Source organism: Heterodontus francisci, chromosome 4 (genome assembly GCF_036365525.1).
Source record: "Heterodontus francisci isolate sHetFra1 chromosome 4, sHetFra1.hap1, whole genome shotgun sequence".
Lineage (NCBI taxonomy): Eukaryota > Metazoa > Chordata > Chondrichthyes > Heterodontiformes > Heterodontidae > Heterodontus > Heterodontus francisci.
In genome coordinates, this window is record NC_090374.1 from 136,476,124 (window position 1) to 136,720,529 (window position 244,406).

General features: G+C 42.0%; 1 protein-coding gene across 6 annotated transcripts; it reads left to right on the plus strand.

Annotated features, from left to right (window-relative positions):
• The first annotated feature begins 18,076 nt into the window (after positions 1 to 18,076).
• Positions 18,077 to 229,439, plus strand: smarca2 (SWI/SNF related, matrix associated, actin dependent regulator of chromatin, subfamily a, member 2). Of its 6 annotated transcripts, none has more exons than XM_068030208.1 (36): positions 18,077 to 18,273; positions 24,882 to 24,944; positions 25,381 to 25,642; positions 51,308 to 51,437; positions 59,579 to 59,908; positions 70,869 to 70,961; positions 72,912 to 73,158; positions 74,267 to 74,393; positions 77,234 to 77,407; positions 80,060 to 80,233; positions 84,066 to 84,236; positions 85,544 to 85,597; positions 86,857 to 86,987; positions 90,440 to 90,497; positions 97,174 to 97,277; positions 100,094 to 100,241; positions 105,677 to 105,840; positions 113,759 to 113,825; positions 115,011 to 115,121; positions 115,518 to 115,760; positions 117,218 to 117,331; positions 123,477 to 123,584; positions 136,488 to 136,574; positions 137,864 to 137,910; positions 139,678 to 139,844; positions 154,885 to 155,048; positions 156,754 to 156,981; positions 159,879 to 159,917; positions 164,796 to 164,873; positions 166,015 to 166,233; positions 169,411 to 169,628; positions 181,573 to 181,678; positions 195,692 to 195,793; positions 200,348 to 200,474; positions 217,878 to 218,023; positions 228,064 to 229,439. In XM_068030208.1, exons 3-36 carry the CDS (start codon positions 25,415 to 25,417, stop codon positions 228,097 to 228,099), a joined length of 4,740 nt encoding a protein of 1,579 aa, XP_067886309.1. In that variant the 5' UTR covers positions 18,077 to 18,273; positions 24,882 to 24,944; positions 25,381 to 25,414; the 3' UTR covers positions 228,100 to 229,439. The 6 variants fall into 6 exon arrangements, with proteins under 6 accessions (XP_067886309.1, XP_067886308.1, XP_067886306.1 ...); XM_068030207.1 differs by having other exon boundaries at positions 24,882 to 24,925; XM_068030206.1 differs by lacking the exon at positions 18,077 to 18,273 and adding an exon at positions 18,405 to 18,894.
• The last annotated feature ends 14,967 nt before the right edge of the window (positions 229,440 to 244,406 follow it).

Below are 244,406 nucleotides of genomic sequence, written 5' to 3' on the forward strand. Positions count from 1 at the left end.
GATGGTTAGGGGGAGGACTCCTAGTTAAAGAAGTGAGCACGGAGGCGAAGACAATGGAATAAGAGCTCAATGTCAGGCCAAGCACAAAATTCATTGAGGTGAGGGTGTAAGGGGATAAAACTGAGTCCTTTGTTAAGTGCAGATCGTTCAGCATCAGAGATGGCAAGGTCAGAGGATATTTTGAATACACGGCAAGGGGTCAGATTTGGAGAAGGGATGGGGTCAGAGGGAGGTGAAGGGGAAGAAGGATCTGGAGGGGCGTTGAGACCCATGAGCTGCTGGAGCTTGCGTTCCTTAACACCTGAAAGGAAGAGAAAAATTTCTTGTTGATGTGTTGGATAAGACGAAGGATGAAATGAAACTGTGGAGCAGAACAGCTTTGAGATAAGGTGAGTCGGTGCTTCTGGAGAGAGAGGTCAAGTGTGTACATGTGGCGACACATGGCACTGAGCGTGGATCTCAGGATGCGGCGAGAACAGCAATCCGAGGAACATTGTATTTCTCGGAGATACCTGCAATCCTGGGTGGATTCAAAACATGAAGGATGGAACGTCAGTTGGAATATAGATGGAATTTAATACAGACAAGTGTGAGCTGATGCATGTTTGCAGAAGGGACAGGGTGAGGCAATGTAGACTTAATGGTGCAATTCTAAAGATTGTGCAGGAACAGAGGGACTGGGGGTGCATGTGCATCTATCTTTGAAGCTGAGAGAGTGGTTAGCAAAGCATATGTGATCTTGGGCTTCATAAATAGAGGTATTCAGTACAAATGCAGGGAAGTTATGCTAAACCTTTATAAAGCTCTGATTAAGCCACGACTATAGTATTGTATCCAGTTCTGGTCACCACACTTTAGGAAAGATGTAAGGGTCCTTGAGAGGGTGCAGAGGAGATTTACCAGAATGGCTCCAGGGATGAGGGATTTTAGTTAAAAGGTTAGGTTGGAAAAGTTGGGGTTATTCTCCCTGGAGCAGAGGAGATTGGGGGGAGATTTGATAGAGATGTACAAGATTATGACAGGCTGAGATAAGTTAGACAAGGAAAAACTGTTCCCAGTAAGTAATGGCACAAGGACTAGGGGACACAGATTAAAGGTTTTGGGCAAGAGGTGCGGGGGGGATGTGAGGAAAAACTTTTTTACACAGAGTGGTAATGACCTGGAACTCATGGCCCATGAAGGTAGTGGAAGCAGAGACAATCAATGATTTTCAAAAGGAAATTGGATGAAAGAAGTAAACTTGCAGGGGAGTGGGACTGAGAGGATTGCTCTGCGGCGAGCCGGCATGGACTCAATGGACCGAATGGCCTCCTTCTATGCTGTAAATGACTCTATATATTACTGTACAATAAAGACAAGAGCTGAACATCTCAGAAAGTTCATTTGAAGAAATTTTTTAGCAGATTACTTCCTTGTGGACCAACACTAAATTAAAAAATCTGTAACTGTGATTCTTCGTAACCATCAACTCATCTTTTGATAACAACGGGAGGTAGTAACCTGGGATTGATTGTCTGTAACTAAGCTGTTTCTGACAGCTTCAAGTCTTGCACTTCAACTGAGCTTATTTGTTCTAACAGCCATCAATCCTGCTCCACAGCTGACAGGCTCGCATTCTGCCCTCCAACCAATTTGGATTTGACAGCCTCTAGTCCCATCTTCCAACTGATTGAATTAGTTGATATTGATGACCCCCAACCAGTGAAAAAGCTCATTTTTCTTGTGAAATGCTAACAAGCTGACACATGGTTTGAAACCTGACTGTCAGCTACCGACAGTAATAGTTGGCATGTGTGATTCCAGCAGGTAGGTAGGTACCTCTTGCAAATAGCATTGCAAAGAACATTTGTGTAATTTGGCATATTGAAGTAAGATTGTCCACTGAAGCAGCACAAAAATTGCAAACACATTTTAATGGTAACATATTTAAGGGTTTTAGTTTTTGTTCGAAGTGTGACATATCAGCAGTATGTATTCCCAGTACACATATTGGCTGGAGTTTAAGAAGCCCTCAACATCGTGATCCATGGCGGGGGGTGGGGGGGGGATCCTGAAGACAGCTCCAGATAAGGCTCGCCACGGACCTCAACACCATCGCCGTTGGGTGACGGAACCACAATTAAAATACTCAAATCAATAAAATTAATTAATTTAAATAAACTCACCTGTCATCTTGAGGGTCCGCCGCGATCTTGGATGTGGCGGCAGACCTTCAGATTACCGTCCGGGAAAACGAGGCGCCACACTGGTGGGGATGGGGGAGGTGGTAAGTTTGTCAGTGCGGGACGGGGGGTGGCGGTGGGAAATGAGGTCAAATACACGTAATGGGTGTAGGGCATGGTGGGGAGGGTTGAACCTTAAACTTTGTGCAGTTTGGGGGAAGGGAAGGTCAGATGTTAAAGGTAAATGTTTTTAGGGGGGGGAAGGGAAAATAATGTAATCATTATTGGGGGTGTGGGAAAGAGGTGTTGGAACTTTATTTATTTAATTTTGGGGAGGGTTCACTTTAAGAATTTAAATATCCCAGCAAAGCTGGCTGTCTTTTAAAAACGGCATCAGCGCCACCTGATTGGGGGAGGGGGTGCTGGTCTTCCCCGGCTATTTAAATGAGCCGCCGTGCTTGAGATTGCGGTGGCTCTTTGGTGTGTGGCCCGCACAGGCAGGCTGCCATTTTTTGAGCTCGCTGCCAAGATTGGCGGCGGGCTCATAAAATCCAGCCCTATAGGATGATGAACAGTGCCAATTGATACAGGTTTTAACAAATCTATGAATCTGAATCAGTGATAATTTGCAGGACAGTCAGACAAGTAATCAAAAGAAATTATAAATTGAGAAGTTAGCTAAGAAAAGTTGCTACTAAAGACCCCAATTTTTCATTGTTAACTAACTTTATTGAAGATGAAATAGAATTAGAAAATGCTGGATATGCTCAGCAGGCCAAGCAGCCCTTCTGGACAGGGGAAGGTAGGGTTAATGTCTCAGTATTAAAGGTCTACATTCAGATGCTGAATAACCTGCTGAATTTTTCCAGTATTTTATATTGAGTGATATTGAGTCTATAGCACAGAAATGCGCCATTCAGTCCAACTGGTCTATACTGCATTCATGCTCCACACGAGCATAATTCTACTGTTCTTCATCGAACCCTATCAGCACACCGACCTATTCCTTTCTCCCTCATTTGCTTATCCAGCTTCCGGTTAAATGCATCTATGCTTTCCATCTCAACTACTTCTTGTGGTCGTGAGTTCCGTATTCTTACCATTCTTTGGATAAAGAACGTTCTTCTGAATGTCCTACTGGATTATTAGTGACTATTCTATATCTATGATGTCTAGGATGGAATCTTATGAGTGTCGCGGCATTCGCGACAGTGGGACCAGAAGTTGTTGTAACTTCCGCTCCCGCCGCAAATCCTGTTTCCCACATGATTTTATATTTAAATTAGTCATGTGGCGACAGGCATGGCGAACACGTGGGATCATGCGGCGGGGGCGGCCTTTCATTGGTAGAACCCGCCCTCACTGCCCCAAGCATCATGATCGCCACAGATATAAAACATGCTGTGCTTGCAGCCTCAAGGATCAGCAGCTTTCCTTTCATGTAAGCATCTTCATACTAACCTAAATTGAAGCTTTTACCTAAATCAAAATGTTTTTGCCTCCCTTATTTTGTGAAAGTCACCACCAACTGCACATCATTTATTTTCAGCCAAAGTGAATGACATGGCAGCAGCAGGCAGCGCCCCGCCCCACGGTTCAGTGATGCCTCCCTGCAGATTCTCCTCCAGGCCGTCAGGGAAAAGTGGGAGGTTCTCTTCCCTGCAGATGGAGTCAGAAGACCCTCCCACCTCAATTGGGCGGCCTGGATGGAGGTAGCAGAGGAGGTCTTGAACCATGGGGTCACTCGTAGAGCATGGGTGCAGTGCCCCAAGCGAATCAATGACTTGCTCAGATCAGCAAGGGTAAGTGGTCTTGGCAAAGCTGCTCCATTGTCTTTTTCCATGGCTCTGTGTCTTTGAGGCAGAGGGTACACAAGAAATGCAGTGGAATGCGTGAGCAGCCCTGGTGCAATTCACAAAATGATGAAGATTGGCGTTGTTTATGTGATTGGATGTGTCGTGCAAATGCCAGTGCAGAATGAGTAATGTTGATGCATGTATGCAATGGTTGTGAGGCATCATTTGCCATGTCATTAAATCTGCACTGTCTTTTGTAAGATAAACGAAGCCACAACCAGCGTGAGCATGCTAAGGTGGGGGAGAAGGGTCCCTGACATCAGGCTGCTGACCAAAACTGAGGAGGAGACTTCAGAGATCGTGAGAGAGGAGGGAGGCAGGGAGAGCGGAGATGGCGAGGCAGGAGCCACAAGGCGTAAGGATGAAATGTCATCACTGCTCTTGCAGCTGTATGTGGAAACTGAAGGAAATTGTATAAACTCATGTGAAGCACATGCCTTAAAGTGCTTCTGTTTGTGTCTCCACTACAGGTGGCCGCACTCGAGGAGCAGAACACCACATGGCCCAAGAATCCTCCTCTGGGGAGGAAGCAGAAGCCATTGCCCCAGAGGGTGCAACGTCAGCTGCCTCTTCTTCCACTTCTGCCAGTGCAGATACATCCACACAGTCCATGGAGGGGGGTGGTTTAAGATTAGAATCTGGGTCATAAGCTGGTGTGCACAACACAGACATGTCCCAGCAGCTGAGGGAGAATGTGCCAGCCAGGTCTCCTGACAATTGGAGGACTGCTGAGGACCAGACCTCTCCTCAGCCCCAAGCTCATGATGATCCTCTGTTTATTGCTACAAGAAGTCTGCTGGATGTGCAGCAAAGCCATGTGGAAACTGTCAGAGGTGCCTGAGGCATGCGTGGCTTTGCGTGTGCCATGAAGGAGTCCATGCAAGCCATGACGTCTACCATGTCCCAGGTATTTGAGCGTATGGCTTCCTCAGTCGAGAGACTGGCAAGCTCGTGGTGAGTCTGGTTGAGCACTCGAGCCATATGTGATCTGACCTGCACTCCATCCCTGCAGCAGAGTCTAAGCGAGAGGGGGACGAGGAACCTGAACCTTCCTCCGGGTGCTCCTTCCTCAGGGATTCAGGCAGGTGACATCATGCACACAGATGGAGGAGGAGCATGTACCAGCTGTCCCAGGCCTTCCTCTCAGGACACCCCCCGGAAAGCAGCATCTCAGCCTTGCTCTCGACATTGACCCCCTTACCTCCAGCAGACGATCACACGGGGGATACTCAAGCATCATTGTTGGAGACCCCCAGTAGGATGGAGCCATCAAGGCCCTGTTCATCCAGAAGATGGCTGCCATGGTCATCCATAGCAACAGGGCAGTGCATTGAGCAGACTGCCTCCACCTCAGCTGCTAATGCAGTGTAGCCTGTAGACATGGTTGGAGAAAAAGGAAATTGAAAGAGTTTTGAGCATGAAGGTGAAACAGGTGGTGTACAAATTGTCACAATTGCGAAGATGTATTAAAACATTTTTATTTCATGCAAAATTTGATCCACTCTTGGTAATGTTTTGTTTGGTTACAGATGGATACTATTACGACCAGGTGAGAAAGGGGTCTTGGGATTCACTCTCAGCCTTTGCCTGGTTTATCCGTAACAGGGTTTAATTTTTTTTAAATCACCATGTTTTTAGCTCCCCCTCAGTGAATCCTTGTTCACTGCTTTCCAATTGCAAGGCAAAGAAATCAAATCAGACAAGTTTTCTTAGATTTAAACAAGAAAGGTTGAAGTTTATTAATCTTAAGCTCTAATTCGGTTAACAACTACGAATAGGCGACGCGACCATGCTACCATGCATACGCGATAAACACACACGCCGATAGAGACAGAAAAAGTAGAAAGAATAAAGGGAAAAGTTTGAGGCAATAGCTGGTAGTTATTTACACACCTTTGAGTTCAATTTGGAGTCTTTGGTTGCCGGTAAGTCTTGCTGTTTGTTGGGACCCATTGCACGCTTTAACTTGTTTCGATGTAGGAGTCTCCTCTCTCTTGAGGTTTAAGCGACTTCAGTGGGTCCAGAGGTTTATGAGAAAGCAGGAGAGAGGCTCTCTTGTTCCATGTTCAGTTGCACTCTGCAGTCTGTGTCTTCAAACTGTCCTGTGTCTAGTTCAAAAAGCCTGGACCAGCCAGTTAGTCATGTGACCAGCTGACTTAACCACTCCTGTGTTTGTGGATTCCAAAGCTCTCGGTGGGGGTGGGGGTGAGGGGTGGTGTAGTGCTGTCTCTGACCCTGACAAGATGTGGATCACCATTGCCCAGCCCTATCTCTGTTAATTGAATCAGTGAGCAATTATTTTGTCTCTCCAAGCACCGTCTCTTAGTATGCAAATGTCCTTCAGTCAAATATCTGGTGATCTCTTTAAACAAGTCATCTCTTCACTCCAGCAACAGTTTAAAATTAATGTTCATATAATGAAATTAATATGCCTCATTCTTGGCAGGTGGAGGTCTTCATGACAATACAAAGAAGTTTTTTGGAGGCCTATATTTGCAATGCATCTCAGGAAATGTTCAGTCTCCATATCTCACTGGAATTTGAGCCTTCACTCTTCAATGATGGCTGTTTTCCTATTGATGATTAATAACTTTTTCCAATACTGTCATGCCTTACTTTTGTTTTCTATGGTCATAACTTAACGCTGCTTGCAATGATGTGTAATCGCATTCATCGTAGCCCACAGATGATTTCAAATGCCAATCACAGGAAAGTGCAGCAATGCTTTGTTAAGATTTCAGAGATGAATAAAACCTCATGCAAAAGGGAATTCCTGTGGGGAATTATTATGTTTCCCCTCCCAACATTCCTCGATGATGTGGCTTATTGTTGACTGAAAGTGCATAAATTAGATTCTCCCTGATGTCTCTTGCTTGTCTCTCCATGGCCCTCATATCAATGATGGCATCATTGTCATTGTTGTCCTCCTCCTCATCCTCTTCATAGTCATCCTCTTCTGCGGAGTACTGGTGTTCCTCCTGTTCCTCCGCCTGCTGAATGTTGCCATGTCTAATTGCAAGGTTGTGCAAGGCACAGCAGACAATGATTATTCATGACACTCTCTGTGGCAGATACTGAAGAGCACCTCCAGACCAGTCAAAGCAACAAAATCACATTTTCAGCATGCCCATGGTGTGTTCAATGATGGCTCTGGTGGATGCATGAGCAACATTGTACCTGTCTTCAGTAGCACTTTGGGGAATAAAGTACTGCTGTCATCAAGCATGTACAAAGTGGGTAACCTTTGCCATCTGTCCACTTTTGCTGGTTCCTCGAAAACTGCTGGCAGGTGGGAGTTCCTCAAAATGTAAGGAGTCATGACAGCTCCCTGGGAAATGTGTGCAAACATGCATGATTCTTCTCCTTTGGTGGCAGTGCAGTTGTACGTTTATGGAGTGGAAGCCTTTGCAATTGTCAAAGACAGCAGGCTGGTTCCAGAGAGCTCTAATGGCCACTCTAGGAAAGCCAGCGATGGCGCCGAAGGCTGCAGATCTTGCTGCCTGTCTGTCCTCGGCTGCAGGTAATTAGATTAAATCATTGGCACATCGAAAAAGGGCATTGGTTACCTCTTTGATGCATCTGTGGGTCGTAGACTGCAAGATGCCACATATGTCGCCCGTGGACCCCTGCAAGGAGCCGCTGAAGAAAATATTGAGTGCAGCAGTCACCTTGAGGGCAACTGGCATGGGATTTCCATCGAAGCCGAGTGGCTGCAGGATCCTACAAATTTCTGTGACCATTTCATGCGACATCCTTAGGCACCTCTGACATTGCTTCTCTGACATCTACAGGTAATTTCTCCTTGTCCTGAGGATGTGATGACATGCCAGTGCCCGTCTTCAATAAGGCCATTCCTCGATGTTATCATTTGGAGCATCTTCACCTTCCTGTTTTGCCTGTTGCTGGCGCTCAGGCATGATGAGTTGAGGGAAAAGTGCCTTCCTTAGTCTCTCCTTTGTTCTTTTTCCCATGGTACTGGATAAATTGGGTGTATGAGACCCATGTCGCTATGGCTTTTCTAAACAATAAATAAGCAGAGTGTGGCGATTCAGCCTTCTGTTGCTAGTGAACTGAAACATTGAGGCAATGAACAGCTCCCTTATATTTGCCTTCAAATTGCAACCAGGTGGAAGACACACCCATGATTTTTTGCCTCCTCCCACTCTCCTTACAATCCTTGGGTGTCCACATGGTTACCATTATCGTTGGAGAAAATGGTACGCATGAAATTCAGGGCAAGTCTTCCCACCTTCCAACCTCCTCTTTCAACCTTCCAGCTTGAACCCATCACCCTTGACCCACCTAATGTTACCATTACCCTTCCCTCTGTTACCACTGAGCTTCCCCCCATTACTGTACACAGTGTAATCATCAATGCATTCATGCCATCCCTCCTCCCATTCCAACTCCCGTTACTATCGACATGCCGACTCTTATCCTTGAACCTCCTCGCATCGAACTGACCATTGTTGCCGAGTCCCATTCTCCTCCATATGAAGCTGTTGAACACCTATCCATTAGTCTTGACCTTCGCCCCTACAGAATTCATTTGCCCCCATTTGACTGTGATCATTCCCTCTGTTAGCCAGTACCCTCATTTGCCCCTCAGATCCCTGACTTCGACAGCACTCATTCCTCCCTTTAGGCCCTTGCCAAATATCTTCACACAGTATTGATCCAATCCATCCACCACCCCCGCAGCCGACGTAATGCATCTTCACCATCAACATCAACCATTCAACAACCTGAACACAGTAACATTCGCGCCACACAAGCGCTGGGCAATGACCATCTCCAACAAGAGAGAATCTAACCATCTCCCCTTGACATTCAACAGCATTACCATCGCTGAATCCCCCACTATCAACATCCTGGGGGTCACCATTGACCAGAAACTGAACTGGACCAGCCACATAAATACCATGGCTAAAAGAGCAGGTCAGAGGCTGGGAATTCTGCAGCGAGTAACTCACCTGCTATCTCCCCAAAGCCTGTCCACCATCTACAAGGCACAAGTCAGGTGTGTGATGGAATACTCTCCACTTGCCTGGATGTGTGCAACTCCAACAACACTCAAGAAGCTTGACACCATCCAGGACAAAGCAGCCCGCTTGATTGGCACCCCATCCACCACCTTCAACATTCACTCCCTCCACCACCGACGCACAGTGGCAGCAGTGTTTTCCATCTACAAAATGCACTGCAGCAATGCACCAAGGCTCCTTCGACAGCACCTTCCAAATCCACGACCTCTACCGCCAAGAAGGACATCGGCAGCAGATGCATGGGAACACCACCACCTGCAAGTTCCCCTCCAAGCCACACATCCTGACTTGAAACAATATCGCCATTCCTTAACTGTCGCTGGGTCAAAATCCTGGAACTCCCTTTCTAACAGACACTGGGTGTATCTACACCCTGAGGACTGCAGCGGTTCAAGAAAGCAGCTCACCACCACCTTCCCAAAGGCAATTAGGGATGGGCAATAAATGCTGGCCTAGCCAGCGATGCTCACATCCCCCATGAATAAAAAAAGAACTCCACCCTCCCCTGCTCCTCCATACACCTGATCATCCCTACCCTTCCTTCCCCAACTACCCTCCCCTGCTCCTCCCTGTAGCCCCTGCCCATGCAGTTGCCGCCATCCCATGAGATGATTCACCTCTGCTGGTGCCGAGCCTAGAGGCAAACATCCATTCCAATGCTGGCGTGGAGGTAAACATCCATTGCAATGCTGGCATTAGTTTAGTGGCTGAGTTAAAGTGAGAAGAGCACAGTCCTGAGACTCAACTGCACAAATCCGACTGTTGCGCGCCACATCGAAATATTCATGAACCGGGTGGCATGGGAATATCACTCACTGTTCACTTAATCTGGCAGGTAGGACTAAATTGTAACTATGCAGAGGGTAAGGAGTATTCATGTTATTTAAATGAAAGCAAACTTGCAATCTGCCACCTTCTGGGGCTATCCCAGAATGCCACAAACCCGCCGACGACTTAATTCCTTTAAAATATCCTGCCATTGGGAATCTGAAAAAACACCTCCCGTCTAATTATATCAGCTTGCCCATCCCCAAATCCACTGCGGTAGACAGCATAAAATTGCTCCCTCATAAGTGGAAAAATGTAGTCCACTTCTACCCTAACAAACTTTGATCAGGTCACCCCACAGCCTTCTCTTTTTTTTAGAGAAAAGGGCTCCAAGCTGTTCAGTCTTTTCTGATGAGTATATCCTCTCAGTTCTAGTATCATCTGTGTGAATCTTTTTTTGACCTTCACCAATGCCATATCTTTTTCCATAATATGAACAATAGATTTTCAGAACTGCGGTATTTTACTTTGTTTTATTATAAATAAACATTTTCTTTATTGAATTTGAGGAAGTTGGCATGCCTGTTTTCCCATTACTGAGCCACACTTTTTTTTTTGCTCGAGCCTTCCCCTTGCTTTAAAAAAACTTATTAGCAGCGTGTGGCACAGGGAAACTCAGCAAAGAGCGATTTAACTCTTCGTCAGCATTGGTGGAATGCTCTTTATTTAGAACTTAATATCATGCATCTTATCTATGGTTGCCAGCCTGCTAGGATTGTCCTTTATTCTTGGACCCCTCCTTTTTCTCATCTAAATGCTGCCCCTCAGCCACATCACCTGAAAACACATCAGTTTCCAAATGTACACTGATAACACCCAGCTCTACCTCACCACCACCTTGCTCAACCAATCCACGGTCAATAAATTGTCAGACTGTTTATCCAACTCCAGTACTATATGAGCAGAAATTTCATCCAGTTAAATACTGGAAAGACTGAAGCCATTGTTCCCACCACAAACTCCATTCCCTTGACACCGATTCCATCCGTCTCCCTGGCAACTGTCTGAGGCTGAACCAGACTGTTCACCACCTCAGTGTCAGATTCGACCCCAAGGTGAGCTATCAACCACATATCCGTGTCATCACTAAGACTGCCTATTTCCACCCCTGTAACATAGCCCGTTTCCACCCCTGCCTCAGCTTTTCCACTGCTGAAATCCTCATCCATGTCTTTGTTACTTCCAGTCTTGCCTATTCTAATGCACCCCTGGCTGGTCTCCTCCTTCCTACCCTCCTTTAGTCCACAGGCTGCTTGATTGGTATCCCATCCACCACACTAAACATTCACTCTCTCCAGCACCGGTTCAGAGGGGCTGCAGTACCATCTACAAGATGCACTGCAGCAACTTGCTGAGACTCCTTCAACAGCACCTTCCAAATCGGCAACCTCTACCACCCAGAAGGTCAAGGACAGCAAACCTTTGGAAACACCACCACCTGCGAGTTCCCTCCAAGTCACATACTATTCTGACTTGGAAATAGATCACTGTTCCTTCATTGTCGCTGGGTCAAAATTCTGGAACTACCTCCCTGATAGCACTGTGGATGTACTATCAGCACATGTACTGCAGCGGTTCAAGAAGACAGCTCACCACTACTTTCTCAAGGGCAGTTAGGGATGGGCAATAAACTCTGGCCTTTCCAGTGATGGCCACGTCCCATGACTGAGTAACAAAAGATAAAACCTCCAGCAGTATTAAATGCAAATTATTGTTGATGGTGTCAAACCAGAGTGGGCAACCCTAATTTCATCAAGCCAATTCCTTCTGCAGACCATATACCTTCTACCCTATTCATAGAAGCCTAGCTTCATACAGCACAGAAGGAGGCCATTCAGCTCATTATGACTGTGCCAACGCTTTGAAAGAACTACCAATTAGTCCCAACCCCTGCTCTTTCCCCATAGACCCTTTAATATTGAACCTGCTTTCGGGCACTGCATTGTGGATTTTGTCCTATTTAGTCTCCTAAAGCTCGATATAAATATTCTCTGATTCCCAAAAGGCATCAAGTGAAATTTAAAATACTAATGCATCTCAGGCTTGCCAACTCTGGTTGGCTGTCTTCCTGGAGTTTTCATCACATAACCTCCCACCTTAAAAAACTCCACCCCTCAATCCCACCATTGGTCTCCTAATACATCTTCATTGTGGCATGCCACTGTCCTACCCCAATTGTAAAGCCAACAGTCTTTACAAACAGACTATTCATAGGATGAACATAGGCATAGGTGTAGGCCTGTTCTGCCATTCTATATTTTAACTCCATCGAACTCGACTTGGTTTCGTAACCCATAATACCCTTACCTTCATCACCTGATTGTTTGACTAATAGTTAAGAATCAGCCAATCTTCAATATTTTTATTACTAAGTATTCATAGATAATGCCCCCATGATTTTTCGCCAGGATTGCTCGCAGCAGTGTCCTGGAGATTAATCTCCAATGTTTGGAGACTCCAGGACAATCCTGGAGTATTGGATACCTTAATCCACCACACAGCTGAATCTTAGACAGCTTCCCTCCATATTTTTAGTGTCATTGGCTTGAGTCCAAATATTGACCCAGGCAAAATCATTATCTGAAACTTCATGACCCAAAGACAGCCATCTCTTGATCTGCTCCTATGCTCACAATTAGAAACCTGGTGAAGTTCTCGGCATAGCGGCTGTCAAGATAAGTGCTGGTCTGCTGGATGCAAAATTAACAGTCATTTGGATAAATCTGGATTCATTAAGGAACGCCAGTGTGGATTTGTTAAGACCAAGTTGGGATTAACCAACTTGATAGAGCATTTTTGATGAGTTAAGAGAGGGTTGATGAGGGTAATGTGTTTGATGTGGTGTACATGGACTTCCAAATGGCATTTGATAAAGTTTCACAAAAAAGGGGTGTCAGTAAAGCTAAAGGCCATGGAATAAAAGGTATAGTGGTAGCATGAATACAAAGTTGGCTGAGTGACAGGAAATAGAGAGGATGGTGAACGGTTGTTTTTTGGAATGGAAGAAGGTATATAGCGGGGTCCCCAGGGATCAGTTTTGGGACCCCTGCTTTTCTTTACCTATATTAATGACATAGACTTGGGTGTGCAGGGCACAATTTCAAAATTTGCGGATGATTTTTAAAAAATTCATTCATGGGATGTGGGCATCGCTGGCCAGGCCAGCATTTATTGCCCATCCCTAATTGCCGTTGAGAAGGTGGTGGTGAGCTGCCTTCTTGAACCGCTGCAGTCCATTTGAGGTAGGTATACCCACAGTGCTGTTAGGAAGGGAGTTCCAGGATTTTGACCCAGTAACAGTGAAGGAACGGCGATATAGTTCCAAGCTAGGATGGTGTGTGACTTGGAGGGGAACTTGCAGATGGTGGTGTTCCCATGCATTTGCTGCCCTTGTCCTTCTAGTTGGTAGAGGTCGCGGGTTTGGAAGGTGCTGTCTAAGGAGCCTTGGTGCGTTGCTGCAGTGCATCTTGTAGATGGTACACACTGCTGCCACTGTGCGTCGGTGGTGGAGGGAGTGAATATTTGTAGATGGGGTGCCAATCAAGCGGGATCCTTTATCCTGGATGGTGTCGAGCTTCTTGAGTGTTGTGGGAGCTGCACCCATCCAGGCAAGTGGAGAGTATTCCATCACACTCCAGACTTGTGCCTTGTAGATGGTGGACAGGCTTTGGGGAGTCAGGAGGTGAGTTACCTGCCTCAGGATTCCTAGCCTCTGACCTGCTCTTGTAGCCACGGTATTTATATGGCTACTCCAGTTCAGTTTCTGGTCAGTGGTTGCCCCTAGGATGTTGATAGTGGGGGATTCAGCGATGGTAATGCCATTGAATGTCAAGGGGAGATGGTTAGATTCTCTCTTGTCGGAGATGGTCATTACCTGGCACTTGTGTGGCGCGAATGTTACTTGACACTTATCAGCCCAAGCCTGGATATTGTCCAGGTCTTGCTGCATTTCTACACGGACCGCTTCATTATCTGAGGAGTCACGAATGGTGCTGAACATTGTGCAATCATCAGCGAACATCCCCACTTCTGACCTTATGATTGAAGGAAGGTCATTGATGAAGCAGCTGAAGATGGTTGGGCCTAGGACACTACCCTGAGGAACTCCTGCAGTGATGTCCTGGAGCTCAGATGATTGACCTCCAACAACCACAACCATCTTCCTTTGCGCTAGGTATGACTCCAGCCAGCGGAGGGTTTTCCCCCTGATTCCCATTGACCTCAGTTTTGCTAGGGCTCCTTGATGCCACACTCGGTCAAATGCTGCCATGATGTCAAGGGCAGTCACTCTCACCTCACCTCTTGAGTTCAGCTCTTTTGTGCATGTTTGAACCAAGGCTGTAATGAGGTCAGCAGCTGAGTGGCCCTGGCGGAACCCAAACTGAGCGTCACTGAGCAGGTTATTGCTAAGCAAGTGCCGCTTGATGGCACTGTTGATGACACCTTCCATCACTTTACTGATGATTGAGAGTAGGCTGATGGGGCGGTAATTGGCCGGGTTGGACTTGTCCTGCTTTTTGTGTACAGGCCATACCTGGGCAATTTTCCACATTGCAGGGTAGATGCCAGTGTTGTAGCTGTACTGGAACAGCTTGACTAGGGGCGCGGCAAGTTCTGGAGCACAGGCCTTCAGTACTATTGTCGGAATATCGTCAGGGCCCATAGCTTTTGCAGTATCCAGTGCCTTCAGTCGTTTCTTGATATCACGCGGAGTGAATTGAATTGGCTGAAGTTTGGCATCTGTGATGCTGGGGACTTCAGGAGGAGGCCGAGATGGATCATCAACTCGGCACTTCTGGCTGAAGGCTGTTGCAAATGCCTCAACCTTATCTTTCGCACTGATGTGCTGGGCTCCCCCATCATTGAGGATGGGGATATTTGTGGAGCCACCTCCTCCAGTTAGGTGTTTAATTGTCCACCACCATTCACGGCTGGATGTGGCAGAACTGCAGAGCTTAGATCTGATCCATTGGTTATGGGATCGCTTAGCTCTGTCTATCGCATGCTGCTTATGCAGTTTGACACGCAGATAGTCCTGTGTTGTAGCTTCACCAGGTTGACACCTCATTTTGAGATATGCCTGGTGCTGCTCCTGGCATGCCCTCCTGCACTCTTCATTGAACCAGGGTTGGTCTCCCGGCTTGATGGTAATGGCAGAGTGGGGGATATGCCGGGCCATGAGGTTACAGATTGTGAATGAGTCAAATTCTGCTGTTGTTGATGGTCCACAGCGCCTCATGGATGCCCAGTTTTGCATTGCTAGATTTGTTCGAAATCTATCCCATTTAGCACGGTGATAGTGCCACACAACACGATGGAGGGTATCCTCAATATGAAGGTGGGACTTCGTCTCCACAAGGACTGTGCGGTGGTCACTCCTACCAATACTGTCATGGACAGATGCAACTGCGGCAGGCAGATTGGTGAGGGCGAGGTCAAGTATGTTTTTCACTCTTGTTGGTTCCCTCAATACCTATTGCAGACCCAGACTAGCAGCTATGTCCTTTAGGACTCGGCCAGCTGTGGTGCTACTGAGCCACTCTTGGTGATGGACATTCTGCGCCCTTGCCACCCTCATTGCTTCGTCCAAGTGATGTTCAACATGGAGGAGTACTGATTCATCAGCTGAGGGAGGGCGGTAGGTGGTAATCAGCAGGAGGTTTCCTTGCCCACGTTTGACCTGATGCCATGAAACTTCATGGAGTCTGGAGTCGATGTTGAGGACTCCCAGTGCAACTTCCTCCTGACTGTATACCACTGTGCTGTCATGTCTATTGGGTCTATCCTGCCGGTGGGACAGGACATACCCGGGGATTGGGATGGCGCTGTCTGGGACATTGTTTGTAAGGTATGATTCCGTGAGTATGACTATGTCACACTGCTTCTTGACCAATCTGTGGCACAGCTCTGCTAACTTTGGCACAAGCCCCCAGATGTTAGTGAGGAGGACTTTGCAGGGTTGACAGGGCTGGGTTTGCCGTTGTCGCTTCCGGTGCCAAGGTCGATGCCGGGTGGTCCGTCCGGTTTCATTCTTCATTGACGGTAGCGGTTAGATACAACTGAGTGGCTTGCTAGGCCATTTCAGAGGGCATTTAAGAGTCAACCGTAGGCCAGACCAGGTAAGGACAGCAGATTTCCTTCCCTAAAGGACATTAGTGAACCAGATGGGTTTTTACAACAATCGACAATGGTTTCATGGCCATCATTAGATTAATTTTTAATTCCAGATTTTATTAATTGAATTCAAATTCCACCTTCTGCTGTGGTGGGATTCAAACCCATGTCTCCAGAGCAATCCCCTGGGTCTCTGGGTTACTAGTCCAGTGACAATACCACTACGCGACCACCTCCCCAAGTGGCAGATAAAATTTAATGCAGAGAAGTGTGAAGTGATACATTTTGGGAGAAAGAACGAGGAAAGCAATACAAGATAAAGGATACAATACTAAAGAAGGTGCAGGTACAGAGGGACCTGGGAGTTTATATGCGCAAATCGTTGAAGGTGGCAGAGCAAGTTGAGACAGCGGTTAATAAGGGATATCAGATCCTGGGCTTTATAAATAGAGGCATAGAATACAAAAGCAAGGAAGTTATCCAGAGCAATACAAGATAAAGGATACAATTCTAAAGAAGGTGCAGGTATAGAGGGACCTGGGAGTATATACGCGCAAATCGTTGAAGGTGGCAGTGCAAGTTGAGAAAGTGATTAATAAGGGATATGGGATCCTGGGCTTTATAAATAGAGGCATAGAATACAAAAGCAAGGAAGTTATGGCAAACCTTTCTAAAACACTGGTCTGGCCTCAACTGGAGTATTGCATAGAACATAGAACATTACAGCGCAGTACAGGCCCTTCGGCCCTCGATGTTGCGCCGACCTGTGAAACCATCTGACCTACACTATTCCATTTTCATCCATATGTCTATCCAATGACCACTTAAATGCCCTTAAAGTTGGCGAGTCTACTACTGTTGCAGGCAGGGCGTTCCACGCCCCGACTATTCTCTGAGTAAAGAAACTAACTCTGACATCTGTCCTATATCTATCACCCCTCAACTTAAAGCTATGTCCCCTCGTGTTTGCCATCACCATCCGAGGAAAAAGACTCTCACTATCCACCCTATCTAACCCTCTGATTATCTTATATGTCTCTATTAAGTCACCTCTCCTCCTCCTTCTCTCTAACGAAAACAACCTCAAGTCCCTCAGCCTTTCCTCGTAAGACCTTCCCTCCATACCAGGCAACATCCTAGTAAATCTCCTCTGTTGTGTCCAATTCTGGGCACAGCACTTTAGGAAGGATGCGAAGGCATTAAAGAGGGTGCAGAAAAGATTTACAAGAATGGTTCCAGGGATGAAGGACTTCAGCTGCATGTAGAGAAGGGAGAAGCTGGGGTTGTTCTCCTTAGAGAAAAGGTCGAGTGGAGATTTCGTAGAGGTGTTCAAGATCATGAGGGGTCTGGATAGAGTATATAGGGAGAAACTGTTCCCATTGGCATTAGTATTGAGAACCAGAAGATGACAATTTAAGGTGAATGGCAAAAGAACCAAAGGCAACATGAGGGAAAACTTTTTTTCCCGCAGAGAATGGTTAGGATCTGAATGCATTGCCTAAGAGTGTGGTGGACGCAGATTCAATCATGGCTTTCAAAAGGGTATTGGATAATTATCTGAATAGAAAAACTTTGCAGGTCTACGGGGTAAAGGTGAGGGAGTGGGACTAGGTGCGTAGATCTTGCAGACAGCTGGCACAGACACGATGGACGCATGGTCTCCTTCTGTGCTGTAACTGATTTCGATCCATTAAGATAGAAGCCAGCTTCCCTCTGCATTTGCAACTCACCCCAGTCCCCCAACCATTTTGAACAGTGCACAATCTCTATGTAGTTATTTAATACACTATTCCTCATATTGCAGAGGTAGAAATGCAAAACATTAAGTTGGAAGCAAGGAGAAAAATAACAGGGCTGAAGAAGAGGGTACAGGAGAAAATAGATCTTTTTAATATATGATTTATTTTACATACAAAACTTGTGGTATTTTCTAAACAAATACAGGATTTGTGGGGTTTGATAAAATGATGGGTGTTGTAAGTACAGTATCCAATGAACTTGGAGTATAGAGGCGGGATTTCCTGCCAAGCTAGTTGTTGGCGAGTTGGAGAAAATAGCGAAATTAAAGTCGGAAGAGGATTGAAGGAAAGGGGAAGTTGATGCCTGTCACTTCACCAATGAGAACAACTCTTTGCCACTCAATTAAAAAAAACTCCTCAAAAAGGTTACAATATATATAAAAATAATAAAGATATAAGTAAAAGCGCCCCCAACTGTTTTCACAAATTCCGATGCCCTGGAGTAAGTCAGTGATTGCGATATTGAAGGGTAAGATTTCCATGTTAGATATAGTTTAATTTTGTTGCTGTAGTTTTTTAAGCTGAAACTGTTGTAGTTTTAACCTTTATGCACTTTCGGGGTGGACAAGTTTTTTTTGGTGGGGTGGATAGTGGTTTATGAAGCTGGGGAGTTATTAACTTGGCGGCTCAGCTCTGCAAAAGGGGCCGCGGCTCGGAGCCGGAGCTCGGGGTTGGGGCCGCGGCTCGGAGCCGGAGCTCGGGACTGGGGCCGCGGCTCGGAGCCGGAGCTCGGGGTTGGGGCCGCGGCTCGGAGCCGGAGCTCGGGACTGGGGCCGCGGCTCGGAGCCGGAGCTCGGGACTGGGGCCGCGGCTCGGAGCCGGAGCTCGGGACTGGGGCCGCGGCTCGGAGCCGGAGCTCGGGGTTGGGGCCGCGGCTCGGAGCTCGGATTTGGCCCGGGAGGGAACGAGCGAGAGGCGGCCCCGTGGCTTGAACGAGGCCTGGGTTTACTGAGTTCCCGGTTTCTGCCGCTACCCGCTCCGCCCCACTCAGTCGCTTCTCTCGGATTTATTTCCGCCTCCTGACGCGTGGTCGGGTTCCCGGTCCTCGGCCTCCCGCCCGAGCCGTAGCTCGGATTGATTAATGCCGCAGGTTTGTTGAGCCGGTCCTAGGCCCTAGTCCGGGGTGTTTATTAATCTTTAGCCGGAGGGCACTCGCTGAGATATTTTTTTTCCTCTGCGGGCGGCTCCGTCTTTAGGCGCCCAAACCCCGTGAGGAAATGTTCCCGCGGCGGCTCCTCTGCCGCCGGCTCGGCCGCTGTTCACCCTCCTCAGTGTCTGAGAGGAGGCCCGGCCCGAGCTCTAGGCCCAGTCGCTCCTCAGCAGCGCGGATTGTATTGGATTTAATATTATTAACCTGGTCCGGTCTCCGCGATCCCGCCGCCTTTTGTTGCTGCTATTTGAGGCCTGGATGTGGGTGACTTTGCCCCCGAGTCAGGAGTTTGAACTAGGCCGGGTGTCGGGAGCACCCTCCCTGGATCAGGGCTGCTCTTGGTGACTGTCTGGGTCATTAATGCAGCTTTTGTCCCATTCCCCCAATCCCTCCTCCTTTTGGAGATTATTTGTTTGTGTTCATTTATTTATTTTTTATTGGTTTGCTTTGAAGGGAACTTTGATTCTGATTCTAAAAGGCTTATAAACCTCCTACAAGAGATCAGTAGCATTATTTCTGGCGGTGGCGATCTATCTTTTGCGTACGAAAAATTGAATCTGGGGGAAAGTCGTTGTAAAGTTCTGTGGAACATGTTGCAGTATGTCGTATAACATTTTGCTGCAAGATAGACTAAATGCAATGTGGGGATGTAGCAGGAATTGCGTTGAATAACTTCACCTTGCATCGCTCATTTTATTACCACTTCAGCTGCACTGCCCTCCTTTTTACAGTTACATATGCTTACTCCATATTTGTGTTAAAATGGGTTTCAAAAATGTATTTATATTGACACTAATATCAATGCTATATACAATAAAAATCTGACAGTCAGCTTAGTCATAAATTACTGGACTCTATTTTCGTGGCTTATACCTCTTACTGGTTGTGTTTGGTTACAGTTTTCTATTCTACTGATCAGTGGTGAAAAAGAACAGTAATCCCATCTGTTAAATAATACAGATATGTACTTGATTGGGTTTTTTTTCGTGTTAGTTTCTTAACACTTAATTGGAATCAATTTTTTCGAATGAAATATTCTGCAGTGCTCTAGCTTAGTAACTTAACCTAGCATTAATTTTTCTCCGGATTTTTATTGTTATTTGGCTTGCTTTCCTGTCGGGCAGGAGTGTTGATGCTTTTTGTCCTGGTGGGCCACTTATGTGTATGCCAGGGAGTCACAGGGACTGAATATAAAGTTTGGTTCCACGTTCCCATTAATTTGCATATATGGCGGCACAGTAGTGCAGTGGTTAGCACTGCAGCCTCACAGCTCCAGTGACCCGGGTTCAATTCTGGGTACTGCCTGTGTGGAGTTTGCAAGTTCTCCCTGTGTCTGCGTGGGTTTTCTCCGGGTGCTCTGGTTTCCTCCCACAAGCCAAAAGACTTGCAGGTTAGTAGGTAAATTGGCCATTATAAATTGCCCCTAGTATAGGTAGGTGGTAGGGAAATATAGGGACAGATGGGAATGTGGTAGGAATATGGGATTAGTGTCGGATTAGTATAAATGGGTGGTTGATGGTCGGCGCAGACTCGGTGGGCCAAAGGGCCTGTTTCAGTGCTGTATCTCTAAAAATGTCAAATTGCTGATGCAAACAGATCTTGCCCTTCTGATTTAGGACGTTGCTGCCAGCAAGGCAACATTGTTAAGAATAGCATTTTCAAAACTTCCAGTCCCACAAAATAAAAATGGCAAAAACCAGAATTTTGGTAATTTAAATACTTATTCAATTGAGCATGGGCTTTATCGGCCAGAATGTTAGGCTTAGGAACCGGAGGTACTGTACCATTTGATTAAAAAATGTTAGTTTTATTATGTGCAGAGTCTGCTGTTCAGTACTGAGGGTTGAATCTGGTATATCTCAGCTGGCAGGTTTTTGCAATTGGGTCTGATCTGCCATTATTAGTATGTGGCTGTAACCTTCATTTTCAGTAACTGTTATTAATGGAGAGTGGGACTCGTGTGAAATTATGCCACACCCCTTGTCATAAAATGGTTATTATTCCTGAAAAGCATGTTGTAGAGAAAGTCTTCCATACATAAAGTTGTGCAGCATATGCAGTGCAGAAACTAGGTGACAAATCTATGGGCTAACTGGCAGAACTCAATGGTGCCTTTAAGATTTTTTTTAACTCTTGTGCTTTGATGTCTTGTTGGAAACTTATATAAAACAAGTGCAAGAAGCTTGCTGTACTCACAAAGGGATCTATAATGTGCATTACTGTTTGCCGATTGGTCTAACAAGTTTTATTGTAGCCATAACAATGCAATATTATCTTCACATTTTAAAAGCGATTTGATTGAAATAATAGCACAAATACAAGCTGGAGTCTGTTCTGGGATTTTCTGTTCCAGTTATGTCAAAAGTTTGGGAATAACCAAAATACTTAAGACCGTGGTAAAAAGTGGTTCAAACTTGGGTTATTGTAGTTAACATATCCTGCTGTTGAGGACAATTAAAACAATCAGCTATAGCAGCTTTTTAATCTAGGTGGCAAATAATTAAATGCTGTATCCAGAAAACCAAACATAAAGGCAGTTGAACAGTGCTCATGTGTGTGTGGGGTTTTTCTTCAAATCCTTTGGAATTTCTATGGTAATTTGCTATCTGATGGCTGCATTCTAGTGCTCAATATGAAGAGTCTAAAAGCTCCAGTAATATGTATATTGTAATTCCAAATTTAGCTTCAATTTAAAAAAAAAAAAAATCACACAACGTATTCATATTCTAACTCTGATTTACTCTGCACACATATGCTTGGGCTAGCTGGGGCCTGCATCTAGGCTTTGCTAACATTCCTTGCTGAGGAAATCTGGAAAACTGTTGTCTGTGCTAGCAATAACATTAATATAATTTACACTAATTGCTTTATACTAGCAATGGAGCAGATGTGAAACCTGGCTTCCTTCTCTTGTTACTAATGCCTGGCTGGGTCCTTGGCATCCTACTGACCCTCCTAACCAAGGGCACAAATGCCTTTGCTCCATTGCTCAGCTCTATGGGAGTGCCCACACTTGGTTCCACTCTTGCCTATCTGATCTTAGTTGGAAGGTCTATTGCAATGGCTTCTCTTTCCACACCTGTGTAGCTACCTCTAAAGTGCTCCCAGGATTCATCCTTGATCCTCTCTTTTTATATGTGTTCTCTTGAAAATTATCTATAGCTAAAAGGTCAGCTTCCACATGTACATTTATGACCTCACCACCAACTTTAACAGTCCTTTCAACTACCTGTGTTAGGTTGCTTGTCTAATGTCTAGTTTTGGGTGAGTCTTCATTCCTTCCAACTGGAACAGTGGGGAAAAATAAAGACAGTGCCTTCTGCTTCCTCACCACTTCATTCCCCTTTTTTACCACTGTCTCGCATTGAGCCAGACTGCCTCTGCTTCCTGTTCAACCCCATGCCAGTTCTATCACAGAGATTGCCAACGTTGGTCTCTTAACATTGCCTGCCTTTGTCCCTACCTTAGCTCACCTGCCACTGAAGCCTTCCTACATGTCTTTGTCAGCTCCAGTATTGATTACTCCAGTGTTCTCCTTGCAGGTCTCCCAATCCACACGCTCCATAAACTCAAGTTCTTTAAAAGCTCTGTTGCATGTATCCTATCCGGCTTTCCCTTCACTGAGCCTTGCTGACCTATGTTGGCTCAGGTCTCAATGATTCAAATGTGAAAGGCTTGTCCGTGTGTTCATTGACACTCGTACCTATTGTCACAAAGTCCGCTAGCTGTGTAGATCCTGCTCTCTGGAATTCTCCCCTTCTACCTCTCCCTCTTTTAAGACCCTTCTGAAAATCTACTTTTTCAACCAAGTTTTTGTCACTTCTGCTTATCTTTCTTTTGGCATGGCACAGTTTTCTGCATGCCTCTGTGGAACTTTTCCTAAATTAAAGATCCTGCATAAATGTAAATTCTTGCAGTTGTTTTGCACTGCAGTGTTAATGTTCACAATAATGTAGTACTTACTACCAAAAGTTTGCTTGTTACTAGTATATTCAAGATGTGCAGCATTTGAAGCACTTACTCTTGAGTGTTAATATTGGCTTTGTGGTAGTACATTTGCTTCAGTCAGAAGATCATGGGTTCAAACCCCATTCAGGATTTGAACACATAATCTAGCTTGGCATTTTAGTGCAGTACTGAGGGAATGCAATGCTGGCATTTTATGGATGAGATGTTAAACTGATGCCCTGTCTACCTGCTCAGATGAATTGCAGTGGTACTAGAGCAAGAGGGTTCTCCCAATGTCCTGGCCAACATTTATCCCTCAACCAACACTACCAAAAACAGATTAGTTGATCATTCGTTTCACCCGTTCAGGCTTTGGATGCAAATTGGTTGTATTTATCAATGAAACAAACTGTGTTTACAAATCAGTGAAATTCATAGGCAGTAAAGCACTATGGAATTATTTTAGGATGTGGAAGGCACTCTATAAATGCCATGTTCTTTATTCTGCATCAAAAGTAGAAAATGAAGTGGAAGTTTGTGAAAGCCCAATTTTTAAGAAAGTGGAAATTAAAGGCTTCCTTCATTAGCAAAAACCTAATGAAGTATTTTTCTTCGATAAATCGCTGATGAATTCTGATGTGCCTGAATCTACATTGCCTGGAATATCCTAAGATAGGTAGTAATGACAGTTGCTTTGAACAGTTGTGGCTATGGGTTTGGGGCACACCAGTGACTGTCACTCAAACCCAGAAACTACTGTACATGCACAATTTCTCAATGGAGCAGCTGGTAGTGCAGGGAGTTGGTGGGGTGGGGGTTAGGGAACCCTGAGGGAGAAAAGTAAACTAGCACATCAGTTTCTTGCACTGCAGGAAGTCAGTGGAGAAACAGTGAATTAGAAGATTCAAGCAATTTGTTTTACCTGCACCTTGATGCACCTGGTGCTTCTTAGGTTTACTTTAATTTCTTACATTCTGTTTGCTCTTCTTTGGAAGAGTAAGAGTGGCTGATGAGTAAAAAAGAACGCAATGTCAAATTGAGCCATTTTAAACTTGACGTTTGGTGACAACAGCAAATAACCTGGGTCATGCTCAGCGCAAGTTGATCTCATAAGGTTTATAGATGATATACCTAAACCTTGAGAACTAGGCAACTGTGCATGTTGATTTGTCAGTTCATGTTTATCGAAGTTAATTAGGAATGCCTAAGCTATTTTCTTTAATAGTCCTTTATGTCATGGAAAAGAATGCTTCATTCCTCTTGTCATGGTTTTTGATGAGTGTGAAATTAGACTGTGAATTGTTAAAGTTTGCACTGGAGGCCTGCTACTGTTTTTTTTTCCCTCTATTTTTCTCTCTTGCCTCTGTCCCCCTCCTTCTTGAAGGTCAGGAATTCAACTGAAAGTCAAGACATTTGCTGATTGGCAGCTGTTAGTTTCAGGCCTTGAATAAAATGACTGAATAGAAACCACCAGATACTTCCAGGGTGCATTTTCTCTGTTCGGTTTAATAGAGATTTTGCGAAATAATTGACACTTATTAACTGTTATCTGCAGACTGGAGCCATCAAAAATGATGCAACCTCTCTCTAACAATCCAGTTGTCAGGCTGCTGTAATGAAGATGTTGTTTTGATTCCATATTCATATTATAGACAATATTACGTACTGTAGTACTGTAAAGAATGTTAAAAACTGCATCAGTCCTTGCCTTCATTCTGCTGATTCCTTTTCTTTTTGTTTATTGGTTGTCCTCTTTCTGTGGAACACAGTTAATCAAATTTACAGTACAGCAATTTTTTTGTGTAGCATCAATAAGTAAGGGCCTTGGGGCTCTGGCAGTAATCAGGAATACAGTAGATAAAGATATTTTCTGGATCTGCTTCAGAGCTTGCCATAGAAAAGCAGTTTCTAAAATGACAGCCCCGATGTCTTATGTATATAGTGTTTTGCCAGTGTCGGTGTCTTATTTTGTTTTTCAGAAATCTGAAATTATGGGCAGTCTAGCATGAAAGCACAGATGTTGGTATGCATAATTGCATAATGTATGTAAACTGCTGTGTTGTCTTCTATACTCTGCAGTTTGTGTGCGAATTTATGAAAATCTCAATGACTAAAAATAACAGCACAAGGGGAGAAAAAGTCATAATTGAATATTACACCATGTAAGAAAATGGGCACATTAGGCTAACGTAATCTAATAGTGTTGCTGCAAAGTAGCAGGTGTAACATTGCTTTTGTCACCATCTATTTTCACATTATGATTTTTTCTGACTAACCTAGCAAATTATTTCACTACCTTCCTGTTCTTTTGCATGCAAGTGTGTGAGCATATTTCCTCTTAATTGGGAAGATGCAATGAAATGTCTTCTTTCAAAATATTGTTTGCTGTTATGAGTTTAGGGACAGAAGAACATTGTTCAGTTAAATACATTTCTTCTTACTTTGAGTTTATGTTCCAATGTTTGTTCTTTTTGATAGAATTTCTTCAAGATAACGAGCAAAACTGGCATAGATGTCGACTCCTACAGATCCCTCTGGTGGGATGCCTCACCCTGGACCATCTCCAGGACCAGGTCCATCTCCTGGACCTATTCTAGGCCCGAGCCCAGGACCAGGACCTTCACCAGGTTCAGTACATAGTATGATGGGTCCCAGTCCAGGACCATCAAACGTAACCCATTCGATAGCACCCCAGGGTCCGAGTGAGTACCAGCAGGATAGCATGCATCAGATGCACAAGGTAATGATGTATGAAGAAAATTGAAAATATTACTTAATGAAATATGTACTAAAGCACATAGTACATGAATAGGCAATGCAATTCTGATGAGGGATTGTACCTGATATGTAAACCTAGCTTTTCTTTTTATCGACTCACAGACCTGTGTATTTCCAGAATTCTGTGTTCTTATTTCTGATTTCCAGCATTTGCTGCTTGTTTTCATCTTTTTAGGTTTGAATTTTGTTGTGGTTGTCTGGGCAGACCAGAACACAGCAAGGCAGGGTATACTGTTACATACTGTGTTAGTATTCTGTGAGTACACTTGAAGTAAAATAAATTATCTTTCATGTAAGGGCCTGGAGCTTCTACTAGGTTGGGCTAGTTTTTTCAGTGCAATTCACCTGAAATCAGTCAAACCACAACAAACAACGTTAATTTGTATTTGAAATTTGATTGAACACAAATCAAGTTTCTGTGAACTATTGCTCTAGTTTAAAAAAAAACTATACGGACGCCTAAATTATGGAAGGAAAATCGGTATAGGGAAGTTTGCCACGATAAACTCTCAGATAATGACAGCAAAATGCAAAAATATTAACTTATTTATCCTCTGTATTTACTAGGAAGACTAACATGGTGGACATAACATTGGAAGAAGCGATCAAAAAAATTATATAAAGATATTTAAGTTAGAAAGGAGGGAGACAATTGATGAACTAATCAAACTTGAGAGGGGATAAAACTCCTGGTCGGATTGATTGCATTCACGCTTTTAAAAATACATTAGGGAAGAGGTGATTAAAGCACTATCACACATATATAACAATTCATTTGGAAAAGGAATAGTGCCAGAGGACTGGTGGACAACAAATGTCATTTCTCCATTTAAGAAGAGAGATAGAACAAGTTTAGAGAACTAATTGACCAATTACCTTAATTTTGGTGGTAGAAAAGATAATACTCAAAGATGTAATAGAAAAATATCCAGAAACTGAAAACATAATCACCATGTATTTCATAACTCTCAACAAAGATGTATTCCATTGAGAAAGAAAATCTTTACAAGGAGGAACCATCTGTGAGTAACTAAGGAAGTTAAGGATGTATCAAATTGAAAGAAAAGGTTTACAATGCTGCGAAGATTAGCGGTAAGCCAGAAGATTGGGAAAATTTTAGAAACCAGCAAAGGATGACTTAATAAAAAAGGAAGAAATTAGAATATTAGATTAAACTAGCAAGAAATATAAAAACAAAGAGCTTCTACAAATATATAAAAAGGAAAAGAGTAGCTAAAATAAATGTTGGTCTCTTGGAGGATGAGACTAGGGAATTAATAATGGGAAACAAGGAGATGGCAGAGACTTTGAACAAGTATTTTGTGTCTGTCTTCACAGAAAAAGATACAAAAGGCATCCCAAGAATAGTTGAAAATCAAGGGTGAAAAGGGAGGGAGGAACTATCACTATAGGAAACGTACCAGGAAAACTAATGGAACTGAAGGTTGACAAGTCCCCTTGACCTGATGGCCTGCCTCCAAGGGTCTTAAAAGAAGTGACTGCAGAGATAGTGAATCCTCCAAAATTCCCTAGATTCAGGAAAGGTCCCTGCAGATTGGAAAACCACAAATGTAACGTCCCTATTCTAAAATGGAAGGGAGGCAGAAAGCAAAAAACTATAGTGTTACGATCTCAGTGAGACTGTTGGTGTTAAAATACCAGATATGAACCCCCAGACCAATTTAAAGAGTTACGTGACAAGATTTCACATTTTAAGACCTTTATTACAACTAAACTGAAAGAAATCCCCATTAACTAAATAGTACTTTGTAAGTAGCTGATACCCAAAATTATATAGAAAGGTATTTTCTTTAAAGACTTAAATCCTTACACCACACTTATACATTACAGTCTTCTTTGGTGAAATCTTTGTGGTTAAAAAGTCCAAACTCCTCCCAGTTGCAATGGGTTGGATTTCCCAAACCTTTCTCCAAGTCAGTGTCTTCTTTGCTCACTTCTCTGAGCACTTTTGACCTGGACGTCTGTGAATAAGACAATCCCCAGTGATCCTGTTGATCTTTTACTTCTCTGCAAACTTTAACTTTCAAAACGGGTTCAAGTCTTCGCAGCCTTTCGCTGTATTAGCTTTTCTTGAGAGCAGGTGTTCCACCCCTCTCTTTCGCGCTCTCTCGCTCTCCCTCCCACCCCCCTCCCCCCAATGAGGCTGGTTGTCTTCCTCAGAATTGCTGATTGCTTGTTTACAATGCAAAAGTCCGGAAGGGTGAAACCCATTAAAATAAAAGCAAAATACTGCGGATGCTGGAAATCTGAAATAAAAACAAGAAATGCTGGAACCACTCAGCAGGTTTGGCAGCATCTGTGAAAAGAGAAGCAGAGTTAACGTTTCGGGTCAGTGACCCTTCTTTGGGTCCGAAGAAGGGTCACTGACCCGAAACGTTAACTCTGCTTCTCTTTTCACAGATGCTGCCAAACCTGCTGAGTGGTTCCAGCATTTCTTGTTTTTATTATAGGGTGAAACCCATTGTTCTTCAGATGTTATATCCCTGCAGTTGCTGTTTCTCAAAAGTCTTTCATCTGTGTTTTCTGTTGTCCTGGTAACAAAGATTTCTGTTTTGTTTTTAAGCAGAATGTATATGAGGTCATCTGACTTTTCTGACTCCCCATAAGATCATAAGAACTAGGAGCAGGAGTAGGCCGTCCGGCCCCTCGAGCCTGCTCCGCCATTCAATAAGATCATGGCTGATCTTTTCGTGGATTCAGATCCACTTACCCGCGCTCCCACAGTATCCCTTAATTCCTTTATTGTTCAAAAAGATATCTACCTTGGCTTTAAAAACGTTTACTGAAGAAGCGTCAACTACTTCACTGGGCAAGGAATTCCATAGATTAACAACCCTCTGGGTGAAGAAGTTCCTTCTTAATTCAGTCCTAAATCTGCTCCCTCTAATCTTGAGGCTATGCCCTCTTGTCCTAGCTTCACCTGCCAGTGGAAACATCCTCTCTACTTGTATCTTATCTATTCCCTTCATGATTTTATATGTTTCTATAAGATCCCCCCTCATTCTTCTGAACTCCAATGAATATAATCCCAATCTACTCAGTCTCTCCTCATAAGCCAACCCCCTCAACTCCGAAATCAACCTAGTGAACCTCCTCTGCACCCCCTCCAGTGCCAGTACATCCTTTCTCAAGTAAGGAGACCAAAACTGCACACAGTACTCCAGGTGCGGCCTCACCAGTACCTTATACAGCTGCAACATAACCTCTCTGCTTTTAAAGTCAATCCCTTCAGCAATGAAGGACAAAATTCCATTTGCCTTCCTAATTACTTGCTGTACCTGCAGACCAACCTTCTGCGATTCATGCACAAGGACACCCAGGTCCCTCTGCATAGCAGCATGCTGCAACTTTTTACCATTCAAGTAATAATCCTTTTTCCTGTTACTCCTACCGAAATGAATGACTTCACATTTATTAACATTGTATTCCATCTGCCAGACCTTTGCCCATTCACTCAATGTATCTATGTTCCTCTGCAAAGTTTCACAGTCATCTGCACACTTTGCTCTGCCACTCATCTTAGTGTCATCTGCAAACTTTGACACCCTACACGTGGTCCCCAACTCCAAATCATCTATATAAATTGTAAATAATTGCGGTCCCAACACCGATCCCTGAGGCACACACTAGTGACTGATTGCCAACCAGAATAGCACTCATTTATCCCCATTCTCTGCTTCCTGTTAGTCAACCAATCCTCTATCCATGCTAATACTTTACCCCTAACGCCATGCATCCTTATCTTATGCAGCAGCCTCTTGTGCGGCACCTTGTCGAAGGCCTTTTGGAAATCCAGGTACACCACATCCACTGGGTCCCCATTGTCCACCTTGCTCATAATGTCATCATAGAATTCCAAAAGATTTGTCAAGCATGACCTGCCCTTCATGAACCCATGCTGCGTCTGCCCAACGGGACAATTTCTATCGAGATGCCCTGCTATTTCTTCCTTGATAATAGACTCAAGCATCTTCCCCACTACAGAGGTTAAGCTAACTGGTCTATAATTCCCTGTCTTTTGTCTACCTCCCATCTTAAACTTTTAAAAATCACAGATTTAAAAACATTGCGTTCCAAAGCCCAGTGTTCATAATACCTTCGCGCTAAAGATAGAAAAATCATTACTATCCTGGAGTTCTGGATGGAGCCAGGACTCCATCTTAAATTGTTTAAAAATCAATTTTTTAAAACATAATCATGTTATGAAGTCCAGCGTTCATTACAATAGGCCAGTTACCCTTGCGTGTCTCATTGAGAAAATACTGGAATCCATTATTAAAGAAGTAGTAGGACATTTAGAAAATCATGATGCAATCAAGCAGAGTCAGCATGGTTTTATGAAAGGGAAATGGTGTTTGACAAATTTATTAGAGTCCTTTGAGGATGTTACAAGCAGGGTGGATAAAGGGGAACCAGTAGATGAAGTGTTTTGGATTTCCAAAAGGCATTCGCTAAGATGCCACATAAAAGGTTACTGCACAAGGTAAGAGATAATGGTGTTGGCGGTAATATATTCGTATGGATAGAGGATTGGCTATCGAACAGAAAACAGAGTCAGGATAAATGGGTCATTTTCAGGTTGGCGAACCGTAACTAGTGAGGTGCCACAGGGATCATTCCTGGGACTTCAACTATTTACAATCTATATTAATGACTTGGATCAAGGGACAGAGTGTATTGTAGTCAAATTTTCTGATGATGCAAAGATAGGTAGGCAGGTAAGTTGTAAGTAGGACACAGTCTGTGAAGGGATATAGATAGGTTAAGTGAGTGGACAAAAATTTAGCAGATTGAGTATAACGTGAGAAAATGTGAGGTTATCTACTTTGTTAGGAAGAATAGAAAAGCAGAATATTATTTAAATGGAGAGAACTGCAGAATGCTGTGGTATAGAGGGATCTGGGTGTCCTTGTACATGAATTACAAAAGGTTAGCATGCAGGTACAGGAAGTAATTAAGAAGGCAAATGGAATGTTGGCATTTATTGCAAAAGGGATGAAGTATAAAAGTAGGGAATACATTTTTTGCTTTTATAGAAGTAGGGAAGTCTTGCTACAAATGTACAGGGCGTTGGTGAGACTACACCTGGAATGCGTACAGTTTTGGTCTCCTTATTTATGGAGGGATGTACTTGCATTGGAGGCAGTTCAGAGAAGGTGCAGTAGGCTGATTCCTAGGATGAAGGGCTTGCCTTTGGAGGAAAGGTTGAGCATGGTGGGCCTATACTCATTGGAGTTTAGAAGAATGAGAGGTGATCTTATTGAAACATAGAAGATTCTGAGGGGGCTTGATAGGGTAATTGCTGAGAGAATGTTTTCCCTTTTGGAGGAATCTAGAACTAGTTTCAGAATAAGGGTTCTCCCATTTAAGATGAAAAGAGGAGGAATTTCTTCTCTGAGGGTCGTTAATCTTTGGAAATCTCTTCCCCAGAGAGCAGTGGAGGCTGGGTCATTGAATATATTCAAGGCTGAGTTAGACAGATTTTTGATCTACAAGGGAGTTAAGGGTATGGGGAAAGGCAGGAAAGTTTTGTTGTCATTAGTACTGTAAAATCCAGGCCAAAAAATCAATTTTTTAAGAAATAAAGTAAAGAAAACACGGGCATTTATTTCTAGAGGGATAGAATTGAATAGCAGAGAAGTTAGTTAAATTTGTATAGAGTCTTGTGCTGTAACAGTTCTGGTTTCCATACTATTAAAATGATATAGCTGGAGTACTGTGGACTGTTTTGGTCACCACACTAGGAAGGATGTGATTGCGCTGGAGAGGGTGCAGAGGAGATTCACCAGGATGTTATGAAGGCAAGAAATGCTGGAAATACTCAGCAGGTCTGGCAGCATCTGTGGAGTGAGAAGTAGAGTTAACGTTTCAGGTCAGTGACCCTTCTTCAGAACTGAAGAAGGGTCACTGATCTGAAAGTTAACTCTGCATCTCTCTCCACGGATGCTGCCAGACCTGCTGAGTATTTCCAGCATTTCTTGTTTTTATTTCAGATTTCCAGCATCCGCAGTATTTTGCTTTTATTCACCAGGATGTTGCCTGGGCTGGAGCATTTCAGCTATGAAGAGACTGGATAGGCTAGGGTTGCTTTCCTTAGAGCAGAGATGGCTGAGGGGGGACATGATTGAGGTATACAAAATTATGAGGGGCATTGATAGGTTAGATAGGAAGAAACTTAACCAGGCGGCATAGATTTAAGGTAAGGGGCAGGAGGTTTAGAGGGGATTTGAGGAAAAAAATTTTCACCCAGAGGGTGGTTGGAATCTGGAACACACTATCTGAAGGGGTGGTAGAGGCAGGAACCCTCACCACATTTAAGAAGTATTTAGATGTGCACTTGAAACGCCATAGCATACAAGGCTACGGGCCAAGTGCTGGAAAATGGCATTAGAATAGATAGGTGCTTGATGGCCAGCACAGACACGAGGGGCCAAAGGGCCTGTTTCTGTGCTGTATAACTCTATGACTCTGTATAGAGGCACTGGTAAAGTAGAACAAAGATTTACTAGAATGATACCACAGCTAAGGGGCTATATCTTTGAGGAATGATTGAACAGGTCTGGGTCTCTTCTCCAGAGGAGAGAAGACTGAGGGGTGACCAGTTAGAGATAAAGATTTGATAGGTAGATGTAGAGATGATGTTTCCACTACGAGGGACCATAAATATAAGTCACTAAAAAATCCAACCTGGAATTCAGGAGAAACTTATTTACCCAGAGAATGATGAGAATGTGGAATTCCCTACCACAAGGACTAGTTGAGACGACTAGCATAGATGCATTTAAGGGAAGCTAGATGAGCACATGAGGGAGAAAGATAAGTTGATGGGTTAAATGAAGAAGGTAGGAGGGCTGTTGTGTGGATCATAAACACTGGCATAAACTTGTTGGGCCAAATATCCTGTTTCTATGCTGTAAATACTATGTAATTGCACTGGAAGCTGGTCTGACCACAAAACTGGCCATTCCCCCAGATCCAATTAATAACTGTCGTGTAATTCGCTAATTGCGCCCATTTGCAACCTTTTGAGGAGGCTCTTAAAATTATTTTTAGGTGCAAGAACATTACGAGGCACCTTTTTAAAAACCTTTATTAAGAGACAGACTACTGTTCACTAATGAAACTTGTAAATGTTTCTTGTTATGAAGGCTAGACCTCGTAACATGATTATGTCTTAAAGATTGTGATTTTTAAAAGTTTAAGATGGAGTCCAGAAGGTCGGCTGACCTCACCTCCAATCTGTGAAAGGTTACTAGGACAACAGAGAGAACAGATCAAAGACTCTTCTGAAGAACAGAGACTACAGCACTAACACCTGAAAAACAATGAGTTTCACCTTCCCAGACTTTTGGATCATAAAACAAGGAGTCTGCATTGAGGGCATGCAAACCAACCAGGCAGGTGTTAACATCTGGGGACAATGGAAAGGCTGAGTAGCTTTGTGAAACTCAGACTACTGGTCTCTCCATTTTGGAGCAAAACAATAAACTGTGAATTCTAAGTCCATATAAATTTAATGAACTTTCTGGAGAAGAATAGGCTGTAAGGAAGGAACCATCAGGTTGTGGCCTCAAACCGGCTGTAAGAAGAGAATCCATTGGGGTGTGGCCTCAGGGCAAGCTGTGAGAGAAGACACACATGCAGTGGCAGCTGGAGAGGGAAAGAGAGTGAACGCCTGCTCTCTGAAGGTATACAGCGAAAGGTTGTGGGGATTTGAACCTGTTTTGAGAGTTGAAGCTTGCAGAGGAGTAACGGGCCCACAGGATCACTGAAATCACATTATCCACGGATGTCCAGGTTGGAAGTGCTCGGAGAAGGAAGCGAAGAAAATATTGATTTTTTGAAAGGTCTGGGAGATCCAACCCATTGCAACTGGGAGGGGTTTGGGACTTTTAACCACAAAGGGTTTCGTCATCAATAAGAACTGTAACATACAAGTGTGTTGTGAGATCTTGGCAAGTGTTGAACAAATAAAGAAAATCCCTTTGTTTGTAATTTGGAATATCAGCTACTTACAAAGTATTTTAGTTAATTGGGGATTTCTTTTGGTTATAATAAATAAATTAAAACGTGAAATCTTGTGTAATTCGTGAAATTGATCTGAGGGCTCACATCTCATTTTCCACATTAATGATATCTGAGGTTGTAACATTCTGTCAAGTGTTCTTAAAAATCATTTTCAGTTGCTTAAAATCAGCTTGATTACAGAAGGTGAACTAGACATCCTGGTTAATAATGCTTTTTTTTGGTGATTTTTAAACCCACTTCCAGCTGTCTTAATAAAATTGCACCAGGTTACTGTTAAATATATCAAGGAATATTGTTTAATGCAAAAAAAATTGCCTTCTAAAACACTGCCTTATATGCGCTGGTTCATTGGCAGGTTTAATATTTGGTGATATGCAAATAAGTTTGAGTGGAAAATTACTTGAAAACTAGCGCAATTTTGCACCTGGATTTCTGATTGTGCCAAAAGCAGGAACTCTACCTCATTGTCTGTAGAAATACGTGGGGGAGGCAGTTGTGAGCGGTACTAGTGCAATGAAAATGATCTAAGGGAGGATGTAGAAAGTGGGTAATGCAGCAGCTTGAGCCAGTACTTTTGCCATTTTATACAAGACCTTGTTCTGAACCACGCTATTTTTTTGTTCCAGTCACAAACAGGAGGCATTGTGTACAAGGAAACATTTGAGGGTTTTTTTGGTTAAGTTTCTTTTACATACGCGCTTCTATATACTCTAATTTTTATAGTCTGGTTTTTACTTTAGAGAAGTTCTGCAGTGGTTCTCAGCAGTAGCCTACTGGGTAAAAGCCAGTGCAGCAGTTAGGCATACACATCAGAAGGTTTGTGTTAAGGTCCCTGATTTCAATCTGGGCAGCTGTTGTGCTGCAATTAGCACCTGGGTTATGGAAGCAGCAAATCTGGCAGTGTCCTCATTATTGATCATCTAGTGACCACTGCTGGAAGGTGTATGTGTTTAATTTGCAGGGGGAGAAATGTTGAGCTTAGCTTTCATGCCCTCCAAAAACCACCTCATAGTCACTGTCAAGTATTTATGAAGAATAGTGACTTTGGGGTAAAACTGGATAGTTTTTAGTACAATTGAATTTGTATCCCTGTGAGAATCTGGCCTCTTGTGGGTTGGGGGTATTGTTTTCCAGTTTTTTTTAAAAACTAAATTGTATTTGCTTTGCAGAAAATTTATCAATGCTGCAACTCAGTCTAGTTTTTTTTTTGCTTGAATCAACTTTAGCCAATTGATGATAATACCTCCTGAATATTATTTCATTGCTTAATGAAAGTGAAGTCTAAAGGCTGTTCCAGGTTCTCCAAAATACCCATTTATGGCAATCAAATCCTCTGTCTTTTTGGCTCAGCGGTAGCACTTTCTCTTTTTGATCAGATGGTCATGTGCTCACTGAAGAGCTTGGGATAATTACCTAGGATTACACTCCGGTGTAGTATTTAGGAAGTCCTTCATTGTCAGAGATTACGTCTTTCGGATGCGATGCTAAACCATGTCTCCATCTGCCTGTTTTAGTTGGATGTAAAAGATCCCGTGGAACTATATGAAGGAGAGCTTTCCTGGTCAATATTTATCCCTCAGCCAACTCCACCAAAAGAGATTAAATGGCCATCTATGTCATTCCTGTTTGTGGTAGTTTGCTATGTGTAAATTGGCTGCTGTGTTTGCCTACAGAATAGTGAATTCATGTAAAAAAAAAATTAATTGGTTGTAAAGTCCTTCGGAATGCTCTCAGAACATAAAAGTGCTATATAAGTCCATGTGCTTTCTTGAGTTCTCAAACAAAGATGGTTTTCCTAAATGGAAAGTCCTCAAAGGTTATTCTCTCATGTTGGCTTGGCTCAGCTCGGTTGGTTGCACTTTTGCCTCTGAGTCACAAGGTTGTGATTTCAAGCACTACGATGGACTTTATTTAATCTAGGCTGTTACTGCAATGAAATACTATGGAGTGCTGCATTGATGGAAGGTTCAATCTTTTGGATGAATTGCTAAAAGTGCGTACTCAAGTGAGCATAAAAGATTCCATGATGCCAGTTGAAGAGCAGTATGGGACTTCTCTTGGGTGCCCTGGTTACCAGTCTTGCTTCAACTGACCATTGATTTATTCCCTGTTTTGCAGAAATTGACTCCCACGTTTGCCTATGTAACAAGTGATTGCACATTAAAGAGTATTTCATTTGTTGTGTATTGCTTTGGGAAATGATCAGATACAATAATTAGTAGCTCTTTTAAGCATGACTCTACCTTTATTTATAAAGGTATTCCACTTCAGGTAGAAAGAGCAGTGTGTAAGGAATGATTTTTTTTTTTACAGGGCATGCAAAACCTTCATCAGCTCCAGTCACTGGATTGCTCACATGGGGACACTACACAAGATTTCAGAAAGAGTACACAATATTTTGGAAAGACAGACAGAATGGCAAAGGAGGAGGGGGAGCCCTGACAGTAAAGGATGACATAAGGACATTAGTGAGAAAGGATCTGGCCTCAGAAGATCAAGAAGTAGGATCAGAATGGGTCAAATTAGGAATAGCAAGAAACAGTATACACTGGTGGGAGTAGTTTATAGGCCCCCCAAGCAGTACTTATACAATTGGAACGAACATTAAACAAGCAATTATTGGAACTTGTAACAAAGGCAATGTAATAACTGTGGGGCCTTTAATCATCTTATAGACTGGGACAATAAAATTGGCAAGAGTGGTCTAGAAGATAAGTTCGTTGAATGTTTTCGGGACAGTTTCTTGGAGCAGTACATGTGGAATTGACTAAGGTTAAAGCTATCTTAGATCTAGTATTGTTACTGAAGCAGAGTTAATTAGTAATGTCATAGTCTTAAGATCCACTGCGAAATAATAATCGGAATGCCATTGAATTCCATGTTAAGTTTGAAAGTGACATGCTAAAATCACGAACAGAAATCTTAAAGCCAATTGTGTAGGTATGAGGGGAGAACTGGCTAGGTAAATAGATTAAAAGATATGGCAGTAAATGAACAGTGGGAAACCTTTAAAGGAGGAATTCACAATGTTCGACAAAAATACATTCCATTGCAAGACAAAATCTCAGCGAGAAATACCCATCCGTGACTCGCTGAGGAAGTTAAGGATAGTTTTAGATTAAGAGGCTTACAAGTTGCAAAAAAAAAAGCAAATGTGAGAGTTGGGAGTGTTTTAGAAACCAGCAAAGGGCCACCAAAGAGTGGATTAATAAACGGAATAAAAGGAGAGTAAACTAAACTATAAGAAGGTATATAACAAGGAAGAGAGTAGCTAAAGTAAACATTGGTCCTTTAGAAGCAGAGACAGGAGAAATTATCATGGGGAATGAGCAAATGGCAGAGGCATTGAACAAATATTTTATGTCTGTCTTCAGAGTAGAAGTCGCAAGTTTCATACCAGAAATAGACTGTAACCTAGGGGCTCAAAAGAGTGAGGAAATTAATATCAGGAGAAAAGTTATTGGAGAAACTTAAGGGACTAAAACCTGGGACCTGATGGCCTATACCCTAGGTTTCTAAAAGAGATAGTTGCAGAGATACTGAATGCGCTAGCTATGATTTTCCAAAATTCCTTGGAATCGGGAACAGTCCCATCACATTGGAAGTTGGCAAATGTTACACCATTGGTTTTCAAGAAAGGAGGGAGAGAGAAAACTACCGGCCAGTTAGCCTAACATCAGTCATTGGAAAAATGCTGGAATCTATTATTAAGGAAGCCTTAACAATGCACTTAGAAAAGTACAGTAGGATTAGAGCAAGTCAACATGCTTTTACTAAAGGGAAATCCTGTTTAACAAATTTATTAGAGTTTTTTGAGGATGTAACTAGTAGGGTAGATAAAGGGGAACCAGTAGATGTAGTATGCTTGGATGTGGAAAAGGCATTTGATAACGTGCCACACAAAAGGTTAATAGGAAAGATAAGGGCTCATTGAGTCATATTAGCATGGATAGAGGAGTGGTTAGCGGGCAGGAAGCAACGGGTCGGCATAAACGGGGCATTTTCAAGTTGGCAAGCAGTGAATAGTGGAGTGCTGCAAAGATCAATGCTGGGGTCTCTGCTATTTACAATCTATATCAATGACTTGGATGAAGAGACAGAGAGTAATGCTGATGATACAAAGGCAGGTGGAAAGGTAAGCTGCGGGGAGGACACAGGCTGCAAAGAGATATAGACAGGTTAAGTGAGTGGGCGACAAGATGGCAAATGGAGTATAATGTAGGAAAGTGTGAAGTTATTTACGTTGGCCGTAAGAATAGAAAAACATTTTTTAAAAGGTGTGAAACTTGTAAGTATTGATGTTCAGAGAGACTTGGGTGTGCTTGTACAAGGAATGCAGAAAGTTAGCATGCAGGTACAGTAAACAATTAGGGAGGCAAATAGCATGTTGCCCTTTTATTGCAAGGAGATTGGAGTATAGGAATAAAGTCGTCTTGCTACAGTTGTACAAAGTTTTGGTGAGGCCTCATCTGGAATACTGCATTCAACTTTGGTCTCCATGTTTAAGAAAGGATCTACTTGCATTGGAGGCAGTACAGCGAAGGTTCACTAAATTGCTCCCTGGAATGAGGGATTTGTCTATGATGAGAGGCTGAGTAAATTGGGCCTATATTCTCTGGAGTTTAAAAGAATGAGAGGCGATCTCATTGAAACAAGATACAAGATTCTGAAGGGGCTGAATAGGGTAGACGTTGAGAGATTATTTCTGCTGGTTGGGAAAACTAAAACACGGGGGCGCAGTCTCAGGATAAGGGGCCAATCATTTAGGACTGAGGTGAGAGAAATTAATTCACTCAAAGGATTGTGAATCTTTGGAATTCTCTACCCCAGAGGGTTGTGGATGTTCACCATTGAATACATTTAAGGCTGGGATAGACAGATTTTTGGTGTCTTGGAATCAAAGGATATGGCAAGTGGGTGGGAAAGTAGAACTGAAGCTTAAGATCAGCCACAATCATATTGAATGATGGAGCAGGCTCGATGGGCCATATGGTCTACTTCTGCTCCTGTTTCTTGTGTTCTGAACATTTGCATGCCCCTGACCCTAACTAGAAAAGAAAGTGACCTGAGTTATCAGTGTTCCCAATGATGATACAGGCGTTGATTTTTGTGCCATTTAGAGTTGGGGGCGATATAACCGCCAGCATGCTGATTCTACAATTCTGTAGTGCAGTTTATGCAACTCTTGCCATGAACAGAATCAACAGGAATTGGCTTTGCTGAGCAAACTATATTGTTAAATAAAAGTTGCATAAATGTGGAGATAAATCATCTAAGTGCGTTTTCCACAGAACATACTTATATGGATTTAAGTCTGTTTGATAAGCTAGGTAATATGTCTCAACATAATGTGGGTTTTGTGAAGGTTGCAATGCAAAAGCCATTTCCTTGACACCAATTGCGGGACCGATATCAGTAACTTCTTGTCACAGTTTCTCTAGATTGCTCCACTCAATGAAACTAATGATCCATGAAGAGATCTCAAACTCTAGAAGAGGCATAAATAAAAACAAAGTGCTGAAAACACTCAGCAGGTCATGCAGCATCTGTGGAGAGAGAAGCAGAGTTAACGTTTCAGGTCTCTGATCTTTCATCAGAGCTAGAAGAGGCATATCCCTCTAAAGAGCAGGAAAACAGTTAACCTCAATACTCCTACAATAAACACTAAACAGTTCCTGTATTTTGGCCAAATTGGGGCTTTGTCTCTGACTGTAGCAAGGATCAGTTCTTGATTTATCCCATACATTTTGTGTTTTCATATACTCAGGTTTTTAAAAATTCATTCATGAGATGTGGGTATTGCCGGTAAGGCCAGCATTTATTGTCCATCCTAAATTGCCCTTATCAAGGTAGCGGTGACCTGCCTTCTTCAACTGCTACAGTCCATATTGGGTAGGGAATTCCGATGAAAGAACAGTGATTATATTTCCAAGTCCGCATGATGTGCGACTTGGAGGGGAACTTACAGGTGATGGTGTTCCCACGTGCCTGCTGCCCTTCTTCTAGAAGAAGGTGATATAGGTTGCATGTTTGGGAAGGGCTGTTGAAGATACCTTAGTGAGTTGCTGCACTGCAACTTGTAGGTGGTACACACTGCAGCCATAGTGTGCCACTGCTGGGGAGAGTGAATATTTAATGGATGGGGTGCCAATCAAGTGGGCTGCTTTCCCTTTGGTAATGGTAGAGTAAGAGATATGCTGGGCCATGAGGTTATAGACTGTGGGTGGAATACAGTTCTGCTGATGGCACAGTGCCTCATGGATGCCAGTTTTGAGCTGCTAGATCTGTTCTGAATCTATCTCATTTAGTATGGTAGTAGTGCCGCACAGCACAATGGAGAGTGTCCTCAGTGTAAAGACAGGACTTTGTTTCCAAAAGAGCTATGCGGCGGTCACTCCTGCCAATAATATCATGCATAGGTACATCGTCAACAGGTAGATTTGTGAGAATGAGATCAAGTAGGTTTTTCCCCTTGTGTTAGTTCTCTCCCCACCTGCTGCAGGCCCAGTCTGGCAGTTGTGCCCTTCAGGGCTTAATGGCACTACTGAGCCTCTCTTGGCGATAGATGTTGAAGTCCCCCACCCAGAGTACATTCTGTGCCCTTGATCCCCTCAGTGCTTCTTCCAAGTGGTATTCAACATGGAGGAATGCTGATTCATTAGCTGAGAGTACATTGGGGTCCAGAGTCAAATGTTGAGAACTCGCAGGGCCACACGCTCCCATTGTATGCAACTGTTTCACAACCTCTGTGGGTCTTTTCTGCTGGTGGGGTGGTGCTAGAGGAGTCTGGGATATTGGCTGAAATGTATGAATCTGAGTACAACTATGTCGGGATGTTGCTTGGCTAGTCTGCAACAGCTCTCCCAATTTGGGCTGGGTGTGCCTTTGTTTTGTTTGGTGCCTTGGTTGATTTTATTCTTCAGCTTTTTCTTAGCAGTTTGATACAATTGAGTGACTTGCCAGACCATTTCAGAGAGCAGTTAAGAGTCAACCACATAGGTGTAGGTCTGGAGTCACGTATAGGCCAGACTGAAAAAGGACGGCAGATGTCATTCCCTAAAGGGCATCAGTGCATCAGATTGGTTTTTATGATAGTCTGGTAGTTTCATGGTCACCAGCTGCTGTGGTGGGATTTGAACTTGTGTCTAACTCATTACAGCAGCAAAATACTGCAGATGCTGGTTAAAGGTCATCAATCTGAAACGTTAACTCTGTTTATCTCTCTCCATAGATGCTGCATGACCTGCTGAGCATTTGCAGTATTTGTTGTTTTTATCCCTAAATCATTCATTCAGGCTTCTGGGTTACTAGTTCAATAACATAACCATTAAATTGTTTGGTTCGCCACAAATTGAATTTAATGAACACCTTTCAGGCAATTACCTCCTTTTGTCCTCCACAACAGAAAATATTTTAAATTTGATCTCGAGCGTTAAATTACACCTTTGATCAGTTTAGGCTGGCCGTGCCTAAAGGAAAGGGTTAACTGGAAGATTTTGGTGTTGTCAGTTTATTGAAATATGCAATTCTACTTCAACCATAAGATGTTCTGCATTTGCTCAGTTTTTGGAAAACTTGTGAAAATTCTTCAGTTACTGTGCTTCATTTGAGATGGACCATATAATAGCATTTGTTTTTAAGGTCCTTCTTTCAAAGTGCATTTTCTTAAAGCTGCATTATAGATTTAGATACATTTGTCTTTCAAAATAGAATAAAGTTGAGGAGCAATGATGGTATGGAAGTGAACTTGAAAATTAATATTGTGTATGAATTTTAAACTGTGAGCAAGGAGTTGGATTTCATATTTCTTTTGATATGACGAGCAATTTTTTTGTTCTTTTTCTTAGTTACACAATTGCCCTGACAGCACAACCATTGTATTGCATTAAAAACTAGTATTGATGATCCTTCTGACAAGCATACGGCTATTTTCCCACCTTTTTAAAGATGAAATGGGTGGTCTGGCTACATTTATTTCTATATCAATTCAGCTTATATCTTGGGTCAATTGAAAGCTGCAAAATTGTTTTTTTTTGTGGAAGACGTACCATGCTTTCTGAATAATAATTCTCGAGTATTCTTGAAAGAGCTTCTACTTAGCTTCTGAAGCAAAGAATTTTAAAGTTGCACAACCCTCAGAAAAAATTCTCCTCATCTCTGTCCTAGAAGGGCAACCTCTAATTTTAAAACCGCGCAACCTAGTTCTGGACTCACCCACAAGAGGCAACATCCTTTCCACATTTACCTTGTTAAGACCGTTCAGGATCTTATATTCTTCAATAAAGTCTCCCCTCACTCTTCTAAACTCCAGTGAAAACGAGCCCAGTCTGTCCAACCTTTCCTTATAAGACAACCCACTCATTCCAGGTATCAATCTAGTAAACCTCCTCTGAACCGCCTCCAACGCATTTATATCCTCCTTTTAAATAAGGAGACTAAAACTGCACATAGTATTCGAGATGTGGTCTCACCAATGCCCTGTATAAGTGAAGCATAAAACCCTTACTTTTGTTTTCAGTTCGTCTCGTAATAATAGATAGCATTCCATTAGCCTTCTTTATTACTTGTTGTACCTGCATATTAACTTTTTATGACTCATGCACTAGAACACCTAGATCCCTCTGCATCTCTGACTTCTGCAGTCGTTCTCCGTTTTAAGTATTACTCTGCTTTTCTTCCTGCCAAAGTGAACAACTTCACATTTTCCCAGATTATACTCCATCTGCCAGATTTTTGCCCTCTCACTCAACTTATCTATATCTGTCTGCAACCTCCTTATGTGCTCTTCACAACATACTTTCCTACCTGTCTTTGTGTCATCTGAAAATTTAGCTACCATGCCATCGCTCCCCACATCTAAGTAATTGATATAAATTGTAAAAAGTTGAGGCCCCAGCGCTGACCCCTGCGGGACTCCACTCGTCGCATCCTGCCAATCAGAAAAGGACCCATTTATGCATCCTCTCTGTTTTCTGCCAGCCAGCCAATCTTCTATCCATGCTAATATGTTACCCCCTACACCGTGAGCTCCTACTTTGCGCAATAACCTTTTTATGTGGCACCTTGTCAGATGCCTTCTGGAAATCCAAATACAGTACGTCAACGGGCTCCCCTTTATCCATAGCGCATGTTACTCCTTCAAAGAGCTCCACTAAATTGGTTAAACACGATTTCCCTTTCACAAAACCATGCTGACTATTCCTGATTACCTTGAGTTTTTCTAAGTGCCCTGCTATCGCCCCCTTTAATGATCGATTCGAACACCTTCCCCACGACAGACGTCAAGCTAACTGGCCTTTCGTTACCTGTTTTCTCTTTTTACTCTGCCCCCCCGCCTTCTTGAATAGAGGGGTTATATTTGCTACTTTGAGGTTTGATGGAACCTTTCCAGAATCCAGCGAACTTTGAAAAATTAACACCAATGCATCTGTTGCCTCATTAGCCACCTCTTTTAAGACCCTGGGATGAAGCCCATCAGGACCCAAGGGCTTTTCAGTCTGCACTTCCATCAGTTTGCTCAGTACCGTTTTCCTGGTGATTTGTAATATCACCAAGTTCCTCTCTTCCTTCCACCTCCTGATTTACAGCTATTACTGGAAGGTTTTTTGTATCCCTTTATAGTGAATACAGAAGCAAAATATTTGTTTGTTTCATCCACCATTTCCTTATTGTCTACTATTAACTCCCCATTCTCACTGTAGAGGACTTTAGGACTCACTTTACTTACTCTTTTCCTTTTTAAATACCAGTAGAAACTCTTGCTATCAGTTTTTTTTACATTTCTAGCTAGCTTCCTCTCACTCTAATTTCTTTTTCCTGATTAACCTTCTAGTTATTCTCTACTGCTCTTTATATTCTGACCAATCATCTGACCTGCCACTCATCTTTGTGCACTTTCTTTATTTTTCTTTAACCATTGGGTTTGTGTGTGGGTGGGAGGGGTGTTATTTAACAAGGGAATTTCATATTTCAATTTGTGATGATGCTTTGCTTCTTTACTGGATAAGTCTTGTTTTATAATAAACTGATAATTTTGCTGTTTATTGGTGTATTTTATTCTGGGATAAAGAGAAGAGTCTATGATTGACCATATCGGTAACTGGACAAACTTTTAAATATATTTGAGTTTTTTGAGGAAGTGACAAAGATGATTGATGAAGGAAGGGCAGTGGATGTTATCCATATGGACTTCAGTAAAGCCTTTGACAAGGTCCCTCATGGCAGACTGGTACAAAAGGTGAAGTCACACGGGATCAGAGGTGAGCTGGCAAGATGGATACAGAACTGGCTCGGTCATAGAAGACAGAGGGTAGCAGTGGAAGGGTGCTTTTCTGAATGGAGGGATGTGACTAGTAGTGTTCCACAGGGATCAGCACTGGGACCTTTGCTCTTTGTAGCGTATATAAATGATTTGGAGGAAAATGTAGCTGGTCTGATTAGTAAGTTTGCGGACGACACAAAGGTTGGTAGAGTTGCGGATAGTGGTGAGGATTGTCAGAGGATACAGCAGGATATAGATCGGTTGGAGACTTGGGCGGAGAAATGGCAGATGGAGTTTAATCCGGACAAATGTGAGGTAATGCATTTTGGAAGGTCTAATGCAGGTGGGAAGTATACAGTAAATGGCAGAACCCTTAGGAGTATTGACAGGCAGAGAGATCTGGGCGTACAGGTCCACAGGTCACTGAAAGTGGCAACGCAGGTGGATAAGGTAGTCAAGAAGGCATATGGCATGCTTGCCTTCATTGGTCGGGGCATAGAGTATAAAAATTGGCAAGTCTTGCTGCAGCTGTACAGAACTTTAGTTAGGCCACACTTAGAATATTGCGTGCTATTCTGGTCGCCACACTACCAGAAGGACGTGGAGGCTTTGGAGAGGGTACAGAAGAGGTTTACCAGGATGTTGCCTGGTCTGGAGGGAATTAGCTATGAGGAGAGGTTGGATAAACACGGATTGTTTTCACTGGAACGACGGAGGTGGAGGGGTGGCATGATAGAGTTTTACAAAGTTATGAGCGACATGGACAGAGTAGATAGTCAGAAGCTTTTTCCCAGGGTGGAAGAGTCAGTTACTAGGGGACATAGATTTAAGGTGAGAGGGGCAAAGTTTAGAGGGGATGTGCGAGGCACGTTCTTTACACAGAGGGTGGTGAGTGCCTGGAACTTGCTGCTGGGGGAGGTGGTGGAAGCAGGTACGATAATGACGTTTAAGAGGCATCTTGACAAATACATGAATAGGATGCGAATAGAGGGATATGGTCCCCGGAAGTGCAGAAGGTTTTAGTTTAGGCAGGCATCAAGATCGGCGCAGGCTTGGAGGGCCGAATGGCCTGTTCCTGTGCTGTACTGTTCTTTGTTCTTCTTATATGTTGTGACCTGTGGAGAAGTGGAGTTAGAAAAAAAACAGTGCACTCCTCCTGCCTTGGTTGTAACAATATTGACTATGTCTGATCATACTATGATTTTCTAAGCACTTTGCTAAGATTTGTTAATAGATTCCAGCATTTTCCTGACTACTGATGTCATGCTAACTGGCCTGTAGATCCCTGTTTTCTCTCTCCTTTCTTTGTTGAATAGTGCTTTTAAATTTGCTAACTTTCAATCTTGCTGTTTAGAATCTAGGGAATTTTGGAAAATCATAACCAGTGCATCTACTATCCTGCAGCTACCTCTTTTAGAACCTTAGGACATAGGCCATCAAATTCTGGGGATTTGTTTGCTTTTCGTCCCCTAAATTTGTCCAATAAGTTTTCCCTGCTGATGTTACCTTAAGTTCCTCACTCTTATTAGCCCCTTGGTTACCCTCTATTTCTGTTGTGTAACTTGTGTCTGCTGCTGTGAAGACAGACACAAAATATTTGTTCAACGTCTCTGCCATTTCCTTGTTCCAGAATCATAGAATTGTTACAGTGCAGAAGGAGGCCATTCGGCCTATCATGTCCGCACTAGCTCTCTGAAAGAGAAATTCCCTCAGTTCCACTCCCCTGCCTTTTCCGCGTAACCCTGCACATTCTTCCTTTTCATATAACTGTCTGATTCCCTTTTGAATGCTTCAATTGAACCTGCCTCCAGCACGTTCTCAGGCTGCATTCCAGGTCTTAACCACTTGTGTGAAAATGTTTTTACTCCTGTCACTCTTGCTTCTGTTACCAAATACTTTAAATCTGTGCCCTCTCCTTTTCCATCCTTTCACAAGTGGGAATAGTTTCTCTCCATCTACTCTGTCCAGGCCCCCATGATTTTGAATACCTCTATCAAATCACCTCTCGGCCTTCTCGTCTCCAAGGAAAACAGTCCTTACTTCTCCAATTTATCTTCATAACTGAAATTCCTCAGCCCTGGAACCATTCTCGTGAATCTTTTATGTACTGTCTCCAATGCCGTCATGTCTTTCCTAAAGTGCGGCGCCTAGAACTGGACACAATACTCCAGCTGAGGCCGAACTAATGTCTTATACAAGTTCAACATAACTTCCTTGCTCCTGTACTCTATGCCCCTATTAAAAAAAGCCCAGGACACTCTATGCTTTATTGACTGCTCTCTCAACCTGTCCTGCCACCTTCAATGACTTATGCACATATACACCCAGGTCCCTCTGCTCCTGCATCCCCTTTAGAATTGTACCCTTTATTCTATATTGTCTCTTCATGTTCTTCCTACCAAAATGAATCACTTCACATTTCTCTGCATTGAACTTCATCTTCCACCTGTCTGCCCATTCCACCAACTTGTCTATTCCTTTTGAAGTTCTACACTATCCTCCTCACAGTTCACAATGCTTCCAAGTTTTGTATCCTCTGTAAACTTTGAAATTGTGCCCTGTATACCAAGGTCATTAATATATATCAGGAAAAGCAAGGGTCCCAACACTGATCGCTGGGGAACTCCACTACAAACCTTCCTCCAGCCTATGATAATTTCTCCTGTCTCTGCCTGTAAGGGACCAACGTTTATTTTAGCTACTCTCTTCCTTTTTATATATTTGTAAATGCTCTTAGACTTTGTTTTTGTATTCCTGGCTAGCTCACTCTCATTCTATTTTATTCCCTTTTTATCAACTTTTTGGTGGCCCTTTGCTGTTTTCTAAAACACTCCCAATCCTCAGGCTTACTACTATTTTTTGCAACATTAAATCCAATTCTATCATTAAGTTTCCTAGTAAGTCACAAGGGTCTTGCTGAGTTTTTGTTTTTTAAATGGAATGTATTTTTGGTGAACATTTTGAATTGTTTGTTTCTTTATTTCCCACTATTTTATTTGCCACCATACCTTTGAGTCTATTTACCCAATAAACCTTGGCCAACTCTCCCATCATACCTATGTACTTGACTTTGTTTAAGTTCAAGATTCTCTTTTGGGACTGGCGTATGTTGCTTTCAAACTTAATATGGAATTCAATTGTATTATCACTTTTTTACCCAGCGGATCTGAGATTTATAATTAACCAACTTCATCGCACAATACTAGATCTAAAATAGCTTTATCCCTAGTTGGTTCCCTAAGTATCACAAAAGCATTCTATAAATTCATCTTCCAGACTACCTTTGTCAGTTTGATTTGTCTAATCTATATGAAGCTTTAATTCCCCCACAATTATTAAGTTGCCTTTGTTGCAAGTTCCAGTTAAGTCTTAATGCTTTGTCCAATGGTGTAACTACCGTTGGGGCGGCCTATAAACTACCCTCACCAGCGTTTCTGACTTTTTATTCCTAATCTGCTTCCATACTGATACCACTTCCTGAACCTCTGAGCCAAGATGCTTTCTCACTACTGTCTTTATGCTATCCTTTACTATGACAGCTGCTCCTCCTCCTTTTCCATTCTGCCTGTCTTTTCAATATGTTGAGTACCCTAGAATATTTATTTCCCAAACTTGGTCACCTTGTAACCATGTCTGTCTGATGACAATTAGATCTAAACCATTTATCTCTATTTGTGCTGCTAGTTCATCTGTCTTATTGTGACTGCTTTGCATACTCTGATAAAGAGCCCTAAATTTTATTTTTTTGCTACTATTGTTTGCATGGACTTTATTTGCTGATGCACTATTACCATTAAACTTTCTGTCCCCCTCTGCTTGTCTTTACTCAAATTGCTACCCTGCTGTATTGCCTTGACTTTTTTTTGTCCTCCGATTTCTAAATCTCCCTTCGCTTGAACGACCCACTCCCCACCCCTTAGTTTAAAGCCCTATCCACAGCCCTAGTTATACGATTCACCAGGACACTGAACCCAGCCTGGTTTAAGTGGATCCCATCCCAATGGGAGAGCACCCTCTTTCCCCAGTGCTCCATAAATTGAAACCCATTCTTCCCACACCAGTTTTTGAGCCAGGTGTTTAATTCTCTAATCTGCTTGCCCCTGTGCCAGTTGGTGCATGGATAAGTTACAATCTAGAGATTTATTACATTTTTGAGGTTCTGTATTTTTAATTTGGACCCTAACTCCTCAATCCCTCTCAGCAGAACACTATTTCTAGCTCTACCAATATCAGTTTCTACATTTTGTAATGCCTTTAACACACTCTGAAGATCCCAAAGCACTTCAAAACCAATGACTTTGTTTGAAGTGTAGTCTGTGTTGTCATAAACATCAGTGAGAAGAAGACAAGTTAATCTATTTTCATGGTTTTGATTGAAGAATAAATGTTGGCCAGGGCATCGAGAGAACTCCTTTTGCTCTTGTTCAAATAGTGCCATGGAATCTTTTGCATGGATAGGCCATGGGTTTAACATCTTATTTGAAAAATGGCACCTCCAACAATGAAGTACTCCTTCAGTACTGCACTTAAGTATCAAATGTGGATTAGGTGCTTTAGTCCCAGGAATGGGGCTGGAACCTACAACTTTTGACTTGGAGATGTTAGTCAGACAAAGCTGGCACTCAAAGGTCATAGACACATAGAGTCATTAATGGCATGGAAGGAGACCATTTAGCCCATTTAGTCTATGCCAGCTCTCTGTGGAGCAATCCAGTCAGTCCCATTCTCCCACTCGATCCCCATACCCCTGCAAGTTTATTTTCTTCAAGTGCCTGCCCAATTTCTTTTTGAAATTATTTGTTTCCACCACCCTGGTGGCCAAGGTCATTACCACTCGCTGTGTAAAAAAAAAAAGCTGTTCCTCACATCCCCCTGTATCTCTTGCTCAAAACCTTTAATCTGTGTCCCCTAGTCCTTGTACCATCAGTTAATGGGAATAGTTTTTCCTTGTCCAACTTATCTAAACCTGACGTAATCTTGTATACTTCTATCAAATCTCTCCTCAATCACCTTTGCTCCAGGGAGAACAACCCCAACTTTTTCAACCTAATCTTGCAACTGAAATCTCCCCTCCTTGGAACCATTCTGGTAAATTTCTTCTGCACCCTCTCAAGGACTCTCGCGTATTTCCTAAAGTGTGGTGACCGGAACTGGACGCAATACTCTAGTTGGGGCCTAACCAGAGCTTTATAAAGGTTTAGCATAGCTTCCCTGCTTTTGTAATCTATGCCTCTATTTATGAAGCCCAAAATCCCATAGATTTGCTAACCACTCTCTCAATATCTCCTGCCACCTTCAAAGATCGATGCACATGCACCCCCAGGTCCCTTTGGTCCCGCACACTCTTTAGAACTGTGCCATTAGTCTATTACCTCACCCTATCCTTTCTTCAGAATACATCACCTCACACTTGTCTGTATTAAATTCCATCTGCCATTTGTCTAACCATTCTGCTAACCTATCTATGTCCTGTTGCAGGCGGCTGATATCATCCTCACTGTTTGCCATTGCTTCAAGTTTGGTATCATTGTCAAATCTTGAAATTCTACTCTGTATTCTAAGATCCAGGTCATTTTTATATATATATATATATATATATATATATATATATATAATCAAAAAAAATCAGTGGTCCGAGCACTGACTATTGGGGAACACCACTGTCTGCCGTCCTCCAGTCTGAAAAACAATCATCTATCGCGCCTTGCTGTTTTCATAGAGTCATAGGGTTATACAGCACAGAAACAGGCCCTTCGGCCCCTCGTGTCTGTGCCGGCCATCAAGCACCTATCTATTCCAATGCCATTTTCCAGCACTTGGCCCGCAGCCTTGTAAGCGATGGCGTTTCAAGTGCACATCTAAATACTTCTTAAATGTGGTGAGGGTTCCTGCCTCTACCACCCCTTCAGATAGTGTGTTCCAGATTCCAACCACCCTCTGGGTGAAAATTTTTTTCCTCAAATCCCCTCTAAACCTCCTGCCCCTTACCTTAAATCTATGCCGCCTGGTTAAGTTTCTTCCTATCTAACCTATCAATGCCCCTCATAATTTTGTATACCTCAATCATGTCCCCCCTCAGCCATCTCTGCTCTAAGGAAAGCAACCCTAGCCTATCCAGTCTCTTCATAGCTGAAATGCTCCAGCCCAGGCAACATCCTGGTGAATAAAAGCAAAATACTGCGGATGCTGGAAATCTGAAATAAAAACAAGAAATGCTGGAAATACTCAGCAGGTCTGGCAGCATCCGTGGAGAGAGATGCAGAGCCAACCTTCAGATCAGTGAAGAAGGGTCACTGACCCGAAACGTCAACTCTACCTCTCACTCCACAGACGCCGCCAGACCTGCCGAGCACCTCCAGCATTTCTTGCCTTCATAACATCCTGGTGAATCTCCTCTGCACCCTCTCCAGCGCAATCACATCCTTCCTAGTGTGGTGACCAAAACAGTCCACAGTACTCCAGCTATATCATTTTAATAGTATGGAAACCAGAACTGTTACAGCACAAGACTCTATACAAATTTAACTAACTTCTCTGCTATTCAATTCTATCCCTCTAGAAATAAATGCCCGTGTTTTCTTTACTTTATTTCTTAAAAAATTGATTTTTTGGCCTGGATTTTACAGTACTAATGACAACAAAACTTTCCTGCCTTTCCCCATACCCTTAACTCCCTTGTAGATCAAAAATCTGTCTAACTCAGCCTTGAATATATTCAATGACCCAGCCTCCACTGCTCTCTGGGGAAGAGATTTCCAAAGATTAACGACCCTCAGAGAAGAAATTCCTCCTCTTTTCATCTTAAATGGGAGAACCCTTATTCTGAAACTAGTTCTAGATTCCTCCAAAAGGGAAAACATTCTCTCAGCAATTACCCTATCAAGCCCCCTCAGAATCTTCTATGTTTCAATAAGATCACCTCTCATTCTTCTAAACTCCAATGAGTATAGGCCCACCATGCTCAACCTTTCTCCTAGGCATCCTTAAGCCAATTTTTTCTCCGATTGGACCCTGACCCTTCTGTCCCATGAGCCTCAATTTTGTTGTAGTACTTTATCAAATGCTTTCTTAATAGTTTATGAACAGTACCCAAGTGTGGCCCTTGCATTTCTGGAAAACTACCATTTGTACAATTATCTGTAATTTGAAGAATCTAAATCATTTACAGAGCATGTTGTTGAAATATTGTTGAATGTTGAAAATCCATGTTTTTTCTTGAAACTGTGCTGCTCAAAAGAATTCCCACAGCTTAATGGTAAAAGTTATTTCTCAAGCAAATGCTAAATGTGTATTCATTTTGTTTATTTTCTTCCTCAGCCTATAGATGCAATGCATGACAAGGGGATGGCTGACGAAATGCATTATGGTCAGATGAAAAGTATGGGAATGAGGGCTGCTCATGCTGGAATGGGGCCACCACAGAGTCCTATGGATCAGCATTCTCAAGGTATGCTTGATACATGTTTGTGTTAATCTGAAGTTGTTTTTCCTTTCAATATTTTCAGTTTCTTTTACTAACCTTTCATTTTCAGTTCTTTTTTCTAATTGACAATTGTTACTTGCTTTAATGCTGCAATGGATAACTATTGGCAATTGATGTTTGGTTCCTTAACCAATCTATAATAAAGTTGTGTATTCGGGACACACTTCCTGGCAGCTTACTAGTAGTATTATAATATTTTTTGCTGTCACACTTTGTTGATTGGCTCAGAATAGGATGGCAGCAAATTAGAGCTGATGCGGTAGGAGCCGTGTGAATCAAAAGCAAGGCAAGCAGCTAGGTAGCTGCAACTGAGAAACAACAAAGGACAAATTCAACCAACCAGTCCTAAATGAGCATTCAGGCGAATGTACCAGTTACCCAAACTAATCATCCAAAATTTCAAATATATTTTTGTCTGCCATTTTACCCCTCTAGTAACTGACATTAGGTTTTGCATAGAATAAAAAATATTTTAAAAACTCTCAATAACTGAAATTTACCCACTGAATTGTCTTTTATATTTGTTATGTCCTTCGTTAGAGTTTTTAGTTGAAGGCTTCAGCATTGCCCAGAATCCTGGACGTGATATTTTTGCCTTGCATTTTTTAAACTGACTCCAGACTCTGGTCTGTATGTGTGTACAAGTTTGTAGGATTCATTAGTAGTGTTTAATGAAATTATTTGAAGAAGATTTGGAGGATATATTTCAAAAGCTTTATTCAAGTAAAATTTATATTGTGTAAAGGCAAAGCCTCACTTAATATATGACTGGTTTATTACACACAGCACCTTTTTACGTTTGTATTATAAACAGTTCATTTTTCTCAGTCAAATTGTGTATGTCCATAATATTTTAGTTTGAATGTTTTTTGAAAAGGATTTGAATGCAAACTGATGAATTTGAGTAAGTTTTCAATTAAATTTAAATAAAAGCTATCAATGTTTTTACTTCTGTCAAGGCCCCAAGCTGCCAGATGCCATAATTTCCTCATCATTCTAATTTGAATTATCTTCTAAGAAATGAATTGAATTTTGCGATCTTCTCGAGCACACAGCCTCTGATTATACTCAGCTGTGTTCTATTGGTAGTTAGGAACTGTTAAGCATTCTAATTAATGACAGTTGTGTGTGAGAGAAAGATGAGATAGACTGAAATGAGCCAAAGTGCACATTCTGTGCTCCATAATTCTGCCAAATGCTTGGTTTTCCTCCTTAACAATGATGCCAGACTCCCTGTCCCAGCCTCAGTTCTGTCAAATCCCAAAATTGCCCAAGTATGGCTAGCTACTTCCAGCTGGTACATCTTGCATAACCATCTTTCTGTGGATCCTCAGCTTTAAAAATTAAATATGCAGCGGTAAAGAAATATGTCACTCATTGAGTTTTCACTGAATAATGGACAAAATTGCAGAATTCAATCCCTAAAGCTATGACAAAAAAATCCCAGAAAACCATATACTGAAACTTGATTAATTCAGTCACCATAACTTGGTCTTAATATTATGCTGCAAATGGCATAAATACCCCAATTATTGCAAAACTGCATATCCACCAATTTGCTGTGAGAAGTGCCTTTTGGAGATCTGCTGTTCTAGCCTTAACTTGGGTTAATTTGTTTTCAAATTGTAATTAAAGTATCTTATTCTAATTGTCACTGTCAACAGCCACCTATTTTTTTTTGGGCCTGTTTACAATATGGTGTAAGATCCATCCCAATTATATTTCTGGATAAAATGGTTCTGCGCTCTTGGTTTTCTGTTTCTCACTTTTCCTTTCCTCCTCTCCCCACTGCCAAACAAAGGAATGAGGTTGGTATCAGAATTTGCAGTGATTTCGTCTTCTAAAGCTAGGATACCACATCCCCCCCTCCCCGCCCAGTGTCGTCTTTTCTTCAGTGAGGGCAAGAAGACTATGTGAGGGTTAGGTGTGTGTCAGGCACAAATTGAAGGCAGGATATTTACAGATCTATAGATTCCTCAGTGGTGTTTATAAACTAATAATGCCAGCCGTGGCTTATTTTCTGTAAACCATTCTCTTGGATATCTTTTTGTTTTACACAGTGACTGGTTGGAGTCAGAAAATCTTTTAAATTATTTTTAAACTAGTTTTCTTTCCCCACTGATTTTAGGCAGCCACGGTGAGAGGCTGTGACCTGCCATGCATAATAAGTAGGACTAGTAATTTGTTATGGTGTGATCTTCAATGATGTATCCTGTGATTTTGCACAATCTGCTATAATGTGTAATTTCCAGTCCTGCTCTCCCCCCGCCCCCCCCCACCATCCTGCCTTGCAACTGTAGATTGAAATTCTACTTTTCTCTCTTTTCCCCCTACTCCATTTTTACTTTATCCCATTGGTGAAATCTTTTTTTAAAATTGGGATGTATAGTGTTTGTTTAAACTGCCTTTAAGTTCTCATTTGATAACTGCTTAGAGATATTTCTGAGAACTGTGATGAGGTGCCGAATAAATGCAGTTCTTTTTCCTTAGCTATGGATGTAATTTAAATTGTAAAATTGTATTGATTAGAATTAATTAACAAAATATAAGCTGTGATTTAAAAAGAAGTGTTGGTAAAAGAAATTCTAAATATATTTTTGTCAAAATAAGGTGTATAATTATTGTGGCTATGTGCCAGATAAAAAAATAATCCCCCAAAAGACTATTAATAAAGGAGGAATAGTATGATTCCATAATGTACTTGCAGCCCCTCCCAGAACTTAACTCGAACCCTAATTTTAATTTAACGTGCTTGACGGACTGAGTGCATTTAAGTTGGACGCCTGATGTAGAAAACATACGAATTAGGAGCAGGAGTAGGCCAATCAGCCCCTCGAGCCTGCTCTGCCATTCAATAAGATCATGGCTGATCTGATTGTAACCTCAAGTCCACAATCCCACCTACCCCCGATAACCTTTCATGCTCTTGCTTTTCAAGAATCTATCTACCTCTGTCTTAAAAATATTCAAAGGCTGTGCTTCCACTGCCTTTTGAGGAAGAGTTCCAAAGACTCATGACCCTCTGAGAGAAATAAATTCTCCTCATCTCAGTCTTAAATGGGCGACCCCTTATTTTTATATAATGACCCCTAGTTCTAGATTCTCCCACAAGAGGAAACATACTTTCCACATTCACCCTGTCAGGATCCCTCAGGATCTTGTATGTTTCAATCAAGTCGCCTCTTATTCGTCTAAACTCTAACGGAAACAAGCCTAGCCTGTCCAACCTTTCTTCATAAGGCAACCCACCCATTCCAGGTATTTGTCTAGTAAACCTTCTCTAGGCTGCTTCCAATGCATTTTCATCCTTCCTTAAATAAGGAGACCAATACTGTACATAGTATTCCAGATGTGGTCTCACCAATGCCCTGTATAACCGAAGCATAACCTCCCTACTTTTATATTCCGTTCCCCTTGCAATAAATGCTAACGTTCTATTAGCTTTCCTAATTACGCGCTGTATCTGCATACAAATTTTCTGCAATTCATGTACTAGGACACCCAGATCCTTCTGCATCTTAGATCACTGCAATCTCTCAACCATTTAGATAATGTGCTTTTTTATTCTTGCCAAAATGGACAGTTTCACATTTTCCCACATGATGCTCCATTTGCCAGATTTTTGCCTACTCACTTAACCTATCTATATCCCTTTGGAGTCTCCTTATGTCCTCTTCACAACTTATTTTCCTACCCATCTTTGTGTCATCAGTAAATTCAGTCCCTTCATCCAAGTCGTTTATATAAATTGTAGAAAGTTCAGGCCCCAGCACTGATCCCTGCGGCACACCACTTGTTGCATCTTGCCACCCAGAAAATGACCCATTTATGCCTACTCTCTGTTTCTTGTTAGCCAATCTTCTGTCAATGCCAATATGTTACTCCCCTACACCATGAGCTTTTATTTTCCACAATAACCTTTGATGTAGCACCTTATCAAATGCCTTCTGGAAATCTAAGTACAGTACATCCACCGGTTCCCCTTTATCCACAGCACATGTTACTTCTTCAGAGAACTCCAATAAATTGGTTAAACATGATTTCCCTTTCACATAAGCATGTTGAATCTGCCTGATTACCTTGAATTTTTCTAACTGCACAGCTATAACGTCTTTAATTACAGCTTCTAACATTTTCCGTTAAGACAGATGTTAAGCTAACTGGCTTGTAGTTTCCTGCTTTCTGTCTCCCTCCCTTTTTGAATAAAGGAGTTACATTGGCTATTTTCCAATTTAGTAGAACCTTCCCTGAATCTAGGGAATTTTGGAAAATTAAAACCAATGAATCAACTATCTCACTCGCCACTTCTTTTAGGACCCTAGGATGAAGTCCATCAGGACCTGGGAACTTATTCAGCACACGGCTCCCAACAATTTGCTCAGTACCACTTCCCTGATGATTGTAATTTTCCTGACTTCCTCCCTCCCTTCCATTTCCTGATTTCCAGCTATTTCTGGGATGTTACTTGTATCCTCTATAGTGAAGACCGATGCAAAATATCTGTTCAATTCCTCTGCCATCTCCTTATTTTCCCTTATTAATTCCCCAGACTCACTTTCTATAGGACCCATGCTCACTTTGTTAACTGTTTTTAAAATATCTATTAAAATTCTTACAATCTGTTTTTATATTTCTAGCTAGCCTGCTCTCATACTCTAATTTTTCCCTCCTTATCACTCTTTTAGTCATTCTTTGCTTTTTTTAAATATTCTGTCCAATCTTCTGACCTTCCACCCATCTTTGCGCAATTATATGCTTTTTCTTTAAGTTTTATAGGATCTTTAACTTTTTTAGTTAACAATGGATGGTGAGTCCTCCCTTTGGAATTTTTATTTCACATTGGAATGTATCTATTCTGTGTTCTCTGAAATATTCCCTTAAATGTCTGCCACTACATCTCTATTGACCTATCCCTTAACCTACTTTGCCAGCTCACCATAGAAAAATTACAGCACATCAAGAGTCCAGTCATCCCATCGTGCCTTTAGCTTTAACTAGCTGTGCTTTTATGCCATCATAATTGCCCTTATTTAAGTTTAAAATACTAGTCTTAGACCCACTCTTCTCTCCCTCAAACTGAATGTAAAATTCACTCATGATCGCTGCTACCTAGGGGCGACTTCACTATGAGGTCACTAATTAATCCTGTCTCGTTGCACAATACCAGGTCTAGTATAGCCTGCTCTCTGGCTCCAGAACATGCTGTTCTAAGAAACGATCCCAAAAACATTCTATGAACTCCTCATCTAGGCTACCTTCCCCATCTGATTTTTCCAGTCTATATGTAGATTGAAATCCCCCATGATTATCGCCGTACCTTTCTAACAAGCTTCCATTATTTTTTTCCTTTATACCCCAACCTACCGTGTGGCTACTGTTAGGGGACCTGTACACCACTACCACAAGTGACTTCTTGCTTTTATCATTTCTCATTTCTACACAAACCTCTTCTACATACTGGTTTCTTGAACTAAGGTCATTCCTCTCTAATGTGCTAACACCATCATTCATTAACAGAGCCACCCCTCCACCTTTTTCTAGATTCCTGTCCTTCCTAAATGTCATGTACCCTTCAATATTCAGGTCCCAGTCTGTCATCCTGCAGCCATGTCTCTGTAATGGCTATCAGATTGTACTTATTTATTTCTATTTGCGCTATCAGTTCATCTATTTTGTTTCGAATGCTGCCTGCATTCAGATACAATGCTTTTAATTTTGTCGTTTTATTATTTTTGTAACCTCTGCTGATTTACTCTTGACCCTTCCTGTCATGGTCTGTTTAGGATTTCCCATATTAATACCTTTGTCTCTTGCCTTGTCTCTACTCTTTGACTTACCACATCTTCCCAAATTTGATCCCTTGCCCCCACTATTTAGTTTAAAACCCTCTCTACTTTCCCAGTTACACAGTTAACTAGAACACTGGTCCCAGCACGAATCAAGTGAAGACCGTCCCAATGGTACAGGCCCCACTTTCCCCAGTGCTGGTGCCAGTGCCCCACGAACTGGAACCCACTTCTACCACACCAATCTTTGAGCCACGCATTGATTTTCCTAATCTTATTTGTCCTATGCTAATTTGCACGTGGCTCAGGTAATAATCCAGAGATTATTACCTTTTGAAGTTCTGCTTATTAATTTGGTGCCTAGCTCCTCATACAGACTATGCAGAACCCCCTTCCTTGTCCTGCCTATGACCTTGGTACCTACATACCATGACGACTGTAAGTTCCTCTCCAGTCCTGAGCAGATGTCCTGAATCCTGGCACCGGGCAGGAAACCCAGCTGTCTGGACTCTCACTCTTTGCTGCAGAGAACAGTGTCAATCCCCCTAACTATACTTTCCCAACTACCACTACTTTTCCTTTTTGCTCCCCCCACTTGAAAGGCTTCCTGTATCATGGTCAGTCTGCTCATCCACCCTGCAGACCTCGCTTTCGTCCACACAGGTTGCAAGCACCTGAGACTTGTTGGACAGTTGCAAAGGCATAGGCTCATCCACTACTGTCTGCTTGGTCCATTTACCTGCCTCACTCAAGGTCATACCCTCTTGTCCCTCACTGGAACATTTTTTTTGTTGTTCTACATGATGTACTTTAACTGTCTGACCATCTGAGATAGGTTCAGTTATTTGAGGGCTAACTTGGGACGGTCTTGTCAGCTCATCTTCAATGTAACAAATTTGATACAGCTGCCAACGTGATTCCTTATCCATTCCATAATGTATCCCTAAAAGCGTGCACTTAACACAATTCAGTAATATACCATAAAAACCCTCAGACATGCTCATTTAACTTCTCCACTTACTCTTCCTTTCTACTCCCTTACCCCAGCTCTCTCCAAAATCAGCAGCCTTGGCCACATTATGGACAGCACCATTTCTGCTCTTGTTCTCCAGGGCCCAGCTAAATTTGAACTTGAAACCTTAAGGCTCATTGTGAAAATGGATGTTGAGCAGACTAAAGGCAAATGTGCTGACCATTCATTCTCTCCTAATTCCATCTCCCCATTTCCCCCCGCCCGCCCCCACCACCCCACCCAAAGGGGCTTCCAGCCTCTCTGCAGTCTCCCAAGGCTTCAATTCCACAGCTCTCCCCTTGGTGCCCACTCCACTGTTACTTGCTCCCTTACTACTTCAGCTTTGTAATTTTGATTCTGATGCCCACAGTTCTGGTCCCATTTATGAGGATTGTTTGAAGAAACTGACATAACTTTAGTTTTAGAGATACAGCACTGAAACAGGCCCTTCGGCCCACCGAGTCTGTGCCGACCATCAACCACCCATTTATACTAATCCTACACTAATCCCATATTCCTACCACATCCCCACCTGTCCCTATATTTCCCTACCACCTACCTATACTAGGGGCAATTTATAATGGCCAATTTACCTACCAACCTGCAAGTCTTTTTTGGCTGTGGGAGGAAACCGGAGCACCCGGAGAAAGCCCACGCAGACACAGGGAGAACTTGCAAACTCCACACAGGCAGTACCCAGAATTGAACCCGGGTCGCTGGAGCTGTGAGGCTGCGGTGCTAACCACTGCGCCACTGAGCTGCCAACTGACTGCTGTAATCACAGAAATACCAGAAGCAAGTGGCAGCAAGCAATTAAATAGGGAAGAGGAAATCTGATAAAAACAGGTGGAAAGAGTAACCCAGACGTAGGAGCAGATTAACAGGAAAGTTAAAGACACAATTAGATTGTAATGGAGAAATGCAAAGAAAAACACAAAAGGAGACAACAACACAGTTCTAGGTGCCTCAAAATCCTCTTGACAAGGCCTGCAAGACTGGTTCCTAAATATTCTGTCCAAAAATTACAAAATGGTTTACAAGTAGAAAGAGTTAGATCTTGGCTTTCCCAAAGTCCACCTCTTATGCTCTAATCTCTGGTGAGTAATTGAATCCTTTGAGATAACTACAAGATCTTGATCAGAAACTGGTGATTTCAGTTATTATGGAATGCATGCAGAACAGTACACTCCAAGCCTTGCTACCCTTGAACAATATGCTTCTAGTGTAACCTGAAGATAATAGTTCAATAATTTTGTCTCCATCTTTGCATTTAGAATCTGATTACAAATTATATTTTGTCTATGCAGGTTATCTGTCCCCTCATCCATCTCCAATGAGTGTCCCAGAGCACGTTCCCAGTCCAATGTCAGCAGGTGGCCCTACTCCTCCTCAGATTCCACCAGCCCAGGTTGCACCAATGTTGCAAGGAGATCCTCAGGTCATGGGTCAGCAGAACAGAGGTCCTTCACCTTTCAATCCAGTTCAGCTTCACCAGTTAAGGGCGCAAATTCTGGCTTATAAAATGCTTGCTAGAGGACAACCGTTACCAGATAACCTGCAGCTTGCTGTTCAGGGAAAGCGGTCACTACCCAGTATGCAACAGCAAGTAGCCCCCATTGCCTACAACAGACCACCCAGTAAGTATGCATTTTGTTATTGCTTTCATATGGGGAAAAATGCTTGATTCTAAATGTATTATCAGATTATTGAGAGCTAAAGCAGTTTTGAATTAGTTTAATTTCAGCATTCAAGCAGTAAAATTGTTTATGAATTGAGTGCTGTTTGCTAGCATTAGGGAAACATTTTGCACTTATCTGCCTTAAAATGTAAAAGTTGAAATTTTGAGTTCCGATGTAATTGAGTTATTCAGGCATTTGATGTTTGGATAGCTACATCATTACCAAGGGAGCTGTTGGAAGCAGTTAGTATTGATTCATTCAAATGCAAATCGGATAGATTTCGTACAAAAATAAAAATTTTGGGATGCAGTATATGAAAAATTTGAGACATGATGCAAGTGTTGCATGCATGGCAGGAAAAAGCTGAGTTTGGGTCTATGATTCCTAAAGTTCGCCACCACTGGAGATTTTATTGTGTCATGTCATTGTATTATGCAATCAAGATGGTTGAATACGAACCAGATGGGCCTTGGGCTTTTCTTGTCTAACAATCCCTATGTTCTTATTAGTTTCAGCTCTCATAATAGGGATAGGTGCAGGTAACGTTTTTATTAAAATAGCTCAGAAGAAAGAGGGGGAGAGAGAGAAAGAAAGGCAAAAGGTAAAATAAGATGGCGAACGGAGAAACAAGTGAAAATAAGGAGAAAGTTGGGGGGGGGGGATGGTGGCGGAGGCTCACAAACTCACAGCAGGGTTGAGTTTCAATACTTAACTTGTAGGGAGCTATGTTGCCTTCCCTTTCATCTGAGCAGGATTCGCTCACAAGGTATAGCTTAAAAATTGGGTCAGGTTTCCTGCCCTTCACTTGACCAGTCTTAGACTTCCTTCTCTGCAGGGAAAGAAAGCCCTTTTCCTCCACCAGAACTCACATTTGCTTGGTGTGGAAGGAGGATTGCAAGAGGTTCTCCTTACATATACTTGCCACCCATTTGTTTTTGTGGATGGCTACGAGGAGGGTGGGGGTTGCTGCTGGGCAGTGCACCGACAAATACCTTTTCCTTCACTAGACCCCAGAGTTGCTTTGAAGGAACTTCCAGCAAATTCTAATTCCAATGACAGCTGCAGGAAGTAATATTTGTTCTGAGAATTCAAAATGATTTCTAATTCAATGCGATCCTGGACATTCTGTTGAAGCGATGGGGAATGAGCAGTATTAGCTCTCCAATGGCAGATGTCTGCTCTTGGCAGCAGTAAGGTGCCGGGGGTGGGTGGGGGGGAGAGGTGCAGTACAGGGGAGGTGGTGTTAGCTGGATATCAGTGGGGGATATGTGGCTTCCATTTGTTGGATTTCACAGAATATCACATGGTCTCAGGTTCCGTTCAGCTTCAATCTCATTGCTACTTACATTTCCTGTTTGCATTTTTCAGTTTCAAGTTGCTACTTCAGTGTGTGCTGGATTTTCAAAGACTGTTTAATGTAATTCACTCAAAACCTGTATACTTAATTTCAACTTTATTTTACAAAAACCACTACCTAATTCAAAACAATTATTGATTGCACTATCTTCTGCTCTATTTAATGGATATAAGTCAGAATCAACATATGGATTACTCAAGATTCCATTTCGGGCTGCTACTTAACATTTGATTAAGTTCCACTTTTCAATTTGTCATGTAATGAACCATCCACGTACTGGTGTAAAACCATTGGAATTATGAGACCACTCTGAATTCTAAAATGTAAAACAGATGCAGCTTGGAAGACTGTTGTTTCTGTATTGCTGTGGCTATGGAAGGGTCACATGCAAAATGTACCTGATTAGGTTAAATAGTGTTAAATTGCTATCTTTTTTTGATATTGCTTAAACCGTTGGAACATTTTAGAGTTTTAAGGGCGGCACAGTGGTGCAGTGGTTAGCACCGCAGCCTCACAGCTCCAGCGACCCGGGTTCAATTCTGGGTACTGCCTGTGTGGAGTTTGCAAGTTCTCCCTGTGTCTGCGTGGGTTTTCTCCGGGTGCTCCGGTTTCCTCCCACAAGCCAAAAGACTTGCAGGTTGATAGGTAAATTGACCATTATAAATTGTCACTAGTGTAGGTAGGTGGTAGTGAAATATAGGGACTGGTGGGAATGTGGGATTAGTGTAGGATTAGTGTAAATGGGTGGTTGATGTTCGGCACAGACTCGGTGGGCTGAAGGGCCTGTTTCAGTGCTGTATCTCTAATCTAATCTAATCTAAAGTGTAACCTTTTGTTCATCCATCTTGGAAGATTAAGGCCCGCAATGCTGCAAATTGTGCACATTTCATTTAAATGAAGAGTTAGAGAGCTTGATTGAATTCACCTAATTTAGTTCTTAATTCCGCAGAACTGAATTTGTCCAAGGGAAAAAAAACTTTGCTTTTTATCAAAGTTTGATGGATCTAACACATTGTAATACACTAAGTAGCTCAAAGCTGTCAAGGTCAAAGAGTTCAGAAACTTGGATGTCATTCTATTACATGTAGAATGACTGCCCTTTTGCTGCAAATATTGGCCTCCTATAAAATGTTCATATTATGTGTGGTTTATTTCTTACTAATTGCATATGAAATACTACAAGTACCAATTATCTGAAATTGATATTTTTAAAAATTTGCTCATGGGATGTGGGTGTCGCTGGCTAAGCCAGCATTTATTGCCCATCCCTAATTGCCCTTGAGAAGGTGGTGGTGAGATGCCTTCTTGAACTGTTGCAGCCCTTGGGGTGTAGGTACACCAACAGTGCTGTTAGGAAGGGAGTTCCAGAATATTGACCCAGCGACAGTGAAGGAATGGCAATATAGTTCCAAGTCAGGATGGTGTGTGGCTTGGAGGGGAACTTGCAGGTGGTGGTGTTCCCATGCATCTGCTGCACTTGTTCTTCTAGATGGTAAAGGTTGCAGGTTTGGAAGGTGCTGTCAAAGGGGCCTTGGTGAGTTGCTGCAGTGCATCTTGTAGATGGTTCACACTGCTGCCACTGTGCGTTGGTGGTGGAGGGAATGAATGTTGAAGGTGATGAATGGGGTGCCAATCAAGCGGGCTGCTTTGTCCTGGATGGTGTCGAGCTTCTTGAGTGTTGTTGGAGCTGCACCCATCCAGGCAAGTGGAGAGTATTCCATCACTCTCCTGACTTGTGCCTTGTAGATGGCGGACAGGCACTGGGGAGATAGCAGGTGAGTTACTCGCCTCAGGAATCCTAGCCTCTGACCTGCTATTGTAGCTATGATATTTACGTGGCTGGTCCAGTTAATTTTCTGGTCAATGGTAACCCCCCGGATGTTGACAGTGGATTCGGCGGTGGTAATGCCATTGAACATCAAGGCGTGATGGTTAGATTCTCTCTTGTTTGAGATGTTCATTGCCTGGCACTTCTGTGGCACAAATGTTACTCACCACTTATCAGCCCAAGCCTGGATGGTGATCAGATTAAAGCCTGGTTCGGGTATAAAATTTAAAACCCGACCGGGGCCTGACCCGACAACAGCCAACCCAAGCCTGATTCCTTTAATTTTTTTAAATGCCCAAACCCGACACATGTACAGATGCCAGTTGTTGTACCTGTGTTCAATTAACATCATAAAGCTTTAAAAAAAAAACAACAAACACTGATTTCAAACAGGCGAAGGCGCTGCAACCCTGTGTACTCGCAGGGAAAAAAAGTATCCACTTCAGGAAATCAGCAATGTAATAAACAAGCTGCTGAACTGTATCAAGTTCCGATGTTATTAACAAAAGAAAATCTCCGCGGAGAACTCAGGTGGGAAGTTTAATCTCCCTATTTCCAGACAATTTTAAATCCTTGGGCCAAGTATAGATTAAAGCAAGAGCTCAGTTGATGTTTCTGTACTTAACTGCAGTATCTGGTATCTTCCCCTGGCTTTACAGTTTCTCCTGGACTTGATAGAATTCAGAGTGTAAGGGGTTGGGTTAATTTCATTCGGGGCTTTATGTTGGAACTTGTAGCTGTTTCTTTCCCCTCCTTTGCCCCCCACTCTTCTCAACTCTGATTTCTGTTTGTCCTGATCTCTGTCCACGTCCGACCCGATCCGAGCCCCAATTTTGGAACTGGGAGACCCCCGACCCAACCCCGACACATGTCGTCTGGTTCGGGTCGGGTAGCCATGCTCGAGTCCAGATCTTGCTGCATCTGGACATGGGCTGCTTCAGTATCTGAGGAGATTGGGACGAAGAGTATTTTCACTTTTTATATTCAAGCATACAAGTATGTCTCGATTGATTTTTGCTGTGGCAATATTGTTAAAATTGAATTGTTTAATTTTCATTGTTTGCAGTGAATATTGAAATCTTTAGCATCTAAAATAAATTCAAAAATAGCTGCAGCTTTCCTCTTGCATCTGATCCAGATTATGGCACTTCTAGAACTTAGCAGGGACAACATGGCATTAGCAACCAGTATTTTATATCACTTACTTGCCTTAAAATGCAGGAGTTAAACTGAGTTGGCTAATCAAACTATTTCAATAAAAGCAAAAAGCAAAAGCAGAGTTCTGGTGAAGGGCCACTGACCTGAAACGTTAACTCTGCTTTTCTCTCCACAGATGCTGCCAGACCTGCTGAGTATTTCCAGCATTTCTTGTTTTTACAAACTATTTGAATAGTTTGATGTTTGGATAACTTAGGTATATTGTATTGAGTGTGGTTATCAGTCAGCACTAAAAGATGGTTAATCTATTCACAGGCTCCCTTTCCTTTGTTTTCAAGCATTGTCTCCATTCAGTTTTCTGGACTAAAACTTTGTGGTTAAGGGCAGTTGTGCTATGGCTATAATGCATTGTAAGGGTCTATTTCATGTTATATGGTGGAACTATTCAGTAAAGTATTACTCGATTAGCGTGTTTTTGAAAAAGCATTTTAGCTTTTATAGAATTGGGGTCTTGATGCATTCAACATTCAAAGTGGATAGCACCAATTCTTGCAGCTGTTTAAAGTATTTTTGTTTCTGCAATTGCTTACAGCCATGATTTCTTGGGAAGGGACACCAAAATGTTGCAAACCTGCAAACACTAATAACAAGATAGAAACTAAATTCAGTTTATTTAATCTTGGATACTGATAGAAGTACTTACTATAAGAAGGCCCACAGATACTGGTAAACTATACATTTGAAGATATTGCCAAGAATCTTTGCACCATTGTGGACCCTGTGAAAGTAAATTTCCTGAGATGGATGAACAATTGCAGGTAATTTTAAGGATAAATTTCTGACTCTTTTTCCTCCATGCCTTAGATAAAATCAAACTAAGTAATTAAGGTACCAGTTCCACAATAAATTTGATCTGAATTTGTGAGCAATTTATCCAGCAACACACATTAATTGACTTTTCTTAATTTATTTTCTACTTTTGTTCATCAATATACTACACATGACCTTTTTCTCCAATTTTAATTTTTTTAACAATTGCATTCCACCAAGAAAAATATCTGCATGCATTCTACAAAATGCAGACACCACGGCAATCCGTCACGCAAATCAGTACCAACTTGCAAAAAAAAACACAACACAAAAATTCATAATCCAACCTTGGCTCCAACACCTTCCATTCTTAAGCAATGTGAACCCTGTCAGATCTCTGAACATCCCAACTCCAGATACATTTCCTGGCAAATAACTGATTAATATTTATTTACAATTCTTGAGCTCTGAAGGTTTTTTTTTAAGCAGAAGAATTCCAAGGACCCACTTTGTAGCTATTTTTTCCTCTTTCCTTCACCATATATCCCTAAAAATTTGTGTACTAAAGTTCGTTAGTGTACCATTTTAACAGGGAGCTCCCAGGAGGGACCATATGCTGATCATCTGCTGTCTGCATAGGCAGGATTTTATGACTATAATCCCCATGAATATCTGCCACAAAGCTACTGTCGACCTAACTCCCACTTTTTTTTTTGTAGGCTATTTTCTCCAGCAACATGTAAATGCCACAGGAAATGTCTTTTTGGGTGATGTGAATTTTGCAAAAACTTGTAGGAGTGAAACAAAGGAAGAGATGATGGGAGAAGTAGTAGGCGGAGGAATTGGTGTGGAACGACCAAACTTCTGCCTTTAATTTTGGCAGTGCGGCAACCAGGGAACATCAAAAGAAGGGACAGGGACAGACAATCTTGCGTTGAGGAGATGGAGTGGAGAAGGGCAGATAAACTCATTTGGGAAATGAAGTACTGACATGATCTGTTGGGAAGGGATATATAGAAGAGAATGTTCCTTTTTGAGCAGGGGTGAGAAAAGAGGAATAGAAATCCTGGTTAGAGTTTAGGATATGTTTGGAAGTGGACCACGTTCAGATGGTGATAGCTTAAATGGGGCAGTGTAGTGAGAAAAGAAAGACTGACTCGCTCACTCACACTCACTCTAGGAAAGCAAAGAGAAGCCCAATGCAAGGGAGGCACATCTCTGGCACTGCAGGAGGTAGCATGAATGGTTGCTGATGGGACTTAGCAGCTCCACATTACAAAACACTGCATCATATATAATATTCTGAAGCTGCACTCCATGTACACTGGATTTGTCTTGTAAACATCAGTCTACTACTATGTAATTAAAAGCATATGGTGCACATGTTTCAGGTGAGTCAAATCCTAATTGTCTAAATTAACTAAGGTTATTGAATCTTAGCTGAACCTTGGATGTATGTTTCCCTGAGGCAACCTGCTGTGTCTCTTTGTGTGTGTGTGTTTTTGGCTACTTGCCAGCACTTTCATTAAGTGTTGTGTTTTTTTTATTTGAAAGTGCTAATAACCATTATTTTTAGATGAAATAAAGTTTCTACCTTTTCATATCAGATATCGATCCAAATTCTAAATCCGGATTTCACAGTATTCTAGTGGCTTAATCAGAAACCTAAAATGTCGTCCTCAAAGAGCTGTATGGCAGTAAGCAGCATTTTCATGTAAAGGCCTGCTCAGGTCAGGAAAAAAAAACCCAACCCGAACCCGACAGAACCACATTGAACCTGAGCCCGACCCGGCCCGAGTCCCTCCATTTTTTTCCCGAACCTGACCGGTCACCAGAATGTTCACTTTACCTACCTTCCGACTCCGAATCTGCAAGAAGCTGCAGCGTGATGGCGTCATAGAGACGTTCACCTGCTCACTGCGCAGACTCAAGTTTCACTCCTTGACCTCTCGGACTCCTAGCTCAGGTAGACATTTCAACTTTTGACACTTATTAAACTCAACTTGCCAGCAGACCCGAGCCCGAAAGCCGGACCCGGAAGAGTGACGCAGCCTGTCTGGTTCGGGTCGAGTAGCGGCCTTTATTTTCATGTGTACTTTATTAATATTGTATGCACATTTGAAAATTGAATTTGCTGCCTTAATTTTTCCTTTACATCCATTTTACCAAAGTGTGTACATGCCTTTCTGAATATGGATATGTGCAATTAAAAATGACATAAAAATACATTTAAATATAATCTTATCTGCCAGCAAGTATGCTTTTGATTTGAGTGCTACAGTTAGTGATGACTATATAGCAGTGATGACAAATATTGATGTGTTTAATTAGATGTGTTTAAACATGCATATTTAAGCTAAGATCAAATATTTTTGATTTAGCTTTTTAGAATTATGAACATGAGATTTATCTAGACATAATTATCACTTTCACGTCTCCATTGAAAGCATGTAATATACCTACATAGTTATGTTTAACTTAAACCTTTAAGTGAGCACCAATGTGAATTAGGTATGGAAATTTCAAGCATAGAAATGGATTATGGCTTGACATTATTATGTTTAAAAGCAAAACTATGACAAAAATGTTTTTAAATTCTGTAGAGTCAAAAGAAACTTGCCAAGTTACATGCTGAATAAGAAATATTAATACTTGATGCAAAGGCCATAAAACTTGTGCTTGAATCATTTGAAAATTAGATATGCTTTACAGTTGTGAATGCTTTCCATGTGTTTACTGTTCCATAGACATATGTTTTACATGTTCTATTTTCTTCCACCTTTTTGTAATTCTTTGGAGTTAGTGTTTTACCCTAAATCATTTGGTCCTAGGTTTGTGACTGAACTCAATTCACACTTGTCTGTTGTCCCTTTTGGTTTTGCTTAAGTTTCCACTCAAACTCATTTGCTATTGCTGAATGTACAATCTTCTATGAACCAGTGCAATCTCAGTGCTTTAGAGCGCAATTTAAAAAAAGTTACATCAAAAAATTCTTTGATATATTTGCAGTTTTATTAATACAGCTGAAAATGGGCTTGTCACAAAAAGTAAGCATTTTTAATCAGTGTCTAGTCTAGCACCTATGAGTAACCAGATTTTAAATAATTGGGAATTGATATAAAAAAAACTATACAGAAACATTTATTAGTTACATTGTACAATTGTCAGTTTGAGTAATTAAAAATTAAGGCTTTTAAAAGGTGCATATTGATATCCTTGTGCCAAAAAAGGCACAGTTAGTAAAAACTTGTGATGGTGATTAATTCAGTCAGTGAGCAGGGACAGGTTCTTAACTTTTGCACTAGCTTAAAAAAACAAACTTAACTTGCACTTAAAATATCTTTGTTTTTTGTGCCAATTCTGGGTGAATTGCCCTAAAAAAAAAACAGCGCAAACTAGTGGAAACTCCAGGTCCATATATCTTTTCACTAGCTGTCCCTCCACTTACTACTGATCATAAGGAAGGCCAGATATGTCTAAGGGGTTATATGGATCCAGGCCAATCAGTGACGAATGAAACTAGACGCAGAGCATTTTCTTCTTCTTCAGTTTATTCTGAGTGCAGCATTACACATCTCTGCCTTCTGTTCACTCAGCCTTTGTGTCCAACAGGCTCTCTTTTTATATTCACTTCATATCCTTAATTGAACAATGCCCTTCAACTGTTTACTTTTAACATAATTAACCATTTACCTTAAACAACATAATTAAACATTAACGTATAGGAAATGTCCACAAGTGTAAAGCATGCTTAATTCTCAAGCATAAGTTTTGTGACCTTTGCACCAAACCTTTTTAGGTTTGTAACTTGTAATTAACTTAGGCATGTAACTTGAAAAGCTTTTTATTCTACATAATTATTGCATCAAGGAAGGGTTTTTAATGCTTTGTAATTATAATGCACCTTGCATTAAAGTGGAAAGCCTCAACCATGAAGTTATGTAATGGTAAATGAGAGATTGCTCTGTTGATTCTATGACCATAACTACAGCTTATGGTCATTTAATGTTTCCAGCAATTTGTTACCAATGTTAGACCAAGCATATTCTTGTTAGGGTTCATATTGCCTCTGCTTTTATTGCCTGGTTTTGGTGTGGGTGATTTGTGAAAGGAGCCTGGGAAATTTAAGTTCTTCATTTGACAATTAAATTGTACCTAGGATTTGAAATTGTTCTGATAAAATATCAAACTATTTTAACCCAAGAGCCTTCTTACATAAACTATCATAAAATTATTATTGTACTGGGCCTTGAGTTGTTGCAGTACAGCATAAACCTGTACATACTGGTGTTAATCCTTAGCTTACCTACATGCTAAACAAGATACAGTGAGAAAGATCTACAGGTTTTTTTAATAGAACTTTTGCCAAAGTTGCTCTGTTGTTGGCAGTTCTATAATGCACAGAGGTAATTTATCTGTGACTCAATGTTTTATTGAATGGAACTATTAGCTCTTTAGGCAAAAAAAAAAAGCTTTCTGTTTAGAAGTAAGATTGGGTAACTTTCTTGAGAAACAAAACCTTTGGTTAACCAATCATGAAGCAGAGATGCTGAATGGTGGTAGAATGTGTCTATAATTTCTTGGCAACGGAAGAATGATGAGAAAAGTTGGAACTTGTACTTGTGTTACTGGCCAATAGTTGAAGGGTTTCTCTTGATGCCATCTGCAAGATAGCACTCATAAGCACTTAATGAGATCTTGAAGCTCAAGTTAGCCTGAACACTAATCTTGTCATTGTTCCAAACCAGTTTCAGGCTAACTTGGTATACAGCTGTTGGTTTATATGCAAGGTGAATGAATAAGGACATATACTATTCATCTACCATAGTCATGAACTTTGTTCATTGGAAGAAGTTAACAGTCCACTGTAAAGCTACCAACCAAACTACTCTTTCATTCTCTCTTAACAGAGCCTCTTGGAACTATTAGGATTATTTTTGCATTGAGGTGTCAGCCTTGGCTCACAAGCCTCCGAGTTAAATGTTTCCCGTTCTGAACTCTACTCTAGAATTTGAGCACATAATCTAGGCTGAATGCTGTGCAGTACTGATGGAGTATTGAATTGTCAAAGGTGTTGTCTTTCACATAAGATGTTAAATTGAAGCTCTCCCCTTCCTGTTGAATGTAAAAAAAACATTAGAATGTCACACTCAAAGAGTAGGGCAGTTCTTCTGGTATCCTGATCAACATTTACCCCTCAACGAACATCACCAAATAAAAAAGATTAACTGTTTATCTTAATGTTTTTTGTGGGATCTAGCTGTGTGCAAATTGGGTGCTGCATTTTGATTTAAAAATCAGTAGTCATTATGCTTCATTTCGTTGGCAGTAAGCTGCTTTGGAATGTTGGTCATGAAGGCTGCTATATAAATGCAAATTTTTTGTTTTAATCTCAAGTTGCTGGTTAATGAACTAAGGGGCCTTCTATATGGTGAAACAGGGCAGGTAGTAAAACATCATCTGATCAAAATGACTGCAGTAAATATGAAATTCTTAAAAGCACAATGATACTTTTAATTGCTGGAGTGACTCCCTCCCCCCTCACCTGCCCTAACACTAATCGGCTTATGAAGAAAGGACATACCTATGATGGGTAATCTAAAATTTAGCAATTTATCCAACAGCAATATTTTTATGAATATTGACAGTGAAACTTCTGTTTTAATTGCCATGGAAATGGTTATGTTTTAAAATGTGTTTACTTCATATTTTACTCCTCCAGTAATGGAATAAGACTTGTTCAATATACATTTCTTAATTTTTAGGTATGGGTATGCATTCAATGGCTGGCCAGGCTGTAGGACCTTCACAAATAATGTCAGGACATGTTCCTAATGTTCCCAAGCCTTGGACAGAAGGTAAGTAAATCTGCCAGACTAATTAATATTTTCATAATACATATCTTTAGGAAGACTGCTATATTGATATATTTAACTATTAAAAATTAACCATTATTTCTTAAACTTATCTGTTGGTTGGTGTCCCATGCATCTCTGCAATTATTGGCTTTAGCAATAAATTGCTATTGGAAAGAAACTGTCATGTCATTAAGATGCAATCAAAGTACAATGCTTATGGATATCCATACTAAATAAATGCATGTGATTGGTTGTATGCTATATTTTAGCTGAAAATAAGTTTTAATTTTATTTTAATTGTATTGAAATAACTAAAGAAATTCTGGCTTGTACCTGTTTCATAGATTAGAATAGATCATAATACATTTCATATTGTTATGACCGAGGTGGGAGGATTGCACTGTCTTTTCTAATCCCACTTCTCCACAGGTCACTATATATATATTTTTTTTATTTTTTTTTTTAAATGTTTACCCAGTTACCAATTCAGTCAATCATAGACTCTACTCTTTATCCCAGAATAAAATACACTAACCAGGTTTTTTTGAATAAACAACATAATTATCAGTATATTATAAAACAAGACTTATCCAGTAACAAAGCAAAGCGTTACCACACAGATTGAAATATGAATGTTCCCTTTTATAATACCCCACACACAAACTCAAACACACACTGAAAAATATAAAGAAATTCTCTCAGCAGAGTTCTGTTACAAAAAAAGACAAAAAAGAATACTTTGGCCAAATACTTGCTAATTATTGAAGAAAAAAGAGAAGATATGGAAGGATGTCAGTTGTCCCTTTTGGCCTGATGTCCAGGTATACGCTGATGGGTCACTGGGATCTTTTCAGAAGCAGTTAGTTCTAGAGATGTCGAGAAATACTCTAGTAGGCTTTGCAGGAGAAATGGGCATCATGGGCTTCCACTATCACACTTTGGTTTTGCAGGGTTTTTCAAAGACAGGAGGAAAGAGGAGCTGACACACTGGACCTTTCAGGGTCTCTTAGAGAGGTGCAGGAAAGATAAGCTGGGTGTTTTTTTTCCTTGGCAGGCTGATTTTCAGCTGCTTTTCAAACACTGTCCACACTCCAAGTGAACCAAAATCTCTGAAGCGAAACCCCATATAGCAGGTCAGAACCTCCTGACCACTATAAATCCTAGCATGTCACTTTTCTGTAAACATTTTCCCCAGGTCACCAAAGGGTTCTGTTTATTTATCATAAGGCATGTGACATCCAGTAAAGGTTGTTTTCAAACACAACATCTCATAGTGTCCTTTCAATGAACTGTCAACAACAAAACAAAGTCCAGCATCTATGAAATCTTCAGCCTTCTAAAATCGAATCCATTTTCACTTTAAGTATGAGACCTCAAAAAAATTAATAAAAAATGGAAGCACTTTCATAATATGCATTGATTTAGTCATGCCAAACCAAGATGCATCCAACTGCTTCTGCTCCCTTCTTACCCCTCTCCATTAGCCATGATGTGCACCTTATATGAACAAAATTGATCTGATAAAATTGCTCAATTTACTGAAAGCAAATCAATCATGGTATATTGTAAAATGCAATGAAGAAAAGTGGAAGCCTGTGATACTGAGTTTCTTGCTGTCCCTGATATCACTTTACATTAATGCTGGCCTAGGTTGGGATAATTTGATATTTTAGTCCACTGATCATTCCTACTTCCAGTAGTATAAAGCATTAAGTAATATAAGAAGGAACTTTCTCCTAATTCTTTGTCCATGCCACCGTCTATTTTCTTTGCGCCTCTACCAGAAGAACCAGTTGAGACAAAGTTTACATGTCTTTTTTTAAGCTGTACAATTTTAATATAAAGCCAACAATTCGTTGTAGTTAATATGGATATTTGATTTTACTATCACATTGTATTTTAAGTAGGATAATCTAATAAACCTTTTTTCATTTACCTTTACTTTTTCAGGTCAAGTTAATGAAATGGGCATTCCTAATACCCCTCAAAAAATGCCTACACAAGCTACTTGTGGAAGACCTTCTCCTGCACCAGCTGTTCAAACGACTCCATCTGGCCCTGGGGCCTCACTGTCGCAACAGCCTGCTGTCCAGCCTTCACCTACCATTCAACTCCATCAGAAACAAAACCGTATAACACCCATCCAGAAACCACAGGGGTTGGATCCTGTTGAAATTCTTCAAGAGCGTGAGTACAGGTGAGTTGAATTATTAATACTAGGATCACTGAGCTGTGATGCCTGGTGAACAGCAATCTGTTCTAAGATTATCTGGTTTAGGTACATGAATCAGCTCTTTTGCAGACTTTTTACTCTTTTTATTTACTTTGAATAGACTTTGAGATTTAGTTTTTCTAACTGTTCAGTGCCCTTCATTAGCAGTTTTGTATTTGCTTTTTTTTTTAAGTTGAATGCCACTGACCTCCCGTGACATACTAGTTTGAAGAAATTCATCAGTGTGAAGAAGCTAAATGAGGTTAATACACACTGTTGAAATAACCAGATTTCCAAAACATTTTGGGTTGCATGAATAGCTCTATTGATTATTCAGCTTTCATAATGTTGATTTCTTTAATGCTTCCTAAGTCAGTTTCTCTTAAACTGTTCTTGCCAGTCATGGCTAAAACAAATTTCAAAAGTCAAAATTCAGCAATTTTTAAGAAGTGTTAATTAATTGTGGCACATCCATGCTAAGGTAAAGGTTTACAAGACTGGTACCAGAGCTGAGAGATTACAGCTTTTGGGAAGGATTGAAGGTTGAACTTTTTTTTTCTTTAGAAAAGAGATTTAGAGGTGACCTGATAGAGATCTTGAAAATTATGGATGTGTTGGACAGCATAGAAGTGGAGAGAATATTTTTGCTTGTGGGAGAATCCAAAACTATGGGCCATAAACACAAAATAATAATAAAATCAACAGGAGACATTTCTTTATTCAGGGAGTAGTTAGAATGCGGAACTCACTACCACAGAAAGTAGTTGAGGCAAATAGCTTAGATGCTTTCAGATGTAAACTAGACAAGTAATGAGGGAAAAGGGAATTGAAAGGTTGAGATAAGGTAGATGGAGTTGGAGACTCATGTGGAGGATAAACACCAACACACCTTATTGGGTTGAGTGACCTGTTTATGTGCTGCATAGTCTATCTAATTGATTTAGATAAATAAAATGATATAGAAATCACATGCATCATATTTGTGAATATACTTTTTGAAACATCCAATTATCATTAAGCTATATACTGCTTGAACCCGAATCTCTGCTGCTAGCTTATTTGTACAATTAATCTTAATTTTCTTTTCACAAAGACTTCAAGCTCGAATTGCTCATCGTATTCAAGAGCTTGAAAACTTGCCTGGTTCTTTGCCACCGGATTTGCGCAATAAAGCTACTGTTGAGTTAAAAGCTCTTCGACTACTCAACTTCCAACGACAGGTTTGTATTCATAGAATCATGGAATGATTGATGCAACACAGGAGACTGTTTGCCCAATCATGCCTGTTCTTGCTGTTTGAAAGAGCTATACAATTTGTCCCATTTCCCTGCCCTTCCTCCATAGCCCTGCAAATTTTTCTCCTTCAACTGTTTATCTAGTTCCTTTTTGAAAGGTACTATTGAATCTACTTCCACCAACCTTTCAGGCAGTGCATTCCAGATCATCATAACTTGCTGCATTAAAAAAAAACTCCCTATTTTCCCTCTTTTTAACCAATTAAATCTATGTCCTCTAGTTACTGACCATTCTGCCACTGGAAACTGTTTCTTCGTGTTCATTCTTAACAAACCCTGTCATGATTTTGAACGCCTTTATTAAATCTTCCCTTAGCCTCTCTGCTGGAAGGGGATCAACTGCAGATTCTTTAGTTTTTCCACAAAACTGAACTATTGCATCTGTGTTACCATTCTAAAATCTCTTCACCCTCTCCAAGGCCTTGGCATCCTTCCTGATATGTAGTGCCCAGAACTGGACGCAATACTAGAGCTAAGGCCTAATCAGTGATTTATAAATGTTTCCTTGCTTTTGTACTCTATGCTGCTGTTTGTAAAGCCATTTTTGACAGCCTTCTCAACTTGTACCGCCTTCAAGATTTGTGTGCATATACCCCAGAGGTGTGTCTTCCTGCACACTTGCTAAAATTGTAGCAATAAATTATTTTATTGAGAAATAGGACATTCGTCTTGATTTCACAAGTCTTTTATTAGCTATAAGATTTGCTGTAAGTGATTTACTATAAGTTAGCATTCGGCTAACTTCTACTGAACTATTGCAGCACAGTCTACTCATTGTGAACTTTTACAGTACAATGCCAGCATACCTCAGGGACACTACTAAACTGGGTTAGCATGCCTCAGACCTTGCAAAACTGCTGCAGTACGACTCAGATACACCAATAACTTTAATTTCCAATACAGATTAAGCATGTCATAAGCCTCAACTGTACAGCTATGTTGCAGGCCTGGTTAAATAGGACATACATTTTTTTCTGTAACTTCCAAATGCTGAACCATTTAATTTTCAACCCCATTTATAGTTTGAAACCCATAGGCTTCCATGGTTGTACAATGGTAGTATGTTTTAGTTTTAGTTTTAGAGATACAGCACTGAAACAGGCCCTTCGGCCCACCGAGTCTGTGCCGACCATCAACCACCCATTTATACTAATCCTACACTAATCCCATATTTCTACCACATCCCCACCTGTTCCTATATATTTCCCTACCACCTACCTATACTAGGGGCAATTTATAATGGCCAATTAACCTATCAACCTGCAAGTCTTTGGCGTGTGGGAGGAAACCGGAGCACCCGGAGGAAACCCACGCAGACACAGGGAGAACTTGCAAACTCCGCACAGGCAGTACCCAGAATCGAACCCGGGTCCCTGGAGCTGTGAGGCTGCGGTGCTAACCACTGCGCCGCCCTATATAATTTGCATACTTGTTCATTAGAGTGTCAGCTGTGGTTTAGTTGGTAGCACTCTTTCCTCTGAGGTTCAGGTCTCACTCCAGGGCTTGAACACAAAAATTAAGGCCGAAGCTCCAGTGAAGTACTGAGAGAGTGCGGCACTGTCAGAGGTGCCATCTTTGAGATGAGACATTAAACTGAAGCCCCATCCGCCTGCTTGGGTGGATGTAAAAGATCCCATGACACTATCTTGAAGAGCAGGGGAGCCATCCCTGGTGTCCTGGTCAATATTTATCCCTCAATCAACATCACAAAAGAACAGATTACCTGATCATTGTCACATTGCTGTTTGTGGGAGTTTGCTGTGTGCAAATTGGCTGTTGTGTTTCCTATATTGCAACGGTGACAACACTTCAAAAGTACTTTATTGGCTCTAAAGTACTTTGAGAAATCCAGCAGTCGTGAAAAGCGCTATACGAATGCAAGCCTTTTTTCCTTATTATAATCTGCAAATGTATAAAACTGTCATTTTATATGTCCTAGCTAACATCCAGCTAGAACCGCGGAAGTTGTAAAACTAACTAGGGCCAGAATTCTTCGATGGGCAGGCAAGCCCGCCTCGCTGGGCCTGGGGATCCAGATGGGATTTTATGTTCCCCAGGCCCTAAATTGGACTTGGGCAGGACTTCCACCTCCTTGATGCAGGAGGTCCCGCCTAATGGAGCCGCTGGCCAATCAGCGGGCCGGCAGATCTTAGTCCCAGCAGCGCCACCGGGAGCGGTGGCCACTGCTGGGATGCACCCAACTATTGCAATGAAGATGAAGGATGGCCCCAGAATTAAGGTAGGTTTTTAGGGCCTCGCCAGGGACAATTGGTCGGGCACCAGTGAGGCAAGGGGGGGTCGGTTAGGCGGGCAGGGAGAGTGTTGTGCATTGGGGCTTCGGGGGCGGCCCTCCGTGGGGCACAGGGTGCCTGATCTGGAGGCCCCCAACTCCCCAGCCCGCAAGAAGGCTGCCTGGTTTTACCAGGCGGGCTTTTTGAGGCTTAGCTGCCTGCCAGCAAAGGGTAAAATATCCATGGCGGTGGGAGGAGGCCCTTAAGTGGCCAATTAATTGGCCACTTAAGGGCCTTGATTGACCTGGGGCAGGTGGGCCATTTCTCGGCGTCCCGCCTCATGTAAAATTGTAGCGGGGACAGGAGGGGGGTCAGGAACGGCTCTCCCCCGCCCGCCCCACCTCCCACTCAATTTTACGCCCTCCCCCCACTTCCCCTGCCACCAGCCCACTCAAGTAATCTCTTATTTTTGTAACACACTGTATTAAAAAAAAAGTTGAAATAATAATTGATTTTTCTAAAATACCACAATAGCTGAGGCAAGAGGTGGTTGCCTGTATGCGCCGTGATACAACTCTGGAGACGGCACTCAATGTGAAGGCCTACAAACGTAGTAAACGGCAGTCGTTGAGAGAGGCTCGCATCACAGAAAAACTAGAAAAGCAACAGAAGATCGAACAAGAGCGTAAGCGCAGGCAGAAACATCAGGTATGCTTGTAGCCTTTCTTGAAGTTATTATTGAGCCAACTGTAAGGGATAAGTAGAGGAAAAATAGTCTCAGTCTGCTATTCAGATACATTTTTGTAAAAACACAAAAGCTGCTGAATATCTCTCCTCTGTGATCTGTAGCACCAGACTTGCAATTTAAAAAAAAATGCAATCATGCTAGTCCTAGCTGCTGTAGTTTATAAAAAAGTGAAAATTGAACTGATATCTCTGGCTCATTATGGCACTGGCCGACAAACTGAGTGTACGACAAAGATTATAGTAGTACTACTTAATATGTGCCTGCTTTGGGACATATTTATACTTTGGGTATTTACAGATTGATAGAATTCAGATAACTGGGGCCAAGTTAAATGCAGTTGTACGATGTGTACATTGTACATCAAAAAATGTCAAAACATATCTTTAATACCTCCACCTTAAAATAATCGCATAAATGCATAACTTACCTTCTGCAGTTCACTGGAATAAATTCTCCATTTTACTGCTGAATGTTCTTGCAGCACAAATGAAATAGTACTTTTTTTCCCTCTTAATGCTAGTTGTTTTTTTTTTGCAGCAATCTTCACTAATCGCGACAGATTTTTTTACACTTGCTAATTGAAAATGATTACAGGGCAGAAATGAAGTAACTCACAGAATGAAGTAAATGTTTTATAACAGCTGGGTTACCAAATCAAAAAGTGTTAAAATACCTATGAAATTTGTAGGAATGTATGTAGAAGATTCGTACAAAGAAATTCTTAAACTATGGCAGCCTTAAATTACCTATAGAAATTGGGGAAAAAATTTGATTTGTATAATTGAGAACTTGTGCTATAGCATAATTGTTGGGTTTGATCAGTGGTAGCATTCTTACCTCTGAGTCAGAAGGATGTGGGTTCAGTTTCACTTCTGGACTTGTAGGCTGACACTTTACTTAAATACTGGGGCACTATACATCGTGTCTTTCGAATATGACATTAAAATCAGATTTTGCCTTCCTGTTAAGGTGGACATTAAGCATCCCTTGGAACGATTGGAAGAGCGGGGGAGTTCTAACTAATATTCTTTTCTCATCCAACACCAATGTTCCCTCTGGATTTTCTTTCAATTGAGTTGTTCTTGGACAGCTTAACACTTTAGAAGTCACTGAACTTTCATGAAGCTGAGAGCCGCCTATTTAATTTCAGTGTGTGGTCCAGTCCAAATTGCTACTTGGCCACGCACCTTAGAGGGAACATTGCTGTCTCCTTCCACTTCTCCCATTCTCCCTCTCCTTTAAAGTGCCATACAAGCTTCACCTCTCGCTGGTCACAACCAACCTCTCCTCTAACAGGTCACATTATACTTCTACTCACACATGCCCCATTCCCCATCTGTTCTCACTGGTCCCATTCTCTCGCTCTTCATATGGTTTTTGTTTTGCCTCCTCTCCTCTCGCAGCCCCCTTTTCCCACCCCCTCTTTCGCGTTCCACACCTAAACTGTTAGCTCTTCTTTCTTGACACTGGAGCTCACGCTTTCGGGAAATTAGGTGAAATGCAAAAGGAGCAGGAAGGGTGCACACAGTTTAAAAGTCTGGGCTTGGATCATAAACAGCCATTCATCTCGCCAAACAGTAAAGTATACTCACATAATCTGTTCTCTCAGCCATTATCCATTAACCCAGACAGCTTCAATTAATCTGCAGTTTCCAGGCTGGTATATGTGGCTCAGTCAGTGCTCAAAGTAGCTATTCATTGGCCATGCTCCATATACATGATGATCAAAAACCTAATCTGCATCATAAAATTGCCTGTCAGAAAGTATTAGGTGATCATTAAGACTAAATCCTTTGATCAACTTCATCTCAGATTGTGTGTTTATCTGCCCATTGGGGGGCTTGTGACCTGTAGTTGCCTTGGGCCATTCTGGGCAGTTCAGCTCCACACCATATCCTGGGGCATTGAGAGCTGCTGAATGGGGAGCACTTCTGAGTTTCATTCTAATCCAGTGCTGGCAACCAGATGTGCTACGGGCCCATCACTTTCATCTGACTTAGCCCCTCCCCTCACAGGCTGACCAGCTACTGGAGAATTTCTTGGCGCCTCTCCCACTCCCACAACCATTGACTGATAAATCTGGAGCCTTCTAAAGCTCAGTCTGTTCCAGGACTCCTCGCCACCTACCCTTCTCCCTGCTTGCTGCTCACTTCTGGACACTCTTCCTCCCCACCCCCGCCCCTCCAACTCAAACTTCCTGATCCTCCAATCACAGATTCATTCTTTCCTACACTGTCATCTCCTCCAACCACAGCTGCACTTTTCCCCCATTCTCTTCAGCTACTTGCACTTTTGTAGTTGGGGTTTGATGATCAGCCCAGTCCCCACCGCTCGAGCTAGCTGTTGTGAGCAGCCTGTTTGTTTCAATGTGCAGTACATCCCAGATTACTGCGCAGCTGTACACCTGCACACCTTAGAGGAACATTGTCCAACACCATAAAACAATGGAGGTCATTCTTCTCATTTGCTGCTGGTAGGACCTAGCTATTTGCCTCTTTAACAAAGTGACTGCACTTCAAAAGTAATTTATATTGGAGGATATGGAGACACGATGCTTCAATGCTCTTTAAAGACGCAATACTCTTTCTTCACATGATATATATGTGTTTTAGGAATATCTCAACAGCATACTGCAGCATGCGAAAGACTTCAAGGAGTATCACCGTTCAGTTACTGGAAAAATTCAGAAGCTTTCCAGAGCAATTGGTACGTGGCATGCCAACACGGAGCGTGAGCAGAAGAAAGAAACTGAGAGGATTGAGAAAGAAAGAATGAGGAGGCTAATGGTAATGTCATTGTTTTGGTTGTTCTTGTATTATTCTGTTGTAGAGGGTTCTATCTAATAAATTACATCTAAGGGAGTAGAAGTCTTGTGTGAAATGAGCATGCTTCATGTTGAAAATGTCCTGGTAGTACCAACTCCAAAGTTACCAAAGGAACCACTATTTTGTAGATTGCAGTTGGTTTGTGTGGTGCTACATTTCTGAACTAACAGTATTTGGAAATTGAAAAAGCTTATTTCCTAACGAGTGTTTGCTTTGCGCTATAAACAGTCAAAATCCTGTTACATGCTGACTTCTCAAACATACAAAAGGCTAATCCCAAAGTACATCGGTTTGCAGTCACTAATGAAAACTGTTATCTGCTTTTTTTTTTACTTATTATTTAGCTCTAAGAATGCAATGCTTAACACATATTAGTACACTTCCAATTGTTAACAGATCTGTCCATGTAAGAGTTATTAGGTTATGGACACAGTAGTTTTCAAAAGGGGTACTATTGGTTAAATAATGTGCTTATTACAATGGATGGGCAACAATTCTTTGATGCATTTTTTTTGAAGTGGTCATTTACCAGTCTTCTCATGACCTTTGTAAAAGTAGAGAATTGAACTACTAACTAAAACTTGTGCCTGTAAGATGTGCACTTACAGGCAATTGTATATTTATTTAGTTTGGATCCTTGGAGATCAGTGTCTGTGAACTAACTTGCTGTCTTTATGCTGCTTAATTTGGTTTTCTTGTCCCATTGTAGATTCTTAAATCCAGGTTCTTTTTTTCATTTTGTTTGGTCTATGGTTCTGCCATCAGTTATGGGAGTTGGATTTAATGCCTGTTACAAGAGCCAGCTCTCTCTCTCTCAGCTCTGGAGTCAAAATTTAAAAAGCATCCATGGCTGCAATTTAAAATATTGTACTTGTAGTACCTGGTTTATATAAAATGATGGGTAACTGGGCAATGCCTGCTTTGTAACTGATTTGTAGATACTTTCATTACTACCCTGTAATGGCATTCAGTAGCTATAATTGACATCTTCTGGGCTTGCAACGTTTACACTTCAATTTCTAATGTAAGTTGTAAACAAAGTTGCAATCGTGAACCACAGATTTACTCCTGGATTTTTTTTTTACCCCCTTGCAATCATCTCATATTGCTGATAACTTTTTTCTTTCTGTATATCAAATCTTTAACATACTGGTTCAGTTTCTTTGGTCATTTGATTGTGTGCAAAAAGTATTTAGGTATAATTAATACAAGCCCTTACTGATTTTTGTATTTTATAATTTCTATTTAAAAAGCAGCAAAAGCAAGCCCTCATTAGTGCATAGATCATATTCCTGGATTGTAAGAACTTGAAATGGTATGGACTGAAATAGTTTCTAATCAAATTTTATTTATCTTCAGAAAAATGAGGAAAAGTTTTTTTAGGAAGAAGTGTAATGCAACCTCACTTATGAATGTGATTACGCTCGAAGCTACCTAGTTTTCTATTCATTTCTGCAAAAGTAACAGCGTAGACAAGGATAATGCAGTATACGTAATGTGTTGGTAATTTTCTCAAGGCCTTCGATAAGGAACCACATAGTAGACTAATGACAGGTCAGAACATGTGGCATCAGGAGGTAAGTAGCAGAATGGATAGCAAGCTATTACAAATACGGCAGTCCTCTCAAAGGCAGAGCCCCCAAGTGTGTTGGCACTAATCAAACAGAGGCAGCTTTGATGGATCGGACACGTCCGTAGGATGGAAGATGGTCGCATACCCAAGGACCTTTTGTATGGTGAGGTAGGCGGGGCCAGGTGACCAGTGGGGCGCCCAAAGCTCCGCTTCAGGGATGCTTACAAGCGTGACATGAAGGCCCTAAATGTCAACTATCACAGCTGGGCGTCACTATCTGATGAAAAAGAGAAATAATGACACTTCCTGTGGACTGGAGTACACTACCACGACAGCCAGTTGCTACAGCAGCTTGGCAATAGGTGCCAACAACAACTCTCTGTGTCACTTGGCAGCTTCACGTGCAGCACTTGTGGCAGAACCTGCCTCTCAAGGATTGGCCTTCACATCCATCAAGAAAAGTGCACCACGAAAAGACACTCCACCTAATTGGATTGTTTGCTGAATGTCCATCATCTTTCGTAGATGGAAGGATGACAACCAACCTTGGATAGTGAGCTGACTACAAAACAGTGTAGGGATTATAGGTAGGTACTCAGACTGCCAAAAGATGGGAAGTGGTGTTCACAAAGATCGATGCTGGGACCACCATTTGCAATTTATGTCAATGATTTGGACTTTGGAATTGGAATTTCAAAATTTGCAGGTGACACCAAATTAACCAAGTTAATACAGAGAAAGACTGCGACAAAATACAGGAAGACTTTAACAAACTTGCAGAATGGGTTTTTAAATGTCAAATAAACATCAATACAGATTAGGGTGAGATGATACATTTTGGTAAGAAGAATAAGGAGTCCACACACACTTTGGAAAGTAAGTGTCTAAATGGGGGAGCAGCGGCATCTGGAGGCAGAGATACACAAATCTCATAGGATCGACGCATGTTAACAAGACTTTAAAAAAGTAAACAAAGCACTGGAGTTCATTTCCAGAGGGATAGAATTGAAAAGCAGTGAATTTATGACCTTGGTTAGAGTACTCTGAGCAGTTCTGGTCTCCATAATTAGTAAAAAGGATATAGAGGCACAGGCAAAGGTTAAAAAATTTTTTTAAATTCTTTTCATGGGATGTGGGTGTCGCTGGCAAGGCCAGCATTTGCTGCCCATCTCTAATTGCCCTTGACAACTGAGTGGCTTTCTAGGCTATTTCAGCAGGCAGTTAAGAGTCCACCACATTGCTGTGGGTCTGGAGTCACATGTAGGCCCTTACAATGTAGTTTTAATTTTTAAAGGTGCAGTCATTGGGAAGTCCTATTAGCAATGAATAAAGATGTTGAGATCCTTCCCCAACCCCCCCACAATGGTCATTTAAGTGGCACTTCTTCTCAAAAAAATAATTAGTTCCCTTCCCAAATTTTCTCCCCAAACCTTTGAACATTTGGCTTCTAACCCCTTCCCAACATCCCCACATCCAATAAAAAGTGTTTTCCCTGCTTCTCCACCCCTCCCACCCTGACAATTTCATTACTCCCCCTCCCATCAGGTTCTCGCCTGTATGGAGCACGAACGGCAGCCGTAATATCGGAGTAGGACGGCCGCCGCCTGCAGGTAGATGATTTGGTGTTTCATTAGGCCTTATTTTAAAACGGAGATGAAGGGCCGTCTGCCTGGCAGAGGGGGAGGGGGGGCCGCACCAAGATCCCGCCACCGCCAGTAATATGTGGCGGGCCTTTCTCGACGTCGCGGGTCGAGGCGGGCCTCCCCCCGCAGCATTTTACCAGCCCCCACACTGCGACCCGCAGCATCAAGGGGCCAGTAAAATTCAGCCCTATGAGTGGGTTTGATAGGGTAGCAATAGAGAAGATATTTCCACTGGCAGGGAGAGACCAAAGCTAAGGGCCATAAGTATAAGATATTCACCAAGAGATTCAGTAGGTTATTCAGGAGACACTTCTTTACCCTGAGGGTGGTTAGAATGTGGAACTCCGAGTAGTTGAGGCATTTAGTATAGATGCATTTAAAGGGAAGCAAGATAGTACATGAGGATGAAACGAAAGGAAGGATATGTTGATGGGGTTAGATGAAGAAGGGTGGGAGGAGGTTTGTTTGGAGCATAAACATTTTTATGGACCTGTTGAACTGAATGTCCTTTTTCTGTGCTGTACATACCATGTGAACTTTGTAAGTGAATATCTTGATTTTAACTTTCTGAGAGCAGGCAGAAGATGAAGAAGGCTATCGTAAATTAATTGATCAGAAAAAGGATAAACGTCTGGCATACCTGCTTCAGCAAACGGATGAATATGTTGCAAGTCTTACTAAACTGGTCTATGAGCATAAAGCTGCTCAGGCTGCTAAAGAAAAGAAGAAAAAGAAGAAGAAAAAGAAGGTTTGTATTTCCTATTTAACATTAATACACATATGCAGTGTCCAGGGACAATTTTGTTCTGGCCTGTTCTACTCAGTCATCTAAACTAAGGTATAAAATTGATCTAGTCCCTGTTTTTATCTCTGGTTTTGGGCAGAAATGGCTAGAAAATGATTCTCTAGGTATCTGGAAAGTGTATCTACTGCAGTTTGAATTTTTTTCTGTAATGATCAATATTCCTTATTTTCCATTTCCATTTTCACTCTTTCCTTACAATCTCTGGTTCTGAATTATTTCACCTTTCAGTCTGTTTTCTCCCTTTCCTCTCTCTGCTTACCTGAAGGCAAACACTCAATGAAATTAATTTCACAGGGAGTTGTTAGCCTTCTAATACCTTACCAACAAGATACATTCTTCATGCAAGCTCAGACAGCATGTGTTGGTAGCCGATTTGACTGGTGTGATGGAGGAATAATATACTACTGCAGCTAGGCCCATTCCTCGGGTCTTTCAAGGACAAGTATATTTGTGTTTTTATCTCTGACCTGGTCCTCCATGTAAGAACAACCATGACTTAGTAGTAGCACTCTAGGCTGGCACTCCACTGAAGAAATGCTGTCTTTAGGATAAGTTGTTAAATCATGGCCTCGTCAGTCCTCTCAAGTGCATGTAAAAGATCCCATGGCACTATTTCAAGAAGAGCAGGGGAGTTCTCCTTGGTGTGACCAATATTTATTGCTTAACCAATATCAATAAAACAGATTATCTGGTCATTAATTGCTGTGGTAGCTCACTGTACGCAATTTGGCAGCCACATTTCCTACAATACAACAGTGGCTACACTTCAAAAGTACTTCATTAGCTGTAAAGTGCTTTGGGCGTTCACACGTCATTATAACTGCAAGTTCTTTCTCTGTCCTTTCTGTCTCTATTCTGTCTTTTCAAAATTGTTTTTGTGTTATCTCACTGTTGCTCTTTCTCTTGACACCACCTCCACTAACTATAACTTTACCAAACAGTTTCAAATACTACACAAAAGTACACTCATTCTCCATACTTCATAAGTTGGGCTGTGGCTTTTATTTTACTGTCATACTTAGAATTTGGTAACGGATGACAGCAAGTAACTTGTTAATCATACATTTCCAATTTGGTGTACTAATTGACTTGCAGAAAATATTATAATAATCATGTTTGGCTTGGTTCCCATCTGTTTCCATTGAGTTAAATGTTATGGTGTCCTTGTTAAAATTATAGTTTAAAAAGCTGCCTCTCTTAATAACATTTTTATCCTGAATAATAATTTTTATCCTTTTCAAAACCAACAGAAAACTGAGGAACCTGTAGAAGGAGCAAGTTCTAGCCTTGCTCCTGATGGAGAGGTAAGTTGTTTTCAGTCACTGCTTGCAGACTTTTTTTGAGAATCAGATTTTGTGTCCTACAATGTAAGGGATATTAATATGGCTATGGAGTTTATTGTTAAAAGCATGGGTCAATTTTTATTTTTGACTGCCAATGCCAGTTCATGACTTGAGAGGAAATGCAAGTGGTTACCCATGCCATTGGCTACTTACCATCAACGAGAGTTTCCTAGATCAGAGCTGGCATGAGCGAGAAGCTCCTGGCTGAAATATGCAAGAGCATTTTAAAATGAATTCACATAACGAAATGCATTATGATATCACTCCATGTCATTTTTGGGGGGATCCACAAAGCAGATGTTTGCTAGTCTCCTCCCCCCAATATGGCAATCTCTTTTGTTTGGAGGATCTGTCAAAAAATAGCCAGCAACTTTCTTCAACATCATAGTCAATTTTTTCTTAGCTTTTGCATACAGGGATGGAGGCTATTTGGCTGCTATTACTGACAGCAGCCAATAGGCCAAACAAATTGCGGGATTTGTGCTGTGAAAGACCTGTAGTAGCATCCAATATCCTCCCTTGATTTTGGAGCAAGAGGTGATTTTAAAACAATTGCCCAACCTACTGCCTGCACAGCATATTTAAAATTACTAAAGCCAGAAATACTGGTTCAATTATCATAAATGGGGTAATGACCTAACCTGTGCTAGGTAAAGAGGAGAGAGGAAAATTGGGACCCCAATGTCAGTTTTGAGCACATTGAGATCAGGTTAGATGCACATTTACATTCCCTGTACTATACCATAGGAAGATGCATTATAGTCCAACCTCAGAAGAGCTTTTCTTACTGCACCATTTAAAAGATGTTCTATGGCAGCTATTCTATTAATGAAATTGCCAATTTTTGACATTTGTGCTGTTCCACCGCCCAAAATCATTTCCTATAGGACTTCACAGTCAGCACACTGAGCAGGATACTTCCATTGCACCAACTTGGGTTGGATTTGAACCTGGGAAAGACTGCTTTGCAGATTTTTTTAAAGTTTCATTTGTTTTTAAGTATTAATTTATTGTGTGAAATGTTATGCATTTCTTTGACCAGACAGGGTGTTGTACACTTAATCCATACATACATTTTAGCTTTCCCACCACTCTCCCTAAAGAAATGGCCAGAAATTTATTGAAAATTATTTCTATTGATAATGTCTTCAACTAGTGTGGTCTTTTTATCTAAGCTGTAAATTTGTATTTACAAAGGAAAACTTTTATGTTTGTTTAAGCTTTTGGATGAAAGCAGCCAGATGAGTGATTTGCCAGTCAAAGTTATTCATGTTGAAACTGGGAAAGTTCTTCAGGGACCTGATGCACCAAAAGCTGTCCAACTGGATACATGGTTAGAAATGAATCCTGGGTAAGTAAATCATGTTTGCATTTGGTGTACCAGTAGTAAAAGGTAGTCCTGTGATTTGAGAGTTATGTATATTCCTGTCTGACATGCTATTCTGACAAAGTTGGAAATAAAAGTGAATAGGTAAATTCAAGTCCTCCAAGCTTGGTCTGCTAAGACACCATTGCTTATTCACTACTAAGATCTAGCTCTGTCACCAAGGTGGGTAGTGCTATGCTGTTCACAGTAGCATTTGCCTTGAAACTCCAGAATCCATCGTTCTGAAGCTGTGTGACTCCTCCCTGCTGCTGGCACTTCTTGCAACCTAGAAACTTGCTGAGACTCTGCACCAGCAGTAGGCTAAAGGGGTGGGAGAGAGAATAAAGGAAGAAGATATACCCATCTTTTTTCAAATAATCACTGGGACACCTATTTGGAACCTTCCCTTCCCTGAACCTATCACCATTCTGTGCTCTCTCCATTCTGATAATCCCCATCAATGGTATTTTTTTCTTGGAACACCTTTGATTCTGCTAGTCCTTTCACACCCAACAATGCACCCCTCATGGACCCATATCTTTCACTGCCATTGCTATGCTGCCACACCCAATGTCTGCCTCTCCACTTTTTATTTATTTTTATTTTATTTTAATTAGAGATACAGCACTGAAACAGGCCCTTCGGCCCACCGAGTCTGTGCCGACCAACAACCACCCATTTATACTAACCCTACAGTAATCCCATATTCCCATCACCTCCCTACACGAGGGGCAATTTACAACAGCCAATTTACCTATCACCTGCAAGTCTTTGGATGTGGGAGGAAACCGGAGCACCCGGCGAAAACCCACGCAGACACGGAGAACTTGCAAACTCCGCACAGGCAGTCCCCAGAATCGAATCCGGGTCCCTGGAGCTGTGAGGCTGCGGTGCTAACCACTGCGCCACTGTGCCGCGCCACTTCTGCCAAAAGCACTGTTCTCTTCCAGTGAGCATAGTCTGTGTACCTTATCCCAAAGTTCAAGCTCTCTTACATATATTCCCATCCTCTTTTGTGCTGCCATTACAAATATGCCCCTATCTTATTTCTACAAGGCCCTGGTAGCCTTTCCGTCAGATTCAGGTGCCTCCTTTTAAATGTGTCTAACCATCAGAAATGCCCCACGCCTTTCTGGTTCTCTCTGACCATTGAATTTCCCCACAGCCCATAACAGGAATGTAAAAGGCAGTTAATATTTATAAAATCCTATATGAAAGATTAGTTTGTTTAAAAAAAAAAGTGAGCCGGTTTTGAGATTTAAAAAAAAAATCTCATGGAGGTGCTCAGTGAGTGCTTTGCCTCTGTTGTCACAGAAAGGTAGGAACCAGAGAGTGCAAAAAGAGGAGACAAAACAATTAGCTAACTATAGATGAAGAATTAGCACTGAAGAAGTTGTCGGAACTCTGGAAAAGACCCTGATCCCAAGCATCCTACAATGCTGCAAAATGTCAGGGAGAAAATAGCAGATGTTTTGACCACAATCTTTTTTTATTATCCTTGGATATGAAAGTTGGGCTAGAGGACTGGAAGATTGCTAATATACTATCCCTATTTAAGAAGGTATAAAATGGCTAACTATGGCCTATTCAGCCTAACATTGATATGGGGTAAGCTTCTAAAAGAAATAATAGAGGATGAAATTAGTACTCACTTAGGACAGAATGAGTTAATTTAAGACAGCTAGCATGGATATGTGAAAGACTTATCATCCGTTACAAATTTAAAATCTTTCTGATAGTGAAGTGTATTGATGAAGGAAAAACAGTAGTGGCGGTGTTTCTGGATTTATAAGTGGCATTTGATAAGATGCTGCAAAAGAGGTTTGATGGAGTTTAAGGGAGAGAGTATTAACGGGGACATTGTAGGGTGGGTATAAAGTTGGTTAAATGACTGGCAACAGTAAACTGGCTAATGTTTTTTTAAGTTTTTAAATAGTGGTGTCCTCCAAGGTTAGAGCAAGGATGATTCCTTTTTATATATAAATAATTTGGACTCGCGTATGCGGGCATAATATGTAATTTGCTTCCTTTTTAAAAAAAGATATTGTTGAGATAGCAATAATTGCATAGTTAAGCTGCCTATTAATAATGATCAAAGGTGCTTATTTACAGTTTAAATGCAAATATGCACATAATCTTGAAATCGGAGTGTGAAAGCTCTCACAATCTAATAAAAACACTTTCACATATTCAACCTCTACAAATCCGTGGCCTTATTACTATATTTGCACTTTACTTAACTTTCATTTGTAAAGCAGTTTTAACATAGAAAAACTTTCTATGGCACTTTAAAAAGGCAAAAAAAGAAAGGAACAGGTGCCAAGACATTATAGGAAGGTTAGGAGAAGTGACCATGAGCTTCATCAAATATCTTTTTAGAAAGGCATTCAAGGCTGGGCAGGATGATGGGAGTGATATGAGAGTTTGGCTGTGGAGTTAAGAATGATGCCAAGGCAGCTAAGCTCTGCTATTTAAAATGGAGTGAGATGAGGACAAATCAACAGGAAGGATGCAGGAGCTGGTTTAAAGCAGAGGTGGTTGCAGCGATTGGGTGGATGAGACCTTGGAGAGCTTTGAGGATTTAAATTCAGCCCATAGGGGATGGGGTGCCAATGCAAGTCAGCAAGTGGGGCTTAAAGTAGGCCAAGATACAGGTGGCAAAATTTATAAATCCTCGAATTTACCACAAGCAATGCTGTAGGACAACTAGTTATTGATAAGATTTGCATCTAGCACATAGCTGTTGCACTTTGATAGAAATGCAGAACAAATTTTTTCCCCTAAAATTTTGAGTGTTTTACAAAAGGTTCCTCTGATCAGCAGCCAGAAATTTGCAAGCAGTTACGATTGCCTTCTGAACTCTTTTACATACAGCTGCAATTACCTAGGTTTGACTCTTTCAGATTACTGCTCTAAAGGGGATACTTGAACAGTGGCTTCATATGGGTAGATCAGGCCAAGTCAGCAGCTGAGCAAAGCACTATGCTGAAACCCAGCATTACCCAGGAGATCTGCTAGTTCGTAAATTTCCAAATTCATTGAGTAAACAGAAATGCAAGTCAGATAAATTGTTTGAACTGTTTATCTGATGCTATGAATCACAAGAACTACAAAAATGACAATAACTCATAATAGAAACCTAAATAGATGCTTATAGTGTTTATGCTACAGGTTTGCTAATTTATTGAAGTCTATTCTGGAAAAGAAATTGCATTTAATTTAGCAAACGTGGCAGCTCCCTCCTTTCAATTATAAAAATAAAACCAATGAAAAGCAATTTTCTTGCTTTGCAATGAGAACCAAAATATGTTTGTTCAGATTATCCATAATTCATCATTTTTATAAGCTTATTAATGATTTTGCAAAAGATGTATCATTTTTAAATCTTTTAATTGTGATAATATTAACCTCCTGGCTTTTTTAAAACCTCCTTTTAGGTATGAAGTAGCTCCACGATCAGACAGTGAGGAGAGTGGATCAGAGTATGAAGAGGAGGTATGTACTTTCTTTCAATTTTGTGGTATGTTAGAGCTTTTTACTTCTATTTGGCAGTTCTTGCCCTTCTCTGTGAATGGCATAAACTTCCTGATGCACCGTTGCTTTCCAGTATTTCTTTCAAATGACCATTATCCCTTTGAGAGTCTCGGTAGTCAGTGTCAATAGACCATTTGACCTAGGAGGACGTGACTAAGCCTGATCTGTCCTCAAATGACATCTGCAAGCATGAACGGACAGCGGGGGTCACTATGCAGTGGTCAAGAATGGGAATCCTTTCCCCTCCTAGTCAGGACTGCTGCCTTGTCTGACATCAGCTTACTCAATGGGCTGGGCTCAGCTTTTTATTGTAAGCCCTTTGTTGGTGGGACCTGCTAGTGTTATTTTTGCAGTTGTTCAGATTATAGTTTTAAGCTTTGCAAATTGGATGCAAACTAATTTGATAAGGTTTTTGACAATACACTGTTTATCTGGTTTGTTTTTATTTGTTTCGACCATCACCTGTGGAGATAGACTCATAATGTGTATTTGTTTCTTGATGCCTTTGGAATTCCCCATGCTTCACCCTTCACTGTTGCTGGGTCAAAATCCTGGAACTCCGTCCGTAACAGCACTGTGCATGGACCCCCTGTGGCCGTTTCCCTCAACAACAGGTATACCGTTTTGGATACTGTTGGGGGAGACGACTTACCAGGGGTAGGCAGTGGGAATCAGGTCTCTGGCGCAGAGTCTGTCCCTGTTGCTCAGAAGGGAAGGGGTAAGAGGAGCAGAGCATTAGTCATTGGGGACTCCATAGTTAGGGGAACAGATAGGAGGTTTTGTGGGAACGAGAGAGACTCACGGTTGGTGTGTTGCCTCCCAGGTGCCAGGGTACGTGATGTCTCGGATCGTGTTTTTGGGATCCTCAAGGGGGAGGGGGAGCAGCCCCAAGTCGTGGTACACATAGGCACCAACGACATAGGTAGGAAGACAGATGGGGATTTAAGGCAGAAATTCAGGGAGCTAGGGTGGAAGCTTAGAGTGAGAACGAACAGAGTTGTTATCTCTGGGTTGTTGCCCGTGCCACGTGCTAGCGAAGTGAGGAATAGGGAGAGAGAGGAGTTGAACACGTGCCTGCAGGGATGGTGTAGGAGGGAGGGTTTTGGTTTCCTGGATAATTGGGGCTCTTTCTGGGGTAGGTGGGACCTCGACAAACAGGATGGTCTTCACCTGAACCAGAGGGGTACCAATATCCTGGGGGGGAGATTTGCTAGTGCTCTTCAGGGGGGTTTAAACTAATTCAGCAGGGGGATGGGAACCTAAATTGTAGTTCCAGTGTGCAGGATGTTGAGAGTAGTGAGGTCAGGGATAAGGTTATAAGGACACAAGAGGGCACTGGCCAGCAAGAACTTGGTTTAAAATGTGTCTACTTCAACGCCAGGAGCATCCGGAATAAGGTGGGTGAGCTTGCAGCATGGGTTGGTACCTGGGATCTCGATGTTGTGGCCATTTCAGAGACATGGGTAGAGCAGGGACAGGAATGGATGTTGCGGGTTCCGGGATTTAGATGTTTCACTAAGAACAGAGAAGATGGTAAAAGAGGGGGGGGGTGTGGCATTGTTAATCAAGGAAAGTATTACAGCGGCAGAAAGGACGTTTGAGGACTCGTCTACTGAGGTAGTCTGGGCCGAGGTTAGAAACAGGAGAGGAGAGGTCACCCTGTTGGGAGTTTTCTATAGACCTCCAAATAATTCCAGAGATGTAGAGGAAAGGATAGCAATGATGATTCTTGACAGGAGCGAGAGTAACAGGATGGTGGTTATGGGGGACTTTAACTTTCCAAATATTGACTGGAAATACTATAGTTCGAGTACTTTAGATGGGTCTGTTTTTGTCCAGTGTGTGCAGGAGGGTTTTCTGACACAGTATGTAGACAGGCCAACCAGGGGCGATGCCACATTGGATTTGGTACTGGGTAATGAACCCGGCCAGGTGTTAGATTTAGAAGTTGGTGAGCACTTTGGTGATGGTGATCACAATTCGGTTAGGTTTACCTTAGCGATGGGCAGGGACAGGCATATACAGCAGGGCAAGAATTATAGCTGGGGGAAAGGAAATTATGATGCGATTAGGCAAGATTTATGATGCGATTAGGCAAGATTTAGGATGCGTAGGATGGGGAAGGAAACTGCAGGGGATGGGCACAATCGAAATGTGGAGCTTATTCAAGGAGCAGCTACTGCGTGTCCTTGATAAGTATGTACCTGTCAGGCAGGGAGGAAGTTGTCGAGCGAGGGAGCTGTGGTTTACTAAAGAAGTTGAAGCGCTTGTCAAGAGGAAGAAGAAGGCTTATGTTAGGATGAGACGTGAAGGCTCAGTTAGGGCGCTTGAGAGTTACAAGCTAGCCAGGAAGGATCTAAAGGGAGAGATAAGAAGAGCAAGGAGAGGACACGAGAAGTCATTGGCGGATAGGATCAAAGAAAACCCTAAGGCTTTCTATAGGTATATCAGGAATAAAAGAATGACTAGAGATAGGTTAGGGCCAATCAAGGATAGTAGTGGGAAGTTGTGTGTGGAATCGGAGGAGATAGGGGAAGTGTTAAATGAATATTTTTCGTCAGTATTTACAGTGGAGAAAGAAAATGTTGTCGAGGAGAATACTGAGATACAGACTACTAGGCTAGATGGGATTGAGGTTCACAAGGAGGAGGTGTTAGCAATTTTGGAAAGTGTGAAAATAGATAAGTCCCCTGGGCCAGATGGGATTTATCCTAGGATTCTCTGGGAAGCCAGGGAGGAGATTGCAGAGCCTTTGTCCTTGATTTTTATGTCGTCATTGTCGACAGGAATAGTGCCGGAAGACTGGAGGATAGCAAATGTTGTCCCCTTGTTCAAGAAGGGGAGTAGAGACAGCCCTGGTAATTATAGACCTGTGAGCCTTCCTTCGGTTGTGGGTAAAATGTTGGAAAAGGTTATAAGAGATAGGATTTATAATCATCTTGAAAAGAATAAGTTCATTAGAGATAGTCAGCACGGTTTTGTGAAGGGTAGGTCGTGCCTCACAAACCTTATTGAGTTTTTTGACAAGGTGACCAAACAGGTGGATGAGGGTAAAGCCGTGGATGTGGTCTATATGGATTTCAGTAAGGCGTTTGATAAAGTTCCCCACGGTAGGCTATTGCAGAAAATACAGAAGTATGGGATTGAAGGTGAATTAGTGCTTTGGATCAGAAATTGGCTAGCTGAAAGAAGACAGAGGGTGGTGGTTGATGGTAAATGTTCATCCTGGAGTATAGTTACTAGTGGTGTACCGCAAGGATCTGTTTTGGGGCCACTGCTGTTTGTCATTTTTATAAATGACCTGGATGAGGGTGTAGAAGGGTGGGTTAGTAAATTTGCGGATGACACGAAGGTCGGTGGAGTTGTGGATAGTGCCGAAGGATGTTGTAGGTTACAGAGGGACATAGATAGGCTGCAGAGCTGGGCTGAGAGATGGCAAATGGAGTTTAATGCGGAAAAGTGTGAGGTGATTCACTTTAGAAGGAGTAACAGGATTGCAGAATACTGAGCTAATGGGAAGATTCTTGGTAGTGTAGATGAGCAGAGAGATCTTGGTGTCCAGGTACATAAATCCCTGAAAGTTGCCACCCAGGTTAATAGAGCTGTTAAGAAGGCATATGGTGTGTTAGCTTTTATTTGTAGGGGGATCGAGTTTAGGAGCCACGAGGTCATGCTGCAGCTGTACAGAACTCTGGTGTGGCCGCACCTGGAGTATTGCGTGCAGTTCTGGTCACCGCATTATAGGAAGGATGTGGAAGCTTTGGAAAAGGTGCAGAGGAGATCTACTAGGATGTTGCCTGGTATGGAGGGAAGGTCTTACGAGGAAAGGCTGAGGGACTTGAGGTTGTTTTCGTTAGGGAGAAGAGGTGACTTAATAGAGACATATAAGATAATCAGAGGGTTGGACAGGGTGGATAGTGAGAGCCTTTTTCCTCGGATGGTGATGGCAAACACGAGGGGACATAGCTTTAAGTTGAGGGGTGATAGATATAGGACAGATGTCAGAGGTAGTTTCTTTACACAGAGAGTAGTAGGGGCGTGGAACGCCCTGCCTGCAACAGTAGTAGACTCGCCAACTTTAAGGGCATTTAAGTGGTCATTGGATAGACATATGGATGAAAATGGAATAGTGTAGGTCAGATGGTTTCACAGGTCGGCGCAACATCGAGGGCTGAAGGGCCTGTACTGCGCTGTTATGTTCTATGTGGTTCAAGAAGGTGGCTCACCATCACTTTCTCAGGGCAATTAGGGATAGGCAATAAATGCTGGCCTTGCCAGCAATGCTCACATCTTATCAATGAAGTTAAAAAAAGCCAATGGTTTGCATTGGTCAGCGTGTTCAATTGTGTGTTTAAAAGTTCTATTCTGGATGTTAATGCAATTGTTTCATTTAAAAAAAAATCCAAAATCTGTTCATTCTTTTCAAAAAAAATAGTAACAGCACGCCATAGAAAGCCCGCTTAGTACTTCTCCAAGGCCTCTTGAGAAAGTTCGCAGCTGATGATGCCTATTACCAAGGATTTATTTTCTGACTGTTTGCCAACTTTATTGAGATTGAGCATGCTGGAAGTAACTGTGTGGGTTGAAGATGGTTCAAGACAGTGATTTTATTGAAGAACTTTGAAATAATCACCTCAAGGTTTTCAATGCAATTTAAATTGAGCAGCAGTTACTCTGACTTGTATGTTAAAGCTGACTGTACATAGGACTTTACTGGATGAAAAAACACTGCTGTGAGCTTTCCTTTCTAATATTTTTATTTACTGGCCCAGAGTTTTGCTGGTTTCTTTGGCACAATTCACCTGAAATTGGAGTAACCAATGTAAAGGATTGCAAAAATTTTAGCACTAATTATGTCCAGTACAAATCGAGTTTCTGTTATCTTTTGAGCTAGTTTTAAAAAAATTGTGCTAAATGCTGGCTTCACCCATAAAACTGGTCACTCGCCCTGGAAGAAATAATCACCATTGCGCGTTTCTGCTAATTGCACTCATTTGCTGGACTTTGAGGAAGCTGTAAAAAATAAAGTCAGGTTACGTACCGGTGGTGGATTGACACTGATTAAAATTGGTTATTTTGTTTTAAACCCTTTTTCACCTGTTTTAATCAAACTATACTAAGTTACCACTCTTAAATAAAACTAGGAATATTTTTTTTAAAGCAACATCTAAAAATAAACAAATATGTTTTAAAATGTGCCCAATTACACTAGCTCATGGCAGAATTTGTGTTTGTTGTACATTGAGTTTGAGGAGAAACTCAAATAAAACTTCATAAAATAAGCACTATTTTGGGCAACCAGATTGCTCATTGTGCCCAAGGTGAGAGCAGGAATTTCTGGATAGGGCATTGTGGGTATGAACATCTATCGTGTCACGTCATATTCCATTGGAGCTCTACTGTGCTTCCTTTTTATAAAATCGCACAAGCTATTAGATATGCCCTGCTCCTTTGTGTTCAAGAGTTTATTGTCAAAGACACATAAAGGCTTCCAGCTAACCATTTGGTGACTCATATCAATGGGATGTGACTCTTCAATATGCCCTTCCTATTTTCTTCTGAAAACTCTTCATTAAATTTATTATCTTGAATTGTTGTGCTTGTTCACGTCAATTCAAACCGATCTCTATTGGATAAAAGTTTGGGGAGTGAGTTTTTGGAAACCTGTGGCAACTTGCATTGGTCTAGATTGATCTGTCTTGGTTCATTGCCAGTTTTTCCAGACTTTACAAAATCTCAGCACCTAAAAGGCATGTTAAATTTTTTCCCCCCCTCATTCCCCTTCATGGTTAACAATCACATTTGGAATTTTGCAAAGATATTGATGAGGAATATTGCATTAATAACTATTTGAATCTCCACTAATGGTACAGAAAACAGATCAACACTATGTATTCAAAAAGGAAGCAGTCCTTTACATTAAAGGGAAGTAGAAATCTGAAACTCTTATCCCAAATGGTTGTGGATCCTTAGTTAATTGAAACTTTCAAGAGTTAGGATTGATAGATTTTTGGTTGATAAGGGTATCAAGGGATATGGAGCAAAGCCAGGTAAATGGGGTTGTAATATAGATAAGCCATAATTTCATTGAATGGTGAACGGGCCTAAGGGCTGAATGGTCTGTTGCTGGTAAAACATGAGCCTGTGGTGTGCTGTATGGAAGAACAGTCTGGATTGATTGGCATTTTTCATAGTTCCCCAGAATGGCTTGCATGAGATCAGGAATTTCTGGATAGGACTTTGTGGGTGTGAACATCTATCGTATCATGTCATATTGCATTGGAGCTCCACTGTGCTTCCTTTTAGTAAAATTGAACAAGCTATTAAATTAGGTATGCCCTGCTCGTTTGTGTTTGAGTTTATTGTCAAAGACACATAAAGGCTTCCAGGTGACCATTTGGTGGCTCATATCTATGGTTTCTCACCTTGGGCGCAATCAGAAATCCGGTTGCCCAGAATAGTGCTGGTTTTATGAAGTTTTATTTGAGTTTCTCCTCAAACTCAATGCACATGTTCTTATTATTTGTTTCATCCCAGTGCTTGTGCACTGAAGCAAAACAATTATAGAAGTTCTATTTGCTATGTCTCCATGTATTCTATGGTCTGAATATAAGGTTTGTTGGGTTTTTGTTTTCAGGAGGAAGATGAAGATGCTCCAGTTGCACCTGATAGTGAAGAAAAGAAGATTATTGTTCCTAACATCGAAGATGTATCTGACTTTTTTGCCAAACAGATAATTGAGTATGTATTCAAACTTGTTCCTGGTTTACAACCTTAATTTATAATGAATTGCTAGAGGGAGACTTGCATTTCATGCAGTGTTCAAACAGTCAGCAAAGTCAGACATATTATTCATTCAAAAAAATTCAACTGCATTTCCTGTCCATCGTGTCGCATTTTCTTACAAATAAGATCCTAAATAGATTTTCCATCACACTTACAACCATTAGCTCAAATTTGATATGATTACAACTGAATTATAGAAAGTTTATGCCACGATAGAAGAACTGAAGTAGAAGAAAACATTTAAAATAGCAAGCACTCACCAGGAGTGAAAATTGCCAATCGCAAATTTAAAAAAAACTACAGATCCAAGATAGACAGTTAATAACTCCAAAATTGGTAAGAGAGCCATTCTTCAAATATGCTTTTCATCTACAGAAGACAATCTGTGTAAACTGTAAGCACCATCAAGTGGTAGAAGTGAGAAGCTGCAAGTGTGACTAAGAGTAGCGATGCCAAATAAAAATACCTCCTGCAACATCTGTGATACACGAAGGAAAATTTGTTTTGTCCTAACTTTGTGCGCGTAAGTCCCTCAGCATTTGAAAGAGTTAAATTTTTCAAGATGAGACCCTTTGTCAGATTATTTTGGTCTCTGCTCCAAGAGCTATATGTATTCTCTTTCTGAGATGCATGAAGAGCTGTGTATTTTCAGCATCTGCCTTTTTTTTAAGCATTTCTAGCATTCACTGTTTGTATATAATATATAGGGTATTATTTTGCTGATTCACTGGAGGGGAGTACAAGATGCTCTTGTTGGTTAGAATCAATTTATCAAGACATCCAAAATAATATTCAGTCAACAGCACTTGCTCACTTAATTATCATACAACCAGACACAGTATATATGCAAAGTGATTTATATGGCAATACTGAAAAAGGAGAATAATTATATGGATGTGTACTGCCAGTAGAAGTTAATTCTGCCTTTTTACCCCATCTTAAAAAGGAATACTCAAAGGTCTGAAGCTAAATAAAAGCCACATTTTAAAATCCTCTTTTATGATTGTTGTTGGGGAGTTGTTTTGTTAGGAAACTTGAGCATTCAAGGCTAGTAGGACCAGATTGATCCAGAAATGTATAAATTGGGACAAATTCATAATAAATTAGTAACTTACTAGGTTTCTGCCCCTGCCACAGCACCAGAATAGTCCTAACAAAAGTCAGAAATTACATCCTCTAACAGTGCATTATCCTTCCTCGACCTTTCTTCAGCTGTTGAAACTTTCGATCACACCATCCTCCATTCTCCACCTGGGATTACCCTTACTTGGTTCCACTCACCTATCCAATCATAGCCAGAATATGAGCAGCAATGGCTTCTGTTCCCACCGCCACTGTTACCTCGAATCTCCTAACGATCTATTCTTACTCTTCTTCCATTTACCTTCCTTCTCTTGGTATCATCATGTTTGCTGATGACACCCAGCTCCTTCTCACTATTTTTTTCAACTGTTCCACCATATCTCTGTTAGACTTGTGCAGTATTCAGTTGTGGGTGAGCTGCCATTTCCATCAGTTAAACATTGATCAGACCAATGACATCATTTTTGGTTCCTGGCACAAACTCCATAGCCTTGCCATTGATTCCATCCCCTCTCAACCACTGTCAGGCTGACGCAGACTATTCGTAATCTTACTATTCTTTCTGATCCCAGGCTGAGTTTCTGACCCCATCTCTTTATCACAAAGACTGCCTCTTCCCTTGTCTCAGCGCTTTTGCCACGCACACCTTTATCCATGCATTTGTCACCGCCAGACTTAACTATTCAAATACTTTCCTGCTCACCTCTCATCCACCACCCTGTGTAAACTCATCTCATCAAGAACTCTGCTGCACATATATTATCTTGTATCAGGTTCTACTCATCTGTCACTCCTGTCTTTGCAGACCCATATTGGTTCCCAGTTCCCCAAAAACTACAATTGAAAGTTCTCAATCTTGTGTTTAAATTCCTGCATGGCCCCTCTTAAACTTTTCTTTGACTATGGCCATAGGTACCTTAGATCCCTCCCTTGGGTGAACCTCTGGTGGCCATGTCCTCAATCACCAGGGCCTCTTGCACTGGAATACCTTTCCTGTACACCTCTGCACCTCAAACTTCTCCTCCCCTAAGATCCACCTTAAAACCTATTTCTTTAACCAAGTTTTTGGTCTCCCCTCCTTGTATTTCTTCCTTTGGCTTGACATCCATTTTGTCACATTCGGTCCCATGAAACATTTTAGAATGTTTTTCAATGTTAACTGCTTTATAAATGCAAGATCTTATTCTGTAGCTCCACTACTAATTTTTGCACAATTTGATATACTTTGAAAGGATACCCCTAGAGTAGGTGTTGAGAGAGGTCAGTACAGGCTCAGTAGCAGGAACTGCTGGCTGAGGAAGTCTCAACCGGCAGCTATCATTTGTGACAACTGGCAGGGATACCCACCCCCACCCCCCATTACTGAGCTGCTGCATTTCCTTGGTTCTACCAGTGTAAAGGCAGGCGATGAGTCAACTGCTGCAGCTTTTTGGAGACTGTTTCTTTTAATGGGTAGTAAGAAAATGACATGGGAATAAAATACAATTGGAACCACCAACAAAAATGTATAATTATATTTTGCTCTGATCAGGATTATGTAAATGTGGCATTTGCTCTATTTCACTTGTGGAAGAACACTGGTTCTGGATTTCCCCATTAATAGGATAATCTGTCTTGTTAAGGATTTTTTTTTGCTTTAATGGTCAGGAATGATTGTTATCACTGTCCCTTCTTCATATTAATTTTAGATGTGCTAGACAAGATGTTGATGATGAATACAGCATGCGAGCAGGAATGAAAGGTTCCCAGTCATATTATGCTGTGGCACATGCCGTCACAGAGAGGGTAGAGAAACAATCAACTTTGCTGATCAATGGATCACTAAAGCAGTACCAGGTAAACACAGATGAAAGTACTCATTATGTATGAATAATTCCAGCATGTAATTGTGGTGGAGGTTTTTGATCTCCCAATCTCAATGAATCTTTTTTTTTCACCAAAATTAAATGTGCATTACCTTGGTAAATGAAGCCAGCTAAATAAAAAGGATGGAGCTCAGCAGCAAATATTCTGTTATTCACTAGAAATTGATGATTTGAGTAAGGGAATGATGCCCCCCCCCCCCCCCCTCATGCTTGAATAACCTGTCAGCACTCATTGTTTAGGCCAACATGCCAACAATAACCATTTGAGCAATACATAAGTGAAATGTACAAGAATATGACGGGCTTAGATAAGTTCGACAAAGAAAAACTGTTCCCATTAACTGATGATACAAGGACTAGGGGACACAGATTTAAGGTTTTGGGCAATAAATACGGGGGAGTGTATACAGAGGGAGGATACAGGAAGCGTATCCATCTGCAGCTACTGGCTACCTGCATTATGGAGCTGGAGCTGCGGGTGGATTCACTGTGGAGCATCCGCAATGCTGAGGACGTCGTGGATAACACGTTTAGCGAGGTGGTCACACTGCAGGTAATATCTGCACAGGCAGAAAAGGGATGGGTGTCCACCAGGTGGAGTAGTGCAGGAGTCCCCTGTGGCCATCTCCCTCTCTAACAGATATACCGCTTTGGATACTGTTCGGGGGAATGGCCTCCCAGGGGAAAGCAGCAACAGCCAAGTTCGTGGCACCACGGATGGCACTGCTGCACAGAAGGGGAGGATAAAGACTGGGAGAGCCGTAGTGATAGAAGATTCAATTGTAAGGGGAACAGACAGGCGTTTCTGTGGCCGCAAACAAGACTCCAGGATGGTATGTTGCCTCCCTGGTGTTAGGGTCAAGGATGTCTCGGAACAGCTGCAGGGCATTCTGAAGGGGGAGGGTGAACAGCCAGTGGTCGTGGTACATCTCGGTACGAACAACATAGGTAGAAAAGGGGTTAGGCCCTGCAAGATGAATTTAAGGAGTTGGGAGCAAAATTAAAAAACAGGACCACAAAGGTAGTAATCTCGGGATTACTTCTTGTGCCACGTGTTGATGAGTATAGGAACAGGAGAATAGACCAGATGAATGTGCGGCTAGAGAAATGGTGCAGGAGGGAGGGATTTAGATTCCTGGGATATCGGGACCGGTTCTGGGGAAGGTGGGACCTGTATAAGCAGGACTGGTTGGACCCAGGCAGCAACAGAACCGATGTCCTCGCAGGGGCATTTGCTAGTACTGTTGGGGAGGATTTAAACTAGGATGGGAACCTGAGCAAGGAGACTGAGGAAGAGGAAACAAAGATAGAAACGAAAGACAGGAAACAAAAAGGCAAAAGTGGAAGGCATAGAAATCAAGGGCAAGAAACAAATAAGGCCATAATGCGAAATAATGCTAAGATGACTAAGAATGTTAAAAAGACAAGCCTAAAGGCATTGTGTCTCATTGTGCAGGGTATTCGCAATAAGGTAGGTGAATTAACTGCGCAAATAGATGTAAATGGATGTGATATAATTGCGATTACGGAGACATGGCTGCAGGGTGACCAAGGATGGGAACTGAACATCCAAGGGTATTCAATATTTAGGAAGGACAGGCAAAAAGGGAAAGGAGGTGGAGTAGCATTGTTAATAAAAGAAGAAATCAATACAATAATGAGGAAGGATATTAGCTCAGAGAATCCTGATGGGGAATCTGTATGGGTGGAGCTAAGAAACACCAAGGGGCAGAAAACATTGGTGGGGGTTGTATATAGACCCCAAACAGCAGTGGTGATGTAGAGGATGGCATCAAACAGGAACTTAGAGACGCATACAGTAAAGGTGCAACTGTAATTATGGGTGACATTAATCTACATATAGATTAGGCAAATCAAATTAGCAATAATACTGTAGAGGAGGAATTCCTGGAGTGCGTACGTGATGGTTTTTTTTGACCAATACGTTGAGGAACCAACTAGAGAACAGGACATCGTAGACTGGGTATTGTGTGATGAGAAAGGATTAGTTAACAATCTTGTGCTGGGTCCCTTGGGAAAGAGCGACTATAACATGCTAGAATTCTTCATTAAGGTGGAGAGTGTGAGAGTTGATTCCGAGACTAGGGTCCTGATTTTAAATAAAGGAAACTATGAAGGTATGAGGCGCGAGTTGGCTATGATCAATTGGGGAACGTTACTTAAAGGGTTGACAGTGGGTAGGCAATGGTTAGCATTTAAAGAGCGCATGGGTGAATTACAGTTGTTCATTCCTGTCTGGTGCAAAAATAACACAGAAAGGGTGGCTCAATCGCGGCTTACAAAAGAAATTAGGGATAATATTAGCTCCAAGGAGGAGAAATATAAAATGGCCAGACAAGCAGCAAACCTGAGAATTGGGAGCAGTTTAGAATTCAGCAAAGGAGGACAAAGGGATTGTTTAAGAAGGGGAAAATAGAGTATGAGAGTAAGCTGGCAGAAAACATAAAAACTGACTGTAAAAGCTTCTATAGATATGTGAAGAGAAAAAGATTAGTGAAGACAAATGTGGGTCCCTTACAGTCAGAAACGGGGGAATTTATAATGGGGAACAAAGAAATGGCAGGCCAAATAAATACATACTTTGGTCTGTCTTCACAAAGGAGCTCACAAATTACCTCCCAGACATGTTGGGGAACACAGGGTCTGGTGAGAAGGAGGAACTGTATGAAATCAGTATTAGTAGAGAAATGGTGTTAGGGAAATTGATAGGAGTGAAGGCCGATAAATCCCCAGAGCCTGATAATCTCCATCCCAGAGTACTTAAGGAAGTGGCCCCAGAAATAGTAGATGCAATGCTGGTCATTTTTCAAACTTCTATAGACTCTGGAACAGTTCCAACAGATTGGAGGGTAGCTAATGTAACCCCACTATTTAAAAAAGGAGGTCGAGAGAAAACAGGGAATTATAGACAGTTAGCCTGACATCAGTAGTGAGGAAAATGCTAGAGTTCATTATAAAAGATGTAATAGCAGAGCACTTGGAAAACAGTGACAGGATCGGACAAAGTCAACATGGATTTACGAAAGGGAAATCATGCTTGACAATTCTACTGGAATTTTTTGAGGGTGTAACTAGTAGAATAGATAAGGGAGAACCAGTGGATGTGGTGTATTTGGACTTTCAGAAGGCTTTCGGTAAGGTCCCACATAAGAGATTAGCGTGCAAAATTAAAGCACATGGGATTGGGGGTAAGGTACTGACACGGATAGAGAACTGGTTGGCAGACAGGAAACAAAGAGTAGGAATAAACGGGTCTTTTCCCGAGATCCAGGCAGTAACTAGTGGGGTACCGCAGGGATCAGTGCTAGGACCCCAGCTATTCACAATATATATTAATGATATAGATGAGGGAATTAAATGTAATATATTCAAGTTTGCAGATGAGACAAAGTTGGATGGGAGTGTGAGCTGTGAGGAGGATGCAGAGAAGCTCCAGTGTGATTTGGACAGGTTGAGTGAGTGGGCAAATACATGGCAGATGCAGTATAATGTGGATAAATGTGAGGTTATCCACTTTGGTGGCAAAAGCAGAAAGGCAGATTATTATCGGCGATAGATTGGGAAAAGGGAAGGTGCAACGAGACCTAGGTGTCCTTGTGCACCAGTCACTGAAAGTAAGCATGCAGGTGTAGCAGGCAGTTAAGAAGGCAAATGGTATGTTGGCCTTCATAGCGAGAGGATCCAAGTACAGGAGCAAGGATGTCTTGCTGCAGTTATACAAGGCCTTGGTGAGACCACATCTGAAGTATTATGTGCAGTTTTGGTCTCCTTATCTGAGGGAGGATGTTCTTGCTATGGAGGGAGTGCAGCGAAGGTTCACCAGACTGATTCCTGGGATGGCAGGACTGACGTATGAGGAGAGATTGGGTCGATTAGACTTGTATTTGCTAGAGTTTAGAAGAATGAGAGGGGATCTCGTAGAAACCTACAAAATTCTAACAGGACTGGGCAGACTATATGCAGGAAGGATGTTCCCGATGGCAGGGGAGTCCAGGACCAGGGGTCACAATCTAAGGATAAGGGGTAAGCCATTTAGGACTGAGATGAGGAGGGATTTCTTCACCCAGAGAGTGGTGAACCTGTGGAATTCTCTACCACGGAAAGCTGTTGAGGCCAAATCATTAAATATATTCAAGAAAGAGTTAGATACAGTTCTTGGGGCCAATGGGATCAAGGGATATGGGGAGAAAGCAGGAACAGGTTACTGAGTTTGGATGATCAGCCATGATCATATTGAATGGTGGAGCAGGCTCGAAGGGCCGAATGGTCCTATTTTTCGAAGTTTCTATGTATGAGCAAGAACTTTTTTTACGCAGTGAGAGATAATGAGAGATGGAGCCCATGAGGGTAGTGGAGACAGAGACAATCAATGATTTCTAAAGGAAATTGGATGGGCACTTGAAGGAAATAAACTTGCAGGGCTATGGACATCAAATGAGGGTGTGGGACTAGCTGGATTGATCCTTGAAGAGCCAGCATGGACTTGATGGGATGAATAGCCTCTTGCTATGCTGTAAATAGCTCTATGACTCTAGATGTCAGCATTGTCAGGAAGGTGAAAATTGAGGACGCGCCATCAGCAGTACAGTGGTACTATTTACTCCAGTAATGTGCACATCTCCTTTTTTGCTTCCAGTAAATAAACAAGATCTACAAAGCTACAAAGCAGTATTCTAATTAACCAACTTGAAGTGATTTCATAGATTTCTGGATCCAATTAAAGTTTTTGGAATACAAATTCTGAAATAATGTTTTGAACATTTATAGCATAATGGTTAAGAATGTAAAACCCATCCATTTTGACTAGATTTGCCCATGCTAAACTTAACGTCTGTCCCTTATTCAAGTGAAAGTGGAATTGCAGTACCTATTGTCTTTATATCTTGATTCAGCTTATTATGGATTGACTTTGCAATGGTCCCAAAAGTCTACAGCTCTGAAATGTCATGCAGATATTTGTTGAAAGAGGCGATGGACTGCAACCCCCAGGGGTTTGGAGGGAGAAAAGCTCCAAAGAGTTAATTGTTTGCACTTCAGTCAGTTGGTGGGGATAGGGTTAGGTATGGTAAAGGAAACTTCATCCCATTTCATCTGCTTTTTTAAAATTTGTTTTAAAATAAATTCTCAAATTACTGATGCTGGAGAAGCAACGTGCAGTTTTGCAAAAAAAAGAATCTGGTAGTTGTAAATCTCTCATACCAATCTATATATGCTTGGGCAAGATCCATGCACTGTTCATCACAAGACACTTTTAAACAGTTACAGACATGTGTTGAAGTATAATGTATCTGCTTAAATGTTAACTTATAATTTTTCCAAAAAGAAAATCTGGTTGTACCCCAAGAGCTATGTAGTAAATAAGCTTTCTTTTACTGCAACCTATAGCTTCAAGGGCTAGAGTGGCTGGTTTCTCTTTACAATAACAATCTGAATGGAATTCTGGCTGACGAGATGGGACTTGGAAAGACGATCCAGACTATTGGACTCATTACTTACCTGATGGAACACAAGAGACTCAACGGACCCTACCTCATTATTGTACCCCTCTCGTAAGTCTGTTAAAATCTTTGTGCTCCAGACCTTTTATTTTGGTGCAGGTGTGAGATGATTACTACTTTTGATCAATTTGTCAGGAGTATGCTTGAGTATTATGGGAAATGACCTACTTTTCAGCTACTTTTCCTCTTTCCAGTGAAACTGCAGACTTTCTCCTGCCTGGGAAAAATGGGTCACCAGAACAATGCATAGTACCCTAACTGTGACAAAACCATTGCCCTTTACCAAGTTATCATCTCTTTACTTATTGTCCTGGGTTATAATAGCCAAAATGTGATTTGGCTTTTTTATCATTTTATATTGCATGTATATTGAAAGAGGCGACAGACTGCAGCCCCCAGGGCTTTGCAGGGAGAAAAGCTCAAAAGTGTTATTGTTTTTAAGTCAGTTTGTGGTGGGGACAGGGTGGTGGGTAAAGGAAACTTCATCCCATTTCATCCACCTTTTAAATTTGCTTCAAAACAAATTAAATTCTCGATATCTGAGAAGCAAACTGCAGTTTTGCAGTCATGTTGGTTGTTAAGGCCCACAAAGAACCTCTCATGCCATCCATGTGCTGTTTTTATGCATTTTTTAATATTACAACAAAGGCTATGGAGCCTGACAGCATTCCGACTATAGTGCTGAAGTGTGCTCCAGAACTGGCCACGCCACTAGACAAGCTGTTCCAACATAGCGACAACACCAGCATCGACCCGACAATGTGGAAAATTGCCCGTGTGTGCCCTGTCCATAAAAGTCAGGTTAAATTCAGTCTGACCAATTACTGCCTCATCAGTCAACTCTCAATCAGCAAAGTGATAGATATATTCAACAGTGCTATCAAGTGGCACTCACTCAACTTTAACCTGATCACCGATGTTCTGTTTGAGACTTGCCAGGGCCACTCCTCTCTAAACCTCCTCACAGCCTTGGTCCAAACATGGACAAAAGAGCTGAATTCCAGAGGTGAAGTGAGTGTGACTACCCTTGACATCCATTCAGTATTTGACTGAGTATGGCATCAAGGAGCCTTAGTAAAATTAAAGTCAATGGGAATCAGGAGGAAAACTCTCCACTGGTTGGTGTCATATCTAGCACAAAGAAAGATGGCTGTGGTTAAGAGGCCAATTATCTCAGCCCCAGGATATCACTGCAGGAGTTCCTCAGGGTAGTGTCCGAAGCCCAACCATCTTCAGTTGCTTCATCAATGACCTTCCCTCCAACATAAGACCAGAAGTGGGGATGTTCGCTGTTGATCACAATTCCTCAGATACTGAAGCAGTCTGTGTCCGCATGCAGCAAGTCCTAGATGACTTTCAAGCTTGGGCTGGTAAATGGCAAGTATCAGTCGTGCCAGGCAATGACTATCTCCAAAAAGAAAGAATCTAAGCATCTCCCCTTGACATTCAATGGCATTACCTTTGCTGAATCCCCCACTATCAGCATCCTGGGGGTTACCATTGACCAGAAACTGAACTGGACCAGCCATATAAGGGGTACAGTGGCTACAAGTACAGGTCAGAGGCTGGGAATTCTGCAACAAGCAACTCATCACCTGACTCGCCAGAACCTGTCCACCATGTACAAGGCACAAGTCAGTAGTGTGATGGAATGCTCTGCACGTGCCTGGACGGGTGCAGTTCAACACCATCCAGGACACCCTATCTCCCACCTTGAACATTCCCTACACCACTGGTGCAGAGTGGCGGCAGTGTGTACCATATACAAGATGCCCTGCAGCAATCGCCATGGCTCCTTCGATAGCACCTTCCAAACCCGTGACCTCGACCACCATGAACAAGTGCAGCAAATGCATGGGAACACCCCTACCTCCAAGTTCTCCTCCAAGTCACACACCATCCTTACTTGGAAATATATTGCCACTTCTTCATTGTCACTGGGTCAAAATTGTACTGTACTTGGAGTGTTTGTGGTGTTATTTTTTTTGATGCAACATAAAACTTGGGGACCAGTCTGCCTGTTTTGATGGTTTGAATTTTTTTTTTAAGTTGCATAATGTAGTGCCTTTCATGTCTACTGAGCATCCAAAAGTGTTTTACAGCCAGTGAAATACTTTGAAATGTTGTCACTTTTGTAATGAAAGACCTCATGGCACTTTTTCAAGACAAGAGCACCATTCTTGTGGTGTCCTGGCCAACATTCATCCCCACCAAATGTGACCAGAAAACAGATTAATTGGCCTTCATTTTATTTGCATTAGTGCAACCACAGTCATGTGCAAATTTGTGGCTGTGTTTATCTACATACCTGGTTGCATGCCAGGAAATAATTACTTGGATGTGAATGGCTTTGGTGCATATTGACAGGTGGAACTAACCTCAATGAATATCTATTTGCCAGAGCTAGTTGCTTCTCTAATCAGGCTGTTTCACTACAGCCAACGCACTGGTATGTACCCAAAAATGCAGAACATTGCTCAGATATGTCCTAGCCACAAAATCCAGGATCAATCTAATGGGGACAATTACTGCCCTGTCAACCTCCTTCCAATCATCATTAAAGTGGTGGATGGAGTCATCAGTACTGCCATGAGGCAATGTCTATCCACGAGTAATCTCTCTTTGTGCTCAGTTTGGTTCGATCAGAACCACTCTTATCGTAACTTTGATCCAAACATGATGCCTGGACCTTCCCTCTGATCAGGTGAGAGGTGGGGTTGTTTACTCATAATTCTGCCCTGTTCAGCTTCATTCACTATTCCTCTGGTAATTAAGCAGTTCATGCCAGCCTACATCCAAGCATAATATTTAGGCTTGGACTGACAAATGACAGGGAACATTTTTGCCACAAAGGCATCAGGTAATGTCCATCTCAAACCAGAAAAAGCCCAGCCATCTCCCCATGACCTTTAGCCACCACCAATCTGCCACGGAACATCTCGGGGGGGGGGGGGTCACATTAACTGAAATGGACCACTCTTATTGACACTTGCTGCAAGAGCAGATTCAGAATGTATAGGAGTTGGCATCCTTTCATCTACAAAAGATGACTGACGCACAGCAAACAGTCCATTTAGGTTGGGTGTCTTCTTTTGGTGCCTCTTTGTTGATGGCTGTGAAGGCCAATCCTTGAGAGGCAGGTTCTGCCACAAGTGCTGCACATGAAGCTGCCAAGTGACACTGTGAGTTGTTTTAGACATTGGCATCTGTTGCCAAGCTGCAGTAGCAACTGGTCATCATGGTAGTGCACTGCAGTCTCCAGGATGTGTTGCCATTTCCCTCTTTCGCCAGCTAGTGACTCCCAGGTATGATAGTTGACATTTAGGGCTTTCATGTCATGCTTGCAAGCATCCTTGAAGCAGAGCTTTGGGTGCCCCACTGGTCGTGTACCCCGGCTACCTCACCATACAAAAGGTCCTTGGTTATGCAATGACTTACATCCTGTGGATGTGTCTGATCCACCGAAGCCTTCTCTGTTTGATTAGTGCCAACACACTTGCGAGCTCTGAGAGGACTGCCACATTTGTGATTTTTGTCCTGTCAGGATGAACCCGTAATGCGCTGCATACAGCGAAGACAGACATTATTGGGGAGGCAGGGGCGTAGTAGTAATGTCACTGGACTAGTAACCAGAGGCCTTGTCTAATGCTCTGGGGACATGGATTCGAATCCCACCATGGCAGATGGTGAAATTTGAATTCAATTAATAAATCTGAAATTAAAAAGCTAGTCTTATGGTGACCATGAAACCATTGTCGATTGTTGTAAAAACCCATCCGGTTCACTAATGTCCTTTAGGGAAGGAAATCTGCTGTCCTTAACTGGTCTGGCCTACTTGCGACTCCAGATCCACAGCAATGTGGTTGACTCTTAAATGCCCTCTGAAATGACCTCAATTGTATCAAACCGCTACAAAGTCCAATAAAATGAATTAAACCAGACAGACCACCTGGCATCGATCTAGGCGCTGGAAATGATAATGGCAAACACAGTCCTGTCGACCCTGCAAAGTCCTCCTTGCTAACATCTGCCTGCTGCAGTGTTCCAGTGAACATCAATGCAAGCTCGAGGAGCAGCACCTGATCTTTTGATTAGGCACTCTACTGCCTCGTGGACTCAACATTGAGTTCAACAATTTCAGAGTACGACCGGCCTTTTTTTATATTTTATGATTTTTTTAAATTATTTTTTTCACCATGTGCCTTTTTTTAAATGTGGACAGAGTCGCTCATTACTCTGCCATTAACACTTTCTGGACTGATGCTTTGTCTTTCACCACAAGCATTAACATGCTCTTTGCCTTTGTCCCATGACAGCTTTGTTATTGAATCTCTCCTGCCCTCTGCCCTATCACACCTTCCCTTTTTGTTCTCTTTCCCCACCAAACTGCACCCCCCTTCACTTGCATAAAACCTAATTCTTTTCTAACCTTTGCCAGTTCTGATGAAAAGTCACAGACCTGAAACGTTAACTCTGCTTCTCTCTCCACAGATGCTGCTTGACCTGCTGAGTATTTCCAGCACTTTCAGTTTTTATTTAACATCTGGGGGCTTGTGCCAAAATTGGGAGAGCTGTTCTATAGACTAGTCAAGCAACAGCCTGACATAGTCACACTTATGGAATCATACCTTACAGATATCCCTGGGTATGTCCTATCCCACTGGCAGGACAGACCCACCAGAGATGGCAGCACAGTGGTATACAGTCGGGAGGGAGTTGCCCTGGGAGCCCACAACATTGACTCTGGACCTCATGAAGTCTTATGGCATCAGGTCAAACGTGGGCAAGAAAATCTCCTGCTAATTACCACCTACCCCCTCCGCTAATGAATCAGTGCTTCTTCATGTTGAATACCAATTGGAAGACGCACAAAGGGTTTCAAGGGCACAGAATGTACTCTGGGTGGGAACTTCAAAGTCCATCACCAAGAGTGACTAGGTAGCACCGCTACTGACTGAACTGGACGAGTCGTAAAGGACATAGCTGCTAGACTGGGTCTGTGGCAGGTCGTGAGGGAACCAACAAGAGGGAAAAATCTATTTGACCTCGTCCTCACCAATCTACCTGCTGCAGGTGCATCTGTCCATGACAGTATTGGTAGGAGTGACCACTGCACAGTCCTTGCGGAGGCAAAGTCCCGTCTTCACATTGAGGGTATCCACGATCGTGTTGTGTGTGGCACTACCACTGTGCTAAATGGGATAGATTTTGAACAGATCTAGCAACACAAAACCGGGCATCCATGAAGTGCCCTTGACATCAGAGCAGCATTTGACCGAGTATGGCATCAAGGAGCCCTAGCAAAACTGAAGACAATGGGAATCGGGGAGGAAAACTCACTACTGGTTGGAGTCATGCCTCGCACAAAGGAAGATGGTTGTGGTTGTTGGAGGACAATCATCTCAGTCCCAAGACATCACTGCAAGAGTTCCTCAGGGTAGTGTCCTAGGCCGAACCATCTTCAGCTGCTTCATCAATGACATTCCCTCCATCATAAGGTCAGAATTGGGGGATGTCCACTGATGCTTGCACAATGTTCAGCACCATTCGCAACTCCTCCATACTGAAGCAGCCCGTGTCCAAGTGCAGCAAGGCTTGGACTGATAAGTGGCAAGTAACATTTACGCCACACAAGTGCCAGGCAGTGACCATCTCAAACAAGGGAGAATCAAACCATCATTCCTCGATGCTCAATGGCATTACCATCGCACAATCCCTAACTGTCAACACCCTTGGGGTTGCCACTGATCAGAAACTGAACTGGACCAGCCACATAAATACTGTGGCTACAAGAGCAGGTCAGAGGCTAGGAATCCTGCAGCGAGTAACTCACCTGCAGTCTCCCCAATGCCTGTCCACCATCTACAAGGCACAAGTCAGTATTGTTGTGGAATACTGTCCACTAGCCTAGATGGGTGCAGCTCCAGAAATATTCGAGAAGCTCGATACCATCCAGGATAAAGCAGCCTGCTTGATTGCCACCCCATCCACCACCTTCAACATCCACTCCCTTCACCATTCACGACCGATGCACTGCAACATCTCCTTCGACAGCACCTTCCAAACCTGTGACCTCCACTACCTAGAGGGACAAGGGCAGCAGATACATGGGAACACCACCAGCTGCAAGTTCCCCTCCAAGCCACACACCACCCTGACTTGCAACTATATTGCCGTTCCTTCACTGTCACTGTCAAAATCTTGTAACTCCCTTCCTAACAGCACTGTGGGTGTACCTACATCCTAAGGATTGCAGCAGTTCAAGAAAGCAGCTCAGCACCACCTTCTCAAGTGCAATTATGGATGGGCAATAAATGCTGGCCTAGTCAGCAATGCCCAAATCCCATGAGCAAATTAAAAAAAAAATTATTGAGCATCTTTTCTTGGTAGCTGTAAGTCACCATGTTTCACAACCATACAGTAAGGAGCTGAGAACACAGGCCTTATGAAGCATCAGCTTGTTCCTAAAGGTCAGCTTAGTGTTTTCCCATGCGCGTTTTGCAAGTCGGCCAGGGGTGATAGCTGCTTTCTCTATGTAGCAAGGGACAGATTGTCACTGTGGATCCAAGGTAGCAGAGTTTGCTAACCACTTCCAATGGGTTATTATTTAGTGTAAGCAGGGGCAGAGATGCAACACCTTGTCCCATGACCACTGTTTTCTTGATGCTTATAGTCAAGGAGAACAAGTTACAGGCACGGGAGGGACAGTCCATGAGTCATTGTAGCTAAGTTTCCTTGTGAGCAACTAGCACAGCATCATCAATGTAGATGAGTTCTCTGATCAGGATGTGATGCGTTTTTGTCTTTGCTTTCAGCCTTAATAGACTGTAGAGCTTGCCATCTGACCTAGTGTACAAGTAGACTCCTTCCATATATTGCACTTTAAATAAAGGATATTAGACTATTTTACATAAAATTACGTCAAAAATTGTCACCCTGAAAACTAACTCTAGATTTTGATGTAAAATTACTGTTTCTGAATACTTTGAAAATAGTCATGCCATGGATTACACGAAGAATGGAGATACAGCAAATTATTTGAAATTTAAAGCTGAATAGTTCCTACTGCTCATTCGTAGAAATGTCTAATTTAATGACAAACATTCTACTAATTTCTTAAATGGTAGAAGCTGTATATTTTGAAATAATTTCTTTAAAAACAATTTAAGGATGCTGTTTCTGACCCATGTGCAAATAAATCTTCAAAACAAATCTTGGGAAGCTTTTTAAAAAAAATCTTGAATAGATACGTTTTATAATAAGAACTCTAGAGCCCTATCTCTATGAAGGTGCACCCCACTTTCTTGGCTCATAGTTGCACAGTTCTTTTCCCAAAATTGATACATGAAACATGCCTTGCATGCTGTACCTAACAATTTGATGTATAGCCTTGTTGACTTGTCCCTAAAGTATTGCTATTAGCAGACGTATTTAGCTTATTGCTTTTTTGACTTGCAGCTGTCTTGTATTATTAAGCACACAGCTGTGTTTTCAACTTGGATTTCATTATACATATGTATGCTCGCTTGCCACTTAACAAAAAGATCTTGAATATTTTGCAAACAGTTTTCATTGGAAACTGGTCAGTTTAAAACATAAAGGTTACGAGCCAATTCAAACTAATTGCTCAGCATAAAGCTGAAGTCTCTTACATTTTATCAGTCCAACTTCCCGTTTTTACGCTCGTAAGTCAAACCTGACTGTTGCACTTAATGTCTGGTTCACAATTTGGTGATGTTCCTAATCACATTAGGAACTGAATACACAATCAAATGGTGTTGTCCATGTTACTTTGCAACATCTAAATCCTTGAAGTGCTAGAAGAACGGCAAATCCATTGACGGTATGACTTTTCTGATGAGATGTGATTTAAAGCTTGTTACTAATTTGAACTTTCTGTAATATTTAGAAATTGAATAACACTGTTTAGGAAGTTGTAATGAGTTCGACATTTTCCCCTCCCTTTTAGAACTTTATCCAACTGGGTATATGAATTTGATAAGTGGGCCCCATCTGTTGTGAAGATTTCTTACAAGGTTAGTATTGTTTGTCTTTGGTATAGAAAAAGTACTGTGATTTTCCTGTTGCTTGCAGTTCACTATTTGAGTTTTATAGTATTCATTTTCTTCTAAGTAATTAGTTCTGTAGTAAGATGTTTTGCATTTTCAGATGACTATTAAATGCTCCTTTCCAGACCCAAATAAAAATGAGCTAATTGGAGAGAAGAAAAAGAAAAATGAAGAGCTGCATGGCAATGCGCAATTTATTTTGATTTTAAGAGCATGAATTTTGAACACTAGTATTGTTTCAAGTTATCAATCAGTCTGCAATAACACAAGGATGGGATGTCATTTTAGGCAACAGTGAATGAATGACTCTTGCTTGCATATGATTGGGCTAGGTATACCATATGATTTGTGTTAAAAGTAATATGTAAAGTATTGTTTCTGTGATTGGTAACAAGTATTTTTTCACTAAATTAACTTGCGTATTTATCGCTAATTTGGCATTCAGTCATAGTATATACATTGCATAATTTTTGGCATTTTCGCATTCCTTTTTAAAGAGAAAAAAGTGTCTTTGTTTAGACAAACCACAGGCTTTAGAATAGAAGTAAATAGTATGAAGAATGAAAGAGAAACTATGCATGAACGCTCCTTGCATATAGTGCTACATATTAGCTAATTCTATTCGGCTACCTTTACAACTGCAGCTGCTTGTAAATTATTTTTTGCACTTCACATTTCTCTTAGAACTTTTCAATTATTGGGCAGTCCTATTTGTCAAGATTTTTATTTAATTTTAATTAAAATCTTAGCTCGAATTCACATTTGTTGAGCAATGCAATCATTTGAGTACTGGCATATTTAAAACTAATTATTATGCGTTAGTTTTTTTACATTTTGCAGTGAACAGGTTGAGCACTGGCATGGCACTGGGAAGAAACCCTACTGATAAATGTGGACTGCACTACAATGAGTAAATGTAAAGGAACAGTATAACTGAAAAGTTTTATCTAAAACTTTTATAAACATAGTTTTTTTTTCTAAAGAAACCAATTAGTGCAAGGTAACTTGGTATTCCTGCAGCTGGAAATATATTTTGTATTTTTGCACTAACTGCGCAGCTTCTGTATGATATACATTTGATATTTGATGGTAGAAAAAACTGGTAAATACCTGTTTGTGTGTTATGGTAATATAACTCTCATTGTGTCTAAGGGTACACCAGCTCTCCGCCGGTCATTTATTCCGCAGCTGCGCAGTGGAAAATTCAATGTTCTTTTAACCACATACGAATATATTATTAAGGACAAGCATGTGCTTGCTAAGGTAAGACCAATTTCTACATATTTGACAAACTTTATCACCAGTAGACAAATGGTAGGGTATCTTGAGCTCTCTTTGGGTCAGTATGGTAGTGATTGCCAGATTATGGGAAATTAACCTTAATTCTAAATTTTTATCAACTTTATAGAATTGTATGCATCAATGACTGGGAAATTCAATTAAAAATGAAGAATAAGGATTCCTAACAAAATTTATAACTTTGTTTAATTATTTGATGATTTGTCTGTAAGCAGAAAAATAACTAGATTAAAAATTTCCCTGTGAGTGCTGAAAGTGCATTAATTTGTTCTACTGTTTCTAGTTCTTTTCTAGTGTGTTCTCGGTAGCATAATTCACCCTTTTGTAGAATTTATGTGACACATTCCCTCTATTTTTCAGCTTCGATGGAAATATATGATTGTAGATGAAGGTCATCGTATGAAGAATCACCATTGTAAACTGACCCAGGTGTTGAACACTCACTATGTAGCACCTCGTCGGGTCCTTTTGACTGGAACTCCACTGCAGAACAAACTTCCTGAACTTTGGGCTCTTCTCAACTTTCTTTTGCCTACTATCTTCAAAAGCTGCAGCACATTTGAACAGTGGTTTAATGCTCCATTTGCCATGACTGGAGAAAGGGTAACGATCAAGCCACTAGTGTTTTGTAGTTGCACTTAAAGTTTTAAAATATAGCTTTAAGAAACATAAACATCCAAAAAGATTCAGTTGAATTATATTGCATGCATATAATCTATATTTACAAATTCTGAAAAAAAAGCACAACTGTGAAGTGGTGTGATTTTGCTTTGCATTGGAATATTGCTGTATAATTCTAGAGGTATATAGAGCCATTTTTATATGTATATTTTATATTTGCCAGTTCTGATGAAAGGTCACAGACCTGAAACGTTAACTCTGCTCTCTCCACAGATGCGGCCAGACCTGTTGAGTATTTCTAGCATTTCTTGTTTTTATTTCAGATTTCCAGCATCTGCAGTATTTTGCTTTTATTCTAGAACCATTTTTTGCTGTTTTGAAGTCAATCACTACAGTGATAACACTTCTACTCTACTTCAATTTCTGAAGTGAAAAGTAGCAGAGGGGGTGGGGTACAGTAAAGATTGGCCTAATGAACTTACTCAAGTGCTCTTCACACTGTCTTCAGTTTAATCAACTATTTGAATAAGTACATGACTGCCATGGTTGTGGGATTATAAATGAAGAATTTTAATAAAATCACAAAAAAGGCAGTAATTTTATTGTGGAAAAAATAGGGAACTCTCCACCAGAATGATCTGAGTCGTGAAGTTCTTTCAAGCAGTGGATGGATACAGTCAGAATTTGTCAGGTCTTTTAACAAACACTTTCTTTTCTTGCTTTCTCTAAAAGTGCTGAATCTTGGTTGAATATGATTTCTACAGATGTTGGCAGCCTTCTGGTACCTCACTCAACTAGCCATTTAAGAGTCCAGTTAGCGTTGGGGTATTTGACTGGGGAAACAAAGCTAAATCTGATCCTGTTTCATCCAGTATCTACAGTGGGGATAACCATTGAACATAGGAAACTTTTTTTTAAGTTATGTACTTGCTCTTTCTGCACCCAAGGCTAGGGTGCTAATACTAATTGTAATATCCCAGCTAAGATCAGCTAAATGAGCAAAGACCAGGGATCAAACTTGAAACCTTCTGGTCTGTGTTCTTAATGCACTTTGAAGTGTATTTATCCAAACTAAAATTCAAGTATGAGTGCAAGATATATTTTGATAACTTTCACGCACACATACATTTTCTTCATGAAGGGAATGCTCTATTAATAGTAAAAAAACTTCTGTTTACAAAAATAAGAAACTTGGGAATCTAGGCAATTGTTTCTTTCTTCCCTCCCACTCTGAATTTTTTTTTATAATTTAATGCAACAGAGTACTTAATTTTATGGTGCCCATTCAACTGGGTGATGTGTATATTTTTTAACTTTTTATTCCCAGATGGAATAAGCTAACGTGTGCTTTTTAAAACTTTGTTTTAAATTAAACTTAACTATTCTCTGTAAGGAGGACAAGTAACCCAAATCTGTCTCCTTGATTGATTATTTTACAGGTAGACCTAAATGAGGAGGAAACAATCCTGATCATTCGCCGTCTTCACAAAGTGCTGCGTCCCTTCCTTCTGAGAAGGCTGAAAAAAGAAGTGGAATCCCAGTTACCAGAAAAGGTTATAACGTTTTCTGTAAAAGATTGGAGAAATCCAGACTTGGTCATTTATAAGTAAACCTTTCACATCTGGATTTAACCCGGAAAGAAAGCTTTTATGATGAAGCTTCTACAATGTTGCTGACATGAGTTTTGTTTTTACCACAGTCATGTTAATTTGTCCTTGCAGACTGCTGCCCCATCTTCAATCTCCTTTTCTTCCAAAGTTAACCATGTCCCTTCCCAAATACTGCTAATCTTTCTCGCAACTCCACATTTGAACACAGGAACAGGAGTAGGCCATTCAGTCCTTGAACCTATTCCATTAGATCATGGCTGATCTGTATTGCAACTCCATCTACCCATCTTGGTTCCTTAACTCTTAATGCCCTTGCCTACCAAAAATCTTATCAATCTCTCTTTGGAAATTTTCAATTTGCTTAGCCACAAAAGCTTTTTGGGCAAGAGAGTTCCAGACTTCCATTACCTTTTTAGTGAAGAAGTACTTTCTAACATCATCCCTGAATGGCCAAGTTCTGATTTTAAGGTTATGCCCCCTTGTTCTTGACTCCCCACCAAAGGAAATAGTTTCTCTCCATCTGCCCTGTCAAATCTTTTAATCATCTTAACAACCTCAAGTTTAATCTGTGTAACCTGTCCTCATAATTTTAGCCTTTTTGTCCTGGCATCATTTTAGTAAGTCTGCTCTGTACCCCTTCGAAGGCTAGTCTATCCTTTCTGAGAGTGGTACCCAAATCTGAATGCAGTACTCCAGATGGCATCCAACTAGAGCTCTGTTGAGTTGTAATATAATTTCCACCCTTTTGTATTGCAGCCCTCCCTGCCACAGCACTGAAACAGGCCTCATCAAATTCACAAATGGCATCCTCCTGTGAATCATACGTTGTCCCTCTTCCTAAAACTTTTTCCAGCCTTTCACATGGTTGGCCACACCATCCTTGTCCAATGCCTCTGTTCCATTGTCAAGCTCAGTGGGACTGTCCTTGCTTGGTTCTGTTCTTTATCCAATTGTAGTCAGAGCATCTCCAGCAATGGTTTCTCTTTCCACCCCATACCATTATCTCTGGAGTCCCAGGAGGATTTATTTTGACTCCCTCCTTCTTCCTTATCTAATTCTGCACCTTGGCAACAATATCCAAAGACATTGGGTCAAGTTGCCCACATACGCTGACAGCACTCAGCTGCACCTCCCTGCTGCCTCTATTGTTAGACCAGACTATTTCTCCGATATCCAGTCATGGATGAGCCAGTTTAGTTTAGTTTAGAGATACAGCACTGAAACAGGCCCTTCGGCCCACCGAGTCTGTGCCGACCATCAACCACCCATTTATACTAATCCTACATTAATCCCATATTCCTACCACATCCCCACCTGTCCCTATATTTCCCTACCACCTACCTATACTAGGGGCAATTTATAATGGCCAATTAACCTATCAACCTGCAAGTCTTTGGCATGTGGGAGGAAACCGGAGCACCCGGAGGAAACCCACACATACACAGTTAAATGTTGGAAGGACCAAACCCAACAATCCCTGCCTCCCCCATGAATTACCTATCCTCGCCACTGATTGCATGTTCCTCCCCGTGCCTCTGGTTGAACCAGACTCTTTGCAGCTTCGATGTCCTATTTGACCTTGTGCTGTGCTTCTGACCCCATTTCCTCTCTATTATGAAGACTGCCTATTTGCACCTCCTCACGTTGCCCATCTCTGCCCCCTCTCTCTGCTGCCGAAACTCTAATCTTTGTCATCTCCAGGCTTACTTGTTCAAGTGCTCTTCTTGCTAGCCTCCCATCCTCTGCCACACCGAACCTCCCCCACCCCGACAAAAAAAACTTCAACTCATTCAAATCTATGCAGCCTGTATCCATTCCCTCTACAAGCCTCGCTCATCTGTTACCCCTGTTCTTAATAACTAACATTGTCTCATGTTTCCCTATTGCGTCAAACTTAAAACGCATGCTTTCATTTAAATCCCTTCATGGCACCACCCCATGATCTGCAACCTCCTCTAGACTTACAACCCTCTGAAAACACTACGTTCCTCCAACTCTGATCTATTAGAAACATAGAAAATAGGAGCAGGAGTAGGCTATTCGGCCCTTTGGGTCTGCTCCGCCATTCAAAAAGATCATGGCTGATCGTCTAATTCAGTACCCTGTTCTCGCTTTTTCCCCAAATCCCGTGATCCCTTTGGCATTAAGAAATGTATCTTATCTCCTTCATGAATATATTTAATGATTTGGCCTCCACTGCCTTCTGCGGTAGAGAATTCCACAGGTTCACCACCCTCTGAGTGAAGAAAATTCTCCTCATCTCGGTTCTAAATGGCATACGCCGTTTCCTGAGACTGTGACCCCTGGTTCTGGACTCCCCAGCCATTGGGAACAACCTCCCTGCATCTAGCTTGTCTAGACCTGTTAGAATTTTATAGGTTTCTTTGAGATCCCCTCTCATTCTTCTAAACTCGAGTGAATCTAGGCCTAGTCGACCCAATCTCTCCTGACGCGTCAATCCTGCCATCCCAGGAATCAGCCAAGTAAATCTTTGCACTCCCTCCATGGCAAGAACATCCTTCCTCAGATAAGGAGACCAAAACTGCACACAATACTCCAGATGTGGTCTCACCAAGGCCCTGGAAGACATCCTTGCTCCTGTACTCAAATCCTCTTGCAATGAAGGCCAACATACTTTTCGCCTTCCTAATTGCTTGCTGCATCTGAATGCTCGCTGTCAGCGACTGGTGTACAAGGACATCCAGGTCTCGTTGCACCTCCCCCTTTCCCATCTATCACCATTCAGTTGATAATATGCCTTTCTGTTTTTACAACCAAAGTGGATAACCTCACATTTATCCACGTTGTTGTTCATCTGCCATGCATTTGCCCACTCACCCAACTTGTCCAAATCACATTGGAGCCTCTTTGCATCCTCCCCACAGCTCGCATTCCCCCCCAGCTTTGTGTCATCTGCAAACTTGGAAATGTTGCATTTAGTTCCCTCATCCAATCATTAATATATATTGTGAATAGCTGGGGCCCAAGACTGATCCCTGCGGTACCCCACTAGTCACTGCCAGCCACCCAGAAAAAGACCCGTTTACTCCTACTGTTTTCTGTTTGTCAACCAATTCTCAATCCATGCCAGTATATTACCCCCAATCCCATGTGCTTTAATTTTGCACACTAACCTCTTATGTGGGACCTTATCAAAAGCCTTCTGAAAATCCAAATGGTTCTCCCTTATCTGTTCTACTAGTTACATCCTCAAAAAACTCCAGTAGATTTGTTAAGTATGATTTTTCTTTCATAAACCCATGCTGACTTTTTCCAGTCCCACTTATGCTTTCCAGGTGTTCTGCTATCACATCCTTTATAATAGACTCTATCATTTTCCCCACTACCGATGTAAGGCTAACTGGTCTGCAGTTCCCTGTTTTTTTCCTCCCTCCTTTTTTAAATAGTGGGGTTACATTTGCCACCCTATTGTGCATCCCCCATTAGCAATTGTGATTTCACTGTTTAGGCCCTGTGCTCTGTTATTTTCTCACACATTTTGCCTATCAAAGCATTTTAAGACTCCTTAAAACCCACTACTTTGACCAAGTTTTTTTCACTATGCCTAATATCTCTTTTCGCTCAGCATCGTTTTTTGTCTGATTATTTGAGTCTGATTCCAGAGACGAGCGCAAAATCTAGGCCAACATGTCGGTGGAGTACTAAGGGAGTGCTGCACTGTAAGAAGGTGGTGCAGTGGTTAGCACCGCAGCCTCACAGCTCCAGCGACCTGAGTTCAGTTCTGGGTACTGCCTGCGCGGAGTTTGCATGTTCTCCCTGTGACCGCGTGGGTTTCCACCGGGTGCTCCGGTTTCCTCCCACAGCCAAAGACTTGCAGGTTGATAGGTAAATTGGCCATTGTAAATTGCCCCTAGTGTAGGTAGGTGGTAGGAGGATTGTGGGGATGTGGTGGGGAATATGGGATTAATGTAGGATTAGCATAAATGGGTGGTTGTTGGTCGGCACAGACTCGGTGGGCCGAAGGGCCTGTTTCAGTGCTGTATCTCTCTATTACACCTCTGTGAAGCACCTTGTGACTTTTTTCCTATGTTAAACATCCTGTGTAAGTGTGAGTTGTTATTGACTTCCGAATTATACTGCTACACCTAAAAGCACTTTGCATCGCCAAAAAAGTGCCAAATGGGATTTGTACCACATGGAATCTGAGATGCTGTTCCATTCAGGATGTGAAAGTAATCTGCACAAGGCTGAATCTTCTGTTCGGGCAGCGGGCGAAGAGAACGGTGGCACATCGCAGAGCTGCCGCAATCTTCCGTGCGGCAGCTCATTTAAATAGCTGCCCCCCCCCCCCCCCCCAAACCCCCCCGATCACATGGAGAGGGCTGGCTGTCCATCCCTGGCTTTGAGCCCTAATGGTAAATATAAGTATTTAAAGCACAAGTAAATAAAGATAAAGACAGACATTTCTTGTGCCCCTCTCCCACTCCCCCAGAACAATTTAATTAATTATTTGCCCTCTTTCTCCCTCCCCCACCAAAACACTTAACTTGTCCACCTGATTTCCCCCCCCCTCCCCCCCAACCCTGCAAAACGGCATGAACTTTAAACTATAACCCTACCCACCATTCCCTACACCAATGATGTCACTTTGACCCCCTGCATTGAGAAACTTACCTCCTCCCCTGTCCCCATCAGTGTGGCGCCTCGTTTCCCTGAACGGGGATCTGAAGGTTCTGGAGTGTCGGCTAGCAGGCCGAAGATCAGAGTGGGAACTCAGGCAGCAACGTATCATTAATGCATTGATTTTAATTTATTTAAATATTCAAATGGGGGTCTCGCCGTCGAGCGGCGGAGGGGGTCGCCACAAGGCCCCGTCGCGCCTAGTAATATCAGGCTGGGCCCTCCCAGTATCAGGGTGCCTGGCAGCTCTGTCTCGGAGGCATCTTCAGCCCTGCTCCACCCCCACCACCAAGGGCACAGACGCCTGGAGAAAAATTAAATCCAGCCCATAGTCTTTGTGATACTTTCTTTAAAGAGAGGAAGTTTTAGAAAGCATTATCGTAGAAACCACTGACGACTCAACAAAGTTCCTGGAGTGCCGATTTAACTGTAATAAAAATGTTCCTCATGGTGTTTTAGATCCTTTGGTTTTTGCTCCTTCTGCTGCACTGTGTTCTGAGTAGGGTATTGCATTCATAGAATAAAAAGTAGATTTAAACTGAAATGCAGAAATTGTGGACAGATTGCTCTTAACACCAGAAATATGCATTCCTATACCACATTCTTGCTTGTTAAATCTCGAATGCTGTGTTTAATGCAATAACATCTGGAACATAACTCAGGAAAATGATTTGTCATTTTTAAATTTTTGCACCCATTACCGCCATCCCAACGAATCAACTGGTTTCTGATTGACCACCATATTACTGACACTCCTGTTCCCAAGAAGGAAACTCGGCATTAGTCTGTCCAATACCTGGCCAGTGAAGCCTAACTAGATCAAGTTTAAATATTAACTGCTGTCATTCACTATGTTATTAACCAGCTACGGAGTATTGGATATTGTGTTTAAATGTTCACATCTGCACCAGCTGCTCTGATTTTTCTGGATTTTTTTTTGTTTTTGTCATGTCTATTCACTTGCCTTAATTACAAACAACTGAAATATGGACCAGCATTCCAGTTTTTTTAAACACTTCATGCATTACAAAGATGTACAATCCCTTAGCTTGTAGGAGGAATAGAGGAGGAGCAGTTCTTTCGCACAGCGCTGCTTCTAGTTGATTATCCGGGGGCAGGCAGCGCCACGGTCCTCTACATGCACGGCCTGCCCGGCTTTCTTCGTTGACATTATTGAAGAATGTTGCACAGGCTGCTACCTGCATGGCCCCCAGGGAGTCTACGTAGCATTGCAAGAAGTGGTGCTATGTGAACGAATTTCTCCCCCAGAGACTTAATTCATAAAAATGGTCTAACTAGAGTTTAGATTTACCTCTCACCTGCTAGCTCCAATGTTTCTCGTTAAATGAAAGCTCTGTGCATTTATTATGAGTATTTTTCAGCTGTTGTAGACCTTTTTTGTTTCATATTGTTTTCATGTAACGACAAATTAAATTTTGATTTTCAGGTTGAGTACGTCATCAAATGTGACATGTCTTCACTACAGAAGGTTCTATACCGTCACATGCAAGCTAAGGGAATTCTTCTAACAGATGGTTCTGAGAAAGACAAAAAGGTAGGGACTTAATGTTTTTAGCAGGTCATCGTTTACGTCTTGGATTATGTTCAGTATCATGTTTAAACTTACACTTCTGAGACATTTAAAGTTGTATATAATGCAAAGACATATATATCTTACATATTATGCCCGTGCCAGCTGTTTGAAAGAGCTATCCAGTTAGTCCCACTCTACTGCTCTTTCCCCATAGCCGTGTAAATGTTTCTTTTTCAAATATTTATTCAACTTGTTTTTGAAATTTATTATTGATTTTACTTCCATCATCTTGGAAGCTTCAGGTAGTGCATTCTAGAACAACAACAACTTGTATTTATATAGTGATTTCAACACAGAAAAACCTCCCAAAGCGCTGTGCAGGAGCCTTATCAAGCAAAATTTGGTATCAAGCCACAAAAGGACATATTGGGGCCATGGCCAAATGTTTGGCCAAAGAGGTAGGTTTTAAGGTCTTCAAGGAAGAAAGGGAGGCGGAGAGGTTTCAGGAGGGAATTCCAGACATTAACGCCCAGGCAGTTGAGGCATGGCTGCCAATAGTGGAGTATTTAAAACTGGGGAGACTCGAGTGTGGGTATCTCAGAGGGTTGCAGGGCTGGAGGAGATTACAGAGCTTGGTAAGGGCAAGGACATAAAGAGCTTTGAAAACGAGGATGAGAAGTTTAAAATCGAGGCGTTGCTTAACTGGCAGTGAGCACAAGGGTGATTAGTGAACAGGACTTTTGGTGCAAGTTGGGACTTGGGCAACAGAGTTTTGGATGACCTCATGTTTACAGAACATGGGAAACTGGCCAGGAGTGCATAAGAACAGTCAAGTCTAGAGGTAACAAAGGCATGGATGAGGGTTTCAGTAGCAGATGACCATCAATGTTAGAGGTGGGAATAGGCAGTCATAGAAATGGGGTATGAGTGTCACTGGCAAGGCTAGCATTAATTGCTCACCCCTAATTACCCTTAAGGTGGTGGTGAGCCATCTTCTTGAACCGCTGCAGTCCATGTAGTGTAGGTAAAGCCACCATGCTGCTTAGTAGGGAGTTCCAGGATTTTCAGCCCTCAATGATGAATGAATGACGATATATTTCCAGTTAAGGATGGCGTGTGACTTGTAGGGGAACTTTTAGGCGGTGTTCCCATGTGCCTGCTGCCCTTGCTCTTCCAAGTGGTAGAAGTCACAGATTTGGAAGATGCCGTCAAAGAGGTCTTGGCAGATGCTGAAGTGCATCTTATAGATAGCACACACTGCAGCCACAGTGTGTAGTAGTGGAAGGGTGAATGTTTTAAGTGGTAAATGGGGTGCCAATCAAGCAGGCTGCTTTGTCCTGTATGGTGTCGAGCTTCTTAAGTGTTTTTGGAGCTGCACTCATCCAGGCAAATGGAGAGTATTCCATCACGCTCCTGACTTGTGCTGTGTAAATGGTAGAAAGGCTTTGGTTTGGAGAGTCGGGAGACTACCCAGCCTCTGACCTCCTCTTTTAGCTACAATATTTATGGGGCTAGTTCTGTTGAGTTTCTGGTCAGTGGTGACTCCCAGAATATTGATGGTGGGGGATTCAGCGATGCTAATACCATTGGAATGTCGAGGGAGGTGGTTAGACACACTCTTGTTGGAGATAGCCATTACCTGGAACTTACGTGATGCAAATGTTACTTGCCACTTGTCAGCCTAAGCCTAAATGTTGTCCAGGTCTTGCTGCATGCATGCACAGACTGCTTCAGCATCTGAGGAGTTGCTAACATTATTGAACATTGTGCGGTTATCAGTGAAGGAGGGAAGATCATTGATGAAGCTGTTGGGATACTGCCCTGAGGAACTCCTGCAGCCATGACCCAGGACTGAGATAATTGGTCTCCAACAACCACAACCATCTTCTTTTGTGCTAGGTATGACTCCAACCAGTGGAGAGTTTTGCCCCGAATCCCATTGACCCAATTTTACAAAGGCTCCTTGATGCCACACTTGGTCAAATTCTACCTTGATGTCGAAGGCAGTCACTTTCACCTCACCTCTGGAATTATGGAGCTTTTTTTCCATGTGTGGTCCAAGGCTGTACTGAGGTCTAGAACCACGTGGTCCTTGCAGGAACCAAACAGCATCGGTGAGGTTGTTGCTGAGTAAGTGCCTCTTGATAGCACTGTTGATTACACCTTCCATCACTTTCTTGATGATTGAGAGTAGACTAATGGGGCTGTAATTGGCCAGGCTGGATTGATCCTGCTTTTTATGGACAGGACATACCTGGGCACTTTTTCATTGAGAGTAAATGTCACTGCTAGGGGCAAGGCTCGTTCTTGAGAACAGACCTTCAGTACTACAGCTGGGATGTTTCATGGACGTTATCGAATTAGCTGAGGATGGCAGAGGCCTCAGGAGGAAGCTGAAATGGATCATCCATTGGCACTTCTCATTGAAGATGTTTGCAAATGCTTCAGTCTTGTCTTTTGCACTCAGGTGCTGGGCTCTACCATCACTAAAAATGGGGATATTCATGGAACCTCCTCTTTCTGTTAGTTGTTTAATTGTCCGTCACCATTCAAGACTGGATGTGGCAGGACTGCAGAGCTTTAATCTTAGCTCTTTCTTCTGTTTTAGCATGCATGTAATTATGTGTTGGAGCTTCAACAGGTTGGCACCTCTTTTTAGGTACCCCTGCTGCTGTTCCTGGCACGTTCTTCTTTACTCCTCAGTGAACCAAGGTTGATCCCCTGGCTTGATGGTAATGGTAGAGTGAGGGAAATCATAGAATGGTTACAACAACTGCCTAGTCCCAGTCCCCTGTATTTTCCCCGTAGTAGCCCTGAAAATGTTTTTTGTTCAAATTATTATCCAGTTCTCTTTTGAAGGCCATGATTGAATCTGCTTCCACCACACACTCGGGTAGTTCATTCCAGATACAAACCACTCTCTGTCTAAAAGAAGTTTTTCCTCTTTTTGCTGTTGCTTCTTTTGCCAATCACCTTAAATCAGTATCCTCTGGTTCTGGATCCTTCCGCTAATGGGAACTGTTTCTCCCTATCTACTGTCTCCAGACCCCTCATGATTTTGAACACTTCAATCAAACCTCCTCTTAATCTTCTCTTCAAGGAGAACATCCCCAGTTTCTCCAATCTACCCATGTAACTGAAGTTCCTCATCCCTGGAACCACTCTTGTGAATTTTTTCTGTACCCTCTCTAATGACTTAACAATATTCTGAAAGTGTGGTGCCCAGAATTGGAGACAATACTCTAATTGAGGCCAAACCAGTGTTTTATACAGGTTTATCATAACTTTGTTGTTTTTGTATTCTGTTCCCCTATTTATAAAGCCCAGGATCCCATATGCTTTATTAACTGAAAAAACATTTCAGATTTCCAGCATCTGCAGTATTTTGCTTTTGCTTTATTAACTGCTTTCTCAACCTGCCCTGAAACCTTCAGTGATTCGTGCACATATACTCCGAGTTCCCTCTGCTCCTACACCCACTTGTACCCTTGAATTTATGTTGCTTCTCCTCATTCTTACGACCAAAATGAATCTCTTTGCTGCATTAGATTTCATCTGCTACGTGTCCGCATATTCCACCAGCCTATGTCCTCTTGAAGTTATCACTATCCTCCATTACAGTTCACAATACTTCAAAGTTTTGTATCATCTTCAAATTTTGAAGTTGTGCCCTGTACACCCAAGTCTAGATCATTTAATATATATCAAGAAAAGCAGTGGTCCCAACACTGATCCCTGGGGAACCCCACTATATACCTTCCTAAAGTCCAAAAAAAACCAACCGTTCACAACTACACTGTTTCCTGTCACTCAGCCAACTTCTTATCCATGCTGCTAATGTCCCGTTTATTTCATGGGCTCTAACTTTGCTGACAAGCCTGTTTATGTGGCACTTTATCAAATGCCTTTTGGAAGTCCATGTACACCACATCAACTGCATTACTCTCATCAACCATCAACAAAAAAAAACTCACGCAAGTTAGTTAAACACAATTTGCCCTTAACAAATCCGTGCTGGCTTTCCTGAATTGATCCACATTTCTCCAAGTGACTATTTATTTATTTTGTCCCGAATTATCATCTCAAAGCTTTCCCACCATCAAGGTTAAACTGACTGGTCTGTAGTTGCTGGGATTGTCCTTGCTCTTTTTTGAGCAGTTCTCTGATCCTCTGGCACCACAGCTGTATCTAAGGAGGATTGGAAGATTATAGCCAGTAGCTTTGCAGTTTCTACCCTTACTTCCCTAAATATCCTTGGATGCATCCTTCCTGGTCCTGGTGACTTATCACCTTTTAAGTACAACTAGCCTATCTAATACCCCCTGCTTATCAATTTTTTTTAGCACATCCATTGCCTTAACTACCTCCCCTTTCACCATGACTAAAGCAGCATCTTCCTTGGTAAAGACAGATGCAAAGTACTCATTTAGTACCTCAGCTATGTCCTCTCCCTCAATGCTTCAATCCCCTTTTAAGTCCTTAATCAGCCCTATTCCTCCTTTTACCATGCTTTTACTATTTCACAGAGTCACAGAGTTGTTGCAGCGCAGAAGGCGGCCATTCTGGCCATCGTCTCTGCACTGGCTCTTCGAATGAGCAATTCACCTAGAGCCACTCCCCTGCCTTCTTCCCCATAACCCTGCACATTCTTCCTTTTCGTATAAGTCTAATTCCCTTTTGAATGCTTCAATGGAACCTGCCTCCACCACACTCTCAGGCAGTGCATTCCAGACCTTAACCACTCGCTGCGTGGAAAAGTTCTTCCTCATGACGCTTTTGTTTCTTTTTCTGTGCCCTCTCGTTTTCGATCCTTCCACGAGTGGGAACAATTTCTCTTTATCTACTCTGTCCAGACCCCCTCATGATTTTAAATACCTCTACCAAATCTCCTCTCCGCCTTCTCTTCTCCAAGGAAAACAGTCCTAACTTCTCCAGTCTATTTCATAACTGAATTTCCTAATCCCTGGAACCATTCACATGAGTCTTTTCTGCAACTCTCTAACGCCTTCGCAATCTTTCTAAAGTGCAGCACACAGAAATGGGCGCAATACTCCAGCTGAGGCCGAACTAGTGTCTTATACAAGTTCAGTATAACCTCCTTGCTCTTGTACTCTATGCCCCTCTTAATAAAGCCCAGGATACTGTATGCTTTATTAACTGCTCTCTCAACCTGTTTTGCCACCATCACTGACTTATGCACGTATACAGCCAGGTCCTTCTGCTCCTGCACCCACTTTAGAATTGTACCCTTTATTTTATATTGTCTCTCCATGTTCTTCCTACTAAAATGTATCCCTTCACATTTCTCTACATTGAACTTCATCTGCCATCTCTCCACCCATTCCACCAACTTGTCTATATCCTTTTTGAAGTTCAACACTATCCTCGTCACAGTTCACAATGCTTCCAAGTTCCATATCATCCGCAAACTTTGAAACTGTGCCCTGTACACCAAGGTCGAGGTCATTAATATTATATCAGGAAAAGCAAGGGTCCCAACACTGACCCCTGGGAAACTCCACAACAAACATTCCTCCAGCCTGAAAAAGTCCATTAACCACTACTTTGTTTTCTGTCAGTCAGCCAATTTCATATCCATGTTGCTACTGTCCCGTTTATTCCTTGAGCAATAACTTTACTCACAAGTCTGTTGTGTAGCACTGTATCAGATGCCTTTTGAAATTCCATGAACACCACATCAACAGCATTGCCCTCATCAACCCTCTCTGTTACCTCTTCAAAAAAAACTCCGGCAAGTTAGTTAAACATAATTTTCCTTTAAATCCATGCTGGCTTTCTTTAATTAGCCCGCATTTGTCCATGTGACAATTTTTCCCCGAATTAATCTTTCTAGAAGTTTCCCACTACCGCAGTTAAACTGATTGGCCTGTATTTGTTGGACTTATCTTTACACACTTTTTTTGGTCAAGGGTGTAACAGTTTGCAATTCTCCAGTCTCAGTTCCCTCTGCATCCTTGGATGCATCTCATCCGGTCCTGGTGCCTTATCTACTTTAAATACAGACAGCCTATCCAACACCTCCTTTATCAATTTTAAACCTTTCTAGTGTCTGAATTGCCGCCTTTTTCGCCATTGCCTGGGTTGCACTTTCTTGTTTGGTAAAAACCGATGCGAAGCATTCAGTTAATATCTCAGCTATGCCCTCTGCCTCCATGCGCAAATCCCCTTGTTTGTTCCTAATCGGCCCCACTCCTCCTTTTTGCCATCCTTTTACTATTTATATGTCTATAGAAAACTTTGGGATTCCCTTTTATGTAAGCTGCCAGTCTCTGTTCATACTCTCTCTTTGCTTCTCTTATTTGTTTTTTCACTTCCCCTCTGAATCTTCTATATTCAGCCTGGTTCTCAATAGTGGTATATACTAGCATCTACTGCCATCTGTCATAAGCACATTTTTTCTTCTTTATCTTAATCTCTATCTCTTTTGTCATCCAGGGAACTCTGGATTTGTTTACCCTACCTTTCGCCTTCGAGGGAGCATACCTTGACTATGCCCAAACTATCTCCTCTTTGAAGGTAGCCCATTGCTCAGCTACTCTTTTTCCTGCCAACCTTTGACTCCAATTTATTCATCCCAGATCCATTCTTAGACCACTGAAGTTGGCTTTCCCTCAGTTAATTATTCTTACTCTGGATTGTTCTTTGTCCTTTTCCATAGTCAATTTAAACCTTATGATACAATGATCACTGTCCCCTAAATGTTCTCCAATTGACACTTGATCCACTTGGCCCACCTCATTCCCAAGAACCAGGTCTAACAGTGCCTCCTTTCTTGTTGGACTAGAAACATACTACCGTAGAAAATTTTCCTGAACACACTGTAGGAGCTCTTGCCCCTCACTGACCTTTACACTATACTATCCCAGTCTATATTAAGATAATTAAAATCCCCCATTATAACTATCCTATTAATTTTTTACCTCTTTGTAATTTCCTTGCAAATTTGTTCCTCTGCATCCTTCCCACTAGTTGGTGGCCTAGAGACAACATCAAGCAATGTAACCGCACCTTTTTTGTTCCTTAGCTCTAGCCAAATAAATTCTGTCCTCGTCCCGTCTGGGTCATCCTTTTTCTCCAGCACTGCAATGCTGTCCTTAATCAATAACGCCACCCCTCCCGCTCTTTTTCTTTTCCTATCTTTCCTGAACAACTTGTATCCAGGAATATTTAATACCCGGTCTTGCCCTTCTTTGAGCCAGGTCTCTGTTATAGTCACATCATATTTCTGCATGTCAATCTGCACCTGTAACTCACCAATCTTATTAACACTCCATGCATTCATATATAAACAGCACTCTGCATTCACATACATGCACATTAACCCTGATTTAGACTTTATTAATTTCTCCTTTTACTCTAACCCCACCTAATAACTTCTTATTCTCTACTGTCTCTACTCTAGTGCTATCTATCTCTGCCAGTATTCTGTGCACCTTGGTATTCCTGTCTGATATTTCCTTCTTGTTCCCACACCCCTGCCAAGTTAGTTTAAATCCTCCCCAATAGCACTAACAAACTGCACCGCAAGGAAATTTGTCACAGCTCTGTTCAGGTGCAACCCATTTGCCTGTATAGGTCCCACCTTCTCATGAACTGGTCGCAGTGTCCCAGGAATCTAAAGCCTTCCCTCCTGTACCATCTTTCCAGTCACACATTCATCTGCACTATCCTCCTATTTCTATACACACTTGTGTGTGGTACTGGGAGTAATCTGGAGATTACTACTTTTGAGGTCCTGCCTGCTAATTTCTTACCTAGCTCACTAAACTCTTGCTACAGGACCACATCCCTCTTCCTACCTACATCTTTGGTACCAATGTGGATCATGACTGCTGGCTGTTCACTGTTTCTCTCCCCCCCCCCCCCCCCCCCCCCCCCCTCCCCCAGGGGACGTGCGGGGGCTCTGCAGCCGTTCAGTAGCATCCTTGACCCTGGCACCAGGGAGGCAGTACACCATCCTGGATTCAGGTCTGTGGCCACAGAAATGCCTGTCTGTTCCCCTGACTGTTGAATCTTATCACTATTGCTCTTCCAGTATTCTTTGTGTCCCCCTGTGCAACTGAGCCAGCTGTAGTGCCATGGCCCTGGATCTGGCTGCACTCCCCAGATGAACCATCACTTTCTTCAGTATTCAAAATTGAATACTGGTTGGAGAGTGAGACGCAATTAAGGGTGTCCTACGCTACCTTCCTGTTTCTTCTTGACTGTCTGGCAGTCACCCAATCCCTCTCTCCTGGCACTCTTAAGCTACTGGGTGAGCAGATATACGAACATGCTATCCACGAAGCAGTTATCCTCAAGGATGCACCGCAGTGACGCTAGCTGCTGCTCAAGTTCCCAATCCGAAGCTTCTACAACTGACGACACTTCCTGTATATATGGTTATCTAGGATACGAGAAGCATCCTGGAGTTCTCACCTAGCACAGAACGTGCAGTCTAGAGGTTGAAGCAGCCCTGCCATTCCTTTATTTATTGGTTAATAACCATGTTACTGCTAATAAACCCTTACCAATACTAATAAATCTTACTACAATTAATAAACCCTACTAATACTTTATACATCGTATCAGCAATAATAAACCTTGCCTTAAAAGACAAGGAACACCAATTTATTTCCTATTTTAGATAAGATAACTAGGAAATACTCATCAGCCAATCATCTTCTGCTTCCCTGTGATCTCGATCTCTATCTCTCTCTCTCTCTCTCTCTCTCTCTCTCTCTCTCTCTCTCTTAGCTGTGAGTCTCTTCTCATACTCTCTCTTTGCTTTTCATTTGTTTCTTCACTTCCCTTCTGAACCTTCTATATTCAGCCTGGTTCTCAATTATATTATCCACCTGCCATCTGTCTTATGCACCCTTTTGCTTCATCTTATGCTCTATCTTTTTCGTCATCCAGGGAGCTCTGGATCTGTTTGCCCCACCTTTTCCCTCTTGTGTGAATGTACCTTAACGGTACCCGAGCTATCTTCTCTTTAAAAGCAGCCCATTGTTCTATTACAGTTTTGCCTTCCAATCTTTGATTCCAATTTACTTGGGCCGGATCTGTTCTCACTCCATTGAAGTTGGATCTCCCCCAATTGATTATTTTAACTGTGGATTGTTCCTTGTCCTTTTCCATATCTAACCTAAACTTTATGATGCTATGGACACTGTCCCCTAACTGTTCCCCTACTGTCACTTGATTCACTTGACCCACCTCATTCCCCAGAACCAGATCCAGCAATGTCTCCTTCATCGTTGTACTGGAAATATACAGATGTAGAAAATTTTCCTGAACACACTCTAGAAATTCTTGCCCCTCTCTGCCTTTTACACTATTACGATCCAAGTCTCTATTAGGATAATTAAAGTCCCACATTATAATTACTCTATAGTTCTTGCACGTCTCTGTAATTTCCTTGTAAATTTGTCCCCCTATATCCTTCCCACTAGTTGGTGGCCTATAGAATACCCCCAGCAATGTTGTTACTTATCTCTAACCAAATAGATTCTGTCCTTGACCCCGCTAGGGCATCCTCTCTCTCCAGCACTGTAATGTTCACCTTAATCAATACAGCTACCTCTCCTCCTTTCTTTCTTTCCCTATCTTTCCCGAACTCCTTGTATCCAGGAATATTTAGTACCCAATCCTGCCCTTTTTTGAGCCAGGTCTCCGTTATCACCACGGTATCATTTTCACATGGCTATCTGCGCCTGCAGCCACACTCCTATGAATGCACAGTAAACCTAATATGCCAGGCCATGAGGGTACAGATTGTGATGGAATACAATTCTGCTGCTGGCCCACAGTGCCCAGTTTTCAGCTGCTGGTTCTGTTCTGAATCTTCCCCTATTTAGCACAGTGGTAGTACCACCCAATATGATGGAGGGTGTCCTCAATGTGAAGATGGAATTTCGTCACCACAAGGACTGTGCAGTAGTCACTCTTACAAGACAGTCATGGATAGATACATCTGCAGTAGCTACATTGGTGAGGACAAAGTCAAATAGGGTTTTCCTTCGGATTCGTTCTTATCACCTACCGCAGGCCCAGTCTGGGAGATATGTCTGTCAGAACTTCATCAGCTCTGTCTGTAGTGATGCTACCAATGGACGTTGAAGTCCTCCAGCCAGAGTACATTCTGTGCCCTTGCTCTCATGCTTCCTTCCAAGCATGAAAGAGTACTAATTCATCAGATGAGCGATGGCGATGGATGGTAATGAGCAGGAGGTTTGTTTGCCTATGTTTGACTTGATGCCATGAGATTTCATGGGGTCGGGAAGTAATGTTGAGGACTCCCCAGGGCCACTCTTTCCTGACTGTATACTACTGTGCCGCCACCTCTGGTGAGTCTGCCAGTGGAACAGGATATATCCAGCGATGGTGATGGAGGAGTCTGGGACCTTGGCTGAAAGGTTATGATTCTGTGAATATAATTGTGAGGTTGTTGCTTGACTAGTCTGTGTGACATCTCCCAATTTTGGCGCAAGTTCCCAGATGTTAGCCAGGAGGACTTTGCAGGGTCAGCTGGCTGGATGTATCTTTGTCATGTCTGGTGCCTAAGTGGATATCGGATGGTCCATCTGGTTTTATTTTCATTCAACCTTTTCATAGTGATTTAATACAACTAAGTGGCTTGCCAGACCATTTCAGAGGGCAGTTAAAAGTAGAACCAGCTGCTTGGGTGGGATTTGAACCCCTGTTTCTGGATCATTAGTCCAGGCCTCTGGATTATTAGTCCAGTAACATAACCACTGTGGTCCTGTACCTATATGGTACTGTGTGTACTTGCATGACAGCAGTCTGAGCTTCCACTGCAGCACCCAGATATTGGGTTGCTTCTACTTATGTTGCAATGGAAGCTGAGACATTGGCCATCAGATGGAGTTGGCCAACACTTCCAAACTGGAAAAGATGGGCTCCAAACTCTGCACAAGGCCTTGTGAAAAGTTGGTGCCAGACTCCTCCATGCTCCTTGACATGCACTCAAGTGTCTGGCAGTCCTATTAATGCGCCAAACATTTCATTGTACGTACCCGTCAGCCACCTTCAGTAGCCTGCCCCGTAGTAGTGCTCATCTGAGTCCTCTGCAGTAGGACTCCTGTATGACCTCGTCATTTGACAAGCTGGCACCTGCACTTCCCTTGTCCCCTTCCCTGGCTGCACGCCACTTATGCCTCTTGACAACCACATGCAGATCCCACCTCTAAGCTCTCCTCTAATTTGCATGCACAGTCAGAATCTGAGCTGGTGGCTGTGGGCGTAAGATCAAGTGATGGTGTTTCTTCATCGTCACTGTCTAGCTCTTCCTGTTGCTCTTTCACCACTGCCTAACCAGGTGGCAGCTCTGGGTATCGGAAAAGAAAAGGGCACAAGGGTAGGTTATGGTGAGGGGACGGGACGGAAAGTAAGAGGTCCATACTCATACCATCTGCAGCTCGAAAATCAGAAGAGATTATGGGATATGGGGAAATGGGATGTGAGCTGGAGAATTAGTTATGAGAATGTCGCCATCTTGTATGATTTCAGCTCCATTGCTGACCATGGCCTCGGCAGTGGACACTCCAGTGATGTTAGACACTGTCGTCTTCTTCGGGGTAAGGACATGCAGGTGTGCCTGCCCCCAGCCAGCTAGCACCTGCTGCCTCCGGTTGTCCGCTGCCTTTTCCTGCAAACAAGAGGGAAGTGTGCCAGTGAGTGTGGTGCAATGTGTTTGAGTAATGCTGCGGTCATGGTTGAATAGCTGACAATGTATGTAAGTTATGAGTGTGGAGGTTGCAGCAGTGCTAAGTGTGTGAGGGTAAGGTAAAGCTATGAATGTTATGTCTGAGTCTTGATTGATAGAGATTGTTGGTAGTTGAGTGAAGGCGTGCTACGTTGAGCAGTGTCTGAGACTAGTGGTGCAGTTGGTGAGATATGGCATTTGAAGATGCATTCACTGACCTTGACCACACGTGTGAGGTCATTGAACTTCTTGCGGCACTGCATCTAGGCTCTCAGGGCTTGACTGTTGGCATTGGCAGCAACGGCTGTTTGCTCCCACTGTCTTCTGAGAGTTTGTCTGGAGGGCCTTATCGCCCCCAGTGGATAGAACATATCGCTCTCCTCAATCAAGGACTCCAGTGCAGTATTGGAAAATCATTGGATCTGCTCTCTCCCACGTTGTGCCATTATGGAGTGTTTCCCACGTCAGAATTAGTTGCAAAATGATTTCCAGCACCTGCTGCAGTCACAGCGCACCTCTCCCTTAAGGGATGCAGGCTGACTTTAAGTAGTGCTAGCCTCTCTCGATTTTGAGCCTCTTGCTGAAATGTGTAGCTGCTCAATAGAGTGGTTAGCGCTGGGTGCATGCTGCAATCGCCTTACTTAGCAGGCAGCATGAAGTTGAATGCTGCCTGCATCGGAAGCAGGGGGCTTAGGTTAACCTTGCATTGCAATTCCTGTGCCCATTTTTGGGGGCTATCGAATTTAGCTGCCATTAGTATGAGAGATGGATGGATTCTGTTTCAATCCATATGCTTCAATTTCCACATTTCTTCTAACATAAATATTTGGACAAAGCAATTAAAATGTGTGAATAGTCACTTGATCAGCTGAGTTAATATTGCAAATTGGTTCACACTCTTCTACTATGTGGTTAAAGTAGCAAACCTGATAACTTGTTAGTTTCTTTACATGTATATTTGCTGTGATGCTCTCCGTGTACCTCTAGTGCACTATTGAGGGTTGTCCCACAATGCACTAACTCCTCCTGCAGGGACAAGGTCATGTAGCCACTTTTCAAACTCAGGGCTGAGAGTTGATCCTTACACAAATCAAATACTGTAATCTTTTAATACTCATGTATGTTCATTGGTCATGTGGGAGTGATCCCTATATGTCATCTTGTTTATGTTTAAAATTCCTTCTGTTTCTCTCCAGGGTAAAGGTGGCGCTAAAACCCTCATGAATACCATAATGCAGCTCAGAAAAATTTGCAACCATCCTTTTATGTTTCAGCACATAGAGGTAAGTTCCCAATACCACCTAACCAGAAATACAAAGTTATTCATTTTCTACAAACTAACACTAAAGCTTCCAATAAGTTGGGCTTAAATATTATTGCTGGAACCCACAGTAGATGGCAGAAAAGATAAATGTAGCTTAGACTCAATTGACTTGGAAGATTTGGAGGCTGTTATAGAATCATAGAATGATACAGCACAGAAAGATGCCATTCGGCCTATTATGCCTATGCTTCCTCTTTGGTAGAGGTATCCAATTAGTCCCAGACTCCTGCTTATTCCCCATAACCCTGTATTTTTTCCCTTCATGTACTAATTGAATTCTCTTGAATATAACTATTGAATCTGCTTCCACCACCCTTTCAGGCAGTACATTTCAGAACACAACAACTCACTATGTAAAAAATAAAAGGTTTCCTCATGTTACCTCTGATTCTTTTGCCAATAACCTTAAATCTATGTCCTCTGGCTACCACCAGCCCTTCTTCCACTGGTAATTTCTCCTTAGTTATTCTATCAAAACTATTCATGACGATTTATCTTTGTAAACCTTAATTGTAACACATTACTATTTTATATTGAGTTTATTTTCAGAACAGATCATAGATCAACTTAGCATTAGCAGCGTTAAGTTTTCTTTCAGTGATCTTTCCAAGATCTTAAATAGGCCATCCAAGTCTATTCTGTGTATAGAGCAAGGCTTGAAAACAACATGTATTGTATTTAGACAAGCTGTTTATTTATTTCACTAACTTTGTGCATGTCCCTTCCTGTCATCAGTTAAACAGTAAAGTGCATTTGTTTTTACAAAGTGATTATTGACAACGCAACCAGCCGCTGACGTCATCAGACTGCGCCAATCAGCGCGCATGCGCAGATTGGCTCCTACTCTCTGCGCATGCGCTGCATTCGGCTTTGCCAGGACTGGTTGGTGCATGCACAGATGACGTTATCACATAACGTGGGGAGGGGCTGGGGGGAACAGGGAGAGAGCGGGGGTGGGGGAAGCGTGGAGAGTGCAGCCAAAGACCTTGGTGGTGCTTTTTGGAAATGTTTTGATGTGCCAGACTAATGAAAGAACAATGCCACCCCCCACCCCCACCCCGCCAGCTCCCCCTAATATTGTATAACACTTATATGCTGCTTCCTTTTGTCCTAATAATTTCTTTCACTCCTTTCTAAGTGATTGAATATTTTGTAATTATTTTTAGGTTTAATGTTCTTCATCTATTTAAAAAAAAGTCCTTAATCATTGCACATAACTGCAGTGACAATTTTGCCTTCCTTTTACAGGAATCTTTTGCTGAACACTTGGGTTATAATGGAGGGCTAATCACTGGGTAAGTGGTACAACTTGCCTTCCTTTTACAGATTTTGAAAGCTGTGAGTTAACTCCAAATTTTGAGTTAAATTCAAGGTGGCATTGATGCTTTTGTGTATAACAGGTGGGCCAGTTTTGGGTTGTTTGTACTGCATGTACAAACTTCAATGAATTTTACCATTGAGCTAAAAAGTATGTGGCGAATATCTTCTCCTTCATCATCCATATTACTATCATTATATCATTTGATGGGGAGAGAAAAAGTACAAGGCTGCTCATTTTTACTGTGTTCCTTTTTTTCTATGGGTGGTGGAGGAAAACTAAGAATACTTAAAAGGAAACAGCATTTTAACAATTCAATTGAAGCATTCAAAAGGGAATTACAGTTATATGAAAAGGAAGAATGTGCAGGGTTTTGGGGAGAAGGCAGGGGAATGGAATTGAAGGGATTGCTCTTTTGGAGAGCCAGTGTGGACACGATGGGCCAAATGGCCTCCTTCTGCACTGTAACGATTCCGTGAAAAGTTTTCTCAGCACCTGTTTTTCTAAAAATTTTAACTATTCATTTTTTAATTGTGTGGATGACCATCAAATCCCATAATCTTTTGTTTGAAGTAAGGGAGTGGATCACTTTTAGGTAAAGTTGGGAGTAATGCATTTGCTTATATCAGAATTTGACTTTGCACCTTTTATTGCATCATGTAATAATTAGGGAAGACTGGTTTCAATATTAAAATTTCCTTAATTGTATAGTATTATGCCTTGTCATTTTGCAGTAAAAGCAAGATGAATCACCAGTGTTTTTTTTTTCATTCATGGGATGTGGGCATCGCTGGCCAGGCAGCATTTATTACCAATCCCTAATTGCCCTTGAGAAGGTGGTGGTGAGCTGCCTTCTTGAACCGCTGCAGTCCATGTGGGGTAGGTATACCCACAGTGCTGTTAGGAAGGGAGTTCCAGGATTTTGACCCAGCGACAGTGAAGGAATGGCGATATAGTTCCAAGTCAGGATGGTGTGTGACTTGGAGGGGAACTTGCAGATGGTGGTGTTCCCATGCATTTCCTGCTCTTGTCCTTCTAGTTGGTAGAGGTCACAGGTTTGGAAGGTGCTGTCTAAGGAGCCTTGGTGCGTTGCTGCACTGCATGTTGTAGATGGTACACACTGCTGCCACTGTGTGTCGGTTGTGAAGGGAGTGAATGTTTGTGGATGGGGTGCCAATCAAGCGGGCTACTTTGTCCTGGATGGTGTCGAGCTACTTGAGCTGCACCCATCCAGGCAAGTGGAGAGTATTCCATCACACTCCTGACTTGTGCCTTGTAGATGGTGGACAGGCTTTGGGGAGTCAGGAGATGAGTTACTCGCCTCAGGATTCCTAGCCTCTCACTTGCTCTTGTAGCCACGGTATTTATATGGCTACTCCAGTTCAGTTTCTGGTCAATGGTAGCCCCTAGGATTTTGTTAGTGGGGGATTCAGCAATGGTAATGCCATTGAATGTCAAGGGGAGAGTCCAGTGTCTATGGTAACTTATAGTTGATGTCATTTTCTTGAAATATGTTCAGTAGAATATGTTGCAATAATTGAGAAAAATGGTTTGAGATTTATTATCCTATTTATTATAGCTCATTGTTTTACGTCATAACAAAATTTGGTACCGCTGCCCATCCTGTTTGACATAATATGTCTTAATTCTGATTAAATGTTGGATAAATAAATGTTTGAAGCAATAGCATTTGTTTAACCATGCAACATTTTAATATGCTGATGCTTCCATTATTTCCATTTAGTCCTGATCTATATCGAGCTTCAGGAAAATTTGAATTATTGGACCGTATTTTGCCAAAATTAAAAGTTTCTAATCACCGAGTACTGCTGTTCTGCCAGATGACCTCACTGATGACCATTATGGAAGACTATTTTGCATTCAGAAGTTTTCCATACTTGCGACTTGATGGTATGTTCCAATCATACAGGAACTTGGCTGCAATCTCAATTACACTAATAGAGCCTTGCTATTACAATTAAAGCCATTATGAGCTGATTTATGTGCAAGTGTACGGAGAGCAAATCCAGTAGGAACTGGTAGACAATGGGTATGATGCAGTTCAGTTTGCATTTAATGAAAATTATTAATTTTGTAGCTGGGTGAAATTACACATTTAGTGCTTGGTGGCATCAGATTTATAAATTGGGCATCATTATTTTTAAACCTATAAAATTCTAACAGGACTAGACAGGCTAGATGCAGGGAGGATGTTCCCGATGGCAGGGGAGTCCAGAATCAGGAGTCACAGTCTCAGGATATGGGGTATGTCATTCAGAACTGAGATGAGGAGAAATTTCTTCACTCAGAGGGTGGTGAACCTGTGGAATTCTCTACCGCAGAAGGCAGTGGAGTCCAAATCATAAAATATATTCAAGAAGGAGATAGATATATTAATGCCAAAGGGATCGAGGGATATGGGGAGAAAGCGGGAACAGGGGAATTAGCGGGAATTAAGACGATCCGTCATCTTTTTTGAATGGCGGAGCAGGCCCAAAGGGCCAAGTGGCCTACTCCTGCTCCTATTTTCTATGTTAATTTAAAACCAAATTTTCCCATATGCTGCTAGAACTCTGAGTTCATTGTTGGGCTGCGTTTTCATTCGTTAATGAATGATGGTTTTTAATCTAACATTTTTCACCAAGTGTAAAGTATTTCCTAAACTGGGATGCCTGTAGAAATTGTACTGACTGATCATCTGTTTCATATTTTTGATCAAATGATGAGGCATTCTTTCAAAATTCTGGTTGTCCAATAGAAATACATACTGGAAAACTAATTCAATATTTCAGTGTGTGTTGAATGTTCTCCAACTAGTTCTTGAGCCAGAATCCACAGGACAAACTCACTATTGGTTATAAATTGATTACCTACTGACCTTACGTATTCATTTGGACATTCATGTTGTTATACTTCAGAAAGCTTTGTTGTTGAAAGATTATGCTGGAGCCAATCTTTACTCAGTCTTGCATTTTATTTTACAAAGTAAAATGATTATAGATGGGATTTTATGCTCCCCCCCCCCCCATCCCCCACCAACCTGAGGCGGGGTGTGGGGGGACACAGTATTGTGACGGGTGGCTGGAGGATGGCGGAGGGCCCATCGCCAAATGATCTTCCCGGGCATAGGCCAATGACTGCCTTCCCGCCCAGAGGCCAATTGAGGCCCGTAGGTGGCCTATTAACAATCAATTAAAGGCCTCTTCCCACTGCTGCTAGGATCTTAACGGGGGGGGGGCCTCTGCCATGCGGGGAGGTCGCCTTGTAACAAGGGATGGGGGTCCCCCCCCCCCGGGATTCACAACCACCCCTTCGCTGGGGCCTTCCAGACTGACCCCGATGACCCCACCTCACCTACCTCTTCTCCGGTGTTCCAATGCTGGGCCTGGGTCCGAGGCCTCTGCAGTACTGGTAGTGCCCATAGCTCCAGTTGGCATTGCTGAGTTGCCAGCCCTCTGATTTGGCTGGCAGCTCATGGAGGCAGGATCCCTGTCTTTAAAGGGACAGGGATCCCGGCTCATGATTCTTTGATTTAAAAAGACAGGAGGATCGCTCCGGGGAGGGGAGAGGGGGTGCGAAAAGGCGGACACGGGATCCCCCCCGCCATTTTCGGCCTGGTGCTGGGAGCCCCGCCTCCTACACAAAATCCAGACTTACAAACATGTAGCTCCTCATTCAAACCTTCAGCAGTCTCAGTAATCTTCTCCTAATATGTGCTCAAGTAAGAGCCTAATTAACATCCTCCACCTACATATTATTAAACAATTGATATACAATTAACAGATTCCCTTCTTTCACTTAGACTTTAATTTAGAGTTTAACATGCACAAACAACATTTCAAAATAAATTCCATATTCTGTGCAAAGCATTACATTGCGAGTTGCTCTTCCTCTAGGACCCCTAATAATTTCTTTGTACTAGCTTTTCTTTTTGTAAGAGAGAGCTTTTCTGTTTGAAAAACAGTCAGATAGCTGATGATCTACCCATTTAAGTTTGGAGATTTCCTTTCTTTCCACCATTTGTTTCAATGCAGCAAGGTCAATTCGTAGTCTTTTCTCAGTCACGATTTTTGTAGAGTGTACATTATCCCACTAGGAGCATACGAAATAGGAGTCAGAGTAGGCCATTCGGCCCCTCGAGCCTGCTCCGCCATTCAACCAGATCATGGCTGATCTTCTACCTCAATGCCATATTCTCACACTATCCCCATTTCCCTTGATATCTTTAATATCTAGTATTATTAATAACGATTATCTACATAACATTCAATGGATATCCTATCTTCAGTATGCCCCTCGTACAGAATTAAATTCTATCTGCCACCTGTCCGCCCACTCCGCTAGCCTATCTATGTTCTGTTGCAGGCGGTTCATATCCTTGCTGTTTGCCACACCTCCAAATTTGGTGTCATCAGCAAATTTTTACTCTGCATTCCAAGATCCAAGTCATTTATGTATGTCAAAAAAAGCAGTGGTCCCAGCACTGACCCTTGGCGAACATCACTGTCTACCATCCTCCAGTCTGAAAAGCAACCATTTACCAAGACTTGCTGTTTTCTGTCCATAAGTCAATTTTTTTATCTAGTTGGACACTGAAGGCAGTTTGGGATTTCACCCATAGACCAATTGATAGGAACTATACCCTCCAACCATCTGAAGTGAATTCATTGCATGTACTGTCCATGCCAGGGCAGTTGTCAACTTGCACTCTGGTTGGTCAGCTAAGATTTTATGCAGCCTTTCATCAATAACTGTGTGATTCCTTTCACAGAGCCCATTGCTGAAAGGACTTTCAGCTGTAGTATTCATGACCATAAGTTCATATTTTCACACATATCTCTGAACTAGTCATTGGCAAATTCCCCTCCATTATTAGTCAGAAACTTGAGTGGGTGGCCCAAGTCCTGTCCTTATCTATTTCTGTGATTTTATCAATAATCACCTTTTTATCCTTGCTATGTATTGTAGAAAGACTGAATCTGGTTGCCAGTTCTATAAAATGTAGAATGAAAATATTTCTGTCTTTGTCCCATACCTTTAAATCCATGGCAACTACCTTGTTAAAGTCATGTGCCAATGGAAGGCTTGCAATAGGACATGACGGCGTCCTGCGATGCTTTTTACAAATTTCACACTTTTTACGAATCTCTGCTATTATCCCCGTATACTCTTCTTCAGTCACACCTGCATCCTTCAGCAGTGTTTTTAATCTTTTGAGAAGAAGGGTGAGCAAATTGGCTGTGTAACTTTAGGTCAATTTGCTTTTTTTCTGTCTGATTCTTACCACCTGATGCCATTAATACTTCTCTAACACTCTGACTAGAAACATCAGGTTTTGTTAAGGGGATACAATAATGCCCTGACTGGCTAAACTGCAAATTCACTGACTTTCCAAAAACAATTGCCTTATTGTGCTCCACATCAAGTTTCATTTGTGCCTTTTTCACAATTTTACTCAACAGTAAAAGTATCTCACCAGAGACTACATCATACTGATAAAGTGGCTTACTCCAGCTACTTTACATGAAATTACAACTCACTTTAATGACTTCAGTGTGTTGTCATCACCAAACCTAAAGCAAGTAGTACTTTTATACTCCTTAACCTTGCGGCAATCCTCATTACTGAGTGAATCCAAACAACATTTTAACCCCAATCTGCTCCACCTACTGTCAATGTGCGAGCACTATCTAACACAGTACAGTTGAATGAATCTGCAACAAACACATTCATCACAAGACTAAAACTTATTGTGAATAGTACAATTCATTCAGATTCATCATTATCTTGCTCTTTTTCCTCAGAATTCTTTGTGTCATGTGTTGTTTTGAGGACCCTGCCTCTCTGCTTTGGGCAGTCCATTGCATAATGATACTTTGAGTCACACCAGTAGCACCTATTAATTGTTCCTTGGGCCTTCCTGGGATTCATTCACCTATTATTGCTCTTGCAATTCTGTCTTCTGTTATAAATAGCCAGACCTGCTAAAGGTGCTTTCATCCTCATTCCTTCTGTCTTTAACTTTTCCATTGTACTGGTGCCTACATCCAGTATCTGGTCCATTTCGAAATCCAGCAATCATTAACGCCACATTCTTTTTGTTGCTGCAGAATATGCCATTTGTTCTACCAAGGCTGCAGGAAATGATTGTTCCCCCAGAATTTTTTTTAATGCAGCAGACATCTGATCCAACAGGGAGTGTTTCCAAGAACCGAAGCCCAGTTAGAACCAGGAGCCTGTCCATATGTGACACCCTAACACAATCTAGCAATTTAAATGCTTGCAATGAATCAGGGGTCTCTAAATTAAATTTCCTCAGTCTTCTGTACAGTCTGTTAAAAGTCCTTGGTCTATTCCTCCATTGAATAACCATCTGTATTCTGAAATCTATCAAAGTCTGGCCATGTCTCATAGGCATTTAATTGATTAGCTTTCTTGTAAATCTCACCCAAGAATTGTAACAGAAGATCCAAACTTTCATCAGTATCCGACTGACGAGCATCCAGTTCACAAAATACTTCACTTCTGATTTTACTTTTGGTAGGAAGTGATGATGCCAAGGCCATACCTTGTTTCTTCTCTGGTAGGGACGTAACCCGTGCCCAGATATCCACTCCATTCTTCCACTGGTCATATGGTTCAGACTCGGAGAACATCAGAGGGTGATCATACTCTGACAATTTGCACTTGCTTTCTGCCGTTTTCCACAATAGCCACTCGGATTTTAGTTTTCAATGTGAATTTTTTTCTTGGTTTCCAACCTTCAGCTTTTGGCAACCATCCTTTGCTACCATTTTATAGTCCAGAAAGCTTCTTATTGAAGGATTATGCTGGAGCCAATCTTTACTCAGTCTTGCGTTTATTTTACAAAGAATAAAGATTACAAACATGTAGCTGCTCACTTAAACCTTCACCAATTTCACTGTCTCCGTACAGTACTGAAGTAAGACCCCAAGTAACACCCTCCACCTGCATATAATTAAACAATTGATATACAATTAGTGCATGTTTCCAGTGTGATGCATTGGCACATCACTTTGTAAAACCACAGAGGGCACAGTTTACCCATATGATTTTCCACATAATGAGTTTTTCTCCCCATTGTTGGACAAATCACCAGAGGTACAAAACAAGTTTGATGCCTAACCAGTAGTTTGCTGGTTTGAGGAAACCATAGAAGAGGAGCAAATTGATTCCGTTTTAATTAGGGAGCAGAGCAGAAAAAATCTTAGTGATTTTCCTATAAACTTGCATGATTATCTTTTAACGATATTCCAAAGCTTAAAAAATGAACTTGCTGTTTATTCCCTTTGCTTAAAACTGTTGAATTACTTAAAAATGTCACTAAATTTCATGAGCAGTTTCCATCCTGTTGCTGGATTGGGTCAAATAAATCTAAAGATGTTTCTAGTTCAAATAAATGAGATGAGATTAGTGTAAGTATAGTTATAATGCATTGTACTTTGTTCTAATGTGTAAACTAAACCACAACCACTTTCGTGTAGCTGATTATCTGATTCCAGTGTTCATCGGGCCAGTACCTTTTTGTGTTAGTTAGGTCTACTAATATGGTATTTAATTACACTGAGAATGTTCAGTTGTACAAAGCATTCTCAAAATGGGCTATAATTTTCCATTTAAATTATCTCCGGTGAAAATTTGTTCCTAATCCAAATCTAGCACTTCAATAAAACTTCCCACTCCCTGCCACTGCATAGCTTTCTTTATTTGTGTGTGCATTGATGGGTGCACTGAGCATAGTCAGTTGAATATAAAGGTGGCTGGGAAAATAACAGCGTATTTAATGTTCATGTCGTTATTAGTGTGTTTTTTTTAAAAAAACAACACAGTATAAGCAACAAATTGAATGTATTACAGGTGCAAATTCAACTTGGAGGGTATGACATGGTAGCCGTTACTGCGACATGGCTGCAAGACGGTCAGGACAGGGAACTAAACACATCAGGTTATGAGGTCTGCAGGAAAGATGGGAAAATGGGAGAAGGGGATGAGTAGTCTTAGTGATTAAGGATGAAATCACTTCAGTGACAAGAGAGGATAGAATGAGAGGTAAGCAGGCAGTGGAGACTCTGGGTAGAGTTAAGAAATGGAAAAGGATTTAAGACAAGTGGGAGTTGGTGTATAGGCTCCCTGAAACGAGCTGTCAAGTGGTAGATTGTATAAATGCAGAGATTAGACAAGCATGTAGCAAAAGCAGAGTGGTTTTAATGGGGAGGTGCGTTAACTTTAATTTAGATTGGGATAAGCAGACTAGTCAGAAAGGTGAATTACTTGAGTGTGTCTGGGATAATTTTCTGCAATAATGGGTGGAATTTTATCTGCCAGCGGTGGGGCGGGGGGCAGACTCGGGTGTGCACTGTGGGGGTTAAAACCCTGAAAACGGACGCCATGTGGGGTACCCGACGTTCCCGCTACCCCACATTTAATGAGCTGCGTTTGCAAGCGAGCGGGAACTCCCTTAAAAGTGTCAGATATTTACATATGTTAAATACTAATTAAATAACAAATTAACCCTCTATACTGGCTTTAACAGCCAGCACACGGATTTGCTGAGCTGTATGGATCTCTCTAGGATGTACAAGGCGAGAGCACAGCAGGAAGTCACTGAGCATTGAAACTGGCATGCTAGAAAGCATTTAAACAGAAAAACTGAACAACTGCAGCCATGCCTATGGGAAAGGCTTGTACTCTAAGCACGAGTATTGAGAGTGTGATTTCCCTGATTTACAGGACTGAAACAACTTTTTGGAAGTTATTTGACTTGTCTTACGCCTTACTTAATTTGATGTAAACTTATTTGCTCTCCGCCTTCGCTGCAGAATGGGAACAGCTTATGCAGCCATTATATCGACCTCTGAAGAGGAACAGGAGGACCAGCAACGCCATCACAAGTAGCAGCAGGACCAGTGACACCAACAGCAGCTGCCTTCTCTGTGGCTACATGCTGCTCCACAGGACAGAAAGGAAGGATGCAGAGCGGCAGCTTGAAGGAGGTGATACCTCCCCCAAACAGAATGTACAGGCAGAGGCTCCGCTTCCTCGATGTGATTGAGCAATAGTGCCTCAGGAGGCTTAGGCTCTTGTGGCAACTTGTTGCTGACTTTTACAGCCTCTTGGAACAAGACCTCCTTCCAAGAGGGCCAGGTGAGCATGTGCTGTCAGTGGCCTTCAAGGTCACCACAGCCCTGAATCTCTTCGCCTCCGGCTCCTTTTCAGGCATAAACTGGGGATATCAGAATCTCTCAATCTGCAGCCCACAAGTCCATTTCCCAATTAACAGATGCCATGTTTGCAAAAACTGCCTAATATGTGCACCTTGACACTGATGAGGCCAGTCAGACACAGAGAGCTCTTGCCTTTGCTGCAGTGGCTGGATTTCCACATGTTCAGGGGATCATAGACTGCAGCCTTGTGGCAATCAAAGCACCATCAGATAACCCTGGAGTGTTCAACAACCAGAAGGGATTCCACTCACTCAATGTGTAGATCATTTGTGATCGCCTTAAGTTCATCATGCATGTGTGCATAAGATTTCCTGGAAGCTTCCGTGACTTTGCATCCTGCGCCAGTCAAGTATTTGCAGATTGAGCAGGTGGCTTCATGGAAATAAGGGCTACCCTCTGAGGACCTGCTTGATGACGCTTGTCAGGAGTACTGCCAATAATGCCAAGGGGAGGTACAACAGGAGCCACATCATTGAGCAAGCCATTGGATTGCTGATAATTAGATTCAGATGCCTTGACAGATTTGGGGGGTGCCCTTCACTATGCACCAGCACGGGTCTCCAGAATGATGATGGTCTACTGTGCCTTGTGCAACATGGTGCTGTGCGAGAGAGAGGAAGCTGCAGACCACTCATTGTGATTTGACGAGGAGGAGTGATTTGACAAGGAGGAAGAGGAGCTGGAGGAAGAGAAATATAATGTGGGCAGGATTAGCTGCAGCTGTACATCTGGCTTCTAGAGAAGTCTATACTGGCCTCGTAGAGGCATGGTTCAAATAATGAATAAGCCTAAATCCATATACAACTAGCCCTGAAGGCTATGCTCACCCCTGCCCCTTGCACAAAACATTCCCACAGTCATAAATTGCTCCATCGCAAGTGCACAGTCTACTCATTCTTCACTCTGGGTGTGCCATTCTGGTGAAGCCTTTTGTCCATTGGGGAATCAATGCAACAATGAAGAGGGCAAGGCATATAAAAAAAAAAATCCTAATTTGCTGTTTTACAAATTAAACAACATTTACATAGTTACATGCACCCAAGGCAATCTCTTCCTTGAAAATTGATAATGGTGATATTGTAATTGGAAATGAGAAAATGTTGGACATGTTGAATAATTACTTTGCTTAAGTATTTACAGTAGAGGACATCCCAAGGAAACTAACAGAGAATTGGGACTCAGCAAAATTAACATAAGCAAAATAACAGTAATGAAGAAAATGACACCAAAGAGTGATAAATTCCCAGGACCAGATGGTTTCCTTCTCAGGGTTTTAAAGGGAACTGGGTGAGAACATGTTCCAAATTCTCTTGATTTGGGAACCATTCCTTTACAGTGGAAAATGATGCATGCCATCAGTGTATTGTGCCAAACAGGTGACTGTGAATACAACTAGATTCTCCACCTCAGCTGCCTACTTCTATGGGGAAGGAAATTGCTATATTAATAAGCCTGGGCTTTTTGGGCATCTCCTCGTGGCCATTTTCGGAGCTTCACCGAAACAGCAAAAACACTTTTCTGTCTAGGTAAATCAGTCTTTGGTGTGGATTAGCAGCTATTATGTCCGATAATAAAAAGTACACTTATCATACTTTGTATGTGTAGGTTTGACATATAGATTACAGAAAGATTGCAGAATATAGATATGGTGCCACAGAGCTACAAGTATGCATTCCGTGAACTAATAGTTCTTGTTTTGCTATTAATTTTGAGCTGTAATTCATATATTTCTCATTATTTATGGACCTTACATTTCCCATTAATATTTATTCTGGTATCAAGTTCACATTCTCTATCATAACCTATCCAATTTCTAACATTCCTGATATCTTTACTAACTTAATAGCTTTGTATTACAATACCTGAGGGGGAGATTCAGCACAATTTTGGTAATTGAACACATCTTCAGTACACTAGTTTACACTTCATATCTGAGCAGTCGTTAATATTTTTCACTACTTTAGGCATAAGCTTCAGTATGAACTATACATTTTAGCATTAGAAGATTAAGTAGGTTTGACTGTGAATAAGCCTGGAGTTATTTTACTGGGATTCACCTAGGAACTATGCACTACCCCTAGAGGGTGGTGAATCTTTGGAATTCTCTACCCCCAGAGGGCTGTGGAAGCTCAATCATTGAGCATGTTCAAGATAGAAATTGATACATAACTGGATATTAAAGGTGATCTGTATACTTCAGTTCTATACAGTATACATAGACACTCTAGAAAGGGGATAACATGCTGTAATTGGAGTGAACTTTAAGTCACTGATACCAAGTTGATCTGGACCTACGCACATTGCACAGTGAAGGTTCATACAATATCCCTCGAATGTGGACCAAATCCCTCTACCCCCTTAGAATCTATAGGCTATCATGAAAGAATATTGCTTTGGCATCCACATGGTTAGTGACAATGAAGAGATTTTCATCAAAATCCAAATCCAATCTGTCCTGAAAACTGATGTATTAGATACATCAGAGGGCAGCACAGTGGCGCAGTGGTTAGCACCACAGCCTCACAGCTCCAGCGACCCAGGTTCAATTCTGGGTACTGCCTGTGTGGAGTTTGCAAGTTCTTCCTGTGTCTGCGTGGGTTTCCTCCGGGTGCTCCGGTTTCCTCCCACATGCCAAAGACTTGCAGGTTGATAGGTAAATTGGCCATTATAAATTGCCCCTAGTATAGGTAGGTGGTAGGGAAATATAGGGACAGGTGGGGATGTGGTAGGAATATGGGATTAGTGTAGGATTAGTATAAATGGGTGGTTGATGGTCGGCACAGACTCGGTGGGCTGAAGGGCCTGTTTCAGTGCTGTATCTCTAAATCTAAATCAAATCAAATCATACATAAAATCTATCTGATAACTAATGGAAGTGAAGGTGCAGACACAATAGTACAATTGGGGCTTTGGTTACAAGTGGGAACAAAATATATGAATAACATGAGGACTAATGTCCTCGTAAATACCACTAGACTGTCTTAAAGGTCATTCAATAGCAAGACTTTCTTTTGACAAGAAGTCAGTTACTCCGTGTTTCCAAATTCTTGTCAGTAGTTACCTAAAAACCAAGGAGACCAGCATAACTTTCTAGTTACAACTTCATTATTGGGTGAACATTATCCTTTTCTATACGATCAACCTACAGGGTATCCATTTGAATTTTCATTTAAACGTAAACATTTTTTATTCATTCATGGGATGTGGGTGTCGCTGGCCAGGCCAGCATTTATTGCCCATCCCTAATTGCCCTGGAGAAGGTGGTGGTGAGCTGCCTTCTTGAACTGCTGCAGTCCATGTTGGGTAGGTACACCCAAAGTGCTGTTAGGAAGTGAGTTCCAGGATTTTGTAAACATACCACAATGCAAACATACCACAATACTTAATGACCTGATAAGGAAATTGGCTGAGTTGCAGGAGATAAAGAGTAGGTATAAATGGGCAGGTTAAAAGAAAGACATACTTGCGTTTATATAGTGCCTTTCAGGACATCCCAAAATACTTTATAACCGATGAAGTACTTTTGAAGTGTAGTCACTGTTGTAATGCAGGAAACACAGCAGCTAATTTACACACTACAAGCTCTCAAACAGCAATATGATAATGACCAGATAATCTGTTTTTGTGATGTTTATTGAGGGATAAATATTGACTAGGACACCGGGGATAACTCCCCGGTGCCATGGGATTTTAACATCTACCTGAGAGGACAAATGGGGCCTCGGTTTAATGTCTCATCCGAAAGATGGCACTTCTGACAGTGCAGTACTCCTCCTTTTGTGCTCAAGTCTCTGGAGTGGTGTCTTCATTCAGTGGGTGGTGAATCTTTGGAATTCTCTACCCCAGAGGGCTGTGGAAGCTCAATTACCGAGCATGTTCAAGACAGAAATCAATAGATATCTGGATATTAATGACATCAAGGGATATGGGGATAGTGTGGGAAAGTGGTGTTGAGGTAGATGATCAGCGTGATCTAATTGAATGATGGATCAGGCTCGACGGGCTGAATGGCCTACTTCTGCTGCTATGTTACTATGTGGAACTTGGCATTCTAATCAGCAGGATGTGACTAGTGGTCTGGAAGGATCTGTGTTGGGGCCTCAACTATTCACCGTATTTATTAATAACTTAGATGATGGAATAGAAAGCTACCTTTCTAATCTTTGCCAATGACCGAAAGATAGGCAACATTGTAAGCAGTGTAGATGGAAGCATAAAATTACTAAGGGAGATTAATAGACTAAGCGAATGGACAAAATTGTGGCAGATGAATTTCAAAGTAGGCAATTGTGAGGTCATCCATTTTGGACCTAAAAAAAAAAAGTGTACTTTCTAAACAAGCTAGAAAAAAAAATTGGGGTCCAGGTACATAGATACAGAAAGTAATCAATGGAATGCTAGCCATTATGTCTAGAGGTCTAGAATAGAAGTGGGTAGAAGTTATACTACAGCTGTACAATGCCCTGGTTAGATCACAGCTGGAATATTGTGAGCAGTTCTGGGCACCATGCCTTGAGAAGAATATATTGGCCTTTGAGGGAGTGCACCGTGGATTTACTAAAGTAATACCGGTTCTCCAATGGTTAAATTACGAGGAGAGATCGCAAAAATTAGGGTTGTATTGCTGGAATTTAGCACATAAGGAGTGATTTGTTCAAAGTTTTCAAGATGTTACAGGGAACGGATAGGGTAGATAGAGAGAAGTTATTTCTGCTGGTTGGGGGGTTGAGGACAAGGGGACATAGTTTAACAAATAGACCCAGGCCTTTCATAGAGTCACAGGGCCGGATTTTCAAAGCAGGTTGGGAACCTGACTCCCTATGCTGTGTTGCTCTTGTGCTGCGATCTTTTTGTATTAATGCCCCAGTTGGGTAGGAGGCAAGCTCAGCGGCCTGTTAGAGGCACAGCACGCCTACAGGAGGCAGGAGCTGCCTGCCTAATTCCAGCGGCAAAGGCAGGTGAAAGCCATGTTGGGGGCTACTGCTGCCTTACTGAGGAGAGCAGGCAGCTCATGTAAGGGCTAGGGTGATGACGATGGCAGAAGGTGGCCATGGACGCCAAGTAGAGGTACAACACTGAACCTGGCACTAGGTGCCCCTAAAATTTCATCTCTACACACATGGAAACCAGCTTGCTTTTGCTTTGCAGTGACCCTGACAGCTGTGCACTAAGGTGCGCCAGACTGATCAGGTTCATTAAAATCAGATTTAAAAATTGCCTTCCCAAACACCCTGACCCCTTAACAAGCTCCTAAAGGGACTTAAAGGGCCATTATTTGGCGGCATACGTGATCCTTGTTTCTCCCCCATTTCCAACACATTGAAAATTTCCTGACATGACCTCTGGGACCGCAATTTTCAAATGATGCCCGCACCGAGTCCCGATCCCACGGCCCTTTGGAAATCCAGCCCATAGAGTCATAACTGCACAGAAGGAGACCCTTCAACTGTGAAATTAGGACACATTTCTACATGCAAAGGGTGGTAGAAGTTTGGAACTGTAGTCTGCACACACCAATTGCTGCTATATCAATTATTAATTTTTGATCTGGGATTGATAGATTTTTGTTAACCAAAGCCATTAAGGGGTATGGGAAAAGGCAAGTCTATGAAATTAGGTCACAAGTCAGCCATGATCTCATTAAATGGCAGAATAAAGTTGAGGGGTGAAATAGCCTACTCCTCTTCCTGACTCCTGAATTTTGTGCCTATGGCGGGGCTACTGCCACTGGAGCGAAAAGACAGGGGGATTCCCACCACGTCTAGCTGGAGCCCACTTGGAGCGATTCTGTGGCACCAGGCCAATTAACAGCCCTGCAACAGTATTCCATCCCTTTAAAGACGGGGATCCTGCCTCCAAGAGCTGCCAGCCAATCAGAGGTGAGGTCGCTGGGGCCAGTACAGCAGTTCCTGGTGAGGGGTGGGCATTCAGTGCAGGGGAGGGTGGTTCAGGAAGATGGGATATATTCCTGGCGGGGGCTTTCTGCGGGCCACAGATTGCCCATGGAGGAGGCCCCCAACCCGAAGCCCACATGGGCGTCGCCTCGTTTTACAAGGTGACCTCCCCATTTGGCAGAGGCCCCCGCCCCCTGCTGCCACTGGTTAAATCCCAGTGGTGTCAGGAAGAGGCCCTTAAGTGGTCATTAATAGGCCACTTATTGGCCTCTGGATGGGAAGGTCATCTTCAGTCTATACCGCCCCCGAAAAAATTGCTTGGCGAAGTGCCTCCGCTCTGGAGGGCCCATAAATTTCAGTCCTATATTCATAACACAGCAATTTGTGATAAGGAATTTATACACTGTGAGTTGTGAATTGTCCCAAATTACTGGACAATTTGTGACACTTTGCCTGTTGGCCTAGCAAAAACTATAGCTTGCTGTCAGTTTCCCCATGAGTTTTGTGAATTTGCTGGATTTGCTCTATTGAAATGAATTAAACTCCCTGCACAAAGTTGGAGCTGCTATTTAATGACATTGCAAAATTTATGTTCTTGCACTGCCACTCAACTTGAAGTCCCAGAAAGGAACAATTGAAACTGGAGTCTCACTCCTGCAGGTAGTAATTTGTTCCTTGAGGTTTTATCATTTTTAATTGTTCAATTTTTTTCTTTCTTTTTCTTTCTTTCTCTTTAGCCAGCCCTTCAATCCCTCTCAATTTTTCTCTATTTAATTTGACTTGAATTCACCCTATTTCCTTCTCTATTATTCTGTTTCTTTCTCTATCCTAAAATTTCATTACTTAAGAAAATAGGCTGATGGTCCCAGCATTCAACCAGGTTCCAGATGCCTTGATGACTTCATCGCATCATTATCAACTTGAACGTCCTACAATTTGCAGCACAAAAAAAAACGAGCTGAAGGGTGAGGGAAAAATCTGACTCACAGGGCATGCTGCAAGATGCCCTGCTCCAGCAAAATCTGGGTCATAGTCTTTTGTGCTCGAGCAGCTCAAATGTAAGAGATTGTATTTTATATAGTGTCCCACTCTAAGTGCATCCTTTCTTTGCAAGCCAGTTATCGCTTCATTAGGATTTCATTCCATTCATGAAATGTTTTTCCCTAGATGCATATTATTAATACTAATTTTAATCTAGTACAAACTGGGTTTAGATGTCATACTGATTGGAAGATGCCAGATATTTCAAATGTAACAATTCAAGATGTTCCAAATGTTTCAATTTTATATTTTGCCTCTGGGCTTATTTTTGTAAGGTACTCTACAAGTCACAGTCAGTCTCTAGAAATCTGCATATATGGTTAGTGAAATTTAGATCATGTTTCTCATGCAATTTTGTTTTCTCATAAGTAAAGTTAATATTGTTGATGATTAGCAAGTTAAAATGTTAAATTCCAAATTCAGTGTTACTGCACTTGAATAAGCTTTTTATACTTTTACATGTCTCAACCAGTGTTGTCATTGTGCCATGTTATCTAGGTGCTTGTGGATATATTTGCTGAGCTGCAGCAGACATTTGCAAAGGGCACAAAAGTGAGCATTGTAGGCTGATCATATTTGATAGCTGACTAATGCCAGAAACTGCAGACACACATTTTTGTACAGCCAAAGTATAACGTAATAGAGTAAAAATTTTCTTGATCCTGAGTGTACCTGAGAATTGTCTTGCTTTTATGGTAACGTAGGCATTCCTGAGATATTTCTATTTCTTTTATCCTGATTTCTCAATCTCTACCTATCCTATACACACAGGAACAACTAAGGCAGAGGACCGTGGCGCTTTGCTGAAAATGTTTAATGAAGAAAACTCCAAATACTTCATATTTTTGCTCAGTACCCGAGCTGGTGGTCTGGGTTTGAACCTTCAAGCTGCCGATACTGTTGTCATCTTTGACAGTGACTGGAATCCGCACCAGGTGTGGCACTTATTGTAACACAAACAGCATGGTCGTTTTAACTTCATGTGTATTTTTTAAAAAAAACTTTTTTTGAAAATTATCAGCGGTTATTAATGTAACATGTCAATATGATGTGTTTGCCCATTTAAAAAAAAAATCGTCATGTAATGCCTGTGGAGATGAATTTTGTGTCATTTTCCAACTTGTGGTTATACAGCATAAATATAATTGCAGGAGAGTTATTCTGAGACTTATTATATTATCACCAAGACTGTACTTCTACCTTTATAACGTCACTCAACTCCAAGCCTGTCTGAACCCATCTGCTGAAACCCACATCTATGGCTTTATTACCTCTAGACTTGACTACTTCAATGCTGTGCTGGCTGGCAATCCATCTTCTGTGCTACACAAACTTGTGCTCAACTTTGCTGCTCATATCTTGACTCGCTCCAACTCTCATTCACCCATCGTCCTGTGCTTGCTGACCTGCACTGGCTGCCCATCCAACAATGCTTCAATTTTAAAATCCTCATCTGCGTTTTCAGTTCCCTCCATGGCCTCGCCTCTCCCTATCTATGTAGCCTCCTCTAACTCTACAAGCTTTTGAGATCTCTGCACTCCTCCAATTCTGGTCTCTTGCATATCCCTAATTTTAATCGCTCCACCTTTGGAGGCTGTGCTTTCAGCTGCCTTGGCCCTAAGCTCTGGAATGCCCCCTGCACCTCTCTGCCTTTGTACCTTTTCTCTCCTCTTTTAAGTTTCTCCTTGAAGCCTGCTTTCAAGCTTTCAGGCATCTGTCCTGATTTCTCTTTCTGCGGCTCGTGTCAAAAATGGTTTTATTGATATCACTCCTGTTGCGAGCAAGATATTCACTTGGGACGTTCCACTATGTTAAATGCACTATACAAGTGTAAGTTGTTAAAAGTATTTTTCTCCCTGCACTAAAGATTCAGTTGAGAGGTTGAAAAGCAACCTTGTTTCTGAGCCTTTAAGTCTAGCTATTTGCCAGGCAGTATATAAGAGCATTGCAGAATTTTCAGACTAGATCCTACCAGTTAATGACACATTGTAGGTTTAAATTCTTTAATAGCTTGGACCCTTTCTGTTGCTTGTTATCGAGCCAGCTGGATCCTAAACCACCAGGAAATCAAATTATAGCTATTCATGTGACAACTCTATTTTAACTGTCCATTTTGTGCATCCTCTGTGGACTTCTGCAATTCCATGCAGTAGCAAAGCTTTGGTCTTGTCTCTTGGCCACCTCCTGTGCTGCATCAAAAACACAGATCATCCCATTCTTTCATTTTGAGATGGGTGGTCTCCAAATGGAGAAAAGTCAGAAAACCTTAAGATTAGCACTTGTAGATATTAAGCCGCAGAATAGTTATAGATTCTCTGATTAAAGCTAAAATAAAAGCAAAATACTGCGGATGCTGGAAATCTGAAATAAAAACAAGAAATGCTGGAACCACTCAGCAGGTCTGGCAGCATCTGTGGAAAGAGAAGCAGAGTTAACGTTTCGGGTCAGTGACCCTTCTTCGGAACACTTTCGGTCACTGACCCGAAACGTTAACTCTGCTTCTCTTTCCACAGATGCTGCCAGACCTGCTGAGTGGTTCCAGCATTTCTTAGCTTTTATCAGAGATAATAAAAACATTGGATTCAAATTTTGATGAAACTTCTTTCTTTCTTTTCCATTATCCATTCTGCACAACCCAAGGATTTGCAAGCCCAAGATAGGGCTCATCGTATTGGACAGCAGAATGAAGTCCGTGTCTTGCGCCTCTGCACAGTTAACAGTGTGGAGGAGAAGATTCTTGCTGCTGCCAAATACAAGCTTAACGTGGACCAGAAAGTTATCCAGGCTGGTATGTTTGATCAAAAATCTTCAAGTCATGAGCGTCGAGCTTTCCTGCAGGCTTTGCTGGAGCATGAGGAGCAGAATGAGGTATGTGTAACGTTTTACAATGATTAAAATTTGAGATCTGTTTGCTGCAAAGTCTGTACATCTGCAGGGATTTGCACCAGGAAATGTTTAATCTATTTTTGCAAAAAGATCACCTCACTAATGGGTACAACGATTAATGCTTATAAAAAGAGAGAGATATTAAAAATGTATACAATAGAATATTTAAATAGTTAACATTCAGTTTAAGGCATCATTGGTGTTTAAGTGTGAAAAGCTACAACACTATCTCAAACTAGGAAGTGCCATCACAATTAAAACATGTATACCATGTTGAAAGTTCACTGCATGATCCAGTTGTAGCTACAAGCCAAGTTTGGGCGAACATTTGAAGGATAAGTCTATCTGGTCACCTTTGTACCGTTCAGCTTTTCCTTACTGAAATGTTCCGATGTGTTTACCCTCATTTTAGCATGGTATGTTCCTCTAGCTATATGCAGCCTTCATTGCATTACCTTGATAACTGATCAACAGAGCAGTGATTATAGAATACCCGTAGATCCTATGTGGTGGCAGGAAATTGACAGCATTCTATTGCATTGCTGTTTTAAAGTTAGTTTTAATTTTATTTTAAACCAGCAAATCAAGCAGACTAAGTACTTGATAATATGGTAAACCACTGAACCATTTTTACAATAAAGTATACCATCCTTTATCTGAAGAACTATATATCCATGCCTCTTTGGATTAGATGCTTTGTGGCTTTTGTCAGGTGCAATTAGTTTGTCTTGATTGTATTTGCATAACTTCCTCACTTCTGAGGTGAGGACAGGGGATCGCCTTTGATTGGGCTGGAGTTCTTATATATTATCAACAGAATCTGAAACTGAAAGGCTACCTTGGGGAAATTCAAGTAGTAAAAAGAACAAACTAATATTTTTGCATGTGTACTTGTGACAATGTATCCCGTTATTGTTGGTGCACATTGTTTCTAAACTGACAAGGTCTGATTGTATATATAAGGTTAGCTGCTTTTCATTCCAACAGTAAATCATAGTTTAAAGAGTAATCAGTAGATTTTCAATAGCAAATGTTATGTTTATCTATGTGCGTATATCCTAAGACCTAGATAGAACACAATATGAATTTCTGCAGTACACTCAGATGATGTTGTCACTCATATGGCTAGAGGAAACCCTTCACTAGTCTATGAAATGAGAGAAAAGCTTTTATAAGTTAAAGAACTGAAAATATCAGCAGACATGTAGGCTTTGCAGAATAAAACCCACATGTATTCATATTCAGTGACCAATGTTGAGATGTGTGTTTTTAAAAATTAATTTTTCTGTTAAAGTACAAAACACATTTTTAATATCAGTTTGGTTCTTGTTGTTCAGTCCTTTGTTTATACTGAATGTGTAAGGTAAATATTTCCAAGCTATCAACGTGAGTGCAGGACTTTGTTATTATGCTATATATAAATTACAGTACACCAAATAGTTCAGTGTGCGAACAAAGTTGTGATTTGTTTTGTTGCCATCAAAATTAAACAACTATCTTTGAGAACAATCGATTTGCCTCACAAAACCACATATATTGACATGAAATTTTCAAAAATGTTACAAATATCTGCCTCCTACAAATTTGCAGAATATGCCTTTATCATGGATTTTGCAGTGTATGCTAAAATGAATTGCTGACAGAAATGTGGATTATTTCATTTCCATCCAGTTACATCTTTAACCTCAGGTTCTGTGCTAGGCTCGATTATCAGTACTTCTGTGCAGAGTTTAAAGTGTAGGCCACAGCTTTTAGATTTTGATTACTAATTTCAAGTACTTAAGGATGGCAGAGCAATGATTGATTCAAATTTGAAAACTTGCTGCAGTAAACTATTTTGCATAGCAGCGACTGGTTGTGTTTTGAGTTCTGCATCTCTTTTGTCAAACAGTGTTGTCTCTCTATAGTTATTTTCAATTTTACTTACTACAATAAATATTCACTTTAGTGAATTTGCATTCACTTTATCTGCAAACTCAGCAGTTGGAAGCCTGTTTTATTGTGTTGCTAATATTGATGAACAAAAACAAATAGACATGTTTTAAATTAAATTCAAAGCAGTTTGCATATTTTTCATGAAAAAATGCCCCTATTCATAAAACCAATGAATAAATGTATTTTCCCCTTTAATTGTATTGTAGAAGCTTATTGTGGGGGGATGGAAACCATAAGCAAAGTGCTGCATTTAGGTGTTATGGTAATCTTTCTGGTAATAAAACAAATGTATTTTTATTTTAGTAAATGTCAATTCTTAACGTGCTAGAAAAATTCTTTATGCCAGAAAGTCATCAAGTTCTTATGGGTTTTTTTTTGAGTAAGCCATCAATAATGCACTTAATTTATATGTTCTGTAGATAATTGTGCAGTAAGCAGCACTCACCTATTGTCAAGGCTGTAGCAGTTGAAATTAGTATTTCTTTTGCATCAAAATAATATCCCATATTGATCTGAGTTAGTTAATTTATTTTAATAAAGCATTGCATTTCTTGCACCTTTTTAAGAGAACAATGTTCTAGTTATTTTATAGCTGCAAATATGCATGTAAGTTGCTCTGAGACTGTAATCCTCTTTGCAAACATCAGAATATTTTTCATTGAAGTGAGTGGCATTTTAGTTAAAATGCTTCCTTGAAAGGCAAAGGATCGAAATTAATCTGACCGCTAATATAGCTTGTATTTTTAAAATGACTTGAGGAGTGACCATTCCTATTGTCCAGTTTTTAAGTTGACTGATTCAGCAAAACAGTCGTGACCAATTATTTCCCCATAAAATGGCAAATTATAGTTTACTCTCATGTGCAATCCTCAAATGTTCTGAAGCATCTTCTGCTGTATTGTTGGAGAAATCAATCTTGTAACATTGCATTCTTTCACCACCAGGGGGACACCAATGCTTCTCCTTCCTGCAGTACTACCTGGGTAGGATAACATCACTGGCCGGCTTTTGATCTGTAGCTGTGCTCAATAACTTTAAAATGAGTATATGCTACAAACAGTGTCTTATTTATACGCTGTATTTTCTACTTAATCAGCTGATTTAGTTTTAATAGCATAATAGGGTTGGAGTTTTTCAGTAAAATTACATTTTGTCAATGCAATCTTATAACCAAAAGTGATGAACAGCTCAAGATCTAATTAAACATGCTGAAAAACTCCCAACTCTCAATAATGGATGGCTGTGCACAAGATACACAATAGCTTAATCCTATGGTTGTTAACCAGATAGTATGTTTACTATGAAATCCTTGTTAGTTTATCTTTTATAACATTAGTTACAGCCAAGCTTTTTGAAAAGCTTGAGCCGTATATCATATTTGGCAATGTGATTGGTCAACAATAACAATGTTATGTTCTTATATTTGGGTTGTAGAGATAATGTAATTTTTGGGGATAGAAAGGATTTGTAATATTTAGTGGCTGTCCTCCCAGCCAATGATTGATGGTGAGGCCAGAAGAGGGCGAATTGTAGAAACTGGGGTAAATGAGAAACAAAGAGCTTAAGTCAAAGGTTCAGATGGAGCGATAGAAAGTGAGAAATCTACAGTGAGGATGCTAGTAAAATAAAATTGTAATGAGGAGGAGTCAAAAGGTCAGTGTATGGGGGGGGGGAAAAAAATCAGATAAAAATTATTTAACGACATTGACATTTTGTGATGACTGGTTTCTAAATTTCCACAGAATATTTAGGCCATCTTAGGGATAATTTCAAGATTGTTTAAATTAGAACAAATAAAAACATGCAAGCATTTGAATCATGCAATTTGCCTTTTTGTTGCAATATAGTACTAGAGTTAAGTCCAAACTTGGCAGATACTTATATATTACAATTTTTGTTTTAGCAATGAATCTTAATGCTTACAAATAATGACCAATGCAATTGGCTCACTCAAATTAACATGATCTGCTCAAATTTTTTAAATGGTAATGGTCCAGAAAATCTATACTTAAGATCTTTTTATAGGTCACTCACACTAATGAGGTGCCACTGTAAATAATGAAATGGACAAATAAATCTAAAGAGCCTCTGACACATAGCAATTGTGTTATATTCTGCAAGGATGCCCTAATTACTATGTGTTTGTGTGATTTGATATGTGCTTCATTTCCTCTTTTTTCCCCCTCCTATTAGCTTAAAATGATATTTAAAAGCTTTTGTTCTAAATTTAGTCAGTGCTCTTACCTGTTTTCTCTGAATATGCTGACTCTTGCTTGCATATAGTTCCGTCTGCACAGGCAGCCCTCTGGAATCTAGCTTAAGTGGCCACTTTTCTTTTGCAAATCTGGACACCTTCGACAGGCTGTTTGAATGTGGAGGCAATAATGTCTGAGCACGGTCATGTGTTTTTCTCCTCCATGCCATTCCATTTCACCCCCAATCAACATTCATGCTTTCCAGCAGGATAGCAATCGAGAGTGGGAACCTGGTCTTGACTCCAGCCCAGGGTGAAGTCAATTGTAGCATGCCAATTTTCTGCCTCGAGGATTAAGCCTGGAAACTTCCTGATCTGTATAGCTTTGCGCTGCACCACGTAGTATTTAGCCACTAAGCTATCAGGGAAGCGGTAGTTTCAAAATATGTCCTGGGCCAGGGAAGAGGAATATATAATGTGTTTGTATGGAATCATGCTGCATTTACTCAGCCATGTCAGACTTCATGATTTGTTTTTTAGAAGTGTAAAGGAAAAACCTCTGCATCATGTCTTAGCTATATTATAAGTGGTACAAAATTGTCTTGTGTGAAAATCCGTCATTGGGATCAAGAATTTTTTTTTTTATAAATACTTATTTCTAATGCCTGAATATTGATGTTTGGACTGTAGCACCAGTTGTGCAGAGTTAAGTGAAAGTGGCATTAAGTTGGATTGTCAGAAATTTGAACTATAGATGATGAAAGAAAATCTTAATTTTTTGTGTGCTGTTGATTTCTATATAAAAAGATTTTTTTTAATAATGTAGATTATTTATCTTGTACTCTGTGTGCTAGTGCTTTCACCGATGCTAAAGTCCTTTGTGGACTTGTAAGCATGATGATTTTTGTTAATTGTGCTACACAAATTTGTCTACTCATTCATTCCAGACATTAACACTGATAGTTTCTAATGAACATCTACTGTGCCATGTTTTAGTTCTCTGCACTGGAGACAGATGAAGATAGAATGAAGTAGGGAACTGAGATATAGTTGTCACTTCACTCTTGAGCTGATTTTGATAATCCTAAAGGCTAGGGAAACCGTCTAATTTAATTCTGGTGACTATCAAAATGTATGCCTATGTTCTACATTTCCTCTTGAATAACTTGATAAACCTTTGAATTTTATCAATTGAAAAACACAGGCATTGCTTTATTGTATCCATTGGCTTTGAAAATTAGGTGTGAAATTCAGGACTTTTCTACCATGTTGCATTTTCAGTACTCTCAAAATTTTGACCCAACTAAATATGATGTCATTTGAATCCTTTTGGAAAAATTGTGTTGCCTCCAGGAATTTCCCTTCCACTTTGTTGATTTTTAGTTTTACTTCCATGTATTGCAGATTGCTACCATGTTAGTGATAAAGTTCATGCAATCCTACCCTCTTAGCTCAATTTCTGAAATAATCTAGTCCTTTTCACACTTGACAAATTTCAAAACATGAGGGGAAAAGTATTCACTGAAACAATTACTTTGTCTTTCCAATTATGGTGAAAAACTCAGACTGCATTTAAATAAATGCACCTCACTCAGCACTAGAAATATTCCTCTCCTCCTTCTATAAAGTCTGACTAGTTCACAGGGATGTACAATCTTTCTTTCCTGGTGCTTGGGAAATAATCTGTGATAGTGTTTAAGTAACCCATACCCAACATAAACTCTCAACCTTCAATAAACTAAAAGGCAAATATCATACTCTCTCCTATCTGCACAAATGGTAAACTCTGGAGTTTTGGCTTAACAGTGGGGAAGCTATGGAGGAGAAGGCACAATCTTGCTATTTTCTGGATGTGTTCAGCAATTCAGCTCTCTTGTCAAATGCGCTGTTTTTTGTTTTAAATTTGCCCAGCACACTGTCATCTTGACCTACCTATAGTGCTTGCTGTCTACCCATGTAAGAAAGTTTCTGGGCTTCCTGCTGTAGCCTGGCAATGCATCCCATCCCCACTGATTCGATGTGTGCGTGTATTCCACAAAGCAGAATTGAGAAATTTTCCAGAAACTGATCCCTGGACTTGGCTTATTGCTAGCGATAGATCAAATGGCAGTTCAAATTGGATGGTTTGATGTGTCATGTGGTACCTATATTACAAAGCTGTAGCAGCATAACTTCATATATTGATACTTCAGAGTCACAGGTGTGCACTCAAATATAAGAGTACCTTATCAGTTAGTCACTCAAAAGACACATTTGGGCTGGATTTTAAGAGCCCGCTGTCGATATCAGCGGCCCGCACGCCAAGGAGGTGTCGTGATCTCACGCACGGCGGCTCATTTAAATAGCAGGGGCGGCCTGCCGCTCCAGTTTCATGAAGGGGATGGGCTGTGTGTCACTGGCAATGGCATCAGCTGCCTGTGCACAGGCGCTGGCGCCATTTTCAAAGGGTAGCCAGCCCTGTCGGACAATTTGAATTTTTAAAGATACACACCCCAAAATTTATTAAACAAATTTCTAACGCCCCTTTCTCAACCCCCTCCCCCCTCAGTCAATAACAATTATATTAACTATTTTCCCTTTCCCTTCTCAAAAACACTTACCTTTTAAATCTGACCTACACCACCCTATCCCCTGCCACCCCCCCCCCCAGACTGCACAAAGTTTGAAGTTCACCCCTTCCCACTATCCCCTACACCCATTACGTTTATTTGACCCTGTTTCCCACCCCCCCCCCCCCCCCCCCCCCCACTCCACGCACTGAAAATCTTAACTCCTCCCCCCTCCCCACCAGTGTCAAGCCAGCTTTCCCCAGGTGGGAAATTGAAGGCGTGGGAGTGCTGGCCGCCGCAGCAAAGATCGCGGTGAGCCCGGAAAATTGAAGGTAAGTTCATTTAAGTTTATGCATGTCATTAATTTAAATATTGAAATCCAGGTCCCATTGCCCAGCGGCAGGGGCCTGCCACGGAGGCTCGCCCCTGACGGGAGGATTGGGCCTGGCCCTCCCCGCATTGGCTTCTGTGGCGGACTGCTGCTGGCACCATCTTTCAGCACCCCTCCTTCCCCCTCACGCCCCCCCTCCCCGCCATGGAGCCCGACGTCGAGGGCTTGGTAAAATCCAGCCCTTAGTGTGACACGCAATCATGTATTCTATATACCAAGAAAACTACATGTCATTGTATTGTAACTGAAGAACTTTTTTTATTAGAGTATTGTTTTCAAGCTAAACTATTCAATCTTCCCGATTTATTCAGCTTGTTGCTGCTATTGATTCATATACCACATTATATTTGATGGGCATCGCTATGTTAACCTTTCATAAATCATGGAATTCAAATGTGTTAGCATTCTGATATCTAATTCGCTGTGCTACATGTAACGCTTACTGGAAATTCTGAGATTTAAGATAACAGTAGCATCCTATTTTTGTGTACCCTGTCCCTGTTTCTGGACTCATTAGTGTGGAGTGGCCCTAGCCTCTTAAGCTAATTGTAATGTTTTTTAAAGTACAATTGAAAAACAAGTTTTTAAATACAATGAGAGCTTAGAACAGAGGTGATGTTTCCATCAAGTAGAAAGTTTTGTTTCAGTAAATAGAATGCATCTAGTTCTGTTGGTTTACAACTGCTAAGAAAATATTTAATTGCCATCTTAACTCCTTGACTTACAGGAAGAAGATGAAGTTCCAGATGATGAGACCCTGAATCAGATGATTGCTCGGCATGAAGAGGAATTTGAATTGTTTATGGTAAGTGCATAAGATTATGTGAAGTAATTAAAAGCTCAGATTTTGGTTTATAGCTCTACAACCTTAGAATGTATGAGAGGAAGCGTATCATTTGCATAATCACTTTTATTTCACAAGTATCAAAATTATACTGAAGAACCTCGTATTTTATTTAATTAAGCCATAGGTGCAGTCTCTGGCACTTGGCTATATTTTCAAACTTCAAAATGCACTAATCTTCCCAATGCTGTTGAAAGCCAGACCTCCAAAGTTGTACTTCCACATGAAAGAGAAAAGAAATTGTCAACTGTTCCAAATTTTAACTAAATGTATGACCAACTGCTAATGACATAGTTGCCAACCACTTCTTTTGGATCAAATAGTCAGCTTTTCTAGTGTATGTATATGTGATTTATACTGATCAGTTGTGGCGTATGTACACTGAAACTGCCTCAGTCAGTCACTACTCTCGGGAAGAGTGGAATTTAACCACTGTCAGGCTGATGGTGTACAGACCTGCGTGTCATTTTATCATGACAGTCTGAGCTAATGATGATGCATTTGAACCCAGTTTCACGTATTTCCAAATAAAAAACAGAGCAAAAAGCCAAATGCTTCTATACAAAGACAGCCACTTTAATTCAGAGAATCTGACCCTCTTGAGGTTTGACTGCCCTTTGATACTGGTGACTGGCAGAGTTGGTCTCACTGCTCATAGCTCACTACTGATCAGCATAAATCATACATTGAAGAAAAATAATAGGAAATGTATGGATCTAGCTTGAACTGCAAATTCCGTGCAATTTGTTTGGCAGGACAGAGAAAGTAGACATGATTTTTATTTCAGTTTACATTCTGGCCATCAAATTTACTGCAGGTTCTGATTTCTGTGCTTTTTTAAAATTAACTAAAAATACCTTCTAACATTTTGTGAAATTGTTGGCATTATGGAAGGAGGATCAAAAAAGCAAAATAATTTTGTTTGCCAATAACTACCCCATGTAACAAATTCTGATTCTAATATGCCTCAGCTACTAAAAAAAAAATGTTTTTATATTACAGCGACAGTGTATAAATATTGGTTTTATTTAATCACAAGAAATGCATTGTAAAGTTGTTTTAAAATTAACAATTGCCACATTCTGCCTGCCATCAATCTTAGCGCATGGATCTGGAGCGGCGAAGAGAAGACGCACGGAATCCAAAACGTAAACCACGGCTGATGGAAGAAGATGACTTGCCATCATGGATTGTCAAGGATGATGCAGAAGTTGAACGGTTGACTTGTGAAGAGGAGGAGGAGAAGATGTTTGGGCGAGGTTCACGTATGCGCAGAGATGTGGACTACAGTGATGCTCTTACAGAAAAGCAGTGGCTAAGGGTAGGTGATACATATAACTATATTTCTAGAATTACTGCTTGACTTGCTGATAGTGCATGCTTGGTCCAAAGAATTTATGAGCTTTTTAACAAAAGTAATGAACAGAAAGCTGAATGTTTAGAATGTTGATTTGCCTGTGCTCTTTCATTTCTGAAAAAGCATACCTTGATTTGAATTTTGTCCTTAATAAGATTTATGAAGGCAAATCCTGTGAAATAGAATTTTGTTCATCCTAAAATTAGCTAATCTGGCATTATTTGGTATATTTTGCAATTTCCATTGTTAAATTTTTAAAGATCTGGCATATTTGGATATGTTTACAATAATGTATAATCCGTTAGATACATTTGGAATTCACCCAATCACTGATCATGACGTCAAGGTTTTGTCTCATTCGGTTGCTTCCTTGTAGCTGTGGAGAAAGAGGAATGTGAAAGAATTAAAGTGAGAGTAAATGTTAACATTGAAGGCAAAGAGCAATAATTGAGTACTGGAGAAGAGCAAGGAGTTGAAGGCTTCCTCCTTATTTTCCACCCCATCTCTAATCTTCCTTTGCTGTCAAGGCCTTGAATGTGCTTTTGCCTCCCAAATCCTTGCCCATCTTCCCAGAACTCCCACGTTTGAATCCGCTCTCCCCCCCCCCCCGCCCCAAATAAATCAGGTTTCCATCCTGCCACAAAATCGAAAATACTCTTATCAAAACCACGAATGATATCCTATGTGCCTATGACCATGGTAAATTATGCTTCCTCATCCTTCTTGACTTGTCCTTTAACACAGTTGATCACACCATCCTCCTCAAACGCCTCTCTTCTGCCATCCAACTGGGTGACACTCCACTCACCTGGTTCCATTCTTATCGATCAAGTGGCCAGAGAATCACCTGCGATGGCTTCCATTCCTGCTGCCGCACAGTTACCTCTGGTGTCCCCAAGGATCTGTTCTTGGCACTTTCCTATTTTACATCTATCTGCTGCCCCTTGGCAACATTCTCTGAAAAACCAGTGTCAGTTTTCGCATGTATGCTGATGCCTAGCTCTACCTCACTGCCATTTCTCTTGACCCCTCCACCGACTCCAGCTTGCATGCTGCTTGACCAATAGCCAGTACCTGATGAACAGAAATTTCCTTCAACTAAGTATTGAGAAGACCGAATCCATTGTCTTCAGTCCCACGTCACAAACTCCATTCCCTAGCCACTGACTCCATCCCTCTCACTGCCAACTGTCTGAGGCTGGACCAGACTGCTTGTAACCTCGGTGGCATAGTTGACCCTGATAAAGTGCCGACCAGGTATTCATGCCATCAATAAGACTGCCTGTCTCCACTTAACATTGCACAGCTCTAGCCCTATCTCAGATCATCTGCTGCTGAAACCCTCATCCATGCCTTTGTTAACTCTAGACTTGAGTCATAGAGTTATACAGCACAGTATTTTAGCTATGAAGTGAGACTGGATAGGCTAGGGTTGTTTTCCTTAGAGCAGAGAAGGCTGAGGGGGGAACCTGATTGAGGTATTCAAAATTATTAGGTGCATAGATAGGGTAGATAGGAAGAATTTTTTTCCCTTAGCAGAGGTGTCAATAACCAGGGGGGCATAGATTTAAGGTAAGGGGCAAGAGGTTTAGAGGGGATTTGAGGAAAATAAAATTCACCCAGAGGGTTGTTGGAATCTGGAACACACTGCCTTAAGGGATGGTAGAGGCAGGGACCCTCACAACATTTAAGAAGTATTTAGATGAACACTTGAAACGCCATAGCATACAAGGCTACGGGCCAAGTGCTGGAAAATGGGATTAGAATAGATAGGTGCTTAATGGCCAGCGCGGACACCATGTGCCGAAGGACCTGTATTGCAATGCACTCGTGCCCGGCCACCTATGATCAACCATGCATTCGCTTAAGCTCATCCAAAACTCTGCTGTGGGTATCCAAACTCACTCCAAGTCTCATTCAGCCATCACCACTTTGCTAGCTGACCTTCATTGGCTACAGATTAAGCAATGCATCGATTTAAAAAAAAAAACAATTCTTCTCCTTGTTTTCAAATCCCTCTGTAGCCTCACCCCTCCTTATCTCTGTAACCTCTTCCAGCTGTACAATTCTCAGATAGCTATATCTTTCCAATTCTTGGCCTCTTGTGCATCCCCAATTTTAATTGCTCCACCATTTGATGGCCATGCCTTCAACGCTGAGGCCCTAAGGTCTGGAAATCCCTCCCTAAAATTCTCAATCTCTCCAAATCTCTCTCCTCCTTTTAAGATGCTCCTGAGAACCTACCTCTTTGACCAAACTTTCGGTCATCTGTTCTTATGTGGCTTGGTGTCAACTTTGCTTGATAATAGTCCTGTGCAGCACCTTGGGTCGTTTTACAACATTAAAGACAAGTTGTTGTAAAGTTAAACCTGCCTACCTTTACCAAATTTCAAAAGGAGACCAGCTGCCGATTGTCTTTGGGATAACTGGACAAATTGTTTGATGTAGAAACTAGGCGGATTAGGCCATTTTCCTGAAAGAAATTCTAAATTTACTGTTTACTTAGCAAGTATGGAATCTGGAAAATGTGTGACAATTTGCTCATTATCGTCCCATGGAATAGTTAATTTGTGCAGTATCTTTGATCTTGGATGATTGACTGTATTGTCTTTGGAAAAACCCAAAATTGAATGAGCTGTAGGATTTTCCTACACGCTTGGTTTAAAACTGAAGCCCTGAACTCTCTGAAATGAAGTAGGGATGTACTGATGTACAATCTTCCATTGTAAAGGTATGAGAATTTTTACCGATTAATTAGTTAGAGAGCTGTTAGAAATAAATTAGTCCCTTGCCTTGTGAACTGAGATTATCAGGAATCCCTTGTTAAGTAACCTTCCAAAGTTTTTTTTGTGGAGAAGAGCAGTATCAAGTCTGGAATATAGTTTGGAGTCTTGTGGGATCTGCATTTCTTCTTGCTGTTTCTCCTAGTTTGAAGGACATGGTGGCAAAAATAAGACTGTATAATTGGAGGAAGGTGGTAATTTAAAAAGTGAAATTGCCACGAAGTGTAGCTTCTAGGCCTAGGTACTAAAGGGTCAACTATCAGCTGTAGAGTAAACTTACTTTTATGAAGTAGATCTTTTAAGATATTTAAATCCAAAATTTTGAACAGGAAGAAAAACTTGTAACATTTTCAATTAGGCAATTGAAGATGGTAATTTAGAAGAAATGGAAGAGGAAATACGTCAGAAGAAAGCTAGAAAACGCAGAAGAAATGTAGATAAAGATTCATCAAAGGAGGATGGAAAGAAGAAGAAAAAGAGAGGCAGACCACCAGCTGAAAAACTGTCTCCAAATCCACCAAGGATCACTAAACAGATGAATGCAATCATTGATACAGTTATAAACTACAGAGACAGGTAAAATTATACCATGTTTACATTCTTGCCTTTTGAAACCAAATATCTCATTTGCATTTCAATTGCTCCAAAAATCTGACTTCCCAGCAACATATAAATTGGTACTTAAGCTCTCTGGCGTAAGTTTCCAATGTTGAACGAAATATAAAGAACAATTGCCTTTACCATCGTATGAGAAATAAATGAAAAATGCACGGTAGTTTCTTCTAAAGTGATCTTGCAGCTCTCCTCAGAGGCCAGTTCTTGGGGCAGCAGTCTTCAAATATAGTGGGCTGGATTCTATGAGCTCGCTGCCAATCCTAAGCACAGTGGCTAATTTAAATAGCACAAGTGGCCTGCGCCCCCCCACTCCCCAAATCATGTGGAGGGTGCGGGCTGTCCGTCACTGGCAATGGCGTCAGCTGCCTGTACACAGGCGCTGACACCATTTTAAAGGGCAGTCAGCCCTTTCATAAGAAATAGGAGCAGGAGTAGGCCATTCGGCCCCTCAAGCCTGCCCCACCATTCAACACGATCATGGCTGATCTGCCCCAGACCTCAGCTCCTCTTTTGTGCCAGCTCCTCATAGCCCTCAACTCCCCGATATTTATTTCAAAAATCTATCTCCCTCTTTAAATACTTTCAGTGATCTAGCCTCTCTGGCTAGACATTCACTACCCTCTGAGAGAAGAAATTCCTTCGCATCTCAGTTTTAAATGATTGTCCCCTTATTCTGCAATTAAGTCCACTAGTTCGAGATTCCCCCCCTAGTGGAAACATCTTCTCAACATCTACCCTGTCAAGCCCCCTCAGAATCTTGTACGTTTCAATAAGATCACCCCTCATTCTTCTAAACTCCAATGAATAAAGGCCTAACCTGTTTAGCCGTTCTTGATAAGTCAACCCCTTCAGCCCAGGAATCAGCCTAGTGAATTTCTTTTGAACTGCCTCCAATGCAGTATATCCTTTCTTAAATACAGGGACCAAAATGGTACACAGCACTCCAGGTGCGGCCTTACCAACTTCCTGTACAGTTGTAACAAGACTTCCCTGTTTTTAATGAGAGCTGTCGGGATATTTAAATTTTTAAAGAGGTATCCCCCCAAAATTACATAAATGAATTTCCAATGCCCCTTTCCCACTGCGCCCCATAACAATGACATTAACTATTTGACCTCTTCCCCCCACCCCCCACAAAACACTTGCCTTTAACATCTGACCCCTCCGCTCTCTAAAGTAGTACCTTTGCTACCATCCCCTACACCCATGATGTTTATATGACCCCATTTTTCCTCCCCACCCCCCATTCCCCACCAGTGTCGCGCCTTGTTTCCCCGGACAGGGATCTGAAGGTGCGGGAGTGCCAGCCGCCACTCCAAAGATCGCAGTGGGCCCTCAAGATCGTGGGTGAGTATTTTTAATTAATTTTATTGATTTAAATATTCAAATTGTGGTCTGCCGCCACGGAGCCTCGCCACCACTGGGGGTATCGGGCCGGGACATGGCAGGCCTCATCCGGGACCATCTTCAGTCCCCCACCCGCCACGGATCATGACGTCGAGGGTTTCTTAAAATCCAGCCCAATAGGTCATAGAATGGTTACAGCACAGAATGAGGCTATTCATCCTGTCACGTCATTTGACCGAGTATGGCATCAAGGAGCCCTAGCAAAACTGAGGTCAATGGGAATCGGGGAAAACCCTCTGCTGGCTGGAGTCATACCTAGCGCAAAGGAAGATGGTTGTGGTTGTTGGAGGTCAATCATCTGAGCTCCAGGACGTCACTGCAGGAGTTCCTCAGGGTAGTGTCTTAGGCCCAACCATCTTCAGCTGCTTCATCAGTGACCTTCCTTCAATCATAAGGTCAGAAGTGGGGATGTTCGCTGATGATTGTACAATGTTCAGCACCATTCGTGACTCCTCAGATACTGAAGCAGTCCGTGTAGAAATGCAGCAAGACTTGGACAATATCCAGGCTTGGGCTGATGAGTGGCAAGTAACATTCGCACTACACAAGTGCCAGGCAATGACCATCTCCAACAAGCGAGAATCTAACCATCTCCCCTTGACATTCAATGGCATTACCATCGCTGAATCCCCCACTATCAACATCCTAGGGGCTCCGTTGACCAAGTCAGGAGTGTGATGGAATACTCTTCACTTGCCTGGATGGGTGCAGCTCCAACAACACTCAAGAAGCTCGACAGTATCCAAAACAAAGCAGCCCGCTTGATTGGCGCCCCAGCTACAAACATTCACTCCCTCCACCACCGACGCACAGTGGCAGCAGTGTGTACCATCTACAAGATGCACTGCAGCAATGCACCAAGGCTCCTTAGACAGCACCTTCCAAACCTGCAACCACTATCAACCAGAAGGACAAGGGCAGCAAATGCATGGGAACACCACCACCTGCAAGTTCCCCTCCAAGTCATACCATCCTGACTTGGAACTATATTGCCGTTCCTTCACTGTCGCTGGGTCAAAATCCTGGAACTCCCTTTCTAACAGCACTGTGGGTGTACCTACCCCACATGGACTGCAGCGGTTCAAGAAGGCAACTCACTACCACCTTCTCATGGGCAATTAGGGATGGGCAATAAATACTGGCCTGGCCAGCGACGCCCACATCCCATGAATGAATAAAAAAAGTCTGTACCAGCTCTCTGCAAGAGCAACTCAGTTAATCCCCATTCCCTGTAGCCCTACAAATTTTTTCTATTCTGGTGCTTATCCAATTCCCTTTTGAAAACCACAGTTGAATCTGCCTCCACCACACACTCATGCAGTGCATTCCAGATCCTAACCACTCACTGTGTGTAAAAAAAAAAAGATCTTTGTCGCTGTTGGTTCGTTTGCCAATCCCCTGAAATTGATGTGCTCAGGTTTTCGATCCTTCTGCCAATGGGAACATGATTTTGAGCAGTTCCATCAAACCTCCTCTCAAGCTCTCTTCTCGAAGGAAAACAATCCCAGCTTCTTTAATCTATCCACATAACTGGAAGTCCCTCATTCTTGGAGCCATTGTTGTAAATATTTGCTGCACCGTCTCTAAAACCTTCATATCCTTCCTAAAGTACAGTGCACAAAATTGAACAGTTGACGCCAAATGAGTGTTTTGTAAAGGTTTATCTTAACTTCCTTGATTTTGTACTTTATATCTTGATTTACAAAGTCCAGGATCCGTTATGCCTTTTTAACCACTTTCTGTGCCTGCTTTGCCACCTTCTCCAATTTGTGCACATGTACCCCCAGGTCTCCCTATTCCTTCCACCCATTCCCCCCCCCCCCACCTTTAGAATTGTAGTCTTCATTTTTAATTGCCTCTCCTTGTTCTTTCTCCCAAAATGTGTCACTTCACACTTCTCTGCATTAGATTTCATCTGTCTTGTTTCCACCTATTCCACCAGCCTATGAACTCTGTCAATAGCCTCATCACAGTTTACAGTACTTCCAGATTTTGTGTCAACTGCAAATTTTCAAATTGTGCCCTGTACACCCAAGTCTAGGTCATTAATATATATGATGAAAAGCAGTGGTCCGAGTACCAACCCCTGGGAATGCCATTGTAACCATCCAGTCCGAAAAATAACCGTTTACCACTACTCTCTGTTTCCAGCCAAATTTGTATCCGTGCTGCCCCAGTCCCTTTTATTCCATAGGCTTCAGCTTTGTTGACAAGCCTGTTATGTGGCAGTTTACCAAATGCCTTTTGGAAGTCCTTGTGAACCATAAAAAGCAGGACAAATCCAACCCGGCCAATTACCGCCCGATCAGTCTACTTTTGATCATCGGCAAAATGGTGGAAGGGGTCATTGACAGTGCTATCAAGTGGCACTTGCTGAGCAATAACCTGCTCACTGGCGCTAAATTTGGGTTCCAGCAAGGCCACTCAGCTCCTGACCTCGTCACAGCCTTGGTCCAAACATGGACAAAAGAGCTCAACTCCAGAGGTGAGGTGAGAGTGACTGCGCTTGACATCAAGGCAGCATTTTACTGAGTATGGCATCAAGGAGCCCGAGCAATACTGGAGTCAATGGGAATCGGTGGAAAACTCGCTGCCGGTTGGAGTCATACCTAGCACAAAGGAAGATGGTTGTAGTTGTAAGAGGTCAAACATCTCAGTCCTGGGACAACACTGCAGGAGTTCCTCAAGGTAGTTTCCTAGGCCCAACCATCTTCAGCTGCTTCATCAATGACTTTCCTTCAATCATAAGGTCAGAAGTGGGGATGTTCGCTGATGATTGCACAATGTTCAGCACCATTCGTGACTCCTCAGATACTGAAGCAGTCCGTGTAGAAATGCAGCAAGACCTGGACAATATCCAGGCTTGGGCTGATAAATGGCAAGTAACATTCGTACCACACAAGTGCCAGGAAATGACCATCTCCAACAAGAGAGAATCTAACCATTCTTCCCTTGACATTCAATGGCATTACCATCGCTGAATCCCCCACTATCAACATCCTAGGGGCTACTGTTGAACCAAGTCAGGAATGTGATGCAATCCTCTTCACTTGCCTGGATGGGTGCAGCTCCAACAACACTCAAGAAGCTCGACACCATCCAGGACAAAGCAGCCCACTTGATTGGCACCCCATCCACTTCCTTCAACATTCACTCCCTTTACCACTGATGCACAGTGGCAGCAGTGTGTACCATCTGTAAGAGGCACTGCAGTAACTCACCAAGTCTTCTTAAACAGCACCTTCCAAACCCACAATCTCTACCACCTGCAAGGACAAGGGCAGCGGATGCATGCGAACACCACCACCTGCAAGTTCCTCTCCAAGTCACTTGGAACTATATTGCCGTTCCTTCACTGTTACTGGGTCAAAATCCTGGAATTCCCTTCTTAACAGCACTGTTGGTGTGCCTACACCCCAAGGACTGCAGCGGTTCAAGAAGGCAGCTCACCACCACCTTCTCAAGGGCAGTTAGGGATGGGCAATAAATGCTGGCCTAGCCAGCGATGCCCACATCCCATGAATGAATAAAAAAAATCAACTGCATTACCTTCATTAACCATCTCTGTTACCTCATCAAAGTTCTCAATCAAGCTAGTTAAACATGATTTGCTTTTAGTGAATCAGTGCTGGCTATCCTTAATCAATCCACACTTGTCAAGTGACTGTTTAATTTTCTCCAGGATTATCAGTTCTAAAAGCTTTCACACACCGAGGTTAAACTGACTAGTTTGTAGTTACTGCGTTTATCCTTACACATTTGCAATTCTCCAGTCCTCTTGCACCACCCCCGTATCTAAGGAGGATTGGAAGATTACGACCAGTTCCTACGTATTTTCCACCCTTACTTCCCTCAGCATCTTCTGATGCATCCATCGGGTCGTGGTGACTTTACAACTTTACATCCAGCCAGTCTTTCTAATAACTCATCTTTATCAATTTTTAGCCTAACCAGTATCTCAACTACCTCCTCTTTCACTATGACTTTGGCAGCATCATCATCTTCCTTGCTAAAGATAGATGCAAAGTACTTATTTAGTATTTCAGCTATGCCCTCCGCTTCCATGCGTAGATCTCCATTTTTGGTCCCTAGTTGGCCCCAACCTTCCTCTTACTACCCTTTTACTATTTATATGCCTCTGGAAAACTTTTGGATTCCTTTTAATGTTAACTGCCAGTCTCTTCTCATGCTTTCTGTTTGGCTCTCTTATTTCCATTTTCATTTCACTGAACTTTTTATGTTCAGCCTGGTTCTCATCTGTTTTATCAACCTGACATCTGTCATACACCCCCTTTTTCTGTTTCATCTTACTTTCTATCTCTTTGATCATCCAGGGAACTCTGGCTTTGGTTGCCCTACCTTTTTCCCTCGTGGGAATGTACCTTGACTGTATCCGAATCATCTCCCCTTTAAAGACAGCCCATTGTTCCATTGCAGCCTGCCAATCTTTGATTCCAATTTACCTGGGACAGATCCATTCTCACCCCACTGAAATTGTCCCTTCTCCAATTATCTTTCCCACTAGTTAGAGTCCTATAGAATACACTCAGTAGTGTAATAGTACCTCTATTGTTTATTAATGCTAACCAAATGTCTTTGGCCCATCCATTAGTTTTCGCATTATCGGTACGGGGTGAAAACTTTGAAAAGAGCATAGTCCATTGGTGGACAGAGCAATTTAGTATGGACGCTGCTTTTTGTTACTTTGTTATTTTTTTAAGACTGTTTAAAACGTATGCGGCCTTGCATATTGGCCTTCAAAACTGAATCAGTCCACAGACCAGGACCTGGTATGTTTAGCTGTGGGAAAGTGACTTTCGGTGTGTTACTGATCCTGATTACTGACGGGACAAGAACTCTCACTGTGTTTAAAATTCATGCTTAAAACTTGAAGTCAGCTGTTTCAACTGTGATTGAAATCTAGTCTCATGGGAAGTAGGAAAGTTTCAATTTTATTACAGAACTAGAGGAATTGATTGACTAAAAGCAAAATACTGCAGATGCTGGAAATCTAAAATAATAACTAGAAATGCTGGAAATACTCAGCAAGTCTGGCAGCATCTGTGGAGAAAGAAGCAGAGTTAAGGTTTTAGGTCAGTGACCCTTCATCAGTTCTCACATGACTAACTGGCGGTTGGAGTTTTTTGAATTTGAACTTGCCACAGAGTTTTAAAACTCAGAAAGCTGTTTGCTCCTGGACTGGAAAAGACACCTTTCCTGTCTGCTCCCATCTCTTTCTCACGGAACTGTAGACCCATTGAAGACACATGAACCCCAAGAGAGAAAAGTCTCCTACAGTGAACAAGGTTTAAGAAGAATACTGGGCCCCAACGAAAAGCAAAAGGACTACAGTGAGCTCGAAACACAGTAACAAGAAACTCTTCTGATATTCTCTCAAACCTCTCCACTTTATTTTTCTTCTCTTTTCTGCCCCTATTTGCATGTGTGTATCGCGTATGCATGCTAGCGGTGGGGTGCGGTGTGTATCCGTAGATGTTAACCGAATTAGAGTTTAAGTTTAAGGTTTAATAAATTTCACTTTTCTTCTTTAAACCTGAGAAAACCTGCTTGTATTCATTTCTTTGCCTTATAATTGGAAAGTGGTGAACAAGGGTTCACCAAGGGGGAGCTCAAAACAGTGTGTTTAAAATTAAACCCTGTTACAATAAGACCAGGTGAAGACAATAAAAGACCCCGAGACACCTTTCTAACCTGGTCGTAACACTCAATACATTTACAACCAATAAATTACTTTTCAAGTGCATTCGCTGTCGTGTAGGCAAATGCAGTGCTAAGAACTCTCAAATAACAAATAAGTGATCAGTTAATATGCTTTTGGTGCTGCTCGATGGGAGAGAAAATATTAGCAAGGGCACCAGGAAAACCTCATGCTCTTGGAATACTGTCATAGGATCGTTTATGTCTACCTGAGCAGGCAGAGGAGGTATCAATTTTGATATCTGAAGTACAGCATCGTGATAATGCACTAAAATGCCAACCTAGACTATGTACCCAAGTCACCAGTGGGAGTTGAGCCCACAATCTTCTCACTCTGAGGCTGGAATATTATTAATTAAATCAAATTAACAAGTAGCAATGTGCTGTATTCATTCTATCCCAAGATAGATTAATGGGGGAAAGGATCATGTTCCATCATCAACAGCCGCAACTTGCATTTGCATAGCACCTGTAACATAGTAAAATGGCATAAGGCGCTTCACAGGAGCGTTATTATACAGACTTTGACACAGCTCAACTGCCCAAAAAGACTTTTAAGTCCTCCTGCTCCATCTCAGCATCCAACTATTCCTTAAATGATTTTAGGATTTTTGTTCAGTTCCTTCTATGAAAAACAATGCTGGACATCAATTCTAAATGAACCTTTTGCTATTTTGAATTTGGAGCCCTTGTCATTCTCGTTTGAAGTATTGGGCTGGATTTTAAAGGGACCCCGGGAACAGTGGCAGGGGTGGGGCATGAAGATCGCCATGGATGAGGCCCGCCACTGACCCCGGCAGGGCCCGGCCCGATCTGAATAGAGGCGGAGAGGCCTCGTGGCGGCTCCCATACCACTCGGCAACAGGACCACGATTTTCATATTTAAATAAAGTAACCTACCTGAATTAATTAATGAAGGTCCCGTCGTCTCCTTATTTGCTGCACCGATCTTCATTTTGGCGGCCAGCATTGCAGAGCCTTCGAATCCCCATTCGGGGAAATGAGGCGCGACTCCTGTAGGGAGGGGAGGAAGAACTTTTCTCAGTGCGAGAGGGGGACAGTAGGGTCAGACTCTTCGGATTGGTTGTGGAGGAGATGGGAAGGGGTTGGGGGTGAGGTCATATATTTACGGTAGGTATTCTGGAGGGGTGGGGGGGGAAGGGCAGGAATGATGTGTAATGCCATGGAGGGGGGGGTGCAGTGGGAGAGGGCATTGAAAGATTTTTTCTTCCATTTTTATTACGTTTACATTCACTGTCTTTTTAAAAATTTAAATGGTCATTTAGCGCTGTAAGCCCGTTACAAATGGCGGTTGCGCATTGGCGCAGGACATCGGGGATGACTCGCCCGCCCCCTCCACGTCATCAGGAGGGCAGGCGCATTGGCCACACTAATGAGCCACTGTGTTTGGAATTGCGGCAGCTCCACGCCACGCAGGCCTTCATGTTTTTCGCCTGCCGCCTATTTTGGCAGCGGGCTTTCAAAAGGCAGCCCACTGTCTCTAAAACTGCCGTTTCTTTTTTTTGCCATCTATTCTGTCTCTATAAAGTTGTACAATTTACAACTGAGTAGGAGACCATTTATTGTGTCTTTGTTGGTGCTGATAAAGTAGTGCTATTTAATCCCATTTGCCTATATCTTTTTATATCCTTACTCTTGTCATCACCTCTCAAGGACACAACCAAGTTTCTCCTATCTTTCTTCATAACTCAGTCCTCTGCAATAGGGACTAGTCTCAGCTCTTCTCTTTGCAATAAAACATTTTATTCTGAGTAGAATTGGTAACTGTTGTACTCATGCTTCATGAGTGGAAAGAAGTTTTTTGTAGATTAAGCAATTGAATTTTGGAAGGAATTGATGTCCTGGGAATTACATAACAGATTTTTAAGAGAATCCTGCTAAGGATGGTAGAATTGTAAATGTTCACATGCAACAGGCCACTTATTAATTGGGGCTCTACCGTTTTCAGCATTGCACTTCAGTGAATTACTTTCTAGGTCACGCACTAGTAGAATTTATACTCAGTCGACCACTATTGTTATGTGATTTCTGTAGTGAAAATGAAAACTTTCACAGAATGCACTGCATTGGTAATTGGATGCACAAGTTTGTTGAAATTTTGGGACATACAAGATGCTGGTCCATAATGAACAATGGTCAGTCAACAGGTTTCTGATCTTACTTAACCATTGGTTACAACCAATTGTCCACTATGCAAATGCTAAAACCACACTTCCACTGCAGATCTACCCTCTGCAGCAAAAAAAAGTACCTCTGTTATACCTGTAGTGTCCTTGCAAGTCTTAGCTTCTTTCATGAATTCTGGATAAGTGAATTTACATACCCTTGAAAGGAAACAAATGAGAGGTGTGCAAAATAGCAAGCAGTACAGAAACTAAACTCTACTTCAAACTAAGCACCAGTGCAATTCTTAAATGTAATTGTGCACAGCTCTTGCAAAGCTCCTAAACGTCCGATTTTAATACCCGTTCCCTAAATGATGAATGCAGTTTGATTCAGTTAAAACTGAGTAGATTTTGATGCATTCTGGTTTGGAAAATCAAAATGTAAGTCAAAACTGTATAAATTGTCATGTTCTAAAGACAATACACAGTTACTTTACTTTACTGATTGTGCCACATACTGTCTTTACCAGTATGCACTTCATCAGTTGTCTGCACTATAGTTTACTTTATATACAGTTGTTTATTTTACACTCATTTTATTTCATGAGTCAAATAAAACATCTGACAAGGACACTTCATTTCCTGTGATGTTAGTCAATATTGGGATGTCAGCAATTTATACTAGAATTGGCGCAACGCATAGGCATCTGAAAACAAATATATATACTATTCTTTCGAGCCGTTTCTACAGACTTGGGATAGCATTGATGTATGTACAGTTTCAGCCTGTGTGTCTCATCATCTTTCTTTTGGGCCTCCTTATCTCGAGAGACAATGGATACGCGCCTGGAGGTGGTCAGTGGTTTGTGAAGCAGCGCCTGGAGTGGCTATAAAGGCCAATTCTGGAGTGACAGGCTCTTCCACAGGTGCTGCAGAGAAATTTGTTTGTTGGGGCTGTTGCACAGTTGGCTCTCCCCTTGCGCCTCTGTCTTTTTTCCTGCCAACTACTAAGTCTCTTCGACTCGCCACAATTTAGCCCTGTCTTTATGGCTGCCCGCCAGCTCTGGCGAATGCTGGCAACTGACTCCCACGACTTGTGATCAATGTCACACGATTTCATGTCGCGTTTGCAGACGTCTTTATAACGGAGACATGGACGGCCGGTGGGTCTGATACCAGTGGCGAGCTCGCTGTACAATGTGTCTTTGGGGATCCTGCCATCTTCCATGCGGCTCACATGGCCAAGCCATCTCAAGCGCCGCTGACTCAGTAGTGTGTATAAGCTGGGGATGTTGGCCGCTTCAAGGACTTCTGTGTTGGAGATATAGTCCTGCCACCTGATGCCAAGTATTCTCCGAAGGCAGCGAAGATGGAATGAATTGAGACGTCGCTCTTGGCTGGCATACGTTGTCCAGGCCTCGCTGCCGTAGAGCAAGGTACTGAGGACACAGGCCTGATACACTCGGACTTTTGTGTTCCGTGTCAGTGCGCCATTTTCCCACACTCTCTTGGCCAGTCTGAACATAGCAGTGGAAGCCATCATATGACTGGCATATAAAGTGACTTGGCTATCGTGTTTATTTTTTTCTGGGTATTTACTACATTAGTGATTTACTAATATATAATGCACTGTGTGTGCATCAGACTGCAGCTCAGTAGAATAGATCTTCCTTTGTTAGTGATAATCCAAGAGTGTTTGACTCTAGCTACATAATTACTTATTACTGAAGGAGGCTCATAAGATATTTCCTCAATCTGATTAAATAAACAATAAATTTGTAGAAAATAGGTATGGTGCACCGTTGTGACATTTAAGAAATAGTGCAACACCTACAATAGACTAATAGCAGTACAGAAGCAAAATACTTTGGATGCTGGAAATCTGAAATTAAAACAGAAAATACTGGAAATACTTAGCAGGTCAGGCAGGATCTGTGTTATGAGTAAAGATCATTGACCTGGAAACGTTAACTCTATTTCTCTACGATGTTACCTGACCTGCTGAGTATTTATTTATTTTTATTTATTTAGAGATACAGCACTGAAACGGGCCCTTCGGCCCACCGAGTCTGTGCTGACCAACAACCACCCATTTATGCTAATCCTACATTAATCCCATATTCCCTACCATATCCCCACCTTCCCACAATTCTCCTACCACCTATCTACACTAGGGGCAATTTACCATGGCCAATTTACCTATCAACCTGCAAGTCTTTGGCTGTGGGAGGAAACCGGAGCACCCTGCAGAAACCCACACGGTCACAGGGAGAACTTGAAAACTCCGCACAGGCAGTACCCAGAACTGAACCCGGGTCACTGGAGCTGTGAGGCTGCGGTGCTAATCACTGTGCCGCCCAGCATTTCCTGCAACTACTAGCTGTTGGTTGGGTGAGGGAGCGGATTTTCCTGTCAATCGTAAATGGAATGTGGGGCTACTTTTATTATGACACTAAATACTGTAATTACTTTATAGTTGAAATGAAAGGCATGGATTCAATGGCCTGAATGCGTCCTTTTTTTCTGTAATGACTCTATGAATGTCAAATGGGTACAGATGAAATTTGAACTGAATTCATGTAAATTGTTGTACTGTGTTGGTGATGTGTGTTTGTAGAACTGATCTATTTTATTGACTTTTGTCTTCAAAATAGCTTGAGCCGACAGCTGAGTGAAGTTTTTATCCAATTGCCTTCACGGAAGGAGCTACCTGAATACTATGAGCTAATCCGAAAACCTGTGGATTTCAAAAAAATTAAGGTGAGATAGATAATAAACAAGGTTATTTAATCGTATAATAGAGCAATAATATAAAATTTTGTTTTTCTTCTCTAGCGTCAGTGATTTTTTTTTAAACTACTGGGCAAATAATCAGATTTTATTTTTAAACTGACTTGAATCACTTGTGTTCTGCTGAATTGAAAAGAGAAACCGCAGCAAATTTTCATCTTCCAGGTTAACATGGGAAATGTTAAGTAGAGCAGGACATTGCATTCAAAATTAAATATTTCAAGATGTATTTTAAAAAGTGCTAATGGTTATGTAAATGACCTTGTTGAAAAGAAGTTTACACACTATAAATGTAGAAACAAGAATGAAACATGCTTTTTTTCAGATGCAGTACTGTTCTGAATGAGGAATTTCTTAGTTTTAGGGGCCCCCAGTCAGCAGTGAAGAGATATCACATGAACCTTCTTACTCTGTATTCAGAACCCTACATTTTGTCTGTTTCTTCCTTTCCCTGTCCTCCTCCTCCAAACTTTAGCATGATCTTTCCAATTCTAGCAACTTTCTCCTCAAGTGAGATTGCATAATCACATCGCTGCCAGGACTAAAGATGGTGCTGCTCAAATAATCACAGGAAGGCAACCTGACCGAAACACATGGCAGCACACAATAGAGGGAGGGAGAAAGTGAGTGAGCGGGATGGGGGGAAGGGGAGCGGAATGGGCCGGGTATGGGGGGCGGGGGGGGGGGGGGGGGTGGTGGGAGGGCAGTGGACCGAGCCGGTACCGGTGGGGATGGGGGGGAGCGGAGGGGCTGGAGAGAGCAGCGAGGGGGGGGTGCAGAGCGGCCAGAGAGAGCAGCGAGGGGGGGAGCCATGCTTGACACATGGGTGAATACGTTAGCGTTGCATTGCTGTACGTGTAAAGCGCATGTGCAGAGGCTGACCAGGCGCGTTGCCCAAAGATGCATGCGTCACACGATGACGTCATCGGCACATGTGCTAACCAGTCCTGGCAAGTCGGAATGCAGCGCACACGCAGAGAGCAGGAGCCCGTCTGCGCAAGTACACACCTTGGCGCAGCCTGGTGACATCAGTGGTCAACTGCGTTGTCAGGAATCACTTTGAAATTATATTGATGTAATGCTGCTGATAGCTACCAGTCTTTATTTTCAGTTTCTCTTGCACTAGATTCAGACTCAAGTGTTTGAGGATGTTTTATTTATGATTAGATGTTCTATCCACTCCAAACCAATACTTTTCTCGATCATTGAAGTCATCCATCATCGATTTATTAAGTATACAGTACATGAAATAGCACTTTACATATGCTTAACAGAGTACTTACTAAAGATGGTTTGGTTGAGGATCTAAACATGTCAAATCTGAACTCTCTTAGGCCTTTATAATTGCAAATACTTGTTGCAAACTCACTTTTTCAAAATATTATTTTGCCCTGACTACGTGACAATCCATCCATTTCTGCACGATATGATTATACAAAAATTAAAATGCAACTCCATATAAGGAAAATTTACTTCAGTTTGTCCCTAATCAGTTGTTTCAGTCAGTAAGCAGATTTCCTTACTTAATCTTTTTCCGTTGGGCTATTGAGATCAATATAACTTGCTTAATTTTTGTGTTATCAATAGTTTCCCTCTTGCATGTAATTTCTGTTCTAGCAAGTGAAATCTTTAATTATAAGTCTGTCTTTGACTGGGACTGAGTGATACAGACTCGATCTCTTGTTTTTTTTTATTATTTATTTCATGGGATGCGGGCATCGTTGCCAAGGCCAGCATCTGTTGCCCTAGACACCACAATTAAAATGGATAATCTATACCCAGATGTTTTCCTTTTGTAGGACTAACTATTTTCTCTGAAATTTACCAGCACTAATTATAGATTCTTGAAACTTGGGAACCGGTGTAGAATGGCACATCTTTAAGTCCCTCATTACTTCATCCTGAAACTAACCATTGTTATGCCTTGCTTCAACAGTTCAGTGGTTACACTTTTAAATTTTATTTGTGCTTCCCTGCTTAACAAGCAAAGTTTAAAGGTTAATATTACTACAGTATAAAGAGAAACATTAGTATAACATTAGTAGACTTTAGGACAGTATAATTAACCTTTTGCTTACACAAGTCTCAGAGATACCATTCATTCCTCACATAAACCTTAACAATTGGATAGATTAGTAATAACTGAGCTGCCTTAGATTTTTGGCTTTTTTTTATTCGTTCATGGGATCTGAGTGTCGCTGGCAAGGGCGGCCTTTTTGCCCATCCCTAATTGCCCTTAAGGTGGTGTTGAGCCGCCTCTTGAACCACAGCAGTCCATGTAGTGTAGGTGCACCCACTGTGCTATTACAATTTCACAATTTATTGATACAGCACTGAAACAGGCCCTTCGGCCCACCGAGTCTGTGCCGACCAACAACCACCCATTTATATTAACCCCACAGTAATCCCATATTCCCTCCCTACCTACACTAGGGGCAATTTACAATGGCCAATTTACCTATCACCTGATAGTCTTTGGCTGTGGGAGGAAACCGGAGCACCCGGCAAAAACCCACACGGTCACAGGGAGAACTTGCAAACTCCGCACAGGCAGTACCCAGAACTGAACTCGGGTCCCTGGAGCTGTGATGCCGCGGTGCTAACCACTGCGCCGCCCAATTAGGGAAAGAGTTCCAGGATTTTGACTCGGCAACGGTGAAGAAATGGCGGTTATAGTTTCCAAATCAGGATAGTGTGTGACCTTGGAGGGGAACTTGCAGCTGGTGGTGTTCCCATGCATCTACTGCCCTTGTTCATTGTGGTAGAGGTCGCAGGTTTGGAAGGTGCTGTTGAGGTAAGCCTGTGGAGTTGCTGCAGTGCATCTTGTAAATGGTATGCACTGCAGCCACTGTGTGCCAGTGGCGGAGGGAGTGAATATTTAAGGTGGTGGATGGGGTGCCAACCAAGCATGCTGCTTTGCCCCAGATAGTGTCGAGCTTCTTGAGTTTTGCTAGAGTTGCACGCATCCAAGCAAGTGGAGTGTATTACATCACACTCCTCACTTGTACCTTGTAGATGGTGGAAGGGCTTTGGGGAGTCAGGAGGTGAGTTATTCGCTGCAGAATTCCCAGCCTCTGACCTGTTCTTGTAGCCTCATTATTTATATTGTTATGATCCCGTCAGGTCCCGTTAACCTTTAAAAAAAGAAAAAGTCGAATTCCCAGTTATTACTAAAAGAATTACACCACAAGATCTTGCATTGTAAACAAAAAACTTTACTGTACAAGAGTAAATTAAAGCAAAACACTACGAACTTAACACTACAATTTGGAAACACTTATTTTAAACTCAAAATGTTAACAGAACATGAAGATCTGTACTTCAAACTCTAAATCTCAACAGAACATTTCTATTTGACTGTTTGTTCCACCCCAAGAATTTCCCTATACTTTACAGGATCTTAGCGTTTGTTCACTTCTCCTGGGACCCACCCAAAATGTATCACAGCTCTTATGAATTCACTTCGATTTCCTTAATTCCTTAGCTATCTTCTGAGCTATCAGATCTCCTGAATCTGGACTTCCCAGCTTGAGCACAGGCCTTACTCAAAATAGAAACCCCCCTGGTTCTCGATGGCCTCTTTGCTCCTGAGTCCAGCAGGCTTCCAAAAGCCAACTGCTTGTCTGAAGCCAACAGATTTCCAAAAGCCAACTGACTGACTGTCGGCAAGCACACAGTTCAAAAACCTAACTGGCGCCCCCTGCAGCTTCTATCTCCATAGCAAGTGGTACACGTTTGATGTCCCAGATAACAATTTAATTAATTCCAACTCCAAATCTTTTTTTTTGATTTTTGATACCGACATGAATCATTGATATTGCTAACAATGACAGAACAAACTCTCCTAGACTTTCTGGTTCCAGCTACCCAACTAAATGAGACCACCTGTGGTTTTATGGTTTTCACCCCTCTGACTCTGACTCTGAAAGAACTCATGGAGAGATTTTTGAACGTTAAATCTTCTTTGTTCTGGGAAATCATATGAATAATTTAAACGCCTGACTGAGGTAGTTGCAGACATACCGTCTCCATCAAAAAGTTGAGGGGGGGTCCCATTGTGTAGGGTCTTTATGCTTCCCAAATGATTTTACTAAATAAACATGGGCCACCCTTTGATTTGTAAACACCCTAGGCTTGTTTGCTAGCTTCTCAAACCAGGTGATATTGTTTGTCTTACATTAAAAAAATTCAATTCCCAAATTAAAGGTTACCTCTAGAAAATTAATACAAACCATGAACCAGGTGATCATAACAATAGTCTAGTTAAGTTTCTGGTCATGGTAACCCCCAGGATATTGATGGTGGGGGAAATTTAGCAATGGTAGTGTCGTTGAATGTTGAGGAAAAGGAATAGATTCTCTCTTGTTGGAGGTGGTCATTGCCTGGTACTAGTGTGGCTTGATTATTACTTGCCACTTATCGGCCCAAGCCTGAATGTTGTCCAGATGTTGTTGCCTGTGGGCATGGACTGCTTCAGTATCTGAGAAGTTGCGAATGGTACTAAACACTGCAATCATCATTGAACATCTCCAGTTCTGACCTTGTGTTGGAGGGAAGATAATTGATGAAGCAGCTGAAGATGATTGGGCCTAGGATACTACCCTGAGGAACTCCTGCAGCGATATCCTGGGGCTGAGATGATTCACCTCCAGCAAATATCACCATCTTTGTGCTAGGTATGACTCCAACCAGTGGATTTTCTCCCAATTCCCATTGACTTCAATTTTGCTAGAGCTCCTTGGTGCTACACTTGGTCAAATGGTGCCTTTATGTCAAGGGCAGTCACCCTCACCTCACCTCTGGAATTCAGCTCTTTGGTCCATGTTTAAACTTAGGCTGTAAAGAGGTCTGCAGCCGAGTGGCCCTGGCAGAACTGAAACTAAGCATCACTGAGCAGGTTATTCATGAGTAAGTGTTGCTTGATAGCACTGTCAACATCACCTTCCATCACTTTGCTATGAAATAAACACATTTGTATGATATTGTTGCGATCTTTTAGAATTGTTTATAACACATTCTATATTGTGCAATTAAATGCAGAGTTTTGCTTCATTTTTAAAAACCAGTGAATCTAATGGGATTGATCATTTAAGTTGGAGGATGCACTGTTCTGTAAGGACAGGACATTATACCATGTAAAATAAATAATTAGGACTAGAAGGTGTAATCATTCTGCATTCTTGAAATGAATGGTTGGTTCACTTGTAAGGTAGTTTGCTGTTGAGAATCCTGGCTTTGATTGCTGGCTCAATTAAGTTGTTGACAGTATTCAACTGATGTATTTAGAGAAAACTAAAATGTGTTGTCAGTTTGCTTTGTATTTGTAACAGAACCAATGCAGGAGATAGAAAGTGTAAATTAGACTAATTATAAAATTCAGTGTTACACTTTCTAAAATGTTCATTTCCTTTAAGATGCATTAACATTCCAGAAGTTTATCAATATTCCAAAGCTGAAATTACATTAAACCATTATTAAACTTCAGATGTAGATCAGATGCCAAGACCTGAATTGACTCTGAAGCTAATATGATTAGCTCTACCTCCTCCATGCTGGTTCCAGTGTAAGCTGGTACAAATTCAGACTGCATTTACACTGTGACTAAGCATTGTATGAACCAAAGTTGCCAAAAAGAGTTGTAGGAGCAGCCCATTCAGCCCCTTGAGCTGGTTCCTCCATTCAGTTAGATCATATCTGATTTATATCTTCATTCCCATCTACCCGTCTTCGTTCCGTAACTGCTAATACCCTTGCATAACAAAAAACGATCAATCTCAATTTTGGAAATTTCAATTGGCCTAACTGCTTCAGAATGTTTGGGGAGAGAGTTCGAGAATTCCTTTATACTTTGTGTAAGAAATGCTTCCTAACATCATTCCTGACAGCCTAGCTTTAATTTGAAGTTTTTGCCCCCTTGTTCTGAACTCTCCCACCAAAGGAAATAGTTTCTCTCTATCTACCCAATATCTTTTTAATCACCTCAATTAGGTCACTCCTTAATCTTCCATATTCCAAGGAATACAAGCCTACTGTATGCAACCAGACCACACAATTTAATACATTTAGCCTTGGTGTGAGTGTGCACTGCGCCCCTTCCAAGGCCAGTATATTCTTCCTGAGGTGCTGTGTCCAGAATTGAATATAGGTCTCTAGATGGGTTCTTATTGAGCTTTATATAACTAACGTAACTTTTATTCCTTTGTATTCTTTGAGGTATGTATGGTTCCAGAGGCAGATTCTGATGTAAGCGTTGATTAAAGAATTAAAGGATATGGTATTGTCATGGTTATGGCATTGAACCAACCCAAAAGCTGAGAGTTCAAATTCTATTGTGACAAGCTACAAAATTGAATAAATCTGATAATTTGTACCTAGCACCAGAAACATGACTAAGAAACCACCGGATTACTACTTTTTTAAGAACAAACTTATTCATTAGTGTCCTTCAAGGAACTTGCACCCACTTGATTTAGCCTACATGTGACTCCTGTATATACCATATGATTTTCACTTATTGTCGTCAGGTCAACTTGGAATGGACAATAAATTCTGCCTTCGCAGTATTTTCCAATATCCCAAGAGCAAGTACAAACAGAAAGTAATACACAAGGCTTTTAACAATGCTGGGTACCACACTTTAGGAAGGATATGAAGGCCTGAGAGAGGGGATAGAAAAGATTTACAAGAATAGTTTGCAGGAATGAGGGACTTCAGCTACATGGATTATTTTTAGTTAGAGGTACAGCACTGAAACAGGCCCTTCAGTCCACCAAGTCTGTGCCGACCATCAACCACCCATTTATACTAATCCTACATTAATCCCATTACCCTCTCACGTCCCCACCTTCCCTCAATTCCCCTACCACCTACCTATACTAGGGGCAATTTATAATGGGCAATTTACCTGTCAACCTGCAAGTCTTTGGTTGTGGGAGGAAACCGGAGCACCCGGAGAAAACCCACGCGGTCACAGGGAGAACTTGCAAACTTGGCACAGGCAGTACCCAGAATCGAACCCGGGTCACTGGAGCTGTGAGGCTGCGGTGCTAACCACTGCGCCACTGTACCGTTGATGTTGGTATCCTTAGAACAAGGAAGGTTGAGAGAGATTTGATAGGGATGTTCAAAATCTTGAGTTGTCTAGCAGATAGAGAGAAACCCTCTCTATTTAGATTTTGCAGAAGGGCCTAGAACCAGAGGGTACAGATTTAAGATGAATGGCAAAAGAACCCAAGGAGACATGAGGAAAAACTTTTTTTACTCGCTGGCTGGGGAGAGAGGTGCTCTTTGGTCTCTTTCTTTTCTGCCTTTTCAGCCTCCACGGTACAGGGGAAAAGGCTGATTGGCAAATAACTGGTAAGTTATTCCACTTATTACACTAGCAATAATTAGATTGTAAAGCTAAGTAATGGCAGGGCAGCTCGGCCAAGTGGAATGTGCCTCCTGTGGTATGTGGGAAGTCATGGACGCACCATGTGTCCTTGACAAACACATCTGCAGGACATGTCACCGGCTGCAGAAGCTTGAGCTCCAGGTTTCGGAACTCGAGCAGCGGCTGGAGTCACTGTTGTGCATCCGTGAGGCAGAGAACTATGTGGATAGCACGTTTCAGGAGGTAGTCACCCTGGAGCCTAAGAGAGCATAGGCAGAGAGGGACTGGGTGGCTGCCAGACAGACAAAAAGGTCAAGGCAGGTAGTGCAGGAGACCCCGGAGGGTATCTCACTTTCTAACTGGTATTCAGTTCTGAGTACTGATGGGAAAGAGGGTTCCTCTGGAGAATGCAGTGAGAGTCATAACCAAAGCACCATGGGTGGCTCAGCTGTGCAGAGAGGGAGGAGAAAGGACAAGAGAGCAATAGTGGTAGGGGATTCTATAGTTAGGGGAACAGATAGGTGTTTCTGTGGTTGCAGACGTGGTTCAGGGATGGTATGTTGCCTCCCTGGTGCAAGGATCATGGATAACACTGAGTGGATACAGAGCATTCTAGAGGGCGAGGGTGAACAGTTGGAGGTCGTGGTCCACATTGGTACCAACGATGTAGGAAGAAAGAGGGAAGAGGTCCTGCAGGCTGAGTTTAGGGAATAAGGAATGAGATTAGCAAGTAGGACCTCAAAGGTAGTAATCTCTGGATTACTCCCAAGGCCACGTGCTGGTGAGTATAGAAATAGGAAAATACTTCATGGCTGGAGAGATGGTGCAGGAGGGAGGGCTTCAGATTTCTGGGGCATTGGGACCGGTTCTGGGAAAGGTGGGACCTGTACAAGCTGGATGGTCTGCACCTGAACAGGACTGGGACACATATCCTTGCAGGAACGTTTGCTTGTGCTGTTGGGGATGGTTTAAACTAGTTTAGCAGGGGGATGGGAACCTGAGCACAGTCTTAGATAGGACAGTTTTAGGACAGGGAACAGGAGGCAGAAAATTAGCAAGTGACTGAAAGACAGAAGAAGCAAAGGTTTAAAAAGTATGCAGCACAGGAATTTGGCAGTATGTAAAAGGTATTAATTTAAATGCAATGAGTATAGTAAATAAAGCCGATGAGTTGAGGGTACAGATTTGACACATGGCAACACAATATCGTTGCAATAACGGAAACTTGGCTTAAAGAAGGGCAAGAATGGCAACTCAACATCCCTGGATATAGAGTTTTCAGGCGGGATAGAGAGGGAAATTTAAAAAAGGAGTGAATGTAGCATTATTAGTTAAGGAATCAATAACAGCTTTGAGGAGGGATGATATGCTAAATGAATCATCAAACAAGGCCACATGGGTGGAGCTCAGAAATAAAAAAGGGGCAGCCACTTCACTAGGAGTGTAGTCCAAAGCCTGTCCACCATCTACAAGGCACAAGTCAGGAGTGTTATGGAATACTCTCCACTTGCCTGGATGGGTGCAGCTCCAACAACACTCGAAGCTCGACACCATCCAGGACAAAGCAGTCCGCTTGATTGGTACCTCATCTACAAACATTCACTCCCTGCACCACCAACGCACAGTAGCAGCAGTGTGTACCATCTACAAGATGCACTCTAGCAATGCACCAAGGCTCCTTAAACAGCACCTTCCAAACCTGCGACCTCTACCAACTAGAAGGACAAGGGCAGCAAATGCATGGGAACACCGCCACCTGCAAGTTCCCCTCCAAGTCACACACCATCCTGACTTGGAACTATATCACCGTTCCTTCACTGTCACTGGGTCAAAATCCTGGAACTCCCTTCCTAACAGCACTGTGGGTGTACCTACCCCAAATGGACTGCAGCGGTTCAAGAAGGCAGCTCATCACCACCTTCTCAAGGGCAATTAGAGATGGGCAATAAATGCTGGCCTGGCCAGCAGCGCCCAAATCCCATGAATGAATAAAAAAAACCTATAGACCCCCTTATGGTAGGAGGGAGATAGAAGAGCAAATATGTAGGCAAATTTCTGAGTGCAAAAACTATAGGGCAATAATTGTTGGGGATTTCTACCCTAAAACTACCCCAATATCAACTGGGATACAAACAGTGTGAAGGGAACAGAGGGGAGGAAATTCTTGAACTGCTTTCAAGAGAACCTCTTTAGCCAGCACATAACAAGCCCAACGAGAGGGGACACAATTCTAGATTTAGTCTTTGGTAATGAGGCTGGGCAAGTGGGTGACCATTTTTGGAGATAGTAACCATAATATAATTAATTTAAGCATAATCATGGGAAAGGACAACGATAAAATAGGATCAAAGGTTCTAAATTGGGGGAAGGCAAATTTTACGAAACTGAGAGGCGACCTGGGGAAAGTGGACTGGATACAGCTACTTGAAGGAAAATCAGTGGGAGGCATTCAAAAGTGAGATACTACAGGCACAGTGTAGGCATGTCCCCACAAAGATTAAGGGTGGTAGTGCCAAATCTAGAGCTCCCTGGTTATCTAGAAGCTTACAGGGTAAGTTAAAGCAGAAAAAGAAAGCTTATGACCATCACAAATGTCTTAATACTTCAGAAAGCCTGGAGGAGCATAGAAAGTGCAGGGGTGACATAAAAAAGGAAATTGGAAAAGCAAAGAGAGGACATGAAAAATTATTGGCAAGTAAAATCAAGGAAAATCCATCAGTACATTAAGAGCAAGAGGATAACTAAGTAAAGGGTAGGGCCTATCAGAGATGTACAAGGGAACTTATGCATGGATGCAGAAGATATAGGCAGGGTTCTTATTGAGTTTTTTGTCTCTGTCTTCACAAAGGAGACGGTTGATGCAGACATTGTAATTAAAGAGGGGGAGTGCAAAATATTAGATATGATGAGCATAATGAGAGAGGAAGTACTAGAGGATCTGACATCCTTGAAAGTGGATAAATCGCCAGGACCGGATGTTTTGCATCCCAGATTGTTAAAGGAAGCCAGGGAGGAAATAGCAGATGCACTGAGGATCATCTTCAAATCCTCTCTAGATACAGGCGCGGTACCAGATGATTGGAGATCTGCAAACATTGTACCATTATTTCAAAAGGGTGCGAGGGATAAGCCAAATAATTATAGGCCAGTCAGTTTGACCTTGGTGGTGGGTAAATTGTTAGAATCTATTCTGAGGGACAGGATAAACAGCCACTTATAAAGGCACGGATTAATCAGGGATAGTCAGCATGGATTTGTTAGGGTAACGTCATGTCTCACTAACTCAATCAAGTTTTTTGAGGAAGTGACAGGGAGGATTGATGAGGGTAGTGCAGTGGATGTGGATCCAGAATTGGCTCAGGGACAGGAAACAAAGGGTAGTAGTCAACAGTTGTTCTTACGAATGGAAAGCTGTTTTCAGTGACATTCCACAGGGCTCAGTGTTGGGTCCCTTACTGCTCGTGGTATATATTAATGATTTGTACTTAACTGTGGGAGGCATGATTGGGAAATTTGCTGATGACACAAAAATTGGCCGTGTAGTTAATTGTGAAGAGGATAGCCGTAGACTCCAGAATGATATCAATGGTTTGGTTCAGAGGCAGGAAAGAGGCAAATGGAATTCAATCCGGAGATATGTGAGGTAATGTATTTGGGGAGGGCAAATAAAGTGAGGGAATACACAATAAATGGGAGGATATTGAGAGGGGTAGAAGAAGTGAGAGACCTTGGAGTGCATATCCATAGGTCCCTGAAGGTGGCAGGACAGGAAGATAGAGTGGTGAAGAAGGCATATGGATTGCTTTCCTTTTTTTGGCCGAGGTATGGAATTCAAAAGCAGGGATGTAATGTTGGAACGGTATAAAACGCTGGTTAAGCCACAGCTGGAGTATTGCGTGCTGTTCTGGTCCTCACATTACAGAAAGGACATAATTGCTCTGGAGAGAGTACAGAGGAGATTTACAAGAATGTTGCCAGGGCTTGAAAGTTTCAGCTATGAGGAAAGTTTGGATAGGCTAGGGTTGATTTGCCTGGAACTGACGAGGCTGAGGGGTGACTTAATTGAGGTGTACAAAATTATGAGGGGCCAAGATAGAGTGGAGAGGAGGTCAGTTACCAGGGGATACAGATTTAAGGTGATTGGTAGAAGGATTAGAGGGGATATGAAAAACTTTTTCACCCAGAGGGTGGTGGGAGTCTGGAATCCACTGCCAGGAATGGTGGTGGAAGCAGAAACCCTCAATTCTTTAAAAAAGGACCTGGACATGTACCTGAAGTGTTGTAACCTGCCAGGCGCTGGAGGGTGGGATTAGATTGGGCGGCTAGTTTTTTTGGCTGGCGCAGACACAATGGGCTCAATGGCCTCCTTCTGTGCCATAATTGTTCTATGGTTCTAAATGCTTATGATCTGCAATGCTCTGCCTGAAAGGATGTTGGAAGCCGATTCAATCATGGTTTTTAAAAGGAAGTTAGATAAGTACTTTGAAGGAGACAAATTTGCATGGCTAAAAGGAAAGGGTGGGGGAGTGGGACTAGCTGGATTGCCCTTACAGAGAGCCAGCATGGATCCGATGGGCCAAATGGCGGCCTACTATGCAGTAAAATAAGGGAACACAGGGTTTGGTGAGAAGGAGGAGCTGAAGAAAATCAGTATTAGTAGAGAAATGGTGTTGGGGAAATTGATGGGATTGAAGACCGATAAATCCCCAGGGCCTGATAATCTACATCCCAGAGTACTTAAGGAAGTGGTCCTAGAAATAGTGGATGCATTGGTGGACATCTTCCAAGATTCTATAGACTCTGGAACAGTTCCGACAGATTGGAGGGTAGCTAATGTAACCCCACTATTTAAAAAGGGAGGTAGAGAGAAAATAGGAAATTATAGAGCAATCAGCCTGACATCGGTAATGGGGAAAATTCTGGAGTCCATTATCAAAGATTTTATAGCAGAACACTTGGAGAACAGTGGTAGAATCCGACAGAGTCAGCATGGATTTACGAAAGGGAAATCATGCTTGACAAATCTTCTAGATTTCTTCGAAGATGTAATTAGTAGAGCTGATGAGGGGGAGCCAGTGGATGTGGTTTATTTGGACTTACAGAAGGCTTTCGACAAAGTCCCACATAAGAGATTAACGTGTAAAATTAAAGCGCATGGGATTGGGGGTAGTGTATTGCGATGGATAGAAAATTGGTCGGCAGACAGGAAGCAAAGAGTAGGAACAAACGGGTCTTTTTCCGAATGGCAGGCAGTGACTAGTGGGGTACCGCAGGGATTGGTGCTAGGACCCCTGCTATTCACAATATATATTAATGATTTAGATGAGGGAACTAAATGTAATATCTCCAAATTTGCAGATGACACAAAACTGGGTGGGAGGGTGAGTTGTGAGGTGGATGCAGAGAGGCTTCAGGGTGATTTGGACAAATTAAGTGAGTGGGCAAATGCATGGCAGATGCAGTATAATGTGGATAAATGTGAGGTTATCCACTTTGGTAGCAAAAACAGGGAGGCAGATTATTATCTGAACGGCTATAAATTGAGAGAGGGGAATATGCAACGAGACCTGGGTGTTCTCGTATACCAGTCGCTGAAGCTAAGCATACAAGTCCAACAGGTGGTAAAAAAGGCAAATGGTATGTTGGCCTTCATAGTGAGAGGATTTGAGTACAGGAGCAGAGATGTCTTGCTGCAATTATACAGGGCCTTGGTGAGGCCACACTTGGAATATTGTGTGCAGTTTTGGTCTCCTTACCTGAGGAAGGATGCTCTTGCTGTAGAGGGAGTGCAGTGAAGGTTTACAAGACTGATTCCTGGGATGGCAGGACTGATGTATGAGGAGAGATTGAGTCGGTTAGGATTATATTTGCTGGAGTTCAGAAGAATGAGGGGGATCTCATAGAAACCTATAAATTTTAAACCTATAATGTTTAAGGTAAGGGGCAGGAGATTTAGAGGGGAGTTGAGGAGGAATTTTTTCACCCAGCGAGTGGTTGGAATCTGGAACACACTGCCTGAAGGGGTGGTAGAGGCAGGAACACTCACGACATTCAAGAAATATTTAGATGAGTACTTGAAACACCATAACATACAAGGCTACGGGCCAAGTGCGGGGAAATGGGATTAGTTAGGACGGGTGCTTGATGGTTGACGCAGGCGCATTGGGCCGAAGGGCCTGTTTCTGTGCTATAAAACTCTATAACTCTAAAATTCTAACAGGACTTGATAGGTAGATGCTGGAAGGATGTTCCGATGGTGGGGGAGTCCAGAACCAGGGGTCATAGTCTAAGGATACGGGGTAAACCTTTCAGGACTGAGATGAGGAGAAATTTCTTCACCCAGAGTGTGGTGAGCCTGTGGAATTCGCAACCACAGAAAGCAGTTGAGCCCAAAACATTGTATGTTTTCAAGAAGGATATAGCTCTTGGGGCGAAAGGGATCAAAGGATATGGGGAGAAAGTAGGAACAGGTTACTGAGTTGGATGATCAGCCAAGATCATAATGAATGGTGGAGCAGGCTCGAATGGCCTACTCCTGCTCCTATTTTCTTTGTTTCTATGTAACCATTCTATTATTCTAACAATATATCAATTCTATTAAATTTATCTAGGACCGCATTCGAAACCATAAGTATCGGAGCCTGGGAGATCTAGAGAAGGATGTAATGTTGTTATGTCATAATGCTCAGACATTCAACCTGGAAGGATCACAGGTCAGTGTTTCACTGGGTTAATATTAGAGTTTATTGAACCTTTTGTGCCAGTAAATATTACTGTAAAGGTGTAAATATGGTGGTGATTCTGTAATTTGCGCTCCCGGCAGGGAATGCACTGGTTGATGGAGACATAAAAGTGTATTTAAAACCTGTTGTAAATTGATAAGAGTCACAACAGTGCAGCAAATAATGTTTATATTTTTCCCCATATGACTTAATGGTCAATAATTCTAAGTGAAGCCTGTAGAAATGTATTTTTCCAGATTCAAGTATTTGAGATTAATGATATGAATAATTGCCAGTGTCTTTTTAATACTTCAGAATGTAATGCAAAGTGTTGCAACTCCCATTTAATTTGTATGTTTACCGTTACCATAAAATATTTTATTTTTATCAATGTTTCTCTTGTGCTTAATACCAAGGATCGCTCCTGTAAGCAAACACCAACCACACCCCCCCCACCCCCACCCAAAGTACATACAATATCAGATTGTGTTGTCCAAGAATCAAAGTGAAGTGATTTATGACTTTAACCCCTTATAGGGACTAAACCAAATCAAGTGTACATCCCTATGAATCTCCTTTAATTAAGTTCAAATCAGACATATTCTTATAGACACTTACTTGGGTCCAAAGAACTTACCTAGTCTTCCCTCAAAGAAAGAAAACTAACAGAGAATATTACCATCTTTCGGATAGCATATTTTAAAAATATTTATGGCTAAGTCACAAATATCCCAGAAATAAGGGTCTGGGAAACTGTCTTCAATACGTATCTCTCCACTTAAAGAGACACAGAGAGGGAGTTCTTGTAGTTGTATACAGAATGCTACATGAGACGATTTATTAATTTTTATATATTTATTAAAGAATTCAACATGCAATACACCATAAGTGGATAAGTATATCACAATATCAAATATTACTAAGAGATTTAACACAATCTTATTTCTAAAACAGAATCCAAAAGTTCAACCTTGGTATTGTTACAACAAAATATCTTAGAATATCCATCAAAATGTAAAGTTAACTTTTACCTTAAATTCCCTGAGTAAGCCATAGGTTGAGAAGCATTGATGAGGAATTCTATACTTTTTTTTACTTCAAAAAACCCTCATGTATATACTCCTTTTAGTATGTAGCTGTTACCTTTCTGAGTGTTTTTCCTGCATTTAAGATCCATATATGGTAATAACATTAGCTACCATTCCCACATAATGTTTTTGCTGGAATTTAGCTGCACTTGAAGTTGTGAGCATTTATCTGGTCAAAATGTTTATAATTCGGTTTACTTGGCATCTGTTCCTGTAAGTACTATTCCATTTTATTATTTTATTATCTATAATTGTGTTTTTATGGGACCTTGAACCTCATTTTGAGTCAATCTGTCTACCTTTTACCAACACCATCAACTAATTAAGTTTATAGCTACCTCTTACTGATGTCACACAGGATGTTTCAATGTATGTTTATCCTCCAATTCCCTAACAACAGAGACACTGAAATGGATTTTCCAACTTAAAAGGTGTTTCTGGGTCACATTGGATTGTAACATCGACCTTGGAAAATCTTGAAATTTTTAACTCTACCTTCTTAAAGGGGAATTTCAGTGAGTCTTGAAAACTGACCATTTATTCAATCTTTAATTCTAAATGGTATAATATATTAACTATATCTAAATTCTGCCTAATTAAGTCTATTATACCTATATTTCATCACAAAAGAAATCTTTGTTATTGTAATTTGCCTACTGAATTGATACAGTCTCATGTTCACAATTATTTAAAATAGCAAAGGGATTAACACTATTAGACATTGTGACTCAAGCTATAAACTACGAATTAGATTTGCTGAAGGGAACAAGTCAACAGTAGTAAGTGATCAATAAAGCTGATTTTACTTGATTACAGAACCTTAATGTACTTCTCATACAAAAGTAAAGAGACTACACTTTACTAACTCATTTATATTAATACACTTATGCTCAAGTTTCCGTGATCTTTTATGTGGTTCAAAAGTCAATTTGCCGAATGTAATCCATGCCCATAAATCTGACTACATCCTCAGATGAGCATGGCAAGTTTCCACTGATTGCGCCCATTTAGGGATAGTCATCAACACATTGCACCCAGAATTTTGGGCACCTGTGGTTACTTTAATCCATTGTTAATGACCTGCAGCTACAGTGACCAGCAATCAATTGAAGCCTCAATCAGTTCTGTTTCTCATTCTGATGCGACAATTACTTTGAATTTGTAGTCATTTAAATTGAATTTAAAGTAATTTAATCAGTTGATCTGTCCTTGGTAGATGGCTACTGCCATAAAGAAATCAGAGCTAGAATAGCAATGGCAAAGATTGCATTCTTCAAACATAAAGAATTGCTCAGTATAGCAATGATCAGAGATCTTAAGAAAAGAATTATCAAGACTCATTTGGAGTATCTTATTGTACGGGGCTGAAACGTGGACCTTGAGCAAAGCAAACATCCAAACACTAGAAAATTGTGAAATGTGGTGCTGGAGAAGGATGGAGCGGGTTACTTGGAGAGAACACGAGCAATGAAGAAGTTCTCAGGATGGTGGAGGAGGATAGATTGTTATGATCATCAAGAAAAGGCAACAAGGTTGGATTGGCCATATCATAATGCATGAGAACCTGTGAGGAAATGATTGAAGGAAGATTAGAGGGATGTAGGCCAAGAGGGAGAAAGAGAATGATGATGTTAGACAACTTAAAATTGAAAATGGGAGGCTTCTAAGAGCAACTGAAGAGAAAAGCTCAAGATCATGAAGTGCGGAGAAATGAGCAGAGGATCTGCCCTTAGGCAGATCACTTTAACTGCCCTTGGTACATAAGATCTGTGACCAGCTGTTAACTGAAACCACTGATTGCCCTGGTTCTTCAGATGCAGCAATTGTATAAACAAATTTTCAGTTTAACTTAGTTTAGGTGAATATTCTTAAGACCTCATTGACCTTGTTCCAATTATTAATTGATAATGCTGCTTGATTGCACGAATTCATAGGTGATTTTATATTTGAACTTGTATAAATTAGTTTGAGTGGAAACTTGGGTGTAACTACACCTTGGAAAAACTAAGGTGCTGTGTCCAGCACGTTCCTGACACATTTTCCCAGTTACGCCCATATGAGAAATTCCAGGCCATAATCATCAGGCTGGCACTTCAGTGCAATACTGAGGGAGCGTTGCGCTGTTGGAGGTGCGGTCTTAATTCAGAAATTAAACAAGGCCATCTATCCTCCCTTCCCCCCCCCCCCCCCCAAACCAATGTGGATGTAAAAGATCCCACGGTACTGCTGGAAGAGCAAGGGAGTTCCCCAATGTCCTTGTCAACATTTATTCCCCAACCAACCCATAAGCAGATGATCTGGGTCATTTATTTAATTACTCTTTTTTGGGATCTTGCCTTGTGTAAATTGGCTGGTGTATATCCTACATTCTAACTATGGCAACACTTCATAATTACTTTGGCTACTAAGTGCTTTGGAATGTTCTGAGGTAATGAAAGACATTATAAGTTTGTAAGTTTGTTCTTTCTTAGAGACAGATTCTGTAAGTCTGTTTGGTCAGGTTCCTAGTTCTCAAGCTGTATAATACAATCTAGTTACTCTGTTTAGAGATTGACTGGTGTCTGCTATTTGATTATATAGCATTCTACTTTAAAATATTCAACATTTCTGATTTACAGCCAACAAGTGAGAAAACATTTTCAAATCACAGTTTGAGTTTATATTAAACTATGGAAATAAATGTGTTGGACATTTCTACTTTGACAAAGGTAGAAAAATTATAGGTTCAATATACTTCTAAGTTACATCCCAGTTCTCAGCTCTGTACTATTAAAAATCAATTTTTTTGTCTCCAGTGGTATTACAACAGATTTATGTTGCCCAAAGCCTTATAGATTGATTTTTTTTTTTATCAGAGGGGATTTTTAAATCCAAGAGGTCGGAAAAGTGTAAGATTCAGACTTGGTCTCTGTGGTCCCTCTGACCTAATATTGTAAAGGTCTGCTCGAGTATACAATTTAAACCTGACCTGGGCCTGAGTCTTTTGGTTTTTTCCTGCGCCCGACTCAACTCGACTTACCGGAAATTAATGACACTTACTCTTACCCTTACTTCCCTTTCCCTCCCTGACCAAAAGGCAGCACTGCCACTGTGTCCGACCCAAGCCCAAATGCCAGACCCGGAAGAGTAACCTGACCCGAACCTGACACATGTCGTCGGGTCCCGTCAGATTTGGGTCGAGTAGCTCTGCACTACTATATAATTGCATATTCACCTTACAGTTACCTGTTAGTCTGAGGCTTATAATTGTTATATTTATATATCATCATGTAATGTCGTACAAGATCTAATGCACATCTTTTAATTAGTATCTGTTAGTTTTGAAACTTTTTTAAAAGAAATGAATTGTGACCAAATACTGACCGACTGAAATGCGGAAGGGCACAGATGGAAATAGTTTTTTTTGGTTTGATATGTAAAGAAATATTACTCCTTCTGTTTAAACATTGTCTTACAGATTTATGAAGACTCCATCGTTCTTCAATCTGTATTCAAAAGTGCAAGGCAGAAGATTGCTAAAGAAGAAGAAAGTGAGGAGGAAAGTAATGACGACGATGAAGATGAAGAGGAGTCAGGATCTGAGAGTGAGTTTGAAATGTTCTCCTTATGCATTTTAAATGAGGTTTGTCCTATTGACTAAATGTAAGAACTAAAGATCTGGTGTGAATGCTGACACATATAGACAAAGAAGGTTTGATTTCTGATCTGTGCAGCATTAGTTGATCTCTGCTAAAATGCTGGCAGTGGGGGCACTGAAATTGGCCTCCATATTCCCAGACTGGGAGAAGCAAAAATTGGTTAGGGTTCCTATTTCTGATCACGAAACAGTGACTCTGTTGAAATGTGTGTGCAGGTATGCGCGATGAGCTCTAAATCAATAAATCTCCAGGGACAGTGTATATCTGAGGCTGCTAAAAATTATGGTCATTATACTGTGGGAGTCAATAAATACAGGCGAAGTCCAAATGGATTAGAACAGGCAAGTTTGGTCTCTGTTTGCAAAGGATACCCAGGCAACTAGATCCTTAGCTGTTTTGAGGATTCTTTATATAAAATAACCAAATAAAGAGAGCTGAACTCGAGAGGTGATGTGAGAGTGACTGCGCTTGACATAAAGGCAACATTTGACTGAGTGTGGCATTAAGGAGCCCTAAAAAAAAATTTGTCAATTGGGGAAAACTCTCCACTGTTCAGCACAAAGGAAGATGGTTGTGGTTGTTGGAGGTCAATCATCTCAGTCCCAGAACATTACTGCAGGAGTTCCTCAGCATGATGTCCTAGACCCAACCATCTTCAGCTGCTTCATCAATGACTCTTCCTCCATCATAAGGTCAGAAGCAGGGATGTTCGCTGATGATTACACAATGTTCATTACCATTCGCAACTCCTCAGATACCGAAGCAGTCCGTGTCTATATGCAGGAAGATCTGGACAACATTCAGGCTTGGGCTGATAAGTGGCGGTAACATTGGCGCCACACAAGTGCCAGGCATAGACCATCTCCGACCAGCGAGAATCTAACCAACGCCCCATGACATTCAATGGCATTACCATCACTGAATCCCAACATCTTGACCAGAAACTGAAATGGACCAGCCATATAAATACTGTGGCTACATGAGCAGGCTGGTGACTGAGGAACTTTGCAGCAAGTAACTCACCTGACTCTCCAAAGCCTGTCCACCATCTACAAGGCCCAAGTGAGGAGTGTGATGGAATGCTGTCCACATGCTTGGATGAGTGCAGCTCCAACAACACTCAAGAAGCTGAACACCATCCATGACAAAGCAGTCCACTTGATCGGCACCCCATCCACCACCTTAAACATTCACTCCCTCCATCACCGACGCACAGTGATAGCAGTGTGCACCATATACAAAATGCACTGCAGCACTAAACCCACCAAGGCTTCTTCAACAGCACCTTCCAAATCTGGGACCTCCACGAGCTAGAAGGACAAAGGCAGCAGATGTATGGGAATACCACGACCTGCAAGTTCCCTTCCAAGCCACACACCATCCTGACTTAGAACTATATCGCCATTCGTTCACTGTTGCTGGATCAAAACCCTGGAACTCCCTTCCTAACAACACTTGGGAGTACCCACACCAGATGGACTGTAGTGCTTCAAGAAGGTGGCTCGCAACAATCTCCTCGAGCAATTAGGGATGGGCAACAAATGCTGGCCTTTCCAGCAACGCCCACATCCCATGAACAAATAAAAAAAAACAATCAACATGGTTTCAGAAGATGGAGATCCTACCTGTCCAACCCCCTTGTTATTTTGGGAAGTGACATCCCAAGTGGACATTGGGAAGCCTATAATGTAGTGTATCTAGATTTCCAGAAAGTCCACGTGAAAGATTTCTGAAGCGACTTAGAGCCATGAATATCCGAGGTAAAATTTGAAAGTGCATAAAGAATTGGCTGAAAGGGAGGAAGCAGCAGGTATGTGTTAGAAAAGAGAAGATCAGCTGCGGGGATGTAATAATTAAGAGTGCCCAGGCATCAGTACTGTTGCCGCTGGTGTTTTTAATCTACATAAACTGTTGGAGAAATCCAGATTATGCCAAATTGTTGAACAAATTCTCCAGACTCAGACTTTGAGAATAAACACTTTATTGCATGATATCATGGGGTGCACACCTTCCCTAAAGGCGGTCCAGTGCTACTCCACCGAACAAAGGAAAATCCACAACGGATATACAGTTACTCAGCCCATCCTGGCTGGACATAATCCAATCATAACGGTTATTGATTACATACATTACACATATTACCAATTAGATTACTCATTAGGCATCATGTGGCTACGTGATCAGCTCGTGCAAGCCCCCTGATCATCTTGTGATGTTTCCCAGACCTCCTTATCAACTATCCTCGAGTCTTCACAATGAATCCTTCTACCTTTATCAAGCCTGCATTCCTGATTGCTTCGTGCAGTCTGCAGTTACACTGATAAGAGGGGCCCTGCTCGGAGTCTGTGCTATGCTGTACCATGCTCAAAACTGCAAACTAAGTAACTTGTCCCACAATGCCTCGGGTAAATACTCCATTTTGTACCAATATGTAGCTATACTTTCAACTTATATATGAGAGTATATATATACACACATATTGACTAGGATTATATTTAATCTACTTAAATAACAGTTATAGAAGCAAAAGCTCAGCAAAACTGCTCCCACATCCCTCCTTTTATCATACCATGATAACAAAACATCATCGTATGCGGAGGGGAGAGGTAGGGGGCTTAAAATGTCGCTGAAACATAATGTCTCTTTCTGCCATTGCGCTGTACCAGCTGCAAGGCCAAGCTAGCAATACATGATTGATTAATTTCATCTTAAATGTCCCCATAAAATTCTGTTCTTAAAATTCTAAAATTCCGTTCCCACAGTCCCCTCTTGACTCTTCAAAACCTTTTAAGAATCCTTCCCTTGATCCTACCTAGGTGCCTTTAATGGTCTCTATTTGTCTAGAAACAGCCTTCAACACCCGGAGGAGTCGCACTCAATACGTTGCCTGCTTGTGCCACAAGAGGGGCCTGCGGGAACTCTGTAAAGGCATAAGTTTTGCAAGGGCTTCAGTTACTCGTTTACAATATAAAAGGTGGTACACTTATACAATTACAATTTCGATTGTACAAACATCTTAGAGTACATTGATCATTCATTAATTCATTTTAAGTATATATGAAAAGGTTATACAATTATGGCATAACTAATTGTCCCTCCTTTGACAGAGCAAGTTCGAACACTAATTGCTTTTCCGGGTAGCTGTCCAACCTGTGTTCATACATCCTCTTACATCGCCTAATTAATTTCTTAAGTTGCCAAATTAAGTATGTCACATCTAACACCATGATACCCAAAACCACTATCAGGACATGGGAGATAATTCTAAACCAGGGGTGTATCTGCACGTCTGACCCCCAGTTCCATAAGTCCTCCTGCCAGGTAGAATCATTTATCTTGTCAATCTCATCTTGTAGCATCTTCGACTGTTGTTCCAAACTGTAGTACACTACAGCAATGACTTCTCGCTGCTGTCTCTCTTTACCTAAGCATGTGGGCAATGGCTGAATAGTATATTCATATTCTTGGAGGTAATTTGTCAAATCCTCCTTAATACTTTCTGTCAGTTATCGTTTCTGTCTTTTGCTTATGTATCTGTACCAACTCCATCTTCCCTACTCGGGTTGGTATTTGTGGGTTGAACCAAAATGTACTGTTGCTCACCGGACAAGTCCGTTTATGTCCATACTGGTACTCCTTCGCTGTGGTGGTTTAGCAATATCTCCCCTTTCCCATATAGGCCACATGGGTTAACCCTGACAATGCTTTCCTAGTCTCCATGGTGCAATTTACAGTGGCATTAAATCCACATTTTGATTCTGCCATTTTATATTTAGGATGAGGACATATGATCACCTGGTTTTCCAGACTACACTCAGACAATGGACAATGTTGTTCCAATTACCTCTTTTCCAATTTCCATAACATAGGGTAAAATATCATTGTATTTTATGTAATCTTTTCCCCTTATCACCCCTATATTTTCTACTTTGTTCTATAAAGCTGATCCTGGCTTCTAAATCTAGTGGCACCCATGGCATCGGCAGCCTGCTGCATTACAATCTTACTTAATACACTATACATATTTCTTGCCTGTTCCGTACAATATCCCGGCATTTGCATCCCTGAGATATTGACCAGGACAGGCACAATCTCATGTTTAACATTATCATACAACGCTTCCCCTGGGCTCGATGTACCCACACACATCCATGTTCCTTTCAACTTTCCTTATCATCTGTTGCCCAATGGGAGGGGCACAAACAATTCCAAAGACACAGCTCTCAGTTACCCCTTCCCCTTTCTGTCTGGTCACGCAGTTAGCACGGTCATCTGTGGAACACCGTACACACTTCCCATCCAACATGTTGTGCAATGCCCCGTAGTTCATATAGTCCATATTAATATTCTTTTCATTAATCCATTGTGCATCCATTACCGGGTCTTTGTTCTTCCTCTCCGGATATTAGCATCAGGCCCCACAGCCACTGCAGTCCGGTTCTTTCCCATTCGCCACTAGTGGTTATATCTGTAATTTAAACACACTGCCCTGGTGGTCACCAGGTGTTAGTACTTGTCCATGTTGTGAGTATCCCCCGATGAGGGATACATGTCTACCTGTGGGGACCGAACATGTCTTGGGGAATCCAGGAGTTAATTTATTTTCTTATCATCTCTACTCTTTCGAAATTATCTATATGGTCCCGTTGTGCTCGGGTTTCGTTCCCCACAATCCTTGCCCAGTTATTAACCCATCTAATAATAATCCAAATGCCTATCAATACTACCATTATTCCCTCATTACCAAATTCCTGTCTCAGCAATTGTTACAGTAATACCTTGTACAACTCTCGGGTCTTCTCAGGCACCAGCCAGGTAGCTGGATATCTGAGATATTCAATATTACCGGTACCAACTCGAGCTTTATATTATCATATACAATTTTATTAGTTTTTATTATCGCAAGTCCATTTTCTGGTCCTGTAGTCAAGACCGAGCAAGGGAGACCAGTCACTTGTGGCTGTTGGGTCGTAACCTTACTCGTTAGTAATTAAAATGTGGGGGTAATCGTGGTAATTGGAGCTTGTTGTCCGTTTAATAAATTTTGAATGCTGGTTTGATTGTTGGCTCCTTCCCTTGTACACCCCCCAATTATTTTGACACAAAAGGTCCCTGGAGGGCCTTTGCTGTCAAAATCTGACACACCTGGTAGATTAAATTGTCCACTAAAATAAAAGCAAAATACTGCAGATGCTGAAAATTGTCTCATTGATAAAGATGCTGTGATATTTCATGTCTGCAATTAAGGTCTTAAATTCTCAAAGCTGCTGGATCTCTTGCTGTGGCATCAATTCTCACATGGCCTGCCGTCACCTGCTTAAAAAAAAAACCCACAAAGAATCCATTGTGGCTCTGCCCCTGAGCCCAATGGGTTAATTTGTCCAATTCTATCTGTCAATTTAGAAATTTAAAATTTAACAATGTCCAATATGTATAAATTTTACTCTCAGCAATGCAAAATTGTGTGGTGGGTTAAATGGAAAAACAGCAGCTGCAGCGCAGGTTTTTTTTTCAAGGGGCGGAGCAAAATCGTCTCAGCTGCGTCACTTTACAAAACCTTTTTCTTCTCTGAGCAGAAAAAAAACCCCACTCCATTTTAATCTATTTTTTAAAATCCTTTTGGTATCCTTAGGGTTGCTCTCCTTTGAAGTTGAAAATGCCACAAATGCTTCTGTTGCTTTCCAAATAACAAATCACATCTGCACACTTACACTGGTATTCCACTGTCATGCCACATATTCTGAACTCGCAGGCGATTTTATCAAAAGATCAAATATCGGCGGTGAGGAAAAGGGTGTCTGTCTGAGATCTTTGCTTATCTCCCCTGCAGGGTCCTGATGTCTCAGGTTATGGCCAGACTTTTAAATGTAGCTCTCTTTAAAAACTCATATCTCCAAGAGAAAACTATCAATTGCTAGTCTTATCTACACTTTCCTGACTTTCACTGGAAAATTCGAGGCTTCTTGGAAATTAGCTGTTTATTTCACTATTTGTTTATCCCCAGAATTCCTTTATTAGCGCTTGCATCAGCCAGATCTGATTGCCAATTCCCATTAATTATAATTCTATTTCATTTTGAGCCCTGGAGAACCTTTACAATTAATATTCATAATTCCTTAAAACAGAAATCAAACATTTCCATTTGATTCCAGACATTAGTGTATATTGTTTATGTTTTTCTTTACCTTAGATGACATTTTAATTCCTTAAATAACTTGCCAAATTAAACTGCATTTTCGACATCTCAGATTATTCCAAATTCAAATAACAGTAAATTTCCCTTTGAGTGCTTTAAATAACCACCCATATCAATTAAATTTTGTTTATTGATTCCAATTTCTTATGCCCAGACTTGGTTGTACTTTTTGTACGTTAAAGACAGAAGTGCTTGCAACTATCTCTTCTTCTCAAGCACTTTGCCTCATTGATAAAGATAGTTGCAGCAGGGTTAATTTCTTGCTTGTCTCCAAGGGGGCGGAGCAAAGCATTCTCCGCTGCGTCGCTTTACGTAACCCTTTTGTTTTAATGGAAAAGAACTAAACTCCATTTTAAATGTTTTTTTTGTATCCTTAGGATTTTCAAACAACAAAATCTTCAGTAACATTATCAACTTCAAAGGAAACCATCTCCATCAGGAAAGACAGCATTTTAGATTAAACTCCAATTGTTTCCAAACTTATTTTTTTGCACCTTTTATAAGAGGTTTCTAATCCAAGGATTATTTTTTTTGAACAAAGATGACTCCAAATTCCAATTCACTGCAATAATATTTAAAACTCAAAACTGCCAATGTTATGTGAGTGAGTCCTCTGTCCGGAACTGAAGACTCCTCCAAAACATGACATAATAAACTTGAAAGTTCATTGTGGCAACAAATGAAATTTCCAGTTCTTCAACTTAAACAGGTCAATTAACCTTAACAGTATTAATTCAATTCAGACTTATTAACTTATACTACTTATTAACTACACACAGAACAGAATAGCACGTGCTTTTTTTTTTAAAAGATAGGTAAATTACGTCATTTTTCTTGTTCTTCAGGCGCCTTTTCAAATGACTGTAATAAAACCAAAAACTAAAGAAAAAGTTATTTAACATTCTTACAACAAAAGACTTAACACTAGGTCCTGACACAAACTTTAATCTTTCCCATTATCTCCTTTTTTTTTTTCCTTCTCTCCCTTAAAACAATATTCAATCTTTTAACATTTGCTGCTTAAAAACAGTCAGTAAAACATGTCTTCAAGTTTAGACTGTAAAATAAAACAATAGCAGAGTTTCCAATTAAAGCAATGTTTTGAACTTCAAATTGGATTTCTGCCAGACATCTTCAGACCTTCAAGGCTGAAGCTTATCTCTTAGAAAATTGTTCATTGCCTTTTCACAGTTGCAAAACCAATTAAAAATAAAACTTTAACGTAAAATATAATTCCATTTTTATATCCCATTCCTGGGTGCACAATCTTAAATTGAAATGAACACACTCAAACAATCACTTTTCACACTCATTCAATTCCAAACAACTTAATAGACTCATGCTTTCAACACCAAAGCCAGACAACAAAGAGTTAACGACAGTCAGCTCTACGAAACACAAGCTGTACAGAACACAAGCTGTACATCCCAGACATTCAATTCATTCGCGGAAGCTTCCAACATTCTCACAGTCGAATCAAAGACACAGTAACTTGTTTTTACTCTAAAACATCTAAAGCGTCTCCTTCGAGGGGGCAAACGGACGTGGGTCGCCTTTCTCCAGAGGACACGAATTACTTGTCCCCGGGGGCGATCCTTCCCTCTTGGAAGCCGTTGAGTCCAGATTTCCTTCTACTTTCTCAAAAACCTCCTTTACTTACGAGTTCTTTTCTATGAATCAAGTAGCATTAAAACAAAAGAAAATGAACAAGACACAAGAAAACGAATAGAGACAGTAACACAAACAAAGGACGAACCACACACAAGGAGACGAACAGGCGCAGTTAATGTTAAATTCTCAAGGTCAGCTAACCGGCTCACCCTTGTCTCTCAGGCCAACGCTCTTTCGTTCTCCCTCTGTCTCACAGCCTCTCTCTCTAGGGCCAGATCCCGGCTCGTGTACTCAGGAGCAACGATCACATGCCTGTCGGGTCAATTTGGTATTAAATTTAGTTACAGCCCCAGTCGTTTCCCGGAATTTGGTACTACGCCAATTTTTCTAATTTTCTGGATTTTCTACTTTAGGTTCCTAATCCCCGTTAGGTTCGTTTAGGATCCCGTACAAAAGGGATCCTGCCGACTACGCCAAACTGTTGGAGAAATCCAGATTATGCCAAATTGTTGAACAAATTCTCCAGACTCAGACTTTGAGAATAAACACTTTATTGCATGATATCATGGGGTGCACACCTTTAAAGGCGGTCCAATGCTACTCCACCGAACAAAGGAAAATCCACAACGGATATACAGTTACTCAGCCCATCCTGGCTGGACATAATCCAATCATAACGGTTATTGATTACATACATTACACATATTACCAATTAGATTACTCATTAGGCATCATGTGGCTACGTGATCAGCTCGTGCAAGCCCCCTGATCATCTTGTGATGTTTCCCAGACCCCCTTATCAACTATCCTCGAGTCTTCACAATGAATCCTTCTACCTTTATCAAGCCTGCATTTCTGATTGCTTCGTGCAGTCTGCAGTTACACTGATAAGAGGGGCCCTGCTCGGAGTCTGTGCTATGCTGTACCATGCTCAAAACTGCAAGCTAAGTAACTTGTCCCACAATGCCTTGGGTAAATACTCCATTTTGTACCAATATGTAGCTATACTTTCAACTTATATATGAGAGTATATATATACACACACATTCACTAGGATTAAATTTAATCTACTTACTCAAATAACAGTTATAGAAGCAAAAGCTCAGCAAAACTGCTCCCACAATAAACAATCTGGATTTAGAACCTAATACACGTTGGTTCAAATCACTCCTTGCTCGAGGAACGTCGGCTCAGAGTTAATGAGCTGGAGTCCGAGCTTTGGACACTGCAATGCATGAGGAAGGGAGAAAATGACCTGGACACTTTGTTCCAGGAGGCAGTCATACCCCTTAGGCTAGGTACTTCAGATTTGGTCCATGGTCAGAGACAGGGGGGTGTAACTACAAGTGAGACAGGCCTTGGGATCTAGAAGGTAGCAGTTGAGGAGCCTCAGCCCTTGCTCTTGTCCAACAGGTTTGAGGTTCTTTCAGCTTGTGTGGACGAGAGCAGGGAGGACGAGCAAACTGCACTGTGGTGCAGGGGGCCATTCAAATGGGGGAGGGGTAAAAAGGAATGTAGTTGTAGTAGTATATAGAATGTAGCATAGTTAGGGGGATAGATACTGTTCTCTGCAGCCAAGGGCATGACTTCCAAAGGCTGTGTTGCCTGCCCAGTGCCAAGGTTAAGGACATCATGGGGATGGATAGGAACTTGGAGTGGGAGGGGAAGGATGCAGTTGTCATGGTCCGCATGAGTACTAACGACATAGGTAGGACTAAGAGAGAGGAGGGAGTATAAGCAGCTGGGTGCTAAATTAAAAAGCAGAACTGCAAAGGTAATGATCTCATACTACCTGAACCACAATCAAATTAGCATAGGGTGAATAAGATCAGAGTTGAATGCATGGCTCAAAGATTGGTGTGGAAGAAATGGGTTTCCATTCCTGGGATACTGGCACCAATACTGGGGAAAGAGGGAGTTGTACGGTTGGACAACCTTCACCTGAACTGCGGTCGGGCCACTGTCCTGGCAAATCGTATAACTAGGGCTGTAGATAGGGCTTTAAACTAAATAGTGGGGGTGGAGAGTTCACATGCAGGCAAATGTGGAAAGTTAACGAGAAAGGACAAGGCAATAGTGCCAGGGTAGCGAATAGGTAATGATAACCGGCATGTGAGGGGAAAGGACAGAGTGTACAAACATAAGTGTGCACCAGCAAATAGGTCAGAGTAGGGAAAAATGGTAAAAGGACAGAATTAAAGGCACTTTACCTGAATGCATGCAGCATTCGTAACAAGATGGATGAATTGATGGCACAAATAGAAATAAAAGAGTATGATACGAAAGCCATTACAGAATCGTGATTTCAAGGTGACCAAGATTGGGAACTGAATATTCAAGGATATTTGACATTTCGGAAGGATAGAAAGAAAAAGAAGGTGGGGTAGCTCTGTTAGTAAAGGATGAGATCATTACCATAATGAGAAATGATCCTGGCTCGGAAGATCAGTTTGGATGGAGATAAGAAATAGCAAAGGAAAGAAGTCACTGGTGGTAGTTTATAGGTCCCTGAAAAGTAGCCTCACTGTAGGACAGAGTATAAATCAAGAGATAATGGGGGCTTGTAAAAGAAGGTACTGCACTAATTGTGGGTGATTTTAATCTTCATTTCCATTAGACTAATCAAATTGGCAAATCAGGACATTTTCTTAGAGCAATACCTTCTGGAACCAACCAGGGAGCAGGCAGAAAGTTAGTGGATGAGTCTGGAAGACAGAGGAAGCAAAGGTTAGAAAATGAAAAAGAGAGTTTGGCAGTGCTCAAGGGTATCTTCTTCAATGCAAGGAGTATAGCAAATAAAGCAGACAAGCTGAGGACACAGATAGACATGTGGCAGTATGATCTCATAGCTATTACAGAAACATGGCTTAAGGAGGGACAGGAATGGCAGCTCAATGTTCCTGGTTACAGGGTCTTCAGACACGATGGAGAGGAGGATAATAAAAGGAGGGGGCGTGGCAATTTCAGTCAAAGAAACTATTACAGCTGTGAGGAGGGATGATATAAAAGCAAAATACTGCAGATGCTGGAAATCTGAAACAAAAACAAAAAGTGCTGGAAATATTCAGGTTAGGCAGCATCTATGTGGAGAGAGAAGCAAAGTTAAAGTTTAAGGTCTGTGACCTTTCATCAGAACTGGCAAAGGTTAGATAAGAATTAGGTTTTAAGCAAGTGAAGAGGAGGGGAGAGAACAAAGGGGAAGGTGTTTAATAGGGCAGGAGGGATTAATAACAAAGCTGTCCTGGGACAAAGGCAAAGTGCGTGTTAATGCTTGTGGTGAAAGACAAAGCATTAGTCCAAAGAGACTGTAAATAGTGGAATAATGAGCAGCTCTGACTACATGAAAAGTACGCACATGGTTAAAAAATAAAATATTTTTTAAAAGGCCAGTCATGCTCTGAAGTTATTGAACTCAATGTTCAGTCCGCAAGTCTGTAGAGTGCCTAATCGAAAGATCAGGTGCTGCTCCTCGAGCTTGCATTGATGTTCACTGGAGCAGGCCAATGATAAAAATGTTGGCATGAGAGCAGTGGGGAGTGTTGAAATGGCAAGCAACTGGAAGTTTGGGGTCATGCTTTCGGACTGAGCGGAGGTGTTCAGCAAAGCGGTCACCCAATCTGCGTTTGGTCTCCCCAATGTGGAGGAGACCGCATTGTGAGCAGCAAATACAGCATACTAAATTGAAAGAAGTACAAGTAAATCACTGCTTCACCTGAAAGGTGTGTTTGGGGCCTTGGATAGTGAGGAAAGGGGAGGTAAAAGGGCACGTATTACACCTCCTGCGATTGCAGGGAAGACGCCGTGGGAAGGGGGTGAGGTGTTGGGTGTAATGGAGGGGTGGACCAGGATGTCGCGGAGGGAACGATCCCTAAGGAATGCTGATGGGAGGGGCAGATGCGTTTGGTGGTGGCATCACGCTGGAGGTGGCAGAAATGGCAGAGGATGATCCTCTGGATGTGGAGGCTGGTAGAGTAGAAATTGAGGACAAGGGGAACCTTGTCGCGGCTCTGGGAGGGAGGAGAAGGCATGAGGGCAGAAGTGAGGGATATGTTAGAAGGATCATCAAATGAGGCCATATGGATTGAGCTAAGAAAAAAAAAAAGGGGCAGTTACGCTGCTGGGAGTATACTATAGACCCCAAATAGTCAGAGGGAGATCTCTGAGAAAACAATAGGGCAGTAATAGGGGATTTTAATTACTCCAATATTAACTGGGATAGTTTTAGTATAAAAGGAACTGAGGGAGCAGAATTCTTGAGGTGCATTCAGAAGAACATTTTTGGCCAGTATGTATTAAGTCCAACAAGAGAGGGTGCAGCTTTGGACCTCGTCTTTGGAATTGTAGCTGGGCAGGTGGAAGGAGTAGCAGTGGGAGAGCATTTTGGTGGTAGTGATCATAATTCAGTTAGTTTTAACATAACTATGGAAAAGGACAAAGATGGGACAGGAGTTAGAGTTCTCGATTGGGCAAGCCAATTTTCCAAAGCTGAGGAGTGATTTAGCGAAAGTGCACTGGAAACAGCAGCTTGAAGGTAAATCTGTGTCAGAGCAGTGGGAAGCATTCAAAGGAGAGATTCAAGGGATTCGGAGTAAACATGTTTCCGCAAAGAGAAAGGGTGGGACGGCCAAATCTTGAGCCCCCTGGATGTCCAGGAGTTTACAGGGTAAGATAAGGAAGAAAAGGAAAGATTATGTCCGACACCGCAAACTCAATACTACAGAAAGGCGAGAGGAGTATAGAAAGTGGAGGGGTGAAATCAAAAAGGAAATTAGGAAAACAGAGAGGGCATGAAACAATATTGGCAAGCAAAATCAAGGTGAACCCAAAGATGTTTTATCAATACATTAAGAGTAAGAGGATAACTAAGGAAAGAGTAAGGCCCATAAAAGACCAAAAAGCTACCCAGTGCGTAGGGGCAGAAGGTGTTGGTATTGTTCCTAATGAATACTTTGTGTCTGTCTTCTCAAAAGAGGGGGACAATGCAGATATTGTAGTTGAAGAAAAGTGTGACGTATTGGATGTGATAAACATAGGGAGAGAGGAAGTATTAATAGGATTAGCATCCTTGAAAGTGGATAAATCACCAGGGCCGGATGAAATGTACCCCAGGCTGTTAAAAGAAGCCAGGGAGGAAATAGCGGACGCTCTGATCATCATTTTCAGCCCATACAGGTGTGGTGCCGGAGCATTGGAGGATTGCAAACGTTGTACCTTTGTTTAAAAAGGGAGCGAGGGATAGACCAAATCATTAAAAGTCAGTCAGTCTAACCTCAGTAGTGGGCAAATTATTGGGATCAATTCTGAGAGACAGGATAAAGTGTCAGGATAGTCAGGATGAATTTCTTAAGGGAGGATCCTGTCTGACTAACTTGATTGAATGTTTTGAAGAAGTAACAAGGAGGATTGATGACGGTAGTGCAGTTGATGTAGTGTACATGGTTTTTAGCAAGACTTTTGACAAGGTCCCACATTCCAGACTGGTTTAAAAAAAAAAGCCCATGCGATCCAGAGAAATGTAGCAAGCTGGATACAAGATTGGCTCAGTGGCAGGAAACAAAGAGTAATTGTTGACGGATGTTTTTGCAACTGGAAGGCTGTTGCCAGTGGCATTCCACATGAGTCAGTACTAGGTCCCCTGCTTTTTGTGGTATACATCAACAATTTGGACGTAAATGTTGGGGGGCGCGGGGGGGTGGAGGGTACATGATCAAGAAGTTTGCAGACAACACAAAAATTGGCCGAGTGGTTGGTAACAAGGAGGATAGCTGTAGACTGCAAGAAGATATCAATGGACTGGTCAGGTGCGCAGAAAAGTGGCAAATGGAATTCAACCCGGAGAAGTGTGAGGTGATGCATTTGGGGAGGTCAAACAAGGCCAAGGAATACACAGTTAATGGGAGAATACTGAGAGGCGTAGAGGAAGTGAAGGACCTTGGAGTTAAAATCCACAGATCCTTGAAGGTCGCAGGACAGGTCAATTAGGTAGTTAAGGCATATGGAATCCTTTCTTTTATTAGCCGAGGAATAGAATATAAGAGCAGGGAGGCTATGCAGGAACTGTATAAATCATTAGTTAGTACTGTGTGCAGTTCTGGTCACCTCATTACAGAAAGGATGTAATTGCACTAGAGAGGGTACAGAGGAGATTTACGAGGATGTTGCCCGAACTGGAAAAATGCAGCTATGAGGAAAGATTGGATAGGCTGGGGTTGTTCTTCTTGGAACAGAGGAGGCTGAGGGGAGATTTGATTGAAATATACAAAATTGTGAGGGGCCTGGATAGAGTGGTTAAGATGTTTACCTTAGCAGAGAGATCAGTGACTAGGGGACATAGATTTAAAGTGATTTGGTAGAAAGATTAGAGGGGAGATGAGGAAACATTTTTTCACCCAGATGGTGGCGGGGGTCTGGAACTCACTGCCTGTAAGGATAGTAGAGGCAGAAACCCTCCTCTTATTTAAGAGGTGACTAGATATGCACCGCAAGTGCTGTAACCTGCAAGGCTACGGACCAAATGCTGGAAAGTGGCATTAGGCTGGGTGGCTCATTTTTCGGCCGGTGCAGACACGATGGACCGAGTGTATTGTAGCCAAAAACAAAGAGAGGTAGGAAAGCAAATAGTGAGGAGGACACCGAGTGACTGCAAAGGGATATAGATAGGTAAAGTGAGTGGGCAAAAATTTGGCAAGTGGAGTATAATGTGGGAAAATGTAAGGTTGTCCACTTTGAGGGAAGAATAGAAAAGCAGAACATTATTTAAGTGGAGAGAGGCTGCAGAATGAAGCAGTACAGAGGGATCTGGATGTCCTTGTCCATGAATCACATGCAGGTACAGCATGTAATTCGGAAGGCAAATGGAATGTTGGCATTTATTGCAAGAGGGATGGAGTATAAAGTAGAGAAGGCTTGCTGCAACTGTACAGGGCATTGGTGAGACTGTACCTAGAGTACTGCGTACAGTTTTGGTCTCCTTATTTAACAGGGGTGGGGAGGGAGTGGTGTATACTTGCATTGGAAGGAGTTCAGAAAAGGTTCACTGGGCTGATAACTGGGATGAAGGGGTTGCCTTATGAGGAAAGGTTAAGCAGGTTGGGCCTATACTTACTGGAGTTTAGAAGAATGAGAGGTGATCTTATTGAAACATATACGATTCTGAAGGGGCTTGACAGGGTTGATACTGAGAGGATGTTTCCCCTCATGGGGGAATGTAGAAATAGGGAGCACAGTTTAAAAATAAAGGGTCTCCCATTTAAGACAGAGAAGAGGAGGAATTTCTTCTCTCAGAGGGTCATTAATCTTTGGAATTCTCTTCCCCCAGAGAGAAGTGGAGGCTGGGCCAAGGGTTATGGGGGGCAGGCAGGGAAGTGGAGTTAAGTCCACAATCAGATCAACCATTATCTTATTGAATGGCGAAGCAGGCTTGGGATTGAATGGCCTACTCTTGCTCCTATTTCTTATGATCAATAACATGCTAGCTTTATTTCTTCAGTGCCTAAGGAAAGCCAAAACGGTATCAACTTCTGAGGAGTGATTCCTCAGCCACATCACACTGAGAATTGTTTTCCAACATGACTTTATAATGAAGGAATCACACAGCGGTTACCCATTTGAAAATCGTGGGTTTAAAAAAAAAAAGAAACCTCCTGACTCTTAACAGCACTGCTAATATTTAAATATCTATGAATTTTTGAACTAAAAGCTCTAAGTCAAACCTATTGCATGAAACAAAGTTCTTGGATTAAACAACTAACTAAGCTGAATTTAAGTAGATTACATAAGGTTTAGAAGCATTCAACCCAAAAACAAAACAATGGGGTGTGATTATTTTATTCCTTGTTGAAGATAAAACATCTTGAAGAGTAGGTGCAGACCTTGAAAGTGTAAACAGATTATGTGATATCTGAATTGGGAGATGAACTAGGAAGCACCACAAAGTAAAAGCAAATAGCAGAGATTGAATTCACCATACAACTGAAAGGCAGCCTGGTTCAGTTGCACAAATATAATTTCAATACTTGATCTATTCAATGAAAAGTAGGTCCTGATGAATCGCCAAATTCTATAAATGTTTAGATTAACGTTTGCTGTCTTAGTCACCCTTTGTTGTGTTAAATTGCTGGTTGGAATTAGTCCTAAGCCAGCTATTTTGTGTAGGATTCTGCTGATATGACTGTGGTATTTCACTCAAGTCATTAACATGAATGGGGGAAAAAAACCTGAAGAGTTTCATCCCACAGGGCTTTAATCCTGTATCAGTATAAATATTGGGCAGCCCATTGCCAGGCAATAGGCGGAACCAACATTCCCTTTATTTTTTTGGAGTGTGTGGGGAATTTTGTTTAAGTGTTTAAATTTTGTTTAAATTTTTTTTGCACAGTAATTTAAAGGGACCGACATATGCACAGCCTGCACTGGGGCTTTCGGGTAGCTGTGCAACTTAGAGGGAACATTGGGTAGGACCTAGTTTGAGTAATTCAAGATGGCAGGGTTAGGAAAACTGGCTGTGTTGCAGTATATTAAATACTTGACATACTTCACATCATGCCACACTGTTAACCTCGATGTAATTGGCTAATATAACATCATTACTTTGGAATTAGATGTTTGCAACATTGTTTTATCAATTTTCTTTCCACATCTGTTTATCAGCTGCATTTCATTGCTGCTCCTATGTGCCTTTATAATTTGCCACCTATTTACAGAACTACTATTTGTCCTGACAGGAAGACTGGCTGACTTTAAAGCAGTGTCCCTGGCTAGCATAGTTTGATGCTCAGGTTAAAGCTAATAACATAAACCCTGAATGCCATTTGGTTCCACTTCTGCAAATTGAGGTGCACAGGTTCTTGATCAACAATTCTAAACATTTTGCTATACACATCAATGGAGAAGAATAGAATTCTGTGCAAAAGAAAACAGAAAATGTGAACCAAAAGAAGAAGTAGCATTTAGCTTGCAGAGTAGAAATACTATATTTAGTTTGACACATATAGATAGAAACATGCTGTTGAACAAGGAAATATTGTTTGAGGTGCTGTCCCTGTGAGAAGTTTCCATCTTGGCCATCTCAATTACCTCGCCCCATTCTGCTGTTTCTTGGCCTCGTTCTGAGTAGGCTACCAATTTTCTTTATTCAGTTATAATCTGGCCTGATTTCTCCTATGTCTGAGAAAATGCCATCAACATGTTTTAGTTTTGCTAGTTGGCAGTTTAGATTTTCTTCAGTGGATCTAGACAGAAAAGGAGATTTGATTGAAATTATTTTTTAATTTTTGGTGTAGATTGTGCTGGAAGTCAAATTTTGAAAGCACATTCTGTCCTTGTTAATCTGGCATAAAACTATATGGCACAATAATGAAGTTATGATTGATTACTGGTTTAAGAAAGTTGGCTTGCAAGCTGTGAATGTGTTACAGCGTTGTAGCACACTCCTATCGATCTGCTATTCTCTGTGTAGATGTTTGTAATGTGTTTCTACACTATTGTTCGGTAAATGGACTGGAATTTCATAAAAGTGTACTTTTTTCTCTAATAACTTGCAGCAAAATCAGTCAAAGTTAAAATAAAGCTTGGTCGAAAGGACAGTGACAAAAGTCGTGAGAAAGGAAAAAGCAAGAAACGGCTAGGTCGTGCTAAAATGAAGCCTGTCATTAGTGATGATGACAGTGATGATGACCAAGATGACAATGTAAGTTTTTAATTATGATTTATTCAAGAATTGCAAGAAAGACTGTCTGGAATACAGAAATCTACAGTTTGCAAACATATATTTTGTATGTGCAGCCCGGCCATGTCAACGTTGAATCATTAGGAAACTGACCATTTTGGTCTGTCTCATGTGCCTATGAATTCAAATTAGAGCAGTTTCTTCTTGTGGCTTTTTGGATCATATACATGTGGTAGCAGCAAGTTTTCCTGAATTTTGCATTTCCCTATGGTATTAGGTCACAAATAATATGGCAGATTCAGAACGCTGTAAACAGTGGAGGCACTAGAGGAGTATAGAAAGTGTAGGGGAGTATTTAAAAAAAGTAATTAGGAGAGCGAAGAGGGGACATGAAAAAACACTGGCGGGCAAGATAAAGGAAAATCCTAAGGCGTTTTATAAGTATATTTAGGGAAAGAGTAGGGCCCATTAGGGAGCTGGAGGACATAGCTAAGGTTTTAAATGAATACTTTTCATCTGTGTTCACTATGGAGAAGGGTGGTGTAGGTGTAGAGATCAGGGAGGGGAATTGTGATCTACTTGAACATATTAGCATTGAAAGGGAGGAAGTATTAGCTGTTTTAGAGGGCTTAAAAGTGATTAAATCCCCAGGCCCAGATGAGATGTATCCCAGGCTGTTATGTGAGGCAAGGGAGGGGATAGGGGCTCTGACACAAATTTTCAAATCCTCTCTGGCCACGGGAGAGGTACCAGAGGATTGGAGGACAGCAAATGTGGTACCGTTATTCAAGAAGGGTATCAGGAATAAACCAGGTAATTACAGGCTGGTGAGTCTGACATCAGTGGTAGGGAAACTATTGGAAAAAATTCTGAGGGACAGGATTAATCTCCACTTGGAGAGGCAGGGATTAATCAGGGATAGTCAGCATGGCTTTGTCGGGGGAGATCGTGTCTAACTAAGTTGAATTTTTTGAGACGCTAAGTAGATGTGTAGGTGAGGATAAAGCAGTTGAGGTAGTCCACATGGACTTCAGTCAGGCTTTTGATAAGGTCCCACATGAGAGATTGGTTAAGAAGGTAAGAGCCCATGGGATCCAGGGCAATTTGGCAAATTGAATCCAAAATTGGCTTAGTGGCAGGAGGCAGAGGGTAATGGTCGAGGGTTGTTTTTGCGAGTGGAAGCCTGTGACCAGTGGTGTACCACAAGGATCAGTACTGGGACCCTTGCTGTTTGTAGTGTACGTTAATAATTTAGACGTGTTATAGGAGGTATGATCAGTACGTTCGCAGATGACACGAAAATTGGTTGTGTCGTAAATAGTAAGGAGGAAAGCCTTAGATTACAGGACGATATAGATGGGCTGGCAAGACGGGCAGAGCAGTGGCAAATGGAATTTAATCCTGAGATGTGTGAGGTGATGCATTTTGGGAGGACTAACAAGGCAAGGGAATATACAATGGATGGTAGGACCCTAGGAAGTACAGAGGGACCTTAGTGTACTTGTCCATAGATCACTGAAGGCAGCAACACAGGTTGATAAGGTGGTTAGGAAGGCATATGGGATACTTGCCTTTATTAGCCGAGGCATAGAATATTAGAACAGGGAGGTTATGATGGAGCTGTATAAAACGCTAGTTAGGCCACAACTGGAGTACTGTGTACAGTTCTGGGCACCACACTATAAGAAGGATGTGATTGCCCTGGAGAGGGTGCAGAGGAGATTCACCAGGATGTTGCCTGGGCTGGAGCATTTCAGCTATGAAGAGAGAGTGAAAAGCTAGGGTTGTTTTCCTTAGAGCAGAGAAGGCTAAGGGGGGATATGATTGAGGTATACAAAATTATGAGGGCCATTGATAGGATAGATAGGAAGAAACGTTTTCCCTTAGCGGAAGGGTCAATAACCAGGGCCATAGATTTAAGGTAAGGGGCAGGAGGTTTAGAGGGGATTTGAGGAAAAAAAATTTCACCCAGAGGGTGGTTGGAATCTGGAACGCACTGCCTGAAGAGATGGTAGAGGCAGGAACCCTCACAACATTTAAGAAGTATTCAGATGAGCACATGCAACACCATAGCATATAAGGTTACGGGCCAAGTGCTGGAAAATGGGATTAGAATAGATAGGTGCTTGATGGCCGGCACAGACAGGATGGGCCGAAGGGCCTGTTTCTGTGCTGTCTGACTCTGTGACTAATTTTATTTTATGGCTATCCTCCACTTTTTTTTGTTCTGCATTGCGAGTATGTGGCTCATGAAGGGAAATAACTGTGTTAGCTCCTCTCCGCCATGATGTCTGTTTATGGAAGTGAGGTGATCCTACAAGTTCCACCATTGTTATGAGTCTTGCATCCTAACGCCACTTCAATCTATTTAAATACAGTAAGAATTTTAGGTAAGGTGTAGTCGACAGTGCTGTTAAGTAGCACTTATTCGGTTTTACAAGGGCCACTCAGCTCCAGACCTCATTACAGCCTTGGTCCAAACATGGACAAAGGAGCTGAATTCTAGAGGTGAGGTGAGAGTAACTGCCCTTGACATCAAGACAGTATTTGACCGAGTGTGACATCAAGGAGCCCTAGCAAAATTGAAGTCAATGGGAATTGGGGAAGGGGTGGTTTTTGGAGGCCAATCATCTCAGCCCCAGGACATCGCTGCAGGAGTTCCTCAGGATAGTGTCCAAGGCCCAACCATCTTCAGCTGCTTCATCAATGACCCTCCTTCCATCATAAGGTCAGAAATGGGGATGTTCCTTGATGAATGCACGGTACTCAGAACCATTTGCAGCTCCTCAGTTACTGAAGCAGCCTATGCTGACCTGCATCAAGACCTGGACAACATTCAGGCTTCTTTTGTTTCACCTCCAGTGGCTGATGAGTGTTGTTCTTTTGTCTCCAAGCTGGCTGTTAATCTGTTAATTGTGTATCAATGGTTTGATTATATGTAGGTGAAGGGTGTTAATTGGAGTCTTAGTTGAGCACTTATAAGCAGACACTCACTGAGACTGGTGAAGGGTTTGGGTGAGGAGCTACGTGTTTGTAATCTTTTAATACTGCACAATAAATGTGAAACTGAGTAAAAATAGGCTCCTTCCATGACAAACTTTCTGGAGTTTAACAACAGTAACTTACTATTACTTCAGCTAACTAAATTAGTAAGTAATTAACTAATCAAATAAATAAATAAGGTTGGACAGACATGGCAGGGCTGGGGCTGTGCCGTGATTGCAACATGTGAGAAGCTGTGCAATGTATTGCAGTCCCGGACAACCAGATTTGTGGTATGTGTCTGCAGTCTGAGCAACTTTGGCTCAGAGTTGCTGAGATGGAGCCTTGAGATGCAGACTTTGCAGGGAATCAGGGTGGAGTAGAGTTACCTGGATACTTTGTTCCGTAAGGCAGTCACACTCCTTAGGTTAAGTAGAATCTAAGTAGAGTTGGGCAATGGTTAGGTACAGGTTTGGGGATCCAATATTTAGTGATGGAGGTGCCTCAGCCCTTGACTTTGCAGGCACAGGGTGCTGGCTACCTTTGTGGATGAGAACAAGGACTGCAGAATGGAGGAGCAAACTGACCATGGCACCTTGGTTTCGATGTCATCAAAGTGGGAGGAGCAAAAAGGAATGTGGTAGTGATGGGGTTCAGTATAATCAGGGGGATAGATACTGTTCTCTGCAGCAGCAATTGGGAGCTCTGAAGGTTGTGTTACTTGCCCTGGGTTACGGACCTCTCTTCACACTAGAGTCGACCTTAGAGTGGGAAGTGGAGGATCCAGTTGTCATGGTCCATGTAGGAGCCAACTACATAGGTAGAACTAGGAATGATCTGCTGAGAGAGTTTGAGGAGTTAAGGTCCAAATTAAAATGCTGAATCTCAAAGATAATCATCTCTGGATTGTTTCCTGTGCTACGCGCCAACTGGCATAGGGTCAAGTTCTCATAGAATTAAATGCATGGCTCAAAGATTGGTGTGGGAAGAAAGGGTTTTGATTCATGGGGCACTGGCACCAGTACTTGAAAGAGAGAGCTGTTCCATTGGGATGGGCTCCACTTAAACCAGGCTGGGATCAGTGTCCTGTTGAATCATATAAATAGGGCCATGGATAGGGCTTTAAAATAACAGAATTGGGGGAGGGTTCAGGTGAAGGTAGATTTAGAAATCCAAACAGAAATGTCGGTGCAATAGAACAGTGTAGCAATGTGGGTAAAGACCAGCAGAGTGGGACACGAAGGGGTGGAGAGTTTAATGCTAACAGTGCATCAGCAAATAAGGTCCATGCAAAGGTCCATTTTAAACAGCGCTCTATCTGAATGCGCAAAACAGTAAGATAGATGAACTAGTGGCACAAATAGATAAATGGTTTAGATCTAATCGCCATTACAGAGACATGGTTACAAGGTTGGGAAATTAGTATTCCAGGGTGTACAACATTTTTAAAAGGTAGAGAGAATGGAGGTAGCCCTGATAGTACAGGATAACATAAGGACAGTAATGAGAAAGGATCGTCCGTATGGGTGGAGATTAGGAAGAGCAAGGATCAGAAAAAACTGGTGGGACTAGTTAATAGACCCCTAACATAGTTATACCTTTGGACAGAGCATTAAGCAAGAAATCATTGGAGCTTGTAACAAAGGCAATGTAATAATTGTGGGGGACTTTAATCTTCATATAGACTGGAAGATGAGTTGCGACAGTTTCCTGGAACAGTACGTCGTGGAGCCAACTAGGGATATAGCTATTTTATATCTAGTATTATGCCTTGAGGGAGGGTTAATTAGTAATCTCATAGTAAAAGATCAGCTGGGAAAAAATTATCATAATACAATTCAATTCCATATTAAGTTTGAAAGCAACATACTCCAGTCCCAATCAAGAATCTTAAACTTAAAGCCAATTACATAAGTATGAGAGGAGAGCTGGTGAAGGTTGATTGGGTTAATCGACTAAAAGATATGGCAGTAAATCAACAGTGGGAAACATTTAAAGAAACAATTTAAAATGTTCAACAAAAGTACATTCCACTAAAAAAAACAAAAACCCAGTAAGAAAGATCCATCTGTGGCTTACTAAGGAAGTTAAGGGTAGTATTAGATTAAAAGAAGAGGCTTATAATGTTGCAAAGGATAGTAGTAAGCCTGAGGATTAGGAGGGTTTTAGAAACCAGCAAAGGGCCACCAAAAAGCTGATAAAAGGAGAAAAAATAGAATGAGAGTAAGCTAGCCAGGAATATAAAAACAGATTGTAAGAGCTTTCATAAGTATATAAAAAGGAAGAGAGAAGCTAAAGTAAACAGTGAGCCCTTAGAAGCAGAGAAATTATCATGGGGAATGAGGAAATAACAGACATTGAACGAATATTTTGTGTCTGTCTTCGTAATAGAAGGCACAAGTTACATATCAGAAGCATAGGGTAACCTAGAGACTAATAAGAGTGAAGAAATTAAGGCAATTGATATCAGCAGGGAAAAAGTAATGGAGAAACTTTGAAATCCGACAAATCCACAAGACCTGATGCCTACATCCTAGGATTCTAAAAGAGGTAGCTGCAGAGATGGTGGATGCACTGGTTATCATTTTCCAAAATTCCCTAGATTCTAGAATGGTATCTGCCGATTAGAGGTTAGAAAATGTAATACCTCTATTCAAGAAAGGAAGGAGAGAAGAGAGGGAGCTACAGGCCAGTTTGGCTGATGTCAGTCGTCGGGAAAGTGTTGTAATCTATTATTACAGTCTTAACAATACACTTAGAAAATCATAGTATGATCAGACAAAGTCAACATGGCTAGACAATTTTTTTTTGAGTTCTTTGAGGATGTAATTAGTAGGGTAGGTAAAGGGGATCAAATAGATGTAGTATACTTGAATTTTTAAAAGGCATTCAATAAGGTGCCATAGAAAAGGTTAATACACAAGTTAAAGGCTCGTGGAATTGACGGTAATATATTAGCATGGATAGATAATTGCTTCCTGTTTGTTAACCAAAAGAGTAGGAATAAACTGGGCATTTTCAAGTTGGCAGGCTGTAACTAATGGGGTGCCGCAGGGGTCAGTGCTAAAGCCTCAACTATTTGCAATTTATATGAATAACTTAGACACAGCGACAGAGAGTAATGTATCTTGAGTTTGCTGACAATACAAAGCTGGGTGGGAATGTAAGGTATAAGGTGCGCACGTGGAGGCTGAAAATAGATATACCAAGTTAAGTGAGTGGGCAACAAGGTGGCAGGTGGAGTAGAATGTGGGGAAGTGTGAGGTTATTCACCTTGATAGTGAGAATAGAAAAGCAGAACTATATATTAGAAGGTGTAAAACTTGTAAATGTTGATAGTCAGAGGGATTTGGGTGCACTTGTAGAAGGACCCCAAAGTTAGCATGCAAGTACAGCAAGCAATTGGGAAGGCAAATGGCATTTTGGCCTTTATTGTAAGGAGATTTGGGTACAAGAATAAGGAAGTCTTGCTACAATTGTACAAGGCTTTGGTGAGACCTCAACTGGAGCACTTTGTGCAGTTATGGCCTCCATATTTAAGGAAGGATATACTTGCATTGGAGGTGGTACAGTGAAGGTTCATTACATTAGACACTGGGATGTTTTGGGTTGTCCTATGCTGAGAGGCTGAGTAAATTGGGTCTATATTCTCTAGAATTTAGAGGAATGAGAGGTGATCTCACTAAAACATACAAGATTCTGAAGGGGTTTGACAGGGTAGATACTCAGAGGTTGTTTCCCTCGCTGGAGAATCTGGAACGTGGGGGCACAGTCTCAGGATCAGGGCCAATCATTTAGAACTGAGACGAAGAGAAATTACTTCACTCAAAGCATTGTGAATCTTTGGAATTCTCTGCTCAGAATGTTGTGGATGCTGCTTCGTTGAATATATTTAAGTCTGAGACACAGATTTTTGGTCTCAGGGATTCGAGGGATATGGAGAGTAGGCGGGAAGGTGGAGTTGAAGCCGAAGATTAGCCATGATTGTATTAAATGGTGGAGCAGCCTTGATGGGCCATATGGCCTGCTTCTGCTCCTATTTCTTCTGTTCTTATCTTCTTGGGCTGAAAAGTGACAAGTAACATTCGCACCACACAAATGCTAGGCAATGACTATCTTCAACAAGAGAGAATCTAACCACCTTCCCTTGACATTCAACGGCATTATTATCGCTGAATCCCCCACCATCAACATCCGCGGGGTTACCATTGACCAGAAACTTAATTGGATCAGCCATATAAGTACTGTCAGAGGCTGGGCATTCTGCAGTAACTCACCAACTGACTTCCCAAAGCCTTTCCACCATTTACAAAATACAAGTCAGGAGTGTAATGGAATATTGTCCACTTGCCTGGATGAGTGCAGCTCCAACAGCACTCAAGAAGCTCGACATCATCCAGGACAAAGCAGCCCGCTTGATCAGCACCCCATCCACCACCTTAAATGTTTACTCCCTCCACCACTGGTGCATTATGGCAGCAGTGTGGGGTGCATTGTGTACCATCTACAAGATGCACTGCAGCAACGCACCAAGGCTACTTCAACAGCACCTTCCAAACCCTCAACCTCTACCGCCTAGAAGAACAAGGGCAGCACATGCATGGGAACACCACCACCTGCAAGTTCCCCTCCAAGTCACACACCATCCTGACTTAGAACTACATTGCTTTCCATCACCGTCACTGGGTCAATATACTGGAACTCCCTTCCTAACAGCTGGGTGCATGTACCTACACCACGTGGACTGTAGTGGTTCAAGAAGGTGGCACCAGCTTCTCAAGGGAAATTAGAGATGGACCATAAATGCTGGTCTTGCCAGTGATGCGCTCACCCAGGAACGAATAAAAAAAAGTTGAGAGCCCATTGCCATACATTTCTTCCTGTTCAGCTAATCTTCAATATTCATGTAGCCATCATTTGTCCCATTAAACAATTATTTTATTTTATTTAGAGATACAGCACTGAAACAGGCCCTTCGGCCCACCGAGTCTGTGCCGACCAACAGCCACCCATTTATACTAACCCTACAGTAATCCCATATTCTCTATCACCTCCCTACACGAGGGGCAATTTACAACGGCCAATTTACCTATCACCTGCAAGTCTTTGGATGTGGGAGGAAACCGGAACACCCGGCGAAAACCCACGCAGACACAGGGAGAACTTGCAAACTCCGCACAGGCAGTACCCAGAATCGAACCCGGGTCCCTGGAGCTGTGAGACTGCGGTGCTAACCACTGTGCTGCCCATAATTAGTGACCCTTCCAATGCAAAAACAGTTCAGTTCAGCACTCTGATAAAATGTTTAACAATTAGTAGATTATAGTTAACAAAATGACTTTGGAACCCTTACATGTTTTATACTGTAAATAAATTGAGCAGTATTTCTGTTGCCATTAGAAATTCCAATTGTTTTGATCCTACCACCAGATTGCCATTTTAATATGCAACTGATCCTAGTTTCACAGACTGCTTATGAGTCAATGGTTTGTCAAGCTCAACATTGTATCTGTCATTCTGTCTAGATTATTGTATCGGAGCCAGCTGTTTTAAATACACAGAACATGCTTAGATTTTCTGCTGGCATTGGGCTTGGGTGCTGGCAGAACAATGCATGTCAGATTCTCCACCATCTCTTTGCTTTGGCTGGAAATGATGGGGAGGGCAGCATAAAATGCTATCACCCAGATGTGGCCAGATGTAATCAAATGCAAATTGCAAGCACCATTTGTGCCATACCAATGCTCAATGCAAGGGCCATGTTTCGTCCTGACATTCAGCACTGCAATGGTGGCACAGGAATAGTTGAAAATATGGCCAAGAAGTTTGAGTCATCAGTAACCTTCTCATAAATTTGAATAATCTTTTTGTTTGAAACAGCAACGAGGAGGCTGCCCATTACATTGCATTCATTTCCCCCAAGACCCAACCCATCCCAACCCTTAATTCCAGAAAACTGGAATCGATCCAAGCATATCTTTGTGGCAGGTGCAAGGCCTGTTATGCTAAGTGGAAGTCTAGGACACTTTTTTTTTAGAAATTTATTGTAAGGATACTTGTAAATATTATCCCAAAGTTGCATTTTTTTATATAGTTAGAAATTATAAATATTCTACATAAATCTTAGCAGTTCTTGCTCCCTTTCCCTATAATATTCAGAGTATAATGCATAACAAGGGAGGAAAGCAACATTTTGCATCTCTGAATCAAATGTTAACATTAAGCACATTGATTGCAACTTACAAAGTAGCAAAACATGAGTTCTAGAAATACACTTATTAATGCTCCAGTTTCCTGTGCATAAAACTAAATGCTTTGTTTAAAAATGCGTGATGATTGCTATGCATTTGAGCAGTTACTGTACAAACCTGCTAATTTTGAGATTAAACCATTTGATTAAAACAAAGCTATTGTAAATATTTGGAGTTTTAATGTGGCTGAGAGCCATGAAAAGTTTCAGCAGAACTTTGCCAGAGACTCCTGTATCACCACTTTTCTACAAGATGGTTTATTTTCAGAACTATTTATTTTCTTTCTAATTCTGAAGTACCAATACCTAGGATTTATGCATTCAGTAATTTGATTTTCTCAGATGAAACAGCATGAAATGAATCTCGGCATCCCATTTTCAATTTTTAACGTTCTGCTACAACGTGACATCAGGAATGTTTCAAAGTCCACCACAGATAGTGTGGAATGTAAATGTTTCCTGAAATATCCCATTGTGCCAGATCAGATGTTTGTGCATTCATGTCTATGTCTGTGGTTCTATATATAGCAACTACTGCAACATGAAGGAAACTCAAATGTACATATTTTATGCATAGTTTTAAATGTGAAAACTGTTATGCCAGCTAAATTGCTTTAACAGATATGGAAGCTAACCGCAGCAGTTGTTCTGATGATGCTATTTCATGCGAATTCATCTGCATTTTAAAAAAAAATATGATGGAAGTTATGCCAAATGTGTCATCAGGCTGCAAAAACTGATGTGATGCTGCAGATGATGTCTTAACCCAAGATCTTATTGAAATTTGCCAGAGCATTTTCATAAATTGTTAATTTTCTTTCCTCTCCAGGACCAATCTGATATCAGTGGAAGTGAAGATGAATGATTTAATTTTAAAAAAAATGTAAATTGCTTCATGGACAAGTCTTTGTTTCAGTAAATTTATCAACTGTTTTGTTGCACAGCTTTCCATAATTCGTCCTTCCCTTCTTTACCCTTCCCCAGCTTGTCCTTTATCTGAGAAGTAAATCTGTTAGTAGAACAGTATAATCTTTAGTTTAGTTTTATGTAGGCATGACTGCAGTAAGATAATTTCCTAAGTATACATCCATTTGCATCACCATATATTTGCTTTATGCTTGTCAAATTGAATAAAAATGCTTTTGAATTGTATCAGTTTATATATACATTAAAACACGTCACAGCTTTTTTTGTGTTCTTAAAGGTCAATGTCTCCACAGCTTTAAATCCTGACAAATATAATTCAAGTGGAAAATTTGTATCATTATGCACATCCGTTTTTAGTTCAGTTGTTTTGAAAATATTGTTTTGCAACCAGTGCTGGTAATAAGCTTTTCCTTAAGTGTACTTAATTCTTGCTTTCTTTGCACAATGTCTTTGGTGTAACTGATTGCCCAAGGCAAATAAAATCTAATTCAGTTGTAAAGAGTGAACATTTTTTGTCTGTGTTTATTTAAGCACTAATTAAGAATTTAGCAAGATTAGGATACTTCATGGGGATTCCTGAAATGTTATTTATATTGCCACAATTGAGGTCGAGGTTAGTTAAGGGTCATCTCATGACAGAGTTGTAAAACTGTATTTTGTGATGTGTGAATTATTTTTAGGCCTTTTATAAAAAGTTGCACAAATTAGAGTACAGTGTACCAAGTTGATTTGAAGAATGTGGAAGTGGATGGCAATTAAACCACATTTATCATCTGCTTTGTGAAGTTCTGCTTTGTGGGAGATGATGAAATATCATGTTTTCTTATACATAATATTGATCTATAGGATATGCTCAATTATAGGAAACTTAACACTGGTCTTAAGTTGTTTATTGATGCTTGTGCTTCAGATTTTGAAACATGTTGATCCCACTCCCTCACTTTACCAGATGATGGACTAATGTATTGTGAGCAAAGAATGATAGAGCAGATGACTTTCCACTTGAACTCAAAAGACCCTCTTTCATAAAATACAAAGTTCTTTTGACAGTTACTTAGAAACCCCAGAGATGCTAAAATTAAATGTAGCTTGATTGCATGAGGGGTGATGGTGCATTATTGGGATTTTTAAATTAATTTCAATTCAATTTGTGGTTATAATTTTAATTTGTAATTGATTTTCTTGTGTTTCCTCATAATTGTAATTGCTTGTGAAAGTTTTGATCTATCAAAATGTCAGAGAAAACTGTATTTTAAACTTGCCAATAAAAATAATAAATCCACAATTTCATGTATCATTTCTTAAATTGTTAGTTTGTTTTTTAAAGAAGTCCACTTTTATTGTTACAGCATTATAGTATTAACTTTGCAATACAATTCCATTGTCAACTTTTTTTTTAAATATTCAGTGTTTTGAGTGTTGACAGCTGGTTGAAATCTTATTTCCATTCTGTACTAAGCACATAAACATGATTTGAAAATGTCATGCCCGTGCCCTGACAGAGGTATGAATGTCATATCATGTGTATCCACACGTTGGAAGCATGTTTTGTACATGCAGTGCAACTTTTTTAAAGTTAATAAACCCAGATAATCAGAGGAAAGAACTCCAGGAGTAATTTTCTTTTTTGTCCAGTGACGCCCCGTCCTGTCTCAAATGCTTGTTTCTCCTTTATGTCCTTAGTTCTGTTTGGTGTTGCTTGCTGTAATTACATATCTGTGTAACTCATCTACATTGGCAAAAGTTGATCACATCCGAATAAGAGCATTTATTTTCTGCTTTTTCTTCCTATTCATCTCTTGCAAGATAGGAGAATTTTGGCAGGAATTAAACACAGCATGAAATGCCATTGGGCCTTTTTCCTTCACATCCGTTCCAGATACATTTTCCTGCCTGGTGGAATGTGATACTGACATCTGCAGCAGCTGCCTACTATTTCCTACAAGTTTAAAAAGACCTCCGTTGAGACAGAATTTTGAGATTTCATGACACTCAGCTCAACGGTCTCCAGATTTACCCTAAGTTTGTGATATCTTAGTGGTTCTGTTACTAGACCAGCAAGTGGCATGGACTACTAATACAGGGAGGAAAATTAAATTCCCACCCTGGCAGTTTGTGAATTTGAATTCAGTTATAAAAATGAAAATAAATCTGTAATTATAGTAACTATGAACCTGTCCGATTGATTCATTAATGCCCTTTAGAGAAGGGCATGCTTACCAGGACTATTATGTGTTTCTATTCTCAGCAATGTGGTTGACTCCTAACTGCTCTATGAAATGGCCTAACAAGTCATATACAAACCACTGCAAAGAAGAATAAAACCAGATGGACCACTGCTTTCAGCTAGGCATGATGAAGGCACAACCAGTCCAGTAAATCCAGCAAAGTCCTCTTCCCTGACATCTGTGGACTGGTGCCAAAGGTGGGAGAGATATACCAAAGACTGATCAAGTAGTAGCCTGGCAGTCGTGGTCATAGTTATACAGCACAGAAACAGGCCCTTTGGCCCATCATGTCTGTGCCAGCCATCAAGCACCTATCTATTCTAATCCTATTTTCCAGCACTTGGCCCGTAACCTTATATGCTATGGTGTTTCAAGTGCTCATGTAAATACTTCTTAAATGTTGTGAGGGTTCCTGCCTCTACCACCCCTTCGGGCAGTGTGTTCCAGATTCCAGCCACCCTCTGGGTGAAACATTTTTTCCTCAAATCCCCTCTAAACCTCCTGTCCCTTACCTTAAATCTATGCCCCTTGGTTATTGACCCCTCCCCTAAAGGAAAAAGTTTTGTCCTATCTACCCTATCTATGCCCCTCATAATTTTGTAAAGCTCTATCAGGTCCCCCCTCAGCCTTCTCTGCTCTAAGGAAAGCAACCCTAGCCTGTCCAGTCTCTCTTCATAGCTGAAATGCTCCAGCCCAGGCAACTTCCTGGTGAATCTCCTCTGCATCCTCTCCAGTGCAATCACATCCTTCCTACAGTGTGGCGACCAGAACTGTACAAGTACTCCAGCAGTGGCCTAACTAGCATTTTATACAGCTCCATCATAACCTCCCTGCTCTTATATTCTATGCCTCAGCTAATAAAGGCAAGTATCCCATATGCCTTCCTAACCACCTTATCTACCTGTGCTGCTGCCTTCAGTGACCTACGGACAAGCACACCAAGGTCTCTCTGTACTTCCTAGGGTTCTACCCTCCATTGTATATTCCCTTGCCTTGTTAGTCCTCCCAAAATGCATCACCTCTCACTTCTCAGGATTAAATTTGCCACTGCTCTGCCCATCCTGCCAGCCCATCTATTTCGTCCTGTACTCTAAGGCTTTCCTCCTTACTGTTTACGACACCATCAATTTTTGCGTCATCTGTGAACTTACCTCCTATATTCATGTCTAAATCATTAATGTACACTACAAACAGCAAGGATCCCAGCACCGATCTCTGTCGTACACTGGTCAGAGGCTTCCAATCGCAAAAACAATCCTCGACCATCACCCTCTGCCTCTTGCCACTAAGCCAATTTTGGATCCAATTTGCCAAATTGCCTTGGATCCCATGGGCTCTTACCTTCTTGACCAACCTCCCATGTGGGACCTTATCAAAAGCCTTTCTGAAGTCCATGTGGACTACATCAACTGCTTTACCCTCAACTACACACCTAGTCACCTCCTCAAAAAATTCAATCAAATTTGTCAGCATAGCTTTGTCAGGGGGAGATCATGCCTAACTATCCTTGATTAATTCTGTCCCTCAGAAATTTTTCCAATAGTTTCCCTACCACTGATAGACTCACCAGCCTGTAATTACTCGGTTTATCCCTACTACTCTTCTTGAATAATGGTACCACGTTCGCTGTCTTCCAATCCTCTGGCATATCTCCTGTGGCCAGAGAGGATTTGAAAATTTGTGTCAGAGCCCCTGCAATCTCCTCCCTTGCCTCACATAGCAGCCTGGGTTATATCTCATCTGGTCCATCTCCGACATTTCCCTTCCCTTCCTCGACTTCTCTGTCTCCATCTCTGGGGATAGGCTGTCTACTAATATCTATTATAAACCCACTGACTCCCACAGCTACCTCGACTACATTTCTTCACATACTGCCTCCTGTAAGGACTCCATTCCATTCTCCCAGTTTCTCCGTCTCCGATGCATCTGCTCTGATGATGCTACCTTCCATGATAGCGCTTCTGATATGTCTTCCTTTTTCCTCAACTGAGGATTCCCCCCACTGTGATTGACAGGGCCATCAACCGTGTCCGGCCCATTTCCTGTACCTCTACCCTCACCCCTTCCCCTCCCTCCCAGAACTGCGACAGGGTTCCCCTTGTCCTCACTTTCCACCCCATCAGCCTCCATATCCAAAAGATCATCCTCCGCCATTTCCGCCACCTCCAGCGTGATGCCACTACCAAATGCATCTTCCCCTCCCTTCCCCTGTCAGCATTCCGAAGGGATCGTTCCCTCTGTGACAACCTGGTCCACCCCTCCATTACCCCCACCACCTCATCCCCTTCCCATGGCACCTTCCCCTGCAATCCCAGGAGGTGTAATACCTGCCCATTTACCTCCTGTCTCCTCACTATCCCAGGCCCCAAACACTCCTTTCAGGTGAAGCAGCAATTTACTTGTACTTCTTTCAATATGGCATACTGTATTCACTGCTCACAATGTGGTCTCCTCTACATTGGGGAGACCAAATGCAGACTGGGTGACCGCTTTGCGGAACACCTCCGCTCAGTCCGCAAGCATGACCCCGAGCTTCCGGTTGCTTGCCATTTCAACACTCCCCCCTGCTCTCATGCTCACATCTCTATCCTGGGCATGCTGCAGTGTTCCAATGAACATCAACGCAAGCTCGAGGAACAGAATCTCATTTACCGATTAGGCACACTACAGCCTGCCGGACTGAACATTGAGTTCAATATTTTCAGAGCATAACGGGCCCCCCATTTTACTTTTATTTTTAATTATTTTTCTTTTTTTAATATTTTTTTTGTATTTTATTTTATTTCATCTTTGTTCAGTTTGCTTACCCACTTTTTTTCATGTTTGCACTTGTGGCTGTTCAATTTTCAGTCCGTTAACACCCTTTCTGTACTAATGCTTTGTCTTTCAACACACCATTAACATATCTTTGCTCCATGACCTTCTGGTCAGCTATTCTGTGACCGTGTCCTATTGACACTTTCTCCTTTGTTATCTCTTGCCCCACCCCCACTTTACTTGCTTATAACCTTTTACCCTTAATATTACTTATAAAATGCCTTGGGATTTTCCTTTATCTTGCCTGCCAGTGATTTTTCCTGCCCCCTCTTCGCTCTCCTAATTACTTTTTTAAGTACCCCCCTACACTTTCTATACTCCTCTAGGGCCTCTGCTGCTTTCAGCCCTCTGAATCTGTCATAAGCTTCCTTTTTTTTCCTTATCCAATCCTCTATATCCCTTGACATCCAGGGTTTCCTGGACTTGTTGGTCCTACCCTTCACTTTTCCAGGAACATATTGGCCCTGAACTCTATTTCCTTTTTGAATGACTCCCACTGGTCTGATGTAGACTTTCCTACAAGTAGCTGCTCCCAGTCCACTTTGGCCAGATCCTGTTTTATCATATTGAAATCGGCATTCCCCCAGTTCAGTACCTTTATTTCCAGTCCATCTTTATCCTTTTCCATAACTACCTTAAATCTTACAGAGTTATGGTCACTATCCCCAAAATGATCCCCCTCTGACACTTCTACCACTTGTCAGGCTTCGTTCCCTAAGATTACGTCCAGTACCGCCCCTTCTCTTGTAGGGCTTTCTATGAGCTGGCTCAAAAAGCTCGCCTGGATGCACTTTAAGAATTCTGTCCCCATGAAGCCTTTTGCACTAAGACTATCCCAGTTAATATTGGGGAATTTGAAATCTCCTACTATTATTACCCTATTATGTTTACACCTCACACCTCTCTGAAATTTGCCTACATATCTGCTCTTCTATCTCTTCCTGACTATTTGGAGGCCTGTAGTACACTCCCAGCAAAGTAATTGCCTGCTTTTGTTTTTAAGTTCTACCCAAAAGGCCTCATTTGAGGAACCTTCTAAGATATCATCCCCCCTTACTGCAGTAATTGACTCCTTGATCAACAGTGCAATGCCACCTTCTCTTTTACACCCCTCCCCCCCACCCCCGCCTGAAGATTCTATACCCTGGAATATTGAGCTGCCAGTCCTGCCCTTCCCTCAACAATGTGTCTGTGATAGCAATAATATCACATTCCCATTTGTTAATCAACGCCCTCAATTCATCTGCCTTACTTATGACTCCTTGCGTTAAAATAGAAGCAATCCAGCCTTGCATTATTCGCTTGTGCCTTAACAGGTCTATATTTGCTCTGCCTTCCGGACTGACTTAGTTTCTCATCTATATTTGGCTATGCATCACCCCCTACTGTACCTCTACTCTGCATCCCATCCCCCTGCTAAATTTGCAAACCTCTCTGCAAGGCTGTTGGTCCAGTTCCAGTTAAGGTGCAACCCATCCGACTTGTACAGGTCCCACCTTTGCCAGAAACAGACCCAGTGATCCAGGAAACTAAAGCCCTCCCCCCTGCACCATGTCTTCAGCCATGCATTCATCTGCTCTATCCTCCTATCCCTATACTCACTAGCACGTGGCACCGGGGGTAATCCAGGGAACCTGATCTGCGCAGGCTTGGAGGGCTGAATGGCCTGTTCCTGTGCTGTACTGTTCTTTGTTCTTTGTCCTGCTTTTTAATCTGATAACTAGCTCCCTAAATTCTTGTTGCAGGACCTCATCCCTCTTTCCACCTATGTCACTGGAATCAATGTGAACCACGACCTCTGACTGTTCACCCTCTCCCTTCAGAATGTCCTGCAGCCGCTCCGTGACATCCTTGATCCGAGCACCAGGGAGGCAACACACCATCCTGGAGTCATGTTTGCGGCCACAGAAAAACCTAACTGTACCCCTTACGATAGAATCCCCTATCACTATAGCTCTCCCACTCCTTTTTCTCCCCTCCTGTGCATACAGAATCATACCCATCATCCGACCCATACACCTTTCACCAGCCCAGTACAGACTGTGGTATACAGTCTAGTGGAAGTGGTCCTGGGAGTCTTCAACATTGAGGTTTCATGGCTTCAGGTCAAAGCTGGGTGAGAAAACCTCTGACTGGTTACCACCTACCACCCTCCCTAAGCTGATGAATTAGTGTTCCACTTGGAGGAAGCACTGAGGGTAGCAAGGGCACATAGAATGTACTGTACACGGGTGGGGAGGGGGGCTTCAAATTCCATCATGAGGAGTGGCTTGCTCAGACCCATACAGACTGAGCTGGCAAAGTCCTGAAGGATGTAGCTGCCAGACTAGGCTTGCAGCAGGTGGTGAGAGAACTGATGCAAAGAAATAACCTGGTTCTCATCAACATGTATGACTGTCAAAAATGCAGCAAGGGAGTCAAGCACCTTGGTGGGGACTGGAGTCACATACAGACTAGTTAAGGATTCAAGATTTCCTTCTCTAAAGGGCATTAGTGAACCAATTCAACAGCTTCTTAGGAAGATAGGAACAGGAATGGGCCATTCAGCCCCTCGAGCCTGTCCCGCCATTCAATGAGATCATGGCGGATCCGTGGCCTAATTCCATATACCTGTCTTTGGCCCATATCCCTTAATATCTTTGCTTAACAAAAATCTATCTATCTCAGATTTAAAATTAACAACTGTTCTAGCTTCAACTGATGTTTGTGGGAGCGAGTTCCAAACCTCTACCACCCTTTGCCTGAAGAAGTGTTTCCTAACATCTCTCCTAATGGTCTGGTCCTAATATTTAGATTATGCCCCCTAGTTTTAGAATCTCCAACCAGTGGAAATAGTTTATCTTTATCTAGCCTGTCTTGTCCTGTTAATATCTTGAATATATCTTGGTAATTTTATTTACAGATACATTTATTTTTAAAACTCAATTCAAATTCACAAAATGCCAAGGTGGGATTTGAATTCAGGATTACTAATCTAGTAACATAACCATTATGCGACCATAACCACTAGAATACCACAAACTTGGCTCAATTTAATCTTCAGATTTATCCTCAGTGGCATGAAATCTCAGAATTCTCTCAACAGAGGTGGCCCTTATATTCCTGTGGAGGAAATAGAAAGCAGCTGTTCCACCATGTTCCTCCAGGCAGGATAATGTATCAGGTTGCGGTCTCCATCATTACAGATGCCAGTCTTCAGATAATTTGATTCACTACACGTGATCATAGAGTCATTTACGGCACAGAAGGAGGCCATTCGAGTCCATACTGACCCCACAGAGCTATTCAGTCAGTCCCACTCCCTCGCTCGATCCCCGTAGCCCTGCAAGCCTATTTCCTTCAAGTGCCCATCCAATTTCCTTTTGAAGACGTTGATTGTCTCTGCTTCCACCACTCTTGTGGGCAGTGAATTCCAGGTCATTACCACCCACTGCGTAAAAAAGTTCTTTCTCATATTCCCCCTGCAACCCTTGCCCAAAAGCTTCAATCTGTCGACCACTCCTTGTATCACTAGTTAATGGGAACAGTTTTTCCTTGTCTAACTTATCTAAGCCTGCCATAATATTGTCTTTGACCTCTATGTCTCGAGAGACAATGGATAAGCGCCTAGAGGTGGTCAGTGGTTTGTGGAGCAGTGCCTGGAGTGGCTATAAAGGCCAATTCTAGAGTGACAGACTCTTCCACAGGCGCTGCAGATAAAATTGGTTGTCGGGGCTGTTACACAGTTGGCTCTATCCTTACACTTCTGTTTCTTTTCCTGCCAACCGCTAAGTCTCTTCGACTCGCCTCTCTTTCGCCCTGCCTTTATAGCTGTCCACCAGCTCTGACGATCGCTGGCAACTGACTCCCACGACTTGTGGTCAATGTCGCAGGACTTCATGTCACGTTTGCAGACGTCTTTAAAGCGGAGACATGGACAGCCAGTGGGTCTGATACCAGTGATGAGCTCGCTGTACAATGCGTCCTTGGGGATCCTACCATCTTCCATGCAGTTCACATGGCCAAGCCATCTCAAGCGCCGCTGGCTCAATAGGGCATATATGCTGGGGATGTTGGCCACCTCGAGGACTTCTGTATTGGAGATATGGTCCTGCCACCTGATGCCAAGGATTCTCTGGAGACAGCGAAGATGGAATAAGTTGAGACGTCGCTTTTGTCTGACATACGTTGTCCAGGCCTCGCTGCCGTAGAGCGAGGTACTGAGGACACAGGCTTGAAACACTCGGACTTTTGTGTTCCGTGTCAGTGCGCCATTTTCCCACACACTCCTGGCCAGTCTGGACATAGCAGCAGATGCCTTTCCCATGTGCTTGTTGATTTCTGCATCGAGAGACAGGTTACTGGTGATAGTTGAGCCTAGGTAGGTGAACTCTTGAACCACTTCCAGAGCGTGGTCGCCGATATTGATGGAGCATTTCTGACGTCCTGTCCCATGATGTTCGTTTTCTTGAGGCTGATGGTTAGGCCAAATTCATTGCAGGCAGCTGCAATCCTGTCGATGCGTCTCTGCAGACACTCTTCCGTGTGGAATGTTAATGCAGCATCATCAGCAAAGAGGAGTTCCCTAATGAGGACTTTCCATACTTTGGTCTTCGCTCTAAGACGGGCAAGGTTGAACAACCTGCCATCTGATCTTGTGTGGAGGAAAATTCCTTCTTCTGAAGACTTAAATGCATGTGAGAGCAGCAGTGAGAAGAAGATCCCAAACAGTGTAGGTGCGAGAACACAGCCCTGTTTCACACCACTCAGGATAGGAAAGGGGTCTGATGAGGCACCGCTATGCTGAATTGTGTCTTTCATATTGTCATGGAATGAGGTGATGATACTTAGTAGCTTTGGTGGACATCCGATCTTTGCTAGTAGTCTGAAGAGACCACGTCTGCTGACGAGGTCAAAGGTTTTGGTGAGATCTATGAAGGCAACGTAGAGGGGCATCTGTTGTTCGCGGCATTTCTCCTGTAGCTGGCAAAGGGAGAACAGCATGTCAATGGTGGATCTCTCTGCTCGAAAGCCACACTGTGCCTCAGGGTAGGCACGCTCAGTCAGCTTCTGCACTGCACTGTTGAACTACAAGAAAGCCACCTGCGAGTTAACATCCTTAGCACTGAAAGCCGCCAGAAGCGCTGCACAAAGAACAGCCAGGCGCTGTGCAAATGACTACTGGCAACACCTATGCAGTCATATTCAGCTGGCCTCCAACACCAGAAACATCAGAGGAATGTATGATGGCATTAAGAGAGCTTTTGAGCCAACCATCAAGAAGATCGCCCCCCTCAAATCTAAATCAGGGGAAACGATCACTGACCAAAGCAAGCAAATGGACCGCTGGGTGGAGCTCTACCTAGAACTGTACTCCAGGGAAAATGATGTCACTGATACCGCCCTCAATGCAGCCCAGTCTCTGCCAGTCATGGATGAGCTGGACAAACAGCCAACAATATCGGAACTCAGTAATGCCATTGATTCTCTAGCCAGTGGCAAAGCCCCTGGAAAGGACGGCATTACCCCTGAAATAATCAAGAGTGCCAAGCCTGCTATACTCTCAGCACTCCATGAACTGCTTTGCCTGTGCTGGGATGAGGGAGCAATACCACAGGACATGCACGATGCCAATTTCATCACCCTCTATAAGAACAAGGGTGACCGCGGTGACTGCAACAACTACCGTGGAATCTCCCTGCTCAGCATAGTGGGGAAAGCCTTCGCTCGAGTCATAATTTTGTACACTTCTATTAAATCTCCCCTCAGTCTCCTTTGTTCTATGGAGAACAACCCCAGTTTTTCCAAACTAACCTTGTAACGAAAATTCCCCATCCCTGGAATCATCCTGATGAATCTCCTCTGCACCCTCTTAAGGACCCTTACATCCTTCCTAAAATGTGGTGACCAGAACTGGATGCAGTACTCCAGTTGGAGCCTAACCAGAGCTTTGTAGAGATTCAGCGTAACTTCCCTGCTTTTGTACTCAATGCCTCGGTTTATGAAGCCCAAAATCCCATATGCATTGCTAACCACTCTCTCAATAGCCTGAATTTTACTCGCGCGCCAGCACACTTTGAAGTTGGCAGTCCGCCCGCTGACACGGGGGTTCATTTAAATGCAGGGGGCGGAACGGCCGCCCCCTTTACGTCATCGGGGACGGCCGCTCTCTCCCAGGCAATGGCGTCCGGCGCCACCGTACAGGCGCCTGCGCCATTTTTAAAGGGCTTCAAGCTCTTAGAAGAAATTTGAATTTTTAAAGGTACATGATTGTAAATGGTCTTACAAAAATTAAATAAAAGCTGGAGACCCATTCCCACCCCACGCCACAATGTTTGTTTTAGGGCCACCGAACCAAAATTAATTTTCTTCCCAACCCGAACTTCCCTTCCCCCCCACCTCGTTATCTTTGCCCTTCAACCCCTTCCCACCATCTCCTCAGCCAATACAAAGTGTTTTCCCCACTCCTACCCGCCCCCTGAAAATTTCACTCCTCCCCCATTCCCACCAGTGTCTCACCTCGGTTCCCCAAACAGGGATCCGAAGGCACAGAACTTCTGACCACGGGCTGGAATATTGGCGTGGGATGGCCGCCCAGTCTAGATAAGTCAATCAACATTAACAGTAAAATGTGGCGGGGCCTTCTCAGTGTCGGGGATCAAGGCGGGCCTCTCCCGGAAGAATTTTCTGGGCCTCCTGACGTTGGAAATCTTGTAAAAGTCAGCCCAATATGCCCTGCCACCTTCAAAGATAGATGCACATGCACCCCAGGTCCCTCAGTTCCTCCACACTCTTTAGAACTGTGCTATTAGTATATTGCCTCTCCCTATTCCTTCTGCCAAAATACATCATCTCATACTTGTTTGTGTTAAATTCTATCTGCCACCTGTCTGCCCATTCCGCAAGCCTATCTATATCCTGTTGCAGGCAATTCATATCATGCTCAGTTTGCTGTCATTGGCAAATTTTGAGATTCTACTCTGTATTCCAAGATCCAAGTCATTTATATATAGCAAGAAAAGCAGTGGTCCTAGCACTGACCCTTGGGGAACATCACTGTCTACCAGTCTCCAGTCTGAAAAACAACCATTTACTATGACTCACTGTTTTCTGTTCTTAAACCAATTTTTTTCTAATTGGACACAGACCCTCCTATTCCATGAGCCTCAATTTTGTTAATCAGCCTTTTGTGTGGTATTTTATCAAATGCTGTCTTAAAATCCATGTAAACAACATCCACCACATTCCCTTCATCAACCTTCTCCGTTACTTCATCAAAAAGTTCAATTAGATTAGTCCAGCATGATCTGCCTTCTACAAATCCGTGCTGGCTATCCTCATTTAACTCAAACTTCTTCAAGTGTCTGTTGATTTTTTTAATCAAGAAAGGACTGAATGCATTGGATACGGCAAAAGCCATGAGTCCAGACAAATCCTCGCTAGTGCTTTAGACCTGTGCTTCAGAACTAGCCAAGCGGTTCCAGTACAACTACTACACTGACATCTACCAACAATGTGGAAAATTGCCCAGGTATGTCCTGTCCACCAAATGCAGGAGAAATCCAAGCCAGCCAATTACTATCCTAACAGTCAATCCCAATCATTAACAAAGTGGTGGTGTCTTCAACAGAGCTATCAAGCGGCACTTACTCAGCAATAATCTGCCGCTGATGTTTCATTTGGGTTCTATTGGAACCAGTCAGTCCCAGACCTCATTACAGCCTTGGACAAAAAAGCTGAATTTCAGAATTGAGGTGAGCGTGACTGCCTTTGACATCAAGGGAGCATTTGATCTACTGGGGCACCAAGGAGCTCTGGTAAATCTGAAGTCAATGGGGATCGGTTAAAACATTCAAATGGCTATTCTCATATCTTGTACAAAAGAAGATAGTTGTTGGTAGCCAATCATTTCAGCCCCAGGACATCACTGCAGGAGACCTTCAGGGCAGCATCCTCTTCCTAATTATCTCCAGCTGCTTCATGAATGACCTTCCCTCCATCATAAGATCAGATGTGATGCAGTTCGCTGATGATTGCACAGTGTTCAGTTCCATTCACAGCTCCTCAGATAATGAAGCGGCCCATGCCTGTAAGCAGCAAGACCTGGACAACATCCAGTCATCTGATAAGTGGCACACAAATACCAGGCAATGACCTTCTCCAATAAGAGAGAGTCCAACCACCTTCCCCTGATACTCAATGGCATTACCATTGCCGAATCCCCTATCAGTATCCTGTGGGTCACCATTGACCAGGAACTCAACTGGACAAGCCACATTCATGCACGAGCTATTAGAACAGGTCAGAGGCTGGATATTCTGCAGCAAGTGACTCACCTCCTGACTCCCCAAAGCCTTTTCACCACCTACAAGACACAAGTGAAGAGTGTGATGGAATATTCTCCACTTGCATGGGTGAGTACAGCTGCAACAACACTCAAGAAGCTCGACACCATGCAAGACAAAGCAGTTGCTTGATCAACAACCCATCTGCCAATGTAAACATCCACTCTCGCCACCACTGGAATACCATATCTGCTGTGTGTACCATGTGCAAGATGCTTCTTGCAGCACCTCAAACCCACGATCTCATCACCTAGAAAGACAAGGGCAACAGGTGAATGGAAATGCCATCACTCTCCAAGTTCCCCTGAAAATCATACCATCCTTACTTGGCCAATCCATTGTTGTCACTGTGTCAAAATTCTGGAACTCCTTACTTAACAGGATTGTGGGAGTACCTACACCACACAGACTATGGCAGTTCAAAAAGGCGGCTCACCACTACTTTCTCAAGGGCATCTAGAGGTGGGCAATCAATACTGGCCTTGCGAGCAATTTCCTTATCCAAAGAATGAATGTTATAAAAAATCCTACTGTGCCTGTTTTGGGATATCAGATACTGAGGAAATTAGACAGTCTTCAAATGGCCGAGTATTCCACATCAGCATTTGCACCAACTCAGTAGTTAAAGTTCAGTGTTAGTTGATTCAGGCTGAGGAGTATTCAGGCCAAGCCCATAAAGGTGCCAAAGGAGATTCTGTCAAAAGCTTGAATTAGGCTCCACCTCATCCCCTTGACAATGATCTGGCTTCACTGCTGGAGTTAAGGAAGTGTCTTGTTCATGAGTAGCATGCACGGCCCTTGTATACCAAAGTCAAAGATGATAGAATCCCAGTTCTGTTACCAAGAATTGTTGCTGGCTTTAGAGTTGTGTTGTAAGAGTCCTGTGACTTTTCCCTGGATCTTTGATCCATTTGAATGTACAGCTTTTTTTTATTCTTGGGATATGGACATCACTATCAAGTCCAGCATTTATTTTCCATCCCTAGTTGTCTTTGCGAAGGTGGTGATGATCCTTCTTCTTGAATGGCTACAGTCCACACGGTGCATGTACTTCCACAGTGTTGTTCAGGATTTTGACCCAATTGGTGGTGAAGGAATTGATGGTAATGGTATGTCTAATTCAGGATATAGTGTGACTTGGAAGGGAACTTGAAAGTAATGCTCTTACCCTTTCTTGATCTTTTCATTGAGAACTGCTGGCATGACATCGGTCGTCTCTATTTCTCTGCTCCCCTTACTCACTCTAATCTGTCTCTCTCTGAACTTGCTGCACTCCATTCTCTCAGGTCCAACCCCAACATTGTGATCAAACCTGCTGACAGGGATGGTACTGTTGTTGTCTAGAGAACTGACCTCTACTCTGAAGAGGCCGAACACCAACTCTCCGACATTTCCTTCTATCTTCCCCTGGACATGACCCCACCACCAAACATCAAGCCATTGTCTCCAGAACTGTCACTGACCTCATGTCCTCTGGAGATCTTCCCTCCATGGCCTCCAACCTCATAGTCACCATCCCTGAACAGCCTGCTTCTACCTCCTTCCCAAAATCCACAAACATGACTGTACTGCTAGATCAATCGTTCCAGCCTGATCCTACCCCACTGAACTGATGTCTTCCTACCTCAACTCTTTTTTCTCCCTTTGTCCGGTCTCTCCCCACCTACATCCGTGACCCTTCCGATGCCCTCTGTCATTTTAACAGTTTCCAATTTCCTGATCCTAACCATCTCCTCTTCACCCTGGACATCCAATCTCTCTACACATCCATCCCCCATGAGGATGGTCTGAGGGCTCTCAGCTTCTTTCTTGAATGGAGACCCAACCAGTCTCCATCCACCACTACCCTCCTCCTCCTGGCTGAACTTGTTCTCAGATTGAACAACTTCTCCTTCAACTCCACTCACTCCCTCCAAATAAAAGTTGTTGCTATGGGTGCCTGCATGGGTCCTAGTTATGCCTACCTTTTTATGTGATATGCGGAACATTTCTTGTTCCAGTCCAACTAAGGACCCGTCCCTCACCTCTTTCCGGTACATAGATGACTGTATCGGTGCCATTCCCTGCTCTCGCCGTGAACTGTAAAATGCTTCCAATTTCGACCCCTCTCTTACTCATCTCTGACTCATGCCTTCCCTTCCTCAACTTCCCTGTCTCCATTCCTGGGAATAGGCTATCAACCAATATTCACGATAAGCCCACTGACCCACAGTTATCTTGAATACACTTCCTCACACTCTGCTTCCTGTAAAGAGTCCATTCCATTCTCTCAAATTCTTCTATCCCAGCACTTCTGATATGCTTTCATTTTACCTCAATCGAGGACTACCCCCCACCCCCGCCCCCACGGTTGACGGGATCCTCGACCATATCCATCCCATTTCCCACACTTCTGCTGTCACCCCTTCCCCTCCCTTCCAGGACCATGATAGGGCTCCCCTTGTCCTCACCTCCTCACCTGCCATACTACCAGCCTCAGTATTCAATGGGTCATCCTCCACCATTTCTGCACCTCCAGTGTGATGCCACCACCAAACACATCTTCCCTCCCCTCCCCTTTCAACCTTCTGAAAGGACCATTCCCTCTGTGACAGCCTAGACCACCCAACACCCCCATTCCTTTCCATGCCAGTGCAGGAGTTGCAACACTTTTTTTATTCTTTCATGGGATGCAGGCGTCGCTGGCAAGACAAGAATTTGTTGCCCATCCCTAATTACCCTTGACAACTGAGTGGTTTGCTAGGCAATTTCAGAAGGCAGTTAAGAGTCAACCACAATGCTGTGGGTCTGGAGTCACATGTAGGCCAGACCAGGTAAGGGCAGCAGATTTTCTTCCTCAAGGGCATTAGTGAGCCAGATGGGTTTTTACAACAATC

Bases quoted from the DNA above. Each gene is read 5' to 3' on its own strand.
- smarca2 (XM_068030208.1), top strand. From the start codon at position 25,415: ATGTCGACTCCTACAGATCCCTCTGGTGGGATGCCTCACCCTGGACCA. The intron at 25,643-51,307 runs GTAATGATGTAT...TTTCTTCCTCAG, and splicing joins GCATGCATCAGATGCACAAG to CCTATAGATGCAATGCATGA. The intron at 136,575-137,863 runs GTAAGTTCCCAA...TTCCTTTTACAG, and splicing joins TTATGTTTCAGCACATAGAG to GAATCTTTTGCTGAACACTT.